Source organism: Plecotus auritus (genome assembly GCF_963455305.1).
Source record: "Plecotus auritus genome assembly, chromosome: 9".
Lineage (NCBI taxonomy): Eukaryota > Metazoa > Chordata > Mammalia > Chiroptera > Vespertilionidae > Plecotus > Plecotus auritus.
Genome location: NC_137783.1, coordinates 3,550,273 through 3,834,481, shown reverse-complemented (window position 1 = coordinate 3,834,481; position 284,209 = coordinate 3,550,273). Strand labels below are relative to the sequence as shown.

The following is a 284,209-nucleotide window of genomic DNA, read 5'->3' as shown; positions in this document are numbered from 1 at the left end:
TCCTCCCCCCCCCCTTGTCTGTTACAGTGAAAAGGTACTGTGGGGTCCAACTACCTTGAGAAAACAACTTCACCGCTGCCGTTATTGAAAAAGGACTGTTTTTTCTTAATCCTACATAATAAAAGCCTAATCTGCAAATCAACCAAACGGCAGAATGACCCGTCGCTATGACGTGCACTGACCACCAGGGGGCAGCTCCCGGTGCACTCCCATAGGGGGAGCGCTGCTCAGCCAGAAGCTGGGCTCACGGCTGGCGAGCGCAGCGGCAGTGGCGGGAGCCCCTCCTGCCTCGCGGCAGCGCTAAGGAGCAGCAAGCCGAGAGGTAAGGAGCGGTGAGCAGGCGGGCAGTAAGGAGCGAGGGGTCCGGGACTGCAAGAGGGATGTCCAACTGCTGGCTTGGGGAGCGGGCCTAAGCCAGCAGTCGGACATCCCCCGAGGAGTCCCAGACTGCAAGAGGGTACAGGCTGGGCTGAAGGACCGCCCCCCCCTCCACCGAGTGCCCAAATTTTGTGCACCAGCCCTCTTGTTTAGTCATAAAGGAGGAAGTCATACAGAACACCGGTGTGATCGTCCTCTAAGTTTAAGAAGCTCTGTGTTTACCTGGAGACGGAGTTGCAGGGGCTGTACTGAAAGATCACTGATTAACCCAGACTGTCTCTTTTTTGCCGAGAATCACATATACCGGTACACTTGAACATAAATGATTCGAAGGAACCACTGTTTAAAGATGTTGAAAAAGCAGTCCTGTTCACATTTCTTAGGGAGAACACGTGGAATCTAAAGAGATGCCATACCTTCTGGACCATGAAAGTCCCCTCTTTTAGGAAGAAAACTCTAAGAAGCGAGGCCTCACTTTAAAATTCAGCCTTTCAAAACTCCCAGAGAGTCTTAAAATTTCTTATTCATCAAGGTTGTTCCGGTAGCAACGACAGAAACAGAACTCAAACAAGCTGGAGAGGAGAGAGGATGCGCCATGCAAGCAAATGGACAGTGACAGGGGTGGCTGGGGGCGGAGCCAGGCCCGCCCACTTCCGCCCAGGTCCCGCCCACCTCTGCCCTGGTCCCGCCCATGTCCTCCTCTGCTCAGGTTGGTTTTCTTCTCCCAGCTAAGCTTCTTCCAGGCCTCGACCAGGGTTTCTGGAAGCTCCTGGGCTCATATTATCCCAGTTGCACAACTAGAAATTTAGAAAATATGTTCTTTAACTCTCTCAGCTTTGACTAGATATAGGTAAAACTTTGCCACATGACCACGTCCAAACCAATCACATGACCAGAACATGGGGCGCGGTGACTGCCTGAGCCTCAGCCTCAGTCCCATCCCAGCCCTCATTCCATGGGGACATGAGTGTGGTTTGCAGAATTGTCTTAGATCCGACTCGCTGTTAGGTTAGCACCCTCCCAGGCTGGTCCCGGAGCAGGGAGGTCCGACGCTGTCTGATACAGTCCGTGCCAGGATGTGTCCCACCAGCACAGGCACGGTGGCACTTCCTCCTTTACTGAGAAAGTCTTCAGTGCTTTAAGAAAGCCAGACAGTGTGCTCAGGGGCATGTGGTTCACGTGTCACGTGTTTGGGTGACATCTCCACAAGGTCCTCGGACAGATGTCAAGATGCCGAGGTGAATCAAAAGCACCCGAGCTAGTTCTTACCGTCTGGTGAGAAGGTGGGCATATACACAATCACAGCACAAGGATGACCTGAGGTCAAGGCCAGGCGGGGCCCTCTATGGAGCAAATACCTCCAGAGCCCAGATCTGGGGGCACCTCCCCACCAGGGCCCCAGGGGAGACATTGGAGGAGCCCAGGAAGGACGGTTGCCCTGAAGCCTGCGTAACCCGCCACGTCGCTGTCCTCGCCCAGCCTCCACGCCAGCATCACCGGTCCAGCTGTGGATTCGAACCCTTCTTTGTTGCTGAAGCCCAGGGCCTCACCTTGAGCTCTCCTCCGCCCTCCGATATGAGAACCCCTCCTGGACCGTCCCGGAGCCATGCCAGGAAGTGACCTTGCTAATCGCAATGGAACGAGGAGCAGCCTGCCCGTCCGCAGGCCCGGACTGTCGCTACAGCGACTGCCAGGGGAAAGGCCACCGGCGCCGCATTAAAGGGGGGAGCTGAAAGCGCCGTGCTCGCTCGGAGAACGGGGAGGAAGCTCAAACCCTCCCCTTTGTCTGCCGACCGATGCGTTTGCCGTGGAAGATGCCCGGTCTACCCAGCAGGGGTCGGGGTCGGAGGGCAGCTCTGGCCAACAAACCCCATGTCAGATTCCCTGCCTCTCCCTCTCTGCGGAGCGCTGCACCTTAACGGCCTCCCTTATAGACGCACATTCATGCCACATGGTTCCCGTCACAGAAAGGCCATCTTCTGGGGCCTCGGTTTTCAACATTCACCTCCCACCTCTCTGGTTCCACGACCGAGCCATTTCTCGGTGGGGACACTGCTGGGTGGCCACTGCGCCCGCCCTTCTCTGTCCCTGGTCTCTCCCTGGCCCCTCCGTTCTCTCCTCCGTTACCTGGTGGCCTCCGAAGGCTGTGCACCCCTCCTTCCCTGTCCCTGGATATAGGGGCCTTGGCAATGCCTCGCCGTGCCACCAGCTGGCCCCCGACGGCTCGGTGCCCCTTGCCATGGCCACCCCTGCCCCGTCTTCCTCAGGGCCTTTGCCACAGTGATGGCCAGTTCCAATGCTTTGTGCCTTTCTTATTAGTGTCTTCTAACGAGAGAGAGAGAAAGACGGGCGGAAGGAAATATCACAATGAACAGAACGGAACTCGGAGACCTGCCACGCGACACTCACATCTCCACTAACCAACTCTCAGTCCTCCCTTTCCTGGGATCTGAACGCTGCAGGCTTTTCTCTCCGTCGGGGAGTTGTTCGCACGAAACAGAAACCAGAAGAAAAGCATCCGTCACAACAAAACACAAATCAGCATCAGTGAGGACCATTTGTACACGGTTCCCTCTGATGAAGAACACAATACTGCCTCCCTCCTTCCACAGAGCCCCGCGGAGCCGAAAACCGAGGGCTGAGCCGTGAAGGGCGTGAATCCAGGCCTTTCATCCCTGAAATCTTTAGCTAAAGAGAGAGAGCGTGCACACGAGAACATCAATCCGATATTATTTCCAATTATTTCTCCAATTGGAACAGAAAAAGACAACACACACACACACACACACACACACACACACACACACACACATAAGCCTGACACGGTGTTCCTCAAGTTTGTTGCTGGGAGGGAAGTGCTTGCTTATATTGAAGGAAAGTTCTGAAAATGAGCAAAGAACAGATGTATTGATTTTGGGGGAGTCTGGGTGTTAAAAAAAAAAAAGAGAGAGAGAGCGAGAGGAAGAATAAAGAAATGCTCTCTGCCTGCTCTGTCCAAATGACGTCCCAAGTGGCCTCGCTCATGGTGGGGGCGGGGAGGGGGCAGGTGCCGGCCCGGGCGCACGGACAGACTGCCCTAAGGCTAGGGCTAATGGTATTGGCTGAGTCTGCTGTAAGCCTCTCTTCTCTAATAGCCAACTTTCTGTGTGCGAGAAGACAGACAGATATTGATTGGTCCAAATGCCCTTGAGTTGACAACATCTGAAATGAAAATCCACCAGGCTAGCACAACTTTCCGCAAGTTCAATGTCTCGAATCTGATTATGACACTTGGGCTTGGAAACCCTTCGCCCACGGGCCAGGCCTCTCTTCTCGGAGCCCCCACCCCACCCATCCGCACCCTCCCTTCCGCCCCCCCCCCCACGATGGGCACCTGGAATCGGAGGCAATTAAGTGGCTTCATCAGGCTTATTATTCAAATGTTGACGAGAAAGGGGCAACTTCAGGCTGACCTTGAGGGCGATGAAAGAGAGATACTCCCTGGCTGGCACCCAGCTAAGGTCAGACACGAAGGGGACCCAGTTTCACCCCGGGAGGAAGTCTTTCCACCACCGGGCACTGGCTGGGGACTAGGGCTCCCATTTTGGTGCCTCCGTGACTCTATTGCCATTTATTTTTCCCCCTTTATTTTCTCTCCCGAATAAAATGCTACCGTTGCAGTTCACAGCTGCCCAGGTCCTGGGAACCAGAGGCTTACAGCCTCTTTCTAGCTCTTATTAAATGCGCCTCTGTATTCCACAAATTCCTCTTGATCGATACATCGACTGCGTTATAAACCTGAACTGAAGCACCGTGGCACCGGCGGCGCACGCTGCTCTCCTGCTGTGAGGTGATTTGGAAGCATGAAAAGGCAAACCCTCTCGGAACGGGCGTCCGGATCTGCATGCCGAGGCCGCCGCAGGAGGGCAAGGGCCTGGATGTGTGAGCCACCGAGGGGAAGGCTGGTCCTCCACGGCTTCCTGTTTCCCGCGTCCGTCTTCCTTAACCCTCTCAAAATAACCGCCTCCCGGCCCCGAGGATCGAAGACACCCCATGCAGAGAAGCGGGGTTTTAAGACAGGTTTGATTCCTGACGTCCGCAGATCCGCCAGCAATCCCTGTCTTAGCAAATACCACCGCTTTCTTCTTCTACATCCTGCAACACGGACGAGACAGCCTGCAGCAAGCGAGGGTGGGAAACGGAGGCGGAAGGAGTGGCCTCAACACAGCCGTGGCCCGTGGATGGCCCGTGGATGGCCCGGCTCAGGGTGAGGGAAGGAGCAGCGTGGGGCAGGACAGCCCCAAATCCGCTGCCTCAGCGCCAGCGATGGCGCGTCACTGTGAGCACAGGCCCAGGGTCACCTGCAAGCGGAACCCATCAGGTCCGGCCCGCCTGCGGGGACCTAGCAATCGATGCTTGGGGATTCCGTCTCTGGTCCAACCCCTGCCTGCAGTGGGAACTTGGAGGCTGCTGAACACACAGATACCCCCGGCTGCAAAAGCTGGGCTCCCTGCTCCCCGAGTCCGGCTGATTTGCACAGAAAGGTTCTGCCAGTTTCCCACAAGCCCGGAGCGGGGCCTCGCGTCCCTCTTTCCTGCCCGACTCTCCCTCCCTGCGGAGCGCTGCACCTTAACGGCCTCCCTTATAGACGCACATTCATGTGACATGGTTCCCGTCACAGAAAGGCCATCTTCTGGGGCCTCGGTTTTCAACATTCACCTCCCACCTCTCTGGTTCCAAGGTGGAGCCATTTCTCGGTGGGGACACTGCTGGGCGGCCGCTGCGCCCGCCCTTCTCTGTCCCTGGTCTCTCCCGGGCCCCTCAGTTCTCTCCTCCGTTACCTGGTGGCCTCCGAAGGCTGTGCACCCCTTCTCCCCTGTCCCTGGATATAGGGGCCTTGGCAATGCCTCGCCGTGCCACCAGCTGGCCCCCGACGGCTCCGGTGCCCCTTGCCATGGCCACCCCTGCCCCGTCTTCCTACCAGCCTTTGCCACAGATCCACTTCTGAATGTATATCCAAGACAAAGTCCACATGATTCCTCAGAAGCACAAAAACCCAGCCTGTCCTTGAGGTGGGGATGGCGGTGGGGGCTGCTGTTCCCTGGCGGGCAGACCCGGGGAAGGGTGTGCCCACGAGGTGGCTCAGCTCACATGGAGTCAGCAGGGCTTCCAATGACAGCCTGTTTTACTGGAAGAAAAACACAAATCTCTCAACCCAGAAAAATGTGCGATGTCAGCACCGAGTGAGGCCAGCAGCCCGTATCGAACCCCGAGCTTCCTCCTGAGCGCACAGAGCTTGGCGTGGCCCACGTGACGCGTCTTCCTTCAGCGAGAGGTTTGGACACAGCTGTCCGGATCATCCGAGGGGTGTGATTCAGAAACACCCCAAATGCCCAGAGAGCCGGGGGCACGGGGCGGGAACAGCACTCACCTGGGACACTGCTAGGACACAGGGCGTGTCACCACCGGGCGTCACCCACCCAGGGCTGCCTTGTGGAATCGGCCATCGCACCACCAGAAGCCAGCTGCAGGCCCAACCGCCAATTACCGCTCCGGGCTTCAGGGGGGGCCTGGGGGGGAGCGGCAAGCGGCTGGAGCGGGGGGGGGGGGGGGCCCGAGGGTGGGCGGAGAAAGGGGAGGCCAGGATAGAAGGGAAAAGAATGGGCTGGGAATCCCACCCTCCTCCAAGTTCTTCCAAACACTGGCCGGCTTTTCAACCCACTTGCACGCGGAACACTTCTAGCATCAAAAGAACCATAATGAGCGGGCCAGCGAGGCTCAGTGGTTGAGCGTCAGCCTATGAACCAGGAGGTCACAGTTCGGTTCCTGGTCAGGGCACATGTCTAGGCTGCAGGCTCCATCCCCAGCAGGGGGCGTGCAGGAGGCAGCTGATCAATGCTTCTCTCTCACCACTGATGTTCCTCTCTCTCTCTCCCTCTCCCTTCCTCTCTGAAATCAGTACAAATATATTTTTAAAAAATAATAAAAATATATTTTAAAAATAACCATCACAAGGCACCTCCTCCGGGTTCTCCTGGGAGCCGGCCTTTGGTGGAGGACTCCGAGCCCAGAGCCGCGGGAAACGCTGCCGCACGTGGGCTTGTCGAGGTCCGTGGGCGCTGGCCAGGCTCCCCCCAGCCCCCGGGCATTGCCAAGCATCACTGCCAGGTGAGCACCATAAGCCCACGGCCCGAGGAGGAACACGAAGCTCATCGGTTCCATGAAAGTAAGGGCCCTCCCTGGCCTGGCCTGGCGCCGAAAGGGCTGGGAGAAACCTGAGGGGCCCCTGCCGGGGGCAGCTATGGGTTCAGGCGGCCTCCTGAGGCCCTGGGCCTCGGTGATCTCAGCGTCCGCAGCCGCTGACTCCTCCGCTCTGTGGGCATCTGAGAGGCTTTCAAGAGACCAAATCAAAGGCATGATGCCAAGGGCGGCCCAGGAGGAGAGTGCGAGGGCACGGATGTGCCGCATGCCTACCAGGGAAGAGCTGGGCCTCCTGGGGCCCGGGGCGCCCTCTGGGGGCAGTACCCCACGCAGAGCAGCCGAGGGGGATGCAGAGCACGAGGAGCCTTTGGGAGTTCCCCGCCCCCGCCCCCACGCGCCCCCTGCCTTTGCTCCTGGGCCGGCCTCCCTGGAGACAGACTGGCTGAGGGGAGAAGGCAGGGCTGTAGGACAGGGGTCCTCAAACTTTTTAAACAGGGGGCCAGTTCCCTGTCCCTCAGACCGTGGGAGGGCCGGACTATAGTTTAAAAAAAAACTATGAACAAATTCCTATGCGCACTGCAGGCCCGGGACGCGTCGGCTGCTAAGCAGGACAGGCAGCGGCACCCGGCGGGCCGGATCAATGTCCTCGGCGGGCCGCCTGTGGCCCGCGGGCCGTAGTTTGAGGACGCCTGCGTGTAGGAGAACAGGTGACCCTCGCTCCTCTGCACAGGTGCCTGCCACCCGCCGTGGGGGCATCTCCTTCCCTCCCTGGAAGCTGGACCCGCCGTCTGTGACCCCAGCGCTGTGCCAGGGGTTGGCATTCTGGACTCCGCTCTGCAGGGCTGGCTGCGCACTGCGTGCCTGGCTGAGGAGAGGCACCTGCCCGGCTCCGGGGTCTGTGTGCATTGCACAGCTGCCTCCTGCAGGGCACAGACGGAAGTCCCCCCAGAACACTTCTGACGGGGACCCAAAGCAGGTCTTGTCGCTGGCTCAGAGCCCCCGGGATTCACGCTCATGCATCTCCCGCGTGCTCCCTGGAGCGGCCCTGAAGCAGCATTTGGCTTTGACCCCCCACAGAAGCACCTCATAGCAGTGCTGGGTGGGGTGGGCACTCAGTGTGAACAACGGAACAAAGCAGCGAATGAGGGTCGCCTTTGGGGGCACAGAGTTGTGCCCAGGAGGCGGAGCGTCAGTGTCCCTCCTGCTGCCCCCTGGCTGCCTCCCGCAGGTAGCCTCTGCCCTCTCTGGACCTCCTGTCCTCTCCCTGCCAGAGCCAGCAGGAGGGTCCGGTCGGCAGGCCTCGCGACCAGAAACCTGACCTTCCTCTGAGCGCTGCAGGACAAGGCTGTGTCCGGGGGGAAGCAGCGGGAGAAAATGAGCCAGCTCCTGGCTGATCTGTGGTAATAATAATGCCTAGCACGCACCCCGCTCCTGCCCGAGGGCCTGGCACGGATGTACCACGTTTGCCCCTCCTCAGAAGCCCACACGGGGACTGCTGTCCCCATTGTACAGAGGAGAAAACCGAGGCTCGGCGTCAAAGCCCTCCTCGCCCATCACACTGGCCCACAGAGGACCCGTGTCTCCCCAGGGCCCTGCGCAGCCGTGTCCGGGGCGCACACACCTCTGCAGCGTGCGCGTGTGGAAACGTCCCCACCGTCTCGGCGTAAGATCTCCGGGTCCTGGGAAGCTCGCTGCCAGCAGCCCCAAAAGCATTTACCCTTGCCCACGTGGTGAGCCTGTGCCGGCACCCCCTCCCGCGTTTCAGCGATTAGAAAGACACGAGTCCGAGAGAGTTGCAAAGCACAAAGCGCCTCGCAGGCGGCTCGCAGCCACACGAGCCCGCTGAGCGTCGTCGGGGCGGCCCAGCACCGTGCACGCCAGGAGGAGGGAATTGCACCCCTCAGACCTGGGAGGAGCCGCCCCGCTGCTCCAGGCCCCGCGTGAGAGAGATGAGAAGGTGCAGCCCCTCTCGGTGGCGGGCGCTGCCCCAGGTGAGCAGGGAGCGTGGGAGACGCGTGTTCCACGCAGCGGTCCGTCTGAGTAACTGGCAGCCGCCACGGCGGAGCTGTTTCGCGGTCACCTGCCCAAAGCCATCCCCCGAAGGGCTCGGTTAGTCCTTCCACGTGCCCCGCGCATTTTCTCTCCCGGAACCTGAAGCCTCGGGAAACCTGCGAAGGACGGCTCACCGGGGAGAGTGAGTGTTACAACGGGAACAGGGAAATGGGGCGGCGGGGACCAGGGAAATGGGGCGGCGGGGCGTGACAGTCTCACCCCGCAAGGGGCCCCAGCACAGCCCACGGTGTCAGCGGCCGGGGCGACCCCCAGGGCTGGCGCAGCCTGGCCCGGCGCACTGGCTTCTCTGGGCGGCGCCTGGCCTGCCCCACGGACGCCACCTCTCCCCGCGTGGCCCCCTCTGCCTGGCTACCCCCCCCCCCCCCCGGCCGGGCCGTGGGCTGTCACTTCCTGTTGCTTGCGCAGCAGGTTTTCGAAGCTCAGCCCCGGGCAGACCTCTGTCCGCAGGGCTGTGAACAGCAGTGACCACGGCCCCGGCCCCTCCTTTTTCCCAAGTGACGGCTGCTTCCATTACCCACCGCGGGCAGGGTGGAGGGCACTCCCAGGCCTGCAAACCACGCGGCACACGCAACGCCACAACAGAACGCGGGATGGGCGCTGTCCCTGGTTCCGAGGCCTCAAGGCCACACATGCCCGCTTCTTCCTGGTCCCGTGTGCGCCGCCTTCATCCGCCGCAGCCCCCCGTGCCTCGCGTGGGCGGGGAAATGAGGGTCCCTGTGTCTGCCCCAGCGATGCCCGCTCAGGGACCCATCTGATGTCACAGGGCGTGCCTGGTGACCTCTGGTGACCTCTGTGACCACAGACCCTCCACCTTGAGAGGCACGGGTGGGGGTCCCCAGGAGACACGTGGACCCGCACCGGGAGCACCCCTCTGCAAAGAGAGGGGAGGCAGGAGGGAAGGTCCAGGAAGAGGTGGCACGGACCAGCTGGCAGGAAAGAGGCAATCGCACGGAGGAGGGTCAGCCCCCTGGGCCCACATCGAGCGGTCAGGCCAGGCCCCCAAGGCCAGGCAAGGAGCTGGAGGCTGCCCTGAGCCGGGCCCAGAGGCAGCCAGGCGTCCCGTGTGGTGCCTGCGGAAGGGGGGGCTGCACAGTGTCAGAGGGAAAGCGGGGACACTCTGTTCTAAATGGCCTCGCCACACGCTGCCCGGGAGTCCCTCGTTTCCTCTCAGCCTCTCTGTCTCTTGCTTTCTTAGGTAAGTATTCCCCTGGGACAATAGAACCCCCATAAAGTCATCTCCACCACAGGGTCCATTTAACTCCAGCCAGCCCCAAACACGGGCGGGAGCCCACTCAGAGCACAGACCCCTCAGAGCACAGACCCCTCAGAGCAGACCCCTCAGAGAACAGACCCCTCAGAGCACAGACCCCTCAGGACACAGACCCCTCAGAGCACAGACCCCCCAGAACACAGACCCCTCAGGACACAGACCCCCCAGAACACAGAGCTCTGGCCCTGCCCAGGCATGCGGGGTGAGTGAACTAAAGGTTGACCACCTCCAGCCGGCTAATGTGTAAGTGGATAATTCCGTGCGGCCCCCCCGAAAGAAATTATAGACACCCACATGGCCTTGGCAGAGAAAAGGTTCCCACCCCTGATGAGCTGTTGGTTTTACTCGCAATGTCAAGGACTGACTCAGTAGAAAATCCGTCACAAAAGCGTTTATTAAACCCCTTTCCTGCTCTCCACCCCAGGCCTTCCCTCCGGACAGACCGCAGTCCTTACTGCTGGTTCCTGCGGACAGAAGGACACAGAACGCTTCCCGCCCCCCACGTCGGCTACTCCACCTTATAGGGGCGCCTTTGGTAACAATGAACCCGGTAGGGCCCCGCCTCCTTTGGGACCGTGGTGCGCTTCACACCGAGGTTCTATTGGAAGAGGGGCGTTGATCAATGCGTGATCTCACTGACACGTGGAATCGAATGCACCAAATAAACTGAGGCCCAGAAACAGACCCAGAGGCAGAGAAGCATGAGCAGAGTGTTGGGCCTCAGAGGGAAGGTGGGGGAGAAGGCCGGGGAGAGGCCCACCAGTGAACGTGCGTGCCCGTATGCACCACCCGTGGACACAGGCAATGTGGGTGAGGGCCGGGGAGAGGCCCACCAGTGAACGTGCGTGCCCGTATGCACCACCCGTGGACACAGGCAATGTGGGTGAGGGCCGGGGAGAGGCCCACCAGTGAACGTGCGTGCCCGTATGCGCCACCCGTGGACACAGGCAATGTGGGTGAGGGCCGGGGAGAGGCCCACCAGTGAACGTGCGTGCCCGTATGCGCCACCCGTGGACACAGGCAATGTGGGTGAGGGCCGGGGAGGACAGGAGCGGCTGGAAGAGGTTCACGGGGGGGAAGGGGGACCTGTGTAATACTCTCAACAATAAAGATTAAAAGGAAAATAAATAAATGGAAAAATAGGTCCCTAAGCAAATAGAAGTTTAGTAATGCTACCGGGACCTGCCAGCGGACCTCAGTGGGGCCTGCGCGCTTTCCCGCAAATCCAGATGCGTCAAGTTCACGCTGGGTCCCCTTCAGTGCGCAGACCCTGGGGGACGGTGTCCCCCGATGTCTTCTCGTGTTAACCAGCCTCTGCAAACAAAGCGAGTTCCATGGAATAATCCCAGAATTCGCCGTCGGGAACACCCCCCTCCCTTTACGGCTGGAAAAGGGAGCCCGCTGGAGGCCCGAGTGGCCCGCGGAGGTCACGCAGCTGGCGGGTGACAGCGGCCCGAGGACCTGAGATTCATGGGTTTAGATTAAACGTGTGTCATGTGGCCCCACGGCAGGGAGGGCGCAGGGATTCCACAGCAGGGAGAGCGGCCAAGATCAGCAAACAAATACAGGCCGGGGACTCAGGGGGAGCTTGGGTTTCACAGCCGCCACTGCAAGCAGCGAAACCACACTTCACCTCCCGGTAACCCTCATCTGCTTTCTATCTCCCAAATCTACGCCCGTCACGTCATCCGTCCACCGGGTTATCGATGCCTTCGTGACGGGGCCCGCGCCCCAGAAATTGGCAAGGCCAGCCTCCAGCTGCAAGAGACACTCCGAGGAAGAAGGGGCCGCGGACACGGGACCCGGGGGAGCTGTCCAGGGGCCCGGCTGCAGTGTGATGAACCCCAGGGCCGGCTCACACATCCAACGAGAACCGTGCTCACTGCGCTCCCTGCCGTGGGGCCTCTCACTCCTAACTGGAGGGGCTGCACAGCACTCACAGGCGGGTTGGGGCGTGGGGACGGGGAACAGGCAGGGTCTGGCTTGCTCCCACTCTCGAATGCTCCCCAGATAGAGCAAGGAAAATGGGGGTGCCATGACTGGCCACGGTGGCTCAGTAGGTGAGCACCGACCTATGAACCAGGAGGTCATGGTTCGATTCCTAGTCAGGGCACATGCCCGGTTTGTGGGTTCGGTCCCCAGTGTGGTGCATGCAGGAGGCAGCCGATCCATGACTCTCATCACTGATGGTTCTCTCTCTCTCTCCCTCTCCCTTCCTCTCTAAAATCAATAAAAATATTTTTTTAAAAAAGGAGAAAATGGCCCTAGCTGGTTTGGCTCAGTGGAGAGAGCGTTGGCCTGCAGACTGAAGGGTCCCGGGTTCGATTCCGGTCAAGGGCATGGACCTTGGTTGCGGCCACATCCCCAGTAGGAGGTGTGCAGGAGGCAGCTGATGGATGTTTCTCTCTCATCGATGTTTCTAACTCTCTCTCCCTCTCCCTTCCTCTCTGTAAAAAATCAATAAAATATATTAAAAAAAAAAAAAAAAGAGGAGACTGTCCCTCCCAGGTCCCGCCTAGCTTCTGGGGGAGGCAGTAGAGTGTTTTAAAAAAAATAAAAAAAGGAGAAAATGGAGGCACTGCAAGGGCCAGGGGCACCCCAGTGATGTCTCTGGCCCCCGAGAGTGTCCCCGATGCCTCCCAGGGTGAGCAGGGCTGGGGGCCTTGGAGGGCTGGAGGGCAGGCTCAGCGTGAAGGGGAAGGCAGCGCCCTGCCTGCATCCTGGGGGGTCTCAACGCAGAAGCCCTCTGCCCGCCAGCACAAAGGTGTGTTTGCACCTTCCCTGCTCTTTCCTAAAGCCTCGCTCCCCTTCTCCCACCCCTCCGCTGCCTCACACCATGAAGACAACGCCGTGCCCATATGACAAGAACGTCAACACCCTGGAACGACCAGAGCAGTAGAAGCCAGCACTTGGCGGGCTTCACCGTCACTTCCCACCATCTAACCCTTCTGGAAACTTCTGCTGGCGTGGGGCTGGCTGCCTCCTTCACCAGAACCTCGAGCTCAGAGAGGCAGGGCTCTGTCTGCCCTGCTTGCTGCTCTACCCAGGGCCCGGGATGGTCAAAAAGTGCGGTGGAGCCCGGACCGGTGTGGCTCAGTGGATAGAGCGTCGGCCTGCGGACTGAAGGGTCCCGGGTTCGATTCCGATCAAGGGCATGTAGCTTGGTTGCGGGCACATCCCCAGTAGGAGGTGTGCAGGAGGAAGCTGATTGATGTTTCTCTCTCATCGATGTTTCTAACACTCTATCCTTCTCCCTTCCTCTCTGTAAAAAATCAATAATATATATATATATATATATATATATATATATATATATATATATATATATATATATTTTTTTTTTTTTTAAAAGTGCAGTGGAAGGGGCGAAGGAAGTCCCATTTCACAGATGGGAAACTGAGGCTCTGAAAAGTTATGGCTCCCAGGTTCACCCACGCAGGAGATGAGCGGTGAGGACTAACTACAGGGAGGTTGGGAGCGGTGACCTCCGTCTTTGCTGCTCTTTTCCGGGACCGCGGTGCCCCCCAGACCGCCTCCCTTGCCTCCCAGATGCCACCGGAGGGCAAGCCCCTCGCTTTCCTGCATGGCGACACAGGCAGTTCCCATCTCCAGCTCTGGCCCTGGCCCTGGGCTCTGCCTCTCCCAGGCCACTCTGGGCAGAAAGAGGCCTGGCACTCAGGGCCACCCTGTCTCAGTCTCTCTGGCCGGCACTGGTTCTGTGGGTCTGTGCACGCCTGGCCCGTCTGGGTGGGGTTCGCGGGGCCCTCCCCACCCCTCGGAGCTCCCCGACTCACTCGGCTTACTTCTAGCGTGAAATACGGTTGTATCACTTAGAGAGCAAGTTCAATTATCTAACTACCTCGGTTTCGCTCAAATGGAAGAGTTCCAGCGTGCATCGGAGACGCCTGCACAATTGATTTTCCTGCTTAAGACCATTTCATAGGCTTTAGCACTGAAACCAAATCGGGCGCAAGCTGATCTCCTGGCACATCCTGCTGGTTTCCTTTTTCTACCGACCGGCCGGAGCAGGTGCCTTCTCCCACCCCGGCCCTCGCCGCTGTTTCTCGGGCCCCGAACAGGCCAGTGGCCACTGCAAGTCCTCCTGCAAGCGGCCGCGGCCTCCTCCTGGGGCGGCGGTGTGGGCGGGTGCAGCCGGGAACAGCGTTTAGCACTCAGCTGACCTCGCGTCCACCTCCCCGGGGCGCCTGCCGGAGCCAAGAGGATTCCGGGTTTTTCTATTTCTCAGCCATTTTCAAGTGATTTCTTTCATTTCCTCCCGAGAGCGGAGCACTGATTGACCAGGGATTTTAGACGGAAACCTCTCTCCAGAAAAGACCACGGATGGTCCAGGGTCCGCGAGGGGCAACATCCTGGAGGCCCCATGTTTACAATTAGCGGGTCACTGCGAGGACACCGAGCATCTGAAGGCCACTCCCTGTCAGCTCTTCCGAGGGGAGAGCCTGTGTCATCACCGGAGGACACCTGGGCTGACACTACTTCCCTAAAGACAACACGTGGAGGTGGGATTTGAAAAGAGGCGGCTCTGGGAGTCCCTGGAAAAAACGGGGAACCAAGGTGGGGGTCCGGGGTCGTGAGCTCGGCCCGATGTTACTGCAGAATCATCGCCCCTGAGTGATTCGACCAGGTGCCAGCTACAAAGTGACGGTGATCCCAGCCCTGGAGAGTTGCTCAGTGGTTAGAGCGTCGGTCTGCGGACCAACGGGTCGCGGGTTTCACTCCCAGTCAAGGGCACGTACCTGAGTTGCAGGTTCAATCTGCAGCCCCGTCAGGGAGCAGACGGGAGTCAACCAATCAATGTGTCTCTCTCACGTTGATGTTTCTCTCTCCCTCTCTTTCCCTTTCTCCTTCCCTCTCCCTCCTCCCTCTAGATAGATAGATGATGATGATAGATAGATAGATAGATAGATAGATAGATAGATAGATGATAGATAGATAGATAGATGATAGATAGATAGATAGATAGATAGATGATAGATAGATAGATAGATGATAGATAGATAGATAGATGATAGATAGATAGATAGATAGATAGATAGATAGATAGATAGATGATAGATAGATAGATAGATGATAGATAGATAGATAGATAGATAGATAGATGATAGATAGATGATAGATAGATAGATAGATAGATGATAGATAGATAGATAGATAGATGATAGATAGATAGATAGATAGATGATAGATAGATAGATAGATAGATAGATAGATAGATAGATAGATAGATGATAGATAGATAGATGATAGATAGATAGATAGATAGATAGATGATAGATAGATGATAGATAGATAGATAGATAGATAGATAGATAGATAGATAGATGATAGATAGATGATAGATAGATGATAGATAGATAGATAGATAGATAGATAGATAGATAGATAGATAGATGATAGATAGATGATAGATAGATGATAGATAGATAGATAGATAGATAGATGATAGATAGATAGATAGATGATAGATAGATGATAGATAGATAGATAGATAGATAGATAGATGATAGATAGATAGATAGATAGATAGATGATAGATAGATAGATAGATGATAGATAGATAGATAGATAGATGATAGATAGATAGATAGATAGATAGATAGATAGATGATAGATAGATAGATAGATAGATAGATGATAGATAGATGATAGATAGATAGATAGATAGATGATAGATAGATAGATAGATAGATGATAGATAGATAGATAGATAGATGATAGATAGATAGATAGATGATAGATAGATAGATAGATAGATAGATAGATGATAGATAGATAGATGATAGATAGATAGATAGATAGATGATAGATAGATAGATAGATAGATGATAGATAGATAGATAGATAGATAGATGATAGATAGATAGATGATAGATAGATAGATAGATAGATGATAGATAGATGATAGATAGATAGATAGATAGATAGATAGATAGATGATAGATAGATGATAGATAGATGATAGATAGATAGATAGATAGATAGATGATAGATAGATGATAGATAGATGATAGATAGATAGATAGATAGATGATAGATAGATAGATAGATGATAGATAGATGATAGATAGATAGATAGATAGATAGATGATAGATAGATAGATAGATAGATAGATAGATGATAGATAGATAGATAGATGATAGATAGATAGATAGATAGATGATAGATAGATAGATAGATAGATAGATGATAGATAGATAGATAGATAGATGATAGATAGATAGATAGATAGATAGATGATAGATAGATAGATAGATAGATGATAGATAGATAGATAGATAGATAGATAGATAGATGATAGATAGATAGATGATAGATAGATAGATAGATAGATGATAGATAGATGATAGATAGATAGATAGATAGATAGATAGATGATAGATAGATAGATAGATAGATAGATAGATAGATGATAGATAGATGATAGATAGATGATAGATAGATAGATAGATAGATAGATAGATAGATAGATAGATAGATGATAGATAGATAGATAGATAGATGATAGATAGATGATAGATAGATAGATAGATAGATGATAGATAGATAGATAGACAGATGATAGATAGATGATAGATAAGTCAATAAAAGTTACAATGATTCCAATTAGAGAGGAAACTCGAGACTGAAGGGGATGCTTGGGAAATGGGCTTTCGAGACAGAAGTCACAGCCTGCAGTCCTTCCACGTGTGAACGAGGAGGCTGCTGACCGCCTCCTGCTGGGGAGAGCAGATTATTGACGGGAACAGGCAGGGTGTGGGCGCGCATCGGCCCCGACCCTCTCACACATCGACACCCAGTAGGTGATCGTCATCATGCATCGGGTTATCGCTAACACGGGTAAAGTGTGCGGCACCAGCAAGCGTATTTGAAAGAAAAAAGCCATCAAGTTCCCTGTCCTTCCCCTCTTCCCCCATAAGCCGGGCACAACGCAACGAAGGCCTCTGTGCCACTGAGAGCCGTCGCCTGTGGGTGGCAGGATAAAGGGGGCCCAAGAACAAAGTGGGGGTCCCCGAAGCCTCAATGCCGTTGTTCATCTGAGCCCGGGATGGGACACGCTCTGAACGGCCCTCCAGCAGCCGTGTCCGGCCAACTTGCAGCGAAGACGCGAACACTCTCCCTCCGTGCTGTCGGGCCAGCGGCTTGTAACCACCGAGCACTTGCAATGTGGTGGTTGCCCTGAGGAACCGAGTGTCTGCATGTCGTTGTAATTGATTAGCTTGCTTGGTAATCATCGATTCATTGATTACACTTACATGGCTCCATGGGGCCTGGGAGGCCATATTGGAACAAGCCTGACAGCTGGTTGCCACGTGGGCTGGCGGGTCAGGGCCCAGAGCTGCTCAGAAGATGCCTCGTGGGTGCCAGGCAGGATGCTGCTCCTCTCCGCCCCCCTCCTGCCTCTCCAGCTGCCACATGGCCTCTGGCCCGAACCCCCGCACGCAGGGCTGCCGTGGACACGGGGTTCCCGGCCCCTCCTGCCAGGAGGCCCACTAGATGCTGCCAGCCAAAGCGCCTAGCCGGGTCGGCACAGGGAACCCCGGGGAGCCCTCCCGATGGTCCCCACACACCCTCGGTGGACGGGCACAGCTAGGTCAGCCACGCCCGGGGGCCTGCCCACTTCTTACTTCCCAACCACACTCTCAGACACGGTGTGAGGCCAGCACTCATCCTATCTGAGTATCAACTTCCTTATTAAAAAAATGAAAATTAATTTCTTAAACTAATATTTACCTTGTACGTTATTAGCATTAAATAAGATCCCACTCGGCACAGCACTGGATGCTGTTTGTGATGATTGTGGTGGTGGTGGTGGTGGTGGTGGTAGTGGCAGTGATGGTGATGGTGATGGTGATGGTGATGGTAATGGTGATGGTGGAGGTGGTGGTGATGTACAGATTATGACGATGATGGTGGTGGTGGTGGTGGTGGTGGTGGTGGTGGTGATGTACAGATTATGACGATGATGGTGGTGGTGGTGATAGCGGTGAAGATGATGGTGGTGATGGTGATGGTGGAGGTGGTGATGGTGGTGGTAGTGATGGTGGTAGTGGTGGTGGTGGTGGCAGTGATAGTGGTAGTGGTGATGGTGGTAATGTGATGGTGATGGTGGTAGTGGTGATGGTGGTAATGGTGATGGTGGTGATGGTGGTGGTGGTGGCAGTGATGGTGGTAATGGTGGTAATGGTGATGGTGGTAATGGTGATGGTAATTGTAATGGTGGTGGTCGTGGTGGTGGTGGTTGTGGTGGTGGTGGCGGTGATGGTGGTAGTGGTGATGGTAATGATGGCAATGGTGGTGGTGATGGTGATAGTTTAGAATGGTGATGGTGATGGTGGTGGTGGCAGTGATGGTGGTTGTGGTGGTGGTGGTGGTTGTGGTGGTGGTGGTGGTAATAATGGTGGTAGTGGTGATGGTAGTGATGGCAATGGTGGTGGTAATGGTGGTGGTGATGGTGATAGTTTAGAATGGTGATGGTGATGGTTATGGTGGTGGTTGTGGTAGTGGTGGTGGTGGTTGTGGTGGTGGTAATAATGGTGGTAGTGGTGATGGTAATGATGGCAGTGGTGGTGGTGGTGGTGGTTGTGGTAGTGGTAGTGGTGGTTGTGGTAGTGGCGGTGATGGTGGTAGTGATGGTGGTTGTGGTGGTGGTAGTGGCGGTGATGGTGGTAGTGGTGATGGTAATGATGGCAATGGGGGTGGTGATGGTGGTGGTGATGGTTCTGGTGATGGCAGTGGTGGTGATCATGGTGAAGAGGAGCCCAGATCACCTACTGGGTGGGTGGTGTGTGGGGACCACCTGAGGGCTCTCCGGGTTCCCTGTGGTTTGGCCACAGACCTGTTTGACCTCTACATGTTTCATGTTTCCAGCAACTAATTCTCCGAGAAGGTCCAGGAACAGCCTGAGTCCAATCTCTGAGACTGGCCGCGTGAATGGGCATCCAAGCTCGGGTACAATGGAATGTCAAGGCAGAGAATCGAGTGCCATTTAGAGTCGAGGGTGTGGCAGAGCGTGGGCCGGACTGACCAACGCCCGGGACTGGAGTCACTCCTCCCCACGCACTTGGCAGGAGCCCCGGCCCAGAGCGGGGAAGCTCTCGCCCCCCAACTCCGAGGCCTAATCCTTCGGGACGGCCTTGTCCCTGCCTGCGGCTGTCTCAGCACCAGGAGGTGGCCGCTCTGAGCTGCCCAGCCTTCCTCCCCGCAGAGGCCATTTCAGGGCCTGCAGAACCGCGCAGCCTCGAGTGCCCGTCACACAGGCTCGCGCTGCAGACACTCCTTCCTCCGGTGGGTAAAGGAAATGTTACACACACGCATGTTGTTAAACCTACACAAATAGCATCTACGAACATTACTCAGCCAAAACACTCAATAGGGGAATCCTGCTGTTTGCAACAACGTGTGTGGGCCTGAGGGCATTACACGACGTGTATACGTCAGACAGAGAGACACCCTGCACGGTGTCACCTATAATGGAAGCTGAACGGAAACGGAACTCACAGGAACAAAGAGCGGATCGGTGGTGCCGCAGGCAGGGATGAAGCACGGGCTAATGGGTGACAGTGGCTGAGAGGCACACACTCTCAGTTACAAGAGGAACACATTCTTGGGGGTAACGCACACGCAGGGTGACTACAGCTAACAACACTGTGTCGCCGGTGTAGAAGTCACCAAGAGAATAAACTTTAGACGTTTTCATCCCAGGAAAAACTTGTAACTACACGAGGTGATGGAAGTTAGCCGTTTCCTGTGACAATCATTTCAGAATAGACACATATGTCAAATCATATGTCACATGCCTTAACCTTATGCAATGTCCTGTGTCCCTTATATCTCAAAGAAACTGAGGGGGAGAGCAATCGAGAGCCCAATTGGCATGTAAGCAGCTACCAGAGGCCCCGCTCCCTCGCCCCTTGTGAGAGCAGCAGCGGCCAGAGAGCAACTGGAAGGGCCCGCATTCCGCTCTGAGGTGGCGGGAGCAGCTGCAGCCGGGCCAGATCTGGGCACCGCCGGCCCCTATGCGGCCCGTCAACCAGGAAGGGTTATGACGTTGGTAAATGGTTGGGAAAAAAATCAAAAGAAGACTATTTCATGACACAGGAAAAGGATGTGAAAGTCAAACGTCATACCCATAAATAAAGTTTTATTGGAGCACAGCGATGTTCGTTCACGTACATGGTGCCTTGGGCCGTGCAGAAGTTGGTGGGATGGAGACAGGGCGGCCTGAAACACTGAAACACGTGTCATCGTCCTTTGCAGAAATGTGCCCATCCATCCCTGCTCTAGACGACTTAAAGCAGGGGTCCTCAAACTTTTAAAACAGGGGGCCAGTTCACTGTCCCTCAGACCGCTGGAGGGCCGGACTATAGTTTAAAAAAAAAAAACTATGAACAAATTCCTATGCGCACTGCGGGCCCGGGACGCGTCGGCTGCTAAGCAGGACAGGCAGCGGCCCCCGGCGGGCCGGATAAATGTCCTCGGCGGGCCGCCTGTGGCCCGCGGGCCGTAGTTTGAGGACGCCTGACTTAAAGGATTCTGCAGGGCACCACGGAGGACCCAGGCCCACGAGCGGCCCCGTGAAGGACGGGGCATTGTCCGAGTGACCAAGAAAGGCGCGCCACCTTGTTCAGAGGAACTGTAACATCGTAGGCCGCGTGCTGCTGAGGTGGTTAGTAATTTGCGCACACGATAACTCTTGAATAGAAGAGAACATGAAGATGGTTTGATGGGTTCCAAAATGCAAATGATCTCATTTTCCGCTTAGACCTTATTTCAGAGGGGAAACCAGAGCCTCCCTTATTCGGTGCTCGCCTTCTCCGGGCCGAGCGGGGTGCCGGCATCATCTGGCGCAAGCACAGAACTCACTTTGAGCAGAAGACCCAGGAAGCTGACTGGGGAAGCCGATGGCAGTGGGGCCCCAACACCTCCGCCTCTGGGACGACCATGGACCCCCCACATCTCAGCAGGAAACAGCCTTTAAAAGCAGAAGATGGACCCTCGCTGGTGTGGCTCAGTGGATAGAGCGTCGGCCTGCAGACTGAAAGGTCCCGGGTTCGATTCCAGTCAAGGGCACGTGCCCGGGCTGCGGGCTCGATCCCCAGTGTGGGGCGTGCAGGAGGCCGCCGATCCATGATCCTCTCTCATCGTTGATGTTTCTATCTCTCTCTCTCTCTCTCCCTCTCCCTTCCTCTCTGAAATCAATAAAAATATCTTTTAAAAAATAAAATAAGAGCAGAAGATGGGACTCTCACCAAATAGCACCCCAGGAGTCCAATCAGGCAGAGAGTGCATCGGGGGTAACTTTCTTTCGCAATCTGAACAAAAGACATTTTCCTCACCACGCCAAGTAGGGCAAAGATGTTATCTGGATAGAGAGGCGCACGCATCCGTGTGCTTCATGCAAAATTTCAGATGGCTCCGTGACAGCTCCGAGAACCTGTCTGGGGACGATTTTATGGAAAAGCAGTCACAACGAAATCAATTAGAAAAGCAAGAAGAACGTGTGTTCTGTCACTTCCAGTGGGGAAGTGGCTGCTTGATTCTCCTTGGCAGGCTCCCTCGCAGCCACTTGGAAGACTTCTCAACTGCGAAGGGGAATGGCATCCTGACAGGTCCCCACGTGTCCCTCCCGTCAACGGCACGTTCCCCCTCCGCCCATCTAAGGGGCGCGCCGAGAACCTGTTGGGCCAGGCGTGGGAAGGCTTGGAGCCCGCCGCCTCCAGCACGGCTCTCGGGGGGCCGGGGAGCCAGTCGCACGGTCTCTCTCCTGGAGCCTCAGTTTTCCCACCTGTACAATGGGAGTGAGGCCCACCCTTAGCTCCTCCACCCAGTGTTGTCCAGGGTGTCCCCCGAGACGGAGGAAGTGAGGGTCACTCAACACGTGGGACCTGTGTTTATCGTGGTCACGGAGCGGTGACCCAAGGAAGCCCAGAGCGGGTGGGGGCGCTTCTGTGCGTGTTTACACACAACCGTTGATCGTCTTACTCCTTCGTCTACATCAGTGGTTCTCAACCTTTCTAACGCCGCGACCCTTTAATACAGTTCCTCTTGTTGTGGTGACCCCCAACCATAAAACTATTTTCGTTGCTACTTCATAACTGTCATTTTACTACTGTTATGAATCGTAATGTACATATCTATTTTCCGATGGTCTTAGGCGACCCTGCTAGCGGTTCTCAACCACGACCCACAGGTTGAGAACCACTGCTGTAGAGCCTAAGACCATCGGAAAACACAGATATGTACATGACGATTCATTAGGGCCGAGGGGCTATCAGATTCTGCTCCACTCCTGCCTCACACCATGAAATGCTCACTGACCAGTAAGAAACCCATATGGACCCGATCCCCGAGAGAGTCAGACCAGGGAGAGACGCTGGTGGGGAGACAGGGACAGGCAGCTGCGTCTTCTTAACGGTGAGGCTTTAGATCACCCCTGAGCACCTTCAACACATCATCCCCAGAAACCAGCAGAGAAAAGGAGGGCGCGCCCTTGAACGTGGGGCATCGGGGGGCGTGGCTTGGGCCAAGTTCCGCAGACAGAGCGACACAGAAGTCTCCTTGGCACTTGGTGCTATTGTGGGCTTGCTGGAGCCACCATCCTATGAACAGAGATGTTTTAAATGTATTAAACATCGGTCCCCTTTTTTTTTTTTTTTTAAGAAATTACACTGACAGAGGCTTCCTTAAACATTATTTGAATACTCAGAGTCCAGAGAAGTTCATTAGGAGGAGACGGCTTTGGAAAGGCATCAAGGAGTTCGCCTTTCTTCTCAGCAGCGAATTGCACTAGCTACTTCCTAGTTATTTAAATCTTGAAATAAAAGATGTAAACGCTACAGTGACATCTTAAGATCATTGCGAAGGCAGGTCTTGCATGCACAACAGTGGCCCAGCTGGTCCGCAGATAAAACAGATTGATAATTAGTTGCAAAATGTAACATTTCATCAGGAATATTTTGAATAATCCAATTTATCTTTGTCAGATATGCAGCACATATTTTTCTGGGGAGCAGCTTTGTTCTTTAACATATTATTATAATTTTAGGCTGCTAATGAAGGCGCCCGCCAGCCTGCCGGGCCTTGATGTACGGCATGGCGGGGAGCGCACCACGGCCCGGACCTGAGCACGCAGCACCCGCTGCTGCCACCTGCCCGCCGTGGCGCGGGCCACCAGCCGAGGGCGATCAAAGGGCCGGCAGGCAGCTGGAGGGCGACCCTGGCGGGTGGAGTGTCGGCTCCACCTACTCCGGCTTCTAATTAGCTGATGGAAAGGGCCTGGGAGAGAGAGGGCGATGGAGATGGCGAAGGCAGGCGGCAGCACCCTTGCAAGCTTGGGTGTGTGGCTGCTGGGACCGCCCTGGGACCGCCCTGGGACATTTGGCCTCATGGGGGATGGGAGAGGAGCAAGCCCACGGCCTGGGCTTTGCAGGAGCTGCAAACACCTCTTCCAGGGCTCTGCAGACCCCCAGGGACAGGAGACGATGAGGCCTCTTGGCATCGCGGGATGTCCGTGTTGGCACGGATGACGGGAGCCCCTTAGCCTTGGTCCAGAGAGCCCAGCCCGGGCCCTGCAGGGAGCCTGCTCTGAAGAGGCCCCGGCGCTCCTGGAGAGACCGTGATTGAGAGGCACAGAGAGGCACTCAAACTGTGACTTCTCCTGTGACCCTGGGCGCCTTGGCTGTGCATGCCCGGATCACCCACATCCCACCCGAGACCTCAGGGGAGACAGGCTGGCGGCATGGAGGGAGAGCACTGGCAGTTTGGGAAATTAGCTTGTCCTTCCCAAAGGGGCACAAAGTTTGGCAACGTAAAGAGAACTCCAGCTATAAAGAACGGCCTTCCATTTCGAGTCTGCAAAGAGCCCTCCAGGCACATGCTATGTGTGCAAACCACGTATTTTATTTAAAATTTACCACTTCAGCCATAGCCAGTTTGGCTCAGTGGTTAGTGGACCGAAGGGTCATGGGTTCCATCCCGGGTCAAGGGCACATACCTCAGTTGCAGGCTCAGTCCCCAGCCCGGGGCAGAGCACATACAGGAGGCAACTAATCGATGCGTCTCTCTCACATCCATGTCTCTCTCCCTCTCTCTTCCCTCCTTTCTGCTCTTTCTAAACATCAATGGAAAACTCTCCTCCGGTGGGGTTAAAAAAAAAACAATTGCCAATTCAGCTGCATTTGGGCAAACGCCACACCACTACCCCGCCCACGCTGGAGTTGTTTGGAAATACCGGTATTTTTCAATAGCAGATTTAATTCGTGCGCCAAGACGAAGTTCTGTAACCCCGGGTTTAGAAATCGCGGTCCGTAGGCGATGGAGACTGCACGCCTCGTGGTCCACGTTTGAGACGGCAATGCCACCCGTGTCCTGAAATCCTGCAGAACAGACTGGATGGCCCCCGCGGGCCCGGGAGGCAGGCACTGGCCCCCACGCTCCCTCGTAAGCAAAGAGCAGTAAACCTGCGTGGGCTTAGCGAATGCCCGGCGCCCGCTCCAAGGCCACGGGGAAGGTCACCGCCCCAGGACCGCGCTCTCCCGCCGGTCACTCCGGCCCCGGCAGCCGGGTCTGTGTTCCGCCTTTGCAATCGCTTCCCAGGCTCCAGGACCGTGGGCGGCAGAGTGGGCTGAGCGTGGGCTTGAGTGTCTCCCACTGCGTCCATCCCTTAAAAGGCGCGGTGAGCGCCCTTCAGCATGGAGAGGGCCTGCTGTGGGCAGGGATCCCCACCCATCGGTGGTCCCTCTGGCTCCCACTCCTCCCAGGTCATGTTACAAGCCTTCCAAGATCCGTGGTCGGCAAACCGCAGCTCGCGAACCCCGTGGGGCTCTTGGGCCCCTTGAGTGTGGCTCTTCCACAAAAGTCCACGGCCTGGGCGAGTCTATTTTGAAGAAGTGGCATTAGAAGAAGTTGAAGTTTAAAAAATGTGGTTCCCACAAGAAATTTCAATCGTTGTCCTGTTGCTATTTGGCTCTGTGGACTGATGAGTTTGCCGACCACTGTCCGCGAGCCGCGGTTTGCCGACCACAGTCCTAGGTAGTTATGTGCCTTGTCCAGACCCGAAGGTCAGTCCAATGGCATCTCTCTTCCTGGGCAAGTCCTGACTGTTTTGATCTCTGGGCTTCCTGGCCACCGAATGCGCCCTGGGTTCCACGTTTCCTTCTCTGCTCTCCCTTCCCTGTGGGCTCCCAGGGCCCGAGGAGCAGGAGACGGACCAGCAACCCTAGAGGATGGCCAGGGGCCAGGGGCCAGGGGCCAGGGGCCGCCAGGCTTCCCTGCCTGCCCCCTGCAGCCCTGCACAGCCCCGGTCCCATCCTGGCCCTGCGAGGGGGCCCTCCGCGTATATGGAGGAGGGAGGGACAAAGGCATGTGTTGGTCATGACCCCCTAAGTTGGCCCCGAGAGGTGGGCCAATGCTCAGCTCCTCGGGGGGACCCTCCTCCTGGCACAGAGGCCTTCGGGGACTCGCCCAGGCTGCATGGCAGACACGTGCCCCTCAGGAGGAATCCCCGCCCTGAGCTTCTGCGAAGGAGACCATCAGCAACGGCGGGAAATGCACTCCCTTTTTCTCAGGAGCGTCCTGGTCGGCCACCTCTTGTCCCAGAGCCAAGGATTGCTTTAGAAAACCTGTAAGACGGTGGCCCTGTGGCCCAGCCCCCACCTTCAGGACAAAACGGGATCAGGAGGCGCCCCCTCGTCACAGCCTGGTGCCAACCACCTCGTGCCCCGCGCTGCCCTGCTCAGTCCCTGTGGCTGGGGCAGTTTCCCTGTTCCTGACCCCCCAGTGCCCAGTAAAGGAGGATTGAGCTGACCCAGACGGGGGTCCCTCTGAAACCAGCAGACTCCGGGGACGGGGGGCTCACTATGAAGGGAACCTGCTGCATAGCTTCCTCCGTGCACAGAGCCCGTGGCCACCTCCCTTCGCCCAGCAGGCGTGCAGAACGGGAGCACGGCGGACATGAGGAACGGGCCCTTCGCTCTGTTCTCCTTGTTCATCAGCCACACGAGCGAAGGCCTGGCCCCAGGATTTCTCAGAAGCAGCCATGACACCAACCGCTAGAAGGCACTGAATAAGGGTATGACCTTGGGTCAGCCATGGGCAAACTACGGCCCGCGGGCCGGATCTGGCCCGTTCGGCTGTTCTATCCGGCCCGCGGAGCCGAAAGAGCGGAGGGTTCTCTTGCTCTCCCCTCCGCTCCTTTACTTTGAATTTATATTAGTTCACACAAACACTCCATCCATGCTTTTGTTCCGGCCCTCCGGTCCAATTTAAGAACCCATTGTGGCCCTCGAGTCAGAAAGTTTGCCCACCCCTGCCTTGGATGGACCTGTAGGTTAACTGATTGAGGCCAATGGGAGGTTGGAAGTTATTCAAACTGGAGCCACTCTGGGGGTTGGGAGCCCCCCAGCTTCCCCGGCAGGAATTACCTCCCCACGGTCAGCCCTTCTCGTCAGCGATATGGCTATTAGAACGTGCACCCCGTCTTAGCTCTTATTGCCATTATTTGGGGGGTTTTCTCAGGCCCCCACCAGGCTGTCAGCTCCGAGAAGACAGGGACCAGGCGCCCTGCTTGCTTCGCACATGCTTGGCCTCAGTGGGAAACTTCTGGATAAACCAATGACCGGGAGCCGGGGCTGAGGCTGTAAGCTGGGCAAGTGGGCACAGACGCACCCCAAGTGTGCAAACAGGGACAGCGCAGCACGAAGTCTGGTGCCCCCATCAGTCCCCAGCCGGAGGGGACCGCTCCCCTTCGAGGACAGCAGAGCCCCCGGACGGGCGCTGACACGCGGTGCCTTCAGCTTGGTCTGGACCCCACGGAGCCTTGTGCCAGGACCAGCCTGAATCTGTCCCCTTCCCATGGCACCTCCTACAGCAAGAGACCCTGTGTCTCTCTCACAGGCCTGGACTGCTTCTTTCAGTGCCCATCACCCTGGGTTACTGACGCAGCCTGTTTGCTGGTTTCACTGTCTCTCTTTCAATAGATTGTAAATGCCACGGGAGCGAGGTGGTGTCTGCCTCATCCACCCCTGGCTCCAGGGCCTACATCACTGCTCAGCGCATAGTAGGTGCTCAGGAAATATCGACTGAACGCCAGAACGGGTCTCCCCGGGAACTGGTGTCCAGCCGTGAGCCCTCTGGAGAGCTGGACTGGGAGGTGCCCCCTCATCATCAGCCTGGGAAGCCAAGCAATATCAGGGTTGGGGTGATGCCTCGCTTATTCTAAGAAAACAGCCTAAATGGGGCAAATTCTTCCCTGTCACAAAGCAAACGATTTCAGTCAATGGTCAAAAATATGACTTTCCAAGCACTAATCAGTATCATCGCCAGCGCCGTGGATCCCATCATTTCTCACGTGGATCCCCTGACTCTTTGAAGAATTTCACAAACGCCAGAGAAGGAGTGGATGTGGCGGAAACCTCTGCTGGGGGTGACTCGCAGACCGTCAGCCATGCAGGCCCCCGGGCTAGACAGAAAGTACCAGATTGCCCCGAAAAGGGAGGCCACCGCCCCTGCCTGCTCCCACACACCACGCGTGTATCCGTAAACAATATAGGACAGCCCCAAACTCGGAAATTAAAGGGCTGTTTCTTTGCAACAATTAGGCCTGCAGCCCTGACGATTGTCTGGGGATAGATCAGCTTTCAGCAGCTGTAGACAGCCATTTCCGCGAGGCCTGCTCGGCTCGACCGGAGGCGGGGGCTAAACGTTAAAGGCCCTTCATTGCATTAAGATCACGAATTTTTCTAACCATAAATTTATTTCACAGAATTCCTGAGCAATAGAGTCATCCTATCCTCTTCCTTGTAAATCCGAGGGGCTGTACCCACTTCCTGGTGTTTGCCAATTTGCTGTTTTTCCTGCAATTAGGAAAAAATGCAGCTCACTCGAGTTCCAAGCCCAGAGGAGGTCCCTGGGAGGAGGCGGCTGGTTTGATGGCTGCCTTCACCTGGTGCTTGGCAAAGTGAGTCTCCTGGGGGTGGAGGGGAGAAAAGGAATTGTTCTCTACACACAGGATGATGAGCCCTAGCCAGCTTGGCTCAGTGGATGGAGGGCCAGCCTGCGGACTGAAGGGTCCCGGGTTCAGTTCTGGTCGAGGGCACATGACCGGGTTGTGGGCTCAGTCCCCGGTAGGGGGCATGCAGGAGGCAGCCGGCCAATGATTCTCTCTCATCATTGATATTTCTATCTCTCCCTCTCTCCCTCTCCCTTCCTCTCTGAAATCAATAAAAATATATTTTTTAAAAATAAATCAACAGCCGAAACCAGTTTGGCTCAGTGGATAGAGCGTCGGCCTGCGGACCGAAGGGTCCCGGGTTCGATTCCGGTCAAGGGCATGTACCTTGGTTGCGGGCACATCCCCAGTGGGAGGTGTGCAGGAGGCAGCTGATCGATGTTTCTCTCTCATCGATGTTTCTAGCTCTCTATCCCTCTCCCTTCCTCTCTGTAAAATATCAATAAAATATATTTTTTTAAAAAAATAAAATAAAATAAATAAATCAACAAACACAGGATGCTCAGCCCTCACGGGAGACGAGGCATGGCTCTGAGTGGCTGTGACCACTCCACAGCAGTGGGCAGCGCCGTCGCTCCCTGGCACCTGGCGGTAGCGGAAGATAGAAATGAAAAGCGCTGAGATGTGCCGGGGCTCAGGGGTGTGGGGGGGCCCGGGGGAGGACTGCACCCCAGCACCGCGCTCGGGAACGCCGCCCGCTGCGCCTTCACGTCCTGGCTTCACAGGATTCAGGGAACAAACAGGACTGACGTGGCCCGTGGCTGCGCGTCCCCGCGTCTCTAGCGGCAGCTCCAACAAGGATGACGTGGCTGCTGCGTTCATCTTCAAAATGAGAGCGGCTCTCCTGTGTCAGGTTCGCCTTCTTGTCTTTCAGAAGACGCACCCCGGATTCTGTTTCGTGGCGGATATCGGTGTCAATCTCAGGAAATGCAGTTCACTAAAATCAGCGACCTGCTCGGGGCGTGATTACAGATTGCACAAGCTCAAGCTGGTTCTTCAGACAGATGCTGGTTTATAGGGAGGCCGGTTCCTTGTTTTTGAAAAACACATGGGTATCTGTAATTAAAACGAATATTCACGAAAAAGCGTAAAAACAGCAAGTACTTTATGTGGCCAAAAGAGTCTTTTGATTAGGTCTAATCCCCGGCAGGTACTCAATACATATTTGAAGAAATAACTTTAAATGAATTGAATCTCGAACTTAAAAAAAAAAAAAAGATGGCCCAACCAGCATGGCTCAGTGGTTAAACCAGGAGGTCAAGGTTCAGTTCCCAGGAGCTCAGGGCATGTGCCCGGGTTGCAGGCTCAAACCCCAGGAAGGGGCATGCAGGAGGCAGCCAGTCAATGATTCTCTCATATTGGTGTTTCTGTCTCTCCCTCTCCTTTCCTTTCTCTGAAATCAATACGATATATTTTTAAACCAAAGATGTCATTTTACTTCTACTAATGGAAAACTCTATTTCCATCCATCAAAAAAAAAAAAAACGCTAATGATTCTTCATTTTAATCAAGAGATAGAAAAAAAAAAGAAGGCCTATTTAAAAAAAGAGCCATTTTGTGACAAATGAAACATAAAGAGGGACTTTGCCGTGGAGGGACCAGCGTTCCTCCTCCTAGCTCCCCTCTCTGTTTCCGGTCGCCCCGACTTAGAGGTGAGCAACGTGGACCGTGAATCCGATCCTCGCAACGCCCGGGCCTTCGTATTTAAAATGTCACTCGGAGGCCGTTTGGGGTTGGCAGCTGCGGCGGCGAAGAGCGATGCTAACACTCCTCCCGCTCGCTGCCCCGCGCGGAAGCCGCGAGAACGCATTTGCAGCGAGCACCCTGGGACCCGCTCTTGGAAGCCACCCCATGGATGCCAGGTCCCCCCCGCCCCCCGCACATTAGCTCCGAGGGGGGAGGAGAGCAGCTTGCCCAATTGGAGCTACGAGGGAATTTAGGGAGACAGAATGTAATTACCTGAACTGGAGCCCAGCCAAGGCGCTGGAGCTGCTAAAAAAAAAAAAAAGTCCAGGAAAACCTTCATTCTCGCAGCTGACGGAAGCCCAACACCGGCCTTTCTGCTTATGATTTGGCAGCGCGGGGCGGCAATGACCGGCGAACAATAAATAAAAACAGAACTTGGCCACCCCGAGCAGGCCCTCTGATGGGCTCACGACTGCTGGCCGAGGAGCCTTTGTCTGCAGACCAGGCGGGGAACGTGGCCGCGTGCGGGCGGCAGGGCAGTGGGCTCGGTGGGCAGGGGGCACCGCCACCAGGTTCTGCCCACGGCCGTCAGGTCCCGCTGCACAAGCAAACCCTTCTGATGCCACCGGGACCAGGTCAGATGTGGCTTCAACTGTTTGCAGAGTGAATTTTCCTCTCTTCAATCTGGGCTTAATTCTGATGAAATCAAGTGAATAAAATAATCTCAAACCAGGAGTGTGAAATGTTATAGACACCTGGGAAGCCTCTCTTCTCTCTCTCTCTCTCTCTCTCTCTCTCTCTCTCTCTCTCTCTCTCTCTCTCTCGCTGTAAAACATGGAGAAAGGAAGATGGAGAGAGAGAAATCTGCCTCTGAAGGCCTGGAGGTCATTGGCCGTAGAGCCCGCTCAGGCGGACACAGGGCCAGGGACAGTCAAAATTTCCCCGGGGAAAACTTGCCATGCATTTAACGCCCTAAAAGGCGAGGCATCTGGGTGCTGTTTTGGGAGACAGACACGGGGTCAATTCCTTCCCTTCCAGAACATTCCACCGCTCATGGCCTCCCCGCCTGGTGATCGCAGGAAGCTGTCCACCCGACCATCCCAGGTCAGCCTCTGCTTGTGGTTTTCCCTGGAGGAGGAAAGAGGAGTCCGGCGACACACCGCCCCCTTTGGGGGGAGATACACGTTTGTATGGCCCGGCAGACAGAGGTGGCCTTGTAAGACCTACGAACCACGGAGGCCCAGTCCGCGGATTTCTTCTCAAAGAAAGGCCGTTTCTCTCAGACCCCGAAATCGGGGCGCACCAGTGAGACCAGCGAGGGAAGTTCGCCGATTCCCTCTGAGCGGCTCCATCTTCCTGACGGGAAAACCTCCAGCATCACAGACACGGCGTCTGAGCGCTTCCCAGCCAGAGAGGCGTCTGCACGCGGTTTTCAAAGGACAAAGATACGGAGCCCGATACAGGCAAAGTGTGAGGGGAGGTGCAGAGGGGCCAGGCCGGGGCTGCCCACGGCATTCCTGCACACGCATGCCTGGCTCCGCGCCGAGGGACGCTGGGTTCGGAATAACCACATTAACCCCCTGGTCCTCGTCTTCCATGTTGCAGGACCACACCTATCGCTATGATCTTGATGGAACTCGTTGAAAAGTTTAAAGCAAAATGTCCTTCCTCATAGGCTAGTCCTGCAAATCTACGCTCTGAGAACAGGGAAGTGCAGGCTCCTCTGTGGGTGTGGGGTCGGCCACCACCCTGGGTAGTGGGTAAGCTCCGGTCAAGCCTGGCTGCTGCCCGGGAAACACGGGGAACGGCGGTTTCTCCCACAGGATAGGCAGCTGAAGGCGGGGTCGGGGGCTGTGGGCGATGCCCCGGGATTTTCTCTAAAGAGAGCTCTTGCTTTCTGAGCTTCCCGCTTGGATCCCTAAGAAACCTCACACTGACCCCCAAACGCCACGCCCCTTGGTTTGCGATCGGAATGTAAAGAGGCAAACCCGAGGCCGCCTCTCTCCTCCACTGTGTGTTCGGGGGGGTGTTGGGGTACGTCCTCCTTTCCAGACACATGGGCCCCGGTGGGTGGCCCCCGTCTCCCCACCTGCGGGAAATGAGCCGTGAATGAATGGGACAGATAACCCACCCACTCCCACCCCCATGCAGCCGGGGCGGGGAGTGCCGCGTGGAGAGGGAGTCTTATTAATAATTCATCCCAGGCAGCCCCCTGGAGCAGTTTCTCTGTGAGAGGCTCTGCCGACGCTTCCACACACTAATTAATATTTTCAAAGTCTTCCACGGGCCCCTTTTAAGGCACTTTTGCCATCCGTCGGATGTGCTGCATTCTAAGTGAAAGATCAATCCTGTCCCGATCTATTGACGAGCTGTCTCCCCCACCGGCGGGGGATGCGAGGCGTTGGCGGAATTGTGGTCTCTCTTTAATATCGCCCCCGGGTCATGGGCTGCCAACTGGCCTCTCTCCTGAGACCGGCTGTCCCTCCCAGGGGCTACGGAAAGGCATGGGCAGGCGGGGGCCATCCGTGTGGCTGCTGGGCACCTGGCGTGAGCACTGGCCTCGCACCACGCAGTCTGATGCCCAGAACAAAGACCAAAGGAGTGGGCCACCGTCCCCTCCAAGGCCAGCATCCCCGGCGCGGTGGCAGGGAACTCCCTGAGGAAGAGGCCTCGCCCACCCCACAGCAGAGCCGAGCAGATGGGGCCAGCCCGGCCCCCTCGGGGCTGCCCACTGCTCAGGGACTCCTCTCGGGGCCAGACCATCGGGGGCAGAAGGGCAGAGCCCCTGCCCTCCAGCGTAGTGTTAGGGCACGACCCTCCCACTGACCTCACGCTCGCAGAAGCAGCCAGGGCCGGCCCAGGTGACCACGTGGCGGCCCTGCCTCCGGCCTCACTCGCTGACCACAGAGCCAGCTGCCGGGACGGAACCCCAACGCCGTCGGTCCCCGCGGGGAGCAGCCGGCAGCCCCTGTCACTGTGCGGATCCCCATGATTCTTCCTAAATGTTACCTGGAGACTATTTCTCCATTCAAATCGATGTGCCTATCGATCCTGGCAATTAAAGGAACAGGGAAGGAGTCACTTCTGCCCTTGACTGTCTTGCATTCAAGAAAGTGATTTACAGAGTCCAACGGGTCGGCGTGGAAGTTACCACTTGACACGGTGAAGCGCCCTCTTCTCCCGGGAGCCCCCCGGGACGGTCTCGAAGGCGCGACGGGGCCCGGGCCTCTCGGGGACACCCAGCACGGGCTGCTGGCCAGGCTGCCGTTCTCGCGTCCATGGGCAGTGCCCACGGGAGCCCGGTGCTCGTGAAACACGCGTCCTTATTGCTTGGACATTTGCAGAACCTACAAGGAAGCCCTTTCAAGTGTACAACTGAACGGCATTGACTGCATACCTAATGTGCAGCCGTCATCCCGACCTCGTCCCGAAGCATTGTGGTCACCCCAAGACGAAACCCTATCCCATCAGGTAGTCGCCCGCATCCTCCTCACGCCCAGCCTTTGGAGCCACCCACCTGTGCTCTGTCCCTGTGGAGTGACCTGTCCTGGGCCTTTTCTGTACATGTGATCATGCAATAGGGGGGTCTTCGTGTCTGGCTCTCACCCTCGGTATCCTGTCTCCAGGTTCATCCACGATGTCGCAGGGGTCAGGGCTCCGTTCCTTTTTGTGGCCACGTAATATTCCATCCCGTGGACAGGCCATGATTATGCATCGGTTCATCTGTGGGTGGACACGTCGGTTGGTCCCCCTCTTGACCACTGTGTGCTGCATGCGCCTCTGTGTCGGTATCTGTGCGATCCCGTTTTCAGCCCTCCGAGCCCCTACCCTGGCCTGGGGCTGTGTGTGGCAATGCTGCGTGTACCGGATGGGGGAGTGGCCAGGACGGTGAGCCAGCCCTGCATGGGGGAGGCGGGGTGTGGTGGCCGGGCAGAGCTCACCGTGGCTGTGAGGAGAGGGGGGGCTGTGTGCGCCTGGCTTATCCAAAGGTTCACCGGTGGGTGACCCCTCCTGGAAGGAGAAATGGTTTGCTCCATGCTTCTTCCTCAGATAGCATGTCACCTCCAGCTGCCTCACCCCACACGACAAACCCTGTGTGGCTGAGTTTTAGTATAACTGGGAGGAGGGGAGAGAGATTGATGTGACTCCTCTGACTTACCAGGCTGTGTCCCGCACAGCTCACAGCCCATCTGCCATCGAGGGCCTCACACAGGCCTTACTCAGTCCTCCGCTTTCCTCCTCCCCCCCACTCTGAGCACCCCCAGACTTACCCATCACAAGTCCCTCATCCCCTCCTCGCACCTGTGTCCTTCACACAGTGTTCCCTGCTCCACAGTGCTTTTCCCTTCTCTGTCCCAAATTCACTCCTACTCATCCTTCAAGACCCAACTCCGATGCTTCCTTGTCCATCAAGTTCTCCTCGGACCTCCAGAAAGTTAGCGTCTCCTCCCCCGTGGTCCAGCCGTCTCTCCCACAGCTGCCCTGACCCCATGCCTGGGGGACAGCAAACGGCACAGACCCGCACGGACCAAGGTCTTCACCCCGATTCCTCATTCCGTTTCTGCAGCTATAACACACACAATCATGTAAACCACAGGCCAACGACCCCAGCCGGCGGAGCGTCGCTGTGAACATCTAGAGAGAGAACATGAGGAATGCCAGGCCCTGGCACAGCGCTGGCAACATGGGCACCATAAGCGGGCACGGAGCTCAGTGCACCGTCTGCTGCATCGCGTTCAGTGCGTTTGTTCACCGTGGCTGCCTTTCCTCGTTGGCCGTGAGCACCCCAAGAACAGGACGGCGCCATCCCCTTTCATCATGAGGGCAGAGGCCGTGACAGGCACTCGGATATTTGGGGGAACAAGGTAATGAGTTAATGAATTTAAAGAATCGCTCGTGTGAATACACATCCCAAAGACGACAGTTGTCACAGATCCTATCTTTGGGGTTCAGTGGCCTCTTCAGTTTCAAAGCAACTGCTCCGTTCTTGCAGGCGACAGGGCAGCGACACTGCCGACAGCGGTCCCCAAGTCCCACGCCGATGCTGCCGGTGACCCCGTGACCCCGCTCAGAGCACACGAGGAGCAGGAGACCTCACGCCCTGAGGTGGCCTCACCACCTTCACGCCTCACAGAGAGAGAGCCAGCGAGAGGGAGGGGAAGTGCCAGGGGCCACACTGTCCTTCCCAGGGGACTGGGTGACCTTCCGTGTGGAAAACAGCAGAGAGTGAGCTGGTGGGAGGGGTGGCCTCAGCAGTGACGAGGGACAGCCAGGAGGAAGCCCGTTGGAGTAATGCTGGGCTGCCCCTTGCAGGATGGGGGTGAGGCCTCCCCAGGGTTCCCTTCTGCCATGAGGTCAGAAGCACCCCCAGCCTGCAGACCGTGGAGCCCACCTCCCAATGGTCTCCATCTACCCAAACCTCCATCGCCTTCATGTAATACGCACCTACGGTCCAACGTCACCCAATGAACCCCAGTGGCTGGCCCAAACCCCCATCCTCTCTCTCTGGCCTCTAACCAACCGTGTGGCTTCCCACCGGGGACCCCGAGTCACCAGGACACCCTTGGCAGGACCCGCCTTCCCGAGGAGAGGCTGAGCATTTTGCGGGCAGAGGCCGTGTCCAGTGCACGCGGCGCTCCCACAGCACAGGGCTCGGAGGGTGCATACTGTCCACGCCCAGGAGCTGCCTCCTGCTTGACAGGTGAGAAGAAAGAGGGCATCGGAGCCAGCATGACGGAAGAACGGACTTGAAAAGGGCTCAGAGACAGCACGCTTCAGCTCACGTTGCAGCCAAGACTGGACCCGCAATCTCCGGGCAGGGCAGGGCAGGGGCAGGGCTGGCGGAGTCCAGGCCTCACACCCCCCACCCAATGCTCTTTGCATAAATAAGGCTCTGAGAAGGTCTGCACAAATGAAGTCGGTGCAAATGTATTTGACTTGTGCCTCCCGAGTATATTGCATATAGAGCACTCCTCCCCCTGCCCTGTGAACGCCTTCCAACATCTCCTAGGAAGAACGTTCTGCAAGCACAGATAGGGCCGGGCTGGTCGGCGCTACCTCTAATGACACGGAACGACGTGGTAGAACCACGAGGCGACATGAGGCAGTCTGACAAGAATGCATTTGGGCTAAACACCAATTCCTCGTTGGTCAAGGGAGGTTGCTGATAAACCTGATAGGGGAACTCCAGGGAGATAATTGCATGACATCCTTTTTTTTTTTTTTGAAGTATTACAAATAGTAGTACATATGTCTCCTTTTTTTTTCCCCATTGACCTCCCCCGGCGTCCCCTACCCCCCAGTACATGCCTTTACCTGCCCCCCACCCCAGTGTCTTGTATACATTGGTTATGCTTATATGCATGCGTACAAGTCCTTCGGTTGATCTCTTACAGCCCCCCCCCCCCGCAACCTCCCCTGCCTTCCCGCTGTAGTTTGACAGTCTGTTCAATGCTTCTTTGCCTCTGTATCTCTTTTTCCCCCATTTCTTTCCTTTAAAAAATCTTGCCTCTGCAGCCTAGAAATAAACATATAATAACAAAAAATGTGTGAGTCCCAATTTCAATGTCCAACAGTTCTGAGTCCCCGTTTCCATGTCAAACAGTTCCTTATGTGTACATGTCAGCAATGATATCTGGATGGTGGGCACATGGTGGTGCATGACATTCTTGAAGGTTAACATTGGCCCGGCTGGTGTGGCTCAGTGGTTGAGCATCCACCCATGAACCAGGAGCTCACAGTTTAATTCCTCAGTCAGTGCACATGCGGGGTCGTGGGCTCAATCCCCGGTAGGGGGCATGCAGGAGGCAGCCCATCGATGATTCTCTCTCATCGTTGATGTTTCTCTCTCTCCCTCTCCTTTCCTCTTTCTGAAATCAACAAATACATATTTTAAAAACATAAAAATAAAGTGAGCAGAACCCCAGGTGTCCTAGTGGCAGGAGGAAAAACTTAAAAAACAAACAAGTTCCCATTGGATCAGAAACAGGGCTAAGGGAGTCCCAGCTAGGACCCTAATCATGAAACCAACGCTTTTGTGGATTAAATGGTTAGGAATTAGGGCAGGGGTGGGCAAACTTTTTGACTCGAAGGCCACTATGGGTTCTTAAACTGGACCGGAGGGCCGGAACAAAAGCATGGATGGAGTGTTTGTGTGAACTAATATAAATTCAAAGTAAAGGAGCGGAGGGGAGAGCAAGAGAACCGGGTAGAACAGCCGGATCCGGCCCGCGGGCCGTAGTTTGCCCAAGGCTGGATTAGGGTCTGATCCCAGCAAAGCTGGGAGCCGGGAAGCTTGGATCCTGGGAGAGACATGACGTCCAAGTAAGGGCCCCACGCGAATAGCCGCTGCCCCTGCGGCCTCAGAGGCGAGGCGGCGGCTTTCGGGGCCACAGCGTCTCTAGGTGACGCCACGTGGCCTGGTGCCGCCGGAGCCTGACCCTCAGCCACAGATCCGCGCCCCCCCCCCTCCTCCTCCGCCCCCCGCGTGTCGGGAATGAGACCAGAGCTGGAACTCAGACCTCCGAGCTCTCAGTTTGGGTCGGCCCATGCGGATCCCTGGTGCGGACGTGGGCTGGTAGCCTCGGGGGCTGGCGGGTCCGGATGCCGGAGGTGAGGGGTTCGAGCGGGCGCTGCGTGCACAGGGCTGGGCCGTCAGCTCGCGGTGCGGCGGGGCTGCGGTGCTGGGGGGCTCAGCGCTGGCTCTCTTTACCGCCCCTGCCCCGTTAGTTGGGGAAACAAAGCCGAGGCCCCGCTGCAGGGCCCTGGGGGGGAGGACCACACGGGCAGTCCTGGGTTTGAGCACAGCCGCTCCGGGGCCTCGGGGAGCCCCAGGCACCCAGGGGACAGCGGGCCCCACGCTGTGGGCGCCAGGAAACGTCCAGGAGGCCTCCCTCGCTCCCCTCTTCCTGCCTCCCCAGGAGCCCCTGTGGAGGCAGCCAGGAAGGTGGAATGGCATTTGCAGGCCAGGCACCAGCTCTTGCAAAGCTTAACAGTGCCATCTTGTGCCTGAGAGGGGCGATGCGGGCGCCGGCCGCCTCTGGCAGGATCAGCCTCGTCTTCCTCTGTCGGCTGTCCCCTGACCCGCTGTCCAGGCCTCTGCAGGACCTGCCACAGCCAGAAGGTCCTCTGGCCTGAGGCGAAGGCTCGGTGACAGCCCTGTTGCTCCCACACCCCACCCAGCCCACCCACCCCACACACAAGCCACATTCCCACCCCAGCAGCCCGCCCGGGGCCTGCACCCCTGTACCCCTGCTGGGAAGGTCTGCACCCTGAACTGTAGGTGCCAGTGAGCTCAAACCAGAACGGCCCTTTGAAAGAAAGAGAGAAATGGAGAGGCCGAGAGAGGAGAGACAGGGAAGAAGGGAACGGGGCGGGAGGGGAGGAGGGAAGGAGGGGGGAGAACAAAGCAGAGGGGATAAGGACCAACGGTCGCACTTGGCTTTCGGCTGCTTTCAGCCGTAACTTCTAATTCCAGAGACTCCACCCCATACTCCGGCTGTCGGAATTACGGGCACAGAAAACCTGGCCACGGCAGGGATTGACGCCAATGAAAGAAAACTGGAAAATGCCCAATCTCTCACCTGGCTTGAGCGGATGCACACTTCCCCCCGGGGCCTCAGTTTCCCCATCTGTGAAATGAGACACCTGGGGACTCCTCCACGTCTAGCTGGGTCACCTCCTCACACTGCTTCCCACCCACCGCCCACCAAGCCTCTGGCTCATTGAATTCCGAGTCTTTTCCTCTCGGAGTCTGAGATCAGGATGTTTTCAAGTAACAGAACCAATGGAGGCAAGAAGAAACGAAAGGGGGAGAAGCAGGGAGGGTCCACACGGCCAGGGCCTGCACGTCCAGGCTGGAACCTCCATCTCTCTTTTGGAAATAAAAATGCCAGGAAACCCTCCGATGCCTGGAGAGAAACCAAATGCAGAGAGAGCGGGAGGGCAGCTGCAGAGAGAGCGGGAGAGCGGGAGAGGGGAGCTGACTCACACACCAAACCAGCGGGCCCAGCAGGCCGGCGGGCTGGGCGGACGGGAGCGCAGTGCCGGGCTGCGGGCAGTACCGGGCAGTCACAGCCCAGAGGCGCTGCCCAGGTCTGGTCGGTAACAAGGGCCACCTGTGTTACACATGCGCGTACGTTGTGAGGGCCTGAGGGAGTGAAGATATAACACGCTTTGTTGATAACTTCCCTGCCCTGATGGAATCCACCCAGAGACAGAGACAGACACGGAGATAAGAGCTTTTGTCCAGGATGCTGCCAGGAAAAGAATGGAGCCTGCAGTCCAGGCTCTGACCTTTGCCCCCGCCTCCTGGCTTTTCACGTTGCTCCAGGTAAAAAGGGCAACTCGTGAGAAATGAGGCCATTGTGCCCGAAACACTATATCCTAACAGCGCGCAGGTGGTTTAAACAAGCCGACCCGGCCCCATCCCACTCCCATCATGCCACCGCCATCTCCATTTGGAGGGGAAAGGGGGTCCTGGGGTCTCGCGGAACAGCGTGCAAGAAGTAGCCCTTTTCAGCAGATTGCTTAAATGGGTGTTTTTAATGCAAATTAGTTCAAATTGCTACCAAGAGTAATTATTGCAAAAGGCAGGCGGCATTTCCATCATCCTCCCCTCGTTTAGTTCTTCTATAGTCTCTTTAAATAACGTACCCATAAAATTTCAATTGACCACCAGAAAAAAAAAAAAAATAGTGCCGTCAGCGGAGGGGAGAGAGAGGAAGACAGACAGTGTGGGTCCTCCAGGTGAGGGTCTGGTCCAGTCCCCGATGGAGCCACCCCAGTGCAGCCATCTTCCCTCCCTGAACCCCACTCCCACCCCCTGGACTAGGAAAACCTTCGGCTGCTGGGAGGGTGATTTCCTAGTGGGGGGGTTAGGGGGATCCTGAGGGCGGTGGGCAAAGGGGGCCCATCCCTACCAGCCCCCTCCCGCCTTTGCCACCCCCACTTTGCCAGGGAGGCGGGTACCCCAGTTCCCGGAGGTGCAGGACTGATGTTTGAGCCAATACATTACGATAACATTAGGCAACGCCAGGCGCGTGTGTGAAGTAGAAAATTGCATCTCATTTGTTCTAAATTTGCCAAAGTCTAAATCTTCAGGGAGGTATTTTTACTTTACATATTTGTTAATGGGGCCTGTTTCTTATTGCCCCAAAATGCTTAATACACAAAAGGAATCAGATTCTCTTTCTGGCCTGAATCCATCATAACAAACAGAAATAGAAACTTGATTTCCGATCTCGCTCTGCCTCGCATCTCTCCGATTCCGATGCGCGGCGTCTCTGTCATTAATAGCAGTCTGGAAGAGCCCTTTTATTTACCTATTATGGCATCATTTGTAACATAAAACTGTTGTGTTCTCTTTTCATTAACAGATTCAGTTGCAAATGCTGGGGGGGGAAAAATTACAAAGAGCCCCTTTTTCAAATGCGCGCATATATTGGGATTATTAAATCACAGCAGCTAATAGTGGTTGTCACCGACTTAATTTAAAAAGCTGATTATTACTCAAGCCCTATGTATGCCAGGCCTGATACTGTAGAATTAGCAGTTATGACTATTTAGTTAATTTGCAGATTAGGGACAAGTGCCTGTTTTGACAAATGGGGCCACTCGACCTCCGGCTGCGGAGAGAAGGGAGCCAGCCCCTCTTCCCGGAGAACGAAAGCATCCTGGCCCGCGAGTGCGTGGAGGCAGGTCCACGGGAGCGGAGGGATGCTTTTCCGACGGCGCGCCCGGATCCTCCCAGGCAAAAGGCCAGCGCCAAGGCCACGTCAGGCCTGTTGGAACGAGGCCTGGCCGGGGGGCAGCCAAATCGGAGCAAATCGTGCATGTGGAGCCTGAACAAGTTCGAAGATGGGCCTGGTGGGTACCAGCCACGGACAACCACGCCCCAGGGCCGCCCAGCGCTCCGTGAGGATTTAGCCGCCGAGCCTGGTCCGGAGCCGAGAGCCGAGGGGAGGTGGGAGCAGACACCGTCTCCTATGCATTACTCCTGTCGCTGCATTTGTCACCAGTCACACGACGGTAATAACATTTGTAACCGTTCCCCCTCACACTCCGGTGCGATTTACCTCGTCGCACAGACAATGCAAATGCTCGGAGGCACCGATAAGTCTTCATTACATAAGCGGGTGCCTGCGCCATGCCCCTCCGGGGACAGTTTTATTCATTTTTATACAATTTGCCTACTGTATGGTACAGATGGTTTCTATTAAGTAAAATATCTGTTTTCTTCCAAATTTTTAGTTTTCGTGATTAAATTACTTGAAAATGATGGCGCGCTGTATTATCTCCTCTCATGACTCAATTTAGCGCAAATGCTCCCAGCCTAACCTGGAAGCCCAGTCTCCTCGCTCGGAAGAAAATCGGCCGCACGCCCTGCTTTTCTGAGGGTGCTTCCCGCCCCGGCTGTGATTTCGAGTCTTTATCAATTACTTCCAGCCGAGCCTTAACGAATGTGGATTATCTTCCAGAGGTACATTTGAATACGAATAGAAATGGAAAACTATGGACTAACATCAAAACAGGAGTGCTCCCCTAAACTGTTTAAAATTGGAGGGGTCCTTTGTTAACATGCAAGTGTTTTCCTGTGGCGGCGGCTCAGCTGCAGAGTGGCTTGCAGCTTCAGTGTTCGGAGCTGCTGCCCCCACGTGGCGGGATCACGAACTGGTTCCCCTCTGCAGCTTCCTCTGCTCTGTATATACAGGGGGGGCTGCTCACGGGCGCCTCCTGCAGGCAGACCCCGGCCGGCGACGGCGCTCTGTGGCGGGCGTGCTCTGTGGCCACCATCCCAGGCGGCGGGAGCAGCGCTGGGCCTGGCCTCACCCGCCGGAGAGCTCATGCCTGGTGCTTGGAACCCATCACCCTCCTTGTCTCACTTTATTATGGTGACAAGAGGCAAACACGTCCCCAGGAACCGCTCCTGCTTTGCATTTTGCATTCATATTTTATTTTTGCCTTCCCTCTCCAAATCTTCCCGCTGGGACAAGGCCCGTGCCAGGACCAGCACTTCCTCCCGCGCCCCTCGGCCAGCTCTTGTCAAACCTGCACGCCCCCCACCGGGCAACCCCGGACCTTGGCACAAGCCCTCCTGCCCCAGAGCAGAAACGGGGGGTGGAGAGGCCGTGTCCCTTCCAGGAGGGGGGCCGTGCGTGCACAGAGAGGAGAGAGCAGAGAGCAGAGAGCAGGGGTGGGCTGAGGGGGGACCACCAACTTCACTTACGGTCTGAACCTTGAAGACCCACCAGGAGCCCCTGCCAGTTCCCTCTGCAGCAATCTACCCTGGCAGCCACGGCTCTGATTCGGGGTAGCCCTCCAGAAATGAGGGGCCGTTGTGGGGGCTGCCCGGGATGGGGCTGTCTTCCCAGCGCCCCCAAAGCAGGACGTGGTAGCAGTGGGTGCCAGAGAGTGTCTCCGTGAGCCCCCAATGAACATGGCAGTGACCCCGTTCCTCCAGAGGTGAGCATGGGGCAGACCTCGGGAGACCCCCGTTCGAGTCCCAGCTCCCCCCTGCGACCCCAGGCAGGCCAATTAACCTCTCCAGGGCTAGTGTCTGGGGAAGTTATGAAGATCAAATACAGTTACAGGCCTGCAAAGCCTTTGAAACAGTTCAAAGTGCCTGACAGACAGCAGGCAGTTCAGCTCCTGGCTCACTGTGGGCGCCCGCAGAGCTAGAACGAAACGCGCTGAGCCCGTCCTAAACCGGGAGCACGTGAGGTCCCAGGCAGTGCTCTCCGCGGTGATTCCTACCCCAGCCCAGAGTGCGCCGCGGGGAGGGAGCAGACAGACCTTAAAGACAAACTTTAAGGCGGTTTCTCTCCAACGGAATGTCACCGAAAGAGCCCCGATGCCCACGATCCGGCACAGCCATGGGATCTGACCCACTCCCAGGCCCTCCGAGGCTGGCTGGCGTGGATCAGCAGAGGCGAGCTAATGAGACAGACAGAGGGGCGAGGGGCTAAATTCTCTTCTCAGTCAACCAGTCATCGCACAGAAAACGGGACAGAGGAGGAATGGCTAGCAAAGGTCACCTCCGAGGTCCGTCCCTGCCTGCAACGCTCCCTCCCAGTCAAACACGCCGCCAGGGTTGCTCCCAAATGACTCTTAGGCCCCACCCGGCACATCTGTCAGTCGGGGCCGGTGGACATGCCCACAGACCGGGCTGCTTCTACCACCAAGACCTACCTGGCTCCGCCCGGGCCCCAGGAGAAGGCTCAGGCGGCCTGCACACCTGTCTCACCACCCCGTGCTGCCTGAGAGCTGCTAGGGCCCAATGTGGCTCCTGCACCACGTGGCTCCTGCACCACATGCACCACGTGGCTCCTGCACCACATGCACCACATGCACCACATGCACCACATGCACCACAGGCACCACATGCACCACATGCACCACAGGCACCACAGGCACCACATGCACCACATGCACCACAGGCACCACAGGCACCACATGCACCACAGGCACCACAGGCACCACATGCACCACATGCACCACAGGCACCACATGCACCACATGCACCATAGGCACCACATGCACCACATGCATCATAGGCACCACATGCACCATAGGCACCACATGCAGCATAGGCACCACATGCACCACATGCACCACAGGCACCACATGCACCACATGCACCATAGGCACCACATGCACCACATGCATCATAGGCACCACATGCACCATAGGCACCACATGCACCATAGGCACCACATGCACCATAGGCACCACATGTACCACATGCACCATAGGCACCACATGCACCATAGGCACCACATGTACCATAGGCACCACATGTACCACATGCACCACATGCACCATAGGCACCACATGCACCATAGGCACCACATGCACCATAGGCACCACATGTACCACATGCACCACAGGCACCACATGCACCACAGGAGCAGAGCCCCGCTGAAGGGACTGAGGAACAGACCTACCCACCTGCCCACCCACATGTCAATCAGAGGCCTGAGAGCCAATCAGAGGCCTGGGGAGCACTTCACCCCTCAACCAAGCTGGGGGCTCTTCCTCCTCCTGCCCTGTCTTCCAGACACACCCACATTAACCCTGAAGAACCGAGTCACCCCACACCACAGGCCCACACGCGAAGAGCAGGATCAGACGGCAGGGCCAGCCTCCCCGATTCACACGCTCTCACCGCTGGTGCTGACAGACCCAAAACTCAATTCCAAGAGCGAGTGTATCTCCAGATACCATCAAACGGAATCGCGTTCTGATATGCCCTCCACGTCTTGTACTCGGAAACATACAAGATCAAGCAATTAATTTCCCAATTGGATTACTTAGACAATCATATATGAAAGTCTATGGATATTAAAAACTATTAAGAGCGTTTTAAAGGCAGCATATGCTAATCTTTTCACTGAAAGGATTTTTGTACAGAACCATTTGCCTCCTAACCTTTTGGGCCCATAAACAAGGAGGAATATGGAAATCTCTGAATTTGCATGCAAAGGGAAAAATGCGTGCCCTCCTGGGGTTTGTACTTACGCCTTTCCCGTGATCTCTGGGGAAGACTTCCCCCCGAATTTTATTTTGAAGCTGCTCTGAAGATCTGGCCCGTGGCCCAGACTGTCTTTAAATTTTGTCAAAATTTTACTAGCATGGCAGATATCGTAGGGGAGTTGGGAACTTTACGAAAGAGAAATAATCTGCTACAGTTTGGGGATTCAATGACAGGAATGACACTCTGGTGGCTCAGAGGCCACAAGATGGGCAGGACAGGTGACTGACTCAGAGGTGTGTGCTGAAGACGGGGTGGGGAGGAGGAACGACCTCAGAACACAATGAGGTGGGATGCTCGGTGCCCCGTGGGGCCTGGGTCGGGTCCCAGCGCAGAAAGGGGGCATTTATGGGGGGGGAAAGGGGAAAAACCCCGAATAAAGTATGAGTTTCATTCACCTTGATGTGCCCGTGTTAAGATCTGTTTTGACAAGTGTGCCATGGTTATGTAAGATGCTAACATCAGGGGAAACTGGGTGAAGGGCAGGCAGGAACATTCTGTATTATCTTTGCAGTTTTTCTAAAACTCTAAAATTATTCCCAAATAAAAAATTTATTTAAAAAAAAAATGTGACTCAGGAAAGGAAACCCAGTTGCAGTGCTGGAAATTTTCAAGCAAAAAAAAAAAAAAAACCAGTCGTTTGGGGGGAAATATTATATAATGAGCGATAATAAACACGAGAAAGACCTTGAAGGTGAGGGGAGTGCAGGGATGGGTAGTCCGTTTCCGTTGCCGCCCGGAAGACGATACCAGACAGTAACACCTTGCAGGGGTCCTCAAACTACGGCCCGCAGGCCACAGGCGGCCCGCCGAGGACATTTATCCGGCCCGCCGGGTGCCGCTGCCTGTCCTGCTTAGCAGCCAACTCGTCCCGGGCCCGCAGTGCACATAGGAATTTGTTCATAGTTTTTTTTTTAAACTATAGTCCGGCCCTCCAACGGTCTGAGGGACAGTGAACTGGGCCCCTGTTTAAAAAGTTTGAGGACCCCTGTGGCTTAGAGGACTGAGCTAGCACTCACCGCTTCGAACACTCCTGGCTGTCCACACTCATCATTCAAAAGGAGAGTCTAGTAAAGGCATTGGCCTTGGCTCCGTTAGAAGGAGGCAGCTAACCTTGCATGACGTGGGGCCCCAATGGCAGACCCATCGGGTGGACAGAGGATGGCTGGCCATCACACATGCCGTGCACCTGCCCGGACCTCAGGTTGTCGCTGGTCGATGCTCCGTGGCACCCTCCCATTTGGGCGTGCCTGGCAAATTTCCTGCCTGGCAAATTTGGGGCAATGAAGGTGGCAAGATACACAATATGGTACAGCAAGAACGGTTCCTGCTCCACGGACTCAGGATGTCATTAAAATCAAATTTAACGCCCTAGTCAGTTTGGCTCAGTGGATAGAGCGTTGGCCTGCGGACCAAAGGGTCACAGGTTCGATTCCGGTCAAGGGCACGTACCTCCATTGCAGGCTCAATGCCCAGGCCTGCCAACCAATCGATGTGTCTCTCTCACATGGATGTTCCTCACTGTCTCTCCCCCTCCCTTCCACTCTCCCTAAAATCCATGGGAAAATACCCTCAGGTGAGGATTAACGAAAAAAATAAACAAAATGTAACTCTAACTCCGAGCTTCCCTCCGCGAGGCCGGCAGGACTTCCACCTCAGCCTTCCCTGGGAGCTCCTACCTTCCTTCCATTCACACAGGGTGCAGGAGGCTTTCAGGTGACCAGAACGTGGGCACCGGCCTTGCATCCCCAGCACACCACGGGCACCATGGACACCCTCAGCATCTGGCCCGGGCTTCGGGCAGGCAGCCGGAGTGGCTGGGAGCCCGTGCCAGGGTCCAGCCTGCCCCAGGGCACCACGGAGACCTCCACCTCCAGGAACTGGCGCCTCTGTGAGCAGCTCCTGCAGCCCCTCTCCCTGCCCCGCCCCAGGGACAAACCCTTAGGAGCTCAGCTTTTGGGAAACAAAAACCAGGATGGGATGATGCCTTGGGGAAAAAATCAACAACTTTCCCCCCCAAAACAAAGACCAAAACTATGTCTAGGGCATGAAAGAATAGAAGTGTCTGGTACCATTTAGGTGACTTGGGGCCAAAAAAAAAAAAGCAATGCCATTAATGAACTCACTGGTTATCTCACCTTCACAAGATCTCGGAGCAGGAAGATCTCGGAGCAGGAAGATCTCGGAACAGGAAGATCTCGGGACAGGAAGATCTCGGAGCAGGAAGATCTCAGAGCAGGAAGATCTCGGAGCAGGAAGATCTCGGAGCAGGAAGACCTCGGAGCAGGAAGATCTCGGGACAGGAAGATCTCAGAGCAGGAAGATCTCGGGACAGGAAGATCTCGGAGCAGGAAGATCTCGGAGCAGGAAGATCTCGGGACAGGAAGATCTCGGAGCAGGAAGATCTCGGGACAGGAAGATCTCGGAGCAGGAAGATCTCGGAGCAGGAAGATCTCGGAGCAGGAAGATCTCGGAGCAGGAAGATCTCGGAGCAGGAAGATCTCGGGACAGGAAGATCTCGGGACAGGAAGATCTCGGGACAGGAAGATCTCGGGACAGGAAGATCTCGGAGCAGGAAGATCTCGGGACAGGAAGATCTCGGGACAGGAAGATCTCGGAGCAGGAAGATCTCGGAGCAGGAAGATCTCGGGACAGGAAGATCTCGGGACAGGAAGATCTCGGAGCAGGAAGATCTCGGGACAGGAAGATCTCGGAGCAGGAAGATCTCGGAGCAGGAAGATCTCGGGACAGGAAGATCTCGGAGCAGGAAGATCTCGGGACAGGAAGATCTCAGAGCAGGAAGATCTCGGAGCAGGAAGATCTCAGAGCAGGAAGATCTCAGAGCAGGAAGATCTCGGGACAGGAAGATCTCGGAGCAGGAAGATCTCGGGACAGGAAGATCTCGGAGCAGGAAGATCTCGGAGCAGGAAGATCTCGGAGCAGGAAGATCTCGGAGCAGGAAGATCTCGGAGCAGGAAGATCTCGGAGCAGGAAGATCTCGGAGCAGGAAGATCTCGGAGCAGGAAGATCTCGGGACAGGAAGATCTCGGGACAGGAAGATCTCGGGACAGGAAGATCTCGGAGCAGGAAGATCTCGGGACAGGAAGATCTCGGAGCAGGAAGATCTCGGAGCAGGAAGATCTCGGGACAGGAAGATCTCGGAGCAGGAAGATCTCGGGACAGGAAGATCTCGGAGCAGGAAGATCTCGGGACAGGAAGATCTCGGGACAGGAAGATCTCGGAGCAGGAAGATCTCGGAGCAGGAAGATCTCAGAGCAGGAAGATCTCGGGACAGGAAGATCTCGGAGCAGGAAGATCTCGGAGCAGGAAGATCTCGGAGCAGGAAGATCTCAGAGCAGGAAGATCTCGGGACAGGAAGATCTCGGAGCAGGAAGATCTCGGGATAGGAAGATCTCGGAGCAGGAAGATCTCGGGACAGGAAGATCTCGGAGCAGGAAGATCTCGGGACAGGAAGATCTCGGAGCAGGAAGATCTCGGGACAGGAAGATCTCGGAGCAGGAAGATCTCGGAGCAGGAAGATCTCGGAGCAGGAAGATCTCGGGACAGGAAGATCTCGGAGCAGGAAGATCTCGGAGCAGGAAGATCTCGGAGCAGGAAGATCTCGGAGCAGGAAGATCTCGGGACAGGAAGATCTCAGAGCAGGAAGATCTCGGAGCAGGAAGATCTCGGGACAGGAAGATCTCGGGACAGGAAGATCTCGGGACAGGAAGATCTCAGAGCAGGAAGATCTCGGGACAGGAAGATCTCGGAGCAGGAAGATCTCGGAGCAGGAAGATCTCGGGACAGGAAGATCTCGGAGCAGGAAGATCTCAGAGCAGGAAGATCTCGGGACAGGAAGATCTCGGAGCAGGAAGATCTCGGGACAGGAAGATCTCGGGACAGGAAGATCTCGGGACAGGAAGATCTCAGAGCAGGAAGATCTCAGAGCAGGAAGATCTCGGAGCAGGAAGATCTCGGAGCAGGAAGATCTCGGAGCAGGAAGATCTCGGGACAGGAAGATCTCGGAGCAGGAAGATCTCGGAGCAGGAAGATCTCGGGACAGGAAGATCTCGGAGCAGGAAGATCTCGGGACAGGAAGATCTCGGAGCAGGAAGATCTCGGGACAGGAAGATCTCGGGACAGGAAGATCTCGGAGCAGGAAGATCTCGGAGCAGGAAGATCTCAGAGCAGGAAGATCTCGGGACAGGAAGATCTCGGAGCAGGAAGATCTCGGAGCAGGAAGATCTCGGAGCAGGAAGATCTCAGAGCAGGAAGATCTCGGGACAGGAAGATCTCGGAGCAGGAAGATCTCGGGATAGGAAGATCTCGGAGCAGGAAGATCTCGGGACAGGAAGATCTCGGAGCAGGAAGATCTCGGGACAGGAAGATCTCGGAGCAGGAAGATCTCGGGACAGGAAGATCTCGGAGCAGGAAGATCTCGGAGCAGGAAGATCTCGGAGCAGGAAGATCTCGGGACAGGAAGATCTCGGAGCAGGAAGATCTCGGAGCAGGAAGATCTCGGAGCAGGAAGATCTCGGAGCAGGAAGATCTCGGAGCAGGAAGATCTCGGGACAGGAAGATCTCAGAGCAGGAAGATCTCGGAGCAGGAAGATCTCGGGACAGGAAGATCTCGGGACAGGAAGATCTCGGGACAGGAAGATCTCAGAGCAGGAAGATCTCGGGACAGGAAGATCTCGGAGCAGGAAGATCTCGGAGCAGGAAGATCTCGGGACAGGAAGATCTCGGAGCAGGAAGATCTCAGAGCAGGAAGATCTCGGAGCAGGAAGATCTCGGGACAGGAAGATCTCGGGACAGGAAGATCTCGGGACAGGAAGATCTCGGAGCAGGAAGATCTCGGGATAGGAAGATCTCGGAGCAGGAAGATCTCGGGACAGGAAGATCTCGGAGCAGGAAGATCTCGGGACAGGAAGATCTCGGAGCAGGAAGATCTCGGGACAGGAAGATCTCGGAGCAGGAAGATCTCGGAGCAGGAAGATCTCGGAGCAGGAAGATCTCGGGACAGGAAGATCTCGGAGCAGGAAGATCTCGGAGCAGGAAGATCTCGGAGCAGGAAGATCTCGGAGCAGGAAGATCTCGGGACAGGAAGATCTCAGAGCAGGAAGATCTCGGAGCAGGAAGATCTCGGGACAGGAAGATCTCGGGACAGGAAGATCTCGGGACAGGAAGATCTCAGAGCAGGAAGATCTCGGGACAGGAAGATCTCGGAGCAGGAAGATCTCGGAGCAGGAAGATCTCGGGACAGGAAGATCTCGGAGCAGGAAGATCTCAGAGCAGGAAGATCTCGGGACAGGAAGATCTCGGAGCAGGAAGATCTCGGGACAGGAAGATCTCGGGACAGGAAGATCTCGGGACAGGAAGATCTCAGAGCAGGAAGATCTCAGAGCAGGAAGATCTCGGAGCAGGAAGATCTCGGAGCAGGAAGATCTCGGGACAGGAAGATCTCGGAGCAGGAAGATCTTGGGACAGGAGCTCCCAAGCTCCCTCGGGGCCTCGACAGCCTGTGAAGAGCCAGGTGCTGTCAGTACCTCCATTCACATGAGGGTGCAGGAGGCTTCCCTTAAGTCATCTCCCAAGAGCTGACCACGGCTCCCCTCGGGGCGACGCGGCTGCTGGGTGCCCAGCACCACACCTTCCACCACAGCGGCCGAAGCAGAGTGGAACTTCTCCTCCGCCTTCTCCCCCTGATCCAGGAGTGGAGACTTTCCCAGAAGCCTCTGGGAGACTTCCCGTAGGTCTTATTGGCCAGAACCGGATCACATGGCACCCTCAACACGCATCGCCAGCAGAGAACACCCCGCCAGGAATAGCTGGCACAGCTGGACACCAACGCTTCAGGCTGCCTTTCGCAGGAAGACACCTGGCCTGCAGGGGAGCCCTGGAGAGGCTGGGAGACCCCGCACCTGAGAGCGGACGAAAGCCAAGGTCGCCAGCCAGGAGAAAGCATCCTCCGAGGGGAGGAGACAGGCAGGCGGAGGGGGAGCCTGGGAGCCTTGAAAAGCTGGGTTACTTGTGCAGAGGGCCTCCAGCTACGACACTGCCAGGCGTCCTCAAACTACGGCCCGCGGGCCACATGCAGCCCGCCGAGGACATTTATCCGGCCCGCCGGGTGCCGCTGCCTGTCCTGCTTAGCAGCCGACGCGTCCCGGGCCCGCAGTGCGCATAGGAATTTGTTCATAGTTTTTTTTTTAAACTATAGTCCGGCCCTCCAACGGTCTGAGGGACAGTGAACTGGCCCCCTGTTTAAAAAGTTTGAGGAACCCTGAGTCTTAGACCGTTTACTAGGCCATTCCAAAGCCCGTGTCTTCCTTATGGTCAGCAAACAAGTGCCCACACGACAGGTGACTTTGTGGATCACGCTGTTAAGAATAAAAAGGTGAAATCCTGGCCCGGCCAGTGTGGCTCAGTGGTTGAGCATCGACCTAGAAACCAGAAGGTCAGGGTTCAATTCCAGGTCAGGGCACAGGCCCGGGCTGTGGGCTCCATCCCCAGTGTGGGGCGTGCAGGAAGCAACCAATCCATGATTCTCTCTCATCCTTAATGTTTCTATCTCCCTCTCCCTCTCCCTTCCTCTCTGAAATCAATAACTATATATATATTTTTGTTTTGTTTTGTTTTGTTTTGTTTTTTTAAGGTGAAATCCCGGAGCCAGAGGCGTCATCATCCTTTGAGTGGGAAGGATGACACAGCCGGCAAAGGGAGGGTCAGAGGGAAAATTCCAGAAGCCAAACCTCCCAGCCCACCCAGGATTTCTTAGGACTTTTTCTGAAGTGGTAAATCCTTCTAATCCAGTCACAGTTAACAGCAGCAACTGAGGCTGGACGGGCGTCACAGGGTCTGCTCCAGACGGTGCCCAACCTTCGGGCTCTGCCTGGCATCGAGTTCTAACCCATCTCCAGGGTCAGCCAGCCCCTCCCACCCAGTGTCTGCTCTACCTTCTTGGTCGGCTCAGAGGAGTCGGTGACCCTGAAGGCAGCCTTCACTTGTAGCCCCACAACCACATCCTGCACCATCTCCTCAGTGACAAGATTACAAATACCTTCAATGCCAAAAACCTATATAATAAAGGGCTCTTATGCAAATTGTCCCCTCGGGAGACTGGGAGTTCCATCACTCACTATGACGTGTGCTGACCACCAGGGGGTGGCGTGGAACACGGCGGGCGACCAGCGGCGGAGGGAGCGAGGGAAGGGGGAGGCAGGGAGTTGGGGAGGCAGGGAACCTGATCAGCCGTGATGGCTGGCCAGGCCTAGCGACCCTACCCATGCACGAATTTCATGCACCGGGCCTCTAGTAATACATAAAGCAAAAGAGAAGACAGAATTTCCTAGCTTTAATCCCACGCCCACATCACATGCAGGCCGTTCAATGGGTAAAACTGCTCTGGGTTAAAAAGTAAAGTAAAATAAAGATAAGTAGCATTCAGCAATCCACAATAAGCATTGGATGGCCCGGAGGGAGCCGGCCGGACCCCCGGTCACATGCACTCACAGACCAGGTTCGGCAGAGTCCCTTCCGTCAGGGCTGGCCTGGTCCCCTGCTCGCCCGCATTCCTGCCCTCGATTCGGAAACAGTCTTCCTCCGTGACGGGAATCGTCCTCTGAGGGTGAGTGTGAGCAGGGACAGGCCTCAGGCACGATGTCCCGGGGCTACATCAGTCCTCACGAGGCAGCAGCCACGCGGATGGAACCCACCCCCGGCCTCGGAGCAGCCAGGTCTGCAGCAAATGAGCAGGTCCGCGGTCTGCTTTTGGTTGGGAATCTAACCAAGCCCGGTGTCCTCCACTCGTAACGGAGCTGCCATCCTCTCATTCTCACACCGAAACTAGGCAAATACGCAGAGCGAGTCCCCCGGGGATTGTTGATATGCGCGGTGGACCTCTCCGCGGCCCGGCTCCGGAACCATGAGGTCTGCACGTTTTGGGATATTTACTCAAGCGTACCACCCCTTCCACAAGCCGCCGCCTGGCCAGCCTCACTCCAGAGGCCCCCTCCGCTCAGCGCCACCTTCGGCTCCCGCTCTGGAGTTGGGTTGGAATCCATTCCCTCGTCCCGAGACGGGCGGTACGGGCTTTTTAATTCATAAACAGCATTATTCAGGTCAGCCCTCGGTTTCAGTTTGGGGCTATTGGGCTGTTTAACAAAAAAAACAGGGACTCTGCCCTCGCCGGGTTGGCTCAGTGGATAAAGCAGGGGTCCTCAAACTTTTTAAACAGGGGGCCAGTTCACTGTCCCTCAGACCGTGGGAGGGCCGGACTACAGTTTACAAAAAAAAAAAATATGAACAAATTCCTATGCGCACTGCAGGCCCGGGACGAGTCGGCTGCTCAGCAGGACAGGCAGCGGCACCCGGCGGGCCGGATCAATGTCCTCGGCGGGCCGCCTGTGGACCACGGGCCGTAGTTTGAGGACGCCTGAAGCATCAGCTTGCTACTGAAGGGTCCCTGGTTCGATTCCGGTCAAGGGCACGTGCCTGGGTTGCGGGTTCGATCCCCAGTAAGGGGTGGTGCAGGAGGCAGCCAATCAATGATTCTCTCTCATCATTGATATTTCTATCTCTCTTCCTCTCCCTGCCTCTCTGAAATCAATACAAATATTTTTTTAAAGTGTGCTTTAAAAACAACAAGTTCGTTAGAAGGAAGCCATGCTGCCGACCCTTCTGAAAACCCATCATGATCTCTAAGCACGAGCCATCCCCTCTGCAGTGCACTTGGAAATGCACAGGCGGCTTTTCAACGTCGCCCACAGCGGCCCCCGCCTCGTGGCCGCCCCTTCAAGCCCCAGCTCAAAGGCCGGCCCCGGATTTCACAGGTCAAAGCCTCGGCCAGCACTCAAAGCACGGAGCCTCGCAGAAACGCTTTCAGTCCAGGCCCCTCGGGTGCGAATGGGGGGGTTCAGCAGGAACCCTCCTGACCTCCAGTAATGATCTTGCGGGCCGGCTTCGCTGCCGCCCAGCATTCGCCGCTGCGTGCCCGGACGCGGGCCGGCCTCCCTCTGAAACCTCTGCCACGTGCGGGAGCAGGCCTGGCGGCTGGCCGCTCTGTGATCAGGTCCACGGCCCATAGACGGTTCCATGGAACAGAAACACACGTTCACCAATGCACCCGCAGAAGAGCCTCTGAATGGTTGTCACCGCCTAACGCCTGGTTAGTGGGGAGACGTTTCCTCAGCAATGTGTCCCCTGACTTGTATTATGAAAGGGAGGCTGCTCTGAAAACGAACCAGACCCACTGCCCACTGTCCCCACCACCCAAGACACACACACACACACATACACCACACACACACGTGTTAGCATGTTCCCAACTGCAGAAGTTTTTTTTAATGTAGTACAATATAAAATTTTTCTACTGAAAACGAAGAAAATAGAGATTTATTTAAAAAAATCTATGAAATCCAATGACCCGCTGATTTTGACTGCTACAATTTAACCAATCTTGGAAACTTTAGTTTTCCGAGGGACAAACATTTTGGGGGCGTTTAGCAAAAAGCAAGCCCTTCCATCGGCCTGGAGAGAATCCTGGCGGAGGTCTTCATGAGCAAACACTTCTGGGAGCGGAAGCGCCCACGGCGGGACGTGCAGGTCCCTTTCCGAGGGTTCCCTCCAGCGCCCCGCACGGCCACGGGCTCAGGGACGCCCGCACAGCCACGGGCTCAGGGACGCCCGCACGGTCACGGGCTCAGGGACGCCCGTACAGCCACGGGCTCAGGGGCGCCCGCACAGCCACGGGCTCAGGGACGCCCGCACAGCCACGGGCTCAGGGACGCCCCGCACGGCCACGGGCTCAGGGACGCCCCGCACGGCCACGGGCTCAGGGGCGCCCGCACAGCCACGGGCTCAGGGACGTCCCGCACAGTCACGGGCTCAGGGGCGCCCGCACAGCCACGGGCTCAGGGACGCCCCGCACGGCCACAGGCTCAGGGACGCCCGCACAGTCACAGGCTCAGGGACCCCTGCACAGTCACAGGCTCAGGGACGCCCGCACGGCCACGGGCTCAGGGACGCCCGCACGGCCACGGGCTCAGGGACGCCCGCACAGTCACAGGCTCAGGGACGCCCGCACGGCCACGGGCTCAGGGACGTCCGCACAGCCACGGGCTCAGGGACGCCCGCACAGTCACAGGCTCAGGGACACCCCGCACGGCCACGGGCTCAGGGACGTCCGCACGGCCACGGGCTCAGGGACGCCCGCACGGCCACGGGCTCAGGGACGTCCGCACAGCCACGGGCTCAGGGACGCCCGCACAGTCACAGGCTCAGGGACACCCCGCACGGCCACGGGCTCAGGGACGTCCGCACGGCCACGGGCTCAGGGACGCCCGCACAGTCACGGGCTCAGGGACGTCCCGCACGGCCACGGGCTCAGGGACGTCCCGCACGGCCACGGGCTCAGGGACGTCCCGCACGGCCACGGGCTCAGGGACGTCCCGCACGGCCACGGGCTCAGGGACGCCCGCACGGCCACGGGCTCAGGGACGCCCCGCACGGCCACGGGCCAGGGGCGCCGCACGGCCACGGGCTCAGGGGCGCCGCACGGTCACGGGCTCAGGGACGCCCCGCACGGTCACGGGCTCAGGGACGCCCCGCACGGTCACGGGCTCAGGGACGCCCCGCACGGTCACAGACTCAGGGATGCCCCGCACAGCCACGGGCTCAGGGGCGCCGCACGGTCACGGGCTCAGGGACACCCCGCACAGTCACAGACTCAGGGACGCCCCGCACAGTCACAGACTCAGGGACACCCCGCACAGTCACAGACTCAGGGACGCCCCGCACAGTCACAGACTCAGGGACGCCCCGCACAGCCACGGGCTCAGGGGCGCCGCACAGTCACGGACTCAGGGACACCCCGCACAGTCACAGACTCAGGGACGCCCCGCACAGTCACAGACTCAGGGACGCCCCGCACAGCCACGGGCTCAGGGGCGCCACACAGTCACAGACTCAGGGACGTCCCGCACAGCCACGGGCTCAGGGACGCCCGCACAGCCACGGGCTCAGGGACGCCCGCACAGCCACGGACTCAGGGACACCCCGCACAGTCACAGACTCAGGGACGTCCCGCACAGCCACGGGCTCAGGGACGCCCGCACAGCCACGGGCTCAGGGACGCCCGCACAGCCACGGGCTCAGGGACGCCCGCACAGCCACGGACTCAGGGACACCCCGCACAGTCACAGACTCAGGGACGCCCCGCACAGTCACAGACTCAGGGACGCCCCGCACAGCCACGGGCTCAGGGGCGCCACACAGTCACAGACTCAGGGACGTCCCGCACAGCCACGGGCTCAGGGGCGCCACACAGTCACAGACTCAGGGACGCCCTGCACAGCCACGGGCTCAGGGACGCCCGCACAGCCACGGGCTCAGGGACGCCCGCACAGCCACGGGCTCAGGGACGCCCGTACAGCCACGGGCTCAGGGACGCCCGTACAGCCACGGGCTCAGGGACGCCCTGCACAGCCACGGGCTCAGGGACGCCCTGCACAGCCACGGGCTCAGGGACGCCCGCACAGCCACGGGCTCAGGGACGCCCGCACAGTCACGGGCTCAGGGACGCCCGCACAGTCATGGGCTCAGGGACGCCCGCACAGTCATGGGCTCAGGGACGCCCTGCATAGTCACGGGCTCAGGGACGCCCGCACGGCCACGGGCTCAGGGACGCCCGCACAGTCACGGGCTCAGGAACGCCCGCACAGCCACGGGCTCAGGGGCACTCGCACAGTCACAGGCTCAGGGACGCCCCGCACAGCCACAGGCTCAGGGAAACGTCGGGAAGGGGGCGGGGGGCTCGACGGAAGGAGGGACACAGGAGGACCGGACTCTGCTGAGCACCGAGCACGGAGGAGGCCGGGCCGCGAACCGGTTTCCCTTTACTTGTTGCCCTTGGCGGCCGGCCACGTTTGACCCGCCTTTGCCTCCCACCCCTTGTTTCATTACAAATAAAGGTGCTAATGTGGAGCTGTGTGCAATAAAGGTCTTCATCCACCAAGAGAGAAAATTAAAACAATTATGAAAGCCGTTTTTCATCGTGGTCAGTGATGAACGGCTCCAATTTAACTGCTGTCCTATTAAGGGGTGGCATTTATAACTTACCCTTGCTTTTCATTTTGTTGTATTAAAAAAAAAAAAGTTTTACAGTGTATGTAAGTAAAAAAAAAAACACACCAAGTTCTGCCTCGAGGTAGCCTTTCCTCGTGGGTGACCAGGAGCCGGCGAGGCAGGCGTGGCTGCGACGCTCCCGTGTCCACAGCCCGGCTGGGTCCCGGGAGACAGCGCCTCACAGAGACCCCAAAAAGAGGCCGAGGCCGCCCCAGCCCCAGCGCCTGTGAGAATGACGTGGGCGAGGTTGTCAAATGCAGACACAAAGATGAAGGGGCCATCAGGCTCACAATGGGGCCACCGCACCCCAGCGAGACCCGGGTCATAGTGGAGGCGATGTTGTGCTCGGACGGCGGGTGAGGCACACAGGGGCCTGCTCCCCGAGGTGGGCGTTGATGCCGAGCTGGGAGGACCGGGGCGGGGTGTGATCAGAAGAACCAGGAGTGAGGGGCAGGCCACCCACCGTGAGAGACGCGGGGAGAAGAGTGGGCGTGTCAGAGACGGAGCGTCCTGATGGAGCCAGGACACGGCTGGCCTTGACCCCAGCTCTCCCTGGGCATCTGCTCAGGGTCTGTGGACAGCCCACAGGAGCGGGGGCCTGCCTCGGCCACCTGGGCCCAAAGGCATTGAAACCCACCGTCTAGCAGGGGTCCTCAAACTTTTTAAACAGGGGGCCAGTTCACTGTCCCTCAGACCGTTGGAGGGCCGGACTATAGTTTAAAAAAAAAAACTATGAACAAATTCCTATGCGCACTGCGGGCCCGGGACGCGTCGGCTGCTAAGCAGGACAGGCAGCGGCACCCGGCAGGCCGGAGAGATGTCCTCGGTGGGCCGCAGGTGGCCCGCGGGCCGTAGTTTGAGGACGCCTGGTCTACAGGGCTTGGTGTCTCCCTCCGCCGGCAATGAGATGTGAGTGACATCTCCTGTCCCCATGGGTCCGCAGCAAAGCGTCTCTGATGGACCTGGGAACAAGATGCGTCCGAGGTAGGAAGTCACCCTCCGCCCCAGGATACCAGTCCTGGCAGCTGACCTATGGCCACGTCAAGTTTCCCAAAGAAGCACTAACTGGAAGCTGCCTGAACACGGAGCCGGAGGGCAGTCTGGATGCCCGACCAGTGCCCCACGGGACAGGCTCCCCTTCCCCAGCCCAGTGATGGGACAGCTCGGAAAATACCCCCCATTCTACCCACGTCTGTCGGGTGCTCACTCTGTGCTAGTCCAAGGGACTGGGAGGCGTCCATGCAAAAGAGCTAACCAGCTCGGCCGGCGGGGCTCAGTGGTTGAGTGCCAGCCTGTGACCCAGGAGGCCATGGTTTGATTCCCCGTCAGGGCACATGCCCAGGTGGCGGGCTCGATGCCCAGTAGGGGGCGCGCATGAGGCAGCCGATCAATGATTCTCATCACTGATGTTTCTCTCTCTTCCTCTCTGAAATCAATAAAAGTAGATATACTTTTTTTAAAAAAAAGAACAAACCAGAAAAGACAAATGCTTCTGTCCTTATGGAGTTTATATCTCAATAAACGTGTCTGTGGCGTCCGTAAAGGGTTTTTGTTGACGAGGTGGTTGCCCGGCTGATGGTCACCACAGCACCCATTGTCCACGGCTTGCTGGGAACCAGTCACGCGTGTTCCTGATGGAGACCCACCGTGGAGATGCGCAGGGCCATCGTTACCAAAAGTATTGACAACGTTGAAGTTCAGGGACCAGCAATCCCGTGCGTGCTCTTCACTCTTAAGGCGTGTCCCCCCAACACAGAAGGTGTGTCCCACAAAGGCACATCCATCGCGTGTTACTTACACGGCGAAGCCACTGAGCCAGTGTATCCAGCAGGAGTGCCACGCGAGGGAAGAGGTGAGCACAGCAGGCCAACACCACGTCACGAAACACTCGGAAAGAATCTGATAAATACTTACAAAATTGAACAAACAGAATCGCAGGATACACATGGCATACGCATGGCCTACGTCATAGGCATGTAAAGGGAAGATCACTGGGAGAAAAGATATGGGGGAAATAACAAACTATGAATAGTAGTTATTAGCACACCAGGGGACTATGAGCAACTTTTTTCTTCACTCTGCTCTTCCATAGTTTTACATTTTTCTATAATGAGCACATCCTCTTAGGTGGGAGAAAATAGTAAGCCAGAGAGAAGGAATACACACACACACACACACACACACACACACACACACACACACAGGGAGGGAGGGAGGGAGGGAGGGGGAGAAGGAGTTTGACAAAGGCAAATGTGCGTGATGCAAGTACTCCATGGAGCCCTCAAGTCATCATGGGAAATTCCATGGAGATTCAGCTCAAACTAAGCTCTCCGGGGTGCTGCCCCAGGATCTTGCCAGCGGGTGCCCTCTTCTCCAGTTGCTGAAATACCACCAGGTGATAGGGACAAAGGACCTTGGGAGGGACCAGCCACGATATTTCCCTACAGAGAAAAATCTCATCAAAAGAGAGAGAGAATCTTCTTAAACCACGCTGGTCTTTCAGGCCTAAAGAATCTCACAATGCTGACCGACTCTTTCTTTCTTTCCTAACCCCAGGCTCCGGAAAGATCTCACACACCGCTCTCTCTGTCATCACTACCCAGCTGTCTCCCAAATCCGAGGCTGGCTCAGTCCCCCCGCCCCCCTCCGCCCCCGACACGCCCCAGCCCAAAAGATTCATCTCTCCCAGCCCGGTGCTGCCATCGACCTGGAGGTCCCGGGTGATGACACAAGATTGAGTGGGTTTCCGCGAGCATCTGTGTCACGCTGAGCTGTGAGTGTTGAGAGGACAGGGAGCAGGTCTCATTCATCAAACAGAAGCTGTTGAAGAAATGAGTGGATACATGGGGGGAAATCAACGAATGATTCTCTTTCCCGAGCTTCATATGTTGGTGGCTATTTGCTTGCTGGTCCTTCTTGGGTGTTCAAATTCACAAATATTGCCCGGTCAGTGGGCTGAGTGGTTGAAAAGTCGTCCCGTGAACCAGGAGGTCACTGGTTCAATTCCCGGTCAGGGCAGGAGCTGGGGTTGCAGGCTTGATTCCCAGTAAGGGGCGTGCAGGAGGCAGCCGATCGGTGATTCTCTCATCATTGATGTTCCTCTCTCTCTCCGTCTCCCTTCCCCTCTCTCTAAAATTAATAAAAACTTATTTTTAAAAAATTCACCAATAGCCCTAGCCAGTTTGGCTCGGTGGATAGAGCGTCGGCCTGCGGACTCAAGGGTCCCAGGTTCGATTCCGGTCAAGGGCATGTACCGTGGTTGCGGGCACATCCCCAGTAGGGAGTGTGCAGGAGGCAGCTGATCGATGTTTCTCTCTCATCAATGTTTCTAACTCTCTATCCCTCTCCCTTCCTCTCTGTAAAAAATCAATAAAATATATTTTTAAAAATTCACCAATATTGAACAACTCAGTGAACGAGACTTACAACTGAATAAAATGTTTTTCAAGACGATGCTGGTTTCTCGTCTCCACTCACCGCACTGAGCCTGCAGCAAAACCTGGCTGCAGCTCCGGATTGTTTAACCTGGAGCAATGGAGCCCCCATGGGCAAGGACGCTGACGCCAGTGCTAGCGTTCCTATAGGTGCAATCCTGAGACATGTCCTCTCAATAAAACCTACTCCAAACACGGGTGGCGCCACAGGTAACATCTCCAGGTACGCACGGCGGCCTGAAGAGTGGTCACCGCTATGCTCTTTTTTATCCCGAAATAGGAAAGCAAGTTTTGTGGTCATTTGCCCAAAGTACAGCACAATCCGGGCACCTTGGTTAGTCGGTGTGGTGGTCACTGGCCTGGTCCTCTTTACCTTCATTAATCCCTCAGTCTACCCATGAGAGCCAGGGGATGGCTCTTCGGAACATTCACGTTTGTTTCTGAAACAGCTCCAGCAGGTGAATCCTCATGGTCCAAACTGCAAAACTTCCAACGTGCAGCAAATCGAGTTACTGATATACTGGGCAATAACAGTGGCTCATTTTAACTAATTTCTTTCTTTCTTTTTTTTTTTTTAAGAGAGAGAGGAAGGGAGAGGGAGAAAGAGATAGAAAAATCAATGAAAGAGAATCGTGGATCAGCTGCCTCCTGCACGCCCCACACCAGACATGGAGCCCGCAACCCAGGCTTATGCCCTGACCGGGAATTGAACTGTAACCTCCTGGTTCATAGGTCAATGCTCAACCACTGAGCCACGCTGGCTTATTTTAACAAATTTCTAATGCAAAGATTTACTTAAATTTGTCCAAAACATTTCTTCTTCTCCTTCTTCTTCTTCTTCTCCTTCCTCCTCCTCCTCCTCCTCCTCCTCCTCCTCTTCTTCTTCTTCTTCTTCTTCTTCTTCTTCTTCTTCTTCTTCTTCTTCTTCTTCTTCTTCCTCTTCTTCTTCTTCTGCAGAATCCTAAGTGTATATCATTTGTGACCATTTCCCCGTTACTTTCCTCAAAGCCATTGATCACCTGGTACCAGCCAAGGGCAGCAGCTTTCTCGAAGGGGCTGCATTTAAATAAAAGGTGTGTTTTACAACCCGGTGCTCTATCCCCGTATTTCACTGGAAATGCACACAACGAGAGGCCAGAGTGTTCACTCGGAATCAGCAGAGGCTGAGGATGAAACTGAAGTCAGCACCCGGGGGAGACGCTCGGATAAAAGCACCTCGCCTCCCTCCACCGCCCCTCACGTGCCACCAGCGTCCCCTAAGGGAGCCAACTTGCCGAGCTTCTGGCACCCAGCGACTTGCGCGCCCCGCGTTTATCTGTCCCAGCGGTGGTCCCTGAAGTGCCGCTGTGTTCCTCTGACATCTGGGACGCTTCGCCTCCCGCTCCTGACTCAGTGGTCTGCAGAGAGGCGTGCGAAGTGCAGATGTGCCCGCCACCGGGCTCCATGGGACACGGGGCGCCGAGCCAACGGGGCGGGCATCCATCCGGGGTGCCAGGCCAGGTGCTGGGGGCTCTGCCCGGGCTCTGGGCACCGGAGGAAGGCCCCGGCTGGTCCCCTTGGCAGGTGGGTGTGAGGAGAATGCAGACCACAGAGGGCCTCTTCCACAGGCCCCCGCTCCTGGGGCTGCGACTGGCCCACCCCGTGTGGGGACATGCTCAGGGAGGTCCCGGAGACGGGGGAGGGCACAGCCCACCTGAGATTGGCAGCAGTGTCGGCCCAGCCAGCGGGGCTGTCGGCGTCCCTCCTTCTTCTCCCACCCGAGGGGCCTCTTCCTACCCCGGAACCCGAACCTAGACTTTTCCCTCCCGTTCCCAGCAGCCCTGCCCCATCCTTCTCTCTCCAGCTGCCAGCCCACCCTTCACCCCTGGACGTGAAATCTTATTATCAGCTATAACATTATTTCTATTACATGCAAGATCTATTAAATTATTACGCATGAATCTATTAATGTTACTATTCTGTAGCACAGATTAGAGCAGCATTATCTCTCCCAGGAGGTGGGCGGGGGCAGGCACATTAAAACACAGACAGGCTGTCATGCTCAAAAGCGCGATTCACTTCTAACGGGGGGGCAGGGGGGGGGTCCGTGTAGCACCACAGCCCGAGGTCAGCCGTCGGGGGGCCCGGTGTCTCCCCAAGACCTTGAGTCACTGCAGAGTCAGCCACGCTCAGCGGGAAGCCCGAGGTCACCTGAGTCACCATCCCCGGGGAAGCTAGTTCAAGGGCGGGTTCCAGGCCCCCCGCAGGCCTCCTGGCCCAGCAGCTGTGCACAGGCGCCCGGGACTCTGCATTTAGAACGAGCTCCCAGGTGCCTCGTACGCACAGAAGTTTGCAGTCCCTGCATCCTTACCAGTCGCCCAGGACGGGCCCCGCGCCCACGACTGGGGGGGCTCGGGCTACGCACTGCAGGGAAGCAAGGCCAGGTCTCATCACACTGGGGGCCCTTCGGGACCTGGGTCTCCTGACCGTGCCCAGGTGGCACATCACTGGGTCTGGGTCCCTGTCACCACCTTTCTCCGTGGCCCCAGGGCTCCAGCCTCCCTCCCCTGGTGCCTGGGGCACCTCCCTGGTCCACCTCACCATCACCTAATGTCCCTCTGTCCTCAGCCCCAATGACCGCCCTTCACAGAGCCCTCCTGGTGGCCAGGGCAGCCTCCCTGACCCGTGTCCCACCAGCTTCTGCTGCCACCTCTGGCCTCGCTGCCGGCAGCTGCTGAACCCGCACACCTGCCTCGCCCATGCCCTGGAGCTCCTGAGGGCCTAGAACGGCCTTCATCCTCGTGCCTCGGGCCCTAGCACTGACCTGAAGGTGGCTGCTTGGCCCGCGGAGCTTCCCCTTTCAGGAGCAAGCCTGGCCCGGCCGGTGTGGCCCCGTGGTCGAGCACCGACCTATGAACCCGGAGGTCACGGTCCCATTCCCAGTCAAGGGCACATGCCTGAATTGCGGGCTCCATCCCCAGTGGGGGGCGTGCAGGAGGCAGCCCATCCATGATTCTCTCTCATCACTGATGTTTCTATCTCTCTCTCTCCCTCTCCCTTCCTCTCTGAAATCAATAAAAATGTATTTAAAAAAGAAAAGAAGAAAGAAACAAGCCTGGAGTGGGACCGGGAGAGGCCTGGGAGGGGACTGCATCTTGGTGATGGCCATGGCGCTGGCGTCGGCCAGAGTGAACCGCCGGCCCTCTGCCTCCTCCGCTTTTACACAGGGCACCTCAGAGGGTGGCAGATGGTCCTCACAGGACGCAGGGCCCTCCGGAAGGCTCCCCCTGGCTCCCACCAGCTCCACACCCACACAGACGCCTTTCTCCCACGTGAACTGCACAAGCAAGCCATCACCCCTGAAACACCCGCCCGTCTGCTCCTCTGCTGGTGGAAAATGGTGCGTGTCTTTCCGAGCTAACCTTTGGCCTCTGCCGGGAGATTACAGAATTTAGGACTCGCCATTTGGAGGGTTTCGTGGCTTAAAACATAGAAAATACATCTCCAGCCTGATCTTAGACACTCTAATCTTCTTAGGACAGAGTACTCGCAGCTTATAAAATACGGACAGCCAGATAATCGAGCTATGTAGCCCTAGTTAACTTCTTTATTTTTAGATTGACAAAAAGATTAAATCCTAAAATGTGGGCACATGGACTTTTTCCCATTTAAATTTTAACTTATTCAAATATCTGCACATAAAAAGCAGGCCTTGGGGCGATCGATCATGGGGCTCCTGAACTGTGAGAGGGCACAGGCCGGGCTGAGGGACCCCCTCCCCCCACCGAGTGCACACATTTCATGCATTGGGCCTCTAGTAAATAAATAAAAGAATAATACTAGGGGGGAAAAAAAGCAGGCCTCTCTTGCAAAGCATGACTATTGGATAACCAAACAATTCCGCTAAGACACATAGCTAGGATCCATTTGTTTTAACTTCCCCATTCTAAAGTGTGTCCATAATGCATAGTACACCTACATAGTTACATATAAATACACAATGCACAGTAATAGCTGTCTAAGACACACTATAGATATACAGATATAGATACAATATACATAGATGTATAGATATAGATACAGATGAGATAGAGATAGAGTTAGAGATAGAGTCAGAGATTTAATATAAGTATAGATATAGATACAGATGAGATAGAGATAGAGTTAGAGACAGATAGAGTCAGAGATTTAATATAAGTATAGATATAGATACAGATGAGATAGAGACAGAGATAGAGACAAAGCTAGAGATAGAGACAGAGATTTAATATAAGTATAGGTATAGATATAAGCCATTTTAACCAAGTAACCGGCAAATTAATTGCCCGAGAATGGGGTGCGACCTATTGAGACGCATAATCGCTATCTTATTAGAGCCTTTTCCACCTATTTTAATGCACACATTTTCCGAGCCACACAAATAAGCCAATCCATCTTTTATTACCCAGCGCCACAAATTCTTAATTCCTAATTCCCTCTTAAATGCCCCTGGTGACTGGGCGCTGACAGCAATTTGTTTAAGATAGATATTTACTGCTGGGGCCCGCGACCAGGCCCGCATGTCAGAGGCAGAAAGCAAAGAATCATACCCTGTTAGATTGTTTGTGAAGGAGGGCGGGCTTGATGAATGATGCATGCGTGCGTGCAAGGCCCCGGCGAGGGCCAGGCCGCTGATGGATGGCACACCCCGCGTCCAGGCGCCCGTCCCCCCCAGGCCTCCGGCTGCCTGGTGTGGGGGCACGGGGCGCTGGCCGCCGGGGCGGGCTGGCGTGCACCCCCGCCGGTCAATACAGAAAGGATGACTCCTGCTTCTCTCGCTAAGCACAAATGGTCACTATTGATCCTAGCAGGCTGGCCAGCAGAGGCAGGTCCCAGGGGTGTCACAGCGAGCCCCGCAGCGCCGTGTGCTTAGGAGATCCGGTTTAAAATGCCTCTCTGGCAGGGCATTTGCCCAAGTGTTGGGCTGAAAGGCCTCTTCTGTGTCTTCCGAAGCTTCCAGAGTCAACAGACGGGCAGGCTGCTGGGCACCCTGGCACAGAGGGCCGAGCCCACCTTCCCGTCCTGCTCCTGCGCTCAGTCAGGGACTGGGGTCACCCCAGGCCCAGCCAGCCCCGGGCAGCCCCGGCCAGCACCCCAGCCACGTCAGCAGCTGGCTTTCTGCAAGATAAAGATGACAAACTGAACCTCCGTGCAGACACCCAAAACCCTCACAGTCCCATAATGGCATCATGATTGGAACAGGATATTCATAAAGTGACTTTCATGATCTTTTGAATTTTTTTTTTTTAAAGCAAAACAGAGTGCATTCTTATGGGTGGAGCAGCGTGAGGCAGAAATTCCTTGACAGAAACATGCATTTAAAATAGTTACTAGCACTCGGCCGGTGTGGCTCCGTGGTTGAGCATCTGACCTATGAACCAGGAGGTCACGGGTCAATTCCGGGTCAGGGCACATGCCCGGGTTTCGGGCTCGATCCCCTGTGTGGGACGTGCAGGAGCAACCAATCAATGACTCTCTCTCAACATTGGTATTTCTATCTCTCTCTCCCTCTCCCCTCCTCTCTGAATTCAATACAAATATATATTTTTAAAATTAATTACTTAATTTAAAAAAAATAAAAGTTAGTACCTATCACCGTCATCTTGCTTCATCTTCATAAAACCACACACACACACACACACACACACATGCACACGCACCTACACGCACACACACATGCACACGCACACACCTGGAGTGAGATGCTGGAGCAGGACTATCAGTGTCCTGGGACCAGGAAGTTAGTGGCATGTTCGTAATTTTTAATAGAATAGACACGAATCCATCATGAATGAGACCACGGAGAGGCGAGAAGCGGATCTGCACGTTTACCTATAAGCTTATGACAGGGCCCCCTCCCCGACGGCGCTGCCTCCCACGCCGTGTGGGTGTGAGATGAGAGGTGGGGACAGGTGGTCCGCGGAAAGGTGTGCTCCCCGTCTCTCTCTCTCTCGGGGCTCCCAGCCGGCCTGGAGGGCGCACCGCCGGCTCCCCCGCCTGCCCCTGTCTTCTCCTCTTCATTACCCGGCAGATGACCTATGCGATAGGCGTCCCTCCCGCAGCTCCCCGCCAGCCTTCAGCGGGAAGAAAGCCGCAGCCCTTTTCATCTCCGCGCTGCCCCCACTCCCATCCTCCGTGTTTTCTAAAGATCGTTTGCCAGCGCTGCGTGCGCGGGGGGTACCCAGTGGGGCAGGCGGCGTCTTCTGAACTGACAATCCTGACTTTTTGCTGCTTGTGATTTTTCTGAAGCGTGACAACCCCTGGCACGGAGACACGGGAAACCTTTTCAGCACGGAGGCCGGTGAGAAGCAAGGCCTGCGGGAGGCGCGCGTTCCGGCGGGCACGGAACAAAACAGGTCTCTCACGGATTAATTTAATTTGGCCATAACTTCCGGGCGGCAAGAAAATCAGAATCATGCCGTCCGTGCGCGCGGGTGCCTGAGCTAGAGCGTTTCATTTGGACAGACGTTAAGAAACAGCATCCCGCCCTGGCCGGTGTGGCTCAGTGGATAGAGCGTCGGCCTGCGGATTGAAAGGTCCCAGGTTCGATCCCGGTCAAGGGCATGGGCCTTGGTTGCGGGCACATCCCCAGTAGGAGGTGTGCAGGAGGCAGCTGATCGATGTTTCTCTCTCATCAATGTTTCTAACTCTCTATCCCTCTCCCTTCCTCTGTGTAAAAAATCAATAAAATATATTTTTTTTAAAAAAAAGAAAGAAAGAAACATCATCCTGTAGCCACCTAAAGCCAGAGGTTCCATCTGCTCCGTATTTATGCCCAGGCCACACGGCGCATAAATAGACTTCAACTCGTTGGAAACTGGCCTCCCTCCAAAGCCACCTGAGTTCCTTCTCAACAGGATTCTCCATAAAGGGCACCCTTCTCCCAAACAGATCACATCCGGCTGTGCTCCTGCCACAGACAGACCGCCACAGTCAGCTGCCGAGTCCGGGGTGTAGCACGGAGGTACGAGGAAACGGAACGAGATTTTCAGCTGGGACAGCCTGCTCATTGAGTGCAATCGTCTTTCAGAGACAGAGCGGAAGACACAATACGTCGGAGTAATATCAGCAGGTTCCTGATGTTATTGCCGGAGAGCTTGTGAACTGGCCCAGTGTCACGCAGCCAGTGAGTGACGGAGCCTAACCTGGCATCCAGCCACACTGTTTATTCCAAGTCAGGGCCCTGGACGTCTCTGCCTGGATGCATGCCTCCCACACTCCATAAATGCCACCTCTTCCATGAAGCCCTCCAAGTAACTCCAAACCGAATTGGTTTGTAGCTAACCACATGGGGCTGGGCCGAGTATTTGTGTGTGTATCTCTTCTAACTCCTTGAGGAGGGGACACAGATCTCCCGTCCCTTACACCCAGCGCTCAGATCGTGTTCAGCTGATTTCGTTGGGTCGGTCTGCATGGATCTGACAGCTTCGCTTCATCTCTAGCCTTCCTGCATGACCCATGTTCATTAAATAAAAAATCAGCATCGGAAGATAGTCAAGGTATACTGTTACGTAAAACGCAGGTAACGAGACCCTGTGGACCGTGGGGCACCCCCGTTTCATTTTGCATACACACATGCACACAAATCCAAATACACAAACACGAGAGAAAAGGCCGGGATGACACGGGCCAAAACCGTCACTGGGGCGGCAACAGGATTAGGACTGGTTTTCATTCTGTCTTTTTTGAATGATCTGTATTTTCCACTTTTTCTACAACGCCCGTGTATTTTGTCTACTGTTAAAAAAAAAAAAGTGTGGCGCCCTAGCTGACTTGGCTCAGTGGAGGGAGTGTCAGCCCTTGGACTGAAGGGTCTCGGGTTCGATTCTGGTCAAGGATTCTGTACCTCGGATGCAGGCTCTAGCCCCGGCCCGGTTGGAATCCATGCGGGAGGCAACCAGTCCATGTGTCTCTCTCACATTGATGTCTGTGGTCTCTCCCCTGCCCTCCCACTCTCTAAAAGTCAGTGGGGACATGTCCTCGGGGGAGGGTTAACCACAACCACCCAGTGTGGCGATTTCCTGGAATCCACAAACAAATGCTGCGGAGGGAAGGCGGGGCCCTGTGGTCCAGTCCCCGGGGCAGGAGGGTAGACGGAGGTCAGTGTGAGGTTCGCGGGGCAGGGAACAGAGAGTTAATCTTGCACTCCCGGGCGAGGGTCCCCGGTCCTGAGGGTAGGGCCGGAGAAGTCGCGCTGGGCGGGGGCCGAGGCACTTTTCTTATACAGGTGTTCAGTGAGGGCGGAGGACCATGAGCTGAGGGCGGGTGGAGCTTCTGCCGAGGGCAGGGGTTCCAGGAATGGAGCCAGTATCTGCGCCACCATTTGCCTGGAGCACTGGTCCGTCACGGGTTCCAGGAAGGCACCAGCAATAGCGTCGCCAGCTGTCTGGTCTGTTATCTGCGTCGCCATCGGTTGCATGCATCGGCTTCTGGAATTCCTCTGACCTAACAGTCAGCAGGGACAGCACGTGCTCCAGGCCCCGCCTCCTTCCCGGGGACCTGGAAAGGGGCTGGCCACCTCTCCTGGACAGAGCCCGCTGGAGGGGCGCCCCCTACGCACACTGCCCTGCCCGCCCAGCCAGGGAGACCCCTGGGTGCACTGAGCAGGTGGACACGAGCCCAGTGCCCTTCCCTCCCTTCAGGGGAACCAGCCAGTGGCTCCCATCCCGCTGGCCTCCGCGGAGCCAGGAACTGCTCCCTTCAGTTCCGGAAGCCGGGCCCGGAGGGCGGAGGGACCAGCTGGGATCCAGGGGAGCGCTTGGGAGGGGTGCAGGGAGCAGGTGATCGAATGACAAGCTGGTGTTTCTGGCAAATGGGTTGATCAGGACTGTGCTGAGCCTACAGTTTCTGGGGCCAGAAGGTGCAGGTCGCCCCTGGGAGCCCGTCCCGGGGTGTGGGGTCTGCCCCATCTCCCCGCAGCCTGGGGCCTCCCTGCCTTCCCAGGACAGCGTTCCTCCTTGTGACATGATTCCCCTTGTCTGGTTCCCCCTCAGGTCCACGTGAAGGCTGCTGGACAGGCCTCCGCCAAGCCATTCCTTTTCCAAACCCGGACACCAAGCTCATCGGGGGAAGCAGGCCCGGCTCGCAGGGCGCCCTGCCCCGCCGCCCGCGGCCTCGGCGCTGCTGTGCGACAGTGCCGGCTCCGGGAACAAGAGCACCTTTGCCACGAAGGTGAGCTGGCTGGGCCATCCAGCGAGACAGGCAGGCCCCTGTCACTTTCCCAAGACCCTTCCCAGCGACCCGAGGAATGAGAGTCATTAGAGGCCTGCCCCCTGACCCCTGACCCCCGCTGACCCCGCAGCCCTGCCTCCTTGGAGAACAAAGCTGGAAATCGGAGGCTCCCAGGGCCCCGGGCTGAAACCAGAAACTCCCTGCAGCCTCCTCCGAGCCCGCAGAAAGGCTCCAAGTCCCCTGTAGCCCTCATCTCCAGCCCCTCCCCCAGCAGCTCTGGGGGCTGAGCCCCAAGTTCCCGGCCACACCCCGGCCCCAGGACCCTCCCAGCAGACCACTGACACCTGAATCCCTGTGTGGCTCTTCCCCGTGGCTCCCCTGCCAGGCAGAGGCAGGCACAGCTGGTCTCCACGCCCGTAACACCTGATGCCGAGACCTGACATGACCCGCCTAAGAGCCAGGGGCTCACTTTTTATTTCCACGTTTTCTCTCCCAAATTCCAGACCCGTTTCTCAGTACATCTTCCTCGCCAAGCTCTCCTGGATTTTTCGTTTTGGTTTTTATTTGTATGTTTTTGTTACTCCTCACTCGAGGATATTTTTCCATTGATTTTTAGAGAGAGAGGAAGAGAGAGGGAGAGACAGAGAGAAACATCGATTGGTTGCCTCCTGCCTGAGCCCCGACCAGGACCCGGGCCAGGGAGAACCTACGTGCCCGTGACCGGAATCGAACCGGGACCCTTTGGTCTGCATGCAACCGATGGTGATGCAGATAACAGACGAGCGCACCAGACAGATGGCGACACAAATGCTGGTCCCTTCCTGGAACCCGTGACGGACCAGTGCTCCAGGCAAATGGTGGCGCAGATAGAGCTGACTCTCTAGCCACTGAGCCACACCAGCTCGGGCAAGCCTTCCTGGTTTTAGTCTCGGAACAGTTTTCCCTTTTCCAAGGCCTGCATTCCATCCTGCCCAGGGCTTCCGTGTAGGAAGGAACCTGAACCCACCCAGGTGTGGGGCCCCCCGGCCCACCCGACTCCGTCCAAAACTCAAGGGGCACATGAACCCCCGACACATATGCTCTGTGAGCACATGAACCCCTGACACGTATGCTCTGTGAGCACATGAACCCCCGACACGTATGCTCTGTGAGCACATGAACCCCCGACACGTGTGCTCTGTGCTTCCTGGGATGATACAGCGTGTGGGCGGAAGAGAACAGAGGCCCCTCCTTCCAGGAGACTGCAGCCGCGTGGGGTACGCTCACATCCTCCCGACAAACACTCTTCGAAGCACCTGCTCTGCGGGAGACGCTGGGCGGTCTCTGCCCGCATTCAGCTCGGCGTCCTCTGCACCAGCTGTCCCCACCGCGCGTGACCCCAGGGCAGGACTCACGGCTCCTCTCCGAGTGAAGGCCCCCCAGCTGCTCCCGAAGGCCCAGAGCTGGGCACCCCCAGGGGCGATGGCGGGAGGCGAGGGGGCATGAGCTCCTGTGGGAGCAAATGGCTCCGACCGCGGTGACTCGCTGCTGCTGCTGCGGGCGACAGGTCCGCCCAGGTCCGCCCAGGGGGGCTGGGTCAGAAAGGGAAGGCGCTCCTGCGTGGTACTCACGTCCCCAAGGTGTGGAGTCCGGAGAGCCGGCCGCTCCGGGCTCAGCAGACGGCGGGCGCTGGGCAGCATGAAGCCCTGGTCCAGCCCAGGCTTTGCAAAGCCGCTGCAGTATCTACAGGACACAGGTGACGGTCCCCGTACATCTGCACAGTCACGGCCTCCCCACCTCCTCCGTCTCCTAGGGAGGATGTGCCGCCCCGCAGCCAGGGGACACAACGACCCGACCAAGAGGAAGACCCCCCCCCCCATGAGCACGACCCCGAGACCACGGCACGCCTCGGGGCACCGGTGTGTTCACCTGGGAAATGAAAGAATCGAAGAATCTCCGAGGCTCTCAGACTCTCACCAGCAGGGGCTGTAACGGAGGCAGGTGGGCAGCAGGGCGGCCTGGGGGTGGGAGTGGAGTGGCAGCCGCGAGGGGTTTCTGTCCAGGCCTGGACTCAGGCGCCTGGGTTTGGACCCGGCTCCTGCCGCAGTCAGCTGTGTGACGGCAGACAAGGCCCATCCATAAACCAGGGTCCACATGTCGCAAAGCAGTTCCACCGAGCACAGCACTGGGGGCGGGGGGCGGGGGGCAGGGGGGGCCTTCCCACACAAGGAGACTTCTGGGCCCCCCTCACTTCACCCCACAGACTCCTCTAAAGCTGCACTGAGCATATAGCTCCAAGGCTTAACAAAATAAATAAAAAAATTTTGAAACACGGGTCTGTCTTTCCATCTCTCCACTGAGTCTTCCTACACTAAAGTATAGCATCAGTTTCTGTCACAGTTGCACCAGCACCTTTGCCTCCATTCACTGCCGAGCGGAGTGTACTCTCGGCGAGCACAGGGCCAAGTGCCGCCGTGAGAGAGGCAACATCGGGGGCCGCGCAGCCTCTGCCCAAAGGAGGTGGCAGGGGAATCAAGACGCAGACAAAGGGTCAGTCACAGCCGCCAAGGAAATGGGCAAGGACTGAGCTGCAAAGCACCATGGGAGGTCAGAGAGGAAACAGCACATTTGGTTGAGGGATCAGGGAAGACTGCTTGGAGGAGGTGGTGTATCGGTGAGGAGTGATGAAGACACCTGCTGGGCTGGGTCCTACAACTAGATGCTGAGCCGGGGGAGGGCCCCAGGTGGACTCGATCCAGGGCCTCCAACATTCTCCCTGCAGCTCTAGCTTCTGCCCTCCTTCCCTTTGGGTGGCAAAGTGGCTCACATCCTTGTGCAAAAGCCAAATAAAGCACACCTATTTATGATAAAAACTCCCAACACACTTAGAAGGAAACTTCCTCAACATGGTAAATGGAATTCATAAGACATTTAATGTTTTTAAAACCTACAGCAAATATTACACCTAATGATGAGAGGCAGGGTGCTTTCCCCTTAAATCTGGGGAAAAGACGGGGAGGTCGCCCCTCACCACTTCTGTTCAACGTTGTCCTAGAGTTCTAGCCAATGTAATCAAGCAAGAAAAAGAAATAGAAACCATCCAGGCTGGAAAGGAAGGAGCGAAACCGTCTTCATTCACAGACACCATCATTTATAGGTAAAAAATCCAAATAACGAAATTTCCCAAACAATAAAAAAATCTAAAAATAAGATTAATGAAGTTACTATCGAACAGAATGAAATACCTAGCCGTAAATTCAACGAACGCAGTGCAGGACTCACGTGCTGAAAATTACAAAACGTTGCTGGAAGAAGATCTAAATGGATGGAGAGAAATTCATTGCTCATTGTTTACAAGACTCAATATTGTTAACATGGCAATCGGCCCCAAATGTATCTATAGATTAATGCGAATCACACCATGGTGAGAAACTAGAGGATTTCCCCAACATCAGGAACAAGGATAAGCCCACTCATCACTACTTTTCCACATTGCACTGGAGTTTCTAGCTAATGAAATGAGACAAGAAAATAGAATATAGAGAGATTGGGAAGGAAGACATTAAACTGTCATTCACAGACGACATGATTATCCATGTTAGAACACCCCAAAGAACTGACCAAAAAAAAAAAAAAAAAAAAAAAAAACAACAACAAAAAAGATGTGCCCAACCAGCCTGACTCCGTGGTTGAGTGTTCACCTATGAACCAGGACGTCAGGGTTCGATTCCCGGTCAGGGCACATGCCCGGGTTGCAGGCTCGGTCCCCAGTGTGGGGTGTGCAGGAGGCACCGATCAATGATTCTCTCTCATCGTTGGTATTTCTATCTCTCTCTCCCTCTCCCTTCCTCTCTGAAATCAATAAAAATATATCTTTAAAAACATTTTTTAGTGGCGTAAACTGTATGTGGGGGGCGGGTGGTATGCAGACACTGAACTTTCCGCACAATTTTTCTACATACTTGAAACTGTTCTAAAAAGTCAAGTCTATCGATTTGAACGTACACAAAACAGTTTTGAACCAATTTTTTAAAGATCTAGATTGAGAGAAATCACACGTTCATCGGCTGGAAGGCGGTATGCCAGCCCCGGGCGCTGTACCTTGTACGTTCGAAGTTGAGTCCTCAACTCTCTTCTTCCTCACGAGGGTTCTGGCTTTCTCCGCCTTCCCACACACGCACGATTTCCAGTCACAGCTTCTTAATCGGGAAAATGGCAGCTGCGATGTGGGTGCATTCTCTGTGGAATATGTAGATCAATATTGAGAATATTTGCACTTGCGTCCAATAGCTGTGTTCTTATTACTCAAGGAGCCTTCCTCTTGGTCGTTTCTTGAAAATAGCAATCTTGGGTTAGCAAACATCTGGGGACATGGTGGCAGTGGGCTGCCTGTGAACTTATAAAATGTCCTTTCATGTTCCTTTCTCTGAAGGATCTCGAGTTCCCCCCTCCCCCCCACCACCACCACCACACCCGGTCCCACCAGGGCCTCCCCACTGCCTCTGGGTGGCGGGGGGCGGGGAGTGGGGGACAGGGAGAGGCCCCAGCACAGACTGTGTTCAGTGGAAAACGAAGACCGCCCTCCTGGACGGTTCCCCCATCTCCCCGATCACCACTGTCCCACCGCGCATCTCATAGCCATCATTCATAGCTCACGAGCAGCTCCTTCTGGAGCCCATGGCGCAGCAAGGCCCGATCAGCGGGGGACGCTGAGGCTGCAGGCTGGCACGCGCTGCCCTGCCGGGGAGCGGGCGGCTCGCTGCGCTCCGAGACTGCTCAGTGCCCACTGGCCTGGGAGCCGAGATCTGTGCCCGGCTGCTTTGATCTGGGCAGTGCGCTGCCAAGTCTCAATTAGCAGCCTGGCATACAGCTGGTTCTGGCACACGTGCTGAGCACAAATAAATCAAAGGGTCCTCTCAGATAGGGGTGAGTCCCCGGCCACCGTGTTTGGCCTGGGGTCGTGAGCACGGAAAAGCCCGCTGCCGAGCCATACCCTCCAGGGACGTCTCCAAAACGGGCCTAGGATCTGGAGCCCCGGTGGAGACGCCGTCTGGCAAATGCAAGCTGCCCAGGCAAAAGGGAGGGGCGGGCCTTTCCACGGGCACCGGGGGCGCAGCGGGAGGGCAGGCCTGGCTGCTGGGTCGTGCCAGCTCCGCTCAGCGCGCCTCGTTCAGAGAATCTGCGAGATTGCGTCTGTTAGGGACGGGGTTCATCTCTGATTCCGTGCTCCGACGAGGCCAGGGCAGGGCTCGCTGCTTCCTCGCCTGTGGCTCTGGCGGCTGCGCTCCCTGCCAGCTTAACCCCTGGGCACCCTTTAGGAAAGCCTTTCATTCAAGTGGTTCATGGCCCAGGAAGGGACCGGGACGCCCGGGGTGGAGGCACCGTAGACCTCCCAGGGCTTGGCTGCTGTCGTTCTTTTTCCATTGATGTTGAGAGAGAGTGGATGGGTGAGAGAGACGCATTGATTGGTTGTTGCCTCCTGCACACACCCCAACCAGGGCTGGGGGACTGCACCTGAGACTAGTATGTGTCCTTGGCCAGAATCAAACCTGGCACCCTTCAGTCCGAGGGCCTACGCTCTATCCCAGCCATGGGCAAACTATGGCCCGCGGGCCGGATCCGGCCCGTTCGGCTGTTCTATCCGGCCCGCGGAGCCGAAAGAGCGGAGGGTTCTCTTGCTCTCCCCTCCGCTCCTTTACTTTGAATTTATATTAGTTCACACAAACACTCCATCCATGCTTTTGTTCCGGCCCTCCGGTCCAGTTTAAGAACCCATGGTGGCCCTCGAGTCAAAAAGTTTGATCAGGTCAAACCACTTTGGGTTTAACTCTTCAAGTGAACACATAATATCATGATATAAGATCTCTTGCCCTAGCTGGTTTGGCTCAGTGGATAGAGCATCAGCCTGCGGACTGAAGGGTCCCGGGTTCAATTCTGGTCAAGGGCACATGCCCGGGTTGTAGGCCCGATGGAGTGCAGGAGGCAGCCGGTCAATGATTCTCTGTCATCACTGATGTTTCTATCTCTCCCTCTCCCTTCCTCTCTGAAATCAATAAAAATATATTTTTAAAAAATATATCATTTATGTAACAGACCAGAAGTAGTATAAAATACCAGCCAGAATTCTGGGAGACCGCCGATCCCTAGCTACTTAGCAAAGCCTTTCTTCCCATTCTTTCTTTAATGATTCACTACAGTCCTGCAAATGAAAAATCCGCTCTCCGCGTAAATCTACTTGCGTTCTCTCAGATCTGATTTATTTCTGGCGGAGCTTCTGTTTCTTCCATTCCCTTAAAACATTTTTTAAAGCCTATATTTCTTAGTAAATACACCGAATATTTACTTTGCTTGCCAACACCAGGTCCTTCTCGGATGTTCCGAATCAAACAAGGCCAAGCCACGGGCTTGCTCGGAAAGGGGAGCTCTGTCAGAAGGGCAGGGTGTGAATTTTTTCGGGATGCGAAAATATACACTTTAATTTCAAGTTAGTAATTAGTATAGCAGGATAAAGCCATAATCCAAAACAATAATCTTTATTACCAAAATACAGATTAAACACAATTAAAATGAACAATATTACCAGCCATAATTGCTAATCAATTAACGGAGAAGCTATATTACTGTAATCTTCCCAGTCCCCAATTTGCCCTTCCTATATTTTTCCACTTTTTATGATAGAAGGCAGAGACTAGTTAAAAGAATCCATCTGCAGAGCCTTTTTTTAATTATAGCCGTGGTGTCCGGCCACCTCCGCCTCGGCTGAGCGCTTTCTCCCACCGCGAGGCGCCCGGGACCTCGCCCCCTAACCGTGCCGGCCAAGGCCGGTTCCGGCGGGCGTTTCCAGCCGCCCCGGGTCCCTCATGCCCTCAGTAAACCCTCAGGATGGGAAAGACCCCGCCCAGGACCGCGTGCTTGGCCCCACCGCCGTGAGAACCCAGCACGTGCTGTGCCTGACCTTCAGAACAACGGCGTGACCTTCATCCCGATGGCAGACTAGGCAGAATCGCCCGCAGCGCCCCGGTGGCCGAGAAGCCTCATCTCTCCGGATTTTTAAAGCCGCTCCAGCCGCGCACCGGGAGGACGTCTTGAACATCAAACTTCACTGCTTTCCTGATTCTTTGAAAGTGTGGCTCCATCCCTTCCTCTCTGTAAAAAGTCAATAAAATATATTATATTAAAATAAATAAATAAATAAAGTGTGGCTCCAGAGACGTTCTGCGGGCGCGTGGGAGGGATGGAGCTCTGAGCGGCTGGGTGCAGCCTCGAGTCACCTGCCCAGGGGGCCCGGCTGGATGGGGGAGCCCCCTCGGGCGGAAAGGTCCCTGTTGCCCAAAGTGTGCGGGAGGGGAGGCGCGGGCACAGAAGGTGTCAGAGGCCCCCCAGTGAGTGACCCCGGAGTCGATGGTCTACAATTAGAGGCAGCACAGAGCGCCCCATGGTCCCCAACACCCTTCCCGCCCCTTCTCCCCGAGCTCCCACGGAAATACTAGTACGTCCAACCCTGGGGGAGGCTTCCGGGTCAGCCCTCAGGTGCGACGTGGGTCCCGCATCCTGAGGGCCAAGCCAGGGGCCCTGCCCTGGAGAGACCGGCCAGGGGACAGATGTCACAGGTGCTGGCTGCCCTGGGTCCGGCGGGCGAGCGGCCTGTCCGCTTTGCTTGCTCCCTGCCTTCGGGTACAGTTCTGGACAAGGTTTCCACGCAAGGGGGCTGCACCCCAGATGCTCACTGTGTTCCCCAACTCCTCCCACCGCAAAAGAGCCCCAAGAGGACAAGCCAGCTGCCGGGGAGTCCCCAAGGCCGCCAATCGCCTCCTCCGCAATTTCAGGGCCCACCACATGCACTGTGTCCCCGGAGGCCCTGAGCCTTACAGAGGAGAAGGGGGGCTCTAAGAACGGGCTTCCCTGAGGCCACACAGCAGGTGTGTGGAAAGGGGGGGCCCTAGCTTCCCCCACTGCCCTCCAAGTCTCCCTGCCCCTCCTCCTGCCCCCCTGCACCCCTCCGCCCCCCCCCCACACACACACACACAGAGCACACTCCTGTCCCCCAGCCTGTGGCCTCGCTGCGTGCATGTGTGGGTCACTGCCAGCCACGGCCGGGCCAGACACCCTCCCTGTCCCACACAGCAACTCAGAGACCCATTGCGCAAACCAACACAGTGGATCCGAGCATCTGGGGAGAACCTTCTGGAACGATCTCCACCGGGACACCAGACCCACAGGGGAGAACGGGACGGGGAAGGCTTGCGGGTGGATCTCGGGAAAGGGCTGTGTGCTGAGCGGCACCCGTGCTGAGCGAGTCTGACAGTGGGTCATTCTGGGCGGAGGAAAGACACACGGCCGGCATCCGGGTCAAACCAGAGGGAACATTCCCGCTCCGTGTCCCAGGGTGTCCTGTGCCCCCGCCCCCGGGGCACTGATGGTGGGGGCGGGAGGGGGGACACAGGGGGGAGGGAGGGGGGACACAGGGGGGCGGGAGGAGGGACACAGCGGGGAGGGAGGGGGGACACAGGGGGGAGGGAGGGGGGACACAGGGGGGCGGGAGGAGGGACACAGCGGGGAGGGAGGGGGGACACGGGGGAGGGAGGGGGGACACAGGGGGGAGGGAGGGAGGAGGGAGGGGGGACACAGGGGGGAGGGAGGGGGGACACAGCGGGGAGGGAGGGGGGACACAGCGGGAAGGGAGGGGGGACACAGCGGGGAGGGAGGGGGGACACAGGGGGGCGGGAGGAGGGACACAGCGGGGAGGGAGGGGGGACACAGGGGGGAGGGAGGGGGGACACAGGGGGGCGGGAGGAGGGACACAGCGGGGAGGGAGGGGGGACACGGGGGAGGGAGGGGGGACACAGGGGGGAGGGAGGGAGGAGGGAGGGGGGACACAGGGGGGAGGGAGGGAGGAGGGAGGGGGGACACAGGGGGGAGGGAGGGGGGACACAGCGGGGAGGGAGGGGGGACACAGCGGGAAGGGAGGGGGGACACAGCGGGGAGGGAGGGGGGACACAGGGGGCACACAGGGAACCGGAGGACAGTCCGTGCCGGGTCTCGCAGCTCCAGTGCAGGAGGCTCGGGAGGAGCAGCTGCCTGGAGCCCTGGCTGCCGTTTTCAGGGCCTCCATCCGCTCCGTCCGGACCGCGGTGCCCAGCCCTGGCGCTTGCCAGGCCCCGGGAGCGGAAGGGACCGAAACGACCTCTGTGAGGACAGCATCGTCCCTGTGGCTCTGACAGCCCGTGGCCGGCAGGCAGGGCCGCGCAGGATGCGACAGGAGTGACGGCCTGAATGGTGTCTTTTGAATCAGCCCTTCCCCAGGGTCCCCGGGGACCTCGGTCCCTAAGATGAAGGCCCCCTCTCCCCGCCCCCCCCCCCCGCTGGGCTTTGGGGAAGAAGCAAAGGGAGAACAGCGGGACCCACAGGAAGAGGGCATGACCTTGACCTTGGAAAGTCCTAACTGGATCCGCACCGGCCCCAGGCCAAGGAGCTCGCTCCCCTGGGCTCCCGTCACCCAGGCCCCGCGCTCGCTCCCCCGGCCTGGGACCCAGGTGAGGGCGGGAGGAGAGAGGGAAACCGCTCATAGATATTCCGGGGCGGTGTCTCCTCCGCTGCCTTTGTTAGTTTGCACAATGGATCTTATCTTGGGGCGAGGGCTGTGTTAGACCCATTGTCCCCCCACATAATAGGCCCGTGGGCTCGCTCACGCCTTGTCCCGCCGCACCGCGTGGCACCGCGAATGTAATCGAAGCGACAGCCCCGGGGAGAGCCTTCGGAGACTGGCCCTCTCTCCTCGCGCCCTTATCTCCCCTTCCTTGTGCTGGGGAGGCATCGGCATCGCACAGAAAGTCATTCTGCGTATATCCTCCCCGATAATTATTGTCAGGCGTGCAGATAAGGACCCTACGTGACGTGTGATGTGGCGGCGAGCCCCCCGCACGCAAAGGCTGCCGCGTGGCGCCCGGACAATGGCACCCGCCACGGCCCCCACGGGCGCCACAGACAAGAGCGGGCTTTGCTCTTCCTGTGTTTTGATAAGGCGCAATCTGGGGGCCTTTATCTCCACTGTCATAGTTAAAGATGACATTCTACCCTGCAGCCTCGCCTATTGTGTGACCCCCATTGTCGCCAACTGTTGTTGTTTAGTCAAACTCACCCGCCTAATGGAAGGCCTGCTCCCCACGAAGGGGAATTGTTTCATTGCGGAGGGTCCTATCCACTGCGGTCCCCACAAGAACTAGGTGGTTAATCAAAAGTTAATTGTATAATTCTCATGCAGATGAGGGCCTCTTGCAAATGAATCCCAGGTTGTGATTATAAAGAAAAAAAAAGAGAGAGAGAGAGCGCGCGTGAGGCGATGCACAGGGGCCCGGAGCCGGTAAACAATTCGGGGTTTAATTTGTGGTAAACAAAGTGCCGAACCACCAGGGTCTCCGAAGGAGAAAAAAAGGTGAAAATAAATTAAAGTGCAACACACTGATAGGATCTTTTTGTTGGAGGCCATCTTTTTCAAAAACAGAAGCTCGGTGAATAAAGAGCCATCCATTCACAGGTGCCGGAAGCCGAGGGCGACACAAAGACCCCCAGTCCGTGAGGGTGCCCGACCCACGAGGGGGCTGGGGCCGCAGATGGCCCCTCTCCCTGCCACCTCGACTTCCACCGCCGTCCCACCGCCTCCCCCCACCCCTTGTGGAACGGGACACAATGCCAGGGCCCCAGGCCAGGCCTGAGTAGGCGCACCTGACCACCTGGCTCTGTCTTCTGAGAGGACGTGGCCCCCACCCTGCCTGGGCTGGCTGCCTGCGAATGTCTGCATCTGATCAGACCTTAGCAGAGGAATGAGCCCAGGTTCCCAGGAGAGGTGGGGGGGGGGGGCATTTGTGCAGGTGCTGGAATCCCGCGACAATGTGGTTTCTTTCTTTTTTTTAAATACTAGAAGCCTGGTGCATGACATTCGTGCGCTGGGGGAGGTGGGGGGTCCTCTCAGCCCGACCTGCACCCTTTACCAGTCTGGGAGCCCTCAGGGAGCGGGCCTAAACCGGTCTGACGTCCTTAGCGCTGCCAAGGAGGTGGGAGAGGCTCCCGCCACCACTGCTGCGCTTGCCAGCCATCAGCACGGCTTGTGGCTGGCTGAGCGGCGCTCCCCCTGTGGGAGGGCACTGACCACCAGGGGGCAGCTCCTGCATTGAGCCTCTGCCCTCTGGTGGTCAGTGCGCATCATAGCGACCAGTCGTTCTACCGTTGGGTCGATTTGCATATTAGCCTTTCATGATATAGGGTGTTTTTATAGATTTCAGAGAGGAAGGGAGAGGGAGCCAGAGAGAGATAGAAACACCAATGACGAGCATCATGGATTGGCCACCTCCTGCAAGTTCCATACTGCGGATGGAGCCCACAACTGGGCCTGTGCCCTGACCAGGAATCGACCCTATGACCTTCTGGTTCAGAGTCCACGTCAACCACTGAGCCACGCCGACTGGGCTGAATGTGGTTTCTGATCACGAGAAAGAGAGGAGAGGAGACCCGATCACCTTCCCTTCCCCTGGGACCACCAGCCTCTCTCACTGCCTGGCCAGTGGGGCCTTGGACCTGGCCTGGCTGCCAGAGCAGATGGGGTCCAGGGAGAAGCCGGGGCCCTACGCCTCTCCTGTTTCCAGCGGAGCAGCCCTGTTTCAGAGACGCTGCCCCTGGGGAAGGCGAGGCCCTGGCCGGGAAGTGTTCCCAGGCCCCCGGGGGCCCCATGGGGTCATGGGGTCGGGCGAGCACTCTCTCTCCAGGCCACAGTCAGTGCCCAGGACACCGCATCCCTCCCCCTGTCCTCGCGCTCTGACCCAGCGGGACTCGATGGGACCGGAGCAGGTCACAGGCATGACTCCCCCAAGGGAGTCGGGGGGATCAGCTGAGCATCTGTGCTCCGGCAGCTCTCGTGACGCGTGGCATTCACTCAGGAGTCTCCCTGCTCCGAGTCCTGGAATGGACTTAAAATCTAAAACACGTCTGCTCTCCACCCTCAGCCACAGGTCTGCACGGGAGGCGATGACTCCCAGGACCATGTGCGGGGGGCAGGCCGAGCAGGGACACCCCGGCCGGCCTCCCAGCCACGGCTCCCGTCCACCCCTCCGCCTGCCTGGGCGGGGCGGGGAGTGCTGGGGGTGCGGTCCAGGGCCATCCCTCCCACTGCAGGGTCTTGGGGCCTCCTGTGTCGACAGCCGGCACAAAAAGGGGCCGAGATTCCACCAGGCACTGAGGGCCCTCCGGTCTCCGCATCGGTTCCTGGGGTTTGGAAACACAGACCACACAGGGTCATGCCCAAAGAGCAGACACGTACTGACCCCGGGCCCCGCAGGCCAGAGGCAAGGTGTGGGCAGGGCCAGGCTGCCTGCGGAGGCTCGGGGACGGGTCCTTCCTGCCTCCTCCAGCTTCCGTGGCCCCGGCTCCTGGCCACCTCCTCCAATCCCGGCATCTCCCTGCGTCTCTGTCTCCGCGTGGCTGCCTCCTAAGGACACAGTCATCGGAGGAGGGGCCCACCCCACTCCGATGGCCTCATCGTAACTAATTAAATTCGAAGTGACCTATTTCCCAGGAAGGGCACCTTCGGCGGTGACTGGGGTGACCTTTTGCGGGAGGGAAGACTCTTCAGCCCATAGCAGAGAGCGGGGGGGGGGGGGGGGGGGGGGGGCTTGAACGCACCCTCGTTCCTTCCTCCCTGGTTACGGCCCCACCCGCTCCGGCTCTATGCTGCATCTTTGCATGCAAACCACGGCCCCCAAAGCAAACCCTTGGGCTCCAATCAGAGCTCCGCCGGGGAGGCGCTGGCAGTGAGCACTGGGCAGAGGGACGAGACCGGGCATATAAAAACAATTCCTGAGGCGCCGGTCAACAGGAGAGGCGTGGGGCCCCGGCTTCTCCCTGGACCCCATCTGCTCTGGCAGCCAGGCCAGGTCCAAGGCCCCACTGGCCAGACAGTGAGAGAGGCTGGTGGTCCCAGGGGAAGGGAAGGTGATCGGGTCTCCTCTCCTCTCTTTCTCGCGATCAGAAACCACATTTAGCCCAGTCAGCGTGGCTCAGTTACTTCCAGGCCAAACTGGAGGAGCTGCAGCCGCTCCCAGCTAAGGATCACCGGCAGGGCCTCCTGGCTGCCTCTAGTGCGCCATCTGGTGGCCCTTTCAGGAAGCGCGCCTCATTATTCACTGCAGTGGATGCGGCGACTCCCAACCGCCCCTCCCGGGAAACATGTGGCCCCCTCTGGAATGAGGGGAAAACCTCGCCCGCAGGCTGGCTTTACAAATTCCTGCTCCTCGAAGGCCACATTACAGAGCCGTTTTCCATGCAGAGCGAGTCCCGGCGGCTTCCTAACGGACGAGCAGAGGCGAGCTGCAATGGGGCCGCAGAAGCCGAAATCACCGGGCAGCGCCCCATTTCTGCTCCTCCCGGCTCTCGCTGGGCCTCAGGCACCCCCGCGCCGCTGCCTCGTAAATCTCAATAAGCCCTACATTACAGGGACACCTCGGAGGCTACACTGCCCAGCAATACACACCTCCAATCCAAACACGCGCGAGTTTCTAAAGATGAACACATAAATAACATGTTCTCTCGGATGCTTTCGGCCCCGACACCTGCCGCGCATGTGTCGATACGGAATATCAGTACTGATGTATGAGTGATAGTCAGCACGGACAGAGCGAGCTTCTAGCGACAGCTGCTCACACTGGCTCTGGGCCCTTTTGAAGAGGGACATTTGTCTCCGTGTCACCTCCCTCCCCCAGGCCAGAAGCCAGGTGCCTCCCTGACGCTGAGGGGATGCGAGTTGGAGAATGCCCCGGAGCGGGGACAATGCACATCTGGAGGGGGACAGGCAGCAGAGGTGGGGGGGGGGGTGCCCTCTGTCTTCCCCAGCCACTTGCAGCCCTGCCCACCTCCCTGTGGGTTTGGGCAGTGAAACTCAGAGAACGTGGTTTGCTCCCGATGAGGCAGGGCAGAGGCTCAGGCGGGTCCTGTGGGTCCGCACAGTGCGGGCTGCCTCCTTCCCGCCACCCACAGACTCTGAGTCCAGTGGACCCTCTGCGGTCATTCGCCGGGAAGGTCACCGCGCGCCCTCTGGTGGCCAGTCCTGGAGCCACACGGGCCACCTGGCCTGCAGCCAGTCTTCATAATCCATCCATCAAAAGGAACAAGGTCAGGTGGAATATATTTTTAAATGCCTCTTCTCGGTTCCTATGGCAACTGGAGAAATTGTTAATCCCCAAGTACAATGGAGCTGCTCCTTGTTCCATATTCATTTGGGAAGGAAAACAACTTTATTTCTGCCTTTTCACACTCCAGCTTGCTGGAGCCGATATTTTCAAGGTTGCCAAAAAAAGAAAAAAAACCACAACGGTTTCCGGGTTCCCGTGCCTTCACCTGGAAGCCCCAGTAGGTTTCCTCGGGAGCAAAGGGGCCGGAGCAGTGAGCTCGGGCAGCTGTGGGCGTGATAAACTGCCCTGAAGACACGGGTGGCCTCGGCCCTGCTCCCTCCCCAGAGATCCCTGGAGCAGTTGTGTTTGAGGGAACGCCTCTTTCCACCTAAAAGTCTTAATTAGAACAGATCCTTTAAAAACTGTCACAGGACGAAAACACCCCAATGCAAAAATGAACAAAAAGACATCCACACACACAAGCCACAAAAGCATCCAACTGGCAATTAACATGTGAAACACGGTCATCCCCGCCGTGGCCCAGGAAATGCGATTTGGCAAAGACTCGGAAACTCCTCCCAGTACCTGGGAAAGCGCCCCTCGTTGTGGCGGGAACGCATGTCACTAGCCCTTTTTGAAGAGCAAGTTGGCAACAGGTGACAGCCAAGTCTTCAAAGGTTTCCTGTGCTTTGACTCACCCATCAGCTTCCGAGAGTTCCGCCTCGGACCTCCCACCTGCCCCGGCGGCTGCAACCGTGGGCCAAGCCGAGGAGGCGCACGCAGCCCAGAGAGGGCCTGGGGCTGCTGGCACCCGTGGGTGTGGGAGCCAAGGTCCCGGCGAGGTGGCGCAAGGACACAGATGGGGTGACGGAGAAGAAGCTCACAAGAGGAGATGGTCAGAGGGGGGAGCAGGGGGTGCGGCTCCAGGGGCTGAGACAGAGGCGGCTCCAGGAGAGATGGAGGCGGAGGAGGAGCTGCTGGCTGGTGACGAGCTGAACCATCGGGGTCAGTACTCAGATTCATGCTTCCGTGCAGTCCTCACCAGGTGGACATGAGAATACAGATCGGAGTATTTTACCCATCACATGGCTGGGGTTTCTTGTGGTTTGGTTCGAGCATCTGTCTTCATTTGGCTTGGTTCCGGGGGACGGGGGGGTGGGGGGGGCCGGGAAGGGAGAATGACCTTCCCAATGAGGCTTATCTCAATTTTCCTGCTAAATATGCAGACCCGCCCAGCCAGCGTGAATCAGTGGTTAAATGTCAACCTAGGAACCAGGAGATCACGGTTCAATACCTGGTCAGGGCACAGGCCCAGGTTGCGGGCTCGATCCCCAGGTGTGGGGCGTGCAGGAAGCAGCCAATCAATGACTCTCTCTCATCATTGATGTTTCTCTCTCTCGCTCCCTCTCCCTTCCTCTCTGAAATCAATAAAAAAAAAATTTAAAAAAAATAAAATAAAATACGCAGGCCCCGGCTCCTCCATCCCTGGCTCCCGACGCCCTCTGCCACGTCCCTCCTTTCTGTAACTTTCTAACTGGCCCGAGGACTAACCTGTCCGGCCCTCCTCACCTTCTGAGCTCCGTTCAGGGCTTGATAAGGAGAGGGCTCCCCTCTCCCCCTCCCCCCCCCCACTCACAGACACCTCAACACTGGGAACAAGGCTGCACCTAGCTAATGTGCACACAACGCCGCTGCAAAGCACTCCCACTGTTCTACAGACCCCGTGGGCAGGACCCTAAGCCGCTGGCTGGGCAGAGGGCCCCTGGCCTCCTAACTCTCCCATTTGGAAAAATTCTCTGACAAAGCCCGAGACCCCTTCCTCCCTGCCTCAGCAGGCACCGATGTCCCTCCGCTGGGCACGCTGCCTCACTCGGCGCCCTGCACTGGATGAGAGGGTGCACCCTGTTAGCCCGTGGGGTGAGGGGCAGTGTCCCCAGACGGCAGCGGTGTCACCAAGGAGCAGGACCCAGAAGAGGGCTGTGCAGCTCACTGTCCCAGGAACGGGGGCGGGGGTGGGGAGCGGACAGATCCCCCCACCGCCTCCACTGGACCCCACCTCTCGGGATTGAAAACAGTTCTCCGTGGGTTTTTTTAATGGAACAGAAAACTGTTCTTTATCAAGATCGGGCCGGGAAGCCATGTGCTTTTTATAAAGCTGAGTGGAGACCAGATGAAAGCAGCTGATGAGGTCAAAACGCGTCCCCATCCCCTCGGCGCTGTCGGGGGCGCGGCGGGGAGAATGTTTTCTGTTACATTTGTTAAAAGTTCAGCGCCACCTGATAAAAATCTTGAGAAAGGGCATGTGTGTTGCTGAATTAGCTCTCAACGAGGGCAACTTGAAGTAAAAGAAATCTGCGTTAAAAATGAGCTCAGGTTGCCTGCCCCGGCCTCTCGGGAAGAGTGGCTCCGAGGGGAGGTTTGCAGGGAGCTCATCCAACCCGCCAGAGCGAACCCCAGGGCCCCGGCAAATTGTAAATAAACGCCCTCAGGGCTGTTAAAGCCCCGGCTAGTCTTTTTTCACCATCACTATATGAGTTGCTCATTTATTCAGCCAACAAACACCAGCGGAGGGCCAGGCCTCTCCGCCGCAGACGCAGAAACACAGCGATGACACAGGGCGACTGTGGTCCGAGCCCCGTGACCAGCGGCCGCACCCGCGCCTGGGAAGAGGCTGGTAAAGGCGATTTTGTGGCAGGTGGTGGGGCCTCTCTCGGAGAAGTTCTCACGGGCATGGGGTTCCCCGTGGGCGTGTTCTGGGTCTGAGGTGTGGGCTGATGGAAGCGGCCTCCATCCGGCACCAGCACCCTCGCCCTGAGGGCGCTAATGAGGCGGGAAGCCAATGGCTGGCCCTTCGTGGGCTTTCTGAGTTACACGGTGCATTTCTCCGTGGCACTGGGAGCGGGGCCTCGAGGACATCACCCCACTTTTCCTTCGAGACCTGAGGTCACCATCTCGCCACAGAAACACAAATAGGCAGTGAGGGCAGGTGATGGCGCCGGACCCTTCCCAGCCCCGCGCTGCAGACACGCAAGCGAATTGTGGGTTTTTTTAATTGAATTAGCTGGTGGTTGGGGGGGCGGGGGTAGACAGCTTGGGATTTGCTTCCTTGGAGATAACTTCTTACTATTCATCCTCTTTTCACCGGAGTGGCTCAGCGGGAGGATTACAGCATTCGATGCTCCTATTAGAACACATAAAAGGCCTCGGATCAATAGTCTGTGCTTCCACTTTAAGACACTAGAAAAAGGAAGTGCAAAGTAAACCCCCAGCAAGGAGAAGGAAGGAAACAATAAAGATAAGAATAGAAATAAGAAGAAAATAATAAGTAAAAAAAAAAACACAAAAAAAATCACATCGGTGAAGCAAAAACCCGATTCTGTAAAAAGTTGATAAACTTCAGCCCTGGCCGGGTTGCTCAGTGGTTAGGGCGTTGGCCCACCCACCGGAGGATCATGGGTTTGATTCCTGGTCAAGAGGACGCACCTCAGTTGCAGGCTCCATCCCTGGTCCCGTAAGGGTGCGTGTGGGAGGCAACCTGTGATGTGTGTCTCTCACATCCATGTTTCTTCCTCTGTCTTTCCCTCTCCCCGCCGCCCCCCACACCTCGCGTCCACCCTACCTAAAAGCGATGGAAAAAATAGCCTCGGTGAGGATTTAAAAAAAAATTTAAGTTGATAAACTTTAGTTTGACAAGAGAGAGCGAGGACTCAAACGCTCAATACCAGGAATGGAAGAGAGGGTACTAACAGTGGCAGGTACTAAAAGGGTAATAAAGACATACTAACAACAATCCTACTTGCAAAAAGCCATTCCGATGAAATGAATCAGTTTCCCAAAACCACACACTGCTAAAACCACCCAAGATGAAACAGAAACCCTGCGTAGTCCTACAATTTTTAAATAATTTAAATCTGTCGTTTAAACCTTTCCACAAAAGACACCTTCGGACCCAGGCGGTTTCATTGGTGATCTCTACCAAACATTTAAAGAAGAAATAACACCAATTCTACACAATCCCTTCTAAAAAAAAAAAAAAAAACAACCAGGAGGCGAGGGAACGCTTCTCAACACATTTTTTATGAGGCCGTCATTACCCTGGTCACTAAACCAGACAAAGACAGAACAAGAAAACAAAACTACCAACTAATACCCCTGGTGAGCACAGATATAGAAACCCCAACAAAATACCATCAGATCAAATCTAGCAAGATGCAGAATACATAATACTCCCTGACCACGTGGAGGTTATCCTGGTCATGTGAAACTGGTCCAACATGTGAAAGTCAATCAGTGTCATCCACCATATCCTATCTAATAAAGGGGGAATATGCTAATTAACCATCACTCCGTCACAAAGATGGCTGCACCCACAGCTGAGGCCAAGTTCCCATAAGGAACCTTAACGAGCAATCAGCAGGGACCTGAGGCTACACCCTCCCCCACCCCCGTGGGGCTTGACAGGGGACCTGAGGCTGCATCCCCCCACCCGGCGGGGCTTAACAGGGGATCTCAGGCCGTGTCCCACACCTGGTGGGGCTTGATGGGGGACCTCAAGGCACGCCCCCCGCCCTGGTCTGGGCTGGGGGACCTGAGACTACATCCCCTGCCCAGCGGGGCTTGACAAGGGTGGGACTGGCCGGGTCTGTATCTAGCCCAATGAGGGGGTGGGCGGCCGGGCCTGGATCTCATGTGATTTTGAGGTGCATGTGGGTGGGCGGGGACTTGACTCTGGGTCCCGTGGTGTCGCCCAGACTCTGATAGGAGGAAGGTTTTCATATATATTTTACTAATTTTCTTTCATCTCTGACACTTCTATTATAGAGAAAGGGCAAATAGCAATATTAAATTATTTCCTCTAATTAATCCCCTTTTAATGTGCACGAATTTTGTGCACCAGGTCACTAGTTGAGAGTATAAAGAAGAAAACCACATGATCATATCAACTGTTGCAAAAAAAAAAAAAAGCATTTGACAAAATTCAACACTTATTCATGATTTTTAAAAAACTCTCAGAAAACTAGAAATAATATCTAAGAAACAGTATCTAATAAATAGTATCTCAGAAAACTAGAAATAATATCTAAGAAACAGTATCTAATAAATAGTATCTAAGAAACAGGGAGAGAATATTTTTTTTAATTTTTTTTTTATTGATTTCAAAGAGGAAGAGAGACGGGGAGAGAGAGAGAGAGAGAACCATCAATGATCAGCTGCCTCCTGCATGCCCTCTCCTGGGGATCGAGCCTGCAACCTGGGCATGTGCCCTGACTTGAAATCCAACCATGACCTCCTGGTTCATAGGTCAATGCTCAACCACTGAGCCACGCCAGCCGGGCACATTTTTAAATGACATATTTAACAATGACCGGTATGCATTATATATAAAGAACTCTCGAGGCTCACAAGTAGGAAACAAAGCCCACTTTTAAAACAGGCAAAAGCCTCGAATAGACACTTTCCTGAAGCGTGTATGAGAAGCACGAAGAGATGGTCCATGTCATCAGCCATCAGGTGAGTGCACCGGGACACACCTACTAAAAGGACCAAAAACTCCTCCGAAGACGGAGTGCTGAGGAGGTGCAGAGCCTGGGCCTGGGCCCCTCCAGCGCGGCTGCTGGGAACGCAGAACAGCGCAGCCGCGCCAGGAAGTGGGAGTTCCTTACAAACTTAAACATGCACCTAACCTACACACGCACTCTGCTCACGGGGAATTTTCTCTGAGACATGAAAATTGATGTTCATACAAAAATCCGTGTGCAAGTATCTACAGCAGGTCTACTCACCATCACCCAAAACTAGAAACAACCCCAAAGTCCTTCGTCTAATGAGCGGGTCCCAAGCTGGGGAGCATTTCCAACGGGTTAGGAACCAGACGTTAAAGAAACAAATGACCAACATCGTGGGCAAATCTCCCAGGCACCGTGCTGAGGGAAAGAAGCCAGCCCCCAAAGGTGCCCACTGCTTCATTCTATGCATGCATCTCTCCGCAAAAGATAAAACTGGCCCAGCCGGCGTGGCTCAGTGGTTGAGTGTCAACCCAGGAACCGAGAGGTCACCGGTTCGATTCCCAGTCAGAGCACATGCCCGGGTGGTGGGTTCGATCCCCAGTAGGGGGTGTGTAGGAGGCAGCCAATCAATGTTTCTCTCTCATCGATGTTTCTAGCTCTCTATCCCTCTCCCTTCTTCTCTAAAAAAAAAAACAATAAAACTTTTTTTTTTTAAGACAAAACTGTCGGGTGGGGAGCGGAACGCGGCTGCCAGTGGTGAAGAGTGGAAGAGCGTGTGTCTGAGAGGAATAGCAGGGAGCCGTTTTGGGGAGAAGGGACTGGGCTGAGTCCTGCTTGTGTTGGTGCTTACGGGACCCTAAACAACCTGTTATAATTCACTGAGCTATTTGAAGGCATTTTATTGTGCATTAATGTGAAGAAATGTTCAGTGGTTAACAGAATTCAAAAGATGTTAGCACCCATAACTATCCAGGACCAAACCATTCAAGAGCCCAGGCACCACGTGAATCTCATTAACCTGTTTCACGCTTTATGTCCAAAATAGAGGCTCGGTGCACAAAATTTGTGCAGGGGTAGGGTCCCTAGGTCTGGCCGGCGATCAGGGCAGATTGGGGCCTTCTGGCTGCCGGCTGGGGGCCTTCCTTCGTTCTGTGGTGCTCCCTGGTGGTCAGCGCACGTCATAGCAAGCGATCGAACTCCTGGTCTCCCGGTTGAACTCCCGAGCGGATAATTTGCATATTAGCCTTTTATATATATAGATGTACACACTGACCAGCCTTCTACTTGAATTCTTTTTATAAAGGACCCAAACAAAACTATAGATGAGATATCTGTTTTGGGGTGACTTCGGAGATAAAGGACCTCCGATATCACAGGCTGTTCAAATTTCTGACTTGCACAGTCTGGATACTCGAGGCTTCGAAGTTTAACTTGCGCTCAGCCAGCGTGGCTCAGTAGTTGAGCATCGATCCATGAACCGGGAGGTCACAGTTCGATTCCCAGTCAGGGCACTTGCCTGAGTTGAGGGCTCGATCCCCAGTGTGGGGTGTGCAGGAGGCAGCCAATTAATGATGCCCTCTCATCATTGATGTTTCTCTCTCTCTCTCTCTCTCTCCCACTTCCTTCCTCTCTGAAATCAATTTTAAAAAATATGTTTTAAAAAATCCAATTTGCTATATTATTGAGGTCTTGCCCCATGTCCTCTTAATCCCAGATATATTTCTCAAAACTTCATAAAAACGCATCTAGTGAATAGGCTTTATTATGAACCCATTACTATCAAATGTATATTTTACAGATCCTTCTTAATCGATAACTCAACAAGTCCGCCACTTGGATAATGCTCCTCGGAGGACCTACATATTAACGACCTTCCACCAAAGCTAGAGTCCTAATAGGGCCCGAAAACAGCAAAAAAAAAAAAAAAAAAAAAAAAAAAAAAAAAAAAACAGTTGTTAAACTCCGGCTGAAACTTTCATGAGCAGCCACATCTTCTTTGATTTCTTCCTGAAAACTCCGATAACAGATGTCGCCCAAGAGGCCATTCTTTGTAATTTCACTGTCTGCTGGCAATCTAGCCTGCATTGTATATTCAAGGGCAATTAAGTTGCTAATAGTCAGCTCTCCGAAAGCCGCCCGCCGCAGATGATGTACGGCCCGCATCCGACGCCAGAAACAGGCCGGCAAGAGGCAGCTGCGCTTCTCCTTAGCGTGTGTCCATGCGAGAGCCCAGCATGTCCGCAGTGCGGAGCCCCGGCCGCACCGAGGGCTCCAGGCGGCACTTCCCGGACAGTTCCAGTTGGGTGCGGCCCTGGGAACTGGCTGAGATGCTGGGGGAAGGAGGAGGGGCCGGCCTATTGTTTCCCCACTTAGTCCCCCCCACCCCCTCGTCCTGCTTCTCTCCTTCCATTCCCGCCGGCAGGTAAGCCGGGCTCCCCACCCCACACAGAAACGCTTTCGCTCATCACGCCCTCTCTTCCAGAATACGAACCCCGCGCCTGGCTGGTGCTTTATGACAGATCAGAGAATAATTCCAGATGAAAGGCAGGAAACGCAGCTCTTGTAGGAGGTCGCTTGGACCATTTGAGGGGAAAATGCTCTTGTCGAACGCCGTTTTTTAAATCGTAAAGTGGACACAAACATTTTTCACGATGGTGATGGCCCGCTTTTACCTCTCCTGACGGCGTTTCATGGGCGATGGAGATGGCTGAGTGGGCCCCTCTCTCCTGCGTTTCTCTGCTGTTGGGTGCTGAAAGCTCTCCTGGCTGGCTGGCTCTCCTCAGACTCGGGGGCTCCCCCTGCTGGCCCGAGAGCACACTGCCCGACCTGAGACCCCAGGAGGTAGGTCCCCCTGTGGGACTTGGCTCTGGTGCTTAATGTCAATACTATTGACACAGAACTTCCCGTCCCTCTCGGTTTCGGTATTTGGTCCTTCAGACAGATTTGCTTTGAAGGTTTGTCCTTCGATGCTAACAGGGTGCTCCCATGTGGGCAGGGAGACGGACCAACCTGGGACACAGAAGTCGGCCACGGCTGGCACAGACCCGCCATGAGGCAGGCAGCCTGCCTCCAGGGCCCCCCTTCATCCCCCTGCCAGCACCCCACCCCCCAAACTCATGCCCTGAAGCTCCTGACTTCCCGTTCCATTCGTACCCCAGGCCCAATGCAAGCAAAAGGCACCCACTTTTAGAGAATCGGCCGTTTTAAACCAGCAGTTGAAATGGGGGACAAAAGACCTTTTCCTACAAAGGCTTTTCCAGAATCTTCCTGCATATGGAGCAACCCCCAGCACCCCAGCCGCTGGATCGCACTGACAGGAGCGAGGCCTCTGTCTCCCCAAGGTCAGCCCTGGTTGCAGCCGATCGCAGGGGGCAGATGGCAGGGGGGAGGTTCACGGGGGCAGGGGTGGGGGACCTCGCGGGGGGGGGGGGCGCAGCTTGTGGGGGGCAGAGCTGGGCCTGCAGCAGGAATGTGGGCTGTGGAACCCATTCCTTTTGTCCTCCAATATTATGCAAATAAGCAAATCAAATTAAGTACCTGAGATTTTTTTTTAATTAAGGGTTTTGATGAGATGCGAATCTGTTGTAGTCGGAAGAAGAAGAAATTTTATTCCAAAACCCCAGACACCCGGCTATTCTGCACGTCTCCAGTCAGGGCAGGGCTGGGGATCGCAGGGAGCTCGGCCTGTGATTTCCAGGTGGGCGGGCACCTGGGGCAGGGGAGAGCTGGGCCTGGGGACAGCAGGGGAGAGAAGCTGGGTAACGTAGTTAAAGGTCACACTATCAGCCCAGCCTGTCTCAGGTGTGAGCGTGCACCCGGAAGAGCTGCAGTCCCGCACCCAGGGGAGGCCCAGAGTCCCGGAGCCGGAGCTGGGAGGCTGGAGGCCGCGGTGGCCCCAGCCAGGATCAGAGACCAGAGGTCAGAGGACCGACACGGGCATCGCGGATGCAAATGCCGCCGCCTCCTTGGGCTTCGCCTGACGTCCAAGGGCCTGCCAGTGCCTGACGCACGGTGAGACATTCGAGTCATGTGCCAAGCACGTCTGAGGTGCTGGGTCCACACCAGCGGGGGAGACCCCCCCCACCCCTGTAGGAGAGGCCACCTCAGGGCCAGAAGCTCACGCAGCTCAGCCATCCCTACCCCCCATCCCCCCCCCACCCCGTCCCTGCCCGGATTCTCAGCGGGTCCTCCCCAGCTCCACCCCCACACCCTCTCTGCTGTGGCCACAAGAGTGTCAAAGTTCGCCTGGTGGGTGTGGCTTAGGTTGAACTTCGACCTATGAACCAGGAGGTCACAGTTTGATTCCAGGTCAGGGCACATGCCCAGGTTGCGGGCTCAACCCCCAGTGGTGGGGCGTGCAGGAGGCAGCCGATCCATGATTGTCTCTCATCAGTGATGTTTCTCTCTCTCTCTCTCTCTCCCCCTCTCCCTTCCTCTCTGAGATCCATTAAAATACATATATAAATTTTTAAAAGTGTCAAAGCTCAATGGTCTCTCCCCCTCTCCTGCAGGCCCCGTTCCCGGGTGTCCGAGCAGCTGGCTGACCCGGGACACGCCCTCTCTGTGACCGGCAGCCTCAGTCCCGCGCTCTCCTACCGACCCGACCACAGGACGCGGGACGCAGCGCCAGGCGCCGTGACCACACACAGCGCTCTCAGGAGACCCGTCCCCCGTGAACACTGCGGAGTCTAATCATTTCCCCTGTTTTAATACCACCAATTCCCCTCCTGATCAGGCTACCCATCAGGAAGTACCTTCAGGTAATTAACATTTCCACATTTTTAATTACGGAATCTTTCGCGAGCCGGCAGGATGTCGGGGACTGGAAGCGTCAGGCGTGGATGTGCTGAGATCCGAGGGTCCCTCTCACCTGGAGCGGCCACATGGGCATGGAGCGGGGCCCCAGCCACGGCGGAACCCCTCTAGGACAGGACTGGACATGGGGACAGAAAGTGGGGCTCAGCATTTTACTAAGCGAGTCTATTTAATACCCAAAGAGCATGCGGGTTGTCCTCCAATTCACAGACTTCGGTGGGGAACGCGTGCCCCCATGGAAACGGCGCAGGAAGCCAGGAAAGGGGGCCCGGATGGAGAGGACGCGAGAAGGCAGTGTGCGCGTCCCCCCAGCCCTCCTGCCCGGCAGACGGACGGACGCGGCTCTCAGCACCGGCGCCTGGGTTCTGTGCCTCAAGCCCACCTGGGCCCGGCCGTGGCGGGGTTCCCAGCGCCTTCCTGGCGCCCTTCCTCTGGTCGTCACTACGCTGCTGAGAAGGCAGGGACGGAGGATGCTCTGAGTTCAGACCGGCTTGTCCATGACCGGGTCCCATGGGGGGGAGGTCAGGGTCCCCCCACGCCACCTCCCTTTCCTCTGCAGGGACAGACTCCACCCCCCACGCAGGCGCCCTCAGCCCACGCTCCCTCCCGCTGCCCAAGACACACCCTTCGGGATGTCTCCTCCTTTGTTCCCACGATTGTACTGATCCCTCCAGGCGCCGTGCGAGGGTCTACGTCCCAGCTGCTCTCCAGGGTCAGGAGGCCGCTAAGTGCAGCCGTGGGGGCCAGCGCATAAAAAATGCCCGTTTAAGAGGCGCGGACCACGGAATGACCAACAGGCCTGCCGAAGGAGGGAAATGACTTTTCCTGAAGTTCTTACGAAACGGGATGTTTTCCTCTCCTTTCAAAGGCATTCCGATCGAGCTGCTGTGAGGTCTGGCTGCGCGGCTCACAGGTTGGAACACTGACTTGAAACATTTTTTTTTTTTATTGATGTCAGAGAGGAAGGGAGAGGGATAGAGAGAGCTAGAAACGTCAATGATGAGAGAGAATCCTTGATCAGCTGCCTCCTGCACGCCCCCTACTGGGGATCGAGCCCACAACCCAGGCATGTGCCCTTGGCCGGAATCGAACCTGGGACCCTTCAGTTCACAGGCTGACGCTCTACCCACTGAGCCACACTGGTCAGGGCCTGACTTGAAACTTTGATGAGAAAGAAATTGACTTGGCTTTTTCGGGGTCCACATAATCTCACCGGCCGAGGCGTGGAACCTGCCTTCCCAGGTGAGCGCACAGCTGCAGGAGACAACTGTTACCGGGTCACCTGTCTAACCCACAGCACCCCGCAGTGGCCACGGGGTCTCCGAAGCAGGCAGCGCCGGGGGTCGGGAAGGTTCCCCGTAAGTGAGAAACGGACCACCAGGAGGCCCACCCACGCACCTTACAGAAACGTGTCCCCGCGCCCTGCTTTATGCTGGCAGCTGGGTTTCTCGGTTTGGGCCCGAGGAAATGCAACGGACCCAAATGGAAGAGTCTCCAGGAACCCGACCTCAGCCAGAGCTGGGTTAGGGGGAGACAGTGGTTCAGGGTTCACACCCTCAGCGTGTGAACCGTTTGGGCAGGTCTGAGGCAGTGACGGGGGTTGCAGAGGCTGCTCTCAGCGGGAGGGGCACCCCGTCTTTCCAGGGTCCGGCTTTGCAGCCCTCTCCACTCGGGGGGCCACTGAAGTCACCTGCTATTGGTGAAGGCATGTGACTCCCCCCCAAGTGTGCACTGATTTACCGCTGAATCCCGCTGGTTGAAAGTGAGAAGAGCCCAGGACGACCTTGCTCAGTGGTTAGAGCAGTGGTCGGCAAACTGCGGCTCGCGAGCCACATGTGGTTCGCGAGCCGCGTTTTGCCGCTCTGTTGACTAATGAGTTTGCCGACCACTGACCTAGACTCTCGATTCCAATAATTCCAGGCTGTTGTTGTTCCTTGTGATTAAGCCCCTATCCCAGTGGTCGGCAAACTCATTAGCCAACAGAGCGGCAAACCGCGGCTCGCAAGCCGCATGTGGCTCGCGAGCCGCAGTTTGCCGACCACTGGGTTAGAGCATCGGCCCACGCCCTGACAGGTCTTGGGTTCGATTCCCAGTCAAGGGCACGTACCTGGGTTCAGGTTCGACCCCATTCCCTGGTCGGGTGTGTGCGGGAGGCAACCAATCAATGTGTCTCTCTCCTGTTGATGTTTCTCTCTCTCTCTCTCTCTCTCTCTCTCTCACTTTCTCTCTCCCTCCCTCCTTTATACTCTCTAAAAATCAAAGGAAAAGATATCCTTGGGTGAGGATTTAAATAATAAAGAAATAAGGAAGTGAGAAGAGCTTAGCCATGCACCGTCTGGCTCTGAGCACAGGACGCAGGTCTGTGTGTAACGGGATTAAATTGCTGACAACGCGGAGGCTGTGTCGCGGGAAGCGCCCACCACCGCCCACCACGGTCACCTGGCCTCCCTGCCGGTTACCAGGAGGGGCCGCACCGGCACCTGCTAGGAGCCAGGGCAAGAGAAGACGGGCACGGGTGCCCTGGGCGGTCCGGGTCCCCTCCTGCTTCCACGGTGTTTGGCCGGAGCAGACCCAGGGCCGCCCCTTCTCCCAGCCTCGGCCCACCCTCCCGCGTCTTACCCAGTCTCCACCTTCAGGCCCACCTCCAAGGCCACCCAACGCCCCGTTTCTTTTCTGCCTCCACTCCCTGCTGCCCAACAGCCATGAGCTCCCAGATTCCTCAGAATTATCCCACCAGGTGGAGGCTGCGGGCCACCGCCTGGCCACCTGCCGCTGGGGCCCCCACGCCTACCTCTCTCTGGGCTTCTATGTGGCCGGGACGGTGTGGCCATGGAGGGCGGGGGCCGCTTCTTCAGCGAGTTGGCGGAGAAGAAGCGAGGGCGCTGAGCATCTTAAAGTTGCAAAACCAGCGGGTGGCCGTTCTCCTCCGGGCCGAGCCGAGGCCGCCCCAGGTGAGTGGGCAAAGCTCAGGGCGCCACGGACGCCGCGCTGGCCTTGGAGAGGAGCCTGAGCCAGGCGCTTGTGGAGCTGCGGGCCCTGGTTCTACCCGCGCAGACCCTCAGCCCTGACTTCCTGGGGAACCACTTCCGGGGTGAGAGGTGAAACTCATCAAGAAGATGGGGACAGCCGAAACCGGTTTGGCTCCGTGGATAGAGCGTCGGCCTGGGGACTCAAGGGTCCTAGGTTCGATTCCGGTCAAGGGCATGTACCTTGGTTGCGGGCACATCCCCAGAAGGGGGTGTGCAGGAGGCAGCTGATCAATGTTTCTCTCTCATCGATGTTTCTAGCTCTCTATCCCTCTCCCTTCCTCTCTGTGAAATATCAATAAAATATATTAAAAAAAAAAAAAAAGAAGAAGATGGGGACACCTGGCTCACCTCTGCAGGCTGCGGACCAAATGAAACAATAAAGCTTTTTGCAGCAGAATGAGAGAGAGAGAGAGAGAGAAAGAGAGAGAGAGAGAGAGAGAGAAGACAGGGTCAGGCAGCTACCACTGGGCTCACAGACGCCCTCTGCTGGCTGCCGTCTCCAGGGTATAAATAAGGCCTCCCTGATCCCAGGGAAACCACCTTTTCCTAAGAGAGCCACACCCTGGATCAGGGGTCCTCAAACTTTTTTTTTTTTTTAATATATTTTATTGATATTTCACAGAGAGGAAGGGAGAGGGATAGAGAGCTAGAAACATCGATGAGAGAGAGACATCGATCAGCTGCCTCCTGCACACCTCCCACTGAGGATGTGCCCGCAACCAAGGTACATGCCCTTGACCGGAATCGAACCCGGGACCTTTCAGTCCACAGGCTGATGCTCTATCCACTGAGCCAAACCGGTTTCGGCAGTCCTCAAACTTTTTAAACAGGGGCCCAGTTCACTGTCCCTCAGACCGCTGGAGGGCCGGACTATAGTTAAAAAAAAAAACTATGAACAAATTCCTATGCGCACTGTGGGCCCGGGATGAGTCGGCTGCTAAGCAGGACAGGCAGCGGCACCTGGCGGGCGGGATCAATGTTCTTGGTGGGCTGCATGTGGCCCGCGAGCCGGATAAATGTTCTCTGCGGGCTGCATGTGGCCCGCGGGCCATAGTTTGAGGACCCCTGCCCTGGATGGTCACTGCAGGTTCGAGAGATGCTGGGATGAGGAACGCACGCAGGGCTGACGGCTGTGTCCTCATTCGCAGGTCGCAGTAGCTACTGGGCACGGTGCCTACCTGCAGGTCCAGGAGGAGCAGGGAGCCAGCGCGACGCCACCCCCTCCCTCCCGCCCCATGGAGCCGTGTTACCGAAGGCCTGAATCTCCAGGAGAGAAAGACCCAAGCAGGTAAAGTAAACAAAGCCGCGTGAACAATACCTCCCCTCCCAAGAAATAACTTTTAATCTGCGTTCAACGATGATACTTGCAAATACGGCTCAGCCTAAGCCGAGGATTCAAGGCTGCTCAACTACTGGTGTGAAATTTTAATCAAAAAACTAGAGAGCTCATTCAAAAAAGAAATTAGTGGGAAAACTTTGGTCGTCTCTCATCAGTGGAAACTGATTTAGTTATGCAAATTACTGCTATGAATATTAAACCACTGATGAAAGGTTTTTAATGAAGGGATCTTTTGTTTTGGAAATGCAAGGGTATATGCTTTAATTTCTTGCTAATTTACTGTTCTTTGATAATGTTCACATTTTCCCCAAAGTGGCGCCGCTGATGGGTTGAGCGCTGTGAATGGAAGTACAGACCACAATGCTGTTTTGACAGGCCTTCCCCTGTGTACCGATACACCGTGATTTGCAGCCTCTTAGGCACAATTCTATTAGGGCGAATTTTGTCTACAGGGCTTTCCCTGAAATGAATTCTCATTTTAATGTTAGCCTCCTGCAGTTTTTAATTTTTAATCTGTAATATGAAATTGCAAATTTTACAAACATCATTTGAAAAAGCCACTAGGACACAAGCGAGTGCCAAAGTTTACATATTGCCTAATTAGACCGTTATGAGCGGCAGCTTATCAATGTCACGCCAAAGATCATCAAAAAATCCAATTACTAATTTGAAAAACACATATATTTATAGGTTCATTTTGTTTAATTTGCATCCGGTTAGCTCAATAATTGTTTTAAAATTGTATGAAGGCTAATAATTTGGGTTCGGCTGGTATCGCACCTGAACGGGGAAGGTGGCACCGGAGCCCACCTCGAGTGGCAGCGGCTTCCGTGGCGAGGCCCCGGCGGAAAAGGCCTCCCGCACGGAAAGCTCCGGTCTCTGGGTTCGCTGGAGGAAACGCTTCTTGAAATGGAAGGACTTCGAAGCCCCTTGCTCAGGGGTCCGGCTTCCAATGGACGCAGCCCAGGCATCCTCCGGGTCATTAGAAGGAGCGAGAAAGAAGCAGAAGCAGCCCAGTTGGCATGGCTCCGTGGTTGAACGTTGACCTATGAACCAGGAGGTCACAGATGTCCAGGTTGCGGGCTCGATCCCCAGGGTGGGGTGTGCAGGAGGCAACCGATCAATGATTCTCTCTCATCACTGATGCTTCTGTCTCTCTCTTCCTCTCCTTTCCTCTCTGAAATCAATAAAAATCTATTTTTAAAAATAAAAATTAAAAAACATTTTAAAAAAAGAAACAGAAGCAGGCAAGGGGTTGGGAGGACCGGAGGGTCCCCCAGAGAAAGGTGAGCAGAGACCTCTCTGGCCTGGGAGCAGGTCTGAGTCATTCCAGAAAAGCCAGAGCAGCTTCCTTCAAACTTCTTCATCCAAGAAAATGCCAACAGACACAAAAGTAAAGAGGGGCGGCGGCACGAGCCCCCGAGTCCTTCCGGGGTTCCACAGCCCAGCTTCGTAGCACCAACTCATGGCTGACCCCCAATGCGTCCCTCTTCCCTCCCTCCCTCCTCCCTCCCTCCTTCCTCCCTCCTTCCTCCCTCCCTCCTTCCCAAGTTATCTTGGAGCAAGTCCCGGACAGCCTAGCATCCCAACTGCAGGCCTTTAGGATGTAGCCCAGAAGAGCAGTTTTTTTGTGTGTTTTTTTAATATATTTTATTGATTTTTCACAGAGAGGAAGGGAGAGGGATAGAGAGCTAGAAACATCGATGAGAGAGAAACATCGATCAGCTGCCTCCTGCACACCCCCCACTGGGGATGTGCCCGCAACCAAGGTACATGCCCTTGACCGGAATCGAACCCGGGACCCTTCAGTCCACAGGCTGACGCTCTATCCACTGAGCCAAACCAGTAAGGGTGAGCAGGTCTTTTTTATCATCATACCTAGAGCACTCTAACGAGAATTCCTTAATATTATTGGATAATCGGTCAGAGTTCCGCTTCCCAATTGCCCTGCAAATGTTCTGAGTGATACTTTTTACAGTTTGAGCCAAGATGCAAATAAGTTCCACGTGTTATAATTGTCTGATATGTACCACATCTCTCCCTCTCTCTCTATCTATCTCTCTCTCTCTCTCCCTTCCCATCCCTAGCTCTACCTTCATCAACTTATTTATCTGTTGGAGAAGATAGGTCCCTTGTCCCGTAGAGTTTCCCTCGGTTTGGAGTTTGCCTCACGGTGGGGTCCACAATCAGGGTCCTCCATCCCCTGTATTTCTCGGGAATCGGTGGTTGAATCCACAGCATTTATCAAGAGTCTGTTTGGATTCTGCTGGCAAGACTGCTCCCTCGGCGCAGGGTTTAACTCACTCGTTCCAGCCTCCTTCCGTTTTTCTGTTTCTACCCACGATTTTGCAGGAACTGGAGGGGGATGGCTGCCGTCAGACGCACCCACTCACCTCTGCTCCTGTGAAAACCTGTAGGTGCAACAGTCCGCCAACCCCGGCAGAGGGCGCCTGCCACCCCCGGCAAGTCCCGGTGCTGCAAGGCGGGCTGTGCTTCCCCAAGACCCGATGCAGAGACCTTGTTTGTGGAGCCAGCAAAGTACTCACATTATTTACTGTCTGGCATGGGAACCAATAACTTCTGTTTGAGTAATTACGGTTCACTAAGCTCTGGGAAGCCCTGCCTGTGATTTCGCTGCTGGGAAAATGCAGAAGTAAACAGCCGCCAGTCGCCTGCCCAGGAGCAAATTATAAAACCAGTTTCCCTGTTTACAGAGGAGCCCGCCTCCGAGGACGGGCCATCGGGGCGACGAGACAGCTCCAAGGCAGTCACTGAACTTCAGCTGCCCTCACTGATGGCTCCCAGTCTAAAATGAGCGCTGCCTTGGGGGTTCCAGAAGGTTCCTGGTGCACAACCAAGGGGCTTCCACTGGGGGACAGTGGCTCGGCCTCCCCTTAGGCACCTTCGGTTCCCCTCAGCCTCCCCTCGGCTCCCCCGGTGCACAGCCCTCCCCGGCGGACAGGCAACCGTTCATGCACCGGCCTCGTCCATCATCTCGTGCTTCGTTATTACACCGTCAGCCCCGCAATGAGGAGCCGGTTAGGGAGCCCAAGAAATGCAAACGCCTGCGATCAAGAGGCCTCCGGGCTCCTGAAAGGGAGGCTGTTTCCCCAGCAAATGATACTGATGGTCTTGGGAGATGCTTCTGACACATTAGACCCAGAGCCTCCCACGGGCCTCCCACCAATGTGGGGGTGGGGATGGGGGGGGGCGGGGGGAGGGACACAAGTAGGTAGGCTCAACCGAGGCTCCTTCCCGCAGCACCCGGGGTTGCCTGCCCTCCTCTGGTTTGGAAGAAAAGGGAACGGGGGTGATTCGATGAGAGACCAAGGGGGAGAAGGGGAAGGAATCAAAAGTCTGCTGCCTGAAGAAAGTGCAAAGCCAAGCTTGTCCCCTGCACACCCCAAATCCCAGCAGCCCCTTCTGTAGACAAGCAGGGTCGCCACGGGCTCTGCCCCAAGGGGTTCCCTCACTGGTCATCGGGGCTGCCCTCCTGCTTCAAAGGTCTCTGTCTCCTCCTCACCTGCCACCCTTCCCCCCCGCCCCCCGCCCCCAAGCTCCAGGAGATCTAGATCCTATGTTTCCCGACAGCAGGCCCTCTTCTGCCACCCGCCCTCCTGGGTCTCTTCAAGAACACTGGGTCACCCGGACAGCGTGGCTCCGTGGTTGAGTGTCGACCTATGAACCAGGAGGTCACGAGTTCGATTCCCAGTCAGGGCACAGGCCCGGGTTGTGGGCTCGCTCCCCAGCATGGGGCATGCAGGAGGCAGCGGATCCATGATTCTCCCTCAGCATTGATGTTTCTGCCTCTCCCTCTCCCTTTCTCTCTGAAATCAATAAAAACACAAATGTGATAAAAGAACACTGGGTCTGTTATGGCTGAACTGCACCCTCCAAATCCAAAGGTCGAAGTCCTTCCCCCCCAGGGGCTCAGAAGGTGACTGTGTTTGGAGAGAGGGTCTTTGGTGATGGAGGTAAAGTGGGGTCATTGGGGTGGAGCCCTGAGCCCCTGTGATTGCTGCCTGAAGAAGAAGAGACACCAGGGGCCTCAGGCAGAGGAAGGTGTGTGTGGGGGGGGGGGGGGGGACGCAGCGAGGAGGTGGCCACCTGCAGGCCAAGAAGGGAGACTCTAGGAGAAGCCCACCCTGCTGCCACCTTGATCTTGGACTTTCAGCTCCAGAAGGAAAAGAAAATGCATTTCTGTTGTTTAAGCCCCTGGGGACATGGGGGCATTGTTATGGCGGCCTGAGCACTGAGCCAGGGTTCTCCAGACTGCACCTCTGTCCCCGTCCCCTCCCCTCTCCTCCCTCCCCCACTCCATCCCCCACCTGTCCCTGCTTCCCAGCCGCCTCCTCTCCACACCCCACCTGCTCCCCGTGGAGCTTTCCAGAACATCCCCGAAGCAGCGGACTCCACCACGGAGCAAGGTAAAGTCTGCGCAGTGCCTTTGCATCTCGGTCTCGCCTCCCGAACTCCATGGGAGGTGTCTTAAGACCTGGACCCAGGTGCTCCGCGGGCCTGGCAGTGCCTCACGCTCACAGGCAGGGAGGTCCCTTAAGCTGCAGAGGGGGGTCTGGGTGTGGGGTGGCAGGAAGACGGGGTCACCTGCTGCACACGGCCCGTGGGACGCGGGCCAAGCCACGGCGCTCTCTGCGCCTCCACTTCCCATCTGTGAAATGGGGAGGTTTCTTCTCCCCGGAGATCGACTGGAAGGTTGGTGAGACAGGGCAGGAAACGGGATTGTCATCCTGGCTCGCAACAGGGTCCCTGGGCCCCTCCCAGATGGCGCGGCCCGCGGGGCGGACACCACGGCGCCAGGTGGCCCCGGCGGCCCTGTCTCCCACCCAGGGGTCTGGAAAGTGCGAGGGCCTCAGGCACCCCCGCCAGGTGGGAACATGGAACCGTCCTTTACCTGACGTCGCATCCACGCGGCCCGACGTGGTCCGACGCGGGTGGCTAGCACCCTACCGCGGCCGGCGCCCAGCTCCGCTCGGCACCCTCCTGGCTCTGACCTTCGCCTTCACTCCCGGGGCCGCCGCGTCTACCGAAGGGCTGGCCCTGCCTGGTCGCCAGATGGCGCTGCGGCCCCACGATCGCGCTCGGAGCCGCGAGGAGTGGCGGGGGGCGGGGGGGGGGCGGGACGGGGGCGGCGCGGGCAGGAGGCAGCCAGAGAGGGGTGCAGCGGGGCGCAGGCGGGGACTCCGCCCCCACCCCCACCCCCCGAGGGCTGCCACCCAGGCTCCCGCCTCTACGACGGCGGAGGAGGGGCTGATGAAGGTGTCCTGATTCTTTGCTTTCAAGAAGCCAAAAGCTGGATTTTTGTTTGAAAAGCTGCCAATTATTGTCCTTCAAATTTTTAAATAAAAACCATTGGTGGCCCTAACAGGTTTGGCTCAGTGGATAGAGCGTCGGCCTGCGGACTCAAGGGTCCCAGGTTCCATTCTGGTCAAGGGGCATGTACCTTGGTTGCGGGCACATCCCCAGTGGGAGGTGTGCAGGAGGCAGCTGATCGATGTTTCTCTCTCATCGATGTTTCTAACTCTCTATCCCTCTCCCTTCCTCTCTGTAAAAAAAAAATCAATAAAATATATTTTTTTAAAAAACCATTTGTGGACGAAAAAAAAAGGGGGGGCGGGTGTCTGTGGAAAGTAACCTCACTGGGTGACCTTGTCATGAATTCCTAACGGGGCGGGTGATGGTGGCAGTCAGGGCCCAGGCCTGTGGCCTCAGTAAATGGCCTGCCCACAGTGTCTACATGGAGGGCGCTCGCACACCTTTGACATAAACCCGAGCACCCACTAGAGAGCAGTGATTTCGCTGACCCTCCCACAACCGAATCCCCGCCTGGCTTTCTCCAGTCTCCCTCCTCCTCTCTTTGCTTTCAAATGCATAAAAGAACCGGTGGGGCTGTTTTCCAGAGCATTTGAGATCCTGCTCCCAGCATATGTCGTCAGCTTGGCTCAGATACACTCTTACAAAAATTCTCTAGCCGGGCAGGCGTGGTCCAGTGGTTGAGCCTCGACCTATGAACCAGGAGGTCACGGTTTGATTCCCAGTCAGGGTTGATCCCCAGTAGAGAATGTGCAGGAGGCAGCCAGTGGGTGATTCGCTCTAACATTGATGCTTCTCTCTCTCTCCCTCCCCTGCCCTTCCTCTCTGAAATCAATAAAAATATTTTTTTTAAAAATTCTCTATAGGTTTGGATGTTTCTGACATCTACATCCTTCCCTAAGAGGTGATGAAGAACATAGCTGGGGGGAGGGGGCAGGGGGGTTCCCTCCTTCCTCACCCCAAGCCCTGCCTCTGGCTGCCTCTCCAAGGGCCCCTCCCCTGCTCACAAGGAAACCACAGCCAGCCTCCTGGCTTCTGTCTCAGGCAACAGCAGACCTGCATGGGAGACCTGTCCTGTCGCCCACCCACCCACCCCTACACACACACACCCCTCAGGTCGGTGAGGTACAAACTTTCACAACCCCCTGCCAGCCGGAGACTTCTCAACTTTCTTTGGCGTCAGGACTGACGTTTAAAGTTCTACTGACTCTGGAGAACAAGAATTCGTAGGTTTGTTAAATACATTGACCATGGAAACTCTAAGACCTTAACTGATAAACAGGGAAATGGCAAAAAAAGGTTACTGTCAGAAAGAGGAGATGTTTAAACAGGGAAAGTAAAGGGTTCCACCTTACTAGTAATTTTTATTTCTATTTTTTTTAATATATTTTTTATTGATATTTTACAGAGAGGAAGGGAGAGGGATAGAGAGCTAGAAACATCGATGAGAGAGAAACATCGATCAGCTGCCTCCTGCACACCTCCCACTGGGGATGTGCCCGCAACCAAGGTACATGCCCTTGACCGGAATCGAACCCGGGACCCTTCAGTCCGCAGGCCGACGCTCTACCCACTGAGCCACACCGGTTTTGGCCTTACTAGTAATTTTTAAATTCAAGTTGAAACACGAGCCCATCTCTGGCTTATCACAGCAGCAGGAACTTGCACATGTGAGCGCACATGTTGGTTATTAGCCGAGTGATGGTAAAAACGTCATTTGTCCGTTGGGAAGCCAGGATGTCCTCATTCCATGTTAACATAAACAGTTTTTTCTGCGTAGTGAAATGAAGAGCATCGTTTTATATTTTTGCAGTTCTCGGTAGTGCCTGATTGAGTAAAAGAGCTGGTTCTCACTTCTGCTTCTGCATTCGGGAAACCCCAGCCTACACCACCCCACCCCCCGCCCCCGTGAGAAAACGCACCAACGGGGCCAAAAACTCAGCTTGGTGTTCTTGCAGAGGTGGTTTCCAGCCATGGGGTCCCCAGAGCACCCGGTGAGAATCCTGATGGATGGCCAGGCTCCCAGGGATGCGGGCGAGGGGAGGGAGGGGACAGGAGGGGCTGGCAGGTTTGGACCGGTTCTCTTAACCACACACGGACCCATGGACCCACGAAGTCCCGCTCCCCCACCAGGCAACTGGCTCCACGGAGAAATCCTGTGGTTATTCGGCACTCACCCATTGTTGCCACCCACAAGGTTTTGACCTGGAGAATTTTTTTTTTAATATATATTTTATTGATATTTTACAGAGAGGAAGGGAGAGGGAGAGAGAGTTAGAAACATCAATGAGAGAGAAACATCGATCAGCTGCCTCCTGCACACTCCCTACTGGGGATGTGCCCGCAACCCAGGTACATGCCCCTGACCGGAATCGAACCCGGGACCCTTCAGTCCGCAGGCCGACGCTCTATCCACTGAGCCACACCGGCCAGGGCTGGAGAACTTTTTCTAAGAGGAAACCATCCTGACCTGCAAGGACAGCAGTAGTAGTGGTTAGTAAGGGTTGGCTTCCAAAGCCCAATACTCTGCGGCCTAAAAAAAAAGTAAAAGGGAAGGATGTGTTCGTTACAAATGTAGCCTCCGGCTTATTAAGAGAGAACACAAATGTAGAACAACGTGACCTTTTTAGTGTGTTTTTGGGAGAAAATGATACGTGTATAACTGGGAAATGGCTTATAAGAACTAGTTATCTTTGGGGACATACAAAAAAACTTTAAAAATGTTTAAACCTTCCAGCAATGAACAGCATATTGTGTACAAGTGTTCACTGTACAGCTGCGTTGGGTCCTTAAAGAGGAGGCTGCAAGCGGGGTTCCCGCCCGTTTCTTGGGGTCCCCGGTGAGCACCCAGAGCCCGCTTCTTCCGCGGAGCCCGCCCGGCCGGCCCCTCTCACTCCTCCCTCCCCTTCCGCTCCCCACGCCCCTCCAGCGGAGCCCGCCCGGCCCGCCTCCCTAGCCCCGCCCCGGGCCCCTCGCCCCTTCCCATTGGTTGCACGCCGCCCCGCCGCATCCAATCGCAGCGTCTCGCGCCAAATTTGAATCGCTGTTTTCGTTTGAATCCGGAGAACGGGGCGGGAGGCTTTCCGCGCCTGCGCCGCCGACGCCGCGCAGCTCGAGGACGCGGCTGGGCGGGCACGGGCCGCTGGGGAGGGCGACGGCGGGGGAGCGGGCTGCGGCGGCGGTGGAGGTGGGCGCGCGCCCGCGGGCTGAGGCCCCGACCCTGTAGCGCGGGGCGGGCGGTGGGCGGTGGGTGCGAGTGGACACGGGGCGGGCTCCTCACCGCGCGGACCTGGGTTGCGCCCGGACGAGCAGTGGACGCACGGGTGGCGGTGCAGCGATTCGTCGGTGAGTCTGGGCGCCACGGGGGCGGGGGCCGGAGTCGCGGACTCCCCTCTGGGCAGTGCGAGGGGCGGGGCTGGAGCTGCCTTGACCCCTCGGGGCCGTGCCAGGGGCGCGGACGGGAGCCCGCGGTGACCCCTCGGGGCGGTGCGGGGACCGCCCCGGGAGCGCGGCCTGGGCCTGGCTCGTTCCGGGCTCGGCCACAGGGGTCTTGGAGGGAACTCCCAGGGGACGGGACCCTGGTGGGCGGCGTCCTGGCCGCGGGTCTTCGGGGGCGATGCTTGCAGGAGGGCGCCCTGGGGGCAGCCCGGGGCCTGGCCGGGCTCCCCAGCTGTCAGAGAAGGTGGGGGCCCGGCGACAGGGCACCGGTGAATTGAACAGGGAACCCCATTCGGTGACTTACAAGTGACCGCTTGGCTCTTTGCTTTCAGAGTAGCACACCCGCCCCGCAATCCCGCGTGTTCTATTTTTTGTTGTTTTATTCAGTGCGTGGTCCTGCGGGGAAGAGTTGCTTGTTACGTTTGCTTCCGCCTGACCTTCCCGTCCGGCGGCTCGTTCTCCAATTCTCTTAGAAAATGGGTCCGGCAGGTCGCCTCGTGACCATCAAAAGGAGCGGGCTGGACGGCCCCCACTTTCCACTGAGCCTGAGCACCTGCTTGTTTGGGAGGTGAGCCCTGCGCACGCGTGGACAGTTTAGCGTGAAAGACCCGAAGATCCTCATCACAAATGAACGGGCCTCGTCTCCTCCGCTGTCACCCGGGCTGGGGACTTCCTGTGTACTGTCAACTCCCGGGAGTGGGTTTATTACAAACAGAATTTCAAGACAATGTTTATATTATTAACTGGTGATTCAGGCAAGCATACATGTTAAAATTGATTTGACGCACGTCTTAGATGGAGAGAAGTGTAGATGGTTGCAGTACCCCGAATCGCTTTTTTTAAAAAATATATTTTATTGATTTTTTACAGAGAGGAAGGGAGAGGGATAGACAGCTAGAAACATCAATCAGCTGCCTCTTGCACACCTCCAACTGGGGGATGTGACCACAAGCAAGGTACATGTCCTTGACCGGAATCGAACCTGGGACCTTTCAAGTTTGCAGGCGGATGCTCTATCCACTGAGCCAAACCAGTTAGGGACCCAATTCGCTTCTTTAGAAAACAGCTGTGTTCATCTGAACATCCTGGGGACGCCGCTGAGCAAAGGAAGGGAGTTCTGTGGGGCTTGCTGGTCTTTGTGGAAAAATGAAATGGGAGGGAAAGGCCTCCCGCCAGTGTTCTGAGAGCTTCTCTGGTCGCCTTCCTGTGTCACCCTGTGGGAGGCTCATGCATCAGTGAGCAGAGGTCCGGGATGCTGCCACACGCCCGACCTGTACCGGTCCGTCCCCGCCAGGAAGCGTTCTGTGGCCTCAAAGGTCAGCAGCGCGAGGTTAAGAGCCACTAGCTACGGTGATCCTAGTTGGCAGTCTCCTGCCAAACGGCTTCTCAGTCCTAATGAGATAGTCTCTCTTCCTGGAATAGTCTCTCACCTGAAGATCAAATTATCTCCTTTGACTTAAAGTAGCTGTTCACTTTTCATAGCTTCTTTTGGAAAGAAAAAAAAATGTTTAAAAACATGTTGGTGTTGAATGGCAGTAACTGTGGTTATTATACAGCAATGATTAACGTTTTTAGGCACGATTCTGTCATTTAGAAAGCCATTAGTAAGTGTTTGGTCCTGGGACGTGGGTGGGAAGAGAGATCTTAGACTCCAGAGGTTCAAGTTGAGTACAGAGATGAGAGTCTAGAGTTGTTCAAACTTATAAAACCCCGGGATGGTAACGGGGACCCCCAGCGGACCTCACCGAGGGCCTCTGATGGGTTTCTGTGGGTTTGGAAGTCTCCCTCTCTGTGCTTCCTGCTGGGGTTAGCTTTTTGTGAAAAGACAAGTCAAATCTAGAGAATGTGGGGTTTTTTTTGTTGTTGCTTGCAGATTAGTATTTTCAATGATAGACTTGTGCGTCTGTCAATAAATGGAGTATAGTTTTAAAACAACAGTAAGAAGCTCACAAGTAATAGCATTTAGTGTGTGCCAGGCAAATGATGACGTGCATAACTCATTTTATCCTTTGAAGAACACCTGATATAGGTGCTCATGTAATCCTGTTTTTGTCTATAAAGAAACATGCACAGAGAAGTGCTGGCGTAAAATACAGCATTTTTGTGATGATTAAACCTTAAGCTATACTTAACATTACAAGTGAACATAAACCTTTTTGTTGGAAAAAAAAAAAGCAGAGTATTAAAAGTAATGTTCATTCTCCAAACTGATGTAAAATATTCCTTTAGTTGGGTCTTTTAAGCATAGATAATCTTAGTAAAAGGCAAATCAACTTTATATTATAATGTTTTCTAGTGTAGTTATCTTTAATTTTTAAAGATTTAAAATAGTTGCTTATACAATATTTGTAAAAATTATTTGCAAAATCTAGAGATCATTGAGGTTTACCCAGTTTATTATTTCTTTACTTAGAGGCCCTGCACCCTCTTGCAACCAGGGACCCCTCAGGGGATGTTGGACTGCCAGTTTTGGCCTGATCCCCGCAGGCCAGGCCAAGGGACCCCACTGGTGCACGAATCTTTCTTCCCGCCCTCCCCCCTTCCCTTTGAGATTCATCAGTCTGTTCCCTGTTTCCATGCCTGTGCATTGAGTGTCTTCCCCCTGGTGGTCAGTGCGTGTCATAGCTACTGGTCAAACGGTCATTACATTTATAGACCAAACATAGTCAAACGCTATTTTATTTTGAATTACATTGATGTGATTTTTTTAAATGCAACAACCTAAAAAAGTCTTCATTCTTTTCAATCCAGAGGTATTGAGTGTGACATTCGTATCCAGCTTCCTGTTGTGTCCAAACAGCACTGCAAAATTGAAGTCAATGACCAGAAGGTTAGCGGGGCTTGGGAGTCTGTTTTAAAAAGTCTTCACTTCGCGTGTTAGCTGTGTATTACACATTTCCCCCTTTTTCTACTTCCAGGCAGTCTTGTTTAATTTCAGTGCCACAAACCCAACACAGGTGAATGGATCTGCCATCGACGGGCCTGTGCAGCTCAGGCACGGGGACGTGATCACGGTCATTGACCGCTCCTTCAGGTCAGTGGCAACGGTGGGCCTCCTGGCGCTCCAGGAACCCGCCTCGCAGACCTTCTGTGGTTCTCCGTAGGGCGGGTGAATGAATGGCCAAGTGTCTGAGATGGACTTTCTCCACGCTGACTCCTAACCTGAAATCACAGGGACATGTGCAGCCGACGCCATCTAGTTCAAGGATCTGAGAGCCCATAATGCTGCCGAGGAGGGGTGGCCTGGTCCTACAGCAGTTTCACTTTGTGGGAAGTGTTGAGACACTGCCAACGTTTTTTAGTTTATTGTTTTAAACTAAAAGATATTCCTAGAGGAAGGTACAAAACCAGACAGGCGTGACCAGCCCTGTGATCATTACATGTTTTGGGCTGAATGCCCTCCCCCTCCCCCAAATGTAGGCGTCAAAGTCCTCACCCTAGGACCTCGGAACGTGAGGCAGGGCTTTGAAGAGGTGATTACGCTAAAATGCAGCCTTTAGAATAGGCCCTAATCCAGTCTGACTGGTGTCCTTAAAGCGGAGGAGATGAGGATACACAGAGAGAACCAGGGGAGCAGGTGCTCAGAGGGACAACCGTGTGCACAGGTGGCAAAGGGAAACCATAGCGAGGCGAGAAGCAAGCCCCAGAGGAAACCAACCCTGCTGACACCTTGATATTGGACTTCCGGCCTCCAGAACAGTGAGACGAGAAACTGTTGAAGCCACCCAGTGTGTGGTATTTTGTTACAGAAGCCCCAGCAAACTAATCCACCACCTACAGCACACTTAGAAGATGTCTGAAGCTTCTTTCACGCAACTTCTAATCACTACTTACTTCTCTGACCACACTTTCTGATCGCATGCAAGCCTGGAGTTTTACTGCGTAAGCCTGCATCCCTAACCACTGTGGTTTTGCCTGTTTATTAAACTCCATCCATTTGTAGTAATGACGGACATATCTGTAACTGATTTCTTCTCTCATGGTGCTGGCATTCAGAGCATGGATGTCCTCACTGCATAAGTATTCCGTTGAAATAAAATATACAGTTACCTTCACAATCTATTCACTCTGGATGGGCGTTTGAGTAACTTCATGTTTGAAATGCATCAGGGTTTGCTTTACGATTCCATAGGGTTAACTTCTTACTAATCTGTGTTTGAAAGAAGGTGTGTTCTACAGCTGTGGGGTGCAGTGTTCTGTCTATGGTCTGTGCCCATTTGGTTCAGATTCTAGAATCACAGTCATTCCCTCCCCCCGATTCTTCGTTACTGCCACAGGCGAGTTAAAATCACACATTGAGGGCATTTTGTTTTTCAGCTCGTGGCAGTTTCCTTTCTGTGCTTGTGTTTCAGTTTAGAATGATCTGGTGGGTATCATTTTGACGTGTTCTGTGCCTTCAGTAGTGCTTTTGGTTAGGATTGCACACTACTTTTTTTTTTTTATCACATACTTTGAACTTTTCACAATCCTTAAGGTTAAGGTTGTCTCTTGGAACCAGCTGTTAGGGGCACGTTTGTTATAATCAGTTTTGTTGTGTGTGTGTTTGATGGACCCTGTATCATTATAACACGGGTTTGGTCTCAGAACAGTGTTTGTCTATTTTTTGTGTCGGCGTGGCCTCTCCAGCCCTCTTCCGGTTGCTGTTTGCAGGTATATCTTTTCTATCCTTTTACTGGCATCCTCTTTGCGTCTTTGAATCTAAGTTGTGTCTCTTCAAGAGACATGGAGTTGGGTCATTTTTCACCCATTTTGCTGAGCGGAGCGCTGCCTTCATTATGGCCTTCGTTAAATACTGGTACTGTCTGTTGTGCCTCCCGGCATCCAGGCACTTCTTTTTCTGTGCTTGTTGTGAATTTGCTTCATTTTTATTTTTATTTTTTATTTATTTTTATTTTTTTTTAATATATTTTATTGATTTTTTACAGAGAGGAAGGGAGAGGGATAGAGAGCTAGAAACATCGATGAGAGAGAAACATCGATCAGCTGCCTCCACACCCCCCACTGGGGATGTGCCCGCAACCAAGGTACATGCCCTTGACCGGAATCAAACCTGGGACCTTTCAGTCCGCAGGCTGACGCTCTATCCACCCAGCCAAACCAGTTTCGGCAAATTTGCTTCATTTTTAAAGGGCATGTTTATTGACTAGAGAGCTCTAGGTAGGAAGTATTTGATGTGAAACCGAGGCCAGAACTATTTCCCCAAAAGGAGATGCTGTTCAGGTTCACATTACTTGAGATGACTGACTACCTCCAACAGTGTGTCGGAAACAGATCTTAGGAAGAGGACTGGATCAAGAGCTCTGCTCCCTGAGAAGCCATCCCAGAATCCTCGTTGCTCCCGATGGCACTCAGGTGGCATCTAAGTTTGAATCAGGCCCTTTCACCGGGTACCCAGGTTCCGTCTGCCTTTTAAGCGGCTGTTCTGTGATGCGGTACCTGAGGTTTTGTGAGGACTACGATGTGTCTTGCTAAATATCTCATCTTCCTGCAACGTGCCTGCCTCTGTTCAGACATAGATGGAATAAGTGGGGGCCGATGGGATCAGAGTGCTTTCAGGGTAGCGCATAGATCTAGTCTCTGCAGGAAGTGACATCACAGTGGTTCAGGCATCGGCCGCCCCTGGCTTCCTGGTTAGCCTTTCAAGCCATGGGTTGATTTCCATGAACGTAAACTAGCGGACACCGATTCTGTTCCCACTGCAGTAGGTCCATACATAGCAGGTACTCAGGGAGGGTAAATCATACAGGCTGATCAGTGTTCAGAAATTAATCCGGGTGCCCAACCTCAGACTCCTGTTCTGAAAGAAACGTGAGGCAATCCACTCTAAATTTATTTCCAGGATTGGGGTAACATCTTGAAGTTTGCTCCTTATTCCTTGGATATTAATCAGATACTCAGGCTGCAGATCAGTAATCCGAATATGTGTCTGTCGTTCTATGCACTTCAGGTATGAAAATGACAGTCATCAGAACAGAAGCCAGTCAGCTGAATTTCCAGGACAAAGACGTGAACAGGTGACCGGGGTGGGGTGGAATCAAACTTTGGGCTCTGATTCTTTTGCATGAAGACAGGAAATCATTTATGTGTACATTGATGAACAGTTTCTCACAAGGGAGGGTGACGTACCCATTATAATAGGAGAGTGTAACCAAGGTATTAAAACAAGGTGAACTTAGATTACTTTTTTTAATCCTCATCTGAGGATGTTTTTATTGATTTTTCCCCCCCAAGAGAAACATCAATATGAGAGAGAAACATCAATCGATTGCCTCCCATACGAGCCCCAACTAGGAAATGACCAAGGATCAAACCCACCACCTAGGTATGTGTCCTGACTGGGAATCGAACCTGCGACCTTTTGGTTTATGGGACAATGCTCCAACCAAGTAAGCTACCTGGGCAGGGCAAATTTTACTTCATTTTTATTTAGTCAGGTTGGAAATTAGAAACTGGCCCTTCCCATGGGAAGTTTGAGAGGCAACATGTTAGATATCAAGAAATTGGAAATTGATTAAAGAAATAAGTTAAATTATTTGCCTTTGGATATATTTTGTGATATTCCCTCCCCCATAATTATTCAGATGATACATTTTTTTCCTTCTTGGAAACAATACTGGACTTTATATCTTAAATACATGTCATTCTGTGGTTGCTCCTCGGCCTCTAGAACATTCTCTAGCAGCGCTGTCAGGGGTCCAGGTGGGTGTGCTGGGGCTGGTCCTGTGCCCCAAGTGGGCAGTGCTTCGGGTGCACTGTGGTGTCTGCTTAACTGCTGGGCTCAGGCACACCCAGGTGTCTGCCAGCCAAGAGCACACACGTGGAGTGGAGCCCACGGGTCCTGTGCCGATCTCTGGGGACACCAGGTATAAAGTCAGTAATTCTGTGCCTCTGGCAGGTTCACGGTGCTGAGTGTCGGTGATGTTGAAGTTTAACTTCCTTCTGATGGGTGATGGAGGACAGGAAGTCTGAGGAATTTATAGCAACTCACAAAAGTTCAGTTTAAACAATTTTCAGCTCCGAGTTCCTCTCTTATTCCATCACTACATCCTTCCTATCTAATAAAGAGGAAGTATGCTAATTGACCCTCACGCCTTTGCAAAGATGGTAGAGCCCACAGCCAATAAGGAGGGAATATGCTAATTGACTGCCTGGCCTCAAAGATGGTGGCGCCCATGGCCAATAAGGAGGGAGTATGCTAATTGACTGCCCTACCCTCAAAGATGGCGGCGCCCACAGCCAATAAGGAGGGAGTATGCTAATTGACTGCCCCACCCTCAAAGATGGTGGCACCCACGGCCAATAAGGAGGGAGGATGCTAATTGACTATCCCGGCCTCAAAGATGGTGGCGCCCACAGCCACAAGTTGGCGGTGCCCAGTCCCCTCAGCTCCCTAGCCACCCAGGACCATCCGAGGCTCAGGTAACCAGGGCCGGCCGAGGCTTGCGCTGCCAGCAGTGGCAGCAGCAGAGATATGATGGGGCATCGCCTTCCCCTGATCGCTGGGTCGCCTTCCGCCCCCAAGGGCTCCCAGACTATGAGAGGGGGCAGTCTGGGCTGAGGGAACCCCCCCCCCCCCCCCAATGTATGAATTTTCATGCACCGGGCCTCTAGTATGTATATATTTTGTGTATATGTATATATTTTTTTCTCTTGTGCTTGATTGAATCTGTTTCTTGTAAATTTCATGGCCTAGATGTACAGTGTTATAAAGTCTACAGTCGTGTACAGTACGTCCTAGGCCTTCATATTCACTCACCAATCACTGACGCCTACAGAACAATCTCCAGTCCTGTAAGCTCCGTTCAGGGTCAGCGCCCCATATGGGTGTACCAATTGTTATCTCGCACACCACATTTTCATTACACCTTTTCATAAACATTTACTCCACTGCATTGCAGGTGCCTACGTTATTCAGCACAGTAGCACGTTGTGCAGGTTTGTTGCCTGGAACCCACAGGCTATACCAGCCTGTGGGCAAACTACAGCCCGCGGGCCAGATCCGGCCCGTTCGGCTGTTCTATCTGGCCCGCGGAGCCGAAAGAGCGGAGGGTTCTCTTGTTCTCCCCTCCGCTCCTTTACTTTGAATTTATATTAGTTCAAACACTCCATCCATGCTTTTGTTTCGGCCCTCCGGTCCAGTTTAAGAACCCATTGTGGCCCTCGAGTCAAAAAGTTTGCCCACCCCTGGGCTATCCCATATAGCCTAGGCGTGCAGTAGGCTGCACCATGCAGGTTTGCGTAAGAGAACTGAAAACAACAAAACTGCCTCAGGATGTACTCCCCAGGTTCACGGGTGCGTGACTGTATGTAACCGCAGGTTCAACCTCTCCCAGGAATGAAACTGTAACCCAATCACTCGGCAACTTCCTGTGCAACACCAATCTGCCTAATGAGACTCATGCTGCTCCTTCCTCTAAGGAAAGGTGACCTTGCCTGAAGCAGTCCCTCCTTTTCCTTTACTAATAACCTCTCAACGCCTATTGCAAGAGCCTTCCATTTTCAGCAGCTCCTCTGAGATTCTGTTTACCAGATGGGAAGCTGCCCGGTTCCTGAATGGGGGATCAAGCCAATCAGACCTTCCAGCTGACTCAGACGAATTAAACCGTTTGAAAAGCACTGTTAGAAATGGTGCGAGGCCCCACAACCAGGGCTTCTGGTAGAGCACATACTTGGGAGCCAGGCAGCAAGGCAGATGTCCTTACTCCGGCAGGAGGGTGTGCATGCCCACGGCTGGGAGCACACGCACCCCATCGCTGTATCTTTAAAATCAGCTAAGAAATACTTACATTCTGAGCAGTAGCACCTGCGAGTCTCGGGCCCATTTCTCAGCCTCTCAAAGTCCTATAAGAACAGTTAGGCAAAGATGATCATCGATAAATAGGATATTTTAATGAACTTGACTGTCGGTTTCGCAAAAGATACTAAATTGCTGTTCATTCTTTACCAATTCACAGGCATCTCCGAGTCGGGTCTCAAGGTCTAGCTTCTCTTCCAACCCCGGTAAGTAGTTTTTCATTCATTCCAGATCTGCAAGGTCAGTTCTCCATAGCATAATGACAAGGAGGGGACACCAATATCACACACGTCCTAGGTCCAGGCTCAGGCAGACCCTGAGTTACCTTTCTTCTCTAGTGATGTGGGGGCTTATTGGAGAAGCCGCGTCAATAAATTGTCTTGCTCAGTGGTCTGCTGAGTTCTGAATAGGATAACAGCATTTTATCTCAGATTAGTTACAGGAGACGAATGTGATTTACTTATTTGGATCAGATCATAATATTAGATCTGATATACTGTGTGGCATCAGAATACTGTTATTACACATTTGGGACACTCGGTAACGTGTAGGCTAAGTGAAGAGCTAGGTTATAAGATAGTTTGAAACAGTTTTAAGATTTGAATACTGCACATGTTAACCAGTGAGAACATCTGGAACTTGTTTCTTATTTCATATCTCGCTTTCAAGATGGGAAAGTTCAAGATCCCAATGCTGCCCGCTCACAAGTCACTGAAGAGGGTGGTTCAGGAGGGCCCCTGGAGCGCAGGGAGCATGTCGGGGCGACCCGCACCCCCTCATGCGGCTCAGAAGGTCCCACTACCAAAGGCACAGCAGATGGTTCCTCGGAGCCCCCTGGAGATAACCACGGAAACGCAGCGGGGCCCCTTGCTGGGGGGTTCGGAGCAGGTTCCCGTGTGACCGTCGCGAGCTGGAATGGAGGACAGGATCTGGAGAAGGATGGAGAGAATGAGTCTCCCTTTCGGAAGCTCTATGAGTCTATGAAGGAAGAGTTAGATGTGAAATCAGAGAAAGAGACTGTTCCACAGAACCGTAGAAAATCGGGATCACGGGGCCATTGTGCATCGGAATCTGAAAGTGCTGGTGGTTCACAGAGCGCCACTCAACCACGGGTCTCACCCAAGGCCAGGCGGAGATCTGGTCGGAGCAGCCAGACGGAGGCAGAGAGAGTGGGCGAAGGACTGGGTCAGACTCTAGAGGACACCGCGAGTCCCAGCATGCCCCCCACGGAGATGACCAAAGCTAAGACCCCAGTCCAGTGTTCACAGCAAAACTTCTCACAGAAACGCCGGAGCAGAGACCTGAGTGTCACCCACGGGGGTGAACCTGTGAGTCTACAGCAGAGTGAAGACCTCGTGGCAGACAGTGCCGCGTCCGCTCCCAGGAGGCTCTCAGCCAGACAGCCAACACCCACTAAAAGTGCAAGCGCTGGCGATCTTAGAAATACAGCAGAAAACGTCTTTTCCAGAAAAAGGAGAAGGAGCCCGTCTCCCAGTGTCGGCATTCTCACCACAGGAACAGAGATCCCAAAGCAAACCCTGCTCTCCCCGCTGCTGGTCCGCACGGAGCGGAAGGTTCCAGGCAGGGCCCTGGGCACGCCCAAGCAGCAGGGCGCCGCCGCCGCCGCCGGGTCACCGGGCCTCAGTGCAGTGGATGTCAGCAACGTTGGCGATTCCCTTAGTAAGTTTATTTCACTTCAAATTCATTTTCCCCAAACGTTCGCATGTACCTATGTTACCTGTGTCTAGGTATGAATTTATGACACCGCCTTTCTAAAATAACAGTCCGCTTTGTGACAGAGGAGCCAGGGGACTAAGGGGACAGCCCGACATCCATGTCCCTTGTACACGCCGAGAGCTGTGTCCTGAAGACCTGGCTAATGGGACCGGGAGTGACGGGAGGTGCGGGTTGTTAGAGAAGGACCCACATAGCAGGGGCTGGAGGCTGCTCCGGACATGCTTGGTTCTAGTCCTGCCACAACCTAGAAAGGAGAATAAGCAGCATCGCTTTGCCCAGCAACTTCATTCTGAGGGACAAGCATCTGTGTCCTGCGGGCTTGACCCTGAATCAGTGGCAATCCCTGGGGAAGGTGTTATTATAGGGTGGCCCTCGGGTATTTGTTCCCACGAGCTGCTGTGCCGGGCGCTGTTTTGCGAGCTTTCCCGACCTTCACACGTTGACCCTCCGTGCCAGCAGCAGGAGTGCCCAGCGGGAGCGTCTGCGGGCCAGGTGGTGGAGATAACGGGCAGTTCTCTCTGTCCGGCAAGTGCGGAAGCTGACAACCTGATGCCCCCCGTGAGTGGCGGAGGCAGGGCCTCTGTGGTCCCCGTGACTCCTGGGCAGCCTGCCCTTCGCAGGGTCTCCAGGCGTCGGAGGCGGCCCTGACCCTGCAGGTTGTGCTTCTGCAGGGTGCGCGGGGCAGAGCCATGTGGCTGTGAAATGAGACGCCCAGGATCATGGTGTTGATGGCTGGTTTGTAAAGATGTATGGCGGGCTGGGGTCCCAGAATTGCCAGGTCCAGGTGAGGCCCAAGTATGTGTGTTTTGGGAAAGTTTTCTCGGGTCCCTGCTAAAGCATCCATCTCCCTCAGCCCCGGCTCCGCAGTGAGCGTCCCTGCGTCAGCCTGATCTCCTTTAGCTGTGTCCATCCAGCCATTTTCAGCATTTTAAAGAACGTCTTTGTACGGTCGAGTTGGGCCAGGCATTTTGATGGTTTGGCCCCGATCTGTCGTGAGCTCTTGAAGCGCCTTTAGCTTCCCCGGCATCACCAGAGAATGAAGGTATTTCGGCATCAGGAATCATTGGTTTGTCTTTAAGACCAATTGGAAACGAGTCACAAGTACTAGGATGGTTTTTTCATTCCCTTTCCCGTTTGTATTCATTCCTTTAGGTAAGACTGAGGGGAAGCCCTTAAAAAGAAGGCGGGTCTCCTTTGGGGGTCATCTGAGACCTGAATTATTTGATGAAAACTTACCTCCTAATACACCTCTCAAAAGAGGAGAAACACCGATGAGAAGACGCTCTCTTGTAACCCACACTCCACCTGTCCTGAAGAAAATCATCAAGGTACGTTCGATAGCTGGCATTCGCCCTCCTGTGTGATGGCTCACGTCCGAGCACCTTCTCTTTCCTAGCTACTCCCACGAGTAGAATTACAATTAAACCATTTCCTTTCTAATATAAAGTAAAAATAAAAAGTCTAAATGAGCTCATTCCCCTGGGTGTTGAAAACGAACACTTGGTTTCTACCCACGGTTGAGAGGTGGCCACGCACAGGTGAGGGCTCGCGGGTTGTCCCGCACAGCCTCCTGCCGGTTGTCTCCAGGGCCAGAGGACCACTCTGGGGTCACAGGGACAACTCCAGTGAGAAAAGTCCGGGGACATCAGGACCCATGACCACAGGGCGGCTGCTTTGTCTTTAGAAGTGTAAGGCGAAAGGGAAATCTTGGGTGGCAGCACACTACGATTTTCACCATCAGCTGCTTCAACTGCAATCAGCTCACCTTCCTCACAGAGGCTGGGCTCGCATTGCTTGTCATACCAAAGGCACATTCCGTGTGTGGCCTCCTTCCTGTTTCACACTGGCTCCCGGAAGCGCAGCCTCCTTTCCGGCAGAGAGACCACAGGTGGCCGCACACCCACCGGTGCCTTCGCTGGGAATCAGGGCAGAGCCCTCGCCTCTCCTCGGGAGGTTCCCTCCATCTTTCCTCCTGAAATACCCCAGGGAAGGCTTGTCTGCTGCTTTTTTTCTCTTTCTTTTTCCTTAAATGGTGGGGACAGACTCTCACTCCCACCTTGCTCTTGACGGTGGGTGAAATGTTTTGGTTCTTCAAGATTTAAACAGCGAAAATTCTTGGGGTGTGACTATGCAAATCCAGTTTTATTAAAATTATTCAAGAATTTGGGAGCAGTACAAAGACTTTCCTATGACCACTAGACGTGTTTATGTTTTTTATTTTGGGGAGTTCTTGTACTTTGAAACAGTGTCAATTCTTTTTTAATATTTTTTTTTATTGTTTAAAGTATTACATATATTAGTACATATATCTCCTTTTTTCCCCCTATTGACCTTCCCCCAGCCTCCCCTACCCCCTGTCGCATGCCCTCATCCCACCCCCCAGTGTCTTTTGTCGATTGGTGTGCTTATATACATGCATACGAGTCATTTGGTTGATCTATTTCCCTCCCTCCCCTACACTCCCCAGCCTTCCCGCTGTAATTTGACAGTCTGTTGGGTGCTTTACTGCCTCTGTATCTATCTTTTTATTTATCAGGATATAATGTTCTTTATTTTCCATAAATGAGTGAGATCATGTGGTATTTTTCTTTCATTGCCTGGCTTATTTCACTTAACATAAAGCTCTCCAGGTCCATCCATGCTGCTACAAATGCTAAGAATTCCTTCTTTTTTATAGCAGCGTAGTATTCCATTGTGTAGATGTACCATAGTTTTCTAATCCACTCATCTGCTGATGGGCATTTAGGCTGTTTCCAAATCTTAGCTATGGTGAATTGTGCTGCTATGAACATAGAGGTGCATATATCCTTTCTGATTGGTGTTTCTAGTTTCTTGGGATATATTCCTAGAAGTGGGATTACTGGGTCAAATGGGAGCTCCATTTTTAGTTTTTTGAGGAAATTCCATACCGTTCTCCACAGTGGCTGCACCAGTCTGCATTCCCACCAGCAGTGCACGAGGGTTCCTTTTTCTCCGCATCCTCGCCAGTACTTGTCCTTTATTGATTTGCTGATGATTGCCATTCTGACAGATGTGAGATGGTACCGCATTGTCGTTTTGATTTGCATTTCTCAGATAATTAGTGATTTTGAGCATGTTTTCATGTGTCTCTTGGCCTTCTGTGTTCTTTTGAAAAGATTCTATTTAGGTCCATTGCCCATTTTTTTAATGGATCATTTATCTTGCTTTTATTAAGTTGTATAAGTTCCTTGTAGATGTTGGAGATTAAACCTTTATCAGTGATAACATTTGCAAATATGTTCTTCCATACAGTGGGCTTTCTTGTTTTGTTGATGGTTTCTTTTGCTGTGAAAAAGCTTTTTATTTTGATGTAGTCCCATTTGTTCATTTTCTCTTTAGCTTCCATTGCGCTAGGAGCAGTATCAGTGAAGAAATTGCTTTGGCATATGTCTGAGATTTCTCTGCCTGTGGATTCCTCTAGTATTTTTATGGTTTCCCGTCTTATGTTTAAGTCCTGTATCCATTTTGAGTTTATTTTTGTGTATGGTGTAAGTTGGTGGTCTAGTTTCATTTTTTTGCATGTATCTGTCCAATTTTCCCAACACCATTTGTTGAAGAGAATGTCTTGACTCCATTGTATGTTCATGCCTCCTTTGTCAAATATTAATTGAGCATAGTGGTTTAGGTCGATATCTGGATTCTCTATTCTATTCCATTGGTCTATATGTCTGATCTTGTGCCAGTACCAGGCTGTTTTGAGGACAGTGGCTTTGTAATACAGCTTGAAGTCTGGTATTGAGATCCCTCCTACTTTTTTCTTCTTTCTCAGGATAGCTGTGGCTATTGGGGGTCTTTTTTTTATTCCAGATGAATTTTTGGAGAGTTCTTTCTAGGTCTGTGAAATATGCTGTTGGTATTTTAATGGGGAGTGCATTGAATCTATAGATTGCTTTGGGTAGTATGGACATTTTAATGATGTTGATTCTCCCAATCCATGAACACGGTATGTTCTTCCATCTGTTTACGTCTTCCTCTCTTTTTTCAGTGTCCAGTAGTTTTCCACGTATAGGTTTTTTACCTCCTTCGTTAAGTTTATTCCTAGGTATTTTAATTTTTTTGGTGCAATGGTAAATGAGATTGCTTTTTTAGTCTCTCTTTCTGTAAGTTCACTATTGGTGTAAAGAAATGCCATAGATTTCTTGACATTAATTTTGTATCCTGCTACATTGCCGAATTCATTTATTAAGTCTAATAGTTTTTTGATGGAGTCTTTCGGGTTTTTTATGTAGAATATCATGTCATATACGAATAAGGACAGCTTTACTTCTTCTTTTCCAATTTGGATGCCTTTTATTTCTTCTTGTCTAATTGCAATGGCTAATACTTCCAGTACTATGTCGAACAGGAGTGGTGAGAGTGGGCATCCCTGTCTTGTTCCTGTTCTTAGGGTAAATGGTTTTAGTTTTTGCCCATTGAGTATGATGTTAGCTGTGGGTTATCATATATGGCTTTTATGATGTTGAGGTATGATCCTTCTATTCCCACCTTGTTGAGACTTTTTATCAAGAAAGGGTGTTGGATTTTGTCAAATGCTTTTTCTGCATCAATTGATATGACTATGTGATTTTTATCTCTCAATTTGTTTATGTGATGTATCACGTTTATTGATTTGCAGATATTGTACCATCCTTGCATTCCTGGGATAAATCCTACTTGGTCATGGTGTATGATCTTTCTCATGTAGTGCTGGATCCGATTTGCTAGAATTTTGTTGAGGATTTTGGCATCTACGTTCATGAGGGATATTGGCCTATAATTCTCTTTCATTGTGTTGTCTTTATCTGGTTTTGATATTAGGGTGATGCTGGCTTCATAGAAGGAGATTGAAAGTGTTCCTTCGTCTTGAATTTTTTGGAATAGTCTGAGGAGGATAGGTTTTAGTTTTTCCTTGAATGTTTGGTAAAACTCCCCTGTGAAGCCGTCTGGCCCCGGGCTTTTGTTTGCTGGAAGCTTTTTGATGACTGCTTCAATTTCTTCCATACTTATTGGCCTATTGAGATGTTTAGATTCTTCCTGATTGAGTTTTGGAAGGTTATATTTTTCTGGGAATATGTCCATTTCCTCCAGGTTGTCCAGTTTGTTGGAATAGAGTTGTTCATAGTTTTTTTTAACAATCCTTTGTATTTCATTGGGGTCTGTTGTTATTTCACCTCTTTCAGTTCTGATTTTGTTTATTTGGGTCCTCTCTCTTTGCTTCTTGGTGAGCCTCGCTAGAGGTTCATCAATCTTGTTTATCCTTTCAAAGAACCAGCTCTTGGTTTTGTTGATCTTTTGTATTGTTTTTTTGGTCTCAATGTCATTTATCTTCGCTCTGATCTTTTTTATTTCCTTCCTTCTGCTTACACTGGGCTTTTCTTGTTGCTCTCTTTCTAACTCTTTGAGTTGTAGAGTTAGGTAATTTATTACCATTGTTAGTTGTATTTTGCAGTATGCTTGTAGAGCTATGATCTTCCCCCTCAAGACTGTTTTCGCTGTGTCCCATATATTTTGGATTGTTGTGTTTTCATTGTCATTTGTTACCGTGATGTTTTTTATTTCTTCTTTGATCTCTCTGGTAACCCAATCATTGTTTGATAGCATGCTGTTTAGTCTCCATGTGTTTGATTTTTTTGGATTGTTTTTATTGTAGTTAATTTCCAGTTTTATGCCACTGTGATCTGTGAAGATGCTTGATATGATTTCTATCTTCGTGAATTTGAAGAGACTTTGCCTATGACCCAACATATGATATATCTTTGAAAATGATCCATGTGCACTTGTGAAGATTGTATATTCTGTGGCTTTGGGGTGAAATGTTCTGAAGAAGTCAATTAATTCCGTCTGGTGTAGTGAATCATTTAGGATTGATATTTCTTTGCTGATTTTTTTGTTTAGAGGATTTATCCAATGGTGATAGTGGGGTATTAAAGTCTCCTACCTTGATTGTATTGCTGTCAATCTCTCCCTTGATATCCTTCAGGAGTTTTTTTATGTATTTGGGTGCTCCTGTATTGGGTGCGTAAATGTTTACCAGAGTTATTTCTTCTTGTTGGATTGCTCCCTTTAGTATTATGAATTGGCCTTATCTCTTGTTATGTCCTTCACTTTGAGATCTAATTTGTCAGATGTAAGTATTGCTACCCCAGCTTTTTTTTCATTTCCATTCACCTGAAAAACTTTTTTCCATCTTCACCCTCAGTCTGTGTGTGTCTTTTTTTCTGAGGTGGGTTTCTTGTAGACAGCAGATATATGAGTCGTGTTTTCTTATCCAATCCGTTACCCTATGTCTTTTGATTGGGGCATTTAATCCATTTACATTTAAAGTTATTATTGATAGGTACTTATTTGTCGCCATTTTTATTCTTTACCCCTGTGTTCATTCTTCACTTCCTATTTCTTTTTTTTACAGCAGAACCTTTAGCATTTCTTGCATTGCTGATTTGGTGGTAATAAATTCCCTTAGTCCTTTTTTGTCTGTGAAGCTCCTGATTTCACCTTCAATTTTGATTGATAGCCTTGCTGGGTACAGTATTCTTGGATTCAGATCCTTCCTTTGCCAGACTTTGTATAATTCATTCCATTCCCTTCTGGCATGATGAGTTTCTTTTCTTTTTTTTTTTTTTTTGATATATTTTATTGATTTTTTTTTACAGAGAGGGATAGACAGTTAGAAACATCGATGAGAGAGAAACATTGATCAGCTGCCTCCTGCACACCCCCCACTGGGGATGTACCCGCAACCAAGATACATGCCCTTGACTGGAATCAAACCCAGGACCCTTTAGCACGCAGTCCGACGCTCTATCCACTCAGCCAAACCGATCAGGGCAGGCCTGATGAGTTTCTGTTGAGAAATCAGTTGCTAATCTGATGGGGGTTCCTTTTTAGGTAACTTTCTGTCTCTGGCCATTTTTAAGATTCTTACTTTGTCGTTGGTATTTGCCAGTTTAGTTATAATGTGCCTTGGCGTCAGTCTTTTAGGGTTCATTTTGCTTGGGACTCTGTGAGCTTCTTGGATTTGTGTGGGTTTTTTCTTCCCTATATCAGGGAAGTTTTCTGTCATTATTTCTTCAAACAGGTTTTCTATTCCTTGCTCAGTTTCCTCTCCTTCTGGAACCCCTGTTATGTGGATGTTGTTTTGTTTCTGTTGTCTCAAAGTTCCCTTAGGCTCTCCTGCTTTTATTTTTTTTTTTCTAGAAGCTCCTCTACTTGGGTATTTTTTCCTACCTTGTCTTCTAGCTCACTGATGTGGTCCTTTGCTTCTTCTAGTTTACTCTTGATGCTTTCTATTGAGTTCTTTATAGCAATGATGTCATTTTTCATTTCTTCTTGGTTCTTCTTCATTTCCTCTTGGTTCTTACTCTTATTGTCGAATTTGTCTTCATTCTTTTCAACCACCTTATGACCATTTCTCTGAATTCTTTCTCTGACAGGTTGCTTGCCTCCATTTCGTTTACTTCCTTTTCTGGTGATGCCTGCTTTTCTTTCATATGTGGGCTGTTTTTTTGTCTCCCCATGGTCTCTCTTCTCTGGGTGTCTGGTTATGTAGTTCTCTCTCTCTCAGTCCTGGTCTGGCCAGATGGGTCCCGTGGGTCCTTACCTCAGAGCGAAGCTGTGCATACTCCTCCGAGCCATAGGGGACACTCCTCAAGGAGGTGAGAGTCATAACTGATGACAGCTGTCCAGAAGGAAGCAGAATTGAGGCGCCAAGCCTCCTGCCGCAGCCGGGAACGGGAGGTGTCAGGAAACATCCCAGTGTCAATTCTTACTTGGGTGGGGCTCCCACAGTCATCACAGAGGTTACAGAGGTGCAGCATTTGTTGCAAGGTAACTTGGGAGCGTTTCAATCTCATCAGGAACAGCCTCAGCCATCAGAAAAGGGAGAATCTTCAGAAATCCATTTGGAAGTGACCACGCAAAACATGTTTACGAGCTCCCCAGTGCACAGTCCTACGAAAACGTCTCCACTTGCAAATGATGGTCGCCGGCGGTCCCCCAAATCACCTGCCTCGAGTGGCAGCAAATCTCCACATCAAACAGATGCTCCTAAGAGGGGAGGCAGGAGGAGCGGCAGCGGGCCTGCCAGGAGGGCCTCTGTGGACCGGAGCCAACATGGAATCCTGCAGACAATTCAATCCCGGCGGAGGAGCGGAGCCTCGGAAGCCAATCTGATGGGTGAGTGTTGCGGGAACGTGTACGTTTCGGGGTGAATTTTCTCACTGCTGCCAATGTTGGGAAGTTTCACCCCCTTTTCCTTTCGCCAGTGTCGAGGTCGTGGGCAGATGTGGTGAAACTCTGTGCCAAACAAACGCAAACTAAAGTCATGAGACATGGTCCCCCTAGACCGCCAAGCAAAAGGCAGAGAAGAATTAACACCCCAAAGGTATGTGTCCACGGTGCGTGGCTGCTACCCGTCATGCTGTCCGGTTACCTTCCGTGTGGCTGTGCTTTGACGTTTCGTGCTCTCTTGCCTTTTTTCCAGAAGCCTCTGGCCAGTGTTCACAATGAGTTCAGTACAGGCCACGCTGCCTCTCCCTGCACCATTGTGATAGGGAAAGCTCACATCGAAAAGGTCAGCGCGCCTGCTCGGCCCTACAGAATGCTGAACAACTTCGTGATCCACAAAAAAATCGACTTCAGTGAAGACCTTTCAGGTAAAATCATAGGTGTGGCTCTTTTAACCACAGCCCTTCGCTCTGTGAGGATGTGGATGGGTGTCTATCTGCAGAGAGGGGGACAGGAGACCAAACAGACCTGTCCACTTCTTGGGGTCAGGATGGTCCAGGCCGAGAAAGCTGCATCTGGAAACAGGGATAGGCCCCAGCACTTGGGAGATCACATGTCCTGCGTGAGGCAGCCATGCAAGGTAGATGTATACCTTTACCTCCGAGAGCAGCACAGGTGTAAAATAGCTGGAAGCTGCTCTCCGGGAAGAAGGCCGACTTGCTCTGATAATTGCCCCTTCCCTGCACTTACCTGAAGCAATTTCCCCAGAGTTGGAACAACTGGTGCGAGCAATGTTTTGCTTCAAGAGCTCCTTTTTTTTCCTGCAGCTTACCTGTTTCACAAATCCAAGGACTGTGAAGAAGTTTTCTTTAAGCATGAATAACGTTGATCTGAGGTTGCCATTCTCATTAGAAGAATCCTTATGGTTGTAGCCGATTTGAACCATGGCCAGCCCCAGGGTTCGGGTTTCATGCCACCACGTTGGACCAGTGGAGGGAGATGAGACTGTAGCCTGTTGGGTGGGCTCTTTTATTTATTTCAGGGCAGGTTGTAACATGGAAGAGTTGTCCTCTGAAAAGATGGGGATGTTGTTACCTGACAGTACTAAAAATGGGCAGCCCTGTGTCGCTTTTAAAATTGGGGGACGTTTCACTTGTATTTAGTATCCGGAGCTGCATAACCTCAGACGTTTTGAAGGTGGCACAAGGTCACTAGGTCTCTGGTGCCTGGAGGGCAGGCAGTGAGGGCGGCCTCCAGCCTCCGGCCAGTGCTCACAACTGGGCACAGCGTCCCAGATTTTAACGTCCCATCGCCCTCTTTTAACAAAATGAGTTTATTATTACTAATGTCGCTCCTTCGCCCCTGAGACCCTTTCTCCCAGGGATTCTAGGCTGTGATTCCTCGGTTATATGCAGGGACTGACATGGTTGTTTGCATATAAGAGTGATCTGTTCCTTGTTTTTTCCACTATTCCCATATAACAGGGTTAACTGAAATGTTCAAGACCCCAGCAAAAGAGAAGCCACAAACAACGAACATAGGTCCCACCACTTTTTCAAATTCAGAGGACTTGCTTAAGAAAAAGTTACAAGTACTTAATTCCGAAGAAAAACCTTTGCTGTGCACCCCAGAAAAGTTTGGTTGGTTTACTTTTTTCTAACTCTTTTGATGTCTTCAATAGAACTGTAGATGGGGGTGTTGTTTTTTGTAAAAGATACTGTATCATTTCTCTACAACAGGTACTCATGATAAGATACCGTTTCCGGCTTCTCTGTTCTATTGCTTTTAGGGAAAATCCCTACCAGCGGTTGAACCTGCACTGGCATTCAGTGTCTTGAGTGAAAAGGAATATTCCTTTAATAATCAAACTACCTGTGAGCACTTTTGTCTTCTTTATTATAAGTAAAGAGGACGAGAAGCAGAAAAGTATAATCTCTCTCATCATACTTATATGTAAATTACTCAAACTCAAAATGATTGCAAATTGTCCAAGTGTGAGTGTGAGATGGGAGGCATGACTCTGTCTTGCTTTCATTTGGAACCATGTTGTGTTTTAGAGTAAGCTCCTTGCTACATTGAACATGCTTCCCATAGGAAAAAAAGTAGATGTTTCCAGTGTAACGTGGACACTAAGTGGATGTATAAGCCATATTATTGCATTGGTGGTTCAAAAGGGAAACAGCTGTTTCTCATGTTTGAAGAAAACAGGTCACTGAGACATGGCGTAGCAGCCTTTAGGAGACCCTGTTTTTTTTCCTTGATCTAATCCCTGTGGATTCTAACCACCACCTATGTATGAGCCCACTGTCTACCACCAAATACCATTCTTAAATGTGCATGGTTCATATGTCAGACAGATGTATAGCCACATAAGCAGATTCATATTGTTAGTAAGGTGGAGAGGAGGGTGAATTATTTTCTCTTACACAATATTTCATGAGGATAAAATATCAAATTGGTTACAACACAATGAAGAGAATATATTTATTGTGCTTTTTTTTTCCTTATAGGAGAAAATGTGTTCCCCAGGGCTCAGAATGCACCAGAAGAGCCATGGGATAAACAGTCTTCAAACCCAGACTTAACACAACAGTATGTTACAGTAAATGGAAATATGAAAACCCCACGATCTGAGACAGAGCTTCCGAAGGCAGCATCCAGCACAAACAAATTCAGGAGGTCCGTGGAACTCAGAAATATACAGGTGACAAGTGCAGAATGCGAAAAGGATGACAAAGAAGTCGACACTGTTCAGAACATCTTGGGAAGATGTCTGAGAAAATCATCAGTACAAACACAACTACCAGAGGAAGAGATGAAGGGAAGGAAAAGATCCTTTGAAACATGTAAGAAAACTATTGAACCAAAAGAAAATTCCGAAACACTGATCACTGTGAGGAGATCAAGAAGATCGTCAGAGCTGAAATGTACACCAAGAGCAGGCCTGATCCCCATCCAGAGATTGCAAGAGACAGAATCTAAGGAAGGCCTAGGGGGCATCCACAGTTTCCTCCAAAGCCCAAGTCATGCTGAGGCACCAGTGGATATGGAAACCAAAACCATACTGATGCACTGCAAATCTCCAGCACCGGTCAGCACACCAACCAAGGTGAACACACGCATCAAGACTCCTTCCCAGAGAGTGAACGTAGAAGACCTCTCAGACCTCAGGAAGCCCACACCAACCCCAGGGGACACAACAGATACACAAAAAGAACCAGCAGGTGGAGCCAAAAGCTTGAAAGACATTAAGGAAGCTCCAGAACAGAAATTGGATTCATCAGAAAATGTAACTAGAAGCAGGAGGAGGTCGAGAACACCCAAGAGGAAGGCCCAACCCATAGAAGACCTGGTGGGCTTCAAAGAACTCTTCCAAACACCAGATCACATTGTGGAAACAGTGACTGATGACAAAACCACCAAAATACCTTGCAAATCTCCAAAACCAGAACCAGTCAGCACACCAACCAGCACTAAGAGACGTTTCAGGTCACCTGTGGGGAAAGTGGACATGGAGGAAGAGCTCTCAGCACTCAGGAAGCCAACACCAAGACCAGGGGAAACCACACATTCACGTAGAGCACCAATAAGTGATGATAAAGATATCAAAGCATTTAAAGAAACTCAAAAGCAGAAACTGGACTCAGCAGAAAATATAATTGGGAGCAGAAGGTCAAGAACACCCAAGAGGAAGGTTCAATCTATAGAAGACTTGGTTGGCTTCAAAGAGCTTTTCCAAACACCAGATCATATGATGGAATCATTGACTGATGACAAAACCACCACAACACCCTGCAAATCTCCAAAACCAGAACCAGTCAGCACACCAACCAGCACAAAGAGACAGTTCAGGACACCTCTGGGGAAAGTGGACATGGAGGATGAGCTCTCATCACTCAGGAAGCCAACACCAAGACCAAGGGAAACCACACACTCACACAGAGAACCAGAAGGTGATGATAAAAGTGCTGAATTCTTTAAGGAAACTCCAGAACAGAAACTGGATTCTGCAAAATATGCAAATGGAAGCAGGAGGAGGTCAAGAACACCCAGGAGGAAGGTCCAACCCATAGAAGACCTGGCTGGCTTCAAAGAGCTCTTCCAAACACCAGATCAGATCACAGGAACAGCGACTAATGATAAAATAACTAAAACATCCTGCAAATCTCCAAAATCAGAACCAGTCATCACACCAACCAGCTCAAAGAGGTGTTTCAGGACACCTCTGGGGAAAGTGGACGTGCAGAAAGCGCTCTCAGCACTCAGGAAAGCAACACCGAGACCAGGGGAAACCACACACTCGCACAGAGAGCCAGAAGGTGATGATAAAAGCACTGAGTTATTTATGGAAACTCCAAAGCAGGAACTGGACTCAGCAGAAAATGTAACTGGAAGCAGGAGGAGGTCAAAAACACCCAAGAGGAAGGTTCAATCCATGGAAGACTTGGTTGGCTTCATAGAGCTCTTCCAAACACCAAATCATATAGAAACAGTGACTGATGACAAAACCACCAAAATACCCTGCAAATCTCCAAAATCAGAGCCAGTCAGCACACCAACCAGCACAAAGAGACGTTCCAGGACACCTCTGGGGAAAGTGGACATAGAGGATGAGCTCTCAGCACTCAGGAAGCCAACACCAAGACTAAGGGAAACCACACACTCACACAGAGAACCAGAAGGTGATGATAAAAATAACAAAGCATTTAATGAAACTCCAAAACAGAAACCAGACTCAGCAGAAAATGTGATTGGAGGCAGGAGGAGGTCAAGAACACCCAAGAGGAAGGTCCAACCCATAGAAGACCTGGCTGGCTTCAAAGAGCTCTTCCAAACACCAATTCACATCGCAGAAACAGTGACTGATGACAAAACCAAAACACCCTGTAAATCTCCACAACCAGAACCAGTCATCACTTCCATCAGCATGACGAGACGACTCAGGACACCTGTGGGGAAAATGGATGTGGAGGAAGATCTCTCAGCACTCAGGAAGCCAACACCAGGGGAAACCACACACTCGCACAGAAAACCAGAAGGTGATGATAAAGGTATCACAGCATTTAAGGAAACTCCACAACAGAAACTGGATTCTGCAAAATATGTAACTGGAAGCAAGAGGAGGTCGAGAACACCCAGGTGGAAGGTCCAACCCATAGAAGACCTGGCCGGCTTCAAAGAGCTCTTCCAAACACCAGATCACATCCTAGAAACAGTGACTGATGATAAAATAACTAAAACATCCTGCAAATCTCCAAAATCAGAACCAGTCATCACACCAACCAGCTCAAAGAGGTGTTTCAGGACACCTCTGGGGAAAGTGGACATGGAGGAAGAGCTCTCAGCACTCAGGAAGGCAACACCAAGACCAGGAGAAACCACACACTCGCACAGAGAGCCAGAAGGTGAGGATAAAAGTGCCAAGTTTTTTAAGGAAACTCCAAAGCAGAAACTGGACTCAGCAGAAAATGTAACTGGAAGCAGGAGGAGGTCAAGAACACCCAGGAGGAATGTCCAACCGTTAGAAGACCTGGCTGGCTTCAAAGAGCTCTTCCAAACACCAGATCACATCCTAGAAACGGTGACAGATGATAAAATAACTAAAACATCCTGCAAATCTCCAAAATCAGAACCAGTCAGCACACCAACCACCTCAAAGAGGTGTTTCAGGACACCTCTGGGGAAAGTGGACGTGCAGAAAGCGCTCTCAGCACTCAGGAAGGCAACACCGAGACCAGGGGAAACCACACACGCACATAGAGAACCAGAAGGTGATGTTAAAAGTGCCGAGTTCTTTAAGGAAATTCTAAACCAGGAACCGGACTCAGCAGAAAATGTAACTGGAAGCAGGAGGAGGTCAAGAACACCCAGGAGTAAGGTCCAACCCATAGAAGACCTGGCTGGCTTCAAAGAGCTCTTCCAAACACCAGATCACACAGTAGAACCAATGACTGATGACAAAACCACTAAAATATCCTGCCAGTCTCCACAACCAGAACCAGTCATCACTTCCATCAGCATGACGAGACGACTCAGGACACCTGTGGGGAAAGTGGATGTGGAGGAAGATCTCTCAGCACTCAGGAAGCCAACACCAGGGGAAACCACACACTCGCACAGAGAATCAGAAGGTGATGATAAAGGTATCACAGCATTTAAGGAAACTCCAAAGCAGAAATTGGACTCAGCAGAAAATATAATTGAGAGCAGGAGGAGGTCAAGAACACCCAAGAGAAAGGTTCAACCCATAGAAGACTTGGTTGGTTTCAAGGAGCTCTTCCAAACACCAGATCACAAAATGGAATCATTGACTGATGACAAAACCACCAAAATACCTTGCAAATCTCAAAACCCAGAACCAGTCATCATGCTAACAGGTAGAAACAGACGTGTCAAGGCACCTCAAGGCAAAGTGGTTGTAGAAGATGAGCTCTCAGCACTCAGAAGGCCCACACGCACGCTGGGGAAAACCACAAGGTCCCACAGAGCACCAGAGGTTGCTGATAAAGATATCAAAGTGTTTATGGAAATTCCAGAAGAGAAACTGGATCCTGCAGAAAATGTAACTGGAAGCAAGAGGAGGCTGAGAACACGTAGGGAAAAGGCCCAACCCCTAGATAACCTGGCTGGCCTCAAAGACGAACCAGAGACTGTTGTCAAAACCACTGACATGCCCTCCAAATCTCCACAGCCAGAAGCAGTCTTGCCAGCACGCAGGAAGAGGCAGGTCAGGGCACCTCCCAGGAAGGTGGACGTGGAGGAAGAGCTCTTGGCACCCAGGAAGCCCACACGGACATCAGCACAAACCACGAGGTCCCACAGAGCACCAGAGGTTGCTGATGAAGATATCAAATTGTTGAAGGAAATTCCAGAAGAGAAATTGGACCCTACAGAAAATGTAACTGGAAGCAAGAGGAGGCCAAGGGCACGTAAGGAAAAGGCCCAACCCCTAGAAGACCTGGCTGGCCTCAAAGAGCCCCTCCAAATATCATGTCACACAGAAGAACCAGAGACTGTTGTCAAAACCACTGACATGCCCTCCAAATCTCCACAGCCAGAAGCAGTCATGCCAGCGCGCAGGAAGAGGCAGGTCAGGGCACCTCCCAGGAAGGTGGACGTGGAGGAAGAGTTCTCGGCACCCAAGAGGCCCACACGGACATCAGTGAAAACCACGAGGTCCCACAGAGCACCAGAGGTTGCTGATAAAGATATCAAATTGTTGAAGGAAATTCCAGAAGAGAAATTGGACCCTACAGAAAATGTAACTGGAAGCAAGAGGAGGCCAAGGGCACGTAAGGAAAAGGCCCAACCCCTAGAAGACTCAGCTGGCCTCAAAGACGAACCAGAGACTGTTGTCAAAACCACTGACATGCCCTCCAAATCTCCACAGCCAGAAGCAGTCATGCCAGCGCGCAGGAAGAGGCAGGTCAGGGCACCTCCCAGGAAGGTGGACGTAGAGGAAGAGCTCTCGGCACCCAGGACATCAGGGAAAACCACGCGGTCCCACAGAGAACCCGTAGACATCGAAGTGTTCAAGGAATCTCCAAGGCAGAAACTGGGTCCTGCGGCAAACACGGAGGGCAGCACACGCCAGCTAAGATCACGGAAGGGAAAGGCCCAGCCCCCAGAAGGCCCAGCCCGCTGCCAACAACTCTTGCAAAGCCCAGTTCAAGACGAGGAATTGGACATAGGAGCTGAGAGCTTTGGAACTCCAACGCAAGCCCCCGGCCAAAGCAAACCTGCAAAACCCAGAAGAGTCCTTTGGGCCCCGGACATAAAGCCCGTGGAAGACCAGGTGGGCAGCAGAGACCCTGTAAAACCCCAAAGGGGGAGCAGCGTTTCCCTGCCCCCCAAGAGGAAGCGTGAAGATGGAAGTCCCACCAGAACGAGGAGGCTGCGCGCTAGCACACGAGCACAGGACCCTGCGGAGGAGAAGCCACCCCCAAAGCGACAGCGGACAGCTCCCCAAGAGAGGCGTGAACCGCCTGAACCCCTGGGCATGAGGAAGAGGCGGGGAGCTTTGGCAGAAAGCACGGAAGACGTGCCCAGCAAGGACCTGGAAACTGAGAACAGGGGCAGAAGAGCACCGGTGGCGGCCTCCGCAGGCAAGGTGAGGATGGCTGCTGCGTAGTGATTGGTTGGTGCTCTGGGGGGACGTCCTCCATTTCCGCGTAGTGGGTAGATCGTAAGGAACCTGCATTGATGTGGGTGCTCCTTCCCGAAGGGGTCTGCCCTCGGTGCTGAGTAACTGCGGGCCCCGTACAGAACCCTTTGGGCATCTCTAGAGACACGGGGCTGATTTGGGAGAAGCAGAGCTAAAGTTATCACTGCCGATTTTGACATGATTTTCTCAGGAACTGAACGAGTTTGTGTTCATCCTCAAAGATGTAGAGAGAAGGGAACAGCGCAGCCTGTTCAGAACCCACAGCCAGGAGCGCGGTGCCTAACCAGTGAGAACCCTGTCCGGGAAGGGGCATCCTCAGTAGAATGTAACTGTCAACTGTTGAGATTTTCAGTAGAGCGGGCACTCCTTAGGGAGAGAAGGTTGGGAACTTCCAGGAGCCGATCTCCCGGTTCCGGTTCAGCAGTCCTTGAAGCCGGAGGAGTTCATTTACTGCCCGAGTTAGGGGCGTCTTCCTGTAATGCCCTGTGATCTTGTAACCAGACTTCACATATATGACACTGTGACTGAGGTTTATACCAAATTCCTTATTATGGTCTATTGGTAGAGGTAGTGATTTCTCCATAGGAAAAGTAGCTGTCTTAGATTACTGGCATTTTAGAAGGTAAAATGTTCAGATGAGTTTCCCTCCGAGTTCAGTTTGGGGTTTTTTTCTCCATGTTGGATTTTCAGATTTGCATCACTTACTCTTGGCATTTCGTGGATGTCCTTTTAGGAAATGTCCCTGCGTTCCAGACTCCCAGATAAAACCAGCAGAGCTGAGCAAACACCTGGGATTCTTACAACAGCAGAAAAGGCGAAAATAAAGAGGAGTGGGAAGAAGCCCATGACTGCCTCCCAGGAGGCGAAGAGTCACACCCCAGAAGATGGAGCCAGGAGCTCTGCCTCTGGGGACACAGTTCGGGAGAGGAGAACGGGCCTGAGACCTGGGAGACGGGGGAAGGCGCCCTCGCCCAGCGCGGCTGAGGAGAAAGCTGGGGAGACGTGTGCGGAAACCCACGGGAAGACTCGGGAAGAGACAGAAGGAGCCCGGCCTGCAGGCTCCACACACTGGAGGTCAAGGAAGGTGACGGTCCCTCCCACCGGGGACACTTCGGAGCGTCAGTCCAAACCAAGAGTGACGCGGAGTGCCAAGAGGCCTGCGGGAAAGACGAGGCAGGCAAGTGGTTTACTGTTTCACTTTTTAAACGTTTTTTACTTTATTATTATTTTTTAATCTTTTTTTTTTTTTTTTAATCCTCACTCGAGGATGTTTTTTCCATTGATTTCAAAGAGAGTGGAAAGAGTTGGTGGGGGGGGGAAGAGAGAAACATTGATGTGAGAGAGACAACACTGATTGGTTACCTCCAGCACGTGCCCCAGCCGGGGCGAGGATAGAACCTGCAACCCAGGTCCATGCCCTTACCTGGAATCGAACCCTCAACCCTTCCATGAGCAGCCTGGTACTCTAAGCATGAGCCATGCCGGCCAGGGCACTGTTCCGCGTTTTAACGAGCACAGAATGCTCCTGTTGCAAAAGCAAACAAACACGCTGCACGCAATAACAGGCTCCCAGTTCTACAGCACGGAAGCGCGGGTGTAAAGCACGCGTTCTGTCTCTGTGGCTGTGGTCAGTGCTGTCTGTCCTGGGAATTCCTGTGTCAACAGCGAATTCACATTATGACGTCATGGGTCAGGAGCAGGGACCTTATCTGGCTAGTGCTTCCCGCTGCTCGCTGCATACCTGGTACTGACATCACAGGTGGTCTCCAGGCTCCTGAGTTCAGGGACTCACCAAGGCCCAGAGGTGGCCCTGTGTGGTCCCGAGCGGTTCCTGTTGAAAGCTAGAATGACTCCACGTCGGGAGTGTCCCCAAGGCACCTCTCCCCTTACGAGTCCCGGGTCAGTAGGAAGGGCTGTCCTGTCACCCTCCCGAGGCAGGCGCCATCCAAGTTAATGGACAGTGAGTGCCCACGGCCTGCAGACTCACAGCCTGCGCTGGATTAAACCCACGAAGCAGGATTGCGCCGGTCAGCATTCCTCTGGGGAGGCCTTCGATTTGCTGGGTTCAAAGAACAGGCTGAAAGGCCGCCTGTCTGTGAGGGGGACGCATTTGCTTCCCAGGACGCAGTTAGAGACCGGCCGGCGTCCGCGGGAACTTCCTGCTTGACCAGCGGCTGTCGGGTCCGGCGCCCGCTGCAAAGGCCCTGACGCGGGTCCACCCACGTCCAGGATGGCATCCAAGGTCCCTGCCCCTTAGAGTCACGAGGGAAGAGGCGCAGAGCAGCTGATGTCAGCAGAGACTCAGAGACGGATCCAGGTCACAGTTGTTTTATGGAAAATAATACCATAATCACTGATAATACAAGCGTGCGCCTTGTTTCCCGTACTCACTACTGTCAACCTGCATTTTGCCCCCAACCCCGGATTTTAAAACTCATCTCCAACCTCCACATCCCTCTGGAAAGGGTCGCCCCGGGGGGGTGGGGGGGCGCTCGTAGAGCAGAGTTGGGTACAGAAGTCATTGCTTTAAGTGACTCGAGTTGCATTTTCTTCCCAAACAGGAGGACGATGACACGGGCGTCAAGAAAATAAGGACCCGAAGTCGCCGGGGCCGTGAAGATGTTTAGCTCAGACGTTCGGGGGCGGGGGGGGGGGGGGGGAGAGTAGGAATGTAGTTTAGTGATAAGTTCTAGAACAATGTTTGCTGTGAATTTAAACGTGGATTCCGTAAATAATGCTATCCGGGTGCTTAAGGGAGGAAAGCTTTTAAAAAATTTCTGATTCTCAATAGTCTATTCAAAAACGCTGCATGGCGTTATGAAAGGGGGACTCCTGGGTCCCCAGAAATAGCAATTTAAGGCGGGCGGGGGGTGGGAGGGGAGGGTGAGCCAAGCTGTCCTCTTCAACTTTGCCAACGCAGCCCTGGAGTCGACCTCTGCGGGTCAGCCGCGTCCCCGGGCTCTAGCACTTGCATTGTAAATGCTTCTGTGTTTGTCTGTGTCCCCGTCAGCACCCCAAAGGCAGGGCCCTCGAGAGGCGATAGGAAGGGATAGTGCAGAGTCCTGGTGCTCATAGGCCTGTCTTCACGGTGCGAGGCCTGTGGTCCCTGCACTGGGGCTGGTTGTCTGCACAGGATAGGCTCGTCCGGGACTCCGAGAGTCACTCAGGGAATGAACGCGACCCGGAGGACGGCCTATGACCCCCTCTTCAGGTGCAGGAGTCAGACGGACATCTCGGGGCTGACGGGCGGCGTGCCTTTTTCACTTGATATTTGCCTAAACGGACTGCACTCATCTGAGAAGGACCCATCCACCCTCCCATCGGCCAGGGGCTCGGTTCTCAGCGCTGACACCCCTCTTAGCTCCTGGTGTCAGACTCCTCGATAAAACGACCGAGCCGAGCAGACCTGAGATTCTCACATCAGCAGAAAAGGTTAAAGTTTCCTGAGCTTCTGCTGGCCCCGGTCCCACCTGTGCTTTTTCTGGCTGCACCTGTCGGCCTACTGGGTGCCCTGCACCCACCGGGGACGGGAAGCAACATGAGCCGTCCTATTGCAAGGCCGTTTCTGATGGCGGCAGGCACCAGGGTCCTTCCCCGAGGGCCCACACTCACTGTGAGGACGGACCCCCCAGTGGAGGCTGTACCTCCCAGTGGAGGCCCTCCCAGTTGCATGTCAAGCCCAGACTTCCTTCCGTTTCAGGCCTAGACGTGCATCTAACTGCTGGCATCTCTGTTTTTATGTTCCCCTGTGTCTTCCTGTCCCTCCGTGTCCTCTAGTCAGAAATAGCACATCTTCTGTCCAGTCACCTGTGTGGACGCCTCCCCATTCACCAGCCTTGCCAGGCTGAGGTGAGGATGGAAGACGAGGTGGCTGTCCCCAAGCGTGAGTGTAAGGGCATGCCTGTCTGTGCCCTCCTGTCCTCTGTGTCTGGCATGGAGCCAGGTTCCTATAAAAATAAACTTTGATAATGAACTGAGGCGTCTGTCTCCATCCGTCGTGCTTTTGGCGCTGCCATGGTGCAGTGGTGGGCGGAGTTCAGGGCTGTCAGGCCCTGAGGGAGGGAAGGTTGAGGGAAGGCAGGGGAGGGGGCCTGGGAAGAGGAGTGGCATCGTGCAAGCAGAAAGGACAGCCCTAGCTGTTTGGCTCAGTGGACAGAGCGTTGCCCTGTGGATTGAAGGGTCCCGGGTTCAATTCCTATCAAGGGCACATGTCCAGGTTGCAGGCTTAATCCCCAGTAGGGGGCATGCAGGAAGCAGCTGATCAATGATTCTTATCATTGATGTTTCAGTCTCTCCCTGTCTGAAATCAATAAAAATATATTTTAAATAAATAAAGAGAAAAACATAAGAAAGGTGCTTGACTGGAAGGTGTGAGTCATAAATGTGAATTCAGGGAGGCCACATTCAAGAAAATGAAAAATAATAATGGGACTTTTCTTTGATTAGGTTGTTCATGAGTTCGCATATAGAAAATTTCAATTAGCTGTGTGCCTTGGGAATGGAATATACTGATTAATGAAAAAAACAGTAATTAACAAAACAAACCATTAAACATGGGACTGCTACTTGACCCAGTGATCCCACTTGTAGGAATACATCCTAAGAAACCCAAAACACCAATCAGAAAGAATACATGCATCCCTGTGTTCACAGCAGTATTATTTACCATAGCTAAGATCTGGAAACAGCCCACGTGTCCATCAGCAGACAAGTGGATAAAAAAGCTGGTACATTTACACCAGGGAATGCTACACAGCTGTAAGAAAGGATCTCTTACCCTTTGAGACAGCATCGAGGGACCTGGAGAGTATTATGCCAAGTGAAATAAGCCAGTCAGAGAAAGACAAGTACCACGTGATCTCACTCATGTGGAATCTAAAATACTACAATGAACCAATGAGCAAAATAGATCCAGAGACATAGCAGCATGGAACAGAGTAATAAATCTCAGGGAAGGTGGGGATGGGTGGGAAGAGATTAACCAAATAACGTAGATGCATAAATGCATAACCCATGGACACAGTAGTGTGTGGTGAAGGCCTGGGGCAGGGCGCGGGGGTGGAATGGAGGGTGTCAATGGGGGGAAAAGGACATCTGTAATACTTTCAACAATAAAGATAAATAAATTAAAAAACAACCCTTTCGGATTTAATTCTGACCACAAATCTCACGGAAATAAATGAGCCCACTTTCCCACCTTCATAAGCACAGTATTTCCAGATCGTAGCCAGGGTTGTGGGTCTGGATGAGAAAACACCCACAGTGTGCATCCTTCACACAGGGGGACGGAGGGTTATACTCGGGGTGGGGGGGGATTAGATAACCATCACCAGGCTAAGGCTGAGAGCAGGTTGCAGGCAGTGCTCCCCGCTCGCTGTGGGTCTGGACTGTCAGCCTGCAATTCCAGGTGAGGAGCCCCCCTGCTCTGAAGTTCTCAGGAAATGGAACGTCTCCCCACTTCCCCTCAAGCTCCCGATGGCCTGTCTGGCACAGTCTTTGCTCAAAGTACCAGTCTGCTCTTGCCTTTAGGCCAGACCCGCCCAGCACACACATACTCGCACACATACACATGCACATGGACACATGTGTACACACCCCTCCTCCTGAGGCTGCAGCTCACTGGTTGGAATGACTGATGTGGCCTGCCGGAAGCCAATTCCAGCATGTCATAATTACAAGAGTTTTATCAAAAGGTTGATGAAACTTGGGGGCTCAACAAGGGCTGAGTCACATATGTAATCACCTGTTGGAATGGCTGAAAGGCACTTCCCCCAAACCTGAATAGGATGATGGTTTGCTGCCAGACAGCTCAGGGCTTCTCAGTCTACATGTTGTTGCCTCCTGTTGGCCAAACACCTGAATAGCTGTAGGCTATTCCCCAACCTGACAATGCTTCTGTAAACCCTACCCTTTGAAGTTTATGTCTCCACCTTGCCTTAGGACAAATTGTGTTAATAAAAAGCAGGGGTCCTGAGACAAGGAGAACTAAGAACTTAGAACTTTAGCTGAAGCTCCTCTAACCCCCAATGCCTTTCAAAATTATCTTTCATCTCTGCGCTCTTATTTAATCTACGCACAGCCTTTCTCCAGATTGCTGAACCCTTTGTAATGCTGGAACAAGAACCCCGGCATTAATGGTGGCCCATACGGGGACTTCCTGAACCCTTGCAACACCGGCATGGCCTGAGGCCCCTCCCCTGTCCACACCTCAGGGCGCATCTGTGCCTCTTCCTCCAGGTGGACCAAGCCCAGGGAAGGGCCTGCCCCCCACCTAGAGCAGGAGGGAGGGCCACTGCCCTCGGGCACCCCTGTCACAGACAGTGCAGGCAGACCCCCAAGGAAGACCCAGGCACGCCAGGGCCCAGGAGAGCCAACGGCACTTCTTTGCAGGTGAGCTTCACTGCAGGTGACGTTTTTTGGAGAGGGGGGACTAAAAGGTTTCAAACCATTTTGGCAAACATAAGACTCATGAATTTTATTAAATACAGTGAATAATAAAAGCATCTGCTTGGATCCCAAGTGGGTCTAGAATGCTGAAAGGAAGCTGACGGGGAGGGGCAGGGAGGGAGATGAGGTGGGTAAGGTGGAGAGAGCTGGGCACAGCCAGAGCCATGAGGACGGCAGAGGGCAGCTGGTGAGGCTTAGGTTTTAGGAGGAAAAGCAACATCCAGGACTTTCTGAGTCCACCTGGCTGTGGCCTTGACGCATCTGTCGTCACCTTTGTTGACCGAGACATCACTGCTCAGAGCTCAGACTCCTGTCCGGACGCCAGCAAAAGCACGGGCTCCTGATGGCGAGTTATGGCGTGTTTCCTGTCTGCACACGCAGGCCTGAGGACCAGCTGAGCGCTGGGCCAAGCCCTGGCCACCGTGCCCCCACGCCCATCATGCCCCCACGCCCACCGTGCCCCCACACCCTCCACGCTGGAGGGGTTCTCCTAGCTAAGTCACAGAAGCCCTAAAGTCGGTGGTCTAGAAAGAACGAGACGCAGGCTGGAAGTCAAAGCAAAGATTTATCCCTGCATCGGAATGTTTCCCACCTTGCAATGTGCAGGTACAAAGAAGTCGGCAACATTCAGTGGCATCAAAATCAGAACAAGATCAAATGATCAATGTAATAAAAGGAAGCAAGGTAGCTGACACCGGAATACATACATAGGAAGATTGCACATGAATGGAACACGACGTAGTTACACGAAAGTATCAGTAACGAGACATTAAAAAAATAACGTGGGCATGTCTCCGAGTGCTGAAACGGATGCCAGGCTCATTGTAAAAGTTTAAAAACACATAAAAAATACCCCTTAGAACCCGGCAGTCTGCATCCTTCATCAGCACATGGAGAGTAGTGAGTCACACGGTGACCGAAGCGCACAGGTCAGAACCGGAGGCTCCGGTCGTATTTGGCATTTGAATTCAACTGCGCGCAGCACAGGAGAGCGCTGGGGACCAGGTTCGGGGGGCGCCCGTGCGGACAGGGGGCCTCCTGTGACTGAAGGGGAGGAGTTCCCGTGAGGGCTCCCCCAGACCACTGCACGGGGCCAGCTGGCTGCCGGGAAGGCAAGTGCGGGCTGCCCCCAGCTGGGAGGGGCTGTGCCCAAGGGACAGTGGCTTCTGCTTTGTTTCTGGGACTGGGAGGACCAAAGGGGGGCCCCGGACACCTGTGGGGCACACCGGGATGGCGCACCCATGGGGCACTTTCCCGAGGGCGCCCTGAGGGGGTCTCCGTCTCCTCGCAGGAGGTGCCAGGGAGCCCACTGGAGGGCGTGGAGGATGCTGAGGGAGGCGCCTCGATTTAAACCCAAATCGGCGCCCTTCCACGTGGGCCCCTCAAATAAATGACAAGCAGCCGCATCACAGGCAGCCGGCTCTAGTTCTAGGGTCGGTGCCGAGCGAAAGCCCCTGCCTCTTCCCTTCAGTCAAAGGAAGGCTCTGGGCTCGGGATTTAACCATGAAGACCAACGGGCCAACCGGCCCGCCTGGCAGAGCTCCCTGTGTCTCCCTCCGGGGCCCAAGTGCGGGTCCTGGTACCGAGAGGGAGAGGACGCGGGGCATCAGTGTGGTGTGCACGGCCAGGGCTGTGGCCGGTCCCGGTACCAGGGGGGAGAGGACGCGGGGCATCAGTGTGGTGTGCACGGCCAGGGCTGTGGCCGGTCCCGGTACCGAGGGGGAGAGGACGCGGGGCATCAGTGCGGTGTGCACGGCCAGGGCTGTGGCCGGTCCCGGTACCGAGGGGGAGAGGACGCGGGGCATCAGTGCGGTGTGCACGGCCAGGGCTGTGGCCGGTCCCGGTACCGAGGGGGAGAGGACGCGGGGCATCAGTGCGGTGTGCACGGCCAGGGCTGTGGCCGGTCCCGGTACCGAGGGGGAGAGGACGCGGGGCATCAGTGTGGTGTGCACGGCCAGGGCTGTGGCCGGTCCCGGTACCGAGGGGGAGAGGACGTGGGGCATCAGTGTGGTGTGCACGGCCAGGGCTGTGGCCGGCGGCATGGCAGCCCTCCCCGAGCGTACTTTTGTCTTCCCAGCGGGGCACCTGCGCAGCCCTTGGGTGGGGCTCAGGGGAGAGGCAGGAACCTGGTCACCTGTGGGTCTGTGCTTAGAACCCGACCCAGCCCGGGGCCTGGCGCTCACTGGCACGGACACAGCTGTGGGTCTGTGCTTAGAACCCGGCCCAGCCCGGGGCCTGGCGCTCACTGGCACGGACACAGCTGTGGGCCTGAGCTTAGAACCCGGCCCAGCCCGGGGCCTGGCGCTCACGGGCATGGACACAGCTGTGGGCCTGTGCTTAGAACCCGGCCCAGCCCGGGGCCTGGCGCTCACTGGCATGGACACAGCTGTGGGCCTGCCCTCAGAACCTGGCTCAGCCCGGGTGCACCGTGCTCAGGCAATCCGCTTGCAGGGGAAATGTCACACGAGGCGTTGATATGTCCTTTGAAAAGCAACAGATGTACCACAAACGCACAGGTGAGCTGCTCTCGGTCAGTGAGACCAGGTGTTTGAGGTTGTGCTCCTCTGCTAGGCGCCAACGGCCACAGAAAGACCGCTGCTACCAGATTAAACTTGTCTTTCATCCCTCCCCCCCCCCTTTTTTTTACCCCATAAGCCAATCCTGTCCGGCAGGGGATCACGATCCTCCAGAGTCCAAGGTCTCCGTAGTATTTCCATCCAAAAATAAGCTAGCCTTTCTTTTCTCTAATTAAACATGGCGGAGCGGGACTTTTAGAAAACGGTATAAATCTAGATTTTCGGATCTCTTTTCTTACAAACAGTCTTAGTTTTTACAAGGGGCTTTTACGTACCAAAATGCGTCTCGGGAAGTTTAAAGCATCGTTACCTGTGGTCTCCTGCTCTTTCTACCAAGCGCGTGCTCCTGGCTCCCCTGGGCGCCGGGCGTGGGGCTTGACCTGAACTTTTGGGGTGGGACGTGGTTTGAGGTGGGGCCCCTGGGAGACCTGCCGCCCAAGCTGGCAGCTGCGGCCAATGGGACCGAGACACGCATTCATCTGCGTCAAACACACGGAGGGACGGACAGCAGGGGGCGCTGTGGGAGTGCCGCATCCAAAGCCGTGGGCAGACCGGCCACCTGGGTCTTGTCCTGCCATCTGGCCCCGGAGGCACGGACACAGCCCCGGACACAGGCATGTGTAGGTCTCACTGCACAGTCGCTACCTACAGACCTGGATTCAGGTGGCACAGCCTTCTTGGATCTTTACATTGTAAAAGGGAAACCACGTGGGTTGAGACGGAGGACTTTACAAAACACACTCTTTATCGCGTGGCTTCAGGAACAGTTTGCCTTCCAAAAAATGCTGCGGCTCAGGGCTGTCAAATCAGCGTTAAGAAAGCGAATTTCCAACGGATTTCTGAGCCCCCGACTGTTTTCTCCTAAATGCTGTGTTTAGCATTTTGTACACTTGGCATATTACGATTTGTAACATTTAGAGGTGCTGAATGTGAGAAATTAAATGATATGAATCTAATGAGAAAGTATTTACTGATATTAGCGAAATATATACTTTATGGGAAATTATCTGACCTTAATACATTATTCCAGTTTTTAAAAGGGGGCCTTTTAAGACATAATAACTTTATAGCAGGCGGCCTTTAAAGCATAACAAGATATATACAAAGACATTAGAAAGGGTATTAATGTCAACTATGAAATAAATTAACATGATTTTTTACAAAATATACTGACCATTAAATTAAAAAATATTTTAAGGCAGGAATTCTCATTTGAAATTAGCATAATCAGAAAATATATCAATAAAATCTTGTACCACTTTGTAGCAGAATTCATACTGTTCCTGAAAAAGAAAACCAAAAATACATTAAAATGATATTTAAAAAAAACAACACTGGAATAATTAGGAGAAGCATTCAGAAAGAAGACACGCAACAGCCTAGGTGTGCAAACACTGCAGACCCTCACGCACACCAGCTCCCGTCACGCAATGCAGTTTTCAGGCGCACGAGGATCCCCCAGGAACCCGTTTTCCCACACAGAAAAGGTCAGTGAGTCGTTTCTACCCAGCGAGCTCCCGGACCGCGCGGCGCCTCCTCACCTGGGTTTGCACCATGTGCGGCCTCTGCAGGCGGAGACTCTTCACGGCCTGGAACACGTCCAGCAGCCCCTCCGCCTTCACGCGCTCCAGGATGTTGCTGAGGGCGATGAACGTACCGGTGCGCCCCGCCCCCGCGCTGCGGGGAGAGAGCGCTTCAGGCAGGGGCCACGCCCGCCTGGGGCGAGGGGGGGCAATGGGACGGGGCCCACCCCACACATCGCTGCTGCAGCCCATGGTGGGGAGGATGTGAGTGTGACTTTTTCTTTTTAATATATTTTTCTTTATTTCAGAGAGGAAGGGAGAGAGAGAAACATCAGTGACGAGAGAATCATCCATGGGCTGCCTCCTGCTCGCCCCCTACTGGGGATCGAAACCTGGGCATGTGCTCTTTTTATTTTTATTTTATTTTTATATTTTATTCATTTTTACAGAGAGGAAGGGAGAGGGATAGAGAGTTAGAAACATCGATGAGAGAGAAACACCGATCAGCTGCCTCCTGCACACCTCCTACTGGGGATGTGCCCGCAACCAAGGTACCTGCCCTTGACTGGAATCGAACCTGGGACCTTTCAGTCCGCAGGCCGATGCTCTAGCCACTGAGCCAAACCGGTGCTCTTTTTTTTTCTGGACAAGTGCTCTTTTTTTTTTTCTCTTTTTTTGGGGGCATGTACTCTTGATGGGAATCGAACCTGGGACCCTTCAGTCTGCAGGCCGACCCTCCATCCAAACCGGTCAGGGCAGTGTGGCCTTTTAACAACCAGTGAGATGCAGCTCAGCTTTTCGCCAAGAGGCAGCAGCTAGGAACTGGCACAACGCCCGCCTCATGACGGCAGACATTTCCCAGTGACGGCAGACGGACACCTCCTGAGCGGGATCAGGACTGTCACGGTGTTTAAGCTGCTGTCACCACTGCCCGTCTTCCTGGGGAGACCGGTGGTTCTCAGAGTGGGGTCTCGGGAACAGCAGCAGCGGAAGCAGCAGCGCCCTCCCGGGAACTTGTTAGAAATGCAAGCCCTCCCTGTTCAGGCCCCAGGAGGGGTCAGGTGGGCTGCCCTGGGCCCCTGCCCCCTGCAGGGACCTGTCCCGCGCCTGCCCCGTGGGCCACGTCACCTGCGGATCTCTGGTGCCCAACTTGTTCTAAACTCAGTCCGGGTTTCGGAGGCCACGCACGCAGGAACTCATTTCTAGTTTGTTCTAAGTGACCTCTACGGGCACCTGGGGCCCCCAAAGAGGGGCGCGTCCCAGGTGCAGAGCCCTCTGCGGTGCTGGCGTCGGGGCATCGGCTCCCCTTCCAGCGCCCAGGGGAGAGGCCGCCGAGGGGAGCCAGCACCCCGACGCAGAGCGCCTTGAAGTTCAGCAGCGGGTCTCTCTGAGCTGTGCTTGGGAGTTCTTTGATGGCTTAAAAGGCACAAGAAATGTGTTTGAATCGGTTCCTAACCCCTCCCACGAAATGCATCCGCATGTCTGATAAGAGGGCATTTATGTAAAGTGACGTGTGTGCGCGCGCAAGAGAAGGTGAAGATGGTGAAGATGCGGCCTGGAGACATTCCGCCGCTGGGAGCCTGGGAGCCGGGACGGTGCGGCGCGCGGCCAGCAGGGGGCGCTCACCTGCAGTGCACGGTGATGGGGTGGTTGCCCGTCTGCTGCTGCTGCTTCTGCACGGCCGCGATGAGGTCGATCATGCCCTTGCCCTCGGCCGGGATGCCCACCTCGGGCCAGCCGTGGAAGTGGAACTGGCGGACCGCGCGGGTCTGCTCCTCCTGGCGGGCCAGGGGCTGTGGGGAGGGCATCTCAGTGGTGCTGGCCACCGCCCCGCGCTGCCTGCCCTCCGGCCTCAGGCACCCCTGGCCGCCCTGAGGGTTCGGTGGGGCTGTGTCCACTGTGGTCACCCGAGGGGCAGGCTGGCCTGCTTCCTTCTGAGTGGGAAGCAGGACGTGCAGAGGGCGTCCCCGGAGCCCCCTGGCAGCTGGGCCTGCGAGGCCCGGCCAGCTCTCTCAAGAAGCCGGGGCCCGAGTGCCGGTCAGGGCTGGAGCGAGCAGTTTGTGGGTCCAGTTTCTGGGTGGTGACTGGGTGGAGGCAACCAGTCTCCCCGGGAGCCTTCTCTGCGGGGCCGACCGCTTTGCGCTCGGAACCACGTCCCGCAGACGAGCCCCTCACGTATGACCGCCCCACAGAACTCCCCTCTTGGCCAGGAGCAGAGCAGGGACCCCGTGGGGACGGGGACGGTCAGGGGCTCTGAAAAGGCACCTGCAGGGAGCCCCGCGGGGCCTCTGTGGGTTCACCTGTCCCCTTTTTCCCTCCCGCCCCCAGTCACCACCTTTCTCCTGAGTGGGGGTGGGCAGGGGGCGCCCCATCACCCTTGTCCCTCAGCAAGGAGGCAGGTGACCTTGGGAGTCTGAATGTTATAGAGCTGCCCCTGGGTAACCTGGCCCCGTTCATCACGTGGGGCTGTGACCTCCACGTGGGGCTCTGACCTCCACGCGGGACTCTGACCTCCACGCGGGGCTCTGACCTCCACGTGGGGCTGACCTCCACGTGGGGCTCTGTCCTTCACGTGGGGCTGACCTCCACGTGGGGCTCTGACCTCCACGCGGGGCTGACAGCCACGTGGGGCTCTGACCTCCACGCGGGGCTCTGACCTCCACGTGGGGCTCTGACCTCCACGTGGGACTCTGACCTCCACGCGGGGCTCTGACCTCCACGTGGGGCTCTGACCTCCACGCGGGGCTGACAGCCACGCGGGGCTCTGACCTCCACGCGGGGCTCTGACCTCCACGCGGGGCTCTGACCTCCACGCGGGACTCTGACCTCCACGCGGGGCTCTGACCTCCACGCGGGGCTCTGACCTCCACGCGGGGCTGACCTCCACGCGGGGCTCTGACCTCCACGTATGGCTCTGACCTCCACGCGGGGCTCTGACCTCCACGCGGGGCTGACCTCCACGCGGGGCTGACAGCCACATGGGGCTCCGGAAAGGGCGGGAGGAGCCAAGACGGGCGGAACCGAGGGCTGGCTGTGTGCTGGGCCGCCACGCACAGGGCAGGGCCGCAGTACCTGATTGCAGGTGACCAGGAAGTCTCGGACGCTGATGGCTTCGGAAAGGGCGTCGCTCTTTATTTCGATCGTTATGTCGCCGTGAGTCACGGAGCCCTCTGCCGGCCAGTACTGGTAGCATTTGTCCTGGGGGAGGAAGTAGAATTTAAGTCTCCTAAGGAACAGCTGGCTGCCGGCCGTTTAAACTACACGATGCTGCAGGATTGCTCTCTAACGGGTTAACGTGTTTTTTTTAATTTTTATAATGATTTATTTGAGGAAGCAGAGGCTGTGCCTGGAAACAAGATCACCACATAAAGAGACAAGTGTTTCCGTGGAACACACTTTGTCTGGACAGGAAAACGGCATGAGTCCGAACGTGAATGCCCACCCACGCCCGCGGGGCAAGGGGACAGAACAGACGTGCGTACGTGGGACGCGCACACAGGACAGGAAGGGAAGGTTATTCAGTACGTGGTTCTCCGTGAAGCTGGATTCCTGCTCACAGCCAAGCAGCCCCATCAGCTGGCGTGGGCAGGGAACGGATAACCCGCACGGCCTATGTGGCTGCCCGAGCCTTCGTAAAAACCAACCAACCAAAGGACCCCCGCAGCGCTCACGGCAGGAGAAGGGGCACGTGCGTGCCGAAGGCTGGCTGGCGAAGAGGAACAGAAGAAAGGCTGGTGAATGAGGCACAGCTTTAGGCTCCAGCACAGAAAAATACCAAAGCTTAGTTCAGAGCAGAAACAGCAAGTCCCTGACGGATACGCACTGCAATGGTGCCTTTATCGACAGCAAGAAGCCAGCAGAACGGATCGGCAGTGTCTTTAGACACACACACACGTGTGACAGAAAAGTGTTTTTTTTTAAAGCAAAGAGCACTGCCACCGGATGGCTTTAGTAAGAAAGACAGACAGTAATAAGTGTTGGCAAGGATGGGGAGGACCTGGAGCCCGTGCACACGGCTGGTGGGGATGGGAAAGGAGGCGGCTGCTCCGGAAAGCAGCCTGGCGGGTCCCAACAGGGTCCGAGGAGTTGCAGTACAGCGTTAGGGTACGGCCCAGCGGTCCCCCCCGGACTCTACTCGAGAGAAATGAGGACGGGCGCCAGGTGAAAGCCTGGACGTGAATGCTCGCAACATGACCCCTAGGAGCCCAAGCGGGGAAGCAGCTCAAACGTCCATCGACCTTGGAACGGCCAAACCCAGGCGGTCCAGCCCCACAATGAGCAGCACCTGCCGGTCCAAGGGACGAAGAGCTTCTTCAGCCACCACGCGGCCAAACCTCGAAAACGTGACGCGGCGGGAAGGAACGCAAGCACGAGAGACACGCTGTGAGGTTCCATTCACGTGAAACGCCCAGAGCGGGCCAACCCATAGCGTCAGAGTGGATCTGCGGTGGCAGGGGCCACGGAGGGGGAGGGGCCACGGAGGGGGAGGGGGGCCACGGAGGGGGAGGGGCCATGGGGGCGGGGAGGGGTGGGGGTGATGGTTCATGGGTTCGGGGTTGCTTCCTGGGGTGCAGAGAAGGATCTGGAATTAGTGGTGAGGCTGCACAAGTCTGTGCTGAACGGAAGCCTTTGAAAGGATGAACTGTATGGTATGTGAAGTGTACCTCAATAAAGCCGGTTTTTAAAAAGCAAAGAAATCGAAACTCAGATTCGGGGTAGTGGCTACACCTTGGGGGGACACCTGGGTAGACGCATGTTATTGGCAAAGGTTTGGGTTTTCAGCTGGACGGTGGGTCCGGGAGTCCTTAGTATGTTATTAAATAAATGCTAATCCGAGAAGGCCATGGATGGATCTCTGGGAAAACGGAAATACAACTCGTTCAACCTGAGCAGGACCATGGCGCGTGGCACTGGTATCAACACCTACAGCTTTATGTCTCCATAAAAGCGAATACAGGTCTTTTTCGCCAATAAGTTTTGAACAAATTTGTATTTTCTCCAATAAGTTGTGATCAAACTTGTATTTGTGGCAGACACCAAATGGTGCAATTTCAAGGCAGGTTAAATAAAATCTAAGAACGAAAGCTGATGGGTGGTTATAGTTAGCCCCCTTCCAAAAGGAAGGAAGGAAGGACAGAATGAAGGAAGGGAGGGAAGGAGGGAGGGAAGAAAGAAGGGAGGAAGGGAGGGAGGGAGGGAGGAAGGGAGGGAGGGAGGGAGGGAGGAAAGAAGAAAGGGAGGGAGGAAAGAAGAAAGGGAGGGAGGGAGGGAGGGAGGGAGGGAGGGAGGAAAGAAGGGAGGGAGGGAGGAAAGAAGGGAGGGAGGGAGGGAGGGAAGAAAGAAGGGAGGAAGGGAGGGAGGGAGGGAGGGAGGAAAGAAAGGAGGGGGGAAGGGAGGGAGGGAGGGAGGAAAGAAGGGAGGAAGGGAGGGAGGGAGGGAGGGAGGAAAGAAAGAAGGGATGGAGGGAGGGAGGGAGGAAGGGAGGAAAGGAGGGAGGGAGTGAGGGATGGAGGGAGGGAGGGAGGGAGGAAGGAAAGAAGAGAGGGAGGAAGGGAGGGAGGGAGGGAGGAAAGAAGGGAGGGAGGAAGGGAGGAAAGAAGGGAGGAAAGGAAGAAAGAAGGAAGAGACGGAGGGAGGGAGGGAGGGAGGGGCGGAGGGAGGAGGACTGAGACCTCTCGCAGCGCCAACCCCTCTGGGTAGCTGTGGCTGGCCCTCCCCACCGGAGGGAGGGCAGGTGGGACATGGGCCATGAAGCCCCGTCACACGGGGTGGGCAGGACCGGTGTGTGCAAGCCGCCCGGGGCCGGGCTGGGCAGCGCCTGACCTGCTCGCGCTCCTGCACCTCCGTCAGCATCACAATGGTGTGGCAGCGCCACTCCCACACCATCCTCCAGAAGTCCTCCACCGTGTGCGCCAGGGGCCCCTGCGTGGCGATGAAATAGTCCTTCTGCCGGTAGCCCTGCCGAGGGGAGCGGAGGGTACAGTTACAGGCCGACTTCCTCCCTCGGCGCCACCAGGGACCGGCCGGGAGTCCGCACCGCGGGGGCCAGAAGAGGGGGAGCATCCGGGCCCCCCGGACCAGGACCGGGCCAGCCCCAGGTGGGACGCCCGCTCCCTCTGCAGACTGGACGGCCCCTCTGGCTCTCACGGGAAGGGCAGGCAGTAGTCAGAGCCGGCAGGATGTGAGGAGCTGGAGTCCTGGCACTGCTGCGGGAATGGAAACCGAGGCGGCTGAAGGGCGACCGTGCCCCGCCACGCGCTGCGGCCACCTGGGAGGGCACCTGGGCCTTTGACTCTACGCGTTGCCAGGCGCTCCGGGCAAGGTGGCATCGCGGTTGTGGGAAGAACCCGGGTGCGGAGTTAGAGGAAGTGATTCACACCCCGGTTCCTCCACGCGGGCCCCAGGGACCTGTGGCCCCGTTTCCCTCCTGCCAGCAGACAGCCCCAGACCGGGCCGAGCTCCCCGCCCCGTGAGCCCTAAAAACCGCAGGAGGGTCCGGAGGCACCGGCACAGCCGGTGGTGCCAGAGGCGGGAGAGAACAGCCGCTTCACGTTTGCACCGGCACGAAAACGTGCCCAGCGACCTGGCAGCGCGGCCATCGCCTCTCCCCCCAAGCTCGTCATTCCTTTTCCCAACGAGGGATTCCCGTGAAAGGCTTGGACTCGGGGAGGCAGGTGCAGCCTTGCTGATGGTGACGGCGCGTTCCCCTTGGGGCTGAGGCGGGGTCTCCCTCCTGCGCAGCCAGGGCCCGGCACTTACGTCGATGAAGGACGCGTTGATGTAGTCTGTGTACTCCTGGCCCCGCTTCATGGACAGGATCACGCGATTGAAGTCATCTGCAAGGCGGCGAGTCCTCTGGTGAGCGAGCCGCCATCCCGCCCTCCCCCACAGAAAACGCACCAATAAAGTGCCCGCAGCGAGGCCGACCCTCAGGGGGTTGACCTTACAGAACAGGTGAATGACCGGGGCCGGGAGGGGGTGTCGTCAGGAAAATAACCCAGCGACGGGTATCATTTGTCATGAACTGAGATAATCCATAGCAACATATGAGCATGACAAACACTGCATCTTAGGGGCGAAAGGGGTGTGGGCCGGGGGGAGGGGGGGGACGTCTCAGCTACAAGGACTCCAGGGTCTGAGGCCGGGAAATCTGAGCCCAGTCGCCACGCACTTCCTGCGCAGTGTGGCCTCTAGCGAGTCTGTCTGCGCCTTGCCGGCGTCCGGGGGGGGGGGGGGGGTCCTCCGGGGTGTCTGAAGGACACTCCCTCTGCTCAAGGCGGGCCCGGCCTCCAGGCCCCTCCGATCACTGAGGCCCATTCCTTGGCCCGCCCTCACCCAAGACCGGGAAGGTCTCCGCTGAGCTCCTCAGGTCTGCTGCCTGGCCTGGGGGGCCAGCGCTCCTGCTCTGGGTAACGGGGTGCCGGCCTCCCCCAGGCTGCGGGGAGACTCATGGAATGCAGAAGCGGGAGGCCCTGAGTCATGCCCCTCCGCTGCTGGGAAGTCCTCCCCACCCCTGAGCTCTGCGCCCACGTCTGCCCGACACAGGCCTGTCAGTGGGCGTTCTCTCCTGGTGGGGGCAGGGGAGCCCGAGGCCCAGAGGGGGCCTCGCCCTGGGCCCTGGGTGACAGAGGGGGGTGGTCGTGAACCCTCAGGGCCTGAAGCCTCAGGGACCGCCCGCCCCGCCCCGCCCCGCCCCGCTCCGCCCTGGGGTGCGGGCTGCGTACACGGGATGATCTGGATGACGCGGGCCTTCTTCATGTTCGCCGGCAGGTTGCCTGTCCGCATGTTCTCCTTCATGATCCGGACATTGGTCAGTTTCTGCAGTCACAAAGGACCCCGCCACGCGGTTACCCACTGACACCCCTGGCCCCCCTTCAGCTTCCTGACACAGGGCACGAGGGCCCGCCTCCATCTCCTGACCCCTCGGGGCCTTGGACAGTAAATGTATGCGGGACACTCTCCCTGCCCGCCCGGCCGCTGCCCCGCCCTGAGAACCCCACATCAGTCCTCCCGGCGAGTCACGGAGGGCCAGCCCTCGCTCCCCTCCCCCCTCGCCTTCTCTGGGGTCATCGGGGAGGCAGCTTCCTGTACGCCGCCCCCTCCTTGGAGCTGGGGGCTCACCCTGAACTCCTCCTCCAGCCCGATCTTGTCGAAGTGCGTGGCGGTGCCCTGCAGCGTCTGCAGGTGCTTCTCCAGGGAGGCCACGTCCAGCTCCGTGTCCCCGTAGAGGTAGTACTCCAGCAGGGCCTGGTAGATGAACGTGTACTGCACCTGCGGACGCAACAGGCGACCTGGAGTGCCCCGCAGCCCCGCCCGAGCGAGGGGCTCAGCTGCTCCGGGCACAGGAGGAGGATGGGACAAAAGTGAGGTTAACGGCTGTTGACAGTGACACTTCTGGCCTTGAGTAAAGGTCACATTACTGAGCACGGTCCCCCCAGGCACGGTCCCCCAGCCCCTCTAGGGGACAGCCTGCGCCAGGGCTGCAGAGGCGGCTGGGTGGCTTTGTAGAGCTCAGACCAGGACCTGGGGGGCGGGAGGGGGAGAGGGCGGGGCCGGGGCCGGGGGGACTCACGTCCGTCTGCACCATCTGAGGGCGTTGATTGCGGATTCTCGCCACGAACTCGAAGACGTCCACCTTCTGCTCCGCGTACATCATGTCCATCATGGCATCGATGACGATGAAGGTGCCCGTCCGGCCCACGCCCGCGCTGCGGGGACAAAGGAAGATGCCGCACCGTGAGCCACATCCCCCCCGAAGCAAATGACAGGGCCTCAGAGCGCGCCTGCCCGCCAGGACAGAGGGACACGCCTGCCCTTCGCTGGGAGGCTGTCCTCTCATCACTTCACCCAACCTTGTTTGGGTTACAGAAGAGCAACTCTATGGCGAGGCCACCAGAGGGCGCCATAATCCTAGTAAAAATTATCTGGAAACGGTCTGCAGGCTTATCAGAAAGAGCTGCTGTGGGCGCCTTGCCTGAGGCTGTTCAGATAAATTTTCCTCCGTTACCAAGTGCTGTCTTCTCGTCACAACTGGTGCAATTGGCTTTTTAAAAGCTGTCACACTATACCCAGCTGGCGAGGCTCAGTGGTTGAGCGTCGACCTATGAACCAGGAGGTCACGGTTCGATTCCTGGTCAGGGCACAGGCCGGGGTGGCGGGCTCCATAGCCACTCCCACTATCAACCCTGGTCTCTCGGCTTGTCTGGGGTAGATACTGGGTCCCCCTCACGTGCCACAGGAGTCAGGGCTGTGCTACCATGGAATGCACGGGGTGGGGGTCCCTGGGCTGATGCCCTGTGACGCCCGCCTGCCCCTGTGGCCCCCCATACAGGTGCTCGCTGGCTGAGTCCCCCCACGAGCCGCTCCAGGTCCCGACGCACCTGCAGTGCACCACGATGGGGCCCGCGTGCGCGGGGTTGAGCGTCTTCACCTTCTTCAGGAACTTGAGCATCCCAATGGGGGTGAAGGGCACCCCGAAGTCAGGCCAGCTGGTGAAGTGCAGTTGGCACAGGAGCCGGGGGGCCCTGCAGCCATCGGGGAGCTGCTGTGGGGACAGGGGGACGTGTGTGGGACAGCCACCCCCCATCCCTGGAGTTGGTCCAGGACTCAGGGACAGGGACCCCGAGGCCAGCAGGGGGCCGCCCTCTGCCTGGGGCCTGGGTACGTGCCCACAGCGCAGCCCTGTGCTCCCCAGAGCCTTCACTGGGGGAAACAGTGATGCTGTGGGCCTGGCAGGAGGCTCCCCGGCTGCTCAGCCTCTCCCACGGATGCCGTTACCCAGGGCCCAGGAGCTTGCCCGGCCCACAGTGTATCTGTGTGTGTGTGTGTGTGTGTGTGCACGTGCATGTGTGCATGAATATGTGTGCACGTGTATCTGTATGTGCATGTGTATCTGTGTATATGTAGGGAGTGTGTCTGGGTGTGTATCTGTGTGTGTGTGCACGTGCATGTGTGCATGAATATGTGTGCACGTGTATCTGTATGTGCATGTGTATCTGTGTATATGTAGTGTGTCTGGGTGTGTGTGTGTGTGTGTGTGTCTGGGAGGGGGCGTAAGGGGACAGCGAGAATGACAAAGCCCACCTTCCCTTTTTGTGCTGTGGCTTCTAGAAGCTCAGACGTCTGTGCCGTGACCTAAGTGTGTGCTCCACCCACCCAGCTTCCATTCCTGATATCGCGGCCTGTGTTCACATCTGACTACTTCATCTGCCCTGAGCACACACCGGCGTCTCAGCCAAGCCTGCCAGGGACAACTCGAAGGGAATGAGTGTGGAAGCTAATGAGGAAGTTCCAGCTGTAATTCTGAAGCCGTTAAAAAGCTCCCGCTGCGTGATCCCAGTGAGTGAAAGGCACGGTTACCAAGGGGGGCCCCACCATTCCCCTCCGCCAGACCCACTTCCTCTGCCCACAACGGCCCTGGGAGCCAGGAGCGCCCAGCTCTGAGTGGTCCTGGTCCTTGGCCCTCCGCTGTGGACTCTCATGCTCAGCCCACGGACCCCCATCTGTCCCTGTCCTGTCCCACCTGGCAAGTCCTCCGGCCTCAGACCCACTCAGCAAGCGCCACTGCAATGCTAGTGAATGGGAGGCAGAGCTGGGTGGCGGGGCAGAGCTGGGGCGGGGACAGAGCTGAGGGCGGGGGGCAGAGCTGGGGGCGGGGACAGAGCTGGGGGCGGGGACAGAGCTGGGGGTGGGGGCAGAGCTGGGGGCGGGGACAGAGCTGAGGGCGGGGGGCAGAGCTGGGGGTGGGGGCAGAGCTGGGGGCGGGGACAGAGCTGAGGGCGGGGGGCAGAGCTGGGGGCGGGGAGCAGAGCTGAGGGTGTGGGCAGAGCTGGGGGCGGGGACAGAGCTGGGGGGTGGGGACAGAGCTGGGGGGCGGGGACAGAGCTGGGGGCGGGGACAGAGCTGGGGGCGGGGACAGAGCTGGGGGCGGGGGCAGAGCTGGGGGCGGGGACAGAGCTGGGGGCGGGGACAGAGCTGGGGGTGGGGGCAGAGCTGGGGGCGGGGCAGAGCTGGGGGCGGGGACAGAGCTGGGGGTGGGGGCAGAGCTGGGGGCGGGGACAGAGCTGAGGGCGGGGGGCAGAGCTGGGGGTGGGGGCAGAGCTGGGGGCGGGGGCAGAGCTGAGGGCGGGGGGCAGAGCTGAGGGTGTGGGCAGAGCTGCGGGCGGGGACAGAGCTGGGGGCGGGGACAGAGCTGGGGCGGGGACAGAGCTGGGTGCGGGGGCAGAGCTGGGGGCGGGGACACAGCTGGGTGCGGGGGCAGAGCTGGGGGTGGGGGCGGGGGCAGAGCTGGGGGTGTGGGCAGAGCTGGGGGCAGGGACAGAGCTGGGGCGGGGGCAGAGCTGGAGGGCGGGGGCAGAGCTGGGGGCGGGGACAGAGCTGAGGGTGTGGGCAGAGCTGGGGGCGGGGACAGAGCTGGGGGGTGGGGACAGAGCTGGGGGCGCGGGCAGAGCTGGGGGGTGGGGACAGAGCTGGGGGCGGGGGCAGAGCTGGGGGGTGGGGACAGAGCTGGGGGCGCGGGCAGAGCTGGGGGGTGGGGACAGAGCTGGGGGCTGGGGACAGAGCTGGGGCGGGGGCAGAGCTGGGGGGTGGGGACAGAGCTGGGGGCGCGGGCAGAGCTGGGGGGTGGGGACAGAGCTGGGGGCAGGGACAGAGCTGGGGCGGGGGCAGAGCTGGAGGGCGGGGGCAGAGCTGGGGGCGGGGACAGAGCTGAGGGTGTGGGCAGAGCTGGGGGCGGGGACAGAGCTGGGGGGTGGGGACAGAGCTGGGGGCGCGGACAGAGCTGGGGGGTGGGGACAGAGCTGGGGGCGGGGGCAGAGCTGGGGGGTGGGGACAGAGCTGGGGGCGGGGGCGGGGGCAGAGCTGGGGGCGGGGACAGAGCTGAGGGTGTGGGCAGAGCTGAGGGCGGGGACAGAGCTGGGGGCGGGGACAGAGCTGAGGGCGGGGGCGGGGGCAGAGCTGGGGGCGGGGACAGAGCTGAGGGTGTGGGCAGAGCTGAGGGCGGGGACAGAGCTGAGGGTGTGGGCTGAGCTGAGGGCGGGGACAGAGCTGGGGGTGTGGGCAGAGCTGGGGGGCGGGGGCAGAGCTGGAGGGCGGGGGCAGAGCTGGGGGGCGGGGGCAGAGCTGGGGGGTGTGGGCAGAGCTGGGGGGTGTGGGCAGAGCTGGGGGCGGGGACAGAGCTGGGGCGGGGGCGGGGGCAGAGCTGGGGGCGGGGACAGAGCTGAGGGTGTGGGCAGAGCTGGAGGGCGGGGGCAGAGCTGGGGCGGGGGCGGGGGCGGGGGCGGGGGCGGGGGCAGAGCTGGGGGCGGGGGCGGGGGCAGAGCTGGGGGCGCGGGCAGAGCCGGGTGGGTGAAGCTCTGTCTATCAGGAATCCCAGGCCCCCTGTGCGCTGACACCCCCGCGTGGAGAGAGAGCCGCCTGCCCGGCCGGCCGTCAGCGCCTCCCGCTTACCGACTGGATGCAGAACTTGCGGACGGTGTAGTCCACCAGCACCACGCAGTCCTCCACGCACACGCGGATGTGTCCGTAGGTCCAGCAGCCCTGGTCCGGCCAGTACTGAAAGCACTTCTCCTGCAGGGGTTGGACAGCACACAGGCCTGTAGGCGCCGCATCGCCTCCAAGACCTCAAATCCCAGTGCTGGCCGTGGCCACGCCCCCTCCGGCCAATGACCCGCTCCCAGGTGTAACCTTCCATGTCACCACACTTTACTGGGCATGCGTCTCTCCTCCCGTCCAGCCCCTCCCCGGGGCCTTGGAGACGGACTGGCAGCTGCCTGCAGCGGGAAAGAGCAGGGCAGGCCCTGGCTGGGTGGCTCAGTGGGTTGGAGCGCCGTCCTGATAAACCAAGGCTGTGGTTTGGTCCGGGGTCAGGGCACACACCAGCAATCCATGAATGCATGAACAAGGGAAACAGCACATGTCTCTCTGTCTCTCTCTCTCTCTCTCTCGCTCTCAAATCAATTAAGTAAAATTTTAAACAAGCACACGGCGAAGTGTCTGCTTATAAACCGGGAAACTGAGGCCACGCAGCCGCTCAGGGCAGCCCCCGGCCTGTAACGGCCTTGCTGACACCCATGCCCGGACGCACTCACCCGTTCACCAGGCCCCGGGTCACGGACCCCTCTTGCTGAACCCGCGCCCTGCAGGGCCGGGAACCTGCCCCAGGGGGGGCCCCCAGGCCTCGGGCCCACACCCAACCCCTGGGACTGTGCCCCCAAACACCTCCAGCGTGCAGTGCGTGGCCCTGCCAGCTCCGCGGGCTGAGGACGAATGTGGCTTGCAGCCGAGGGGAGAGGCTGTGGCCACTTCATGCCCGTTTCTCTGAGGATGGGGCTGGTGGGCGCCCAGGGCGTGGCCACGTGGCTAAGAGGCCGTCTGTCCCGCCCCCTCCCCACTACAAAGGGCCCCACGTAGCCCCGGAGGAGGCAGCCCTGAGCCGGACCCCTGAGGGGGTGCAGGTCCATCAGCACCATCTCTGGAGTCACAGCCTCCTGAACAGGGGCAGCCTGTCCCGGAAACGGCCCGGGGGTGGCCCGGCGGGAGTCCCATGAGGATTAATCACCTCTCAGAGTTGCCCTCGTGTTTACCAGAGCCCGAGTCTGTGTTATGACACCCACGGGACAACGTCCCTCCCACATCCGGCCCGGGGTGTCCCCGAAGCGGCCAGGAGAAGCAAGCCCCCCAAGCCCTGGTTTGGGGCCGGCTCAGCCTCCTGCGCCCCTGGGACCCGCCCAAGCTTCTCGCAGGGAAAGGGAAAGGCCGCCCCTGGGCCCTTGGGCGGTGCCTGTGCCCCAGGCTCCTGTGAGGTCCACACCGTCCCTCCCTCCCTCCCTCCCTCCCTCCCTCCGTCCCGCCACGGCAGCTCAGGAGGTGACAGCAGCTGTTTCGCAACCCTGGGCCGGGGTGTGGAAGCGGGGCCACAGCAGAAGTGGGAGCCGTGCGAAAAAGGGAACTCGGTTGAGAAATGAGTTCATGTGCAACGGGGGACGTGGACACCCCGCAGGCCTGTCCGAGTCTCAGACACGGAAAGACCGGGGAGGAGGCTCAGAGAGACACTGGGAGGAAGGCCGAGGGGCCGGCACAGGCTGCCTGCGGGGCAGGGGGGGCTGCTCTCAGGATCCCCCCCCCCTCCCCCGCTAGCTTCTGGCCTCAGTGTTTCCTGTTTGTAAACCAGCCCCGCCCCCCAGCAAGCTGGTCCCAGGGGACTCCTGCCACAGCATCTGCTCAGAGCAGGGGGGCAGGGGGGGGCAGCTAAGTGTCCCTGGGAGTCCCCGCCTCCTGCAGTCACTCCGGGACTCACACAGAGAAGGGTGGCCCTGCCCAGCCCTGTCCCCACTCCTTCTAAAAAACCCCCCCCCACCCCCGCACCCCAACCGGAAATCATGGCTGGAGGCTCTCTCCTGTGGATCAGAGATAGGGCCCCGGGCTGCAAGGACTCTGGGCCGGCTCTGCCTGTCCTGGCCTCCCACCCCCAACGCCAGCCGAGGGCCATCTCGAAGGGCAGCCCTCTCCCTCCCCTGCCTGGGCTCCTTGGGGGACAGGCGGGCTTGTCCCATGCCAGAGAGTGAAGTGATGGAGGGAAGGCAGAGCAGAGATCAGCTCCTCGGGGCCAGCCTGGATCCGGGCCTTCCTCTCCCCTGCTTCCACCACCTCTGCCGTGCCCTCCGGCTAGAATGTGCTAGAAAGTTCTCCAGCTCCCAATGCCGCCTCCATTCTGGAAGTGAGCTCACTTCCTTCAAGACAAGCCCCCGCCACCGGCCCTCGTGCCCCAAGCCCAGCTCCTCGAGGCATTTCTAGCCACCTTGCCTAGTGTGGCTACTGGGGGACGGGGCGGCGGCGGGGGGCGGGGGGCGGTTGCTCCTGGTTTCACAAGCACATCGCCCTGCCCTGCAAGCCTCTCTGGCTGGACTTGGTAAAATTCCCTCCAGGTGAGCTGTGCTGGTGTCCTGGCCTTGACCCCAGGGGCTGCCCCACCTCACACCTCACCCCCCCCCCCCCCCACTTTCTGCCAAGAACTAATCAGCTGGGTTCTGGCTGCCCCACAGGGTCTGCGCCCCGCCCCGCTGGCTGAAGAGCAGGCTGGGAGCTGTGAAGCTGGCTCTGCATTTCTGCCCCTGGTCTGAGGGATGCACAGGCCCAGCCCGGCCAGGCCCGCCGCCTGCGTGGCTCAGGCCTCCGGACACCACGGTCCCCTTCACGCTCCATTCCTTTTAGTGCCACCTCCTGACCGGCTGCGTTTGTTTCTTTCCGTGGCGCCAGCCCTCCGGGCGGAATAAGTTACAAGAGGCTGATTTGCAGCTGGGTCCCTGCACACAGCCCTGCACTGGGCGGAGCCGGCCCAGGAGATCGAGCTGGCATTTGCCACAGGTAGGAAAGGAATCTGTTTAAATTAATTATCATCATTATTATTATTATTATTATTTGGTTAATCCTCACCTGAGGATATTTTTCCATTGATATTTATTTATTTTTATTTTTTTTACAAACATACTTTTATCGATTTCAGAGAGGAAGGGAGAGGGAGAGAGAGAGAGAGAGAAACATCCATGATGAAAGAGAATCATGGATCGGCTGCCTCCTGCACGCCCCCTACTGGGGATCGAGCCCGCAACCCGGGCATGTGCCCTTGACTGAAATCGAACCCGGGACCTTTCAGTCCGCAGACTGATGCTCTATCCACTGAGCAACACCGGCCAGGGCTCCATTGATATTTAGAGAGAGTGGAAGGGAGAGGGAGAGACACAGAGAGAATATCAATGTGAGAGAGACATACTGATTGGTTGCTTCCCACATGCACCCAAGCAGGGCAGGGACTGAGCCTGCCAGCGAGCTCCGTGCCCGTGACTAGAACTGAACCTGGGACTCCTCTGCAGACCGACGCTCTATCCACTGAGCCAAACTGGCTAGGGATCATTTAACTTAATTCTTTAAAGTGGCTTTGAGTTCCTACAATGCACATTACTTCTTGAGTTAGTAACAGCCAATTACATATATTAGAAGGATAACTCAGCATTCATTCCATATATCTTGCCCTAGCCAGTTTGGCTCACATCGATGTTTCTCTCTGTCTCTCCCTCTCCCTTCCAGTCTCTCTAAAAATCAATGGAAAAATATCCTTGGGTGAGGATTAACAACAACAACAAATATATATCTTGATTTTCAAATGCATTTCTCTAGTCTGGCTAACAAGCAGGAAGTCATTTTTGCTTACAGGGTGAGGCCCACACGTGACATGCTCAACATAATAAAAATCAAAACGCTCAAACCCCCTGCCCCCATCATGGAGTGAGAGAGGCCCCGCCAGACAGGGAGGACCTGGCGGGAAAGAGAAAACCCTTACATCCTAGCATCGTCGTCGAGAACAGCGAGCCCCGTGGAGGGAAAAGGGCCACAGACTAACCCACCAGCTCGGGAGGCTGGCCTGCAGGACCCTAAAACTCGGAAATGACCAGGCAGGACCGACATAAAACTCCCCATTAAAAGTGGGTCATGGTGGGTAGTCACATCCCAGGCAGGGAGCTTCCTTGACAGAGGTCAGTGTTTACCCGTGGCTGAGCCTATCATTGTCTTTTTGCATCTAATGCAGACGTCCTCAAACTACGGCCCGCGGGCCACATGCGGCCCGCCGAGGACATTGATCCGGCCCGCCGGGTGCTGCTGCCTGTCCTGCTGAGCAGCCAACTCGTCCCGGGCCCGCAGTGCGCATAGGAATTTGTTCATAGTTTTTTTTTAAACTATAGTCCGGCCCTCCAACGGTCTGAGGGACAGTGAACTGGCCCCCTGTTTAAAAAGTTTGAGGACCCCTGATCTAATGCAACAAACCTTTGGAAGGTCGAGCAATCCCTTTCCCAGACCCCTGGGCACAACCTCCCACCGGAGCAGAGAGCACAGAACCCCTCTTGGTTATCTGGTCCCCTGAATACCATCTCTATGTGCTGCAAATGTTTATTATTATTATTATTATTATTATTATTATTATTACTTCAGAGAGACAAAGGGAGAGGGAGAGATCGAAACATCAATGATGAGAATCATCCATCAGCTGCCTCTTGCACGTCCCCCACTGGGGATCTAGCCCACATCCCGGGCATGTGTCCTGACCAACAATCGAACCGTGACCTCCCAGTTCATAGGTCAATGCTCAACCACTGAGCCACACCGGCCGGGCTATGAACTATCCTATACCCAGCAATGTAAAAGACCTATGCGTCTCTCCATCTTACTTTTTATTTAACCCCAGCAGTTTCCCCGCGTTGCTTTCTCCCGCGCCCTTAACCTACCACCAGTGGATTTCAGGGGCCCCTCCTCAAGCCTCCTCCTTTGACTAACGTACAGAACAAGCACATTTTCTCAGTCCTGGAGATTGCGCTTCCTGGCAACGGGCATCAGTTTGGTCAAATGCACTCATGAGAATTCTCTACAGGTTTGCACATTTCCCGCATCCACAGCTACTTGGAACATAGGGTATTATTTCAAGATAAAGATGCTGTGAGCCAGGGGGCGCTTTTTAAATTTTCTTCTGCAGTGAGAAGGGAGAGAACAGGAAGAGGAAGTGGTACACCCCCCCACTCCCACCCGCGCCGACAGCAGTAAAAAGAAAGTACTTCCCTGTCAGAGGGCCGGGCTCACCTCTTTCCTTTCTTTCAGGTTCGTCAACATGACGATGGTCGCAGACTTCTGCTCCCAGATCATCCTCCAGAAGTCATTAACTGTCTCCTGCTTAGGGCCTGCACGTGGAGGGGATCCCAAAGTCAGGCAAGAGAGAAGTCCGGTGGGCCCCAGCCCCAGGCACTGCCCGGGCCCTGGACGGCTGCTCCCCCGCTTCTCTGAGGCACAAAAGGGCGGGTCGATCCAGTTCACACCCTACAGAATTCCAGAACCCGTGGGCTGGAGGGACCAGCAGGTCCCAGCCTGCCCATTCCATCCCGCCGTACTCCCCGCTCCCCTCTGGAGCTGGGAACTCCTCAGGGGGCTGAATCCCTGGACCCGAGCAGGTGACAGTCACAGGCAGTGACCTAGTAGAATGAGAGCTGGTCTGCAGCTACGGGTCCAAGTGGTTTGCGGCCACTCGGTGTTTTAGTCTCAATATCGCACCTGGATGTGGTGTGAGAGTGTGAGTGTGAGTGTGAGTGTGAGTATGAGTGTGAGTGTGAGTGTGAGTATGAGTGTGAGCGTGAGTGTGTGTGTGATGAGACAGTAACAATCACAAGCTTACCTTGAGCTGCTATGAATTTATTCTTCTCCTTGTAACCCTAGAAATAGAAAAACAGATTCATAATGTCTCAAAATTATCTTTGTATGTCCCTCTCTAGTCTTTATTTTCTGGGAATACCTTTCGAGACATACACATGGGTAGACACAGACATTTATATATATATATATATATAACTGGTTAAATATGTTTTTATATATATTTAACTGGTTTATGCAGATAAACTATCTTCTATTCTTATGATAATTTTATCACTTATATTAAATGATCTTTTAAGGTTCAATGAAAATGGATCCATAATAATCCATTGTGTGTGGCTTTACCATCATTTATTTAACTGGTCCCTCCTGCTCTATTTTATCAGTTATATAAACAAAGCCTTAATAAACATCCTTGGTACCTATATTTCTTTTTTCTTGTTAATCCCCACCCGAGGATATCTTTCCATTGATTTTAGAAACAGTGGAAGAGAGAGGGAAAGACAGAGAGAAACGTTGATGTGGGAGAAACATATCAATGGGTTGCCTCCTGCACGAGTCCTGACCAGGCCCCAGGCCAGAGAGGAGCCTGCAACCAAGGTACATGCCCTTGACCTGAATCGAACCCGGGACCCTTTGGTCTGCAGGCCGACACTATCCACTGACCAAACCGGCCAGGGCGGTACCTATGTTTATTGACAATGAAGCGCAGATATAATTCAAAAGGTGTGGATGCTCCCTTGTCTCTGTGCTGTGGCCACACTGCCCGCAAGTTGTGACAGTTTACGTTCCCGGACCCAGAAGAAAGCATGGGGGTCATGACTCAGAGCCCCAGGTGGTCATGCTGGGCCCGGGACAGGAACATGGAGGACTTACATCTATATAGGAAGCATTAATGTAGTCCGAACAGGGGGTTCCATCCACTTGGCTCAAAATCACCCTGGAATGATCATCTGTTTTAAAAAACACACCATGATATCAGGAGAAGGAAATCACATCTGCTATCTACCATATCCGTAGATAGTAGTCCTCCCAGCTACAGTCTCAGACCCCGCAGAGTCCTCCCAGCTACAGTCTCAGACCCCGCAGAGTCCTCCCAGCTACAGTCTAAGACCCCACAGAGTCCTCCCAGCTACAGTCTCAGACCCCGCAGAGTCCTCCCAGCTACAGTCTCAGACCCCGCAGAGTCCTCCCAGCTACAGTCTCAGACCCCGCAGAGTCCTCCCAGCTACAGTCTCAGACCCCGCAGAGTCCTCCCAGCTACAGTCTCAGACCCCGCAGAGTCCTCCCGGCTACAGTCTCAGACCCCGCAGAGTCCTCCCGGCTACAGTCTCAGACCCCGCAGAGTCCTCCCGGCTACAGTATCAGACCCCGCAGAGTCCTCCCGGCTACAGTATCAGACCCCGCAGAGTCCTCCCGGCTACCGTCTCAGACCCCGCAGAGTCCTCCCGGCTACAGTCTCAGACCCCGCAGAGTCCTCCCGGCTACAGTCTCAGACCCCGCAGAGTCCTCCCGGCTACAGTCTCAGACCCCGCAGAGTCCTCCCGGCTACAGTCTCAGACCCCGCAGAGTCCTCCCGGCTACAGTCTCAGACCCCGCAGAGTCCTCCCAGCTACAGTATTAAACTCTGCAAAGGACAGAACCGGGGCCCCCATGGTGACCACAGAGGGACCAGATGGGGGAAAGAATCTGTGTCCACCACCACTGGATGGCAGAATGTGCAGACCCTACTATGTGACAGCCATGTTCTCTGAACCCCAGCAGGGCCCCAGTATTGACACATGCAGGTGTACTTTAGGAGAACTTTTGGGGTGACTCTACCAGGCTTTCCAAGAGGAGGACTACTATATCTCTGGACGCGTGGGCATTTGGATCTGGGCTTTGGAACCACACAGCCCAATCGCATCCTTCAGGTCTGCCCCGGAGAGGAAGGTAAACAGGACTCGCACAGACCTGGGCTGACGGGCCACCTGCCTCGGAGGCTCCGGCTGCGGGACAAGCAGTGCTCCCGAGGGGGGCTGACCAGGAGTGCTCTATGTGTGTATGTGGGGGTAGGTGTGAGGGGGTGTGTGACTGTGGGGGTTGTCTTGGCAGCGAGGCTGGCTGTGAAGGTCACCCAGGGGCATGGCCTGCATGTGTCGATACGGGGGCCCTGCTGCGGTTCAGAGAACATGGCTGTCACATGGTAGGGTCTGCACCTTCTGCCGTCCAAGCGTGAGCCGTGCACGTAGCACTGCGCCCAGGTGCCTCTGGACAGATGTGTTACCCCCCTGCCCTGCACCTCCTGGAGCCCACACTCTCTAGCCCGTGGCAGTCCGTAGCTGCTGGGTTAAAACCGGAGCCTTCCCACCACACTGCCAAAGCCCTACGTGTTTCTCGATTGTCCTGTTTGCCCGTGGTCCAGGGGACACGCTGCTGGTGGCCAAGAGCCGAGTCCATCAGCGGAAGGTGCACAGGGCCACCAGCCACCTTGGCTGGGGCTCCGGATCTGATCCCGCAGGAGGGGCCCTGCCCGCCAGTGCCGGCGGCCCCCTCTTGGCCCCTGGGCAGCCCAGGCCTCATTAAGCACAGGCTCAGCAGCCAGGCCCCCGCCCACGCAGGCTGCCTGTGCCCGTGCGGCACACAGGGGCCCGGAGGCCAGGTGCGAGCTCCCAGCCGCTGCGCCGACACGGGCTCTGATCTCCCAGCACCGGGTTCGTCACGTCACTCGTAGTGACACGCACCGTCACCGGGAGCTGCAAGGGAATCCGGAGTTTAGTCAAAACGCCACCGGCCATGCAGAAACAGTGAAATCTTACTGGGAAGGATGTTGGGGTATCTGTTCTTGTCTCTGTTTTCTTCTTTATTGGCCTGTTCGAAAGTTCCTTGCGTGTGTCCAGACGGCAACGACTGGAAGAAAGCAGAGGAAACACTGAATGTGACCAATCCTAGCACTGAGTTCTGCCAGCGTCCCTGGAGACAGGTCTCTGACCCAACCACTGCCCGTCACCTCATCAACTGTAGCAGTCACTATTGGCTCATCTATTGTAACAAGTCACTGTTCGCTCACCTATTGTAACAAGTCACTGTTGGCTCATCTATTGTAACAAGTCACTATTGGCTCATCTATTGTAACAAGTCACTGTTGGCTCATCTATTGTAACAAGTCACTGTCGGCTCATCTATTGTAACAAGTCGCTATTGGCTCGACAGTTGTAACAACGTAGCGCTAAAGCAATGGGCTCATCATTGGGAACTGCGTGCCAGAACCTGCCACTTCCTGACCATTTTTTTGTGAACCTAAAACTGCTCTAAAATGTCTATTAAACACAGTAAATTCGCCGAAACCGGTTTGGCTCAGTGGATAGAGCGTCGGCCTGCGGACTGAAGGGTCCCGGGTTCGATTCCGGTCAAGGGCATGTACCTTGGTTGCGGGCACATCCCCAGTGGGAGGTGTGCAGGAGGCAGCTGATCGATGTTTCTCTCTCATCAATGTTTCTGGCTCTCTATCCCTCTCCCTTCCTCTCTGTGAAATATCAATAAAATATATTAAAAAAAAAACAACAAAAAAACACACAGTAAATTCAAAAAAGGGAAAAAAAGCCCCGAGAAGCTTCCGCCTTCCTCGGAAGGTGAGGCGACTGCAGGGGTGGGTGGGGTGGCAGGAGGGGCCTGGGTGGCAGGATACTCCTGGCTCTGGCACCCAGCAGTGTGGCCTGGCATCTGCCCGGATGGAGACAGGGTGCCGATACAGCTCCGTGGGCAGCACAGAGCGGCGCTGGGGCGAGAGGAACTAAGTGCTCCGGCACCTACCACCCAGCCCGGTCCCAGCTGGGGAAGGACCGGCCGCCTGCCCGCCCGCCCGCCCTGAGCTGCCCCGCACTCTGCCTGCCCCCAACCCACCCGGGCCTCCCCTCGCCAGCGGGAACGGGGAGAGCAGTGGAGGCTGTGCCGGAGCCGGGTCAGCCCGCAGCGCCAAGCGTGAGCCGTGCACGCAGCACTGGCTCAGTAACGCCCTGTGAGTCACTGTCCGATCCGACTGTGTAACTGGCAGCAGAGGGCGTGTCTGTCTGTGTGAGGTGAGTTCTCATTTCTGTGAAGGTGCGCGTGAGCCAGTGTGCGTTCTCCGTGCGGGGCAGGTGCCAGCACGTTGAGGAAAACAGACAAGGAGCCTGGTGTGGGCTGTCCCAGCGAGGCCAGGCCACCGTGCAGGCTCGTGTGTGTCCTGTGCCGGGGCCTCTCCGGTGGCACCTCCCCTGTGCCTTCTCCGGCACCTGCCGGGACGGAGGTGCGGGGAAGAGCGTCTGGAGGGGGGCTTCCTGGCCCGGAGGGCACTCACCTGCAGGGCCTTCCTCGGGGCCCGCACAGACGTTGCTAGGACTGCATTCTCCTGCGGGGCAGGGGCTGCGGGCCCGGAAGGCCCCTCCAGACACCTCGTGTGCACACTGGGCCCAGCTGGGCACGCCTCACTCTTTTGCAGGTTACTTAGGAAAACCTCATGAGGGCAGGTGGTGCCCTCATTTCCCAGATGAGGAAACTGAGGCAGAGGTTACCTCCGGGCTGGTCGGAGGCAGACCTGGGCAGCCTCCACGCCCCCGTCAGCCCACGGAACTGGTCCCAGCACCCGCCCCTCTTTATCCTCAGCCAGCTCAGCTCAGCAATACTCAGGTGCCCAAACTCATGGGGATCCCCTCCTCGGAGACCACCTGTCTCCCTTGCACCGTTTTGGGGAGAGAAGCTCAGGGCAGTGGACGAGAAAAGAGGAGGAGGAGGGGCAGAGCCACCCCAAGCTCATCCATCTTCGGAGCCAAGAATGGCTGGTCCTGGTGGCCCCGCTGCTCTTAGCAGAGGGATGGGGCACGGACGGGCTGAGGACCCGGCCTGCCCGCACTGGAGAGGAGAGCACCCTGGGGTCACACAGCCAGGCCAGGGTGCCCTGAGCCGGGACCAGGTTCCACGCCGCTAGACTGAGGCCCAGCGCTCTCCCCTCTGCCCGCTGCCTACCTGCCCTTTGCTGGATGGAGGGCCCCCCACCCCCCCGGGGAGGCTGCCGATGGCAGGGCGGGGCGCGGTCCAGGAGAGTGAGTGCAAAATTGAAAGGGGCACCCCCAAAGCCTCAAGATTCAAAATAAAGTAATATGCAAATGCAATGTTTAAAAAAATCAAAATAGCCCTGACCGGTGTGGCTCAGTGGATAGAGCGTCGGCCTGTGGACTGAAGGGTCCCAGGTTCGATTCCGGTCAAGGGCATGTACCTTGGTTGCGGGTACATCCCCAGTAGGGGGCGTGCAGGAGGCAGCTGATCGATGCTTCTCTCTCATCGATGTTTCTAACTCTCTATCCCTCCCCCTTCCTCTCTGTAAAAATCAATAAAGTATATTTAAAAAAAATCAAAAAATCAAAATAAATGCAAAGAATCCATAATGATGGGAAAAAAATTGAAACTTTTAAGGACCGGACCAGTGAGGTGTGGTGACAAGCCCCTTGGAGCCTGGAGCAGCAGGGAACATTGGCCCCAGCAATCCCATTTGTTGCTTCCAGGTTCTGCTTGGATTGCTGGCATTCACTTTATTTGTAAATGTTGTATTAAAATGTTACTTTTCCCCAGGACGAGCAAATGTTACTTTTCCACTTCTGAGCCTGGGGCAAGGGCCTCGCCGGCCTGACCTTGATTCCTGTCCCTGCTGCTCACAGTGGCACGTACCTGAGGTGGGGGCAGGGCCTGTGGGTCCTGACTCAGAGCCCCACACCAGTCACCAGTCTGGGCGACAGGGAGAAACGCAGAGCCGGGGGCCGGCCGGCCGGGAGGGAGGGGAAACCCTGGTCACTAGGAACTGGAGGGTTGTTTTGAGAATGCAGAACTAACTTGTCTGATCTGGCTGAGAGCTTGCAAAACAATACTGCTTGGAGCTATTTTCCAATATGACCCAATTTCTCCAGAAAGGGGACACACAGGGCAACATCGAAAAGGAAGCAAGGTAAGTATAGATGAAACTTGGGCTACAAAAACAGAGAAAGTACACTGAAATGTGTCATCACCTTCCCGTGCCCTCGTGTGGCTTCTGTGTGGACAGTCGCGAGTCTGCAGTGGGAGTCACGTCATCTTTCGAGGTAACCATTGCACAATGCTCCGCTGTGCACGCAGTCCCTGTCTCAGCCTCCCCGGGGAGCTGGAGGTCACCCAGGCGCCCTGCGCACCCCCCACACCGGGTGGAGCTGGCGTCCCGGACACTGACTGATGTGCCAGGGCCAGGGCCCGACAGGCAGGGCCCGGGCAAGGCAGCCGTCCTGCGAGGAACCCATCCTATTTTGCACTCAACACGCCGCCTGTGGCCATGTACACGTGGAAGATGTAGAACATAAAACTCGAGGGATAAACACGGAAGAGCAAAATCCAACACTCGCCAGTGTCTCTCCCTGCCCATCTCTACATTCACCTACCTACCTACCTACTATCTATCTGTCTGTCTAGCCAGCTGTCTATTTGGTTCTCAATTCATAGGACACTAAATACAAACTTAACACCCAGCCAGCGTGGCTCAGTGGTTGAGCATCAACCTATGAACCAGGAGGTCAGGGCACATGCCCGGGTTGCGGGCTCGATCCCCAGTGTGGGGCGTGCAGGAGGCAGCCGATCAATGATCCTCTCTCATCATGGGTGTTTCTCTCTCCCTCTCCCTTCCTCTCTGAAATCAATACAAATTTTTTTTTTTTTTTAAATTAACAACGCCAGGGGAGGTGTCCTTACTGTACTTGTATTTCTGGCAGACGGTTAGTAGGACCAGTTTGTTACCATGGGGAACGTACCAGCTGGTCAAATCCATCTCAGCTGTTGTCACTGCTAAGTTCATGGAGGTACTCCACCCAAGAAGCAGTCGCCGGAGGAAACAAGCAAAAACTTAGGTTACACGGACTCCAACAGACACCCAAGAGCTGTTGGGCCTGGCCAGTGTGGCTCAATGGGTGAGCACTGATCTATGAACCAGGAGGTCAATGGTTCGATTCCCGGTCAGGGCACATGCCTGGATTGCAGGCTTGGTCCCCAGTGGGGGAAGGCGGGGAAGGGTGTAGGAGGCAGTGGATCAATGCTTCTCTCTCATCATTGATGTTTCTCTCTCTCTCCCTCTCCCTTCCTCTCTGAAATCAATAAAAAATATTTTTTAAAAAAAGCTGTTGGGGAAGAGGTCTCCCTCAAGGTGGTCCCCACAGTTTAACTGACCTGTGATGCCGGTTCAGGGGCACAGTTCCCACCACTATTAGATGCCCGGCACCCAGAAGTCCATGGCTTCCTTTTTTAAGAAAATTACATTTATTGGGTGACACTGGTTAATGCCCACGGCTTTCAGTGGGAAACGATTATGCTGTGTGGCCTCTCGGGCCTGGCCCTCCACGGCCTCGCGATCACAGTGTGTCTGTCACTTGGTTTCGGAGCGTGGCACCCGAGCGTTTCGGCCAGAAGGAGACTTCACGCACCCCTCCCTCTACGTCTCGTGTCATAAACGAACAAGCGTCAGTGGGGGCACTGAAAAGGAGAGGGGTGCCCAGCCAGTCTTGGGGGACAGTGTCCTAACGGAGGCAGGCGTTCCGGGCCTGCGGGATGTTAACCGTAACCTACAGCTTCCCAGTCCTGACCGCGGCCCCAGACCGAGGGCCCTCCACTCACGTGGAACTCCTCCCGGAACATCTTACAGTCGTCGGCCGAGCGGGCCCGGATCTCCTCCTCCAGCCGCCCCACCGGGATGGGGAAGTACTTCTTGGGCCCCGAAGGGGACCTGCTGAGAAGCATCACTCTTTGCTGCTCTGTGGGAGCAAAAGAAACCCAGGGCCGTTCAGCGGGACTCGGGGTGGGTGGGCGACTCATCGACCAGACTGGCCGACAGCATTGCTGAAGCAGCCACAGCTGGAGGACCCTAGTCCTGTCAGACCTCCTGGCCTGGGCCCAGCGGGCCTGAGCAGCTGGAGGCAGAGGTCTGCGTCTAACAGGACACACGCACCCCTTCTAAGGGACGGGGACCCCATTCCCTGCTCTCAGAAACCATAGACGCCTTCTCTTCCCAGCGCCCCACCCCCCACCCTTCCCTCCAGCCCCTGCTCCTTCCACGAAAGGTCCAGGCAGCCTCCCCGGCAGCCTCCAGGCCGGGAAGAGGGGAGGGTGGTCCTAGGTTCTGGAAGCAAGCTCAGCACAGACGGGAATCAGCAGGCTACGCCCTTCCTCAATCCCGTTGGTGACACACAGTCCTGCTGGGTCAAACCCCCAGAGCTCCAAGTTTTGTGTATTTTTAAACTATATTTTTATTGATCTCTGAGAGGAAGGGAGAGGGAGAGAATCATCCATGATGACAGAGAATCATTGATCGGCTACCTCCTGCACACCCCCTACTGGGGATCGAACCCACAACGCAGGCATGTGCCCTTGACCGGAATCGAACCTGGGACCCTCCAGTCCACAGGCCGACGCTCTACCCACTGAGCCACACTGGGGAGGGTGGGTTTTAATTTTTTTGGAGGGAGTGGCGGGTGAGGGAGGGGCATTGAAAAGGAGAGGGCTGCCGGCCTGCGTGGCTCAGGGGCGGAGCATCAGCCTAGGACCCAGGGGTCTCAGTGTGATTCCCGGCAGGGCACACGCCTGGGTTTTGGCTGGATCCCCAGTGTGGGGCGTGCAGGCGGCAGCCGATCAGGTATTCCCTCATCACTGATGTGTCTCTCTCCCTCTCCCTTCCTCTCTGACATCAATAAAACTATATTTTAAAAAAAGGAAGACAAGGAGAGGGGTGATGGGCGGCAAGGGCACCCACAATTCGGAGTGAGACAAGGTCACCCTGGTAACCTCGCTGTCTCGCTTGCTCAAGGGCCTGTCCCTACCTGCCCTCCCGCAGGGCAGCTGCTCTGCGCCCAGCCAAGGCCTGCCCCAGGGCTGCTCCCGACACCCAGGCTGGACACCCAGGCTGGACACCCAGGCTGCGGAAGGAGCCAGCCTCCCACACCTTCCTCCCTCCGCAGCCCCCTCCCTCCGCAGCCCCCTCCCTCCGCAGCCCCCTCCCTCCGCAGCCCCCTCCCTCCGCAGCCCCCTCCCTCCCGCACCTTCCTCCCTCCGCAGCCCCCTCCCTCCCGCAGCCCCCTCCCTCCCGCAGCCCCCTCCCTCCCGCAGCCCCCTCCCTCCCGCAGCCCCCTCCCTCCGCAGCCCCCTCCCTCCCGCAGCCCCCTCCCTCCCGCACCTTCCTCCCTCCCGCAGCCCCCTCCCTCCCGCACCTTCCTCCCTCCCGCAGCCCCTCCCTCCCGCACCTTCCTCCCTCCCGCAGCCCCCTCCCTCCCGCACCTTCCTCCCTCCCGCAGCCCCTCCCTCCCGCACCTTCCTCCCTCCCGCAGCCCCCTCCCTCCCGCACCTTCCTCCCTCCCGCAGCCCCTCCCTCCCGCACCTTCCTCCCTCCCGCAGCCCCCTCCCTCCCGCACCTTCCTCCCTCCCGCAGCCCCCTCCCTCCCGCACCTTCCTCCCTCCCGCAGCCTCCTCCCTCCCGCACCTTCCTCCCTCCCGCAGCCCCTCCCTCCCGCACCTTCCTCCCTCCCGCAGCCCCTCCCTCCCGCACCTTCCTCCCTCCCGCAGCCCCTCCCTCCCGCACCTTCCTCCCTCCCGCAGCCCCCTCCCTCCCGCAGCCCCCTCCCTCCGCAGCCCCCTCCCTCCCGCAGCCCCCTCCCTCCGCAGCCCCCTCCCTCCCGCAGCCCCCTCCCTCCCGCAGCCTCCTCCCTCCCGCAGCCTCCTCCCTCCCACACCCTCCAGGAAGGTGGCCCTGAGGCCACATGACCTCCCACCCAGGGTCACGCCCCAGGCACTATGCCCTGCTCCCAGGCCAGGTCCTCGCTGGGGGTGCTCCTGGGGGCTGGGGGAGAAGGGGGCGCTTTCGCAATCCCCCTGGAAGCCTGACAGGCAGCACGTTTGCTCCCCAAACCACAGAACTTCCGCAGGCGCTGACCGAAGCAGCCAGGTCACCCACGCGAGAGGCCTCACACGCCGTTCCAGGCACCTCGAGGTGCGGCCAGGCAAGCGACGTGCCTCTCAGTAGCATTTACCGCGAGGAGCTGAACTGAGGCCTAAGGAGGTGGGAAACGCCCCCAGACCCCATCCTTCCGCTTCATCACCCCCTGCTGGGCCCCTCCGGTGCGGGGCCAGGAGCCCCTCGGAGCCTCAGCTGAGCCCCCCCTTAACAGGACTGCGAGGACGCCCTGAAACACGCGTGCAGGCCCCGTCAGGACGAGGGGTGCGAGCCGTGCGCAGACGCCAAAGCCCGCACCTCTGAGGTCTGCTCCCAGGGGAGGTGGAAAGGGCGCCACCCGGTGGGCGTGCGTCCCCGGAACCGCGGCGCCGGGAGGGAGCGCGCTGCGCGGGACGGAGCCCCCGGCTCGGCGTGTCCGCGCATCGGACCCTGAACCCTGGCTTGTCCGCGTATCGCGGACCACAGCCCCCCGCGTTTGGGCGTATCAGACCCCGCTGGGTGTGTGGGGCATCGGATCCTGGCGTTAAGGGACCCCCGCGTGTGGGCGCAGGGGACCCCGTGTGTCCGCGCAGGGGACCCCTCGGTCCGCGCATCGGCCCCGCGTGTCAGACCCCCCCGCCCCCCCCCCCCCGGTCCGCGCAGCGGGCGCACCTTGCTCCTCCAGGATCCCGTTGGGCATCTTCCTGTCGCCGGCGCTGACCGTGGCCTTCCTGTGCTTCCTGAACCTGGGAGACAGACAGACAGACAGACGGGTTAGGTTTCCGCCGGGCCGCGCCCAGCCCGCCGCCCGAGGGCACCCACCAGGTGAGGCGGGAGAAGCTGCTCCGGGAGCTCATGGCCCCGCTGCGTCCTCTGCCCGCCGCCCTCTGCCTCCGGGCCCCACGCCCCTTCTCTGCCGCAGCCCCGGGCGCTCATTTCCTCCTGCGCCGACCGACGGGGCGGCCCCGCGGGGGGAGGGACCCGGGAGGGAGGGACCCGGGGGAGGGACCCAGGAGGGAGGGACACAGGGGAGGGACACGGAGGGGGGAGGAGGGACACGGGAGGGGGGAGGTCACGGGAGGAGAGGGAGGAGGGACACGGGAGGAGGGACACGGGGGCGGGGGGAGAGGGAGGAGGGACACCGGGGTGGGGGTGGGGAGGGACACTCCTACCTGAGGAAGTAGGCGGCCAGGAGCAGCAGGATCAGCAGGAGCAGCAGCGGCAGCAGCAGCCAGGCCAGCAGCGGCTGGGCGCCCGGGGCCTGCGGCTCTAGCGGCGAGAGGGGCACCCGTCAGGACCGGACTGGGTTGGGGGGAGCGGGGGTCCGGGCAGGGAGAGTCCCAAGCCCAGACTGCGCTCTGCAGTTCACAGCCTCCCACCTGCCTTCTTCCCGGATACATGGCCTCGCCTTACAGTTTGCAAAGTTGCCTCCCATCAGCCCTTTCCCCATGCTGGACCCCACGCTACAGTTTACAGAAAGCTCCCCCTGCACCCATCAGCCCCTCCTCCCAGGCACCACAACCCCACCTACAGTTTGCCAACTACTCCCCCCTCTTCCCCCCAATGCCAGAACCACACTCTACAGTCTGTAATGCAGTCCCTCCCCATGGACCTTTCTTCCCGGACCCGGGACCACACGTTACAGTTTATAAAGCCTCCTCGGCCAGCCCTTCTTCCTGCACACAGCCCCCCACTTCACAGGTGCAGCGCAGCCCACTCCTGTCCATGGCAGTCATGAAGGCCCCCCTCCCCCACTTCACAAGTAGCAGTGTTGACACTGAGAAGTGAGTTCGAGGTCCCCTGGTGGGGGTGGTGAAGGCACCACGCCAAGTCCCCCACCCCCACCCCCACCCCACATGTGGCCCGTTTTTCAGGGATCCAGGGCGCCTGCCTGTCCCCCTAGTTGGGAGGTAGAGAAGGGTGACGGTGCCGCCATCCGCAGCTCTGGCCCAGGTTGCACTGGGGGGCTCCAGGGCCTCCGGTGGGACCTCAGGGCCTGGGGGTCAGAGCCCGCAGCCACCCCGTGACCCCATCCCCCAGGCCCCGAGCTCCAGGTCCCCTGCCCTGGGGAAAGCTGGCCTCCAGGCATGACCCTCCTCTTCCTCGTCTGTCCTTCCATCCACCGGCTTCACCTTCCTCAACTAGAAGGCCCCACCCCTGGACCCAGCACAGCCGGGACCTGCCCCAGAAGCCCCGATTCCAAGGGAGTCTCGGGACCTGGCTGCCAGCTTCAGTCCCCACCTGCGCCCCAATGTTCTGATGTAGTTCCTGCCTCCCCAGCCGGCCATGTGGTCCCTCCTCACCAAAATGTCCCTGCTCACATCAAAGGCCCCCTCCCCCAGGAAGCCCACCAGGATTCCCTCCTGTAGGTCCCGAGGGGCTCTGATGCCTCCAGACACAGACCCCCCTTCTCCTGCAGCGGACAGACCTGGGTGGGAGGGGGGGGGACGGCCTTCCCCTTCAAGGCAACCTGGGCTGCTACCATCTGAGTTCACAGAAGCCCCAAGCATGACCCTGAGCCCAGGGGGGCTCCCCAGCCCCGCAGTCTCCCCTCACCCTGCATCTCAGCACCCGGGTTTAAGCTCCTGGGAGCAGGCCATCCAACCCGCTCCCACCCTGGTCCCTAGCGTGGCCAAGGCCTCTATTTCTCATAAATGACTGTTAGCTGCGGCGCTGCACGGAGGACAGCTGGTCTGTGAGGAGGCGGCCCCGCCACCATCAACCTGGCCCGCCCAGGACACATCCTCGGTCCAGGCTGTGCCAATGCCGCCCCCTCCTGGCCAGTGTCACGCTGCAGCCTAAGGCCAAGGGGCGGAGCTGAGGAGTCACTGCTCTGCCGGGGACTGGGCTCCATCTCCGTCCAGCCTGGCAGCCTGGCAGCCGCAGGGCCTGGCAGGGCCCCCTCCCCTCGCTGCCGCAGAAGTGCCCACCTCTCACCGCCCAGGAGCCAGGCTGCCCGGCTCAGCAGTGACCAAAGGGCGGTGGCCCTGGCGAGGATGCAGCCTGCCCCGGAGTTTCAGGGGGCACCTGGACCCCAGGCAGCCCACCCCGGGGGGCTCTGTCAGGGGCTCCGAGGGTGGGGGGGCGGGGGCTGTGCACAGGGATAGAGGTGGCGCATGGAGCCGGCGGCCCCCCTCGGGGTGTCTGCTGTGTGCCAGCGGCGGCCTCTTTGGGGGCAGAGGTCAGCAGGAGCACCGGTGGGCAGGCCTGCTGGCCGCTTCTCAGCCCAGCCCGTGGGGGCCAAGCGGATAGTGGCCCGAGTGCCCACTTCTTCCGATTTTGCAAAAGAAGAAATCTACTCCATTTCCATGTACAGTTATCTGATGTTTAAACATTGGAAATAACTCAACCTAAATACAACTTTGAAAAACATCGGGCCAGGCCAGGCTGTCCCTGCCGGACTTGCTCCCGAGAGGGAGTCTGAGAGGAAATGCCGAAGCCAGTGTCTGCTTCATTTCAAACGGGTGTGGCTCCGACGGGGGGTGGGGGGTGGGGGGTGGGGGGCCTAGATGGTTACCTTGGAGCAGTTTTCTCCCCAAATTCAGGTGCTCACGCACATTTTGTGCACGTGTAACCTGCACAGTGTGTGTCTTACACAGAATCTGGTCCTGGAACTGGAAAGTTAGGGACTTGAGCCCGGCTGGTGTGGCTCGGTGGTTGAGCATCGACCTATGAACCAGGAGGTCATGGTTCGATTCCTGGTCAGAGCACACGCTGGGGCTGCTGGCTCGATCCCCAGTAGGGGGCGTGCAGGAGGCAGCTGATGGATGATTTTCAGCATGGATGTTTCTCTCTCCCTCTCCCTCTGAAATCAATAAAAATATGTTTTTTAAAATGGGCGAGAGAATAGAATAATGGACCCATGGGCCACCCAGCCTTCTTTTCAGGACAAGGCTGAGCATGTTCATCTGTGGGCCCCCCCGCCCCCCGTGACTTACTCTTTTTCAAGCCACTGCTAGACATCATATCATTTGTAAATACTTTAACATGGGTCTCTGAAAGGTAAGGGTTCTTATTTTTGAAAACAATCCTGACCGGTATACCCATATCTTACCTAAAAATATTAACAAGTCTTCATCTCACTGTTGTGTCCGTATTTAAGGAATGTGGGGGGGGGGGGGGGCTGTCCCGGGGTTGCTCTGGCTGGGGTTGGTCTGAATGGGCTCCCACAGGTGGTCTCCTGCCTCAGGGGCTTCTATTTGCTGCCTCCTGAGCCCTGGGCTGGGCTCCAGGCAATGAATGAACCTGAACCACCAGCTATCCCAGGCAGCCTGCTTTTCTAGACGTCCAGGCCCAAAGCACCTCACCCCTCACCCCCACCCCTCACCCCTCACCCCTCACACAAGCCAGCCCGCCTCCCTCCTCCCCTCTCAGCCAAGCTAACCCCTGAAGGCCTTGTGAGCTCCTGGGCGGGGCGGCTTGTGGGGTGGGGGTGGGCGGCAGCCATGAAGGGGTGGAGGGTGCTTACCTGAGGTTGTGGAGGTCCAGTTGCTGCCGGCTGGGGTGCTGTCGTTGACCGTGAAAGCCTTGGCGAGCCGCAGACTAAAACCCGCCAGCAGGAGCGGGCAGAAGGGCTCCATGGCGAACCTGGAAGAGGCAGGGACAGGCTCAGGGGACGCCCCTCCCCAGGTGGACACGGGTGGGCTGGGACCGGGTGACAGCGGGGTGCTTCGGCAGCACTGATGTGTCAGTCTGAGCTGGGGGGAGGGGTCCCGGAACCACAGGGGTGCAGTCTGTACTGCATGTGGGCAGGGATTTCTCTCTCGGACCCTCAGACGAGCCAGGTTGGCACCCCGGAACCCTCCCAGGCCCTCAGAGCCCTGCCGTCGGGATTAATTTCCTTTTGTGTCTGTTTAGGGGGAGAGGGAGGCAACAAGGACATGGGGGGCCCAGGAAGGAGAAACTCCCCAAACATGAGATCCAGGGTTCTGAGAGGCAGCGTCCCAGACCCCAAAGAGGCCTGGCCCCCTTCCTTCCCGCGTCCTCGTGATGACGGTCTGCTGACAGCCAGGCACACAGTGGTTCTAGTTTGCATCAGGTCGGCCCAGGGCAGACCGGCCCCCGAGGAAGAAGCCCCGGCTCAGAAAGGCGTGGGGCAGACAGCCCGTGTCTCAGCTGGGGGCCAGGCCACCTGCACGGGGTCCTCCTCTCTGCTGTCCCCTGGCCACACCACAGCCTGCACCCCGGCTCTTAGTCCAAGAGCAGGCCTGGCCGTCTCCCTCCAGAGCTGTTCAAACAGGCCCCCAGGCCCCCACCTTCCCCCCACTCCAGAGCCCGATTAATCATTTGAAAGCCCAGTCCAGTCCGCTCACTGCATTAACAAAAAATCTGCTATTGAATACGGCTAATATATATATATATATATATATATATATATATATATATATATATATATATAATTGATTTCAGAGAGGAAGCGAGAGGGAGAGACAGAAACATCAATGGTGAGAGAGAATCATGGATCAGCTGTCTCCTGCACACCCTCTAGTGGGGATCAAGCCCGAAACCCAGGCATGTGCCCTGACGGGGAATCAAACCGTGACCTCCTGGTTCATATAGGTCGACGCTCAACCACTGAGCCATGTCCTGGCTGGTTTGGCTCAGTGGATGGGGCGTTGGCCTGCGGACTGAAGGGTCCCAGGTTCGATTCCGGTCAGGGACATGTACCTTGGTTGCAGGCACATCCCCAGTAGGGGGTGTGCAGGAGGCACCTGATTGATGTTTCTCTCTCATCGATGTTTCTAGCTCTCTCTCCCTTCCTCTCTGTAAAAAATAAATAAAGTATATTTAAAACAACAACAACAACCAACCAAACAAAAAAACACTGAGCCATGCCGGCAGGGCTACAATAATTTTAATATGTTGAGTAAATTACAGAGGAATTGAGTAGGTAGGGAGTGTTCATTGGCTTAACACAACTCATAGATGCCGAACTCCCAGTCACATGCGTTCCTTTGAAAACACCTCTCCCCAAATGTTGAGCAGTCGGAGAGGAGGCCAGCACTCTTGACCCAAAGGACATCATCTTACCCGGCATCTAACACCGAGTGAGTTTCCTGGTACGGCCAGCAGAGGGCACTACACCTTGCAGCCTTCAAGCCCGGCCCACCTTCCAAGTCCCTTTCCTGGAGCAGTTATGTCGCCAGATCAATCAACTTGCCAGGCCCCGGACATTCACCCTCCGAAGGCGCTCACCAGCCACTTGGTAAGCACAGATACGAATCAGTACAAAAATAACGCGTGGGGTAGTAATGAACTCCGGGCTGAATGTTCACCATTTTATTGAACCCGTTTACCGGACCCTTACAACCCCTACGTGCCTTTGGGCATAAAATACATCGGATCTCCGGAACGGAGAAGACCAAAACAGTTTATCTGCAACAAAGCGGACTTGCCTTTTGCTCCCAGCAAAAGCCAGCCAGCTGCCATTCTGATTAGAATTGCCTTTTTATTCCTTTCGGTGAATTTTAAAATAAATTTTATTCTTATTGATTTTGGAGAGAAAGGGAGATGGGGGGAGAGAGAGAGAAACCTCAAGGATGAGAAAGAATCACGGATCGGCTGCCTCCTGCTCGCCCCACACTGGGGATGGAGCCCGCAACCCGGACCTGTGCCCTGACAGGACTCGAACCCTGACCTCCTGGTTCCTAGGTTGACGCTCAACCACTGAGCCACACTGGCTGGACCCATCCAATGCCCTTCTAATACTTTTTGGTAGGCAGCTACCCTGGGGCTGGTCATGTGACCTGGTTCCAGGTGTCCCGGGGGCCCAGTGACTCCCCATCTTTGGAGCGAACGCCCATCCTGGGTGGGTTCACTGCAAGCACCCTGCACGTCAGCTGGTGGACAGTGACGGCCCAAGTGCCGCAGGGAAGCTTGCAGCCCCACAAGCACCTAGTCCTCCCACCCAGTCCCCGGTCCTCCCACTCCATCCCTGGTCCTCCCGCCCAGTCCCCGGTCCTCCTGCCCAGTCCCCGGTCCTCCCACTCCATCCCCGGTCCTCCCACCCAGTCCCCGGTCCTCCCACCCAGTCCCCGGTCCTCCCACTCCGTCCCCGGTCCTCCCACCCAGTCCTCGGTCCTCCCACCCAGTCCCCGGTCCTCCCACCCAGTCCCCGGTCCTCCCACCCAGTCCTCGGTCCTCCCACCCAGTCCCCGATCCTCCCACTCCGTCCCCGGTCCTCCCACTCCGTCCCTAGTCCTCCCACCCAGTCCCCGGTCCTCCCACCCAGTCCCCGGTCCTCCCACCCAGTCCCCGATCCTCCCACTCCGTCCCCGGTCCTCCCACTCCATCCCTGGTCCTCCCACCCAGTCCTCGGTCCTCCCACCCAGTCCCCGGTCCTCCCACTCCGTCCCCGGTCCTCCCACCCAGTCCCCGGTCCTCCCACCCAGTCCCCGGTCCTCCCACTCCGTCCCCGGTCCTCCCACTCCGTCCTCGGTCCTCCCACCCAGTCCCCGGTCCTCCCACCCAGTCCCCGGTCCTCCCACTCCGTCCCCGGTCCTCCCACCCAGTCCCCGGTCCTCCCACCCAGTCCCCGGTCCTCCCACCCAGTCCCCGGTCCTCCCACCCAGTCCCCGATCCTCCCACTCCGTCCCCGGTCCTCCCACTCCATCCCTGGTCCTCCCACCCAGTCCTCGGTCCTCCCACCCAGTCCCCGGTCCTCCCACCCCGTCCCCGGTCCTCCCACCCAGTCCCCGGTCCTCCCACCCAGTCCCCGGTCCTCCCACTCCATCTCCGGTCCTCCCACCCAGTCCCCGGTCCTCCCACCCAGTCTCCGGTCCTCCCACCCCGTCCCCGGTCCTCCCACCCCGTCCCCGGTCCTCCCACTCCGTCCCCGGTCCTCCCACCCAGTCCTCGGTCCTCCCACTCAGTCCCCGGTCCTCCCACCCAGTCCCCAACGGCGAGCAGCCGAGGTTGGTCCCGAGGACGCAGCATCGGCTCCTCTCCCTCCCGCTCAGACACACGTCACAGGTGGCTTCGAGAAAACGCAAACTGAGGCCCACACAGCCCCCCGGCCAGGCCAGTGAGGAGCTCAGGGCCAAGGATGGACAGGACCCAGTCTTATTTCTGCTTCCGCGGAGTTTGCCATCAGCGGGCGGAGAGCCCTGTAGGTCACTAACCACAGGACGGTCTCGTAGGGCAGAGAGGGGGACGCACATCCCAGGGGGTCACTGTGCCCCGAGGGGACATGGACCAGGAAGGGGACCCCGGGAGGGGCAGAGGCAGGAGGGAGAAAAGCCCCGGTGAGGTGGCCGGCCTGGGGTGCGGCAGGAAGGGAGTGAGGGCTGGCAGGACTACAGGCCGATCACAGGGGTCTCCAGGTCTCCCAGGGTGGGGGCTCCTTCTTGGGAAGCTGATGGCAGGAACCCTGCCTTCCTGGCCCCCGAGCTCAGCGGGTCACTCGGCCACGTGGGGAGCCAGGGCCCCGGAGCCCAGCACGCTGCCCTCCCGCCAGGCTCGGGGTGGTGCCTGCCCCCCCGCTGGGCAGCGGCCAGCGGCCTCTGAAACCGTAGTGTGTGGGGCAGGGCAGGGCCCGGCACACTGTGTTCCTGCTTGGGGCTCTGCCGGGAGCTGCCGGCCACAGCGACCTTCGGAGGCGCCGGAGAGACAGGACGGTGGGCCCTGCAGCTGGGCGGGTGCAGGTTAAATTCCTCTGTGGCCGCACCTGTGGCCAGAGAGAGGCCACCTGCTGTCCCGACACGCGCATCCTTACTTGCCCGCAGGTGAGCACTGCGCCTCGCTTCCCCTGCGTCTGAAAAGGTGGCTAAGAACGTCCACTGCTCCTTTCTGGAAGGATCTGAGGGTGATGTATGTGACGGGCTGGCTGGTGAGCCTACGGTGTCCCTGGCCATTCAAGGGTTCTGCTGTCAAGTCCCTGCTCTCTGTCACTGTCCTGGTCTCGAAGCCACCTGGTGACAGGTGTCTGATCGGGAGGGAGAGCAGCCGGATGCTGCCTCCTCAGGACCAGCCTCCTGGCGCCGAAGGCTTCCCTTTGCGCGGCCACCACCACTGCCCGTCACTCTCTGCCCCGGGTACGCGCTTGGGTTGTTGCTGGTTTTTCATGGTGCGCAAAGCCGCTGTGAACTTGGGTCACCGTCTTTCTGTGGACAGATGTTTCTCATTTTTCAGGGGCGAACGCCTACACGTGGAATTGCTGGGTTTGAGGAGTAGGCAGGTGTATGCTTTTTATTTATTGTTTATTCTTTAAATCCTCCCCCGAGGATATTTTTCCATTGACTTTTAGAGACACATTGATGGGCCACCTCCCGAATGCCCCCTACCAGGGCTGAAAGCCTGCAACCGAGGTACGTGCCCTTGACCGGAATCGAACCCGGGACCCTGCAGTCCGCAGGCTGACGCTCTGCCCACGGAGCCACACCGGCTAGGACGCTTATGACTTGAAAAGGTTTTAAATTAGTTTGAAATATTTAAAAAAGGGGAGCGGCCACATACAGTCCGGAGACGTGGCTTCTCTTGGGACAACCGGGGGCAGCCTGCCTGCCTGCGTGGCCGTGGGCTGGCCCTGCAGCTGGAACCTGGGCTTGCCGAGTGCCAGGTGGCCCCACGCTGCCCGGTGCTGGCCGGGCCACCCCTCCTGCCTCCTTTATCACACGGCCCGTGGCTGCCCCTCCCCGGGGGGGCCAGGCCCTCCGTCACCTGCACCTGCACCCACAACTCAACAAACGAATCTGAAACTGGTGGGGCTGACGGTGCTCCTGACTCTAAGTGAGAAGTTTTAGTGATTCCGAGGGAAACCACTCCTTGCCAGCCCACCGCTACCCACGGTTGGGGGAGGGTTTTAATCTGGTTCCCTCTCCCTGAATATGCTTCGGATGCACCGTTTTTAATCTTCTTTTATTAAAAATAAATCCACCTTCCCGCCCGGGCCTCTGGGGTAAACAGCTAATTAGGGCAGAAGCCGGGCCAGCCCAGCAGGGGGTGTCACTGTCCCTCAAGAAGGAACGAGCTGCCCCCGCCCCTGGAAAGCGTTAACTGGGCCAAACAAGGAGCGTGAATTATCTATAAGCAACCTCTGGTTACCTGGAAGATGTACCTCCAAACTGCCACGAAGAAAAGAACTCTCCGTGTTCCGTTACCCCAGCAGCTGCTTCAGGGCCTCCCCGGATGACACCCCAGCCATGGTGGGTGCACACCCCACTCCTGCCGGGAGGGGTCGTGGGGGCCAGGGTCCCTTCTGAAGACCTGGCCCACTTCATGCCTGAAGCAGGGTCACATGTGGATTTAATCTAAGTCAGTCCATGGTAGCTTCATTCATTCATTCATTCACTCATTCATGCATTCATTCATTCATTCACGGGCACTTCCTGCATAACAGTGAACCAAATAAAGGGGCCCTGCCCTTCAGGACCGCCCTTCACGCACTTCCTCTGACCACGGGGGACTGTTTATAGGACTGCCTTTCTCAACAGGCTCGACCTCATAATGCTGACTTCTGTCTAAGTCCTTTCTACCGCCAGCCCCCAGTGGCACTCAGAAATAGGATGTACCCCATTTCTAAATTACCCCAACAGGTGTCCTAGTAAAGATCCTACCCGTTATTTGTTTGACCATAAAAAGCCACATCTGCGGGGCATCTCCGTGATTCCTCTACTCACTGTTTTGTGGGGAGAGCATTCTCTTGGCCCTGTTTGACCCGCTAACCAATCAGCTCCCACCTGGTGCCACTAAACCCCTGCAGTGGCAGTCCGGGGGCCCCAGTGCTCCTCGCTGATGCCGCCGGTAAACCACAGCCCGCACCACCCAATTATGGGAAGTGATGACAGCAGCACAGCGGCACACCAGACAGTTCCCCTTGGGGAATATTAATAAATAGACGCTTTCATAGAAGACGCAGGCCTAGTTCACCCAATGGTTTGGTCTCACACTGGGAAACATTGCGACACTCACGAATGTTTAAAGAAACGCTGATGTGAGTGAGGCCAGGAGCCAGTAACAGAGATTTGTTTTGTTCATTCATCCAACAAATATTTACGGAGTGACTTCTGGACACAGAGCATGAAGGGAGGGCTCGCCTCGTCGTCAGGCGCTGACAGGGATGCGCTGCCTTGAAGGGGTGTCTGCTGGCACAGGGAGCCCAGCCCTCCCTGGGAAGGACGCCGGGGGGTCACAGTGGGGTGGGGAGGGGCTGGCGTCAAACCACTTGGAAGCGTGTTCCACGCCGGCGTTCAGCACAGGTCCCGGTGCGGGAGATTCCACAGGCAGGAAGCGATGCCTCTGCGTGTCTGGCGCGTAGTAGGTGCGCAGGACGACCCCTGAGCTGCAAACCCAGATCCCAGCACGGCTGCGGGAAGACAGCTGCCAGGCCTCCTTCCTGAGTGTCCAGGTCTCTGCCTTCCTGTTCCCAGGAGCTGTCCTGGGTCTTCAGCAAAGCGAGGGGGAGGGGCAGCATTTGGGCGCCTGGGCCCCTGAGTGATGGTGACCCCAGAGCCGTCCCCAGGGTGCTTACTGTCCTGGAATAGCCCTGGCGACTCCCGGGGAGACTCAGGAGGCAGCCAGCCCAGTGCACGAGAGAGGCACGTGGGTCCGGGTTCACGCCTGGGCCCCTCCACCTCTGGGGGTTCCTCCTCTGTGACCTGAGTGCGGCCGGGCCTGCCTGTTAGGGTCCGCGGGGCACAGGTGGCTTCTCTGGCCCAGGCTCCGCTCCGAGCTGGTGGGAGGAGCAGCGACAGCCACATTCCCGGTGCTCAGGGCGCAGCCTGCTCATTTGATGCATCCAGACTTGCTGAGCCCCTCCTTGGGCTGGGAACCAACCGCAGGTCCTTGGGGGTGCAGGGTGTCCCCCGGATGCTCAGAGCCCAACGGGGCAGACAGACCCATAATAACAACGTGCTGTTAGAAAGAGGAAGCCCGAGTGACAGGAATATCCAAGAAGGGGGTTTCACGTGATGAAAGTATTGTCATTTCACGGTTTGTTTTATGGGCTCAACTTGCACCCGAATTTGGAAGGCGACGCGGGGCGGGGCGGGGCGGACTCTTGTCTCACGCATGCGCTGTCGCTGGAAGCCCGGGAACAATGCCAGAGAAGACCAGCAGGTGGCGCAGTCGGGAAGCCATAGGATGGTCCACTCACACCTGCCGGGACTCCCAGACCCAAACCAGAAGGTTCCTAACTCCCACCTCCTCCAAAGTCGGCCCTCCCCACCAGCATCTTTCCAGGGTCCCGGCACCCCGCCCTCCCCCGCCCAGTAACGACCCCGCCCGCCAGGACAAATACTTGCTAACCATCTCCTTCTCCGTTCATTAGGTGGAAGCGATGAGCTAGGAGCCAGCGGGGAAAGATGCACCGAATCCTCCTGACAGGCGCCCTCACGCCCGTGTCCCAGCCTGGAGTTTTATTTTCTAATCTGTCGGTCCATGATCTCGACCCACGCCAGGAAATTCTGCACTCGATGGACCTGCCTGGCCCGAAGCGAGAGGGAAACTAGAAAGCAAACAGCATCTCCCGTTCTAGAAGCGGGCACGGTGCCCAGGGCAGCAATTCTTCCACAAGCACGAACAGGGACGTGCTGGGGACGGTAACTCCGAGTGTGCACATGGAACGAGGTGCCAGGGCAGTGGGGGCCCCGGGGGCAGCTAAGGGCGAGGCAGATGTCCCGGCCACGCCTGCTATCGCCTGCCTCCCCCGGACGGATCGGCTATCAGCTATTTAATAAACCAACTGCTGACAACCGCTAGGCTTTGACATCTGTGTTTCGGGAGACGGAGCTGGGGAGAAAGAAGGAGAAAGAAAAGGAGACTGCAGGGCGGGAGGAGCGGAGGTCAGGAAGTGGGAGGACGGGGGGTGCACAGCCCTTCCCCAGTGTGGGGACATCTGCTGCCCAGGGAGGGAGCAGGTTTTTATTTTTATTTTTTTTTTACTTTATTTTTAAATATATTTTATTGATTTTTTACAGAGAGGAAGGGAAAGGGAGAGTCAGAAACATCGATGAGAGAGAAACATCGACCAGCTGCCTCCTGCACACTCCCTGATGGGGATGTGCCCGCAACCAAGGTACATGCCCTTGACCGGAATCGAACCTGGGACCTTTCAGTCCGCAGGCCGACGCTCTATCCACTGAGCCAAACCAGTTTCGGTGGAGCAGGTTTTTAAAAAATATAGTTTTATTGACGTCAGAGAGGAAGGGAGAGGGAGAGAGAGATAGAAACAACCCTGAGGAGAGAGAATCATTGGTTGGCTGCCTCCCGCACTCCCCCCTACTGGGGATTGAGCCAGCAACCTGCCATGTGCCCTTGACCGGAATCGAACCCAGGACCTCCTGGTTCATAGGTCAACGCTTAACCACGGAGCCACACAGGCCAGGCTGGGAGGGAGCAGAGCTTTTATTCCTCAAAGGACAGATGTCAGTTCCCCGGGCCCAGCTGTGCTCTGTGCTCTCCGTGCAGGGCGGGCAGGGCGGGCAGGGCGGGGCGAGCAGCAAGGACCTGCTGTGGGAAGGACCTGCTGTGGGAAGGACCTGGTCCCTCGGCCCCGCCGCTGTCAGTGTGAGAGCTCAGGCGAGTGCCTCCCCTGCACGTGGGGGGTGATCTCCGGTGCGAGGATGGCATGAGGCCATGGATGCGCAAGGCCAGATGGCAGAACGCTGCGAACCACTGGGTCATCCCGGCTGGGACGGGTGGCCTGGTCCCGGCCAGCAGAGGGCCTGACGCCTGGGGCTGCCCAGAGAGAGTGCTTGTCCAGTGAATGGCCAGGGGGGTGTGGTGAGCAGTGAGCATACACCCTGGTGGCCCTGGACAGTCTTGGGTCCTCCACTCAACGGCACTGAGGGAGCCCTGGCTGCACCCACGCTCTGTGCTGGACGCCCGAGACCCCGCCTGGACACCGTGCCTCCCGGACCTCAGGAGGGGCGCCTCTGTCATCCGGCGACGGGGGAACAGGGCAGGGGAGGTGACGCTGTAGCTGGGGGAGGTGACGCTGTAGCTGGGGGAGGTGACGCTGTAGCTGGGGGAGGTGACGCTGTAGCTGGGGGAGGTGACGCTGTAGCTGGGGGAGGTGACGCTGTAGCTGGGGGAGGTGATGCTGTAGCTGGGGGAGGTGACGCTGTAGCTGGGCCTCTGACAGTGGCCTCCTGAGCCGTCCCTGACCGAGAAGGCACCCGCTGGCAAGATCTTCGGAGGACACATGAGGTGTCCCAGCACCAGCTGACCGAGACCTCCCGTTCTGTCCCTGTCACCCCTGGCGCTCAGCGCGGTGCAGGGAGCTCACAGGGCCTGCTGGCTGGCCACGTGAGCCCCCGAGGAGCGAGGCCGGCTCAGTGAGAGTCAGCGTGAGGAAGGGCCAGAAACTTCTCACCTTTGCTCCCGCCTGTGTGCCCCCTCCTGCTCCCTGTCCCTTACCACAGCCCTTTCCCCGCCCCGGCAGGTGCAAGGGCAGGGAGCCCTGAGGAGATGGGCCCTCAGCCCGCAGGAGCTGAGAAAGACCAGCGGGTGGCCCCTCCCCACTCCGAGAACCACAGGAGGGGCCCTCGCATCCGGCCAGCCCTGGCTGCCTGGCTCTCTGAGGGCTGCCAGCTCATTCCAGAACCGCCCAGGCTGCAGGGCTAGAGGACATTGGCCCATTTGATTCTGAGATGGGAGAGCTGGGTTTTGAGGCCTTAACCTCATGAGCATTACCCATGGCTCCTTAGCTTTTGCTAAGAATCGCTAGATTTCTCCCTTCCTCCCCAAGGCAGTGCTGGGGCTCCGGAGGGTCCCCCAGGGAGGAGTTCGGTACCGAGGCAGAACATGCACCGGATTCTTAGAAGCAGGCGAGCCGTGCAGATGTGTGACAAGCAACGGTGCTGATCGCCACAGGAACATTCGCAGGCACTGGCCGTGGCCGTGGCCGTGGACACTGGCCCACCCCCTTCACACGTTCCACACCGTGGCCCTCACCTCCCAGTAGCCTCTGAGACAGTCCCAGGCCCTCACCGTGCCTGCCTTCCAGCAGAGAGCTTTGAGGATCAGAGAGCTTTGAGGTCACCTGCCCAAGGCCACACCGCTGGTAAAACGGCAGAGCCTGGACTCGGACCCGGGGATTAGCCTGAAACGCGGTGAGACTTTTATCAGGACAAACGTGGCGAACATGGGACTCTGTCTAAACTGGAAAACATTTCGTTTCAGGACGAAGGGACGCAACTTTCGTAAATTCCAAAAATTTACTGAAAACGTTTATTTCCGCCTTCCTCCTCCCCCCAAAGACCCCCACACACTGTGTGGGCACTAAGAGACGTTAGCATTTTGTGGGTTTGGGATTCCTCGTGTTAACTCGGTTTCACCTGGGAGACACCCCGCGTCACAAAGTGAGTGCTCAGTAAATATTTGTCCAACGCATGAACGGAACGGCCAGAAGCTTTGCCAGAAAGAGCCTGCCTGGAGCTTTCTTGTCCCCCCCACCGCCCAACGCCTCTACACACACCTGCTGCATCTCCTCCGTATTTATCAACACAGTCACAGAACGCTGTGGCCTTCGAGAATTCCTAGTTCTAAGAAACAAAAGAACGGAAGGACGATCAGAAACCTCCAAGGAAAGGACTGTCACGCCCTGCTAGGACGTCCGGTGAGAAGGACATAGGGAATAGTCCACGCGCTTCTGAGATTTTCAATTCTGTTTCGAAATGTTCAGGGCAGGGAAGGGCTGTAAGACCGGGGAGCTGCGTCCCACTCCGAAGTCCCTCTGGGCCCAGAGCCTCCTGTATCTGAAATGCGATGACAGTGAGGAGGAGGGAGGGAGCGGGCAGGGAGCCCCTTCCTGGTGAAAGAGTGCTTTGTGGTCCTGGATGCAATCTCCCCGCGTCGGCTTTCTTCCTCCTTTCATCCGCCCCAGTGACTGCTGACCTCCCTGCTGGATCGCGGGCCGCAAAGCCAGCCAAGCGCCAAGGAAGGGCAGGTGTCTACCGACTCCGTGCAGGGAAGTTCCAAGTGCAACCCGACTACCCTGCAGGCTTCAAAGACTAGCAACCTCCTGTTTCTGCTTGGCTCAGACAGCAGGAAGCAGAGATTTTTCAAGTCAAAAGCAGGTAAGTCCCTCAGAGGTGGCTAGCCGTAAGCACGCACATAATCCTTATGCTTTCATTTTCATTTCCTTTCGTTTCCTTTTTTATGCTCTGATTTTCCCAGCGCTCTCCTAGGTCGGTGACACGGTGACCTGGGATGCTGGGGACGCAGACTCCAGCTGAGGTCAGAGCTCCAGAGAGAAGGTGGGTGGACGAGGTGTGGTCTTGGGAGACACACCAGTGTAATTGCTACCCCTCAGGCCTTCCGTGGAAAAGGACGGCCAGCCAGCTGCAGCAGATGCTGGACGGGGTTGAACGGTGCTGCCCCAAGTTCATGTCCACCCGGAACCTCACAAGGTGACCTTTTGCCCACGGGTTCTCGCAGGGGTAGCTGCCAACACGAGGTTCGTGGACCAGGAAGGACGCTCAATGCAACGCCTGGTGCCCCTCTGAGGCGAGAGGGCCACGTGTGACACTGTGACTTAGAATCCACCGGCCAGTGTGGCTCAGTGGGTAGACTTGGCTCACGGACTGAAGGTCACGGGTTCAATTCTAGTCAAGGGCACGTACCTCGGTTACAGGCTTGATTCCCCAGCCCTGGTCAGGGCATATGCCGGAGGCAACCAATGGATGTGTCTCTCTCATATCGATGCTTCTCTCTCTCTAAAAATCAATGGAAAAGCCCTAGCCGGCTTGGCTCAGTGGATAGAGCATCAGCCTGCAGACTGAAGGGTCCCACGTTCGATTCTGGCCAAGGGCACATGCCTGGGTTGTGGGCTTGATCCCCAGTGGGGGGCGTGCAGGAGGCAGCCGATCGATGATTCTCTCTCATCATTGATGTTTCTATCTCTCTCTCCTTCTCCCTTCCTCTCTGAAATCAATAAAGAAATATATTTTTAAAAAAATCAATGGAAAAATATCCTCCAGTGGGGATTAACAACAACAACAACAAAACCCCAGGAAGTATATACCTGATCTTCTTCCCCATTCCTGGCACAGAGCACCTAAAACCCTTGGAATTTCCTAAGTGATAAGAGCGCTAACAGCATCATTTGTTTTAATGTTTGGCCTTTGACCCCAGTTCCTGAAACCCTTGTAACATGCTGGCTGATAGGAGTGTTTGTTCCAATGGGGAGACTCTGCGTGGCTCCCGGGTGAGGGCCGGTCACCGGAAAGACCCAGCCGTGATGAGAAGCTTGGGACTTTCGGCACCGCCCCTCCCCACCATGCGCTCCAGAAGGGAGGAGGGCTGGAGATGGAGTCCATGATCCAACATGACTACGCGACGAATCCTCCATAAAACCCCCCAAAGTACAGTCCAGAGAGCTTCCAGATCAGGGGAGCACTTCCATGAGCCGGGAGGGTGGCCCACCCAACTCCCCCTGGCGCATGCATCTCTTCTCCGGGCCACCATCTGTGTCCTTTATCACATCCTTTTATAAACCTAGGGTTTCTCTGAGTTCTGTGAGCCCTGCTAGCAAATGAAGTGAACCCGAGGGGGGGTTGTGGGAAACTCAGATTGACAGCCCATCAGTCAAAAGCACAGGGGACTGGCTGGCCGTGGGATTGGCATCTAAAGTGGGCGGGGCAGTCTTGTGGGGCTGAGACCTTACCTTGTGGGGTCTGATGCTCTCTCCAGGTAGACAGGGTCAGAATGGAGTTAACTCGTGGGACACCCAGCCGGTGTCGCAGAGGATTGCTTGGTGGGGAAAATGCGCAGACATACGGTGACCCGCGTGTCGGAAGTGAAGCGCTCTATGTGAATAAAGGAGACCTACAGGAGGAAGGACAGACTGGGTCTTCTCCAAGACACTGTGCAGAGACGCTGATGCCCTGACCTCTGACCTCCAGCCTCCCAGATGTGGGAGAATAAACGTCTGTGGTTTGAAGCTCCGAGGCTGTGCTCGTGGTTGGCCGCGGCCACAGGAAGCTGTTACAGATGCTGAGCTAAGACAGGTGTGACGAAATTTCTAGGCCTCTCGTTCCCTGCCTGCCCGTCTTCCCCTTTGTGGACTGCGGGATCCTAGGCCCTTCTCTCTCCTCGGGTCCCACACCCATGGGTCACCACATCCTGCCACATCCCTCTCTCAGACAACTTTCACTCGCTCTGTCTCTTCACCCAGAGTTCAAGGTCTTCTTCGCCAAAGCTCGCTGGGCCCAGTACAACTCCTGGGACACACCTAGGACTCACTAACGGCAGCCCCATTGCTCCATCACGCTGGCCTGCCCAGCACCTCCCATCGCCCTGTCTCCCATCACACACTCTCAGCCATCCCTGCTCAGGGTGCCCAGGGGCCTCCAGCAAGTTCTCACATTCGGTATTTTCTTACCACCTTCACAAGCTCCGAAACATCGTTCACTCGTTTCTCTAAAACAATCAATAACACGTAATGTATTTAAAAGGACACTCTATCATTAGGGTAAAATGGGAAAAGCAGCATGACTAGCCATATAGAGAGATGACCTTGACATCACTAGCCACATAGAGAGACGACCCTGACCATCAACTCAGTGAAGATGGGGAAGATGAATTTTGAAATTCTTGCTAAACACTGGCCCTGTGCAAAGCTCTTGAGCTAAAGTCTGCTAAAAAGCTGCATTAGCAAGTGCTGAGACGTAACGACACGCTAGGTGCAAGCTGAGGGCCTCTCTGAGGGTGAGGAAGACTGGACGAGGATGAAAGAGGGAGGACTTCCTCCCTGCGTGATGCACGTTTCTTCACTGCTTTGCTCAGGTTCCACCCAAACCCGAAGGGCTTTCATGCATCAGAGGACACCATCAAAAAAGCAAAAAGGTGTATCGTTGGCGAATATTTTCTCCCACTCAGTGGGTTGTCTTTTTATTTTGTTGATGGTTTCCTATGCTGTGCAAAAGCTTTTTCGTTTGGTGTAGTCCTATTTGTTTATTTTTCCCTTGCCCAAGGAGATATAGCAGAAAAAAAAGAATTGCTGTGAGAAACGCTGGAGATTGTACTGCCTATGATTTCTTCTAGGATTTTTGTGGCTTCGTGGTTTAAGTCTTTTTTTTTTTTAAATATATTTTATTGATATTTCACAGAAAGGAAGGGAGAGGGATAGAAAGCTAGAAACATCGATGAGAGAGAAACATCGATCAGCTGCCTCCTGCACACCTCCCACTGAGGATGTGCCCGCAACCAAAGTACATGCCCTTGACCGGAATCGAACCTGGGACCTTTCAGTCCGCAGGCCGACGCTCTATCCACTGAGCCAAACCGGTTTCAGCCGTGGTTTAAGTCTTTAATCCATTTTGAGTTTATTCTTGTGTATGGTGCAAGTAGGTGGTCTAGTTTCATTGTTTTGCAAGTATCTGTCTACTTTTCCAATACCATTTATTGAATAGACTGTCTTTACCCCATTGTATGTTCTTGCATCCTTTAACCATGAAGGCATGTTTTTATTTCTGGGCTCTCCAGTCTGTCCCATTGATCTCTATACTTGTTTGTATGCCAGGACCATGCTGTTTTGATTACTATGGCCTTGTAGTATACTTTGATATCAAGTAGCAGGATTTCGCCAACCTTGTTCTTCTTACTCAAGATTGCTGAGACTATTTGGGGTCTTTTGTGGTTCAATATAAATGTTTGGAATATGTATTTGTTCTAGTTATGACATATTCCATTGCCATTTTAATAGGAATCTCATTGAATCTATAGACTGCTTTAGGTAGTGTGGACATTTTAATGATGTTAATTCTTCCTATCCATGAACATGGTATATGCTTCCACTTACTTGTATTGCCTCAGTTTCTTTCTTCACTATCCTATAATTTTCCAAGTACAGGTCTTTTACATCCTTAAATTTATTCCTAGATACCTTTTTTGTTGTTGCTGCAATTGTAAGTGGGATTATTTTCTTAGTTTCCTTTTCGGATAGTTCATTATTGGTATATAAAAATGCCACTGATTTCTGAATATTAATTTTGTATCCTGCTACTTTACTGAATTCATTTATCAGTTCTGGTAGTTTTTGGTGGAGTCTTTAGGGTTCTCTATATATAGTATCATGTCATCTGCAAATAATGACACTTTTACTTCCTCCTTTCCAATTTGGATGCCTTTTATGTCTTCTTCTTGTCTGACTGCTGTGGCTAGAACTTGCAGTACTATCCTATCTAAAAAAGGGTAATATGCGAATTGACCGTCACTTCAACACACAAGATGGCCGCCCCCATGTGGACACAAGATGGCCACCACAAGATGGCCAGCAGGGGAGGGCAATTGCAGGCGATGAGGCCAGCAGGGTGAGGGCAGTTGGGAGGGAACAGGCCTGCAAGGGAGGGCAGTTGGGGACAATCAGGCCTACAGGGGAGGGCAGTTAGGGGTGACCGGGCTGGCAGAGGAGGGCAGTTGGGGGTGACCAGGCCTGCAGGGGAGGGCAGTTGGGGGCAACCAGGCCTGCAAGGGAGGGCAGGTAGGGGTGACTGGGCCGGCAGATGAGGGCAGCTGGGGTGACCAGGCCAGCAGGGGAGGGCAGTTCGGGGGGACCAGGTCAGCAGGGGAGGGCAGTTGGGGCAATCGGGCCGCCAGGGGAGGGCAGTTAGGGGTGCTTTTTTGATGGTGTCCTCTGGGAGCAGTTAGGCATCGATCAGGCTGGCAGAGGAGTGGTTAGGGGGTGATCAGGCTGGCAGGCAGAAACAGTTAGGGGCAATCAGGCAGGCAGGCAGGCAAGCGATTGGGAGCCAGCAGTTCTGGATTGTGAGAGGGATGGAATCCCTTGAGGGGTCCCAGATTGGAGAGGGTGCAGGCTGAGCTGAGGGACACCCTCCCCCACCTCCCGTGCATGAATTTCGTGCACCAGGCCTCTAGTGTTGAATAAGAGCAGTGAAAGCAGACATCTCTGTCTTGTTCTTGATCTTAAGGAAAACACCTTTAGTGTTTGCCCATTGAGTAGGATGTTGGCTGTGGGTTTATCATATGTGGCTTTTACAATATTGAGGTATGTTCCCTCTATTCTCACTTTGCTGAGAGTTTTTATCATAAATGGGTGTTGAATTTTATCAAAATCACTTTCTGCATCTATTGATACGATCAAGTAGTTTTTATCTTTTGTTTATGCAATGTATCACATTTGTTGATTTGTGGAATACTGTACACCAAATTTATAAAGAACTTAAACAACTCGACCCCAAGAAGAGAAATAAGTCAATTTAAAAAAATGGGCCAAGAACCTGAATAGACACTTCTCCAAAGAGGACATACAGATGGCCGACCGACGTTTAAAAAGATGCTCAACGCCACTCATCACCAGAGAAATGCGAATGACAGCCACCACGAGCTATCCCCTCACTCTTCGGCACACGCCCAACAGACCTGGAATCAGGTACTGAAACAGAAACCTGCACGCGGATGTCCGTGGCGGAAGTATTCACAGGAGCCCAGAGGCAGAAAACCACCGACACGCCCAGCCGCCGATGAACGGCCAGCCCACGAGATGTGGTCTACACGTCCAACGGGTGCCGTTCAGCTGCGCAAAGAAGGAAGTACCGACACGTGCCGCAGCACCGACCGGCCTCCAACACATTGCTGGGTGAACACACTGCAGAGCGAGCGTCCATGTTCCGTCCGATTTCATTGATGGGGAACATCCCGCTTATGGAAGCTGAGACAGAGACGGTGGCAGCCAGGAGCGCGGGGAGGGGGATGGGGTGGGCCGCTTACTGGGCACAGGGCGTTCCTTCGGGATGAAGAAAATGTCAAGGCCGCAGTTGCACAACACCACTGCGCACGCATAAGTGCCGCTGAATTGTACGCTTGAGCATGGCTCATACTATGGGAGTGAATTTCACCTCAACAGCGAGACAGCATCTCAGGACGACCCCAGGGGGTGCTTTAGGACAGAAGGCCCTGCCCCCCCGCCCCCCGGCTGCCAAGACCCTCACAGACATAACGTTATGGGACGCTCTGGCTGGGGGCTGGGTGTCAGCGCTGTGCACTTGGTGCTGACTGCTCATTCAGTCGCCTCAAGAACAAGGGATTGGGACCATTACCACCCTCACCGCACGGATGAGGAAACTGAGTCACACATCTGGGGAGATGACACAGCTTTCTCCCATGGACCGGGCAGACGCTGTGGCGTGGGGGCCGATGGGGTGTTGGACGTGGTGCTATAGACGAATATTCTAGCAGACACGAGGGGCCCCTACACAGGCTTCCCATGTCTGCCCCTCCCCCCTTCTGCAGTGACCATTTCTCGGAGGAAGTCCTAGCCCTGCGTTCTGTGGGCCCCACTGTGCCCGTTACACGGCGGCGCGTGTGCGCTGCCGATCACGCGATCAGACGTTCCGCGGCACCGTTTACACCCATCCAGTTGGGTCTCATCCCTTTCACTCTGAGTTGAAGCCACTGGTGGCCCTCCAGCCCTTAGGACCCGAGTAGACGGAGTGCAATGTACTTGACTTTCTAGCAAGGCTGTTTTAGGCTGAAGGCTGCTTCCCGGCATTCATGTGCGGCCTTCCCTCCCCCCCCTTTTTTACACTATGATCAGGTTGAATGTAACAGAGGATAGTTTTAATATACAAACCACAGAGCACACCTTTAACATCGGCAGCGCCGATATATATACATTTATTTTTTAAAATATATTTTATTGATTTTTTACAGAGAGGAAGGGAGAGGGATAGAGAGCTAGAAACATCGATGAGAGAGAAACATCAATCAGCTGCCTCCTGCACACCCCTTACTGGGGATGTGCCCGCAACCAAGGTACATGCCCTTGACCGGAATCGAACCCGGGACCCTTCAGTCCGCAGGCTGACGCTCTATCCACTGAGCCAAACCGGTTTCGGCTATATTTAAATATATTTTATTGATTTCAGAGAGGAAGGGAGAGGGAGAGAGAGAGAGAAACATCAATGATGAGAGGGACTCATGGATCGGCTGCCTCCTGCACGCCCCCTCCTGCACTGCCTCCTGCATTCCCCCCCCCCCCCCAGTTGGGGATCGAGCCTGCAACCCAGGCCTGTGCCCTGACAAGTGTCTAATCAAACCGTGACCTCCTGGCTCCTGTGTGGATGCTCAACCACTGAGCCACACTGGTCGGGCGGTGCCAGTATTCTTTAATGCATGAGAAAACATCTGGGAAAGTTTGTTTTCCCAGAGCATGGCTGACTCTTTAAATTTGTTTCCCAAAGAAACCCACGTGACTGCTCCCCTGCGGAATCAGGAGTCCACGAGGGAAGAAGTAAGGAGTCCGGGGCCTGGGCACGGGCAGGCGCACGCCGAGCGCTTTATACGTCACCTCCTCTCGGCCGCTCCGCCCCCAGGAGGACAGTCCACCTCACAGAGACTGTCACCGTCCCAGGCCGTAGAGCGAGAGGGATGGCTCAGGACTTGAACCCGGTGTCTGATCCAAAGCCCACGCCACTTTCCAGGAGTGTTTGTGGACAGACAAACATCACACATGAGACACACTGACCGCTGCCCTCGCTGGTGTGGCTCAGTGGATAGGTCGGCCCGGGGACTGAAGGGTCCCCGGTTTGATTCCTGGTCAGGGCACATGCCCGGGTTGTGGGCTCTCTCCCCGGTGTGGGGCGTGAAGGAGGCAGCCGATAGATGATTCTTCTCTCATCACTGATGTTTTTCTCTCTCTCCCTTCCTCTCTGAAATAAAAATATTAAAAAAAGACATAGTGTCCACAAATATTACAAAACAAATTGGTGTGCTGTCACCCATTGGTTCATATCACTTATTCAGAAGCAACAGCCTGACCACCTGCCATGTGTCAGGTGGGGTGCCAGGCGGGGTGCCAGGCAGGGTGCCAAGTGGGGTGCCAGGCGGGGTGCCAGGAGCCGGGAAGACAGAGATGAGCAGGCGCGGGCACCCCCTCCTGCATCCAGGTTCCCGTATCACTGACTTCTCCGCCAGCCCGCCCACTGTCACGACTCCCTCCTCGGCACAGTCTCCCCTCCCGGGGGCCCCCGGAATTCAGGGCGGGACCCCGATCCCCACTTCTCCTGAAGCATCCTCTCCTCCGCGGTTCCCTGGGGAGCTCGCAGGTGGCCCCCTTTATCCAAGCTTCCAGGAAACACTGTCCCCGCCCAGCTCCTGGGATGGGCCCTCTCCCCCTGCTTCCCCATGGCACCCCGAGGTCACACCACAAACAAACAAGCGGGGACAGTCCGGGAACGGAACATCCAGTCTCGTTCCTGCTCAGCTCTTGCTCGGCAGACACACCCACTCCGGAGTTTGGAGCGTGGCCACCGGGGGCACGGCCTGGACGCCCTCCCGGGCAGCACCGGCCTGGACGCCTGCAAACATCAGGCAGGAGGGAGCCGGCTTCCTCTGCAAAGGCTGATTCCCCGGCAGGAGAGAGGATGGGCCGCGAGACACAGCCTCCTCAGCCCCCAGTCCTCGGTGATGTTCTCCGATGGGACTCCTTCCCTCAGCTGAACATCAGGCTGCCTCCTGCTGCTCCGTGAACAGGGGGCCGCCTTACCCGGCTTCTGAGGGGCCCTCGCTCTAAGGGCGTTCCCATGCTGTCTCCCCAGGGCCTCGCACCCCCCCCTGCCTGGGAGGCACTGGGGGCCGGACACAGAAGGCACGACCTCAGTTTGCCTCCATCACGAGGGCGGCTCCTCAGCGGAGTGGGACCAGGATTCGGGGCCTGATGTACAGATGCGGGAGCCCCCAGAGAAGAAACGGCAAGAAGACACCGCGGGACTGCGAGTGCGAGGACTCAAAGCCCGTGAAATCCAGTGACACCTTCCAAGCTGCCCAGACGGCGCTCTGCAGGGCGGGGGTGAAATACATGACCGTCTGCCTCCTGCACGCCCCCCACTGGGGATGGAGCCCGCAACCCGGGCCTGTGCCCTTGACCGGAATCGAACCCGGGACCCTTCAGTCCATAGGTTGACGCTCTATCTACTGAACCAAACCAGCGAGGGCGTACATTTTTTAAAAAAATTTCAGCTGAAACCGGTTAGGCTCAGTGGATAGAGCGTCGGCCTGTGGACTGAAGGGTCCCGGGTTCGATTCCGGTCAAGGGCATGTACCTTGGTTGCGGGCACATCCCCAGTGGGAGGTGTGCAGGAGGCAGCTGATCGATGTTTCTCTCTCATCGATGTTTCTGACTCTCTATCCCTCTCCCTTCCTCTCTGTAAAATATCAATAAAATATATTAAAAATTTTTTTTCAAATAAATCTGTGAGAAAGGTGGCATACGGTCCAGTTCGGGTCCTGGGAGCCAGGCAAGTGAGTCCCTGGCTATTGCTGCCAGCGTCCCCGCGGGGCAATCAGAATCCGGGTGCCCTGGGCCCAGGAGGAGGACAGGAGGGGAGCCCCACAGCACCCACACGGGCAAGGGCAACCCCAACCCTGACTCCCCTGGCCTCCGAGTTGCGTCTTCAAATATCAGTGGCGGCTAACGTTGTGCTCCCTAAAGATGCTTTCAAGGCAAAGCTAAGTTGAAATGTAACCTGAACTGAAGAAAACGGAAGGACACCCAGTATTAGTGCCTGTCCCCAGACGGGCTTTGAAGGTAAAATTCTTTTGCCCGGCCCGCGTGGCTCAGTGGTTGAGTGTCAACCTATGAACCAGGAGGTCACGGTTCGATTCCCAGTCAGGGCACATGTGCAGGTTGCGGGTTTGATCCCCAGTAGGAGGCGTGCAGGAGGCAATGGATCCATGATTCTTTCTCATCATGGATGGCTCTCTCTCCCTCTCCCTCTCCCTTCCTCTCTGACATCAATAATCTATATATATATATATATATATATATATATATATATATATATAAAAGATAAAAGTCTTTTTTAAAAATATATTTTATTGATTTTTTACAGAGAGGAAGGGAGAGGGATAGAGAGTTAGAAACATCGATGAGAGAGAAACATCGATCAGCTGCCTCCTGCACACGCCCTACTGGGGACGTGCCCGCAACCAAGGTACATGCCCTTGACCGGAATCGAACCTGGGACCTTTCAGTCTGCAGGCCGACGCTCTATCCACTGAGCCAAACCGGTTTCAGCAAAAGATAAAAGTCTTTTATTCTAGCTTTTTCTACTCAGCAGAAAGAGCCATTCTATTTCTGGCATGCTGCTGCTTGGAAGGGTGGAAGTCTCATATCAAAAATATCTGTTTCCTTTTTCCCACAGCGCTTCCTAAAACATAAAGGGAAACGTAGCCTCAGGTTCTACGCCCAAGTCTGTTCTCCCCAAACTGAAGCTCCGCAGCTGCCTCGCTACCCGGTTCTCCCTCGCTTGGGGCAAAGCGGAAGGTCTTCGGCAGCTTCTTTATTTCGCGTTCAGTGGGTCGAACATCGCGGCAGCGTGGACGTGGTTAGCAATGCAGGCACCACACGGGCACCCCCCCACCCCAACGTCGCGGCTTCAAGTGTGTCGGAAGGAAGCCGGTGTGAACGCCCCCGGCCGCAGGCGGGCCTGGAGCCTGGAGCGCAGTTGGCGGCAATGCCGGCTTTCCTATTTAATGCCATTCCGTTCCGGCGCCAGCCCCAGGTGCTTGCTTCCATGCTGTCCTGGAATCTGAGGTCCGGTGTGCTGGGCACTTGCTTTGTGCCAAGGACGGTGCTAGGGAGTGGCAGCCTCTGCGGCAGTTACTCCCCGTCATTTCTGCCTCCAGCAAAGACGCACCAGCGTCAGTCCCAGGGACGGTTCTGCGCGGCGGGACTGCGGCCCGGGCTCCGAGCAGCTCCCGGGCCCCATGGTGCCCGTGAGGCACCACCCTCCGTGAGGATTAAAAACAGAACAAGGCAGGTCCGTCATCGGCAGCTTCTCCAGTCGCCGCCTCCCCTGCCTCGGTGACTTCGATGACACCTCAGTTGTCTGCAAACCCATTTCTTTTCTCAAGACACCGCTTCTCATTCATTTCCTGGTGACAAGGAGTTTCTGAAAAACCATCTCTGCCTGCAACCGGATCTGAGATCTCTCTGAGGCCCCCCAGGGGGCCATTATCCCCCCGTTGCCATGGTGATGCTGCAGCGTCACTGCCCTGTGCCACTGGGCTCCACAGCAGCCACAGCACTCGCTTCCATCGAACCATTGGCTCCCCGAAAACAAACACTTGGCCGTGCTAAACTTCCCAGTGAACGCTGAGCTTCTTCCCCGCGTGGTGATGGTCGGGCACAGCCAACGTAGAGAGCATTTTTTTTATTTTTATTGATTTCAGGGAGGAAGGGAGAGGGAGAGAGAGAAACATCAATGATGAGAGAGACCCATCCATCGGCTGCCTTCACGGGCTGCCTCCTGCACACCCCACACTGGGGATCAAGCCCGCAACCCGGGCATGTGCCCTGACGGGGACTCGAACCACGACTTCCTGGTTCATGGGTCACTAGCAACACGAGCCAGCTGTACAGTGATTTAAAGCAAGAAGAGACATCTTCAAATACCTTCATTTACTCCCTTTCCTTAACTTCCGGGGAGTTTCTTACTATGTCCAATGATCTGAGAAATGTTTTTTTACAAAACGTGAAAGTAAGAGGCCTGGGCGTGAGGAACTGAGAGCGTTCACCGCTGGGAGTTCACCTGAACTGACCATTTTTGAAGCAACAGCACAGTTTCACTTCGCTTTTAATTGGTGAGCAGTGTACACACGCCTACATGTGCTTATACTCATTCCCGAGGTCTCCGACTGGTGAAGTCTGGATTAAACAGAAAAGACAGCTGCCCTCGCTGTCTGGCTCCGTGGTCAGAGTGTCGGCCTCGGACCGAAGGGTCGCAGGCTCGATTCCTGGCCAAGGGCACGCACCTCGGTTGCAGGCTGGATCCCCGGCTCAGGTCTGGCACATGCAGGAGGCAGCCAACTTGATGTGTCTCTCTCGAATCCATGCTTCTCTCTCTCTCTCTCTCTCCTCTCCCTTCATTCTCTCTGGAAATCCACGGGAAACATACCCTCAGGTGAGGGTTAAAAAGTGAGAGCAGACAGACGTGCTCACGGGCCGCCTCCGCCGGGTTTCCTAAGGGTGGCCCAGTCAGGTGCTGCCTCGCCCTGAACCCCTGGCGGCTGGTCCTCTGAGGTTCGGGCCCTTGCGTCGGCGGGTGGGATGGTGTCCAGCTCTTAAGAGTCCGCCTGGGACGAGGGACGTGGAGGATCGCCTTCGCGGCCTATGGCAGCCCGTGGAGCATGCAGCTTCATGGCCTTACCTCCCGAGCACACACGAGCGGACGTGGACACTCGGGGCCAGCAGCCGGCTGTCCTCGGCGCCTACCGCACACGGTCCTGAGGGCTGGCCTGACTCCCGGGAGCCGGCGCCCGCAGAAGGGATTAGCCACCTGGACTGGACTCCAGAGGCCGCTCTAAGGAACAGGGGGGTCCGTTACGAACGCCACCGGTCAAGGAACATGTCCGATCCACGCGTGGCCCAATTCGTGACGTTAACCTGAGCTGGGGCTCGCTGCCCGCGCCTCCGGTCTTTGCTCGGTCCCCATGTGTGCTCGGCTTTCTGGTTTTCTTTTCTCTCTTTCTTCTTGGCTCCCCACTCTGAAGGCTGCCAGGCTGGGCGAGGAGAGGGTTGTTGGCTCAGGGACTGAAAGCGGCTTTCTGTGCGGGGAAGGAATGCCGTGTCCCTGGGGGCCTCGGCCGCCAGCACCAATAGGCACCCTGCTCACAGCACCCACTCCCTGAGAGGGGGCGCCGGGCATTAGGGAACCCGCAGCAGGGCGCACGGCCGGTGCTGAGTGCAGAGCCTACGTGCGCGGTGGGGTGCTTGGTGGGGTGCGTGGTGGGGTACGTGGTGGGGTGTGTGGAGGGTGTGCAGTGGGGGTGCCTGCACCCCCCTGCCCCCTCCTTCCCCGGGACGAAGGTTTCAGAGCTCGGCTGCAGATGTGGAATGAGCCCGAGGGTGGAGGCTGGGCCGGGTGCCCGATGTGTGGATGGGAATTGGCAGGCACGGGTTCCAGGCTCTGGGGCCACAGTTAGAAAAACTGGGGGCGTCTCGGGGGGTCAATGCTGAGCGACTGCATGGCTAGAGTCCTGAGCGATTTGAATGGATAATGATCCAAAGTCAGTCTGAGGCAGGACGAGGCAGGGCACCCACGGGTGTGCCCCCCAGCCTGCCCCGCCCGCCCCACATCCTGTTAGCCGTGTTTGTGGCTGTGGAAGGAACGGCTTCAACAGGCCAGGTTTGGAGACCCCGCTTTATGGCCTGTCACAGGAACGGGGTTCCTAGCCCAGGAACTGCCTCGGGCGAAGTGCAGGTGCAGGTACACGTTCGGACGGAAGCTCCCGGCGCTGCATGTCCTTCTCAGGGGATCGCCTCCTTCCACATAACCAGGCACCATTCACCGCCCCGCGTCCACTCGGGGACCCCGGCATCCGGGAATGAACGTGAGCGCCAGTCCCGGCAGCGAGACGACCACGGCCTGAACTGCCCCGGGACCCCAGCCTCCGGAGCACCGGGGCCGGGCCGGGCGGCTTGCTGAACTCGCAGACAGCGCCGTGTTTAGACATTTTGGAAACGGGTGTGTGCGTGTCTGAGCGTAAACACAGACCGAATGCTAGCGAGGCTGGGAGCACGATCAGGGCCCCCTGACCCCTTCCCTGTCGTGCTCAGCAAACCCTCCACGACCCCACGCGCACTTGCTTCAGGCGGCCCGCTGTGCCGTCCGGAGCGGGAATCAAGGACGGCAGCATCGCCGGGAGACGCGGCTCCCACGTGGGTGTTTACCCCCGCCTCCTGCAGGACGCGGCCTAGGGGACCACGGAAGCCTGGGCACCGTCCAGGTCCCGCCGCCAGCCGCTCCAGGCCGTCCGCGAGGCCCCGGTGGGCAGCTCTGGGCTGCTGGTCCGGCCCACGGACCCTGCGCGTTAGGGCCTCTGGGACCCATCACGCCCTTGACACGGAGGCCCTAGCAGTCCACCGAGGGCAAAGCGGGTGCTTGAACTTGGTCTCCTGGCTGCCACACGCACGTTGGGGCGAGCCCCCCTCATTAATGGGGGGCCGGGGGGCCCTGTCTCATGAGTGGACTTCTGTGATTCCCTCATCCTCAGAACTCACAACCCCACACACCGGGAGACCCACGCTGGGTTCCCCTGTCTGAGATCTCAGATGGTGCGGGTGGAGGCGACCCGGGGACCAGGCTGTCTCTCGGGAAGGGGGTGGGAGGTCTCCTGTCAGGTGTCTGCGCTCTGCTCTGACGGGGCCATGGGGTGGGGGTCCAAGTCATTCTTCTCAGCGCACAAACCTGCAGCTGATAGCGGGTCCTCGACTCAGACTCAACCTCCGATTGGTGGAACACACCCCCTTTTTCAAGACACGGCATTTCAGCGCTCAGAGGTGCTCTGATGGGTGGGTGGTCCCTTAGCTCTTAGGAATCCTGGGGGTGGGGGGCAGGAAAGAGAACCACCATCAAAAAAACAAAATCAAACCCGGCCGGGTGGCTCAGCGGCTGAGCATTGAGCCATGAACCAAGAGGTCTCCGTTCGATTCCCGGTCAGGGCACATGCCGGGTTGTGGACTCGATCCCCGGTAGGGGCGTGCAGGAGGCAGCTGATCAATGCTGCTGCTCTCTCATGGATGTTTCTCTCTCTCTCTCTCCCTCTCCCTTCCGCTCTGAAACCAATAAACATCTCAGAAACACAACAAAACAACCCTCCACTATGACAGGTCTGCGGAGAGACCGCAGGAGAAAGGAGAAAGCTTTTACCCGCTTTTTTGTTTTGTTTTGTTTTGTTTTAAATACATTTTATTGATTTTTTACAGAGAGGAAGAGAGAGGGATAGAGAGCTAGAAACATCGATGAGAGAGAAACATCTATCAGCTGCCTCCTGCACACCTCCTACTGGGGATGTGCCCACAACCAAGATACATGCCCTTGACCGGAATCGAACCCGGGACCCTTCAGTCCGCAGGCCGACGCTCTATCCACTGAGCCACACCGGTTTCGGCTTCCCTGCTTTTTTGAACAGGAGAGCCAGCCTTTCATGGAGCCAGCAGTTCATGGTATGTGCCACCCCAGGCGCTGGAGACGGCAGACAGAGTCCTCTGTTAGCTGCCTCCTCCGACTCCATCCGCTCTCCCCGCCCATCCATTCACCGGTCCCCTCCTCCATCAGCCGCCTGCGGAGTCCTGAGGTCGGCCAGGTGTGGGCGGGGCCGGGGATTCACAGACAACTGGGACACGGGCTGTCCTCCGGGCTGACACCCCCACCTTCACAGGCAGGCAGGGAGCCAGTCGCACGGCCTGGTCCCGCTCCCCTGGCCAGACTCCAAGCCAGCATCCATTTCAAGTTCCGTGTCACACGTCACAGACATCACGGCGACAGCAGAGGAGTTGGAAAGAAATCTTCCCTCCTGACAGACAGCTGAGCGGACTGCTCTCCGTCATGGGGCCACGCTGCCAAGCCAACTTTTCATTTCCCAAGATCAGGACCTAATTCTCCTTACACCACACCCTCGAAGGAAGCCCTCGCCATGGACGTAAGGAGCTTAGGAGCACCATCGGGGGCTGAGACCCGCTGCGACGGGGGCCTGGCTCTCACAGAACCTGGGATTCCTCAGTCGTCGGCGCGTCCAGGTTCATCCGGCCACGGGGCCGTGACGAGGGGCGATGCCACGCTTTTTCAAATTCCCAAGGACTCTGCTTGGTCCTTGGACAGGGACATTTTTATGAAATGCGTGTAGCCTCGGTGAGATGAAACAGTGACGTGTTTCTAGATCTTCCGGATGAATTTCAGGAAGGGGTCAATCCGTCCTGGTGACAAATGAGACCCTTTGCGCCATGATCACTGATACCGGAGTTGGTACCTGGGTTGCTGGTGCGATACTAGGGCTTCTGACCAGGTACCCGGGCTACTGGAGGAGGTCCTTGGATTTCGGACTCGGTACCTGGTTTCCGGTGGTGGCCCATCAGCAGATGAAGCAGTTGAGGCTGCTGGTCCGGTCCCATAGCTTGCCCCTCAGAGCATCTGGCCTTCCCCAGGGCTGGGGAACGGCGAGCAGCACCCCGACAAAGGGTGGTCTCCTCTCCAGGGAAGCCAGCTCCAGGAGCCCTGAGCCCAGGCCTCAGAGCCGGTTAGAAACAGGTCATCTTGGAAGAAAGCACCCCCTCCGCCCCCACCTGCTACCCCCTGTACTTTCTTAATTTTTTAAAAATATATTTTTATTGATTTCAGAGAGGAAGGGAGAGGGACAGAAACATCCATGATGAGAGAGAGTCATTGACTGGCTGCCTCCTGCATGTCCCCCACTGGGGATCGAGCCCACAACCTGGGCATGTGCCCTTGATTGGAATCGAACCTGGGACCCTCAGTCCGCAGGGCGACGCTGTATCCACTGAGCCACACCGGCCAGGGCTGGGCCCCGTCTTGATAGTCAGAAGGCTAGAGCCTTGCAGAGGTGGGCGGCTCAGGAGAGGGGGCACCTTGGGAGGCGGGCGACTTCATTAAACCCACAGGGCGAGTGAGGCTCGAGGTCGGGCCTCCTGACCCCCCGGGGTCACCCTTCACTCTCACCCCTGCTCCTTTGCGGACCCTGTTGTTTCTACCAGGCTGACTCCATAGAGCAGGCCGCCTCCCTGCCATGCCCCAAAATCACCCTGTTGTCCTCTGACTTGCACCATCTCCTGCCCCACTGGACCTCTCCGCCTCTGCATGCATGCCCATTGCCCCGGTGGCCTGAGCCAGGCTGGGCGGGATGCGTCCCTGGATGGATGGGTGGCCGCTCCCTCCCTCCTCTGAAGGGCGGGGTTGAGGTGAGGGGAGCAGACGTGGGCCTGAGACGAGCTAACAGCTCCAACGAGGCTGTGCACCAGATCCCAGCTGGGCGGACAGGCCGCTCGGAGGAAACAGAGTGGACGGGAGGAAGGTGCCACGCACGGTGTGGAAACTGACTGTGTCCCGGCTTCCACTGGGGAGACGACCGCACGGCCCCCAAGCGGAACGGGCTTGCCGTGACATGAAAAAACGTTAAAACATCACACAGCTTTCAAAACCATCTAGACAGAAAGCAACATTTGGGGTGTTTGATGGGGCACGGGCTCCTCCAGGGAGAACACGGGGGTCGCGGGATGAGACCGTCCCTGCCATTTCCTAGGAGCCTGGAAATGTCCCCGTGGCCCCGCGCCCCCACGCTCGGAGGACTGCAGCGCTCAGGTGACGATCAAACATAATTCTTCAAAGGAAACAGGGCTTGCCCGGCTGGTGTGGCTCATGAACCAGGTCACGTCCGATTCCCCGTCAGGGCACAGGCCCAGGCTGTAGGCTCGATCCCCCGGGTGGGGCGTGCAGCAGGCAGCGATGGATGATTTTCTTGCATCCCGATGTTCCTATCTCTCTCTCCCTCTCCCTTCCTCTCTGACATCAATAAAAATGTATTTAAAAAAAAAATAAAGGAAACATGACTTAATCCTCAGCTCAAAAACAGACAGCCCTGGGTAGTGAATCACTCATTAAAAATTCAATAAATCCGCCCCCGACGGGAAACGGCATCACAGAACGTCAGGTGGCTTCGCCCTGGGAGGAAGCAACCGTGAGCCCTGGAAACAGCGAGGATTCTGAATGGATCCCGCTCCCACTGCGAGCCCCGGGCCGGCTCCCTCCCAGCCACACGCTGAGAGCTCCCGGGAAGAGGGGGGCGGGCACTGGGGGTTTCCATGGTTTCCGACCAGAGGAAGTGCTCTGCCTTCCCGGGAGCCACTTCTTCAGGTCAAGGACACCCTCCCCGTCCCCCAGAACCCCGCGGGCAGGACCTCAGAACAGCGGGCAAAGGGCCTTTGCTCCATTAACGGATGCGCCTGCTCACGGGTTAACATCAACGCCCGTGGACCCCCAGCCGTCCCCTCCTGCCTTCCAGCCACATCTCGGAAAGCAAAGCGTACGGCTGCCTTTCAGAACATGTCCCCTTAGCAAAGCCCTCCTTCTAGGCCCCTGCCTCTTCTGGAAGGAGTGGGCAAGCACCTGCATCGAAGAAACAGGGACGAGAAAACGCCCCAGGCGGCTTTGGAAGTGGGGCGTACAAAACAGGGACGTTCCACGGACAGGCGGCACCCCACAAGGGAAGGCGGCGTCACGTGGCCCCGGACACGCTGCACACACAGCCGTGGCTGCTTCGGGGGCCTTTCTGCTGTGAGCTCAACACCAAGAGAAGCATCTCCCCGGGGTCACAGAACTCGATGCCTCGGAGAGAACTGTAAATGTTCGCCCGCCTTTTACTTTACAGACAAAGGAGGGGTGGCTCGGGAGGGGCCTGAGTCATTCAGCGCTGGAGAACTGAGCTGTTTCTTTTTTTAAATATATATTTTATGGATTTTTTACAGAGAGGAAGGGAGAGGGATAGAGAGCCAGAAACATCGATGAGAGAGAAACATCCATCAGCTGCCTCCTGCACACCTCCCACTGGGGATGTGCCCGCAACCCAGGTACGTGCCCTTGACCGGAATCGAACCTAGGACCCTTCAGTCCGCAGGCTGACGCTCTATCCACTGAGCCAAACCGGTTTCGGCTAAATACATTTTTATTGACGTCAGAGAGGAAGGGAGAGGGACAGAGAGCCAGAAACATCGATGAGAGAGAAACATCCATCAGCTGCCTCCTGCACACCTCCCACTGGGGATGTGCCCGCAACCAAGGTACATGCCCTTGACCGGAATCGAACCCGGGACCCTTCAGTCCGCAGGCCGACGCTCTAGCCACGGAGCCACACCGGCCAGGGCTGAGCTCTGTTTCTGCCCACTCCTTTTTCTAGGCTCCTGCGCAAAAACACAACCCGAACTGGGATCTCCGACCTCGTTTCCCAGGAGCGTGCGCGGCCCCGAGCCCGCAGGAGGCACGCACCGGGCGGGCGGGTGCAGGGACCAGCCCGGGCCAGGCGGCGGGAAGGAAGTCTGGTGAGTGTGCGAGGAGAGATTAGAAACTGGATTGGTCAGCAGATCACACCCGGAAACAGTTCGGAAGCCTGGCCAAGACCAGCTCGGGAAACGGTTCCAAAACACGACTACCTGCCAGGGAACGGTGTGCAGAAGCGCCCCGGGACAGTCTCTTTCGTTCACGTGCTCTATGCCCGGAATAACGGCGAGGTAACACGTTTCCTAACGGAGAACGTTGATTTCTTTTGGCCGGCGGCACCTCCCTTTGGGGGAGGGAGGAGAGGACCTGGCAGAGCGCGGGGACACCGGCCCACAGCCCCCCGGCCCGTGTTCTCACCGTCAGGGTGGAGGCGAGAATCGCGAGCCCACCGCCTCCGGGAGCCTCGGAGACCCACACCAGACAGTGAGCTTGAGCCGCCCTGTGAACTCCCACGGGCGCTACCTGCCCGCGTGGGGTCCTACGCGCGCTGTATCTTTCCAGCGTAAGGCCTTTCATTTTAGCTATCTGGAAAAACAGGAAAGAGATCAAGCCCTGTTTTCTGTGACTAAATATCTCCACCAACATGGCGCTTTTACAAAATTAATTTCTCTGCGGCAACGTGGGAGTTTTAAAGAAGTGCCATTTCTGATAGCAGATCCATCTTTACAGAGCTGTTTGGACTCATTTGAATACGTCGACATATCGTTTTTAAGTTGTTAGAATTCAATAAGCCCCATCATAAAAGAACACAAATGCAAGTTTTGGGGTGTTTTTTATTTTTTTTTTGCTTATTCTCACTTCCATTCAAAACCAAGAGGAGAAAAGCAACTCAGGGAATCCATCATGCAACTGGCTTTAGTTCAGTAATGCCACAGGGGTCTTTCCTTTCCCCACATTTTAGATTCTTTACACTAAACTCCGCATCATAATAAGCAGGTTTAATATCTATATCTATATCTATATCTATATCTATATCTATATCTATATCTATATCTATATCTATGTCTATCTACACACACACTGAGTGGCCAGATTATTATGATCTCTGAACGCATAATCATCTGGCCACTCAGTGTATATCCTATATAATAAAAGGCTAATATATAAATTGTCCCCTCGACCAGGAGTTTGACCAGCAGGCAGGCCGGCCAACCGTCCATGTCCCCTCCCCCTGGCCAGGCTGGCTGGACCCCACCCATGAACGAATTCATGCACCGGGCCTCTAATATATATATATATATATATATATATATATATATATATATATACACACACACACACACACACACACACACACTGAGTGGCCACGTTCAGAGATCATATGCGTTCAGAGATTATGCGTTCAGAGATCATAATAATCTGGCCACTCAGTATATATCCTATATAATAAAGAGCTAATATGCTAATTAGACCAAACAGCAGATCAACTGTCCAGATGACCTTCCAGACGAGGCCGGGGCTGCGAGGGGCTATGAGGGCCGAGCCCCTTGCACAAATATATATATTTCTATTAATTTCAGACAGGAAAGGAAGGGGGAGAGAGAAACTTCAATGATGAGAATCATTGATCGGCTGCCTCCCGCACCCCCCCTACTGGGGACCGAGCCCACAACCTGGGTATGTGCCCTAACCAGGAATCAAACCGTGACCTCTTGATTCATAGGTCAACTCTCAACCACGGAGCCACACCGGCTGGGCCTAAGAAGCAGTTTTAAAAAATCATTTCCAACCGGCAGTTTTGAAGCCGAACGCATCTAATATCCTGTGGCTCAGTGTCCCGATGCACACAGGGACGCCCCCAGCGGCTGGGGCAGGAGCTGGGAGAGTCCCTGAAGCCACGGGATTGGCTCGCACACCTTCCCTTTGCCACCGGAACTCACTCCCGAGGCCGTGTCTCCGTGGGTCTGAGAAACCTTTCTGTGACTCACACCGCAAAGGCTCTATCAATCCCTGCCCTCACGCAGGGTGGGTGACGCCGCCTCCTGGGGGTCCGCCGGGCCTGCAGCTGATGACACCATCAGCTCCTACAAGGTGAGGACAGCCTTGCACCCGGCACGCCGGCCCCGCCCCGTGGCCCTGAACACAGGCCCCCCGGCCACCAGCTCCCTGACCCCTGCCCTGGCACCTCCCACTTTCTCACCACGTCCTGGGGCCCACAGTGCATTTCACGGGTCCTGTTGTTACGGACAATGGGAGGGTGTTTGGATGATAGAAATAGGAAATGTCCGGCTTCACGGGGGTGGGGTGTTGATGTGTGCGGGCAGCCCAGGGCCCCACAATGGTCGGGGACTGTTTTCCTCCGAGGCGGGCCTGCCCCAGGGTTCCTGGCGGCCTGACAGCCAGCAAGCAGCTCAGGCAGTGCCTGGCGGAGCGGGGACCACAGGGTTTCCTGCGGCCACACCCAGATTTCCTGCTGGGCTGGGCGAGGTTCACCCGCTGCTGGCCAGTTTCTCCCTTCCCCGGAGCTTCCCAGCCGCGGAGTTCTGGAGCGTGCATCTACATGCCTTATCACCTGCAACCCCCACATAAACCCTCACAAGAAGGCTCTCCTCGGAGCTTCCCTTTACCTCTCGTGCTCCTGGGGCGGCCCCGGGGGACCATCCCGGCCGGCGACAATCCATGTTTTCCTGCCTGTGGCTGCCACGGGGTCTCTGGAAGGAGGATTCCGGCTCCGAGCTGGGTCTGCTGGGAGCTGGGGCCGGGCGTGGGTTTATAGAGGGAAGCTGTGTCCTGGGCCCCCACCCCCCCGCCAGGGGAAACTGTGACTGCTCGTGCCCAGGCCTTGGTGCCTGACAAACCATTACGCAGCTGAGTTCTTTTGGGGCGTCTTGGAAGAATGTGGGGACTTTCCTGGGGGTGGAATGGAAGTGGAAGTAGAAGGATGAGTCTGTCTGTCACCAGCAGATCCAGAAACATTCTACTAGGTGGCTGGCGGCTTCTTCTCACCCAGTCTCCAGGCGACTCACTGCTCTGGTGGGAGAAAGGCTTTTTGCTCAGAAAGGAAACCCGTGGGATCCAAGGATGCTAATAAAAGCCCCGGGACCGGCAGAGGAAGGAAGCCGAGCCGGATGTCGTGGCGAGTTTTCAGATCGTCGGTGCTGCGCACATCCCACGGTTTTCTGCAGGCTCAGCGCAGGCGTGGAGCGCCGTGGGTCACAGGAACGAGCCTGGCCGAGGCGGCCGGGGGCGGAGTGGTCGTCCGGCCGCTGCAGAACACACTTCATTGAAAAGCTTTCAGATTCTTTTTTTTTTTTTTCTGCCACGGTGGCCATGCAGACCAAGTTCAAGGAGGAAAAATGACTCGGAGGACAAAAGTCACCCGTGTTGAAACGGATGGAGGAAGCAGCACGGAGCGTTCCGGACAAGGCTGGTGAATGAACATTCCTGGTTAAATTTAAAATCAAATTTGTATCATTTAATAGTAGCACTTAATTTAGTTTTCTTTTATTCCTTTGGTACTGCCATGAACCAAAGTGAAATAGTCAAGACACCATGTAACGCCTCAAATAGCCTGGAGCAAATATTTCAACCTGAGTTCTGTGCCTTCATACAGTCTTCATTCTGAAATTCCATCGCATTATTTAAATACTGAGAGCCACGGACTTGCAAACAGTCTCCCTGTGAGGGAACTGTGGTCATATCAGATGATTGATAAGAACTATAGCATTACTTCCGAAGTTTATTGTTAAATACAGTTGTTTTTTTTTTAAAAAAAGGAAAAATATGAGAATGAGTGGCTGTGCTGAAAAGACTCCTCTGAATCCAGTTTAACTGGGAACATTTTTGACTCTTTAAAAACATTCAAGTATTAGCATAGTATTGGTTTATTTAATGGAAGGTGAGGGATCATTGCTAGGAAGGGAAAGCCCTATTGCTCTCCACGGAGTCCCGGCATACACACTGCTACCCGGGTAAACGCCTTCTTTAACAGTTGAAAGCAATTGTCATACTTTGGTGATGATGTTAATAATAGCAACGTTCCGTGCTTACTTTGAGTCACCTCACTTCAGTGTCACCATAATCCTAGGACGTGATGATTGACAGATGGGGGGAAAGGAGGTGGGCACAGTTTGTGGGCTCCCTGTGCAGCCAGCCCTCCTCGTGTGGACCGAGGCTGAGGACAGTCTCCATTCTCAGGATGCTTACAGGGTGAGTTATTTTTTATCTTATTTTATTGATTTCAGAGAGAGAGAAGGGGAGAGGGAGAGAGACAGAGCAACATCAGTGATGAGAGAGAATCATGGACTGACTGCCTCCTTCACATCCCCTACTGGGGTCTAAGCCCTCAACCCAGGCATGTGCCCTGACCGGGAATCGAACCTGCTTCGTGGGCCGACGCTCAACCACTGAGCCACCAGCCAGGCCAGGGTGAGCTATTTGACTCAGAAGCAAGTTTCTAATTCCACAAATTAGAAATGAATTCTTTTCTGCTAGCTGAAATCCGGAAGCTCTGGACCAAGTCTCAAATGTTTAGCAATGGAAATGCCGTGGGCGAAAAACCAGTCTGATGTTCTGTCCCAAGGCCCAGCAGGCAGATTCCAGAGGCGGCGGGTCAGGATTCCAGAGAGATTCCTTGGATCAGGAGCACCTTCACTCCAGGACCCCAGCTTCCCAAAGCAGAAATCCCCTCTCGGAAATGGAGGCAAAGGATGGGCCCGAGGAGAGGGCCGTGCTGCCCAAAGCTGCTCTGGCTCCCAAGGGCCTGTGGTGGGAACAGAGGTAAGACGTGGACTCCTGGATGATGCTCAGGGACCTTTGCCCTGTGGACGAACTTGTGAGTCTGGCGCTGGCTTTGAATTGCTGCCCACTCATGGCCACAGGTCAACGAGCCAAGAGGCCAGGTGGTCCCAGAGGGGGTGGGTGGCAGGACTGGGTGTGGAGAGAGCCAAGGTGAGACCCGGTGAACCATCAGAATCTGCCTGCGTTGCGGAAGAAGACCAGTCGGTGGGGTCTGACTCTCGGGAATTTCATCCCAGCATGGTGGGGACCCACTGCTTTTGATGAGCATGTTATCTGTCCATTCGAACCCGCGTGGATGAGCCGGTACCTCTGGCTTGGGACGCGGAGGCAACAGGGATTGCCGACTCCTTGTAACGGAGTCTCTATCCAGTAATGACCTTCTCTTTGGTCCCACGGCCGGCACTTGCCCAAGGGGAGCCTGTCATTCAGAACGGACAGCGGCCAATGATGATGCGACAGAGACAGTGGACAACACAACCGGCTGAGAGGCCGCACAGGCAGACGTCCCTGTTCTCGTTCCTGACATCATTGACTATGGTTGCCGTTCCTTCATGAGAGCAACAGCCCACCAATAACCATCACCCCAGGAATGCCCAGTTCATCACCCCAGGAAGGACCAGTTCATCACCCCAGGAAGGACCAGTTCATCACCCCAGGAATGACCAGTTCATCTCCCCAGGAACGACCAGTTCATCACCCCAGGAACGACCAGTTCATCACCCCAGGAACGACCAGTTCATCACCCCAGGAAGGACCAGTTCATCACCCCAGGAACGACCAGTTCATCACCCCAGGAAGGACCAGTTCATCACCCCAGGAAGGACCAGTTCATCACCCCAGGAATGCCCAGTTCATCACCCCAGGAACGACCAGTTCATCTCCCCAGGAAGGACCAGTTCATCTCCCCAGGAAGGACCAGTTCATCACCCCAGGAATGACCAGTTCATCTCCCCAGGAACGACCAGTTCATCACCCCAGGAACGACCAGTTCATCACCCCAGGAACGACCAGTTCATCACCCCAGGAAGGACCAGTTCATCACCCCAGGAAGGACCAGTTCATCACCCCAGGAATGCCCAGTTCATCACCCCAGGAACGACCAGTTCATCTCCCCAGGAAGGACCAGTTCATCACCCCAGGAACGACCAGTTCATCTCCCCAGGAAGGACCAGTTCATCACCCCAGGAACGACCAGTTCATCACCCCAGGAACGACCAGTTTATCACCCCAGGAAGGACCAGTCCATCACCCCAGGAATGCCCAGTTCATCACCCCAGGAATGCCCAGTTCATCACCCCAGGAATGCCCAGTTCATCTCCCCAGGAATGACCAGTTCATCACCTCAGGAAGGACCAGTTCATCACCCCAGGAACGACCAGTTCATCACCCCAGGAATGCCCAGTTCATCACCCCAGGAAGGACCAGTTCATCACCCCAGGAAGGACCAGTTCATCACCCCAGGAATGCCCAGTTCATCACCCCAGGAATGCCCAGTTCATCACCCCAGGAAGGACCAGTTCATCACCCCAGGAACGACCAGTTCATCACCCCAGGAATGCCCAGTTCATCACCCCAGGAAGGACCATAAGCGTTCATGCCCAGATGGAGGAGCACCCCGGAGGGCCTGCCCCACAAGAGAAAGCCAGCCAGGGCACAAGAACGGCCCCACTGGCGCAGGCTCATCCAGGGCAGAGTGCAGGCGTCAAACCCGGTGAGGCACTCAGGAAATAAGGACTCCTGGCTGCCCACGTCTGGTCCCCTCACGCAAGGCCTCACTGAAAGCGAGGTCTCCTCCGCGGCAGACCAGGTGCCGCCTGCCCGCGTGCTGCGGCCACTGCGGCAGCTCTGACGCTCCTCCGTCAATCTCCTGAGGGGGACGGAACCCCATTCCACCGGTTGAGCAGAACACAACAAGGGGATGGTGCTTCTCTGTCTAAATACGAAGACATCGAGACCATGCCCAGCGGCCTGCACGTCGAAAGGCACACAATTACGTGGCGACAACAGCTTTACAAAGCAAACAGGCGGAAGCGCAGGCCAGAAAAGCTCCTTGTCGGCAGCTGCGCCCCCCGCAGAGCATGTAAGGAGCCATGACCACCGATGCGACTGCGTGCCTGGGCTCCTAACCGGCATCGAAGGGACGCCCCCGAGATGAGACAAGGCCCCTTTAAGAGTCGGGACAAGGCAGCGAAAGGAAAGCTTGTGGAGACTGTTCTCAGCAATACATTTCAGGACCCCGAGCAGCTGAGCCAGACTTTAAATGCAAACAACAACAACAACAAAAAGTAAAAGTAGTGGGGTACGAGCCAGTTCGAGCACGTTAAGGCGTAGACCTCAGTCGTAACACGCTGCCAGAGGGCCTTCTTTCTCTGGAAGAGGAGTTTCCTCCAGCAGTGAAACCCCACACGTTGTTTTTCGGCAGCTGACTCCACATCAAAAATAGCTTTGATAAACGTGTACTCACCCAGGGCCAAGGCGGGCTATAGTCTGAAAAAGAAAGAGAAAGAAAGGGTCAGTTTCCTGGTTAATAAGCTCAGCTGCCACTTCTTTCTCTACACCGGGGGTTGAACGTGCCCACGTTTGCTTCACTGCTCGGGTCTCCCTGAGGCTTTTTATCTTCAGGACCATAAATGCTTTTTGCTGAAATCATCAGCTTTCAAAAGGGTCCTTCCCCAAACTCTCCTGGACTCCCTGGTTGTTGGTTGATGGTGGAGGTGGTGGCTGACGGAGATCTGAAAAGCTTGCCCGCTAGCCCCTAAGGCGCCCCATCAGTCAGCTGCTCCTTCTGCAGCCCACAACGGCCCTCCCCCTGAGGCATCCCCTCAGCCCACTTTCCCTAGAGACACCCACTTAAAACCTGCTTGGGGTATCCCCTCACCCCAGTTAATCACCGTTCGGCTTCCTCATTCCCCACAATTTAACTCTAATGCTCTTTTAAAGACAGTTTTATTGAGGTATAATTTACATACCATAAAATCCACCCATTCAAAGTATATAATTCAATGAGTTTCAGCGTATTCTTGAGTTTCATAACCATCACCATTATCTCATTCTACATTTTCATCATCCCCCCAAAACCCCCATGCCTTTTCATTCATAAACTCCCCGGCCCCACTCCCCACCCCAGCCCCTTTTCTCCCTACCCCATGAGCCCTGGCAACCACGGATCTACTTGCTGGCTATGGATTCGCCTATTCTGGACATCCTATATAATAAAACCCTAACATGCAAATCGAAGAACCGTGGAATGACCGGTCATGACATGTGCGGACCACCAGGGGGCAGATGCTCAACCCAGGAGCTGGCCCCTGGTGGTCAGTGCGCTCCCACAGAGAGAGCACCGCTCAGCCCAGAGGCCAGGCTCACGACTGGCGAGCACAGCGGTGGTGGCAGGAGCCTCTCCCGCCTCCGCTGCAGGTGGGCGGTAAGGAGCAAGGGGTCCTAGACTGTGAGAGGGCGCAGGCCGGGCTGCGGGACCCCCACCCCCAGTGCACGAATGTTGTGCACCGGGCCTCTAGTCTATAATAATAAAAGTGTAATATGCTAATTAGACCGGATATCCTTCCGGACAACCTTCCAGATGACCTTCTGGACGAAGCAGGAGCTGTGAGAGAACCCCGGGTCCCAGAGGGAAGCCCGGGCCCGGGTGCCAGAGGGAAGCCAGTGCCGGCAGCCGGGGGAAGGAAGGCCTCCTCTTGCACAGATTTCGTGCATCGGGCCTCTAGTTCCATATACATGGGACCCTACAATGTGACATGTGCGGCTGGCTGCGTTCACTTAGTACACTGCAGGATGTCCCAGTACTTCCTTCCTTTTCGTGGATGAGGATGATTCCCTTGCCTGAGCAGACCACATTTTGTTTATCCATTCCTCAGGTGGCAGACACAACACCCGTGTTCTTGCATGAGTGGCCAGTGTGGCACTCAGCCTGCTCTTAGCCCATGGCTGGAGACATGCTCGGTTGCCGTCGCATATGTGCACTGGGAGACAAGGAAATCGATAGTCACTATTTTTAAATGTCTAGCGCAGGACATGGATTTTTCCACCAAAACAGACTACTTCTTATGTTAGTCATGGCCAGGCCACGTTATTTTAAAGCAAAGACAAAAAAGGCTCTACACAATTGTAACAGGTTGTATTAACTGAAAAGTTGACCCGTGAAGTAGGTTTAAGAGTTAAAGAAGTGAAAGTAACAGTTCTGGTTACTAAGGAATTTTAAATCTACTTGGGCAAATCCACAGCTAACATGATTCTTAATGGTGGAAGACTGAATGCCCCCGCCCCCCTTACTGGGAATAAGGCAAGGATGTCCACTTTCTCCACTCATATTTAACACTAGAGGCCCGGTGCATGAAATTCATGCACTGGGGGGGCGGGGGGGAGGGTCCCCTCAGCCCGGCCTGCACCCTCTTGCAGTCCGGAAGCCCTCAGGGGATGTCCGACTGCCCCAGAGGTGGGAGAGGCTCCCGCCACCACCACTGTGCTAGCCAGCCTGGTTTCTGGAGCACTAACCACCAGGGGGCAGTTCCTGCGCTGAGCATCTGCCCCCTGGTGGTCAGGGCACATCATAGCAACTGGTTGTTCTGCGGTTCGGTCTATTTGCATTTTAGCCTTTTATTATATAGGATTGTACTGGAAGTCCTAGTCAATGCAATAAGACAGGAAAAATAAATGAAAGACATAGAAATTGGAAAGAAAAAAATAACACTATTTTAATTCTCAAATAGCATGAATGCCTACATAGCAAATTCCAATGAATCTACAAAAAAGCAACTGGGAATCTACCTGTGGGTAACATGAAGTCACAGGTTTCCCAGAGTGCAATGGAGCCCAGGGTAACACAGCAAGTGGCAGGAAGGTGAGGGGCACTGTGGTGATCCCTGGAGGACGGAGAACTGCTTTTTTGTAAGAATAACCTATTATAAGAGTCTACCCCTACCGATCCCCCAGAAAGAATCTGGGAAGATGCTGGAGGGAGTGACTTGTGGTGTCTGCCTGGGACCAAGCATGGGACAAGCCAGGAGCGGAAGGAACCCTTAATATTTCAGGATCCCTAGAAATGCTAAAAACGACCTTCCACACAACGCTGAGTCACGCTAGCATGAAATGCTGAGTCATGTCAGCATGATAGAGGACCAGTGACAAGCCGAAGCCTATCACATGCAGAAGCAGGGCTGCCGGCCAGACTGCGAACCCCAAGGAAAACCCCAGTCGCGTGAGAACCAGATGGGCTGGCTAAATGGATGAATGAGCACCATCGGCCACATGTCCATCAAACACAACCCATACTTTTACATTAAACCTTGAACTGATGCTGTGTTGTTTTCATTCTCTCTCTTTTTTATTGCATGTCACGGGGTGACATTGGTGAATACAACTCTATAGGTTTCAGGGGTGCGATTCTATAACACGTCCTCTGTACACTGTGTTGTGTGTCCACCACCCCACGTCACGTCCCTTCCATCACCACTTATCCCCCCTTTGCCCTCCTCTACCTCCCATCCCCCGTGTTATTTGGTTAAAGCAAGAATACACGGAACGGCGGGCTCTACTAATAGATCACACATGGTATCGGCTTGGGGCGCACACATGTCAGCGAGAAACCACAAGCAGCAGCTTCTCTCAGTAGAGAAGTCGAGAAAAACCACCAGCCAGCGGACCCTCTACCGCCAGCCGGGCCTGGTGCAGATGGCTGCACGCAATGGAGCGAAACATTGAAAAAGGTGAAATGAGCACATTCCACAATGGGGGAGGGGAGGGTGGGCCCCGTGGACACACGGCTCCTGGAGGGGGCGGGGGTGGCATTGAGGAGCTTGCACAGTGTCCTTCCGCAATGGAGAGGTCCCTGGTCTTACTGGGGCAGCACCGTCCTCCAAAAATAGGAAGCAGAGAAGCTGTTAGACTGATGGTCGGTCAAGTGCCTCAGCGGCTGCTGATGTTGTCTCTCCCACAGCCCACAGTCAACCCTAGGAAGCTGGTGGAGTCCCATATTTTTTAATTTTATTTTTATGTTTTAAATATATTTTTATTGATTTCAGCGAGGAAGGGAGAGGGAGAGAGAGACAGAAACATCAGTGACAAGAGAGAATCATTGATCAGCTGCCTCCTGCACACCCCACATTGGGCATCGAGCCCACAACCTGGGCATGTGCCCTGACTGGGAATTGAACCGTGACCTCCTGGTTCATAGGTCAATGCTCAACCACGGAGCCACAGCAGCCGGGCAAGTTGAGTCCCATTTTAAAGATAAGACTGAGACCTGATTGGTGTCGCACAGAGCAGGGCAATGGGCAGTGGGGACCCTAAGGCAGGGTCGCTGAGACCCCGCGTGGCTGGGCCGAATGGGGAAGCCCACGAGGGAATCCAGCCCACACTGTCGTGACATCTGTCCGTCCTTTCCCCTAAGAGAATTCCCCTGTAATTCTTCACCTTCATGGTGGGGCACAGCCTGTTCGGGGCGACGTTGCCCCTGGAGAACTCTTAACTCTAGAAAGGGCTCCCCTGTGGTCTGTGCGCCAGAAAGATCTGGAAAGGCCCAGGTGGGCCACATACTTCCTGTGGAGGTGGTGAGTGGGCAGGAGATGCCTGGCTCACAGAGGCCTGGGCCAGCTGGCCGCGGAGGTCTGGCTGGGCACACAGGCACCATCACCGGCTTCCAGAGACCAGACCCGGGAGAATGCCCAGCTGGACCATAGAGAGGTGGTGTGAGGGCACGGAGCAGGGGAAATCACCTGGGGGCGGAGAGGCCAGGCCAGGCCAGGTGCTGGCTGGGGGCAGAGAGGCCAGGCCAGGCTAGGGGGTGGCTGGGGGCGGGGAGGCCAGGCTAGGGGGTTGCTGGGGGCGGGGAAGCCAGGCTAGGGGGTGGCTGGGGGCGGGGAGGCCAGGCTAGGGGGTGGCTGAGGGTGGCTGGGGGCGGGGAGGCCAGGCCAGGGGGTGGCTGGGGGTGGCTGGGGGCAGGGAGGCCAGGCCAGGTGCTGGCTGGGGGTGGCTGGGGGCGGGGAGGCCAGGCCAGGTGCTGGCTGGGGGTGGCTGGGGGCGGGGAGGCCAGGCTAGGGGGTGGCTGGGGGCGGGCAGGCCAGGCCAGGCGCTGGCTGGGGCTGGTGCTCCTACAGGAAGTGGCCTCGCTGCAGGGTCTGGTCCGGATCCCTCACCAGATAAGGAAAGACCACATCACTGTGCGGCCAGCCTTGCAAAGAACAAAACACGACGCCAGCACTTAGAACCACCCCCTCGGAACTGCTCCATCCGGGAAACTGCAGTTCTTCCTCCTGTGTGCGGTGCTGAGGTGGGCAGAGCGGGGCAATGTCTCCACGTTCAGGCAGCAGGAAGGCCTCTTGCTCACCCAGCCTCGGGCCGCAGCACCACAGCCATCCCAGCGGGCGGGGTGTGCGCGGCGGAGGCCGTATCTACGCCTCCTCATTCCAATGACTGGGCAGCAGCCGTTGGGAAATGTGGGGACGCACCCTCCCATTTAAAAAGACGTCTGCATGCATGCTCCTGCGTGCCGAGTGCACCTCGAATGTGAGCATCATGGCGGGGTGACGGCATACAGCCAGGTACACAGGAAAGGTCAGGCAGTGCAAGGAAAGGGCGTGAACTCTGACCCCGAAGCAGCCTCCCGGGACCCAGCGCGGAGCTGTCCTGGCTGCACCCTCTTGGTGCCACATTTCCCAACAGACCTGAGCCGTCCTGCTCAGTGGGTCAGGGCTCTCGGGATAGCGAGGGGCGTCGTTCACTACCCGGCAGTGGCCCTCGAGTACAGGACTCGGCCGATTCACTCCAGTGAGCCGCATGCGGGTCGTGAGCCGCAGTTTGCCGACCACTGGTTTAGACGGATGGTCCGAAGGGAAGGTCATCACTGCCCGTGAGGACACAAGAGGCCCCCCCACAGGCCCCAGTGCACGGGGAGGGGGGACCCTCAGCGATGAGGGCCCAGCGCTGCCCCAGTTCCAGGCAAGGTCACCGCTTCCAGGCGGTAAGTCAGGCGGCGGGAGAGTGCGGGAGCCTGGCTCACCTGGGCTCAGAGGCCCAGGACCCCCTCCGCCACGTCTCTCGGTTTCCTGTTTCACCTTCCGGGCATCAGCCAAGCTGTGGACGCCTGTACCTCTACGGCAGGGAAAGCTCTGGAAGGAGCTGCTGAACCCAGCGGGGAGGGAACCTCCACCAAGGACAGGAGTGGGGCGAGTCCTCTGCTGCCCGCCCTGCAGCCAGCACGCCACCTCGAAAGGGGGCGGGAGGGACCCTTAAAACAACGCTGCTAATGCAGCAAAAAGACCCATTTTCTCAAGCAACCACTTGGCCAGTCTGTGACCCACAAGCTGGACTTCTAATCGGGGGGCACCGTTTAGGAATTACTCGTGGCAGCTGCTCAGCAAAGGCCCTGTGCCCCCTTCTCTCCGCCCCCCGCCCCCGCTCCCCCAGAACCCGCGAGGGCTCCGGTAGATGCTGCCGGAACTGTACCAAGCTGCCAATCACAGGACAGCTGTGACCCATGGAGCCGTCCACTCGGTAACGGGGCACAGACGGTCCAGGCCCAGGAGCCCGTGGCCGGTCAGCAGGTGATGTTTCTTCCGCATGCCACCCCCGGAAGTCGGCCACTTCACCAGGGGTCATCCGTGAGCCCGCCCGCCCTGTCCCGGTTTTAGTGACACCCCTGTGACCAAGTCTGCTTCAGGGTGCCACACGCTCCTCTCAGACAGGGTCCCCGCGCAGAACCCCACAGACCTATTCTCTTGCTTCCTGGGTGCTGGCTCTTGGCTCCGACCTGCCCCACCCCACCCCACTCCATTTGACTGCGGTAAACTGAGTCAGCTCAGCCGTGACCCAAGACAGTGCTGGCCAGTTCCCTCCCCTCCTGGAGGGCCCGGATCCTGGCCGGGAGGACGGGCACCGTGCCAGGGAAACGCGGGCCCCTCGCGGTGCATCAGGACTCTGTACAAACATCACGCTCGACACCTTCCCGTCTGCAGAAGAAGGAGATCAGTTGGTGTAATGTGATCACTGTTCGCCACGCCTGCTTGTCTGCCGGTAAGCGGCCTGGGATCAAGGGCTGAAATAAAATCACCCACTCAGGGAAAAGCCAGGGCCGGCGGGCCACCGTGGGCTCCCCACCCGCGTGGAGCTGTAATTTTATAACATACGCACAGGGCCACGTCACACCAGAGAGAAATGGCCACGAGCATGGGACAGCGCCTGGCCCGGGGAGGCGTCCGGAGCCCTGGGCTGACGGGTGAATGACGTCACGGTGCCATCAACGAGGAGCAAAAATGCTGTGACTCCGGACCTGCTGCTGCCCAAACACGCCCGAGGACCATTCTCTCCTTCCAGGCGATTCTCTGAAACTCACCCTCGAGGTCGGCGCCCGTAGGGAGGGCCCTGGTGACGAAGCCTGAACACACCTGCATGTCTCCACCGCCTGGGCCAGGCAGGAGAGAGGTGGGCTAGAGGAGCAACTCAGGTGGCAGCGCCCTCACCCAAGTACTGCAGTGCCTCCTTGCTGACCTGTGCCAGCACCTTGATCACACGCTACCTGACACTGTCTCTCCTCGCCCCGCCTGGGTGAATGGGGCCGAGCGGGGTGGGTTTCTGGAGAGCCAGGCCTGCTTCACTCCTCCCACTGGGGTTCTGCTGTGAAAGGTACCCAGGACGGACTTCTAGGGGGCATGATGTTCATGGGGACCCAACTGTAAGCCTGATTCAGAAGACGTTTTTCTTCTAACAAATGTTCCCTGAGCCTCAGAGAAAATGATTTCTCTCTCAGCCTCAGGCACTGAACCCCCGTTCGTAGGTGTCATTTTCCGGAGCGTCAATGTGAGGAGGCTGAGGCCCGAGGCCAGGCTGCTGAGCCTGCGCGTGCAGGGCTGGGCTGGTGGCTGTCCTTACCCTCAGCCGTGAACAGCAGCAGCTGCAGAGGCCCAGGGCGAAGCCACGGTGCCCACGCCCCCGCACCCTGAGCCATGGCGTTAAGTGATTACTCAGAAGCCCCGTGCTCCCCTGGACCCAGAGTGAGAGGAAGCGCACACCGTGCTTCTGAAATTAAAAGTAACAACTGATGCTGTTGATTCAAATGCCAGTTCCCACCAACCCTGGACAAACGGCAAAGGGGCGGGACCGACCTGCCTAAACATTTTGGCTTAATGACTCCCTCCACCTGACGGCTGATCTGACCCATCAGCTCTCTACGAAGAATCTGTGTGAGCCCTGACCGGTGTGGCTCAGTGGACAGAGCGTCGGCCTGCGGACTGAAAGGTCCCAGGTTCGATTCCGGTCAAGGGCATGTGCCTTGGTTGCGGGCACATCCCCAGTGGGAGGTGTGCAGGAGGCAGCTGATCGATGTTTCTCTCTCATCGATGTTTCTGGCTCTCTATCCCTCTCCCTTCCTCTCTGTAAAATATCAATAAAATCTATTTTAAAAAAAAAAGAGAATCTGTGTGAGATGCAGGAAGAGGAGGCTGGTTCTAAAATGGGGTGGGGTGGGGTGGGGTGGGGGACCGGCCTGAGCATCACCTGCGTCCTACTGCCTGAAAGAGAACAGCCGAGAGTCTCCACCGAACAGGGAACAAAACCGAGTTACAGCACAAACATGTGACCCGTTCTGGGCAGGCCCCGGCCACGGGCGCACGATGTCTGCTGGCAGTCTGTCCGTCCACCTGCCAAGGTCAGCCCTCCTCTTCGGGGGGAGGGGAGGGAGGGGGCCGTGGTGCGCTCAGTATTCTCAAGGAAAATGGGTTTTCTTTCTTTTTTTTAAAATCCTCACCCGGGAATATTTTCCATCGACTTTTAGAGAGAGTGGAAGGGGAGGGGAGAGGCACAGAGAGAGAAACATCCATGTGAGAGAGAGGCATCGATTGGTTGCCTCCCGCACGCACCCCGAAAACCCGGGGGCCTTCAGTCCGACAGCCAGCGCTCTAACCACTGAGCAAAACTGGCCAGGGCTGTGTTTTCTTTCTTCACAAGGAATCACCTTAAAATGTGTGGGCTTGAGCAGCTTCCAACGTCTGCATCATCCCAGGCATTTGGGTCAACCAACATGCAGATGTCAGAGGGGATGGGCGTGGGTCTCAGATTGGGGGGGAGGGCGGGGCACCCCAGGTCCTCACCTGCCTCAGGTTGGCCAGTAGTCTGCCCAGTCATCCAGGTCCGAGGGAGCAAGGAAGGCAAGGGGTGGGCGCTCCCCAAGCCAGAGCCCTGCCCGCTGCCCCCGCGGCAGGCTGGTGACCTTGCCAGCTGGTGACCTTGGGCAGGCCCGGCACCGTCCCTGGACTCCGATGGCCTCTGCACACGAGGTCACGGGCAGCTTCAGAGGTTGATCCAAGGACACAGTGTTGTGTGAAGGAGCCTGTGAACTCCGAAGGTGAGACCGTGAGGCCCAGGAGAGGGGCGGGCGTGGTGGGGGGCGGGGGGAGGGAAGCCAGGTGCCCAGGAGTCAGAGCGGCACTGACGGTCTGCCGGGCGCCACGCTGGCCACACTCCCGCCAGGGGCCCATCTCCCATGATGACCTTTCCTGTCCTTGATGGGAATGCGTGATAACCGGGACTGAGCCCTGTCACGCGTCCTCACGGAGGCCGAGAACGGGAGGGCACGCAGTTACAGCGAAGGAGAAAGAATGCTGGGAAAATGCGAGGCTGGGGGAATCAATCCGGGGGTGTGGGCGCCAGGACCCTGAAGCCGCTGCCGGAGGTCACGGGGTCAGGAAGAGGCGGAGGGGACACCACAGCAGCCGACCCCACGCTCTCAGGAAATGACGCCCCCGACGTTAGCGGGCCCCTATGCTTCGGTCAGGGATCACTTCCTGGGAGACAGGCTGCGTGGGGAGCAGCCCAGGGCCACGGAAGAGGGGGCGCCGTGGCCCAGTGCCCAGCGGAAGGACACTGGCCGGGACGCTCCCTCATCCACATGCTCCGTGGTCACCGCACACCCCTTCCTAGAAGCCAACCGTTTCTCTAACGTCACAGCTGGGGACACGCGATCCCATCTTCCTGCCTCACCTCCAACTGGGATCTAGGATTCACCAGCAAATTCCAAGACTAGAGGGGCTCACTGAGCACAGGCTGGGTCTCCCCGAAGGTGGAAGCTCCGGAAGTGGAATCCGGGAACCGGCCTGGAGCTGAAGGCCGCGCCGGAATTTGACAGGAGGCCCCAGGGATCGCTGCCGCACCCTCCCGCAGTCCCCGGCCTTCCCATGGGGTCCCCGACCGGCCAGCACCAGCCACGCCCTCCTGGCCTGCCCTGTGGAGAGTGGGGAGTCTCATTCAAGAGCAGCCACGTGTCTGACAAACCCGCTTCCATTGAAACTAAACCAGGCCTGTCTGGTGGCTCAGGGTCCCCCCACTTAGCCCACACCGAGCCGGTTTTGTCATTTAATTTCTGGCCACGACAGCCCATGCATGTTTGTGTTTTATGTAACTGCAAGAGGAATCCAGAACGCAGCCACGTGCGCGTTTACGTTTTGATGTGAAGTGTAACAGGAAGGCAGCGGGGAGCCGAGACTGCTCCCCAAGTGAAGGTCTGTGAGCACTCGGTGGGGAGCTGGCCCCCCTCCCTCTGCAAACACCCGGCCAGGAGTCAGAGAACAGTTTATCCCAGACAAGCCCACATCCCAGCGGAGAGCACGTGTTTTTTTCTTTTTTTTAAGAGAGAGAGGGAGGGAGGGGGAGAGACCGAGAGAGACACAGCGATGTGAAAGAGACACAGGGATCGGCTGCCTTCTGCATGCCTCGACTGGGGCCAGGAATCGAGCCTGCAACCAACGTACGTGCCCTTGATTGGAATCGAACCCGGGACCCTTCAGTCCGCGGGCCGAAGCTCTAGCCACTGAGCCAAATGGCTGGGGCCATCCACACTTCTGCACATTTGCACGGGGATGCAAATCCATGTAAGGGCTTAAAATAGCCACCGAAATGGGGGGGTGGGGCGGTGCTCATCAGTTACCATGGGAATCACTAACTGAAGCGCTTCCCTTGTGTTTGAAGGGTCCCTGCCAGGCTGGTGACATTTAGGATGATAAACTTCAGGGGGCAGCATCCATTTCCTGCCATTTGAGGATGATAAACATGTCAGTACGCAAGTTCCAACGTCAGAAGCTTCGCAAGAAGTGACGCCGACGTCGTGTGGCGGTGACACTCCAGCCACGGAAATCCACTCTGAACCGAAACCCGGAATCAGGCGCACGGCCTTCCAAGGGTCCTGAGAAACGGGGACGGGGGCACTGAGGGCCACATGCTCCCCAGGCGTCTGGGTGGGAGGGCGCCCCGAGGCGGGCTGGACGGACCCTGGCCACACCCTCCCCGGCCTGGCTGCCCACAGAGGCCTCTGGGGAAGGAAGCACTTCCCATTCTCCACGCGAGCCGCTCCGCACAGGCCCACACTGTTTTCCTCTCTCCTCCCGCCAAAGGGGGGGGCTGTCACCGCTGACGGGGGGAACGAGGCTGCAGCTGGGGTCGCCCCTGAATGCTAAGCGTCCTTGCCTGTGCAAGCTGAAGAAAGCACTTCTATGCCCCGAAGAAGGCCACATAGAGGCCGGGCACGTGGGGGGGGGGCGGGGGGAAGACTCCCCACACCCACACGTTGGCACCGGCTGAATGCACGCTCACAGCAAAGAGGGGGGCGAGTGGGGACCCCTTGTTTCTCTATCAGAGAAAGTCTCGCATTTGGGGCTAATGGAGCTACATGATCATGAATTCCAGTGACGTCTGGCCGATGGCAAATCCACAAGTGCACGCATTGACGGGACCTACTGCAGGGCCTGGGGACACAGAGCGAAGCTGTGAATAGACGAGTGTGTGTGTGTCTCCAGGAGCTCAGGGTCAGAGGGGACCAGGTGAAGCTGGGGGGTGAGACCCCACGGAGCCACAACAGCTATGACAGGTGCAGAAGCACAAGGTGAGAAGCGGGGCCAAGGCGTGGGAGGCAGGGCCCGGGGCCAGGAGAAGTGGATGAAGGACCTTTTGAAAGAGCAGATAAGAAGTCTGTATCCTTGGGTCACATGGATGCAGGGTCTCGACTGTCCTGCAAAGAAATCGGGTCATAACTGGGACAGAGTGTGGGGAGCAACCGAACAGGTTGGAAAAATGGAACCTAGAAAGTATGAAAATAGCATCCAGCTAATAAGACTTCCTCCTGGCCACTGCAAGGCTGGTTACATTCAAGATTCAGAGTCAGTTATCAGAAGGGAAATAAGAATAAAAACAAGCCTGGCTGGTGTGGCTCAGTGGTTGAGCATCGACCTATGAACCAAGAGGTCACGGTTCGATTCTCGGTCAGGGCATATGCAATCCCCAGTAGGGGGCCTGCAGGAGGCAGCCAATCAAAGATTCTCTCTCATCATTGATGTTTCTATCTCTCTCTCCCTCTCACTTCCTCTCTGAAAACAAAAAATATATTAAAAAAAGATAAAAACAAGAGTGAAAAAAAAAGAAATCTTGGCTATGAGCTCATAGAGGAGGCACACCTTAAACCACAATGAAGAAGGTGCTTAAGGCCATTTGAAAAGTGTGGCCTTCAATACAAACATCTTCCCAGTAATAAACTTAACGCTTCTAATCTGCGTGACAATCACTTTCCTTGCAAATTCAGGAATTAATGAGTGAGTGAATGAGTGAGTGAGTGAATGAGTGAGTTAATGAGTGAGTGAGTGAATGAGTGAGTGAGTGAATGAGTAAGTGAATGAATGAGTGAGTGAATGAGTGAGTGAGTGAATGAGTGAGTGAGTGAGTGGGTGAATGAGTGAGTGAGTGAGTGAATGAGTGAGTGAGTGAATGAGTGAGTGAGTGAGTGGGTGAGTGAGTGAGTGAATGAGTGGGTGAGTGAATGAGTGAGTGAGTGAATGAGTGAGTGGGTGGGTGAGTGAGTGAATGAGTGAGTGGGTGGGTGAGTGAGTGAGTGAGTGAGTGAGTGAATGAGTGAGTGAATGAGTGAGTGAGTGAATGAGTGAGTGAGTGAATGAGTGAGTGAGTGAGTGAGTGAGTGAATGAGTGAGTAGTGAATGAGTGAGTGAGTGAGTGAATGAGTGAGTGGGTGGGTGAGTGAGTGAGTGAGTGGGTGGGTGGGTGAGTGAGTGAATGAGTGAGTGAATGAGTGAGTGAATGAGTGAGTGAGTGAATGAGTGAGTGAGTGAATGAGTGAGTGAGTGAGTGAGTGAATGAGTGAGTAGTGAATGAGTGAGTGAGTGAATGAGTGAATGAGTGAGTGAATGAGTGAGTGAATGAGTGAGTGAGTGAGTGAATGCATGGACTGGGTGTCTTTTCCTGTTTCACTCAGGCCCCAAACTGAAGTTAACCTGAATTTCTCTCTCTTTTTTTTTTAAATAGAGGACTAGACAAGTTGAATAGGACTGTATCTATTAAAGAAGTTGGATCAAAAATTAATAACCTTCTAAAGCAGAAAGCACCAGGCAAAGATGAGTCACTGGTGAATTCTACCCAACTTTAAGAAAAACATTATACCAACTCTCTACAATCTCTCTGGAAAGACAGAGACAGAGGGAATACTTCCTAATTCTCTCTTGAAAATTAACCCAATACCAAAGTCAGACAAAGACATCACAAAAAACTACAGAGCCATTTCCCCCTGAACACAGATGTAACAATCCTCAACAAAATATTAGTGAATCAAATACAGCAATGTATGAAAAGAATTATATACCACAGCTAAGTGGTATTAATTCTAGGTATGAAAATCAATTAACATACCTCATCACATCAACATGCTAAAGAAGAAACATCCCATGACCAGGTCAGTAGAAACAGGAAAAACCATCTGACAACATCTAACACCTACTCATGATAAAAACTCTCAGCAAATGAAGAATAGAGTGGAACTCCCTTAACGTTGTAAAGAACATCTACCAAAAAATCTACAGCCAGCACAACGCCGAGGGGTGAGAAACTAGATGCTTCCCCACTAAGATCAGGAGCAAGAAAAGGATGATTCCTCTCACAACTCCTTTTCAACACGGCACCGGAAGTCTTAGCGAGTGCAATAAGACAAGAAAAGGACATAAAAGGCACACTAATTGGGAACTGAGCAATAGAACAGTTTTTATTCACCGATTTATGAAGGCAATCTGAATTGATAAACAAAAGAAGAACCTCTTAGAACTAGTAACCAATTATAGCAAGGTTGCAGGACACAAGGTTAACATAAAAAAGTCAATTGCTTTTCTATATATCAGTAATGAACAAATGAAATTTTAAATTAGAGACATAATGCCATTTACATTAGCACAGCCCAGATAAAAATCTTAGGTATAAATTTTTCAAAACTGTGCAAATCTATGAGGAGAATGACAGAACTCTGATGAATGAGATAAAAGAAGAACTAAATAAATGGAGAGATGTTCCATGTTCAGGAATAGAAACACTCAATATTATCAAGCTGTCAGTTCTTTCCAACCTGATGTATTGATTCAATGCAATCCCGACCAAAATCCCAGCAGGCTGTTTGTGGACATTGAGAAACTGATGATACAGCTCATACAGAGCGGCAAGGGGCCCAGAGTAGCCAACTCGATACTGAAGGAGAAGAATGAGGTTGGAGGATGGGCACTACGAGGCTTCAAGACTTCCTACGAAGCCCAGTAATTAAGATGGTCAGTAAACAAACAGGTCACCAGAACAGAAAGCGTAAAAATAGATGCACATAGTGTCAACTGATCTTTGACAAAGGAACAAAGGCAGTGCGATGGAGAAAAGGTAATATGTCCAACAAACGGTGCTGGAATAGCTGGACATCCACGTATAAAAAAGTGAAGGTAGACACAGGTCTTACACCCTTTGCAAAAATTAACACAAATTTATCACAGTCCTAACTGTAAAACTCAAAACTAGAAAACTCCTAGAACATAACATGGGAGAAAAATGTATATAATTGGGTATGGTGATGACTTTTTTAGACACAACACCAAAGACATGATTCATGAAAGAAGGCATAAGCCGGACTTCATCCAATTACACATGTCTGCTCAGCAAAGGACAATATCAAGAGGACGAGGAGGCCAGCCACAGGCTGGAAGAAAAATATTTGCAAGAGACAAATCTGATCAAGGGCTCTTATCAATAATATACGCAGAACTCTCAAAACGCAACAATAAAAGAATAAACCACCTCACTAAAAAATGGGCAAACGACCCCAACAGATACCTCATTGAAGAAGATATACAGAGGACAAATAAGCATAGCAAGAGATACTCCCCATCATGTGGTACCAGGCAAATGCAAATTAAAGCAACCTGAGGCACCGCCACACACCTGTCAGGATGGCCCGAATCCAGAACATGGACAACACCAAGTGCTGACAAGGATGTGGAGCAACGGGAACTCCCATCCACGGCTGGGAACGCAAACGGGTACAGCCAGTTAGGAAGACAGTTGGTCACGTCCTTACATAACTAAAGACAGCGAGGACCCAGCAACTGTGCTACTTGGTATTTAGCCAAAGGAGTTGGAAATATGTTCAGACGAAAACCTGCATCCCGATGTGTATTCATAATTGTCAAAACCTGCAAGTGATCGAGATGTCCTTCCGCGGGAGAACGGATCAAGAAACTGTGGAACATCCAGACAAGACAGGATCATTCAGCCCCAAAGAGAAATGAGCTATCGAGTCACGACAGTGCCCGGAGAAACCGTAAGTGGGTATGACGAAGGGAGAGAAGCCAACCCCAAAACATCATACCCGTGTGTGTGATTCCCACTACATGACATTCTGGAAAAGACAAGCGAGACAGTAGAAATGATCCGTGGTCACCAGGGGTGAGGAGGGAGGGGGGGTGAATTGGTAGAGAACAGGACATTTTTAGGGCATTTTCTGAGGATACTCTCCATCACATATACATTTGCCCAATGTAGCGTTGAGTGAACTCTTTGGAGTGAACCCTGATGTAGACTATGGACTCTGAGCGAGAAGGACTCGCCTTCACACACAGGAGCCCGCCCCTCCCTGACTATGAAGGACGGCCTTGCTCCGCCGGCCCTGCCCAGCTTCTGTCCGACTCACCAGGGGTTGCTCTGTCGGGTGCCAACTGGAGCACCCCTCCAGCCACCTCCCAGGTCGCTGCTGCCTCATTGGGCCACCTGCCCCTCGAGGCGAAGCCTCACCACACACCTGGCCTCTCAGAAACCCGCGGAGCCTCCAGGGGGACGTCGCAGTCACACCGGGTCCAGCAGGGGCTCCGACTGGCAATTTCCTTCCTTCTCATCTTCAACTACAGTGGAGGGCCAGGTGGCAACCCACCAATGGCGACCGCCTCCAGGGGTCAGCAAGGCCAGAACCACCAATGGCCACCGCCTCCAGGGGTCAGCAAGGCCAGACCCACCAATGGCCACCGCCCCCAGGGGTCAGCAAGGCCAGAACCACCAATGGCCACCGCCTCCAGGGGTCAGCAAGGCCAGACCCACCAATGGCCACCGCCCCCAGGGGTCAGCAAGGCCAGAACCACCAATGGCCACCGCCTCCAGGGGTCAGCAAGGCCAGAACCACCAATGGCGACCGCCTCCAGGGGTCAGCAAGGCCAGAACCACCAATGGCCACCGCCTCCAGGGGTCAGCAAGGCCAGAATCACCAATGGCGACCGCCCCCAGGGGTCAGCAAGGCCAGAACCACCAATGGCCACCGCCCCCAGGGGTCAGCAAGGCCAGAACCACCAATGGCCACCGCCCCCAGGGGTCAGCAAGGCCAGAACCACCAATGGCGACCGCCTCCAGGGGTCAGCAAGGCCAGAACCACCAATGGCGACCGCCTCCAGGGGTCAGCAAGGCCAGAACCACCAATGGCCACCGCCTCCAGGGGTCAGCAAGGCCAGAACCACCAATGGCGACCGCCTCCAGGGGTCAGCAAAGGTTATGGATAGAACAGAGAGTGCATTTCTGTCGGTCAGGTGAGGAAGGAGGGGTGACGAATCTTGCGGAAGGAAATGCCTCAGGGACAGGAAAACACACCCTTTGGAGCTTTGAGAAAAAGAAAGCCCATTCTCGGGCCAAACACCTCACTCCCGTGGGCCCCGGCGCAGTCCCGGGGACACACGGCCCTTCCCCGAGGATGTGTCAACACAGTGAGTCGCTTTATTGACAAACGCGGTTCCGGTGGAGGGAGGCCACACACACGGCATCCGTACCAGCTTCCTCTGCAGCCCGGCGGCGAGCAGTGGTGCTGACATTTGTCACGAGAAAGGGGCCTCCCTCACAGGAGCCAGAGCAGGGAGGGGAGCACACAGCCCAGGGGCGCGGAGCCGGAAGCCTGGGAGCACGGCGCACAGGGCTGGACGCGGACACAGTCCCCACTGCCGTCCACGCCGGGAGCTTCTCCGTGGCCACCGGCCAGCTCCTCACAGGCCTGCTCTGCCCCGTCTCTGTCTCAGGCGAAGCACGGATGACACTGTCTAATCCAGCCGTGGGCAAACTACGGCCCGCGGGCCGGATCCGGCTGTTCTATCCGGTTCTCTTGCTCTCCCCTCCGCTCCTTTACTTTGAATTTATATTCGTTCACACAAACACTCCATCCATGCTTTGGTTCCGGCCCTCCGGTCCAGTTTAAGAACCCATTGTGGCCCTCGAGTCAAAAAGTTTGCCCACCCCTGGATCCCAGCTCCGTGTCCAACAACATCACACAGCAGCACGTGCTGAGCGCTGGGGTGCATCCCAGCTCACGCTGCCCACCCCGGCGGGCAGGCCCAGCTCTGGGCACGGCCACTCCCAGCCCGCCCGTCGACTGGCCGATGTGAGGCTGGGAAGCCTGGAAGTAAAAGGCAGGGGAGGACAGACAAAATCCCTGTGGGACGTGCTGACCGCCCCCCGCCCCCTTCCCGCAGCCCCCTGAATAACATGGTACCGAGGCCTCCGATTCCAGGGCCGGAGAAAATGAAATCCGGGCGCCTGCCCAGGAGGCCTCCAACCATTCAAGGCAGCAAGGCTTTGGGGCCGGGCCGTGGAGGATGGATCCTCGGGTTGCAGCCCCCAAACTGGGGCTCTGAGGCCACAGAAGGCGGAAGACTGGCCCCCACCCCGGTGGGATGCGTTGTGACAAGAAGCTTCAGAAATCAACAGAGTTCTGGAAGCCCTTGGGGCCAGAGGGAGAGAGGCCAAGAAGAATTGGGGAGGTGTTACGCCTCAGCAGTCTCCAGAGCGGCAGAGACCGGCAGACCTGGGGGGCTTCCTCACAGAGAGTTCAGGGGAAAGAATGAAATCATCCCGACAGAGGCCATTCTTAGGGATGAACGCACCCCCACCGCGGAATTCAGGAAAGCCGACATGTACGCAAAGGTGATACGGACAGGGGCCCACGGTGCTCTGAACGACCGTGTGGAGACGGTTTCCTGAAATGAGCCCTCCCTCTCCAGTTCACGGGCAAGTTCACGGGGTCTTCCTGGCAGAGGGCCAGGCGCAGGGTGACGTCATGGAAGAGCCGTTGAATTTGTTAGACTGAGGAGGTAAGAAACCCCCTAGCGTCTCTCGGCCTTCTGGTCAGAGATGTAGCCTTCAGGTTCCTGCTCCAGTAACACTGTCTTGTAATGAGGGGAAAACACACATGAAACCTACCGTCCTCACCATTTTTCAGTGTAAACGTTCTGTGGCATGAAGCACATTCACATCGCTGTACCACCATCGCCACCATCTTCGCCGAACTCGCTCATCTTCCCAAACGGAATCTCTGACCCCACTGAACGCCAACGCCCCCCGCCCCTCCCGCGGCCCCTGGCGAGCACAGTTGTGATGTCCGTCCCTACGGGTGTAACTGCCCCAGGGACTCCGTCTAAGGGGAATCATACAGCACCTGACCTTGACCTCGTGTCCTCCAGGTTCACCCACGTTGCAGCGTGCGTCACAACGCCATTCCGTTCCCACTCGGAATCACGCTCCTTGGGTGGAGGGCTCACACTTGGTTACCCACCCACTGACGGACGCTGCATGATCCTGGTTTTAGCTCTAAAGCTAAAGAATCAGGTTAGGACCCCACAAAGGCATAGGTTTCTTAGTTGACTGGTTTGTGGGGGTTTTGTTTGTTTGTTTTTTACATCAAGAACTTCAGACAATTTAAGGGAAAATGTTGTTTTATGAAACTGCATTTTAGACAGGTAGGTGGACAGCACCCAATCCCGGACGTCCTCATTGCTTCTGATTGACCTCAAGCTTCCTGACTGGCTGCAGGAGAGCTGGCCTGATTGGCTGAAGAGAGCTGGCCTGATTGGCTGCAGGAGGGCTGGCCTGATTGGCTGAAGAGAGCTGGCCTGATTGGCTGAAGAGAGCTGGCCTGATTGGCTGCAGGAGAGCTGGCCTGATTGGCTGAAGAGAGCTGGCCTGATTGGCTGCAGGATAGCTGGCCTGATTGGCTGCAGGACAGCTGGCCTGATTGGCTGAAGAGAGCTGGCCTGATTGGCTGCAGGAGAGCTGGCCTGATTGGCTGCTGGAGAGCTGGCCTGATTGGCTGAAGAGAGCTGGCCTGATTGGCTGCAGGATAGCTGGCCTGATTGGCTGCAGGAGAGCTGGCCTGATTAGCTGCAGGAGAGCTGGCCTGATTGGCTGAAGAAAGCTGGCCTGATTGGCTGCAGGAGAGCTGGCCTGATTGGCTGCAGGAGAGCTGGCCTGATTGGCTGAAGAAAGCTGGCCTGAATGGCTGCAGGAGAGCTGGCCTGATTGGCTGCAGGAGAGCTGGCCTGATTGGCTGAAGAAAGCTGGCCTGATTGGCTGCAGGAGAGCTGGCCTGATTGGCTGAAGAGAGCTGGCCTGAATGGCTGCAGGAGAGCTGGCCTGATTGGCTGCAGGAGAGCTGGCCTGATTGGCTGCAGGAGAGCTGGCCTGATTGGCTGCAGGAGAGCTGGCCTGCATTGGAGCCATGCTGACCTCATTCATTTCTGCGAGATATAACAAGTTGCTCACCTTTGCCTATTTTCTTTGCCTTTTTCTCCACTGGTGACACAACCTGGGCTGCCCTGGAGAGGTCAGAGCGTGACATTCTCACGGTGACCCTGCGCTGGGCCCTGAGGGAGCCCTGGGCTGCCCTGCCGTCTAACCTGTTCCCCATGCTGTGAATCAACTGCTGTAGCTGACGGCTCTGGGACCTGCGTCCATGAACGAAGGGAGCCTGAACGTAGACACAGAACCTTCGGCAGTGCCCATGGGGACTGGCATGTGTCATCCTAGTGAGACGGAGGAGTGGAGTTGGGTTGTAGAAAGGGCAGGGGATGGGAGTAAAGAAATGAGCCAGAAATGCATTAATTCGGGGGGAAGCTGACTGCTCAGAGAGCAAATGCCGCCAGGAAACCAGGAAACATATCCCGTTCAACTCACCAGGTGTAAGAAAATAGACATTGACATAAAACAAGTACATGCGCACACACACACGTGCAAATGTGTGTATATGTATTTGTGCAGTTGTTCACATTTTAAAATTGTACATCTCACAGAAATAGCTCGATGCCCAGCCTCTCCTGAAAAAATTCAGAAGGTATGTCCCCTGGGCTGTGTTCTCGGCGTCTGCCTGGGTTCACCCTGATAAGGGCGCCCCCTGTGGCCGGGGCAGGTCCTGCTCCTCCCAGCTCAGGCCCACCCCGCTCTTCTGGTCCATGGACCCCACCTGCCTGGCACGCGTGTTTGTGACTCCGCCCGGGGCTGTGTGCCAGCGCCCAGCACAGAACGGGCGGTGCGTGTTCCCCCGACGATTGCTGAATGGCAGCTGCCCAGGAGCCCGGGAAGGGAGGGAGGCGGCGGAGGGTTCAGGTTGGAAGGGACGTTTCATGTGACGTTCATCAGAGCACCCTCTGCAGCTTTCAGCGGCTGACCTTGACCTCTGACCCCCTCACTCCGCTCTTCCCGTCCCGCCCCACCTCTGCTTCCATAGCACACGGTTCTGCTGTTCCTCCGGACAGAGCCCTGCCTTTGCCAGCGCATGCTCCCCAGCTCGATGCTCTGCTCAGCTCCGGCTCACGGGGGAAGCCCTTCATTTCTCCATCCTCCAGGCACGTGCGGGGCCCCTTCTGAGGGCAGGGCTGCCTGGCACCCACAGCATTTTCGGGACGGAAAGTCCAGAGTCGCGTCTGCAGGAGACTGTGTCTGGGGAGGACGTGCGGGAGAGGGAAGGGGGTCTCAGGTCCCTCCCGCCCTCCGCTGCAGCCCAGGCAGGCTGCGTCCCTGGCCGGGGGTCAGCATTCATGGCCTTGAAAGGATGCCAGTGACGAATGCCTGGTCATTTAAAAACTTGTAAGCTTTTTCTAAATTTCTTTAAATTAGATCTTTATTGTTGAAAGCATTACATGTGTCCTCTTTTCCCCGCATTGACCCCTTCTGGCCCCCCGCCCCCCAGGCCTTCACCCTATTGCCTGCGACTTGGTCATTTTAAACGGAAGTGGAATTAGAAACGAGGAGCCCATTTACTGAGCTCAGGAACCGCGGAACCGCGCTGAGCCTCCCGGAGCGGGAGAGGGGCTCCTGGGGTCATGACACCACAGCCTGGGCTCCAGAACCGGCTCTTCAGTGAGGTGACCGGTCCAGGAAACACACACACACACACACACACACACACACACACACACGCCCCCACGCACACACACACGCCCCACACACACATGCCCACACCCACAGACACACACACACGCCCCCACGCACACACCCATGCCCCCCCACACATGCCCACACCCACACCCACACCCACACCCACACACACACCCACACCCACACCCACACCCACACACATGCATACACACATGTGCGCCCGTGCACACACACACATGCATACACACACGCCCGTGCACACACACACACATGCACACACACGCCCGTGCACACACACACACGCCCGTGCACACACACACACGCACACGCCCGTGCACACACACACATGCATACACACACGCCCGTGCGCACACACACATGCATACACACACGCCCGTGCACACACACACACATGCATACACACACGCCCGTGCACACACACACGCACACACACACGCCCGTGCACACACACACACATGCATACACACACGCCCATGCACACACACACATGCACACACACACGCCCGTGCACACACACACACACACGCCCGTGCACACACATACATGCATACACACACGCCCGTGCACACACACACACACACACACACACGCCCGTGCACACACACACGCCCGTGCACACACACACGCGCACGCACACGCACATGCTGGCCACGAGGAAGGAATCCCGGAGCATCACCTGCGGCTCCCATGACGAAGGCAAAGCCCAGACCCGCCCTTGTGGAGGTTCCATGGGAGCCGCTGGGATTTGCCGGGGGCAGCGGGACGATGCGATTTGGTTGTATTTGCGGTACAAGGCAGAGGACAGCACTGCCCCCGCACACGGTGACGCCCACCCTGGGCGCCTCACAGTCACTCTCTCACCAGGAGATAATGAAGGCGCGGCGCTCCGTGACCCAAGGGGCTGCGGCTGGAGGAGCTTGGTTCGCCCCGCAGCATGGTCCGTGACACCAGGAGGCCCCGCCCCCTGCAGGGAGGAAGGTGATGGGGGGGGCAGGCGCTGACGTCAGACACAGAGGGCCTCCATCGCCTGCCTCCGCTTGGGGTGTGGGAGCTCCTCTGTGGGAGCAGCAGCGGGAGCTCCTTCCGGACCTGCCACCCCAGCGGGGAGGGTCCTGTGACGTCGGGGCTCTGGGCAGACCCTGCCTCGGGCACGGGGGAGACCGCGGCCCCCTGATGCCTCCCGCGTGACCCTATGAGGGTGCGGGATGCATCTCCAAGCCAGGGCGCTCTGCAAGCAGGGGAGAAAGGGTGCCCTCGGGTGGAGATGGGGTCCCGCCGGGAAGGGGGCTCCCGGGGTAGGACGGGGGCATGGACGGAGCTGCGGGCCCAGACGCCAGCTCAGGCCAGGAGGCCGTGTGGTTGATAGCTGTCCCCAGAGCGGCTAGGCCAGCGGTCCCCCTCCCCCCCCTCCCCCCCCCGCCCAGGGGTGCTGAGCCCTCGGCGGGCGGCAGGCACTGGGCGCCACACCCTCACAGAGAGCTGCGCCGGGGGCCGGGGCGAGCTCCCCTTCCTTCCTCACAAAGGGAACATGGGGCCGAGGCCGCCTTGTTCAAGAGGGACCACGTCAGCCTCAAGTTTCCTCAGCGGGGCCGAGCCAGGGGGCGGTGCGAGTCCTGCGTCCATCCATCCCGGGGGCGAGAATGCAGCATTCTGGGAAACTCGAACCATCGCCCATCGCCCAGCTGTCCGCCACGGACATGAGGTTTGCCAGTTCGGGGAGAGAGCCGAGCTCAACGTGCAGACAGCATCTGACTTCTTGACGGGTGGATTTCAAAGCTGTGCCCAAAAGGCAGGTGCGTGTGGCTCTCTCCCTACAGCAAACTCATATCCTGACACCGGGAAGGACAAGAACATCATCTCAGCAGCGGTCACACTCGGCTCTCAACGGTCAAGCAGTCCCCGACACCAGCGGGCCAAGTGCGTCTGCGGGCGCCGCCGGCTCTCCGTGAACCGCGGGGGTGCTGAGGAGAAGGGGGAGTCGAACCTCATCTTTCTTGCTGTGATTCCAAGATTGTCCCCTGCAAAGAGCCTTCATCTATGATGGTCCCAGAGTTCCTCAGGACCCTCCCTCCCTCTCTTCCTCTCTCTCTCTCTCTCTCTCTCTCTCTCTCCCTCCCTCCCTCTCCCTCTCTCCCTCTCTCTCTCTCTCCCTCCTTCCTTCCCCTCTCTCTCTCGTTGTTTAACTAGCAGTTGCCCAGTTCAGCCTACATGACAAATTGCAGCCTTAGACATCACTTCCGTGACCCCTGCGCGAGAGATGACCTTTCCCACGACGGGAACACTGAGGCTTGAGACCATAGGACTTGCCAAAAAAAGGGGCCATCCTGGAGGAGTGGGGGGCTGGGGAGAGAAGAGGGAAGCCGAACCCTCCCACCCCACGGGGAAGATCCGTCTTCCCAGGAGAGGCAGGTGGCCCTGGGCAGCCCCGGGAGGATCACTTTCTCCGGGAGATGCCAGGGCACCTCGGCACCGTCTTCGCAGCACAATTAAATGGCTTTTCAGCATCAGTGTGTGATTTGGCTTGCAAGGCGATTCCTAGGAAACGTACACGATGCCATACGTTGGAGCATGCTTTTGTCTGTCGTGCCTGAGAACTCTCCCAGAGTTTGGTCCACGGAGTAAACACTTCCTCATTTCCATCCACAATGTGTGGCATGTGGCCATGTTTTCAGGAAAGAGGAAAATCATCTTATTTATGGAAAGAGTTTTCCTAAAGACATGCAACATGCAGTCTGCCAGGTGTAAATGCCGAATGGTGAAGCTCCCAGCACTTCCCGGCAGGTACTGTCTCGGACCTCGGACTCCCCCTTCCCTGCCCCTCGCCGCAGACAGGAGACCCCTGGGTTTGGTCACTCTGCAGTTAATGTGTGTGCAGAGGGGGCAGGCAGAATTCTAAAACTGTCCCCAAGAACCCCACCTCTCAGCTTTCTCTACCGCACACCACCCTGCCTGCTGCTGGGAAGGGATCTGCAGATGGAATTAAGGTTGCTCATCAGCTGACTTTAGAACAGGGCGATAGTCCTGGATTGTCGGGTGGCCCAGCACAGTCCCAGAAGCACAGAGGAGCGGGAAGGGTGGCGCTATTCAAAGCGAGAGGCGGGCTCCACCCACCGCTGCTGGCTGTGCAGAGGGAGGGAGGGGCCAGGAGCCAAGGCATAGGGGTGTTAGAACCTGAGGACCACCCCCGGGCCGACAGCCAGCATGGAAACGCCTGCATGACCTCGGAATTGGATTCGTCCCAGAGCCTCCAGCAAGGAGCACAGACACACCGATTTCACCCTGCGAGACTCTGAGCAGAGAGCCAGCGAGGAGACGCGGGCAAGGCTGTGACCCGTTCCGACACGCGGGAACTGTGGGGTTAGAAACAGGTGTGGCTTTAAGCTGCTAATGTTTGGGGAATTTGTCACAGGAGCCATAGGAGACTGATACAGGTGAGCGGCAGGGTGCCCCCGAGCACCCACATGTGCAGATGAGCAAAAGCACCTCTTCCCACCCTCCTGCTCTGTGGCCTCAGGGACAGGACGGAGAGTGGACACTAGGAACCAAAGCCTCGGTGATGGGCCCATGTGACTGTCACAGACGGGTGGGGACCCCACAGCACACCTTTCCAACGTTTTTCTGTCTTTTTACCGGCGTAGACCTACGTTATTCTAAGAGATGATACACAGCTAGAAGCTAAGAATCTTTCTCAATGTCTCTTATTCCCCACACCATAAGCACTTAGCATGCATTTGCATATGCTTGGCCCTCGGGTGCTAAATATACAATCCAGGGCACCTAATTATCACCAAGGCACATTCTCGAAAGCAATGATTAACACAGGGCAGAGTTCTGCACTGGGGCACTACTTTAGGGGGGCAGATTAATTTTCAATACAAATATTACATTTACTTTTCTTTGTCATTGCTTTCCCTTTCTGATGGAAAGACCAGAGTCCCCAGTAAGGGCTTTCACTGAGTTAAAATAAAACGTTATAACAAGACATTTCCATACCTTATGTTCTTCCTTGTGTTCCTGAACAGGAGAAGCACAAAACAAAACTAATCTATTCATCATAAATAAGCACTATCGTTCCTAAAAATGGTAACCATTGAAGCGTGTACTGAAACCTGATTCACAGCTTTGGTTACGACTAAGTCAGAATTTAGCTGCCCATTTACAAAGGTTGATAAGAGACTTAAAACACTTATCTCAGCCCGGCCGGCCTGGCTCAGTGGCTCAGCATCGATCTAGGAGCCAAGAGGTCCCGGTCAGGGCACAGGCCCAGGTTGTGGGCTCAGTCCCGAGTGGGAGGCATGCAGGAGGCAGCCAGTCGATGATTCTCTCTCATCATTGATGTTTCTCTCTCTCTCTCTCCCTTCTCTGAAATCAATAAAAATATTTAAGAATATATATATATATATATATATATATATATATATATATGCATATATCAAATAGATAAAAAGCATTTTTACTGGAAATGAGTGCTGATGGAGAACTGTGATAGAAAGTCAGAAGTCAGGACAAAGGACTATGTCAACCCACAGTGCTGATAACCCCAGACGGTGATCCAACACGCAGTCCTATTTTTATTTATTTTTTATTTTTTTTTTTATTTTAAAATATATTTTATTGGTATTTTACAGAGAGGAAGGGAGAGGGATAGAGAGCTAGAAACATCGATGAGAGAGAAACATCGATCAGCTGCCTCCTGCACACCCCCCACTGGGGATGTGCCCGCAACTAAGGTACATGCCCTTGACCGGAATCGAACCCGGGACCCTTCAGTCCGCAGGCCGACGCTCTATCCACTGAGCCAAACCGGTTTCGGCAGTCCTATTTTTATTCTGCGTGAAGGAGGAGCCCCTACCTCTACAGGTGGAATAGGCTCGTCCGCCTGGAGTAGGTTGGCTCACATGTCTTCCTGCAATGAAGGAGTCCTCCCACTTGGATAAAGAATCAAAGACAGCCAAAGAATTTCCTACATAAAAATAGAAGAAAGAGAAGGGGAGGGAGGCATACGGAATCCCGCCCACACTGCAGGGCGAGGCTCTGAAATCCCGGCCGGTCCACGCTCTCTCTCTCTCGGGGAAGCTGCTGCCTTGGCAAGGGTGCGTGGCAGCCTCTGAGCGGGGCGGGCCCGCCACAAGAAAGGCAAACTCTCAAGAATAAAGACGTCCTGCAGCGAGTGCGTCTCCCGAGGGCTCTAAACCTTTTTGGCGACGTGGGTCCCGTTGGCCATCCAGTGGCGCTTATCCTCAAAATCACGCCTTTAATTCTACGCCATGAAATAGAACAGAACCAACAACCGGCTTTTTCAATGGACAAAGAGACTGGAGCAGCCACTACCAAATCAGCGCACGGAGAGATGCTCAACGCCATTCGTCACTAGGGAAATGCAAATGAAAACTGCTACGAGAGACCACTAGACGCCTATAAAAATGGCCAAAGTTAGAAAAGGAGAGAACTGGCGATATCAAACGTTGGCAAGGACGCAGAGCAACCGGGACACTCACGGGCTGCTGTGGGAAAGCAAAGGGTACACCCAAATACTTAACATTTAAGAGAACCTGAATTCACACACACAAACACCTCTATATGCATATTATAGCCATTTTATTTGTTAAGTGCCCCAAACTGGAAACAACCCAATGGCCCCCAACGGGGGAGGGCCACACACACGGTGGTACATCCGTACACTGGAACACTACGCAGCATTAAAGTCGGATGCACTAGTGCCACAGGCCACCCCAAGAACGCTCCTGAAGTACGAATGCTGAGTGAAAGAAGCCAGACTCCGAGGCTCCGTGTTATATGATCCATGTACGTGACATTGCAGAAAAGGCGCAAGTACAGGGATGGAGAACCGATCAGCGGCTGCTGGGGTCAGCAGTGGGGTTGGAGGGTCTGACCGCCAAGCCGCAGCATGAGAGAATTTTGCTCTGGGGAGGCGACGGCCCTTGTCTCCCTTGATGATGGTGCTGGTCACACAGCTCTCTGCCTTTGTCCAGACGCATGGAACTGGACACCAGACGTGAGTGGATGCTACTGTGGATAAATTAAAAAATGAGTTCTAAAAAAAAAACACGTGAAGGCATGAGGGATACAGAATTATAAAGGCCAGTGATATGAAAATGAAAGTGTATACTTTTTTCCCAGCTACACGTACAGACGCTCAGGATTCTAACAAACTCCTGAGAGACCCCAGGTTAAGAAGCTGGACTCAGACCAAGAGGCTCAGGAATGTCATGGAGGAGTGAGTCCGTGTGGCCAAAGCGGATGGAAATGTCTGCGCTCCTTGCACCCCTCGGGACACCTGCTGCAGGCTCCACCCCTCGCCACACCTGGCCGGCACCGGGGGCAGTGTCCGGGAACCTTTGGAAATCTCCTAGGTTAGCAGGTTCTTAAGGACAAGGAGCCTTGACGGCCAGACCTGAGTGTCCCTGGCACCTGGCCCAGGTGCAGACCTGACCAACACCTGGATCTGTTAAATAAATAAAGCGTCTGCTGGTACCTTCGCTGATTTCTTTTTTTTTTTTTTTAAATATATATTTCTATTGATTTCAGAGAGGAAGGAAGAGGGAGAGCGAGATAGAAACATCAATGATGACAGAGAATCGCTGATCGGCTGCCTCCTGCCTGTTCCCTACTGGGGATGGAGACCACAACCTGGGCATGTGCCCTGACCAGGAATCGAACGGTGACCTCCTGGTCCGTAGGTCAATGCTCAACCTCGGAGCCATGCCGGCTGGACATTAAGAAAATAATAATAACAAGAATTTTTATAATAATAATAAAACTTATTTGCCTTACAACTCATAGTTCCAAGTAACTTCTTGAAATACTTTATTGCATTAATATTAAGGATTTACACAGTAATTTAAACATTTGAAAGGATTTATAACTTTACTATTTGCACAGCACACAGCCTGGAAGACATTAACCTGAGAAATTACAGTTGACAGGAACTAATTACGGAAGCCACCGTGAATGCAAAGTCCCCCCTAATTCTATCTTATGCATATTAAACGTCTTCCCCCAAACACAATGGCCTAATGTTGTAACTTGAAATGTATACAATCCAAGGTTTCAGTTTGCTTCTCAGATGAAGTGGAACATGTGTCATTTCCAAGTGATTTGAAATGCAATCAGTTCTGCGGGCCTCCAATTAATGAGGAATTGACAACCGCAGACAGATCGAACGCATACGTCCACTCCCAGCCATCTCCGCAGTCCACAGACATGCCACTGTCCCTGGCTGCACAGCCGGTTTCCCTCTTCTAGTGGGAAAGCAGGCTCATGGTGACCTTGACCTCTGACCAGCCCTCAGTGCCCTGTTCCTCTATCAAAGCTGGTCTGGAAGAAGGACCCATGAAACCAAATGCTGTGACTGTTTTTCTGATGTGACGTCACCAGCAGCCGTCACCTACCAAGAACTGTGCTTTGTAAAACACCATGGTGGGGTAGACACACATTCCCGGGCCACACGCGTGCTCGGGCCCAGGAGAGCGTGTGCGCTGTTTACTTAGCCGGCCTTGCAGGCGGAGTCAGGACGGAGTCAGGGTGAGACAGGCCTGTGGATGTCACACACCAGAAGCTATGGCCCCGGGCAGGCGCTCGGAGGAAAACCATTAAGGACGTGAGAAGGAAATGGCTCGGTGCTGCTGGACGTCAGGAGGTCAGATCGCATCAATACAAACCAACGGTCACGTGTGCATAGAAAGCCACTCAAGAAAGTGCCTCATCGGCGTGACGTGTTCCTTCCTGTGCAGGAATCCCAGCTCTGAGCAAACAAACAGGCCTGTGGCTGGCAAACGTGGCTCCCCGAAGGAGGAGCAGGCCAGGAAGCACCAGATAAACGAAGCAGGACGGCTTCCTTGCGAAACGAGAGGGATGGTCGGTGCCTTCGGACGCTGCCCGAGACGCGCTGGACAGACACGCGGCACACGGCACACGGCACGCGTGGGTGTCGGGGGGCGGGTGAACCTTGCAACTACAGCGTCTGTGAAGCTTTGCTTTAACTGTGGGCCCAGAGGGTCCCGCCAATGCCGTGTCCGAACCTGGAGTGAGAAAGCCACTCGATGGCTGCAGCTGGGAAGTGAATATTCCCTCTCTGGGTTTTGCAGAGCCATCGCTTTTCCTAGCCGAACAACGATGATGCTTTTAGTGCTTTCTACCTACGTACGATATAAACTACGGAAAAGCCGTTTAAAAGGGATCCGGCCGTAGCTCTTTAAATGATAACAGCACTAGAATAATTGCAAGGACGCTGAATGCTCCAGGTAGGTAGGAACTATTATTCCCTCTTCAAAGTAAAAGCAAGTCAGAGGCGCCATCACGACTCCCTGGATGCCCCGCTCTGTGGAGTCAGCGTCGCCTGTGCTCTGACGCTGTCAGTGACTAAAATAACCCACTCAAAAATGTTACTTCCTGGGTTTTCGTTTAAAGCACGTATTTTTTACATTGATTTCAGAGAGGAAGGGAGAGGGAGAGAGAGAGAAAAACATCAATGATGAGAGAGACTCGTGTGTCGGCTGCCTCCTGCACGCCCCCTACCTGGGATGGAGCCCGCAACCTGGGCGTGTACCCTGACCCAGAATCGAACCGTGACCTCCTGGTTCACAGGTCCACACTCACCCACCGAGGCACGCCGGCTGGGCTCACTGGGTTTTCCTTGGCCACGGCCAGCTCAAACTCATGATCTGGAAAGCAGGAGGCACCCACGAGCGGCCCAGATCCTTGGTGGGTCCCCCAAGCTCCTCCTTCCTCCCCGTGCAGCCTGTCTTCCGGGCCTGCCGAGACGCCCGGCTTTAGGACTGCTGGATACTAACACCCTCCAGCTCCCCTGCCCCACCTCCCTGGGGGGTGTGAGAGCCCCGGCCATGGAGGCCTGTTATGTTCACATACCTGCCTGTCATGTTGACTCTGTGGGTATAGAGCAGCCGTGGGCAAACTATGGCCCGTGGGCCATATCCGGCTGTTCTATCCGGTTCTCTTGCTCTCCCCTCTGCTCCTTTACTTTGAATTTCTATTAGTTCACACAAACACTCCATCCATGCTTTGGTTCCGGCCCTCCGGTCCAGTTTAAGAACCCATTGTGGCCCTCGAGTCAAAAAGTTTGCCCACTCCTGGTATAGAGAGACCAGAGCTATGAGCACGCCTGGCACACGGAGGCACCTGAATGGCACTGCTATTAGCCTGTCTCTCTGTCTCTTTGCTTTGCAGATCTCTCTCTCTCTCTCTCTCTCTCTCTCTCTCCCCCGCCCCCTTCTCTACTGGATTAGGATAGCAGCTTCGGACGGGTCTCCCTGCCTGCTTCTGCTGCCTCACCTCCTGCCTGTCCCCCCTCCCGTGGCCCCCAGGCTGTCACGGACACTCAGCAGCTGCCCCGGACCGTGCGGGCGCGGCGGGCAGACAGGCGAGGCCTCCTGTGCCTGCTCTCCACGCGCCCCCGCCCGGGCTCCCGCCTGGACCGGCCCGTGGCCTCGGCTCTCTGCACTCGCTTATCCAGGACACATGAAAGCAACGCTAGGAAGTGGAACCAAACATTTCTGCTGTCGTGGGAGAGCCACTCAGAGAAGAAGAAAAAAACAAGACGAACGTCCACGGTGACGTTTCCCAGCGTGACCTGCTGGGCGCAAGAACTCGGAACGTTTGCTTCGCCACTCCGTCCTCTCTCTGCTCAACACGCCCCGACGAAGACAGCCCTGCAGGCGAGCACACAGCAAGGACCAGCTCCTCCACACGTTTCGTAGCTGCGCCTCCTCCGGAGACAATCCGGGGAGGAAGGACGAAACCCGGTGTTCGGTCTTCGCACAGCATCACACGTTGCAGCGGCGCCGCTGAGCTGTGACGTCTCCCCACGAGAGCAGTGGCGGAGGGGGCCTGCCTCGCGGAAACGGAATACAGGGTCCCGGTCTTTCCAAAAGAAATAGGTGACGGCCCTGGCCGGTGTGGCTCAGTGGATAGAGCGTCGGCCTGCGGACTGGTGGGTCCTGGGTTCGATTCCGGTCAAGGGCATGTACCTTGGTTGCGGGCACATCCCCAGTGAGAGGTGTGCAGGAGGCAGCTCGATGTCTCTCTCTCATCGATGTTTCTCTCTCTATCCCTCTCTGTGAAAAATCAATAAAATATACTTAAAAAAAAGAAAAGAAAAGAAAAAGGTGACGAAGTGCTTATCTGTAGGCGCTGGCCAGGCAGCTCAGTTGGTGAGAGCCGTGGTCGGCAAACTGCGGCTCGCGAGCCACATGCGGCTCTTTGGACCCTTGAGTTTTTGGCAAAGGCCAGCTTAGGAGGACCCTAATTAAGTTAATAACCATGTACCTACCTATCTAGTTTGAGTTTAAAAAATGTGGCTCTCCAAAGGAATTTCCATCGTCGTACTGTTGATATTTGGCTCTGTTGACGAATGAGTTTGCCGACCAGTGGGTTAGCGCGTCATCCCGATACGCCAAGGTGGCGGGTTTGATCCCAGGTCAGGGCGCCGATACGCGTCACCAACAAATGCCTACCTAAGTGGAACAACCAACCCATCTTTCTCTCTCCCCGCTCTCCACAATCTTTTCTCTAAAAGAATCAGCTGCTTCACAAAGGATGCTCTGCGGGTTTCTGAAGGTATTAGCCGAGGCAGTGTAGACGAGCCGTGAGTCACATTAGCACGGTCTTTCAGGAACATGTGAGATTGTGGTGCTGGGCATGTGTGGGGACAAAAATGACCTTAGCTCAGGACAGACCAGGGAGGCTGAATGTCTGCAGTTTAGAGGTTCCCTCAGGGACCCCCTACACGTCCCATGGGTGGTTCAGAGTGCAGCACCTCCCAGTGGGGGACCCACCTCCATCTGGGGTTCGGACGCTGCATCAGAGACAGGGCGTGACTCCAACACGAGTCTGGACAGAACTTTTCTCAGAGCAGAAACTCTCGGGGAGCCCTTACAACAATTCGAAATGGTTTTTCACCAGGAGCAACAGGCCACCATTCCATCGTTCGGACCCTCCCAGGCTGGCCGCACCCAGCCCTGGGCGCTAGGGTCCCCGGGGCCCAAGTCGGGGTGTCCCCGAGCGGCCCCTGCAGTGCACCAGTTCCGGGAAGGCTGTCTCCTGGCTCCTTTTCCTGATGGGACAATCAACCCCTCTCCCCTTTGAGACGAGGCAACAAGGGAGAGAACGCGGGGCAGTTCCTGGACCAGCTTTGGGGTGACTCATTCCAGAAGAACGCCTGAGGAGCTCTGGCCCAGCAGCCGCAGGGGCGGGGACGCTGCCGGGGGCACGAGGGGGCCACGGGCTGGTGTGCCGGGGTCAGAACCAGCGCAGCCCCTCTGCTAACAAGGTAACGGTGCGGTGATGGTGCGGAGAGTATGTGTGTAAGGGGGGCGGGGTGCGAGGAAGACAGACTCATGGCTCTGGGCTTTCCCAGAGAGGGGGCACATCTGTGGCCCTCGACGCTTAGCCGGAAGCCAGCATGGCACCAGGAGCGGGCCTGGGTCTTTTCTCTAAATGCCCTCCCTCCTGCTGGGAGGCTTGCTCAGAAGGGTTCCCGGCTAAGAAGGGTTCCCGGCTACGACAGGGTTCCCGGCTAAGACACAGGTTTCTGGCTAAGACACGGGTTCCCGGCTAAGACAGAGGTTTCTGGCTAAGACACGGGTTCCCGGCTAAGACAGGGTTCCCGGCTAAGACAGGGTTCCAGGCTAAGACCCGGGTTCCCGGCTAAGACACGGGTTCCAGGCTAAGACAGGGTTCCCGGCTAAGACCCGGGTTCCCGGCTAAGACAGGGTTCCCGGCTAAGACAGGTTCCCGGCTAAGACACAGGTTCCCGGCTAAGACACGGGTTCCCGGCTAAGACACGGGTTCCCGGCTAAGACGCGGGTTCCCGGCTAAGACTGGTTTCCGGCTAAGACAGGGTTCCCGGCTAAGACGCGGGTTCCCGGCTAAGACACAGGTTTCCGGCTAAGACACAGGTTCCCGGCTAAGACACAGGTTCCCGGCTAAGACACGGGTTCCAGGCTAAGACAGGTTCCCGGCTAAGACAGGGTTCCCGGCTAAGACGCGGGTTCCCGGCTAAGACACAGGTTCCCGGCTAAGACACAGGTTCCCGGCTAAGACACGGGTTCCCGGCTAAGACAGGTTCCCGGCTAAGACACAGGTTCCCGGCTAAGACCCGGGTTCCCGGCTAAGACAGGTTCCCGGCTAAGACAGGTTCCCGGCTAAGGCATGGGTTCCCGGCTCATCTGCACGGAGGAGACTCGTTGCGCAGTCCATGGCTGCCCCCGCTGGGAAAAGCTCTCTTCCTAGGTGGGGCACGTGGCGGGGCACACGGGGGACGGGATGAGCGGCTTCGAGGGGTGTGCAGGGAAGAGCCTGCCCGCGGGAAGGAAAGGAGGAGGCCTTGACAGCAACGTGGAGCATCTGGACCCGCTGCTCCTGACCTGAGTCGCATAAATCCATGGAGCCCTAATGGCCTCGAAAGAACTGACTCCTCTTTCCATCTCTTACGTCCCTGAGGCCCCTGATACGGAGCGAACCCCTCCCAGTGTCTGCGGTGACCTCACGACCTTCCTGTGCACTGAGGTCCCCTCCCCCCTCCCCCTGGCGCCCAGAGATTAGCTCCAGACCAGGGAGAGACTCTTTCGAGGACCTTCCCACGAATGGCACCTGGCGGCGACAGCTGAGGCAGTGGTGGCCTGCTTCCCTCTGCCCGGACTGGGGGCGCCCCGCCCGCTAGCTCTGTGGTGTGGCCACATGGGGAGCTGCACACCCACCAACTCCCCTGAGGCATGCACCTGGCTGGGGGTGGGGAGCCCAGGGGACCCCAACCAGACTCAGAGTAGAGGCAGCAAGGGCTCAGCCCCCAAGACAGGCCCCGAAGGCTCTGCCCCTTCCCAGCGGGGCCGGAGGGACTCCTCTGTCTCAAGGCGGCTTCACCGACATCTCACATCGTTTGGTGACGGGGTAGAGGCTCGGTTACCGGATACCAATAGTGATTGAGTGATTGAGTTTCAATGCACGTTCTTTTGTGTGTGTTTTTAACATATATATATATATTTTTTTTATATTTTATTGATTTTTTTTACAGAGAGGAAGGGAGAGGGATAGAGAGCTAGAAACATTGATGAGAGAGAAACATCGATCAGCTGCCTCCTGCACACCTCCCATTGGGGATGTGCCCGCAACCAAGGTACATGCCCTTGACCGGGATCGAACCCGGTACCCTTCAGTCCGCAGGCCGACGCTCTATCCACTGAGCCAAACCGGTTTCGGCTCAATGCACGTTCTTACCATCAGTGAAGTCCAGGTCACTCGCACAGTCACACAGCTCCCACCCATCCTCCCTGTAGCCATTCCCACGGGGAAGTCACCCTAGAAGGCACGCCACCTCGCGGCCACCCGGGGCTAGAAAGGGACGCAGCACGTCGAACCTGGCCGAGCCTGGCCGCTCCAATCTCCACGAGGCCAACCCACTAAAAAAGGCATAATGTCTCCAAAACACGGATAAATCGCTGCTGTATTGAAAAGCAGACTCCACGGCAAAGTGAAATAACCAGGATTGCCATCGACTTCTGTCGGCACCGCCCACCCACTCGGCGTGTGCATTTTCCTATACAGTGGTCGGCAAACTCATTCGTCCACAGAGCCAAATATCAACAGTACAACGACTGACATTTCTTCTGAGAGCCGAAAACCGACTTCTGCGCATGGGCCACGAAGTTTCAATCGCACTGTACGTGCACGCCCGCACGTGGTATTTTGTGGAAGAGCCACACTCAAGGGGCCAAAGAGCCACACGTGGCTTGCGAGCCGCCGTTTGCCGACCAATGTCCTATAACAAACAATCAATCACTTGCTAACAACAGCCGGCTGTGCGCAGGCCACGCCCCGGCAGCCTCCCGAAATACCCCTGGACGCAGCCTGCCGGCCAGAAAGCACCCTGAGAGGCCCAGGCTCGTGTGACCCAGGCAGATGGGTGCTCGGCCGGGAGTGCTCCGTTGGAGTGGGCCCCGTCTAACACACGGGAAAGCCTGGCTCCCAGTATGGAAGCAGACCAGGGTCTCCCACAAAACGCGAGCAGCGTGCAGGACACGGGTGAGGGGTCAGTCCGTCGGGGCAGCGAGAATGAGAAGAGGTTCAGTCCAGGGGAGGACAGTGGGCCAGGAGCAGGCAGTGTGACCCTGGGCGAGTCTCCGGCCCCTGCGTCACAGCGGGCAGGGCACGTGATTCTAAAGCAGCCGTGGGCAAACTACGGCCCGCGGGCCGGATCCGGCCCATTCGGCTGTTCTATCCGGCCCGTGGAGCCGAAAGAGCGGACGGTTCTCTTGCTCTCCCCTCCGTTCCTTTACTTTGAATTTATATTAGTTCACACAAACACTCCATCCATGCTTTTGTTCCGGCCCTCCGGTCCAGTTTAAGAACCCATTGTGGCCCTCGAGTCAAAAAGTTTGCCCACCCCTGTTCTAAAGGGAGAGATGGAATCACTCGCCAGACTTCGCAGAGAGAGGACATCCTAAGCGAGAAGGTAGCACTTGGCTCTGGTTTCCGGCAGACGGAGAGGCTTGCACAGAAAATACACGTCTCGTCACGCTCTAACATGTGAGGAGGGCTCCTGAGCAAACAGGACACGAGGAAAAGCATGTTCTTTTCCATCGGACGGTAATCAACGTCAGGGCGGCCCCTCAGTGTGCCATGAATTCAGGTTTCTGAGCACAAACATCCAGTCGAATTGAGCCAAGCCCCGTGTTAGTCCCAGGCTCTGTCCTGCCCAGAAGGGTGCCTGGGGCAGGCTGGGCTTGTACAGTAAAGGGAGAAATGAATTTTATATACATATTTTTTTTATTGATTTCAGAGAGGAAGGGAGAGGGAGAGAGAGATAGAAGCATCAATGATGAGAGAGAATTTTTGATCGGCTGCCTCCTGCACGCACTGGGGATCGAGCCCACAACCTGGGCATGTGCCCTGACTGGGAATTGAACCCTGACCTCCTGGTTCACAGGTCGATGCTCAACCACTGAGCCACGCCAGACAGGCCAGCATTACATGTAACGCCCCTGGAAGAGCCGACTTCCACCTTCCAGTGAGCATGGGGCACCCCTAGGACAGCATGGTGACTTTTTTTTGGGGTGGGTGGGGGTAACTTCAGTTCTAAACACAGGGCGTGTCGACCATAGGCACTCAGCAAACGTCTAACATCTCCATGTCCTTGTACATGATCTTACAGACGCTTAAATATGACCCCCATTGGATGAAACCACACCCCCGAGAAAGAACCCCGCTGGGGAGCTGCAGAGGCCTGGCCCGGCTCGCGGCGATGCAAAATGTAAAATCCTGGGCTCCTGCATTTCGATGTCACTCTGGGCCAACATCGGGGACTTTGCTCAGAGGAATGTGAACGGGCAAAGGGGCACCGTCTCCGACAGGGGCCGGGACTTGAGCTCATGTTCGCAGCCCTGGCAACAAGGGGGTTACTGAATTACCGAGGCGCCTAACCCGGTGCTGCCGGGACTGAGGAGGACGGGACGCGCCGTCCACCTGTTCAGAATGAGGACGGGGCGGTGGGGGAGGGGGGGGCGGCAGAGTGTCTGCACATCTAGCACCTCACGCTCAGCTGCGGATGAGACCGAGGCCCTGGGGAGAGCCCCAAAAGCAGATGCGGGGGGATGTGCCGAGTGCAAGCAGGGGTCTCGCCAGGCGCCACGCGGGCTGAGAGGGCCTGAAAGAACGGGCTTCCAGGGGACGCGTCTTTTTGACCTGCCAACTGCAGGGGGTGTCACGGACTGTAGGGGCCTATTTACAAAGGCCAGAAGCTCCAGCGGTTTGTCTCTGGAAGCACATTCTCGTGTTTTCTAGTCATTCAAGCACCGCCCTCAGGCGACCTTTTGTGACCCCCAAATTGGGTTACTGTAAGTCCTTGGGCGTAGCAAAAGGGCACGCATATTCCGGCGCTTTGCTCATTCCCACAGCTCTTCCCCCACCCGCGCCCCGTCATTGGCACAGCTCCTGCCCCAGAGACTCGGGGAGTCTGGTCTGAGCACCACTCCACGCGCCCACGTGAGGGGGCAGGTGTCACCCCTCTGCTCTCCCACATCATCCCGGGCCAAGTCCTGATCCCTCCGTACCTCTCGCCCACAGGGGCCCGGGAGCCAGAAATCCCGCTCTGGGCTAAAGGGAGTGTGGAGCTATGAAGGTGACCTGGCATTTAAGCAAACGTATCCATCATCGGTCGGGAGGGCCTGAGAGGAGCAAGGGCTTATGGGAGTTCTCACCCTCATCATTCCGGGGGGCCTCCAGGAAGAACCCTGTGCTCCTAATAAAGCCCCATCTCTCTACCCTTCCCCTTAGCTTCGTTTCCTCCTGTAGAGACCCCCACGGTGGCGTGCAGGCTGCAACCCTCTCTTTTCCCCAGATAAATCCTTTCAGTGATGAAACAGCTAGCCCAGTGGTCGGCAAACTGCGGCTCGCGAGCCACATGCGGCTCTTTGGCCTCTTGAGTGTGGCTCTTCCACAAAATACCACGGCCTGGGCGAGTCTATTTTGAAGAAGTGGCGTTAGAAGTTGTTTAAGTTTAAAAAATTTGGCTCTCCAAAGAAATTTCCATCGTTGCACTGTTGATATTTGGCTCTGTTGACTAATGAGTTTGCCGACCACTGAGCTAGCCCATCCTGGCTTCAATCGACAGAGGCCTCCTCAGAGGACCAACACTGGGAGATAAAACCTCAGCATCCAAGAGTCCCACTCAGTCCTCTCTCTCTGTGCTTCTCTCTCCTCTCCCTCTCTCTGCCATCTGCTCTCTCTCTGTGTCTCTCTGTCTCCCCAGCCCCCACCATTCTCTCACTTTCCCTCTGGGGTGCAGGGCGGAGGCAAATCGGGCTGCAGACAGGAGAGGTCTGGAAAGGCGCATGAGCATCTGTCGGTGGAATTCTGGGCCCAAAACCCACCTCTCATCTTACTTCACTGGCAGGTCTTTCTGGGATCTAGACAATGGGCGGGGCATTCTCTAGGGAGGGTTTACGGGGTCTCCTGTAGGCCCTCCCCCTCTCGAGTCCCACTCTGTCTTACCACCAAAACCCGCAGCCGTTCACCGAACGTGCGCTCTGTGACACGGGGCTCGGTCTAGAACGGCTGAGAGCAGGCCAGTCCTGGGGACAATGATGAGGAAGCTGACCATGGGCGTCCCCAAGCCCTCTAAGCCCTGCTCCTCCTCTGCCCCCACACCCTCCACCCCATGCAGCAGCAGACTCAGACGTGAGCACCTGCTGACGCCAGCCCTCATAGAGGGCTTTCCACCTGTGCTCTACTTCAAACAACGAAATAAAAGCTCTATCCCACGCCTGCAGCCAGACGGGAGGTGGGGAGGCCCCAGGCCGTGACCTCAAATCGTGCAAGTGCACGTCCTCCTTTGAGGCTGGCCTTTTTGAACCGGAGAAGAAAGAGAGGCCAGAGCTCCCAGGGTTTAATGAGGAAGCTGCTGGGGAAGCGCTGTCACTTGCCTGGGCTCCGCTCCCGCAGGGCACCCAGCCCACCACGGGAACCCTGCGCGGGGGCAAAGGCGTCAGGCTGAGCCTCGGAGAGACGATCGGACGCCGCCGAGCAGGCCCGCGGAAGTCCGGCTCCAGGGACAGCCGGGAACGCCAAGTTCTCTGCCAGGGAGAGTCCAACTAAACAGGCCAGTACAGGGTCACTGGGAGTAGCACTGCGGTCAAGTAAAGAAGGAAAACCGCTAATCTGCTCCCTCGTACAGAAACTGGCGACCGAGGTCCAGCCACAAACATCCGAGCAGATTGAAGGACATTAATAACCAAGACCGGCCCGGCCACGTGGCTCAGGGGTTGAGCGTCGACCTATGAACCAGGAGGTCACGGTTCGATTCCTGGTCAGGGCACAGGCCTGGGTGTTAGTCTCCATCCCCAGTGGGGGGCGTGCAGGAGGCAGCTGATCCATGATTCTCTCTCATCCTTGATGTTTCTCCCTCTCTGAAATCAATAAAAATATTTTTAATAAAATAAGCAAGGCTGGGAATTCAGTGGCTTTCCCTGAGGGCAGGAGAACAATTGGAGCCCAGAGCACTCAGGCCTGGGACTCTGCCCGGCTCCCTGGGCCCCTGGCATGCACCAGGCCTGGGTCTCTAGGCCCCCCGTCAACCCACCCACCTGACACCCTGATGGGAAGGGTCATTGTCGCCATTAAGATGACGAGGGATCGCACTCGATTGTCGGAGACTGTACGTTAATGGATTATATTAACTGGACAACTATTGATTGTATTTGAAACGTTTAAAATAGGCATCCTTTTAAAATACCTCTCCGGTCCCTATTCCACTGGGGATCGATACGAAGGGATATGCGTGTTGTTTTCATGAAACAGCCTGGGGACTCCGTGTATTTCACAAGCGCAGTCAGCCCCTTTGAAGTACCTGCGCAGTTGAAAGGAAGACGGAGGCCCGCGTGTCTGGCTCTGATCTGGCAGCCGCGGAGTTCAAAGGGCTGAGAATCCCATCAAAACTCCCCACGCGCCACCTGGACGGGCGGGCCTGGGCAGAGGAGATTTGGGGAACAGCAGCCAGACCCCGAGAAGAAAAGGAAGCTGGCCCGGCAATCCCCAAGGCCGGGATCCCCCAGCCCACATCCGCCAGGAGCCCCTCCCCTGTGTGCACGTGCCCCGCAGGAGGTCAGCACAGCTCAGCAAAGGCCTCTCCCTGCAGGCAGCGGGTCTGAAAGCCCAGCCCCTAGAATACCATCCACGCTCCGGGTCTGGAGAGGAATGCAAGTGACAAATCAACAAGTTAACCTGCAAAGCGAACCCCTGGTGAGTCTGGGGCCCGCACCTAAAATTACCGGCTGCTGAAGTACCCATGAGCCTCGGCTTAGCCTGGGTGACTCGGTCGGTGCCCAGCGCAGAGAGAGACAGATACGCCCACGGGGTGAGCCCAGGATGAGAACCCTGGATTGGGCCGTGCCCAGACTGCCTGGAGAAGCTGGGGAGAGGGTGTCATCAGTGGGCACACGGGAGCTGGCATGGGCTCCGAGGTGGCACGATGCCATACCTCCTTAGCGCTCAGCGGAGCGAAGCTCTGAGGATGTGGGGGGCAGTCTGTAGCTTCACAGCTGTTGCGCTGGAGTCTAGAAGCCATTCCACTGACCGGGGTCCACAGAGCCGTGGGTGGCCACGCCGCCTCCAGGCACTGGGTCTGGCTCACTTTGGTGTTTTGGGGCACGCAGCCTGTTTAATTCAGTCCGTGAGCCCACATCAAAGTGCACAAAATCATGCATTTCTGTCTTATAAACCACTCTAACTCGGAAGGGTCAATGTGTCAAAGAATGGGCACAGGTAAGCGGTAACTTATGAGATTAAAATACTTAATCATGCAAAATCCGCAGTCATTCAAGTTACGTTGCAAAAAAGGAAGTTCCCCGGCGTGTCACACCATATCGATTTGACCTAGCACCTTCGATGGCTAGGCATGCAAAAGGTATCTACCTATTCATACGGATTTTGACGTTACTTATCTATTTGTTCGAACCTCCTGGTTCTTTTTTTAAAAAAATATATTTTATTGATATTTTACAGAGAGGAAGGGAGAGGGATAGAGAGCTAGAAACATCGATGAGCGAGAAACATCCATCAGCTGCCTCCTGCACACCTCCCACTGGGGATGTGCCCGCAACCAAGGTACATGCCCTTGACCGGAATCGAACCCAGGACCCTTCAGTCCGCAGGCCGATGCTCTATCCACTGAGCCAAACCGGTTTCAGCAGAACCTCCTGGTTCTTAATGCACGCGATTCACAGCCTTAGGTGATGCAGGGGTGAGGTGGCCACGATGGGTGGAGTGCCGAGCACGGGCCCTGTACTTGGCATGTTTATCTGCCGCTCTCACGCAGCCGTGCACCGTACAGGTATCAATCCCATTGCAGAAAAAAAACACTGAGGCATGGATTCTGAACAGCCAGCCCAGGTCACTCAGAGCTGGGATGTATGGGAATCCATACCTGAACCCAAAGTCCAAACCCTCAGACACACCTTCCATCCTAAAAGCACGGGCCCCGGGTAGAGGAGATAACGATGCCAACAAGTCAACGGGAAGTGAAAATAGAGTCTGGCCCGCGCTCTGGGACAAGCACTGAAAGGAATGAAAGCAAGAGCGCTTTTCTCAGGCAGCGGGGTCAGGAGGGCTTTGTGGAGAGGGAGGCATCTGAAGTGGGCGTTGAGGTATAAGTAAGAGTCCCTAACCTGGAGATAAAGAGGAAGGCGATTCCGAGCAGGGAGCTGAGCGGGCACCACCTCGGAGGACCTACCGGGGTGTCTTCAGGGTGTAGTGAGCCGTTGGCTGGCCAGGAGATAGCAGGCCAACGGCTGGGGGTGACCTTGGGACACAGCGCCTTCCCGGTGATAATCGCACATTGGAAGGCCAGCCTTTATCCTAATGGATACAATCGTCCCTGTTGTAACAGCAGAACCTCTGGGAGGGTGATTCCGATGTTATCAATGAAGATGACGCATCAGGAAGGGAACAGGGAGGGTCGCCCACGCGGGGTCCCCTCGGGGCTCCCGAACCTGCCTCCATGGGCGGTCCCTGGGGTCTCTCTGGTCCAGCTCAGTCATTTTAGCAAGTCTGTTCAGCATCCCCAGCAGAATTGGCAGGGTAACCCCCACCCAGACCTATTTCACATCTCCACGATCTAGTTCAGCCTTGGGCAAACTACAGCCCGCGGGCCAGATCCGGCTGTTCTATCCGGTTCTCTTGCTCTCCCCTCCGCTCCTTTACTTTGAATTTATATTAGTTCACACAAACACTCCATCCATGCTTTTGTTCCGGCCCTCCAGTCCAGTTTAAGAACCCATGGTGGCCCTCGAGTCAAAAAGTTTGCCCACCCCTGATTCTAGTTCAATCCACATCAACACAAATGTATGGCTGCCTCCCAACCACGCTCCCACCCACTAAAAATACACCAGCGCGTCCACTTCAGCAGACGCACACCCAAAATGCTTCGCTCTCTCCCGCGCTCATCTGTCCAACGGCATCATCGCCAGCCTCCTGGCAGGTCCGTGGCTGGGCGCTGAGGACACGTGTCCTCAGGGGAACTACATGTGGCGCCCTTTAGCTGGAAGCCGGTGCCCTGAGGCGGATAAAGGAAATACCGGGAAAGTGTTGGGCTGAGTGGGGGGAGATCACACAGCTGATTCGGGGCGTGTTGAATCAGGCGCGTTTGATATGCCGGCAGAAATGTTGGCGTGGGGGCGGGGAGAGCTGGGCGTGACAGCTGCAGAGGAGTGAGCTAGGCTAGCAATGCGCCTCTGACGTGGAAGGAGGGACGTGGGGTTAAGGGGTGCCTTGGACGGCGAGGACGGTGGTGGAAACAGCCCAATGGACCAATGGAGGCATGGTGTGGAGACCTGTTGACCAACTGAAATGCACATTTCAGCTCCATGACTAACCGACTGTCGACTACTGTTGATTCCTCACACATCCACCTTCAACGCGCCCCCATGGCCACCCCCCTGGGCACCCCCATTCCCCCTGCAGCCCCTCTCAGGGGTTGATGGACGTACACAGGGATCCCTGGAGGGAAGGGATCGCTCGCGGGAGCGCGGAGCCGGGGGCCGCCCACAGCTTCCATGGAGGCACTGACCTGGGAACTCTCTCTCGGCCAGCGGTTCCCCCACAGGAGTGAGTGCGGCCTCCATGGGAGTGAGTGGACCCCTCCTCCCGGGCCTGCCTGTCCCTGCAGGGCCATCTGCTCCCTGAAAGCTTAGAGCCTGTGCGCAGGGCGCCCCCAGCCCACCCCTGTTCTCCCACAGAGCTCTGCCCATGCCCGCCTGGGCCACGCAGCGGCCCACCACTCGTGCGCTGGTTTTGAAAGGCACCCTAGCGCGCACGCACACACGCGCACAGACACACACACACCTTTGTTTTGCAGAGGTAGAAGCTCACCCACCTCAGGACACACACCTCCAGGCACCTGGGGTCAAGGGGCACCTGGGGTCAAGGGGCACCTGACGTCAAGGGCAGACTGGACATGGACACAGGGACTCTAAAACCCGGGACCCTCTTTGCTGGTTTTCAACCATCTTCCCTCCAAAGTATAAGCACAGAGCGGCGCTCTCATTCCCGGCTCCGGGACTGGGGGGGCTCGGGACTGGGGGGCTCCGGGACTGGGGGGCTCCGGGACTGGGGGGTGTTCCGGGACTGGGGGGCTCCGGGACTGGGGGGTGTTCCGGGACTGGGGGCCTCCGGGACTGGGGGGCTCCGGGACTGGGGGGTATTCCGGGACTGGGGGGGCTCGGGACTGGGGGGCTCCGGGACTGGGGGGCTCGGGACTGGGGGGCTCCGGGACTGGGGGGCTCCGGGACTGGGGGCCTCCGGGACTGGGGGGGCTCTGGGACTGGGGGGCTCCGGGACTGGGGGGCTCCGGGACTGAGCTCTGATGGAGAGAGGTCCTGTCCCAGCGAGCGGCGCCACAGCCGGCCTGTGAATGCCCAGCCTTTCTAGAAAGGCTCGCGGTGCCAGGAGGGAATTGGGTCAGTCCGGGGGTCACGCAGCGCTTGGCTCTGCCTCTCCATCCTGTGGGCTGTCCTCGGGCTTCCCCAGATGGCCCCCAGGAGCCCGCAGGCTTGGCACCGCGCTGACTTTCAGCCACAGGTCACCCACCGACCCTGCAGGTCGTGGCGGCCCGCCAGAGTCAGCGGGGCCTGCCCCTCCCGGGCCCCCAGCTGCACCCCACTCGGCTCCCCTCGCCTGGAAGGCGCGGGGCGCGGGGCCACCGGGCAGCATCCACAGCAGCCCCCTCCCCTCCGGAGTTGGCGCAACTCCGAGCCACTTTCTCAAAAGGCTCCTGTCTCATCCCGGCGAGCGCGGAGCCCCCAACACACCCGCGGGCACCCCCCCCCGGTCTCGCCCGCCTCCACGCGCGTCCCTGTCGCCAGCCCCCGGCTCTGCTGCACCGGCACACACACGCTGGCCCGTGCGCCGAGAGCGAGCGCCAGAGCTGCCGATGCCAAGTTGGGCTGGGGGACCCGGGGGCCGATGCCCGGGGTCGCGCGGCCCCCAGCTGCTGGCACCCGGCGCGCCGCGGGAGGGCAGGGACCGGGCTCCGGACCCGGCACCCGGCGCGGCCCCTCCCTCCCGCAGCGGCGGCCGAGGCGCGTCCCCGGCCTGCTCCGGCCACCCTGGGCGCTCGGCCACCGAAGGGCGCCCCGCCCGCCCGCACCCGCGCGCGCTCACCTCGGGAGGGCCGGGCCGGCGGTGCGGATCCCGGCGCCGCGGCGACTCCGCATCTCCAGGCGCTCGCCCGCCGCCCTTCGGGCGCCCCTCTGGCCCCGCCGGGCGCGAAGGAGGGTCGCGGGGACGCGCGGAGGCCGGGGCTGCGGGGCGCTCCCCGCGCCGCCTCCTGCCGCCTCCTGCCGCCCGCACCCGCGCGCCCGCCGCCCGCAGCCGAGCAGGAAATTTGTCCGGCCGGTCCCGCCGCCTCCTCAGCTGCGGCTCGGGCTCGGGCTCCGCGGCGGGGGCGGGGGCCGGCGCTGCGAGGAGCGGGGGCGACGCCTGGTGTCCGGCGCAGGGAGCGCACCCCAGGCGCCCGCCCCACCTGGGGCCGCGGCCCCGCCTCGCAGGGATGGCGTGAGCCCCAAGCGCCCAGTCTCCCTGGGGGTCCTTTACCAACGCTCACGCGCCCTCAAAGAGACCCTGGCCCGGCCCCCACTGCCCCGACCCAGGCGCGCAAGGAGGGTGCCAAGATATGCCAGGCGCTCTCACAAGTGGGCAAGGCCCTTCCCACTCAGCCTGGCCCTGGGCACCAGGAAGTGGCTTGGCCTGAGGTCATGCTGTCAGTACAGGGCACCCCGAACCACTACTGCTTCAGAGAAACACCGCTCCCCGCTGCTGCTCTCCCAGGTGTGGGCACTTGCCTGGTGTCAGTGAATTACCCCAGGGCTGTGAGCTCCCAGCCCCTGCTCCCCTCCGTCACAGCCCCCAGGTGCTCAGTAGGAGCTGAGGGAGGAGAGGAGGGCCCAGCGCACAGCCCAGGCAGCCTGTCTCCCCGGAGCCAGCAGGGCAGGCGCCTCCCTCCTGAGCACGTCCCCACGGATCACCCAGGGTGGGGGCCCAGGCAGCCCAGGGAGGTCACCAGCTCTGGATCTCCTCTGTGCGGGAAGGCCCTCACTGCAGAGCTCTGATGAGCGCAGTGTGCTTGTTCGCCCCGCGGGTGCGGAGGCAGAGCCTGGGACACCGGCGGGAGAGACAAGTCACTTTTGTCAGACATCTGCTCTGGGAAGGCAACAGCCCTGGTGACATGATGCGGGGCAGATGGTCCTTGCCTCCAGTAACGTCCTCTCTGTGGGACCCCGCCAATTCTTCCAGGAATTGAGCAATATCCCTCCACCTTTCCAAAGTCGAAAGAGACTCCTCCTTGTCCCCCAGAAGCAGGGGCGTGTTGACCCATGGGGAGGCCTTGATCCTCCTTAACCACCTGCCCTCAGCCTCTCAGGCCCAAGGCCCCTGCCACATCCGGTCCCTTTCCCTCTTCTCCTCCTAGGCCTGGGGGACCTCCCCAGCCTCTTGCCATCCCGGTCCTTTAGGACCTGGGACTCAGTCCTTGTCCCACCCACAGCTTCCTCTTTAGCCCCCTGCACCCTGAGACCCCCACCCAGCATCCTCTGCCACACCCCCTTCCACTTACTCTCCACACGCCCCGGGCCCTGTCCCAAAAGCACGGCTGGGGGCAGTTTCCCGTGACCGTGACTCGTCACTGGACCGTGAATGTGTCTTGTTTTTCACCATTTGGATTTCCTCAAGGGAACCCCGATACTGTTCATCACCCTGGAGGGGCTCAATAGACGTCAGTGAAAATTACAACGCTCAGACCAGACATGCTTTCTAGGAGGCTAAGCAAAACGGCAATATAGGTTTGTAAGAAAGCCAGTCGGAGTTGCTTTTAAACTGTGTACAGGCACACGGACATCAAATTCCTGTAGGAGATAAAATCAGATGGGCTGGGGCGTGGCAAGCAGGGGAAAACCGACTTCAGGACCGGCCCCCACAAAGAGGAAACTCGGGATGGCTATTCTGGCCTCAGGATGTACCAGAATGAATTCGTCTACTGGACCCAGAACGTTCTGCTTTTTTTTTTTTTTTTTTAAATATTTTATTGATTTTTTACAGAGAGGAAGGGAGAGGGATAGAGTTAGAAACATCAATGAGAGAGAAACATCGATCAGCTGCCTCCTGCACACCCCCTACTGGGGATGTACCCGCAACCAAGGTACATGCCCTTGACCGGAATCGAACCTGGGACCCTTCAGTCTGCAGGCCGACGCTCTATCCACTGAGCCACACCAGTTAGGGCAGAACGTTCTGCCTTACCTCACTCGATTGTTCTTCCCCTCCCCCCATTTCCAAGTCATGCCCAGGTAGGAACACTTAGTAATCAATGAAGCCAAGGACGGGCCCTCTGCATAGCTTCCTGCATGTCCCAGGAAAACAGAGCTGCTTGCCCCTCCTCGTCCTCACGGCATCTAACTCTTAGTTTCCCTCCTCGTCCTCACGGCATCTAACTCTTAGTTTCCCTTCTGGGAATACTTTTCATCGTGGATCATATGCATGCGTTCCCGGAAAGCCCCTCCCTCCCGCCAGAGGCAGCCACTCTGGGGGTCTCTCATGCCTCATCCATTTCACCTTCTGAACGGAACCAGACAGTGTGTGCTCTTTCATTTCTGCTTTCCTTCCCACGACAACATCTTCTTGAGATTCATGTTTTACTGCCTATATGGAGAGCTCAGGCAACGTGTCTTTTTCTCTAGCTGTTTTTAAGGGTTTTCTCCTCACCGTGGCTTTTTTATGTGCGTGTGATTGAAATGGGGATTTGTGTGGTGGTCTTTGTGTCTGTCACGCTTGGGATCAGCTGTGCTTTTTGCTTTATAAGTTTATGCTTTTCATCAAATTTGGAACATTTTTCAGACACTATTTCAGACACATTTCTGAAAATGTTTTCCACCTTTCTCCACTGTCTGGGCCTCCAATTATACGCACACGGTATCACCGGCCATTGACCTGCAGGCCAGTGAAGCTATTTATTTTTTATTATTATTTTTTAATCCTTCCCCAAGGATATTTTTTTCATTGATTTTTAGAGAGTGGGAGAGTGGGAGGGAGGGGGAGAGAGAGAGAGAGAGACATTGATGTAAGAGAGACACATCGACTGATTGCCTCCCACACACATGCTGACCTGGGCTGGGGATTGAACCTGTAACCCAGCTACGTGCCCTTGTCTGGGAACCGAACCTACGACCCTTCAGTCTGTAGGCCGACGCTCTAACCACCGCGCTCACCGGCCAGGGTGGCAACTGAAGCTTTTTAAACGTTTAAGCCTTTTTTTTTCCCTGCTTCAGTTTTGATCCTTGTTATTGCTATCCCTTCCCATTTACTGGTTATCCCTTTTGCTAAGTTCACCTGGTGGACATTCTCATCTCAGGGAAGGACTTGTAACTGTGGGGACGCACGGCAGCCAGGCTTCCTGCCGCGATCGCCTGCCAGGATGTACACGTATCACATCATTCCTCTGGACACCTGAAACTGTCATCTCTGTCTCCTATGCCTTAAGTGTTGGAAACCACACGTCGCTCAGAAAGGCAGACACTCTGGGACAGGGGTCCTCAAACTTTTTAAACAGGGGGCCAGTTCCCTGTCCCTCAGACCGTGGGAGGGTCGGACTATAGTTTAAAAAAAAACTATGAACAAATTCCTATGCGCACTGCGGGCCCGGGACCAGTCGGCTGCTAAGCAGGACCGGCAGCGGCACCCGGCGGGCTGGATCAATGTCCTCGGCGGGCCGCATGTGGCCCGCGGGCCGTAGTTGGAGGACACCTGCTCTGGCGGAAGTATATCCCCCCTCGCCTTCCTTCAGAAGCTGCAAGACCGTCGAGAGATTGCGGGCGGAATGAACTGACTGCGTGTCTTTCGTTCTCACCGGGAGATGATGCCTGTAACCCCGAACAGCGTCACGTGTGGAATGACTTACCCTTCACCCCGCTTTGCCTCCTGCCTAGTTCCGCTTTGCTCTAGAAATTGGGGGGGAAGGGGTAACAGGGTGTGATCGCACGGTGAGATCCTGGGGAAACTTGGTAAACAGGATATAGGCACCTATTTTTTTTTTTATCAGTTATTAAAACAAGATAAAATGTAGTTTTTAAAGGTTTCATTTCCTAAAGCAATGGGACGTTCAGAAAGGATTTGTGTTTTAAAAATGGCCTCTTCCCTCGAAAATTTTGTCCTTCTGGAGGTAGTTTTCCGTTAAAGCGATCCCAGTGTATAGGTAAACCACACACATTTTATAGCAAGAGCATACATATACACGAGTTAATTAAAAAGAGTAAAATGAACCCTAGCCTATCTCTAGAGCTCTCTGTGTTATGAGATAAATATTTGTTGTTTTTTAAAACAACCCTCTGATGTTTCATAGCCCACGTGATAAACAGAAGGAGAGATCAGCAGCCGCCCACTGCGGTAAAAAGAAAAAGGGTGACAGCTTGTCCCGTGCATTTTGGCGACACAGGCGACCTTTTCTCTCCGCGTATCAGCTAGACCAGCATCTTCCGAAGCAGGCGTCCGTGAGCAGCAAGTCCGTGGAGCAGGCAGGAGAGGACGGCGACAGTGGTAGGACAAGGACGGCCGTTTTCCACTTCATGTACTAATTCCATCTTTAGGATCCTGCATTATACAAACACTAGGTACCTCATCTGAGGTTTTTATTCCAATTAGGCTCATGTAGACCGTGTCACAGCCAATTAATTCAGAAAACATTGCGAAGGAAACAGAGGTGGTGATCACATGTGTAAAATTTGCAGCAATGGCACCCAATGACCGGGTCTTGGGACGTCCCAAGCAGAGCCACCTCCTCCCAGCTCTGGCGTCCCCTGCACCCCGGGGGTAGGTCGTGTGGTCCCCTCCCTTTGAAGGTTCCCGCTCCCAGCTGTGTTCTATCTGCCGTGGCCTCCTCACCACAGGCTCTGACGTCCCTTCGCGATGTCGCCCCCACCCGGCCGTGGTGTGCCCTAGCCCGTCCTTCCTGCCGTCCACTCCCGGAGGAGTCCCTGGCCTCCTTGGGCTCCTAACCAAGGGGCGAGACCGTGCCCAGAGCCAGGCCCTGGAATGGTCCCACACCTGGATGGAGAGGGTCCTGGGCTTGAAGCGTACTCACAGACCTGCCTCCCCAAACTAAAAATGAATAAAAAATACATTTCCATCACCAGCAATCCTCCCCACAACGCAAGATGTATGGATGCGTTACCGTATTCGTTCTAGGCGAGATGACCATCGATGAGCGCAGAAACAGACCCGTGAGAAACACGACAGATGGAAAGAGAGCAAGATGAGGCGACCTTGCAGGGGTGGGCAAACTTTCTGACTCGAGGGCCACCATGGGTTCTTAAACTGGACCGGAGGGCCGGAACAAAAGCATGGATGGAGTGTTTGTGTGAACTAATATAAATTCAAAGTAAAGGAGCGGAGGGGAGAACAAGAGAACCCTCCGCTCTTTCGGCTCCGCAGGCCGGATAGAACAGCCGAACGGGCCGGATCCGGCCCGCGGGCCGTAGTTTGCCTACGGCTGTTTTAGGGCCTGCACCAGGAAATGGGGCTTCTGTTACCCCCAACGTATATGAGCTGGACTTGGGTATTTTAGACTTGGGTATCTTGTCAAAGCTCTGTGCATTCGTCCCTCCTGGATGAATGAGAACAAGGCATCCAGCCAAAACCTGAAGTTTGAGGAAGATAAGGCACAGGGGCCTAGGTAAGGTAGGAAAGATGTCAGGGAGTCCCTCGCAATGTCTGAGAGCAGAGCAGCGGTCGGACAGAACCGCCCACATGAAGCATAAGCAGGAAATGCCCAGGGAACTATGGGAACGTCGGGCAGAAGGAAAGAAAGACAGCAGTCCCTCTTGAGGAGGGGAAACACTCAGTGCAGCGAACAGAAGCCGTTTCCTCTGGGTATATGATGCTATGTAAGAAACGGGAAGTATCAGTGAGGGCAGAGATAGAGGGACCACAGCCATGAGAGAGGGAATCGTGGATAGAGAGGTTAACGATCACCCAACACAAGGATAACTGGTGTGCCTGAAGGTAAGACGTCAACAAATGGAGCTCACAGCTCAGTAGTGTGATAGAGGAAACATTGTTTGCAACGAGCTACCGGATGTTCAGATTGAAAAGATAACCTATGAATGAGAGAGAGAAAAAGATACAGAACCATCGATACGATTTGTATCCAGATTAAATGACTACATTCCACAAATAAAGATTTAAAAAGATACTTCACCAAAGAAAGTATATGAATGGCAAAAAGCACTTAAAAAGATGTTCAGCATCATTAATATGGTGAAATACAAATAAAAACCTTAGGGAGATACTACCAAGCACTCATAATGCCACATTTAAAAAAAATATATATATTTTATTGATTTTTTTTACAGAGAGGAAGGGAGAGGGATAGAGAGTTAGAAACATCGATGAGAGAGAAACATCGATCAGCTGCCTCCTGTACACCCCCTACTGGGGATGTGCCTGCAACCAAGGTACATGCCCTTGACTGGAATTGAACCTGGGACCCTCTGTCTGCAGGCCGACGCTCTATCCACTGAGCCAAACCGGTTAGGGCCATAATGCCACATTTTAAGGGACCGATCATAGCGCGTGTTGGAGAGGATTCGGAGCAACGGGGCCTACCATCCATGGTCCAGGGAGATGCACCTTGGCACAGCCACTTTGGAAAACACATTCTCAGTTTCTTCTGAATTGAAATCCATTTACAATATATCCCAGCCATTTCTTTAAAAAATATTTTTATTGATTTCAGAGAGGAAGGGAGAGGGATAGAGAGATAGAAACATCAAGGATAAGAGAGAATCACGGATTGGCTGCCTTCTGCACACCACACCCCCCTACTGGGGATTGAGGCTGCAACCTGGGTATGTGCCCTGACCGGGAATTGAACCCAGGACCCTTCAGTCCATAGGCGGATGCTCTATCCACTGAGCCACACTGGCTAGGGATGTCACAGCAATTTCTCTCCTACATCTTTACCCAGGAGAAAAGAAAGCATAAATCCACACAAATACTTGGCCTCGGATATTCATAACAACTCCGTTCATGGTAGTCAATAACTTGAATCTACTCAAATAGCCATCGGCTGCTGAGTGGATAAACAAAATCTGGTGTATCCAGATGAATCTCAGAATAAGCCAGACATAGAAGCTATGCCATTGCTATGAAGTTTGAGAAAGCAAAACTATGGTGACAGAGAAGCAGGCCATAGACTTGTGACATCATGCCGTATCACCTATAAAACTGGCCACAATGTAAAATCATAATAGCCAGAATTTTCCAGCACTATAAAAAAGAGAATATTCTTCAACATTGCTTGTGGGATTATGTCTTGGGGGCCAATTTACATTTGGTATCAAAAATACAGAATTAGACCATCCATAGAGGAATGGATAAAAAAAAAACCCAAACTGGTAGATTTACACAATGGAATACTATGCAACTATAAAAAAGAAGGATCTCTTACCCTTTGAGACAGCATGGCGGGACCTGAAGAGCATTGTGCTATGTGAAATAAGCCAGTCAGAGAAAGACAAGTATCACATGATCTCACTTATATGTGGAATCTAATGAACAAAATAAACGGATGAACAAAACAGATCCAGAGACATTGAAGCACGCAACAGACTGACATATTTCAGAGGGAATGGGGGTGGGGGGGAGGAAGAGATTAACCAAAGAATTTATATGCATATATGCACTGAGTGGCCAGATTATTATGATCTCTGAACGCATAATAATCTGGCCACTCAGTGTGTGTGTATGTATATGTATATGTATATGTATATATATATATATATATATTAGAGGCTCAGTGCATGAATTGTGGGGTCCAGCCGGCCTGGCCAGGGGGAGGGGACATGGGCGGTTGGCCGGCCTGCCTGCTGGTCGAACTCCTGGTCGAGGGGATAATTTGCAATTAGCCTTTTATTATATAGGATATACACTGAGTGGCCAGATTATTATGCGTGCAGAGATCATCATCATATGGCTACTCAGTGTATATTACCTATGGATATAGACAATAGTGCAGTGAAGGCCTGGGGGTGTGTGGGAGCAGGGTAGAGGGGGTCACTGGGGGGAAGGGGGACATCTGTAATACTTTCAACAATAAAGATAAATTTTTAAAAATGTTAAATCCAAAACTGTCTGCCTGAATCAGCCATTCTTCTCTAGGAATTTATCCCAAGTCTAGAATTAACAATCTCTATCTAAGCAAGGTTATGTGAGCAACAAATTTAATAATAGCGAAAATGTCCAAAACAGAAGATTGTTAAATGAATGACAGTGAATCCACAAAATTGAATAGTATTGAGTGATATAAAATGTTGCAAACATTTATAAAAGTGGCTTATCAATTGACTCTCCCCCCCCCCAAAAAAAAAACCAATAAAATCCAAGGAGTAAATATTGCAAGACCACATTCTTTAATCAAAATCGTCAAAAAGTAGAAATAACTAATAAAAATAGGAACAATGCTATCACACAATTATTTTTAAAACTTACTCCCAGGAAAGGAAGAAATAAAAAAAAAAATTGTCATTTCCAGATGTTAAAAGACAATTTACAGAAGACCGCTCCATGGTGCCTTTGGCAAAAGCTTCCTCCTTAGAACAATTGTTCCTCCTTTTTGGAACAATGGTTAGGGCCAGGTTAGTAACCAGCCAAGCAATCCGTGAGTGAGTTCAGACTCAATGTGGTTGGCTGCTAGCATCAGCAAGCTTTTGGGGGCACGGATCCCCCACTCCCTCATTCTTTAGGAATTCTAGACCTGTCCTGTCGTGGAAGCTGAACTTCCTCCCGTAGCACTTGACCAGGAGTTACAGATTAATTGCGTGACTGAGGAACTCTTGGGAAGATCATGCTCCCCCTGTTCCTGCTGGTTGGCTGTAACCATAGCAACCTCCTACTCCAGACCAAAGTTCAGCTCTTGCAAATCTTTATGACCATGTTCATAGTCCAATGCTCATTGGTGTAACCCTTCCCATGAAGAGTGAGCGCTTATATTTTACAACTAAGTATTATTCGACTCCATTTCTAAGTTCCGGACTCCAAATGATAAGGTCCACAAACATTCCACAAAGATAGACCTGCCTTTTTCCCTAGGACCCGTGCTTACCTGGAACAATGCCTACGACCACGAAAACATTGATGTTCTTAGCGAGCTTCCTCACGAGCTTCGGGGCGTTCGTGGTCATCTGCGTTATTCTGGGGACCCCTCAGTGGGTCAGCAGCACCATCGCCTTTAGTGATAACTTCTCAAACGGCAGCATCGTCATCACCTACGGACTCTTCCGTGGGCTGAGCACGCAGCAGCTGAATCATGGACTTGGGGACTCGGACAAAGATTTTGAAGGTAAATGAGAAACGAATTTGAATGGGGAGAGGGAGATGGAATTACCTGGGTAAGACGCGTGTCATCTAATACTTTAATATCTGTTCATAGTTAGTGTTGTTTTTTTTCTATTCATTCGACAAATATTTATTGAACACCTGGTCCACAGGTAACTTGATGGAACACAAAGACACCTACTGCAGAGGTTCAGCTCTTCAGAAGTTGACCCTGGGTTGGGAAGGGAAGACGGACAGCCGACGAGATACTAAGTTCTGACAGCTCTACCCCCTTAACATTTCTTGCCTCTTTCCACTTCCTGCCATCCTTAGAGCTGCTGGGTTAGCTCAGGCCTCCACCAGCTCTTCCTGGGTTTCCTCCAACATATCTCCCCGTCTGCGGTCTTGCTCGCTTCAAATCCATTCTTCACGGTGTGCTTTCTAACACGCTAATCTCATCACTCCCTTTCCTAACCCCTGAATGATGCACTATTGTCCTCAGGATAAAGTCTACATTGTCACAGTGGCTGGGTCTGGCCTCGCCTCTCTCCTTTACTGTTTGATATTTTTCATATCTGTTCATCCCACGGCCACTGTATCATTATTTCTGCTTCCTGTGTTCTGGCTGTGTCTATCCGCACCACGGTCTGAATCATGGCAGCGGAGGCGATGGATAAGCGAGCTCCTGAGTTTATTGACAAGTAGCTGATTAAGGAAAACTGTGTTGCGGCAAGACAGTACCCATCAGCCGGGAGGGGCATAATTTGTAACCGCGTTGGCTGTGGGTTGTCAGCTAGAGCCTCAGCCTCTATCCAGAGCTTCATGAGTGGCTGTCCAAGCAAAAGACGGAGTGGAAAACAAAACGGGGTGCATTCCTTATCCCTGTACCCCAAGCTCATTTCTTCAACCAATTCGAGCTTGCATTTTTACCTCCAAAATACCCCCTGTTGTTGGCCATGATATTACATTCCCATTAATTCTATTCATTCTATATTTTGTGAGAACGCTTCATTTGTTCTCTGATCTCTTACATACGCATGCCCTGCTCCCTCTCAATGGGTGGGAAGTAAACATTCTTTGAGAATGACACGCTCGCTCCTGCTTTGACTGCGGACGAGAGAACGCCCACCTTTATGTTTTTTTAAATGTGGGAGCAACACGTGCAACTTGCAGCGCGGAGGCGGGTCCCCTGCAGGTGCCCTGGGGGGCTGTGGCCTCCCTCCCTCCCATTCCTGCCTGGGCGTCGTGCTCTGCCGTTTAGTCCCTTCTACGGGCACCACCACGGCAGGAGCTGGGGCCTGGGCACTCGCGCTAGCTCCCAGCTCCAGGTTGTGAGTTTATTAATGAAACGATTGTCTTAAGTCAGAGCTTCGTGGTGATAGTTCCGGGTTATCAATGTGTCTCTGGGGTGTTCGCAGCGCCTCGCCTCCCCCCGGTTTCCGCAGGCTCCCACCCCTCCTCCCGCCCGGCCTCGCTGCTCAGGGAGAAGGATTCGCGGCGCAGCTGCTAGAAGCCCAGGCTTTCAAAGATGCGGTCACACTTCCGGGACGTGAACAGCATTTTCAAGCCAGAGAGTGTGCTAGGTTCCGAGTCTCCAGACTCACTTCGAAAGTTTAAAATAGGAAATAACACCCCGTGGAGTTGAACCTTTCCACAGCGTCTGTGTGGAGCCGGTGGCTCCGATCTGCAACAAATGGCTTCCTGAGAGCCCGGCCCACGCACACGCTGGGAGGCTCGGAGGAGGGCCAGGGCCAGGGCCAGGGCCAGGGCCAGGCCTGCAGCCTGTGTGCGACCGAGGCTCTGCGGGGTCCAGCGGCAGGACAGCGGGGTCAAGGACAGCCCTGCAGTCGGCAGGACCACGTGGGCACCCCCTGCAACGTGGGAGCTGTAAGGAGCGGGGACAATGGAACTCGCCTTGCCTGGCTCTCTCCTTTGATACTTTATTCCGCTTTATTTCCCGGCGAGCCACATTCCAACCTCCTGAAGTCACTGTCGGCCCCTGCGTGCGGGAGGCAGTCAGCCACGCCCCCAGGTGATGGAAGATATAAGCCACGCCCCCAGGTGATGGAAGAGATAAGCCACGCCCACAGGAGCTGGAGGAAGTCAGCCACGCCCCCAGGTGCTGGAGGAGATAAGCCACGCCCCAGGTGCTGGAGGAAGTCAGCCACGCCCCCAGGTGCTGGAGGAGATAAGCCACGCCCCAGGTGCTGGAGGAAGTCAGCCACGCCCCCAGGTGCTAGAAGCAGTAAGCCACGCCCCAGGTGCTGGAAGAGATAAGCCACGCCTTTAGGTGCTGGAGGAGATAAGACACGCCCCCAGGTGCTGGAGGCGGTAAACCACGCCCCCAGGTGATGGAAGCGATAAGCCACGCCCCCAGGTGCTGGAGGAAGTAAGCCACGCCCCCACGTGCTGGAGGAGGGAAGCCACGCCCCCACCAGCGAAGGGGCAGTCTCCCGCTGGTGATTTTAGCCCCATTAGACTCATGCCCAGAAGGGGTGGGAGAGGGGCTGTAAGTAGCCTGTATGTCGCGGTGTCCCGCTGCTGCACCCGGTGGGTGTGCCCTGGATGGCAGAACTCCCACGTTACAGGGACACATGCCGCTCTCCTGCTGGTGACTGACCACACGGGGCTTATGTCCATCGTTGGCCGCACAGGAAACCTGCCTGCGGGGACGGATTGGGATTGCCTTTCCCTCGGAGACGTGCACTGTCCGCGTGGCTGGATGAGGTCACACTGAGCATCTCCGAGGACCTGTGAATACTGCAGTCCGTTCTCTTTCCCTGGGATGCATCCGGCTGTGCCATGTGGGCGGTGGGTTTGGACATGGAAGCCCAAGTGAAGTCACCATGGCTGATTTCAAAGCAACGAAGGAACCCGGTCAGCAATAGGTCAACCGGTGGGGAAGGTCGTGGGCGAGGCCTGTGTAAGAGGATGGCCGGAGCGGCTCTGCCTGACCCGGAGCTCCACCAGCGCCACCCGGAGGCATCACCAGATGGACAGGGACAGGCCCTCCGTGTCCATGCGAGCACCTGCCCTGGCTGCTCCGGAGGTCTGGACACTTACCTTCAGCTCAAAGCACCCCCTGAACAGCCGCGACCTGAGTGAGGAGCGTGGGCACCGAGAAGGACTGCGCACACTCCTGGCCTCGCTGGGCTCACCGTCTGTTCTTTCCAGAGAAAGACTGGCAGGAGTTAAATCCAACCTGCCAGGAACCGCAGGCACAGGTGTGTGGGTGATGACGCGAGGGTGTCTCACCCCAACCTGGCAGCCTGGCTCCCCTGCCCACCCGCCTCTTCTCCACCCACCCCCTGTTTGTCCTCGGGGAGCTCAAATTTGTACTATCAGCCCACGCCAAAAATAGTCCGGGGAGAGAATCTGCTGCAAAAATCAACTAATTGTAGGGAGAACACGTGAGGTTTTCGCCACAGTTGACAAAAAGCCCCGTCACATCCATCTGCCACCTGACCACACAGGGAAATGGAGCATAGGGGGCAGAAAAGACACTACCCTACCCTTCTCGCCAAGAGAACCTGGTACAGTTCCAAGAGGCTGGGGACACCGGCTGGGACAGCCCACGCTCTGGGGTCTGTGGACCTGCCGCGTCCCCCCCTCCCCCCCTCCCAGGGTGCACTGTGGCCCACGGGTTGAGAAGCTGCCGGGTTCTGCTCCCGGTGACCAGGCGCAGGAGGAGGGGTAGAGGCAGTTCCCACCACCCACAAAGCCATGCCCCTCCTCGATTTCCCAGGACTTCCAGGGCCAGATGGAAAGTGGATCCTGAGGGTTAAATCCCTGCGCCCACGGGGAGGGTGCCCGGATGTCCAGGCGACACATTTCTGCACACGGCCCACCCCCCAGCTGCAGCCGTGCTGGCCTCTCTCCGGGGGCTGCCAATATCCGGGCAATTAGTTCCAATCAGGAGGTGGTTCTCCTGATTTCAAAGCTTGGCCCCTAAAAGGAAGAGAGGGAACAGGATGTATTTGCGAATTCTGCAGGCAGAGAGCAGCTGTCAGATGCTCTGCGGGGCATTATTTCCTTCTCGCGGACTTTCTCTGGGTCCCCAGCTCGCAGGGTCTGCGTTCTGAGTCAGGCCGGGAGGGGAGCGGGAGCTGTCACACCTGCGAGGCAGGGAATTCAGAGGCTAAAGTGTAATTGGAATATGTGGCCGTGAAATGAAGACGAGTTGTCACGTTAACACGGGAGTGAGTCATCAGGCTCCAAGACGACTCCCTTTGGAAGAGTCCTGTCTCTGGGTCTCACCGACAGTCAGAAGCAAAGCTCGCCTGATTGTCACTTTCTAATTTTCTGGGAAAAAGGGGAGCGCTCGCCACGTGCGAGTGACCGCCCGTCGGCAGCTTTAATAGGGCAGAGAGCAGAGCGACGCTCTGGCTCCTGGGGCTCAGGGCACCTCCATCCCGAAGCTCCCGTCCTCTAGTTCAGTGTCCGATGGCTTCCTCCTGGCTGCGGAGCCTGCATGTGGCCCCGCACACTCTGGTGCCAAGGGGAAGCCGGGCGAGCGTGGACCAGAAGTGGCCCGAGGCCCCTCAGCATCCCCCTGCCCCGCTGACCAGAGGTGTCTTGCTGCTTCCGGTTTCCCACGGTCTGGCATCCCCTCCACTAAGTTTCCAAACAGGTGTGTGCTCATGTGGAGCAGGCGTGGCGTCCCTCCACCGCTGCAGGTCCTGGGGGAGCCAGAGACGCAAGAGACCCAGCCTGAGGTCCCAGCCAGGCCCAGCCAGGCGCCCCCCCCCTCAGAGGGCAAGTGCCCCCCCAGAGGGCAGGTGCCCCCCCAGAGAACAGGTACCCCCCCAGAGGGCAGGCGGTACCCCTCAGAGGGCAGGCGGCCCCTGGCACTCCACCCATCCCCACCCGAGCACCCGGTGGTGACAGACAGGGCTACGTTTGTAGTTGAACCAATAATACCTAACCTGGAGGCTGTGCAGAGAGTTTAATGGCCATGGCTCGGGGTTTCGGGGTGGCCCGCCCTGTACGCGCCTCCACGTGGAAGCCGTCGGAGCTCTGATGACGTTGGGATGATGCCAAGTGGCGAGGGTCGGAGGCTGGAGCTACCAGGGACGGTTGGCCCCCCTGCAGCAGCTTACCAAGGGGCACCTGCTCTCCTGGGGGCTTTAAAGTTGGGGTGGATCCCTCACCAGGAGCACGTGGCTCCGCCCTGCACCCTGAGGTTCAAGGATCGGCCTGGAGGGGAATCGTGGGGGTCCCCAGGTCCCAGAGATGCGCTGACCGGCTCTGACCCAGCGCCTGCCCGCAGAGCTCGCAGGAATGCGGCCGTGGGAGAAGCTGCGTTCTGGGCCTCGTACTTACCAACTTTATTTTAGTTTTAGCGCAACTGGACGATTCTGCCCCGAAGACTCTGCATTCGGTGGTGATCCTGTCCCTGGTCCTCAGCTTGTGCGCGGCGCTGCTGAGCGCGGGGTTCACCTTCTACAACAGCGTCAGCAACCCCTACCAGACGTTCCTGGGGCCCCTGGGGGTGTACACCTGGAGCGGGCTCAGCGGTGAGTACCGCCCCGGTGCGGCTCCAGGCACTTGATCTGCTCCCAGGCACCCCCTCACCGGCCTCTGCTCCTCTCAGTCAGCCATGCAAATGCGGAGGGCCTGCTGCTGGGGCGGAGGGGCAGGGGGGCGGGGTTTATTTTTGCATATTTACAGCATTTATCAAGCATCCCCAGAAACAAGAGTCTGTATTAAATGCATTGGTGAGAGGCAAGGAGAGGGGTGAGGAGGGCGTGTTAGGTGTGAAAACGTGTGACATACACAGGCTTTGCTTCTGAGCACCTCATGTGAGGGGTTAAACAAGCCACACAAGTCATTAAACATCCCCCAGGCTCCTGCTATGGGGTTCCCTCCAAATTAGGCTCCATGTATGTACAGAAGAGCACACGTACACACATGCATGCATACTGCCCCCACATGGAACACGCAAGCATACGTGCACATGTGCATACTTAGGTACTTCTCATCTCCATATGACAACAGTCAGCTTGGCTGACTCCGTGGCCCGTCGGCGTGACTGTGCCACAGAGAGCTTCGCTCAGGAGAGCCTGGCGCCAAGGCCCTTCCCATGGGTGGCCGGGAGGGAGCCCTGGTGTTGCTGGGGGGTTTTGTTTGCTCGCTGGGCAGGGCGTGGGGGGCTGCTGTCTGCATGGGGAGGGATCCCAGCTTGAGTCACAGCAGGTTGGCCTCTCACTGTGGCTTCCAGGGCTCTGTAGCCACCACCTCTGCCCGGAGGCATGGCCCAGCGGGTGCCTCTCTGCCCAGCAGGCAGCCAGCTTTCTCCTGCTCCCGCCCTGGGAGCCAGTCCTGCTAACATGTAAACTCCAGGTGGTGCATCTGAACGCAGGCCAGACCCTCTCCAGCACAGGCGGGTGCTCCGGGGGAAGGGGCCGGGTGCTCCGGGGGCAGGGGCCGGGTGCTCAGGGGGCAGGGGCCGGGTGCTCAGGAGGCAGGGGCCGGGTGCTCAGGGGGAAGGGGCCGGGTGCTCAGGGGGAAGGGGCCGGGTGCTCTGGGGGCAGGTGTCAGGAAGCTTGGGGGAGGTGCCAGTTGCTCCGGGGACAGGTGTCAGGTGCTCCAGGGACAGGGGCCGGGTGTTCCGGGGGAAGGGGCCGGGTACTTAGGGAGAAGGGGCCGGGTGCTCAGGGGGAAGGGGCCAGGTGCTCCAGGGGGTAGGGGCCGGGTGCTTCCGGGGCAGGGGCCGGGTGCTCTGGGGGCAGGGGCCAGGTGCTCCAGGGGGTAGGGGCCGGGTGCTCAGGGGGAAGGGGCCAGGTGCTCCAGGGGCAGGTGTCAGGAAGCTTGGAGGAGGTGCTCCGGGGACAGGTGCCGGGTGCTCCGGGGACAGGTGCTGGGTGTTCCGGGGACAGGTGCCGGGTGCTCGGGGGCAGGTGTCAGGAAGCTGGGGCGAGGTGCTCTGGCCCTCCCTTTCTTGCTGCGCTTTCTCTGCCTGGTGGGGAAAAACCACCCCCGAGGTCAGTGGGCATCCGCTGGGCCAGGCACAGGGCCCCGCACAGCGAGTGTCCCTGCTGCCCACGCTCACCGTGGGGCTCACACAGCCTCCCCCAAGGCCAGGGTTCCCCGGCTATTTCTGTGATCACCTTTGACCTCGGTTCACCAGACCAGAGGCGACACTCCCGGGCGGGTGAGAACAGATTGTCCTGACTCCTGCTCATGTCATTGCGGAGTCCAGGGCAGTAGGGGCCTCAGGCTCAGCTGGGCCGGGGCCCAGCCCACCCCACCGAACTCTGCTTCCCTCCCGTGTGGCGCCTCCCCATGTGCCAGCCCAGCACCCCCTCTCTCACCCAGCAGCCCTGCTGGTCCTCTGGAAGGCACCGTGGCTGCCAGTCATTCTTGGCTCATCACCCATGGAAACAACAACCCCAGGAGAAAGCCCCCCTTTCCCCAAATCTGACTCTCCCCTGGACCGCCCTCTCCCTCTCCCTGCAGCCACCTCCTCGCCTGCAGGGCTGAGTGCAGGGAGCTGCCCATCCTCTGTGCACCCAGGAGCGGGGCTGGGTGGGCTCCAGTGGCCAGTCAGGGGGCGGAGGCAGGGAGAGGGCCCAGGGCGGTCCACAGCCTCAGGCGCAGAGCCCAGCCTTCCTCTCAGCCAGAGGGAGCCCTGCTTCCCAGGGGCTGGCTGTTCCCTCCTCGGCTGAGGCTAAGCTGACTTTGCCAGCAGGAGAGGCGATGCCCGATGCTCCATGCGCGTTGGCGAGGAAAACAAGGAGAAAGGGGCCTGCGGACCCCCCTCCCCACCTACTTCTCCCAACAGAGAAGTGTTTGACCTTTGACCGAGCATTCCCGCCGCATTCCTCGCCCTGCTCCGGGCCAGCTCTGCCTCACAGAGGCTGCTGGGTGGGTGCAAAACAATGGCAGACATTGATGTGCCAGGAGGAGGTTGTTGGAGCGGCCTGAGGCCAGGACCACCTTGGGCTCCAGCCGCCTCCTCGGAGCTCCCCCAGCCCCAGATCCCAGCGCTCGGAGAAGCCGGACTTTCCCCCAAGGGAGCCCCGGGGACCCCAGGTTCCTTCGCGTGGGCTTCCAGGGTGGGGAGCTCGGTGGCATCTGAGGTTACCCACCTCCGCCCCAGGAGGGGTGTGCACACAGGATGCTCCCCCACGTTGTGGTCCAGGCAGCGGCCACCTGCCCGCAGGGACCAGGGGGAGGGGCTGGGTGTGCACACAGGGAGGGAGGGGAGTGGGTTTCTCCCACTGTGTTTGGAACAACCGAGAGGACTCTGTTTCCAGGACAAATGAGCAGAATCACCCCCACCCCACCCGGCGCCTGTGCCCTCCGACCCCAGCCTGCCCTTTGCACCACGCGGGGCCTGGGCCCCCGACCCCAGCCTGCCCTTTGCACCATGCGGGGCCTGTGTCCTCCGACCCCAGCCTGCCCTTTGCACCACGCGGGGCCTGTGTCCTCCGACCCCAGCCTGCCCTTTGCACCACGCGGGGCCTGTGCCCTCTGACCCCAGCCTGCCCTTTGCACCACGCGGGCACCATTGTACAGGCTGAGAGAACGTGGGAGCTGGAGAGAACCAGCAGCTCCAACACATTTGTTCCTCCACCAGGGACCCCAAGAGCAGCAGTGAGCACTGTGGCAGGTCGCAGGCAGGTGGCAGGGCGCGACGGGACAGGGCAGGACAGGAGCCAGCGCCCAGAGCCTTCTGTCCCAGGACGCGGGAGGCACAGGCAGTGGCAGACTCTCCTCCCCGAGGGCGACCCCTCCCGCTTTCACACCGAGCCCTGGGCACCCCGTCAGAAACATGACTCACCCCTCGGCCCCTCACTGCCCCGCACACACTTGGGCGTTTCTGCCTAGAATCCAGCCGCGTCTGGTAGGTCTTTGCCGTTCACCTTGGTGCCTCGACGGGTGTAACCGCCGGGGCCGGCGTAGTCAGCAAATGCCCGCGGGGCACACGTCCGCGAAGGGAAACGTGCGGTCAGCCGTGTGTGGCCGCATCATTCGCGGGCCCTCCTCTCCTGCAGGGTCCTTCGCCTTCCTGGCCTTGGTGCTGTTCGTGGGGAACGTGCAAGCCAATCGCCTGTCGGAAGCGCTGGCCCAGTCGCTCTACCCACGCCACCAACTGGCCACGCAGCGAGGGACGGCGCACAGCTTCGGCAGCTCCTTCTGGCTGCTGCTGCTCGTCCTCCTCCTCAGCGCCGTCACCGCCGTCATCATCGGCTTCTTCCAGAGGGCGCGGCGCCGGCGCCGGCAGGAGCAGCGGAGGCCGGTGGAGCAGGCGCCGCGGGACGGCATCCTCTTCTGAGTGCGGCCTCCTCGGACGGACGGACGGACAGATGGCCGTCAGGTCTGGGCTGCGGGCCGGCTCCCCCCGCAGCGGCCGTGAGCCGGCCTGGACCACCGCCCGGCCTCCCGCAGCGCCGGCTGACCCTGTGCGTGGCTCTTGTCTGTCACGACGCCACGTTCTTCACACGCCGTGTCCCCCTTTCCACGAGGGTGGGGCGATGGAAGGGGAGGCTCTCGGTCCGCGCGGTGGTCAGAGCGGCGGACGATGGCAAGGTGGTGGGCGGTCCCGCCCGTCTCGCGGTCTGCGGTAATAAAGGTTGGTGTTACCCCTTTCCTCTGAGGGGCTCAGAGCACGTCCGCACCTGCCGTGGCATTCTGGTCGGGAGCGGCCAGGTGCTTTAATTCCACTCACGAAGGAAGACCTCCACGCACAGAGGGACGCAGACTCGCCTTTCCGGACCCCACGTTGGAGGCAGAAGGAGATCCAGGGGCGAAGGACCTGGCCCCTGGCCCCTGGCCCCTGGGTCCTGCCATGACAGATCCAATGGGAGGCAGAAGAGCTGATACCCGTGTTGGGGGTTCCAAGGTGGGGAAAAGATTAGAAACATAGAAGAACGAGAGAATCTTTACCCTGCAGCCTAAAGGAGGCTCAATATAAACATCTATACTAATAAAAGGGTAATATGCTAATTAGACCAGACATCTTCCAGACATCCTTCCAGACGTCCTTCCAGACAAAGCCACGGTGGTGGAGGCCGAGGCAGAGGTGGTTAGGGGCAATCAGGCCAGCAGGGGAGAGCAGTTAGGGGTGATCAGGCCAGCAGGGGAGAGCAGTTAGGGGTGATCAGGCAGGCAGGCAGAGTGGTTAGGGGCAATCAGGCAGGCAGGCAGGCAGAGTGGTTAGGGGCGATAAGGCAGGCAGGCGAGCGGTTAGGAGCCAGTCATCCTGGGTTGTGAGAGGGCAGTTGGACATTCTGTGGGATCAGGCCTAAACCGGCAGTTGGACATCCCTTGAGGGGTTTCGGATTGGAGAGGGTGCAGGCTGGGCTGAGGGACCCTCCCTCCCTCTCACTCCATGCACGAATTTTGTGCACCGTGCCTCTAGTATATATATATTTAAGTATATTTTTATTAATTGCAGAGAGGAAGGAAGAGGGAGAGATAGGAACATCAATGATGAGAATCATTGATTGGCTGCCTCCTGCACACCCCTTACCCAGGCATGTGCCCTTGACCAGGAATCGAAGCTGGGACCCTGCAGTCCGCAGGCCGACACTCTATCCCCTGAGCCAAACCAGCTAGTGGCGGCCCATATATTTTTTAGTTTAAAAGGATGGTGGTAAATTCAGCCAAAACAGACCCTCGTCGGCCCACTCTCTGTTCAGTGCCCGTGGTGTCCATGCAGGTGTCGTTGGTCAGCTGGGAGTGTCTCGCCGTCCACGGCTCCCGACAGCCAGAGGCGGAGGACGGGTTCGAGCAGCGCCTTGCACCTTGCGCCTTGCGGGCGGTCCCCGGGGCAGCAGCCTCTCCCTCCCTCTGTGAAACGGGACCACGGCAGGTCCGCCCGCGGGCCCTGAGCATGGACCCTGACCAGTGTCCCAGCGCCCCGGCCTCCTTCCCTGTGAGGGTGAAGGTGAGGGGGCCCCCGCCCTCGGCTGCTGCAGGTCACGTTAACGCTTCAGGTTGGAAATGAGCAACAAGCCAGCCGTGTAAGCCCGGAGGTTCACACACCTGCCGGCGTCCAGGGCTGGCCGGGGGCAGAGCAGGGTCCCGGCGCTGGCTCCTGCTTAGCGACACTTGACTCCGTTCCACCAATTTGTGTTTGCAGCAGGCGGATGGCACGGGCGGGGGTGGGGCCCCGGGACCAAAGGACCGGAGGTCCCCGCGCCTTGAGCTCTGTCCCAGCCGCGAGGGTGCCTTCCGGGCATGTCCCTGGTGCCTCGGGCCCCTTTCCCTGAATCTGGGTCTCACCGGGGATCTCATTCACACAGAACGAAGGAGCGGCTGCTCCGGCCAAGGCACCGGTTTGTGTCAAATAAAGCCACAGCCCGAGCTGGAGAGGGGGGGCTCCCCCACGGGACCCTCCCACACCCCCCGAGGAGGCAGCAGGTGGCCAGACCACGGAACTTCGTGCTCCTGACACAGAAAGGGAGGCCAGGGAGGAAGTGAGGCGAGGAAGTGGGGAGTCTGTGCACCTCTCAAGGCCCAGCGGGACGGCGCCGGGGCAGAAGCACCCGCAGAGGCTGTTCCCGGCCGCACTCGCTTCCTGCTGCGCGTTCTCACGCCGCCTGGAGGCTCGGAAAATACCGACAGCGTCCGTGAGGGTTTCAGACGGTGTCCTCGTTTCCAAAAGCTTGTATTCGAGACCGCATTCGGACCATGAGAGGTTCAACAACTTGAACTGTGTAGTCAAGAAGAAAAATTTAGGTAGAAATAGCTTGTATTTTATGACTATGGTTTTTAAACAAGTTCTTTTAAAAATATATTTATATTGATCTCAGAGAGGAAGGGAGAGGGAGAGAGAGAGAGAAACATCAATGCTGAGAGAGAATCATGGATCAGCTGCCTCCTGCACGCCCCCCACTGGGGACCAAGCCCACAACCTGGGCCTGTGCCCTTGACTGGGAATCGAACCCTGACCTCCTGGTTCATAGGTCAATGCTCAACCCCTGAGCCACACGGGCTGGGCAACAACAAATTATTTTCTAAAATTCTTTTAATTTGTTGTTAATTTATTTTTAAATTACAGTTGACAGACAGTATTATGTTAGTGTTGGGTGTATAGCACCGTGACTCAGCATTTATACACCCTACAAAGGGACCCCACCTGTCCTGTACACCTACTCCCGGCTATGGCATCAATCCCCATGACGCACTTTGTAACTGGAAGTTCCTCTTTGGAGTCCTTTCCCGCCCTCCTCCTCCCCCACCCTCCTTCCCCACCCCTCCTCCTCCCCCACCCTTCTTCCCCACCCCTCCTCCTCCCCCACCCTCCTTCCCCACCCCTCCTCCTCCCCCACCCCTCCTCCACCCCTCCTCCTCCCCCGCCCTCCTCCTCCCCTCTTCTTCTCCCTCCTCCTTCCCCACCCTCCTCCCCCCTCCTCCTCCCCCACCCTCCTTCCCCACCCCTCCTCCTCTCCCACCCCTCCTCCTCCCCCGCCCTCCTCCTCCCCTACCCTCCTTCCCCACCTTCCTCCCCCCTCCTCCCCTCCCACCCTCCTCCTCCACCCCTCCTCCTTCCCCTCCTCCTCCCCCACCCTCCTCCTCCCTAAACCCTCCTCCTCCCCCACCCTCCTCTCCTCTCCTCCCCCTCCTCCTCCCCCTCTCCTCCTTCCCCACCCTCCTTCCCCTCTCCTTCTCCTCCTCCCCTCCTCCTCCCCCATCCTCTTCCCCTCTCCTCCCCCTCCTCCTCCCCCCATCCTCCTTCCCCACCCTCCTTCCCCTCTCCTCCTCTCCCACCCCTCCTCCCCCGCCCTCCTCCTCCCTCAACCCTCCTCCTTCCCCACCCTCCTCCCCTCTCCTCCCCCTCCTCCTCCCCCCCTCCTCCTTCCCCACCCTCTTTCCCCTCTCCTCCTCTCCCACCCCTCCTCCTCCCCCGCCCTCCTCCTCCCTCAACCCTCCTCCTTCCCCACCCTCCTCCCCTCTCCTCCCCCTCCTCCTCCCCCCCTCCTCCTTCCCCACCCTCCTTCCCCTCTCCTCCTCCCCCACCCCTCCTCCTTCCCCACCCCTCCTCCTCCCCCTCCTCCTCTCCCACCCCTCCTCCTCTCCCACCCCTCCTCCCCCTCCTCCTCCCCCACCCTCCTTCCCCACCCTCCTCCCCCTCCTCCTCTCCCACCCCTCCTCCACCCCTCTTCCTCCCCCACCCTCCTCCCCCACCTCCTCCCCCACCCCTCCTCCTCCCCCACCCTCCTCCCCCACCTCCTCCTCCATCCCTCCTCCTCCCCCACCCTCCTCCCCCTCCTCCTCCCCCACCCTCCTCCTCTACCCCTCCTCCTCCCCCACCCCTCCTCCCCCCTCCTCCTCCTCCTCTCCCATCCCTCCTCCTCTCCGACCCCTCCTCCTCCCCTTCCTCCTCTCCCACCCCTCCTCCACCCCTCCTCCTCCCCCACCCCCCCTCCAGCAAGCTTCAATGTGTTCTCTGTGTCCAAGAGTCTGTTTCTGTTTTGTTTGAACAAATTACCTTAAAAGCTAAGCCGGTCCTGCCTCCCGCCTCCAGTCCTTGCCAAGAGGGGCAGATTTTAATGTTCAACCTGGACCTCCATGGTAGGTGTCCAGCTCTGCCCGGCTGGCTATCTGGACCGGCGGCCACTTCAGCGGGATGTTCCCCCAGTAAGTCAGGCTTGGGGGGGTGTCTGCTTCTCCCAGGCAGCCCTGAATGCTCCAGGGTGAGCTTCCACCCGGTCTGGGGCAGGTGCACGCCCTGGCTTACACTAACGCCTTGGATGGGTGAGCGACGGCGCGGGCTTGGCTAGCTGGTGTCTGTCCTGCGGCAAGGACGGGCGGAGACAGGTCCCACGGCGTCTCCGCGAGGCGCGTGGCCGGGCCGGCGAGCGCACAGGGCAGCGTGCGTGTACATAAAGGGCCGAGCAAAGTGTCAGGCGCACATCCAAGCCCTGGACTTCGGCTCCGCGGGGCGTCCCCTGCCTGCTTCCTGTGTGGCATTTGGGGTTCACTGGGTTTGCCGGATTCTTGCAGTGCTTGGTCGTGTAATCATTCCCGTCCGGACTAAACATTGGCCGTGTCCACCAGACGCTGCCCGCTGTCTTTCTGGACTGGAGGTGGCAGCTCGTCTGGAAGGCCCAGCGCATCCGGCAGGGATTCCGTGTGCGATGGCGGGCAGGCCGGGCGTGCTCACGTGGCAAGGGACTCGGTGTCCGCAGACGGCAGTGCACCAATGTTTATCCAGCATCGGTCTATTCCAGACGCGCGGCGGGAGCCGGGAACCCAGCTCCGGGTGCGATAGCCACAGGGATACGGAGCAGCTGGACACACAGACGTCCAGTCCACCACAATGGGAGCAGAACGACGGGGTGCATGGCGCACCCCAAAGGAGACCCTTCGGTCCACAGGCCGACGATCTAACCACTGAGACAAACCAACCAGGGCCACTGCCTGCTTTTCTCATCTGTGAGCCACAGGGGATGCCCTAGACCCGGGTCAGCAGCTCCGTCCTGTGGGCCAAGTCCCCCGAGCACCGCTTTCATCGACAGCTCTGCTGGCACACCGCCGTGCCCGTGCCGGCACTCCATCTAGGCTGCTGGTGAGTCAACCTGGCACCCTCCCTCCGTGGCTGCTGGTGAGTCACCTGGCAGAGCCGAGCCGTGGCAGCCGGTGGCCCTGGCAGCCGGTGGCCCGCACAGCCTGCACATTCCTATCTGAGCCCGCTCTGGAGCCTCAGTGAGCGCAGCGCTGCCACCTAGTGGGCAGTTTGGAAAGTGTGCTTCTGGCGAGTCCCTGCGCGAATCGTTTTATCCTCCATACGTTCCCTTCAGTTCTGGTGGCTCTGCTTTATGTCGGAGTGACGGCATTCCACCCCTCCTTCGGAGATGTGGAGCATAAGCAGGGAAAGCCTGTATGGAGTTCCTTAGGGGGGAATTCTGAGGTCCTTAGGGAACCTGCGCGGCCCAGGCCTGCGCGGCAGCACCAACGGGCGATGTCAACGGGCCGCCACTAGAGGGCAGTATAAGCTCGCGGACCAGGGTGAGACGGGGACCATCCCAGCGCTGAGACCTGAGCCAGACGCCCAGCTGCCTCCTCAAAGCGCGTTAACCCTGCGTTTCTGGAAGCTCCTGAGCTCAGAGATGCTCCTTCAAATAGGGCCCTGCTTCCCCACCCTCCTGCGGGGCCGCGATGGCCATGACCTTCGGGTACATACAGTTTCGGGAGGTCCGCTCTGAGGTCTGCCCATTCGGCCGCACCACCTTCTCCGGCTCATTGGACATTAGGGACTCTTGTGTGAGCCTGTGTGTGTGTGTGACACTGACCTGCACGCGATGCAGCCGCTCGCATTTGGAGGATGCTTGTTATTGTTAGTTTTTAGGTGCATTTTTGCCCATTTGGAGCTGTTTCTGCCAGTGACCCGAGGCCGGTTTTCAGGAGCCGAGGGAACACCTCGGAGCGGGCAAGCGCCTCCCTGCCGGACTGGAAGGCACCGACGCTGTTTCGGGTGAAGGGGAGGAGCGGGGCTCACCCATTCTCAGGGCCCCAGGCCCAGCACCCTGCCTGCGGGCCAGATCTGCTCCCTCCCGCCCCAGGGCTCTGAGGCCCTGCTCGCTCACCTGAGAGACAAGGGTGCCGGGGAGAGCACAGGCACGGGCTGACTCACAGAGAATGTTGTTCACACCCACGTAGAATGAGCAGCTCTGCCGTCCTAGCAGGAGTTAGCACCAACCTGGGGGTCTTCTCTCTGGGGCCCCTCCCCTGCCCACTGGCCAGCCCGCCCCTTGGATGGGCCCCTTTCCTGAGCCCGCAGGTCCTTCCCGGCCATCCTCCCTGCCGTGGGCAGCTCTCTCCACGCCGCGTGCCCTGCCTGCCCTTTCCCACGTGGGGTCCCGTCTTCTCCGGACTCAGGAGGAGGAGGGAGGAGCAGGGGTGCCCCCACTCCCTGAGCGTCTCCTCTGTGGCCTGGCCTGTGGACACAGCTTCCCCCGCGCCTCCTGCTCGTTCCTGGAGTCCCCGCCGAAGCAAAGCCTTGTCGCCTCTCCGTCCCCTGCAAACGCCCAACTCGAAGTGAGACTGCGAGGCCCCAAGGAGGGCCCAGTGGGAGCAGCCTTGGGAAGAGAGGCGGCCCTTCGCACCCCAGACACCCCCAACCTCTCCGACCTGACTCCTCTTCCCTACCGCCCCCCCTCCCGCACCCCCCGCCCAGCAACTGGCTCCTCACCTCACCTTTACGCTTCCTCCAGGCCGGTCACCAGGGGAAAGGTCTCGGAGCAGCCTCCTGGCCTCCCCTCTGCCTCTGTCCCTGGCCGCTTCCTGTGTGGCACCAGCTGCCCGCACTCTGTCCTCCCTCATCAAGCCACATGGGGGCGCTCTCCGCCCACCACACCCAGCCTCACACCTGCCCGGCCTGCCCCCTCCCAGCCCACCAGAACGCTCTGGCTTTCTGGGACCCACCGCCTTCACCCCCACAGACCAGACCAGCCAGCACGTCCCCCTCTGCCTGGCCACGTCCCACTGTGCCTCATGGACAGAACGTAACTGGGGGTCACCCCAAATCACTAGTGGGCTTGTAGACCCCACTCAGAATGAACTCAAACATAGCATCTGTTCTGGGGGCCTGGGGATGGACTCACAGTCACTTTAAAAAAATGTTGTTTATTGATTTCAAAGAGAGGAAGGGAGAGGGGGAGAGAGAGAAACCTCAATGATGAGAGAGAATCATTGATCAGCTGCCTCCTGCACGCCCCCTACTGGGGATGGAACCCACAACCCCAAGCATGTGCCCTGACTGGGAATCGAACCCAGACCTCCAGGTTCATGGGTCGGCGC

At 56.1% G+C, this 284,209-nt stretch overlaps 3 protein-coding genes across 4 annotated transcripts; 2 read left to right on the top strand and 1 right to left on the bottom strand.

Annotated features, from left to right (window-relative positions):
• Nucleotides 1-106,959: 106,959 nt before the first annotated feature.
• On the top strand, nt 106,960-142,326 carry MKI67 (marker of proliferation Ki-67; the record flags this gene model as incomplete). Its single annotated transcript, XM_080687856.1, has 12 exons — nt 106,960-107,051; nt 109,235-109,313; nt 109,402-109,517; nt 112,431-112,497; nt 115,438-115,483; nt 118,167-118,342; nt 124,871-125,189; nt 125,279-125,397; nt 125,497-125,668; nt 126,725-126,880; nt 127,751-129,193; nt 142,004-142,326. 12 exons carry the CDS (start codon nt 106,960-106,962, stop codon nt 142,324-142,326), a joined length of 3,108 nt encoding a protein of 1,035 aa, XP_080543982.1.
• An 825-nt stretch (nt 142,327-143,151) lies between these two features.
• PTPRE (protein tyrosine phosphatase receptor type E) lies at nt 143,152-258,496 on the bottom strand. 2 transcript variants are annotated; one of them, XM_080642877.1, is made up of 21 exons: nt 258,260-258,496; nt 214,035-214,057; nt 176,551-176,669; nt 173,255-173,351; nt 172,755-172,828; nt 169,778-169,914; nt 164,935-165,025; nt 163,013-163,089; nt 162,162-162,198; nt 161,576-161,673; nt 156,398-156,517; nt 153,331-153,494; nt 152,523-152,658; nt 152,072-152,221; nt 151,675-151,768; nt 150,710-150,786; nt 149,774-149,908; nt 147,023-147,148; nt 145,577-145,743; nt 143,969-144,104; nt 143,152-143,710 (listed from the first exon to the last, which is right to left on the bottom strand). In XM_080642877.1, the coding sequence occupies exons 3-21, from the start codon at nt 176,660-176,662 to the stop codon at nt 143,636-143,638; spliced, it is 2,103 nt and encodes a 700-aa protein (XP_080499003.1). In that variant the 5' UTR covers nt 176,663-176,669; nt 214,035-214,057; nt 258,260-258,496; the 3' UTR covers nt 143,152-143,635. The 2 variants fall into 2 exon arrangements, with proteins under 2 accessions (XP_080499003.1, XP_080499002.1); XM_080642876.1 differs by lacking the exons at nt 173,255-173,351; nt 176,551-176,669; nt 214,035-214,057; nt 258,260-258,496 and adding an exon at nt 172,905-173,049.
• An 8,591-nt stretch (nt 258,497-267,087) lies between these two features.
• CLRN3 (clarin 3) lies at nt 267,088-277,410 on the top strand. Its single transcript, XM_080640906.1, has 3 exons — nt 267,088-267,482; nt 272,794-272,973; nt 276,457-277,410. Exons 1-3 carry the CDS (start codon nt 267,254-267,256, stop codon nt 276,735-276,737), a joined length of 690 nt encoding a protein of 229 aa, XP_080497032.1. The 5' UTR covers nt 267,088-267,253; the 3' UTR covers nt 276,738-277,410.
• The last annotated feature ends 6,799 nt before the right edge of the window (nt 277,411-284,209 follow it).

Bases quoted from the DNA above. Each gene is read 5' to 3' on its own strand.
- PTPRE (XM_080642877.1), bottom strand. From the start codon at position 176,662: ATGGAGCCCTTCTGCCCGCTCCTGCTGGCGGGTTTTAGTCTGCGGCTC. The intron at 161,674-162,161 runs GTAAGCTTGTGA...CTCCACGTGCAG, and splicing joins TAAATTCATAGCAGCTCAAG to GCCCTAAGCAGGAGACAGTT. The intron at 152,659-153,330 runs GTGCGTCGGGAC...TTGTCCCCGCAG, and splicing joins CCCATCGTGGTGCACTGCAG to CGCGGGCGTGGGCCGGACGG.
- CLRN3 (XM_080640906.1), top strand. From the start codon at position 267,254: ATGCCTACGACCACGAAAACATTGATGTTCTTAGCGAGCTTCCTCACG. The intron at 267,483-272,793 runs GTAAATGAGAAA...ACTTTATTTTAG, and splicing joins CTCGGACAAAGATTTTGAAG to TTTTAGCGCAACTGGACGAT. The intron at 272,974-276,456 runs GTGAGTACCGCC...CCTCTCCTGCAG, and splicing joins CACCTGGAGCGGGCTCAGCG to GGTCCTTCGCCTTCCTGGCC.